General features: G+C 33.9%; 40 protein-coding genes, 1 long non-coding RNA gene and 3 pseudogenes across 66 annotated transcripts in view; 18 read left to right on the plus strand and 26 right to left on the minus strand.

The window, feature by feature from the left end:
* Window positions 1-3,427: 3,427 nt before the first annotated feature.
* Window positions 3,428-4,089, minus strand: LOC103861955 (cyclic nucleotide-gated ion channel 17). Its single transcript, XM_009139665.3, has one exon. It carries the CDS (start codon window positions 3,902-3,904, stop codon window positions 3,602-3,604), a length of 303 nt encoding a protein of 100 aa, XP_009137913.1. The 5' UTR covers window positions 3,905-4,089; the 3' UTR covers window positions 3,428-3,601.
* Window positions 4,090-5,533: 1,444 nt separating this feature from the next.
* Window positions 5,534-7,218, minus strand: LOC103862160 (annotated as a pseudogene).
* LOC103861956 lies at window positions 7,024-8,032 on the minus strand. Its single transcript, XM_009139666.3, has 3 exons — window positions 7,676-8,032; window positions 7,361-7,490; window positions 7,024-7,269 (listed from the first exon to the last, which is right to left on the minus strand). Exons 1-3 carry the CDS (start codon window positions 7,793-7,795, stop codon window positions 7,229-7,231), a joined length of 291 nt encoding a protein of 96 aa, XP_009137914.2. The 5' UTR covers window positions 7,796-8,032; the 3' UTR covers window positions 7,024-7,228.
* Window positions 8,033-11,205: 3,173 nt separating this feature from the next.
* LOC103861957 (RING-H2 finger protein ATL13) lies at window positions 11,206-12,959 on the plus strand. Its single transcript, XM_009139667.3, has one exon. It carries the CDS (start codon window positions 11,444-11,446, stop codon window positions 12,800-12,802), a length of 1,359 nt encoding a protein of 452 aa, XP_009137915.1. The 5' UTR covers window positions 11,206-11,443; the 3' UTR covers window positions 12,803-12,959.
* A 7,171-nt stretch (window positions 12,960-20,130) lies between these two features.
* Window positions 20,131-23,901, plus strand: LOC103861958 (WAT1-related protein At4g30420). The gene is made up of 7 exons (XM_009139668.3): window positions 20,131-21,168; window positions 21,270-21,338; window positions 21,435-21,551; window positions 21,650-21,890; window positions 21,991-22,149; window positions 22,234-22,385; window positions 22,468-23,901. Exons 1-7 carry the CDS (start codon window positions 20,990-20,992, stop codon window positions 22,655-22,657), a joined length of 1,107 nt encoding a protein of 368 aa, XP_009137916.2. The 5' UTR covers window positions 20,131-20,989; the 3' UTR covers window positions 22,658-23,901.
* A 17,351-nt stretch (window positions 23,902-41,252) lies between these two features.
* On the plus strand, window positions 41,253-42,353 carry LOC103862161 (putative FBD-associated F-box protein At1g05080). The gene is made up of 2 exons (XM_033287443.1): window positions 41,253-42,250; window positions 42,314-42,353. Exons 1-2 carry the CDS (start codon window positions 41,253-41,255, stop codon window positions 42,351-42,353), a joined length of 1,038 nt encoding a protein of 345 aa, XP_033143334.1.
* Window positions 42,354-50,720: 8,367 nt separating this feature from the next.
* Window positions 50,721-56,457, plus strand: LOC117132950. Its single transcript, XR_004456719.1, has 2 exons — window positions 50,721-51,540; window positions 52,439-56,457. It is a non-coding gene; the product is annotated as an uncharacterized LOC117132950 (long non-coding RNA).
* A 5,424-nt stretch (window positions 56,458-61,881) lies between these two features.
* LOC103861963 (WAT1-related protein At4g30420) lies at window positions 61,882-64,994 on the plus strand. Its single transcript, XM_009139671.2, has 7 exons — window positions 61,882-62,105; window positions 62,191-62,259; window positions 62,359-62,475; window positions 62,566-62,806; window positions 62,902-63,060; window positions 63,140-63,291; window positions 63,377-64,994. Exons 1-7 carry the CDS (start codon window positions 61,927-61,929, stop codon window positions 63,564-63,566), a joined length of 1,107 nt encoding a protein of 368 aa, XP_009137919.1. The 5' UTR covers window positions 61,882-61,926; the 3' UTR covers window positions 63,567-64,994.
* Window positions 64,995-65,039: 45 nt separating this feature from the next.
* LOC103861961 (WAT1-related protein At4g30420) lies at window positions 65,040-69,000 on the plus strand. The gene is made up of 6 exons (XM_033287444.1): window positions 65,040-65,188; window positions 65,423-65,593; window positions 65,685-65,925; window positions 66,015-66,173; window positions 66,270-66,421; window positions 66,503-69,000. The coding sequence occupies exons 1-6, from the start codon at window positions 65,040-65,042 to the stop codon at window positions 66,684-66,686; spliced, it is 1,056 nt and encodes a 351-aa protein (XP_033143335.1). The 3' UTR covers window positions 66,687-69,000.
* A 1,065-nt stretch (window positions 69,001-70,065) lies between these two features.
* On the minus strand, window positions 70,066-71,674 carry LOC103861964 (UDP-glucuronate 4-epimerase 1). Its single transcript, XM_009139672.3, has one exon. It carries the CDS (start codon window positions 71,526-71,528, stop codon window positions 70,236-70,238), a length of 1,293 nt encoding a protein of 430 aa, XP_009137920.2. The 5' UTR covers window positions 71,529-71,674; the 3' UTR covers window positions 70,066-70,235.
* Window positions 71,675-73,138: 1,464 nt separating this feature from the next.
* LOC103861965 (GPI-anchored CFEM domain protein A-like) lies at window positions 73,139-75,446 on the minus strand. Its single transcript, XM_033287860.1, is given in 2 exon segments — window positions 73,139-74,747; window positions 74,749-75,446. Coding segments are annotated over 2 exon segments (324 nt in total). The 5' UTR covers window positions 74,997-75,446; the 3' UTR covers window positions 73,139-74,671.
* Window positions 75,447-81,342: 5,896 nt separating this feature from the next.
* Window positions 81,343-82,293, minus strand: LOC103861966 (glycine-rich protein 5). Its single transcript, XM_009139675.3, has one exon. The coding sequence runs from the start codon at window positions 82,106-82,108 to the stop codon at window positions 81,629-81,631; it is 480 nt and encodes a 159-aa protein (XP_009137923.1). The 5' UTR covers window positions 82,109-82,293; the 3' UTR covers window positions 81,343-81,628.
* A 4,490-nt stretch (window positions 82,294-86,783) lies between these two features.
* Window positions 86,784-89,842, plus strand: LOC103861967 (cinnamoyl-CoA reductase-like SNL6). Its single transcript, XM_009139676.3, has 6 exons — window positions 86,784-87,055; window positions 87,134-87,291; window positions 87,381-87,569; window positions 88,461-88,614; window positions 89,298-89,490; window positions 89,603-89,842. The coding sequence occupies exons 1-6, from the start codon at window positions 86,932-86,934 to the stop codon at window positions 89,694-89,696; spliced, it is 912 nt and encodes a 303-aa protein (XP_009137924.1). The 5' UTR covers window positions 86,784-86,931; the 3' UTR covers window positions 89,697-89,842.
* Window positions 89,843-91,104: 1,262 nt separating this feature from the next.
* Window positions 91,105-95,187, minus strand: LOC103861968 (AFG1-like ATPase). Of its 2 annotated transcripts, none has more exons than XM_009139677.3 (15): window positions 94,181-95,187; window positions 93,559-93,811; window positions 93,383-93,465; window positions 93,199-93,299; window positions 92,997-93,119; window positions 92,853-92,922; window positions 92,692-92,778; window positions 92,549-92,614; window positions 92,362-92,454; window positions 92,224-92,280; window positions 92,005-92,136; window positions 91,831-91,921; window positions 91,667-91,755; window positions 91,404-91,597; window positions 91,105-91,323 (listed from the first exon to the last, which is right to left on the minus strand). In XM_009139677.3, the coding sequence occupies exons 2-15, from the start codon at window positions 93,809-93,811 to the stop codon at window positions 91,263-91,265; spliced, it is 1,500 nt and encodes a 499-aa protein (XP_009137925.1). In that variant the 5' UTR covers window positions 94,181-95,187; the 3' UTR covers window positions 91,105-91,262. The 2 variants fall into 2 exon arrangements, with proteins under 2 accessions (XP_009137925.1, XP_009137926.1); XM_009139678.3 differs by having other exon boundaries at window positions 93,383-93,462; window positions 94,181-95,179.
* Window positions 95,188-95,769: 582 nt separating this feature from the next.
* LOC103861970 (transmembrane protein 208 homolog) lies at window positions 95,770-97,317 on the plus strand. Its single transcript, XM_009139679.3, has 5 exons — window positions 95,770-96,027; window positions 96,162-96,355; window positions 96,623-96,707; window positions 96,807-96,872; window positions 96,960-97,317. Exons 1-5 carry the CDS (start codon window positions 95,944-95,946, stop codon window positions 97,050-97,052), a joined length of 522 nt encoding a protein of 173 aa, XP_009137927.1. The 5' UTR covers window positions 95,770-95,943; the 3' UTR covers window positions 97,053-97,317.
* A 98-nt stretch (window positions 97,318-97,415) lies between these two features.
* LOC103861971 (autophagy-related protein 18b) lies at window positions 97,416-100,437 on the minus strand. Its single transcript, XM_009139680.2, has 11 exons — window positions 99,662-100,437; window positions 99,480-99,553; window positions 99,214-99,287; window positions 99,019-99,128; window positions 98,846-98,937; window positions 98,646-98,758; window positions 98,434-98,553; window positions 98,213-98,358; window positions 98,023-98,136; window positions 97,856-97,924; window positions 97,416-97,748 (listed from the first exon to the last, which is right to left on the minus strand). The coding sequence occupies exons 1-11, from the start codon at window positions 99,721-99,723 to the stop codon at window positions 97,622-97,624; spliced, it is 1,101 nt and encodes a 366-aa protein (XP_009137928.1). The 5' UTR covers window positions 99,724-100,437; the 3' UTR covers window positions 97,416-97,621.
* A 278-nt stretch (window positions 100,438-100,715) lies between these two features.
* Window positions 100,716-104,072, minus strand: LOC103861972 (probable LRR receptor-like serine/threonine-protein kinase At4g30520). Its single transcript, XM_033288573.1, has 11 exons — window positions 103,641-104,072; window positions 103,423-103,555; window positions 103,265-103,336; window positions 103,005-103,148; window positions 102,844-102,915; window positions 102,684-102,743; window positions 102,492-102,592; window positions 102,284-102,415; window positions 101,860-102,204; window positions 101,395-101,774; window positions 100,716-101,315 (listed from the first exon to the last, which is right to left on the minus strand). Exons 1-11 carry the CDS (start codon window positions 103,732-103,734, stop codon window positions 100,938-100,940), a joined length of 1,911 nt encoding a protein of 636 aa, XP_033144464.1. The 5' UTR covers window positions 103,735-104,072; the 3' UTR covers window positions 100,716-100,937.
* A 7,785-nt stretch (window positions 104,073-111,857) lies between these two features.
* Window positions 111,858-113,572, plus strand: LOC103861974 (gamma-glutamyl peptidase 1). Its single transcript, XM_009139682.3, has 3 exons — window positions 111,858-112,287; window positions 112,889-113,218; window positions 113,316-113,572. Exons 1-3 carry the CDS (start codon window positions 111,976-111,978, stop codon window positions 113,424-113,426), a joined length of 753 nt encoding a protein of 250 aa, XP_009137930.1. The 5' UTR covers window positions 111,858-111,975; the 3' UTR covers window positions 113,427-113,572.
* Window positions 113,573-114,289: 717 nt separating this feature from the next.
* Window positions 114,290-178,891, minus strand: LOC103861975 (putative cyclic nucleotide-gated ion channel 9). 8 transcript variants are annotated; one of them, XM_033288570.1, is made up of 7 exons: window positions 178,205-178,891; window positions 117,213-117,333; window positions 116,460-117,076; window positions 116,014-116,226; window positions 115,614-115,930; window positions 115,192-115,540; window positions 114,290-115,131 (listed from the first exon to the last, which is right to left on the minus strand). In XM_033288570.1, the coding sequence occupies exons 3-7, from the start codon at window positions 117,045-117,047 to the stop codon at window positions 114,460-114,462; spliced, it is 2,139 nt and encodes a 712-aa protein (XP_033144461.1). In that variant the 5' UTR covers window positions 117,048-117,076; window positions 117,213-117,333; window positions 178,205-178,891; the 3' UTR covers window positions 114,290-114,459. The 8 variants fall into 8 exon arrangements, with proteins under 8 accessions (XP_033144461.1, XP_033144462.1, XP_033144458.1 ...); XM_033288571.1 differs by having other exon boundaries at window positions 117,213-117,336; XM_033288567.1 differs by lacking the exon at window positions 178,205-178,891 and adding an exon at window positions 119,379-119,615.
* LOC103861979 (probable mannose-1-phosphate guanylyltransferase 3) lies at window positions 119,855-127,286 on the minus strand. The gene is made up of 3 exons (XM_018657552.2): window positions 123,201-127,286; window positions 121,367-121,432; window positions 119,855-121,292 (listed from the first exon to the last, which is right to left on the minus strand). The coding sequence occupies exons 1-3, from the start codon at window positions 123,309-123,311 to the stop codon at window positions 120,504-120,506; spliced, it is 966 nt and encodes a 321-aa protein (XP_018513068.1). The 5' UTR covers window positions 123,312-127,286; the 3' UTR covers window positions 119,855-120,503.
* On the minus strand, window positions 127,804-129,343 carry LOC117132956. Its single transcript, XM_033288577.1, has 3 exons — window positions 128,697-129,343; window positions 128,394-128,594; window positions 127,804-128,276 (listed from the first exon to the last, which is right to left on the minus strand). The coding sequence occupies exons 1-3, from the start codon at window positions 128,842-128,844 to the stop codon at window positions 128,218-128,220; spliced, it is 408 nt and encodes a 135-aa protein (XP_033144468.1). The 5' UTR covers window positions 128,845-129,343; the 3' UTR covers window positions 127,804-128,217.
* LOC103847621 lies at window positions 131,974-138,457 on the minus strand (annotated as a pseudogene).
* On the minus strand, window positions 145,994-158,559 carry LOC103869631 (UDP-glucuronic acid decarboxylase 3). Its single transcript, XM_033288574.1, is given in 20 exon segments — window positions 145,994-146,418; window positions 146,536-146,734; window positions 146,837-150,543; window positions 150,638-150,678; window positions 150,764-150,967; window positions 151,072-151,090; window positions 151,092-151,127; window positions 151,130-151,244; window positions 151,320-151,338; window positions 151,341-151,374; window positions 151,461-151,552; window positions 151,654-151,741; window positions 151,844-151,882; window positions 151,884-151,925; window positions 156,773-156,981; window positions 157,156-157,222; window positions 157,300-157,490; window positions 157,608-157,663; window positions 157,754-157,956; window positions 158,041-158,559. Coding segments are annotated over 15 exon segments (1,419 nt in total). The 5' UTR covers window positions 157,489-157,490; window positions 157,608-157,663; window positions 157,754-157,956; window positions 158,041-158,559; the 3' UTR covers window positions 145,994-146,418; window positions 146,536-146,734; window positions 146,837-150,318.
* Window positions 159,893-163,713, minus strand: LOC103849381. Its single transcript, XM_009126151.3, has 3 exons — window positions 160,717-163,713; window positions 160,415-160,614; window positions 159,893-160,297 (listed from the first exon to the last, which is right to left on the minus strand). Exons 1-3 carry the CDS (start codon window positions 160,862-160,864, stop codon window positions 160,244-160,246), a joined length of 402 nt encoding a protein of 133 aa, XP_009124399.2. The 5' UTR covers window positions 160,865-163,713; the 3' UTR covers window positions 159,893-160,243.
* LOC103861978 (DNA-directed RNA polymerase II subunit RPB7) lies at window positions 164,037-165,554 on the plus strand. Of its 2 annotated transcripts, XM_009139690.2 has the most exons (6): window positions 164,037-164,389; window positions 164,577-164,742; window positions 164,818-164,868; window positions 164,986-165,051; window positions 165,140-165,208; window positions 165,320-165,554. In XM_009139690.2, exons 1-6 carry the CDS (start codon window positions 164,274-164,276, stop codon window positions 165,374-165,376), a joined length of 525 nt encoding a protein of 174 aa, XP_009137938.1. In that variant the 5' UTR covers window positions 164,037-164,273; the 3' UTR covers window positions 165,377-165,554. The 2 variants fall into 2 exon arrangements, with proteins under 2 accessions (XP_009137938.1, XP_033144467.1); XM_033288576.1 differs by lacking the exon at window positions 164,818-164,868.
* LOC103862162 lies at window positions 165,649-167,248 on the minus strand (annotated as a pseudogene).
* Window positions 178,892-179,150: 259 nt separating the features above from the next.
* Window positions 179,151-181,022, minus strand: LOC103861976 (probable mannose-1-phosphate guanylyltransferase 3). Of its 2 annotated transcripts, none has more exons than XM_009139688.3 (4): window positions 180,735-181,022; window positions 180,414-180,525; window positions 180,266-180,331; window positions 179,151-180,187 (listed from the first exon to the last, which is right to left on the minus strand). In XM_009139688.3, the coding sequence occupies exons 2-4, from the start codon at window positions 180,522-180,524 to the stop codon at window positions 179,300-179,302; spliced, it is 1,065 nt and encodes a 354-aa protein (XP_009137936.1). In that variant the 5' UTR covers window position 180,525; window positions 180,735-181,022; the 3' UTR covers window positions 179,151-179,299. The 2 variants fall into 2 exon arrangements, with proteins under 2 accessions (XP_009137936.1, XP_009137937.1); XM_009139689.3 differs by having other exon boundaries at window positions 180,414-180,528.
* A 250-nt stretch (window positions 181,023-181,272) lies between these two features.
* LOC103861980 (1-acyl-sn-glycerol-3-phosphate acyltransferase BAT2, chloroplastic) lies at window positions 181,273-183,146 on the minus strand. The gene is made up of 7 exons (XM_009139691.3): window positions 182,929-183,146; window positions 182,796-182,839; window positions 182,620-182,680; window positions 182,379-182,540; window positions 181,875-182,281; window positions 181,694-181,795; window positions 181,273-181,615 (listed from the first exon to the last, which is right to left on the minus strand). Exons 1-7 carry the CDS (start codon window positions 183,011-183,013, stop codon window positions 181,400-181,402), a joined length of 1,077 nt encoding a protein of 358 aa, XP_009137939.1. The 5' UTR covers window positions 183,014-183,146; the 3' UTR covers window positions 181,273-181,399.
* Window positions 183,147-185,514: 2,368 nt separating this feature from the next.
* LOC103861981 (early nodulin-like protein 3) lies at window positions 185,515-188,292 on the minus strand. The gene is made up of 2 exons (XM_009139694.3): window positions 186,601-188,292; window positions 185,515-186,330 (listed from the first exon to the last, which is right to left on the minus strand). The coding sequence occupies exons 1-2, from the start codon at window positions 186,785-186,787 to the stop codon at window positions 185,948-185,950; spliced, it is 570 nt and encodes a 189-aa protein (XP_009137942.1). The 5' UTR covers window positions 186,788-188,292; the 3' UTR covers window positions 185,515-185,947.
* Window positions 188,293-188,545: 253 nt separating this feature from the next.
* LOC103861982 (signal recognition particle receptor subunit alpha) lies at window positions 188,546-191,776 on the minus strand. Its single transcript, XM_009139695.3, has 8 exons — window positions 191,653-191,776; window positions 190,399-191,350; window positions 190,237-190,321; window positions 189,848-189,943; window positions 189,498-189,758; window positions 189,183-189,428; window positions 189,020-189,103; window positions 188,546-188,919 (listed from the first exon to the last, which is right to left on the minus strand). The coding sequence occupies exons 2-8, from the start codon at window positions 191,343-191,345 to the stop codon at window positions 188,794-188,796; spliced, it is 1,845 nt and encodes a 614-aa protein (XP_009137943.1). The 5' UTR covers window positions 191,346-191,350; window positions 191,653-191,776; the 3' UTR covers window positions 188,546-188,793.
* Window positions 191,777-198,159: 6,383 nt separating this feature from the next.
* On the plus strand, window positions 198,160-205,559 carry LOC103861985 (serine carboxypeptidase 24). The gene is made up of 9 exons (XM_009139699.3): window positions 198,160-199,287; window positions 202,584-202,691; window positions 202,818-202,913; window positions 203,033-203,125; window positions 203,213-203,298; window positions 203,399-203,802; window positions 203,892-203,987; window positions 204,980-205,085; window positions 205,180-205,559. Exons 1-9 carry the CDS (start codon window positions 199,032-199,034, stop codon window positions 205,324-205,326), a joined length of 1,392 nt encoding a protein of 463 aa, XP_009137947.1. The 5' UTR covers window positions 198,160-199,031; the 3' UTR covers window positions 205,327-205,559.
* A 232-nt stretch (window positions 205,560-205,791) lies between these two features.
* Window positions 205,792-207,805, plus strand: LOC103861986. The gene is made up of 5 exons (XM_009139701.3): window positions 205,792-206,504; window positions 206,597-206,692; window positions 206,851-206,921; window positions 207,023-207,305; window positions 207,405-207,805. Exons 2-5 carry the CDS (start codon window positions 206,609-206,611, stop codon window positions 207,576-207,578), a joined length of 612 nt encoding a protein of 203 aa, XP_009137949.1. The 5' UTR covers window positions 205,792-206,504; window positions 206,597-206,608; the 3' UTR covers window positions 207,579-207,805.
* Window positions 207,806-209,620: 1,815 nt separating this feature from the next.
* On the plus strand, window positions 209,621-212,855 carry LOC103861988 (putative F-box/LRR-repeat protein 19). 2 transcript variants are annotated; one of them, XM_009139702.3, is made up of 3 exons: window positions 209,621-210,893; window positions 211,837-212,168; window positions 212,239-212,855. In XM_009139702.3, the coding sequence occupies exons 2-3, from the start codon at window positions 211,837-211,839 to the stop codon at window positions 212,744-212,746; spliced, it is 840 nt and encodes a 279-aa protein (XP_009137950.1). In that variant the 5' UTR covers window positions 209,621-210,893; the 3' UTR covers window positions 212,747-212,855. The 2 variants fall into 2 exon arrangements, with proteins under 2 accessions (XP_009137950.1, XP_018513069.1); XM_018657553.2 differs by having other exon boundaries at window positions 209,622-210,893; window positions 211,787-212,168.
* A 6,165-nt stretch (window positions 212,856-219,020) lies between these two features.
* LOC117132650 (LEAF RUST 10 DISEASE-RESISTANCE LOCUS RECEPTOR-LIKE PROTEIN KINASE-like 2.5) lies at window positions 219,021-220,206 on the minus strand. The gene is made up of 2 exons (XM_033287445.1): window positions 220,194-220,206; window positions 219,021-219,736 (listed from the first exon to the last, which is right to left on the minus strand). The coding sequence occupies exons 1-2, from the start codon at window positions 220,204-220,206 to the stop codon at window positions 219,021-219,023; spliced, it is 729 nt and encodes a 242-aa protein (XP_033143336.1).
* A 215-nt stretch (window positions 220,207-220,421) lies between these two features.
* On the minus strand, window positions 220,422-221,576 carry LOC103861989 (lectin-domain containing receptor kinase VI.3-like). Its single transcript, XM_033288382.1, has 2 exons — window positions 220,565-221,576; window positions 220,422-220,473 (listed from the first exon to the last, which is right to left on the minus strand). The coding sequence occupies exons 1-2, from the start codon at window positions 221,520-221,522 to the stop codon at window positions 220,436-220,438; spliced, it is 996 nt and encodes a 331-aa protein (XP_033144273.1). The 5' UTR covers window positions 221,523-221,576; the 3' UTR covers window positions 220,422-220,435.
* A 2,298-nt stretch (window positions 221,577-223,874) lies between these two features.
* On the plus strand, window positions 223,875-225,303 carry LOC103861990 (putative F-box/LRR-repeat protein 19). Its single transcript, XM_009139706.2, has 3 exons — window positions 223,875-223,994; window positions 224,119-224,450; window positions 224,516-225,303. The coding sequence occupies exons 1-3, from the start codon at window positions 223,956-223,958 to the stop codon at window positions 225,096-225,098; spliced, it is 954 nt and encodes a 317-aa protein (XP_009137954.1). The 5' UTR covers window positions 223,875-223,955; the 3' UTR covers window positions 225,099-225,303.
* Window positions 225,304-227,653: 2,350 nt separating this feature from the next.
* Window positions 227,654-229,649, plus strand: LOC103861991 (putative F-box/LRR-repeat protein 19). The gene is made up of 2 exons (XM_033288413.1): window positions 227,654-228,786; window positions 229,001-229,649. Exons 1-2 carry the CDS (start codon window positions 228,452-228,454, stop codon window positions 229,500-229,502), a joined length of 837 nt encoding a protein of 278 aa, XP_033144304.1. The 5' UTR covers window positions 227,654-228,451; the 3' UTR covers window positions 229,503-229,649.
* A 618-nt stretch (window positions 229,650-230,267) lies between these two features.
* LOC103861992 (UPF0057 membrane protein At4g30660) lies at window positions 230,268-230,938 on the plus strand. The gene is made up of 2 exons (XM_009139709.3): window positions 230,268-230,543; window positions 230,638-230,938. Exons 1-2 carry the CDS (start codon window positions 230,454-230,456, stop codon window positions 230,773-230,775), a joined length of 228 nt encoding a protein of 75 aa, XP_009137957.1. The 5' UTR covers window positions 230,268-230,453; the 3' UTR covers window positions 230,776-230,938.
* A 2,306-nt stretch (window positions 230,939-233,244) lies between these two features.
* On the plus strand, window positions 233,245-234,901 carry LOC117132915 (zinc finger BED domain-containing protein RICESLEEPER 2-like). The gene is made up of 2 exons (XM_033288412.1): window positions 233,245-234,548; window positions 234,634-234,901. The coding sequence occupies exons 1-2, from the start codon at window positions 233,297-233,299 to the stop codon at window positions 234,660-234,662; spliced, it is 1,281 nt and encodes a 426-aa protein (XP_033144303.1). The 5' UTR covers window positions 233,245-233,296; the 3' UTR covers window positions 234,663-234,901.
* A 928-nt stretch (window positions 234,902-235,829) lies between these two features.
* Window positions 235,830-237,533, minus strand: LOC103861993. The gene has a single exon (XM_033288414.1). The coding sequence runs from the start codon at window positions 236,355-236,357 to the stop codon at window positions 236,043-236,045; it is 315 nt and encodes a 104-aa protein (XP_033144305.1). The 5' UTR covers window positions 236,358-237,533; the 3' UTR covers window positions 235,830-236,042.
* An 8,433-nt stretch (window positions 237,534-245,966) lies between these two features.
* LOC103861994 (eukaryotic translation initiation factor) lies at window positions 245,967-249,507 on the minus strand. The gene is made up of 10 exons (XM_009139711.3): window positions 249,358-249,507; window positions 249,100-249,282; window positions 248,880-248,939; window positions 248,700-248,795; window positions 248,487-248,618; window positions 248,290-248,387; window positions 248,102-248,189; window positions 247,654-248,004; window positions 247,324-247,566; window positions 245,967-247,231 (listed from the first exon to the last, which is right to left on the minus strand). Exons 2-10 carry the CDS (start codon window positions 249,241-249,243, stop codon window positions 246,197-246,199), a joined length of 2,247 nt encoding a protein of 748 aa, XP_009137959.1. The 5' UTR covers window positions 249,244-249,282; window positions 249,358-249,507; the 3' UTR covers window positions 245,967-246,196.
* Window positions 249,508-250,244: 737 nt separating this feature from the next.
* Window positions 250,245-255,232, plus strand: LOC117132523. Its single transcript, XM_033286989.1, has 7 exons — window positions 250,245-250,686; window positions 250,900-251,229; window positions 251,463-251,567; window positions 251,682-251,789; window positions 251,869-251,997; window positions 252,110-253,704; window positions 253,866-255,232. The coding sequence occupies exons 2-7, from the start codon at window positions 250,903-250,905 to the stop codon at window positions 254,122-254,124; spliced, it is 2,523 nt and encodes an 840-aa protein (XP_033142880.1). The 5' UTR covers window positions 250,245-250,686; window positions 250,900-250,902; the 3' UTR covers window positions 254,125-255,232.
* LOC117132521 overlaps window positions 254,455-257,507 on the minus strand; it is a 14,024-nt gene continuing 10,971 nt past the window's right edge. For 2 of the 15 annotated variants that reach the window (XM_033286957.1, XM_033286956.1), the window contains 6 exons: window positions 256,287-256,343; window positions 256,100-256,198; window positions 255,248-256,012; window positions 255,056-255,127; window positions 254,890-254,961; window positions 254,455-254,785 (listed from right to left, as the gene is read on the minus strand). In XM_033286957.1, coding sequence (XP_033142848.1) covers window positions 254,675-254,785; window positions 254,890-254,961; window positions 255,056-255,127; window positions 255,248-256,012; window positions 256,100-256,198; window positions 256,287-256,343 — 1,176 coding nt within the window. In that variant the 3' untranslated portion in view covers window positions 254,455-254,674. The remainder of the gene's footprint in view (window positions 254,786-254,889; window positions 254,962-255,055; window positions 255,128-255,247; window positions 256,013-256,099; window positions 256,199-256,286; window positions 256,344-257,507) is intronic. The other 13 variants (XM_033286978.1, XM_033286972.1, XM_033286971.1 and 10 more) reach the window with 13 other exon arrangements.
* Window positions 255,998-257,501, minus strand: LOC117132525 (glutamic acid-rich protein-like). Its single transcript, XM_033286992.1, has 6 exons — window positions 257,437-257,501; window positions 257,042-257,347; window positions 256,926-256,970; window positions 256,773-256,859; window positions 256,616-256,693; window positions 255,998-256,529 (listed from the first exon to the last, which is right to left on the minus strand). The coding sequence occupies exons 1-6, from the start codon at window positions 257,443-257,445 to the stop codon at window positions 256,422-256,424; spliced, it is 633 nt and encodes a 210-aa protein (XP_033142883.1). The 5' UTR covers window positions 257,446-257,501; the 3' UTR covers window positions 255,998-256,421.

The raw sequence follows: 257,507 nt of genomic DNA on the forward strand, positions 1-257,507 counted from the left end.
TTTGCATGTTTCATAGTGCATAGGGTTTAAATTAAGATTTCTGAGTAACATCTTGACTTTGAGTTTATATTTCATTGGAATTTAACCCGTCTCTGAGTTCCACTTGTGGTCAATACGCGATTTAGAGACTTGTGATTTCAAAACAAAGTTGAACACTACCAAACCAGCTTTGACGAAAACGTGTTCAAAAACTCAAAATGTATATCGGTCGGTCGGACCACGCCTAGTGATCGGTCCTTTTATGCTCTTGGAGTCTTAATTTGATTTTATCATTTATGACCATTTATTCAAAGCTTCAACCTACAAACGGGTCAACAACCGATCATAAATTTAAACCTAACAACATATGATAACAATTAAATGACTAAGATACTTGGTCTAGTGATCTAAACTACATGACTTATTATGTTCAATTTAGACCGCTAGATTGAATTTAAAATTACATCAGGCATATCCACAATCTTATTATATGTAATCAAGAACTTTTAAAAGCCTACCTAATTTTTTATAGCTATCATGAAAGGAGTAGTTACAATCTCTTTCATATAAGTTGATTCTTGTGTACAAAACTTTTTATAACTAAATCTACCACTTAACAACAATGTGCATGCCAAGTGAGTTCACATGGTCAATATGCCTATATTTATATTTTTATTGGATTTCTCCATAAAATTTTCACGCCATTTTCAAATTATTAATTGTAGTAACAGTACATCTAATGAAATGGATCTTCTGCCGACATTGCACATATATCCGTTAATCGTAATGATACTTTAGTGGTTTAAAACTCTTATAGACCACTTACTAAGTTCACAAAAAGATGATATTTTCTGAATTACTCCAAAAAACTTTCTTTTGCTGTAATATTCATGAATTATTTTTGGCTTTTACAAGTCGAATAACTCCGGGTCCCTGGTAGACACTTGAATACAAAGCTTTCAAAAGTTTTTTTTTCTTAGCCTTTTTAGACATTATAATATAGTAGTAATATTTAGGAGTGGAAGATAAGGCTAAAGTATTGTGGTACTTAGTGTATACATGATTAAAAGCATATCCAATACCTTTACAATATTAGAAAAAATATGGATTTGTTTGAAATAAAGCAGGTTGTAACCTAATTATTAACAACAAATAATTAAACGGATATACTTTAGTATTAATTTCAAAGAAAATGAGTTTCAGCCAAAGAGAATCACTAGAACAAGTAGAAGACAAACCAAAACATGCCTTTATATCATCCTATTATTTAGATATAATAAAACAGACCTTATTGTCTCTCTACCTTTTTTTGATCAAATTTGTCTCTCTACCTTTTTGGTGGATTTGCGTCATAGTTAAACATATCATCAGCTAAAAGTAAGAATAAGGCATGCTACACTCTGGTATTGAAAACTCTTAAATATTAAACTAGATTCAGTTTATCTCACACAAAAGATTCATCATGCACCATGCCAATACTTGATATTGAAGTGACAAAAAGAAACTCATAATAACAGCAATGTTATAGTGTAATTGAAAAATCTTCAAGTGGAAAATAAAATAATGAGCAAATGCTGCAACTTTACTCAAAGACCTGTTTCATGTTTGATATATTTATGTTCTTTTTCTTTATTAATTTTAATTATATCCATGAGATGGACGTGAAGATAATGATTTACGAATATAAGTATGTATTATAAGTATTATAACAAAAAGGGATCACAAATCTCCACCTTACATGATTGAAACCTAATGTTGAATTTGAGCTTTTTAGAAAGGGGACATGAACTTAACTTTTGTAGTGAGCAACTACACGTTTAGGTACAACTGCCATGGCATTGGCATCTCTTGACATATGCATGCAATGTATATATATTGTGTATGTCATATTTAACAATTAACAACCATATTGACTTGCAGAATAACTATTCAGTTGCTGACTAATTAAGATTCAGCTAAAATTCATTTTCTCCATTTCGGAAAGGAATGTTTAAGGCCATATCTATAACCATTTTTACGTCTATCGACACTATCATTAAAGCTAATGCATATAAATAATTGCATATGCACAAGATCACTAATTATACTGTATTATTTGGGACTCGAAATTTCTAGAAAGATGCGTTACAAGTAATATATTTAAAAGACTTTTTAAATCGTCTGCTCAGAATCCATCATTACCTTGAGACGGTCTTGTTGCCATTATTAAAAGAAAAGCCAATTTGTATGCAATGTAATCCTGTAATGTAGACTATGATTTGGGTTATATCTATAGATCATGTCAATATCTAGACCTTTCTTTATATTTTTTATAAGAATTTTGCGTCAATAGCAATATGCAAAACATGTAAAGAAAACAACCGTTTTCGTACCATTCATTTTGTTTCTCAATGCTGACAGAACCACGACATAACAATATGCTACTCTTCTAGTCTTCTTGTAGGAAAATAAATAGAATATGCAACTCTTCTATGCGTAGAAATTCTAAGTCAACTTTGAAATGAAACTGTTAGTTCTGAAAACTACATGCAACATAGATATAACAATCATATATTAAAACACATCTCGCAGCTTTGAATACGCAAAACATGCTCAAGAAAATAACTGTTTTCTTTCCAAACGGTTTCTAGACACAACAGTAACTAGTACTGGCTTGAGATTTTAGAGGTATAGATATTTGCTATAAATTTAATAACTGTTCTTTTAACAATTTGAAAGTCTATTTTTTAAAAAGAGTTTCTAGACACAACAGTAACTAGAACAAGTTCCTTAAAATGAATGGAACAAGTTCCTTATATCTATAGATCATGTCAATATCTAGACCTTTCTTTATATTTTTTATAAGAATTTTGCGTCAATAGCAATATGCAAAACATGTAAAGAAAACAACCGTTTTCGTACCATTCATTTTGTTTCTCAATGCTGACAGAACCACGACATAACAATATGCTACTCTTCTAGTCTTCTTGTAGGAAAATAAATAGAATATGCAACTCTTCTATGCGTAGAAATTCTAAGACGTCAACTTTGAAATGAAACTGTTAGTTCTGAAAACTACATGCAACATAGATATAATAATCATATATTAAAACACATCTCGCAGCTTTGAATACGCAAAACATGCTCAAGAAAATAACTGTTTTCTTTCCAAACGGTTTCTAGACACAACAGTAACTAGTACTGGCTTGAGATTTTAGAGGTATAGATATTTGCTATAAATTTAATAACTGTTCTTTTAACAATTTGAAAGTCTATTTTTTAAAAAGAGTTGCTAGACACAACAGTAACTAGAAAAAATAACTGTTTTCTTTCCAAACGGTTTCTAGACACAACAGTAACTAGTACTGGCTTGAGATTTTAGAGGTATAGATATTTGCTATAAATTTAATAACTGTTCTTTTAACAATTTGAAAGTCTATTTTTTAAAAAGAGTTGCTAGACACAACAGTAACTAGAACAAGTTCCTTAAAAATAAAAACTTTCTAAGTGTAGATTACAAAAGATGTTTATGAGGCCTTCTTGTCATAACAATGGTAAGGTACTACTTATCATAAGTTCATAACAATCTCATGTGTAACTAAAAAAAATTAAGTCAGCTTCTTGTCTGGTTATTAAAAATCAGTCAGTCATCAGGCTCAGCAGAGAAATCAGGATCTTCAGGTTTCTTAAACCGAGGTCTCTGAGCTGCAATACCACGTCTTGTATTAGCTGCAAAACGTGAAGCCAAAACCATAACTCCAGTGTTCATCTTTGTTTTTGGACTTGAGTCAACACACTCTTCTCCTTCTTCTCCTCCTACTTCTACTTCTTTCTCTTCATCACTTTGCTTTGATTCAACCGCAGTGAGATGATTCTCCATAGCGCTTCTATTGTTTCTCAGCCAAGCAGCTTGGGCCCTCTTCCTTTGCTCACCCAGGTGATCCATCTAGGTGAAGATGCAAATTGATGTTCGTTTTGTGCATTATAATGCTACATCCAAATGGATCACCCAGCTGAATTTTTAAAAACTCATCTCAAATTCTCACCCAAACGAAAGTGAGTCTTGATGGTGTATCTCGATGCAGATGCATCTGGTTCAGTCCAAAATGATACTCCCTCCGTTCCTAAAAGATGTATGTTCTGGAAAAAAAATTTGTTTTAAAAAGATACATTTTTTACCTTTTCAATGTATGATTTTATGAAAAATTGTAAGTTTCAAAAAAATTAATGGTGTTTATTAAATTTCTATTGGCTAAAAGTTATAAAAAATTGTTATTCACAAAAAACAATGCATATTTAATGAGTTTTCTTAATATATGTGAAAAATCTAGAATATGCATCTTTTAAAAACAGAGGGAGTAAATGACAAAAATGATTTTTTAAAAGCAAAATATTATTTTTAAACCGTAAATTCTATTTTTTTGCATATACATTTTTCCACTATAACCAAAAAATGTATTTTCTCGCAAAAACAGAAAAACACACTTTCCCGCCAAAACCGCAAGATGCGTTTTTCCGCAAAAACACATAAAACACACATTTTCATAAAAATAATTTTTTTTTGCTAAACCAGCAAAACCACACTTTTCGACCAAAACCCAAAAAACACATATCCCCGTCAAAACTCCAAAAAGCACTTTCCGGCCAAAACCGCAAAAAGCATTTTCCGCCAAAACCGGAAACAACGCATTTTCTCGTCAAAACCAAAAAAATGCAATTTTCGCCAAAACCGAAAAACACAATTTTCCCGCCAAAACCAGAAAATGAAATTTTCCCGTCAAAACCAGAAAATGGAATTTTCCCGCCAAAACCGTAAAACGGAATTTTCCCGCCAAAACCAGAAAATGAAATTTTTCCGCCAAAACCGGAAAACGCATTTTTCCGCCAAAACTGAAAAACACAATTTTACCGCCAAAACCAGAAAATGAAAATTTTCCGTCAAAACCGGAAAAACGTATTTTCCCGCTAAAATCAGAAAACGCATTTTCCCGCCAAAACTGAAAAACACATTTTTACCGCCAAAACCGGAAAATGAAATTTTCCCGCCAAAACCGGAAAAACATATTTTCCGCTAAAATAGGAAAACGTATTTTCCCGCTAAAACCGGAAAGACTCATTTTCTCGCCAAAACCAAAAAATGTATTTTTTCCGCTAAAACCGAAAAATGTATTTTCCTAACAAAATCGGAAAAACGCATTTTCCCGCCAAAACAAGAAAATGTATTATTCCGCCAAAACCGGAAAATGTATTATTCTGCCAAAACCGGAAAATATATTTTCCCGCCAAACTGGAAAAAATATATTTTCCCGCCAAAACCGAAAAAACTTATTTCCCGCCAAACCCGGAAAACGCATTTTTCCGCCAAAACCGGAAAAGCGCATTTTTCGCCAAAACCGGAAAAATGTATTTTGCCAAAACCGCAAAAATGTATTTTCCCGCCAAAACCGAAAAAATGTATTTTCCCGCCAAAACCGCAAAAATACTTTTTCCGCCAAATCGCAAAAAATAAAAATAAAATTCCCGCCAAAATCGTGAAAAAAACTTTTCCCGCCAAAACTTCAAAACACACTTTTTCCGTCCAAACCGCAAAAACGTATTTTTCCGCCAAACCCATAAAACATATTTTTCCGCCAAAACCACAGAAATGCACTTTTTTGCAAAAAACACATATTTCCTCAAAAACTGCAAAAATATTTTCGGCCAAAACCGTAGAAATGTTATTTTTCCGCCGAAACGTAAAAAATTATATTTTAGTCATTTTATTATCAAGTCCACCTGGATGCAGATGGAAGTTAAAAAATGAAAAGCAAACGAACATAGTTGCATTCATATGATTCATCTGGATGCATAGACGAAATGAAGAAACGAACAACACCCAGATGGAGAATCTGGATAAGACATCTAGATGAACCATCTAGATGCACCTTCCAGATGTATCTTCCAGATGTACAAACGAAGAGGGCCTTGTATGAAGCAAGCAGCCCAATTCCTCCAATGGTGAGAGTAGAATCTGAAAGTATGTTGAAGCTTCTTGCTGTGTAGCCTCCTAAACTGATTCACAATAAACTTCAAGTCCTCAGCTCTAAGAGCGAATGCTTCCACTTCAACTGAGGCCTTAACTGTTCTTGTAGAAGACGGTAAGTTCAAGGTTGATTTTGGAAGCAAAGCCCAAGTATGAAGCTTATTAGTATAATTGAGTTGAAGAAATCGGTTCAGATAACCAACTGAGGAAGAGGCAAAGTTGCTATGAGGTAATAATGAAGTCAGACTTGAGATACCTCCAAGCAATAGCCTCGGGATCCATCACAAACTCGCCTCTACCAAACACTCCAGTGCTCGAGTTGGGAGCGACGAAACTTGTCCTCAACTTGATAAAAATGTGGAGCAAGTAGAAGAGATCAGCGATGATTCTGAAGAAGGTGACGAGGAGTCTCAAGTTCGTGTCGGTTCTTGGGCAGGGGTAGTCTTTGTTTCCGCCAATGGATGGGACGAAGACGTATAAAGGGTCGATGAAGAGAGCGAGCATACATCAGAGGATGAAGACTCAGTTCAATTTCAAGACAATCTCACTTCCTGGATCGAGATCGAGAATGGTCTTGTACCAAGGGAGTTTAGAAGACTTGGACTTGTTGTTGTTGTTGTTGTCAGTGTATCTACTAATTCTGTTTCCAGACAAGAGATTCTCAGGAGGTTTGAGAGAGAGTTTATATGATTTGGAGATTGGATCATTCACTGGCCATATGGCTTCTTTGCTTTCTTTCCTATCTGAATAAAACCTGCAGAGATAGGGAGCTAAAAAGATTCTCTATACAAATCAGCGAGTAAGAACATTGCTAACACTTCAATTCCCAATCTGCAACTCGACACTATTGAGTTCAACAATTGGCATAAGTTAACATTAAAGTATCTTGAAATTATCTTGAATGTTCCAAAAAAAGAAAGTCAGCTAAAAAAGATAAGATAACCAATTCATCACTCTATATTAGGTCAGGATCAAACACTGAAGGAAGGAACAAGCTTCAATTGTGAGCTCTATAATAAAAAGACTGTATATGATCACTGATGAAGAAGAAAACAGAGAAGCTTATATAATTTTGACCCCTTTCATTAAATATTTACACAGAAAAGCAAAAGAAGAGATCTGTCAATGCATCTTCAGTTATCTACACTGTTGTTTCCCACTAAATAATCCGAAAAATACAATTTGGAACCGACCTTTCAACACATGGGATCAAGCTTCCAAACACCGCTCCTCGCCATCTTCAATCAACTAGCGTCTACTCCAATTCATTCTAAATTTCTCATCACATCCTGCGGCAAGTGAAACAACCCAAACTCTCAACAAACAAGTATGAAGTACTTATTAACCTTCAAGTAAAGATCAAAAGAACTAAAGACTTACGAGTAGGAACAATGGGAGATAGATCGATTTTAATCTTCAGAGCAGCGATGATAGCAAGAACTTCTTCGTTTCCAGTTCCCATAAAGACTCTAAGAACTCTCTCATTCAACTTCCCGGCTTTCAATGTCCTCTTCGCCAATCAATTAGAAACACTAACCAATCATTAATTTATGAACAGATACAAAAACACATCTAAACAAGTATTCTGAGCCTACACGAGCGCAAAAGCTCTTAACTTTACATTGAATTCGAAAAACCCACAACGCACAACTGATCAAAATGGAGAACTGAGATGAAGGTTTTTTTTTTAACTACCTCGAAGAGTTCAAGGACGATGTGTTCAGGAAGATGCGATAGATCGTTGATGCGTGAGATGTTTAACAAGGCGGTGTTGACGGTGAGGGAGAGCAGAGACGGAGGAGAAGGGTTTCTCATTCAATCCAGTCGAGAGAGAGAGAGGAAGGAAGGGTTTGTTCCACACGAAATCTGCAAGTCTCCGTCGTCTTTGATATGTTCTGTCTCTTTTTCGTCTTCTCTTACAGAATCGTTTTACTTCTGTTTTTCGCGTTTTTAGGCAAAGTAGCGTTTTGGGTCGCGGCATTTGTATAAAGTATTTGCGTATCTATGCTAGCGAGCTTTTGTAGCTGATGATTGGCCGAGATTAATAGAAACCCAATAAGTTTCTTAAAGTGCTTATAAGCTGTATTCTCAAGTCCATTATGAGATGATCTGGATACGTTTCTGTAGATGCACAAATTTAAATCAGCATAACTGTAGAATTGGAAGAAAAGTTTTTTTTTGTGTGTATAGATGTTTACAGATAGTCAGTTTTTAGTAAACTTCCATGTAAATATTCAAGCGTTAATTAAAAGCTATATGTAATGTACGCTAGAAAATTGGTTAGTAATAACCCCGGGTAATAACTAATAAGTTAAATGTTGTTTTAACTGTGTATAAAACCGGTCTAAGTATTGTCCAAAAAATCAAGCGAGGTATAGAGGAAACAACTGTTTTGAGGTTTGACCTAGGTGAATGTGTAGATCTAAAGTTAGTTTTCAAGTTCTTCACAGAATATGTAAGTCTTCATTTGAATGGTATGTCAAAGTTTCCGGATGGTTTTGATTAAAAGACGTTATAATATTTTACAATTTTTTTATAGTATAGTTTTTTTTAGATGGGAGTTAAGTAAGGGTCTGGAATTTATTAGCAGCAAAGCAATAAATGTTATCTGTATAGCACATGGGATTTTTTCCCTCTTCATCAGGTTCAATGTCTCATTAAACCATCTCCTATAGTCCTATGTATATGTGTATTGTGGCATTTTAATATTGTTTCGCGAGAAAGGTGTCGAATGCAGAAAATTTCAACAATTGACGAATCTCTTAAATTCAATTTTAGGTGGAATTATTAAAGAATTTAAAACCATGTAATGACAAATTTATTAGTGGTTACAAGAGTGTCGGCGATCTAACTTGAAAAATTCGTTGTGCCATTGATCCCAACTCTAAGATGTTTGTCATTATCTTCATATATACAAGTATTACTTAAAACAAAAACGAATTAGCTGGTCTGTGTTTTTCTGTATGCTCTTGTGTATGAATTATGAAGTCTACCACTTTTATTATGTTTGTGGCTTATATATATATAGGTTTGTTATACAATGTTTCAAAATGTCCAAGCTTTGTTCCTCATGCTAACATCTATGATTTTGATATCTTTAGCCTATACAATACGGTATCAGCTGTGTGGCTTGCCTCAGTTCATATTTGAGCTATGACGAGTTCAAGTTCCACTTAGCCAGTTTTTTCAATAAAATGTTGGAAATCAAAATAAAGTAAAAACAAATAGTTACAATACTCCTTTTGTCAAAAAACAATCCATGTAGTTGTTATGTCAGTAACTATGTTCTATTGATCAAGAGGAGCAGGTGACTCCGAAAGAAAACATGTAAAACCTAAAACCTAGAGGGAGCAAAATGTATATTTCTTCAATAAACAACAGAAACGTTTAACTCTATACTATTATATCTTTCTGGAAGATAGCCTTTTACGTGTTTTCCTCCTTCAAATTATTTTTATTATTATTTGTCTCCTTTAAACTTCTTACTTTATAAAAGATTTTGCAACATTTAAATAATTAGGTAGAAATTTGAAGGTTAAGGTCTTAAGGATTTCAGTTACAAAAAAAAGGTCTTAAGGATATGTAATGATGTACGTCAAAAGCGAGTGGACTTTCTAACTATAAGACTATCGCCAAAACATTGAGCACCAAAACTTTTAGTGTCTAATATCTATATTTATAAAAATGCGAAAACAAATAATACTACTTAGAGTTTTATCTAGTAAATAACTTATTTTAAATTCCATTAGGTATATTTAAGAGATAACCTTAAATTTTATATTCAGAATCTTCGAAAGGCCAAATCAAAAAATAATATTGATCACATTATCTTTACCAAACACAAAAATCACGTTATCTATATCAAATTACATAAACAGGTCATGAGTAGTACAAATGTGTTGCCTTTTACATATATACTCATGATGTGAATATATATACGTTTTTTTTTGGGGAAATATATTCACTACTGGATAACCAATGGCTGGATAATAAAACTAATCAGAAGTACACAGGACAATATTTCATTTCTGAGTCATAACACGGAAAGGTATCGAACCTTCTTATAATGCTGATTTCTTGTTTCGTCCTGGATCTCTCTCCTTTTCAGCAAAGTTGAAAAAGTTAATCCACTGCCCAAAAAAGTAATGCCAATATTGTAGTACAACTACAGTTCTAGACTTCTAGTATCTAGAACAGCCTGTTGAGAGTTTCGTGTGAACATTTTGAAATAGGGTTTTGTGTGAAAAAACATAACAATTGAAAAAAGGAAAGTGTTCTCTTCTGGTTTGACTTAATAAGCGGCCCCCACTAAATCTCGATAAACAGACTTGCTCTGCTTCTGGTTCCGTGTCCTCGTCTCCTAATGTTCCGTTCTCCAATTTCCATTTTCTTAATTTTTACAAAACTATTTCACAATTCACATACACTAAAGTAACAAAAATATTGTGTGTTCACAAGCAAATGTTTTTGTTGCTAAGGACGAAGAAAGATATTGCGTTCAGTGCTCACGAGCAAGTAGAAGTATTGCTAGTTCGTTTGAGCTTAATGACAAAAAAGGAATTATCCTCATTCAACTACAACGGTAACAATAAATTTTTATCCATCCGGTCCGCTCGTATTACTTGAACCATACCCTAGTTAAATAACACCACAATACGAAAGCAGGTTATATTTATATAATATTTTCTGAAATAAAAAAATGCATAAAATTTAAGGAAGTTCCATCTTGAAATAATAATAGTATACTGGGATTTGGTTTGTCTAGCTCAAAATTAGGAGTCATGTTATGTTCATGATATTTTCAAATATATTTGTTTAATTTGTACGTGCAAGACAAGTCATGAACAGTTAAATTAAAAAGTAAAAAAAAAAATCTTCTTTTTAAAACAAATTTTATTGAGCACAATAGAATAATATTTAAAAATATCCAAGAAATAATTTATTTTATTTGTTGTCATCCTATACTAAATCTTGTAGAAAGTGTTGTAGTATTCTTTGTCTTGTTGATTTAAATGAGGGAGCGTGGGATTTGGTGAGATCACAATATGTTATTCATGGAAAACCTATTATTCAATTCACTCATTCCCTGATTTGTTTCTGTCTTAAACTAATCTTTGATTTGACTTTACATGTCTTGAGGTTAAACCAGATCCAATCCTATTAATTATTTTAAATATTACTACTCTAGTTTCTAAAACTTGCAGATTCAAGAGGCACACCCTTTCTTGGTGTAACTGTTAAGTCTTAAATGAAAATTTATCTCCTCTCTCATCATCAATGGTCCAACCTGTAACTCTCTCATTCATCACTCTCTTTTAGAAACCAAACCTCAGAAGAAACAGTGAAACTTCTCTCTCTTTCTCTTACAGCTTCCATGTCTGAAACCAACAACAAAGCTTAACTCTTTTGTAAGTAAATAAGCAACCCTCTTCTTGATTTGTCTTTTTTTTTCTCACAAACCCTATGAACTTTTCTCGGGAAAATATGATCAAGACAACTCAGAATCTCCTCTCTCCTTCATCACTTCCACGATCCAACACAAACTTCGATCTAAACAGCAAGATCAGTCCAAGCATTCTCCTAATAATCATAATCCTCTCCATCATCTTCTTCATCTCCGGCCTCCTTCATCTCTTAGTCAGGTTCCTCCTCACACCATCGAGCAGAGACAGCGAAGATTACTTCGACAACGTGACCGCTCTTCAAGGCCAGCTTCAGCAGCTTTTCCACCTCCACGACTCCGGAGTCGACCAATCCTTCATCGACACGTTACCAGTTTTCCATTACAAGTCCATCATTGGTCTCAAGAATTACCCTTTCGATTGCGCCGTGTGTCTCTGTGAGTTCGAAACAGAGGACAAGCTTAGGCTTTTGCCTAAATGCAGCCACGCCTTTCACGTTGATTGTATCGACACGTGGCTTCTCTCTCACTCGACTTGTCCCTTGTGCAGATCGAGTCTCCTCTCTGATCTCTCTCCTCAGCGAGATCATCGTCCTTCGTTTCTCCTCGTTCTTGAATCCGCTAGTGATCATAGCTCGAGAGAGATTGCTTGTGTAGCTGACAATGATGCGCATACTAATGCTCATTCACGGTCCAATTCTCAACTGGGGTTTGTTGGTAGCAATTATCTTGGACCCACCCGGTTGGGTTCGGGTCGTGGAGACCAAAACCAAGATGGTGAGTTGGGTGGTTCGGTTGAAAAGGTTGTTCCTTTTGCAGTTAAGCTAGGGAAGTTTAGGAACACTGATATTGAAGAAGGAAGTAATAGCAACAATAACATTGTTAGTAGCAGCAGTTTAGATGATAGGAGGTGTTTTTCAATGGGGTCATATGAGTATATTATGGATGAAGAAACTGCACTTAAGGTTCATGTTTCAACCAAGAAAGTACCAAGCAAGAACCGTCCCTTGCCCGGCCACAGGATGGCTATGTCTGAATGCGGGTTTGATCCATCAGGGAGATTGAAATTCAGTGGCAGCGGATCGATGAGGATCGCGGAAGAGGCCACCGAGAAGAATGTAGTCGGAAGAGAGAGTTTTTCGGTATCGAAAGTTTGGTTAAGGGGTAAGAAAGAGAAGCCTAGTAAGGTTGAAGGCAAAGTGGATGGGTCATTGGCTTCATCATCTTCAGGAAGAGCATTCTCTTTCGGGTTATCGAACCAGGATGCGAAAAATGAAAGCAGTTGTGGAGAAGTGAATCAAAAGGGCGAAAACGAGTCATCTTTGGAGGTGAAAACACCATCTTTTGCTAGGAGGACTATGCTTTGGCTTGCAGGGAGACAAAACAAGGTTGTTCATTCTTCTTCTCCATCTAATGTCTAGTTTGTATATACATATTTCTTTTCAAGTTTTAGTTATTTTTCAATTGTTAAATTTTGTGTTATTCCTCATAAGTGCAAAACCAGATGAATCATTGTAGAAACATGGTGTTGAGATTTACTGTTAGACATAGAGGTCGAGAACATTTTGGTGCGTCATACTTGCCAATCCTTTTCGGTTGTTAACTATATGGACCAGACAATTAATAGTCGATCCCATCTAACCAGAAAACAACTCAACTAAATGTAATGAATGACTGAATTAGAGATTGAAAAATAGATTTCCGAAGATTCAAATCTTTGGTATTATTGTTGAAGAAACCGTAAAAATTTCGTTACTTGAATAGTAGTGTTCATCTTTTGGATGATGACTTTCTTTCTAAATGTATAATGGAAAATACAAATTTTCTTTTCAACAATAAAATAAGTATATAGTTTTCATTTGAGATGCAAACCATAATTCTAAGAATCTTGGAGAAAAAAATTATCTTAGTATATTTGTTTGTTTTCTTTCTACTGTAGCATAGATAAGAAGTAGGTGTGAAGGTAAGACAGTTGCATTGAATTGAAGCAATTCTTCTTCATACGACAAAAGAGTGCCATCTTGATTCTTGTGCGATATGTTATACTACTATATAAAATGTATGTGTGTATCCGTATATATGTTTTGATGTTGAATGGCTAAAGTTTTGCATTAATTGGTGAATTAATAACGGGCAAGGAAGCAGTTGGCTTACATGCCCACTAGTCATTTGGTCTTTATTGCGTAGTAACATACATAGTATAGTTTTATAACGTTAAGAACATAGGGTTATGTGCAAATTAATTCAGCTCCGGAAAAAAATATAGGTTAAAAAGTAATCACATGTATGTGAGATGCATATTTTGTGAAAGTAATTATTGGTTCTTAGTTTTAATTTTCAGATGGGTTTATGTGACATATCATATTGTCTTAAAATCGGATATTATAAGTTCGAGTCATAATATATTTTTAGCTAGGACATATGCCAGAATCATCATAATCAAAACCGTTTATCTATATGTAAATGTTGCGCTTGCATGTATGAGAGTTTGGGTCTTAAAATTCTTTAAAGGTTTCCAAATAGTTTGAGTTACCTTTTGTCCTACTGTTTGATTAACCTTAAAATTTCAAATTGTTAATTATCTACTTCATAATTTCCTCGAAGACTAGATTTGGTTTTGAGTACGATAAAACGTCTCTGCGCAGGGGAAAAGCGAGATGCTGCGTTAGTGTCTATCTTTTCGTGTGTGTGGACAATGGACATGTTCAGTTAAGTGGTTTACAAGGGTCCAACACATAGGTCCAATTATGGATAACTCGGCTGCTGGGGCTAACAAGTTATAGACATGTTTCAATTAATTTGTTTCTAATTCTCTCTAGTGAGGATGTTAGCAAGCTAGCTATTATAGAACTCTTACATTTAGATTGCTCTTATAAATATTCATTGTCTATACGGAGACATAACGGAAAAAAAATCCAAATGTTTTTCGTTAGAAGAAACTCACGTATAAAAGTTGTACAAAAAGAATAGTAATAAGAAATTTGAACCAAGCAAAATTGAAAATTTAACTGAGACTCATATGCAATGGATACATGAAAATCTATAGAATAAAGTATTGATTTGGCTGGCTAAAAAAAACATAAGCGAACGTGAAGAATCAGAGAATCATTAAGCGGCTTCGTCCTTGTCAATGTTGGATCAAGTTGAGAAACCCTAGATATTCGTGATACTGAAGTGATACACCGGGCCTGATAGTTTTTTACATCTGAGCTAGTGACGATACCCGAAATAATTGGCCCTTAATTACCGTTTCTCAGGCCCTAAGCTAGCTTGTATCAAGGCCAGGCACATGCACCCATAATATTTTTTTTTTGTGTATTCTTAACAAATTTAAAATATATGTCTATTACAATTTATAAGTTTATTCTCATCATAGCATTGTGTAGCCAGTGAGAAAAAGTTTTGGATTCGCCCCTGACCATACTGCGAATCGATTTGTAATCATGCAGCTCATGTGTACATTTTATCGTAACTTCGTATTGAGGTTAGTATATTTTTTTTTTACAATCGGTAACTATTACAATTTACAATGATCTCACATTGTAAACATATGTACGTATGAATGCTCTTCTTTTCAATTTTTTTTAATGCAATGCATATATGTTCACATCCAGGGACGGATGTAGGTTGTTAATTATGGAGCACGTGCACCCATAATAGTTTTGATATCCAAAATTTAGCATAAGGAATCCAATATACTTTTTAAATCTGGTGAGTAGAGTTACTTTGTGTACCCATATCAATTAACAATCAACTCCAGATTTTCTTCATTTTTATGCTCACATCTTTGATTTAATATATGATTACTATCTGACAAGCAGTTGACAAAAAAGAGTACTATATGACAAGCTTATTAATCAACCAGCGCAGTCACATTGGCATTATGGCATAAAACATCCACGCAAATGCATGCATTCAGAAGAGAGGAAGAAAAAGGCCTATATAAGCAATCAAATGATTTAAATTTCGTTTTTAATGTTTATTTACTTAATAAAAACAGAATACCTAAAAAAGAAATTTACCTCACTTTTGAGATTTAAATGTTAAAGAACGTAAAATATTCTAAGTTTTGGTTCTCCATAATTTCTGTAGATTAAGTCAAGTCCCCCATCCATTTTATATATACTTACGCCAGCTAATCCGTCCATCATAACCAATAGATTATGTATCATATACAGCGGATTTTTAAAACAATCTTACTAGTTAACGAGCTTGAATAGAATTTAAAGCTGACAACTGTAACAGATTCTGAATTTTCAAAAATCATATAAATAAATAATTTATTTTAGTGATTAATGATATCGATCAATATTACATAAATATTTGTTGGGACTAATTATGGATCTAATTAAAAATATAAATTTTCAAAAATCTATGCTGCACATATTTGTTGAACATGTATATCACCCATGGATGACAATGAAATTGATAGATGTACAGTCAGTACAGAATATGAATTTGCCGTTCTATAAAAATATAGTATAATTTATTCTCCAAAAAGTCATGGATCGTCTGGTAACGCGAGAATTCTTATCTAAATAATGGATACCCATAGTTCACGGGAATCTCTCCAGAATCATTCTCCTAACTCTCAGCGTCCACCATCCCATGTCGCCACCATCTATATCTGATTCTCATTCTGATTCATTTGATTAATATTGACGTTACCCAAATATTTATGAAAAAAATTCGTATCCTTAATATTCTGTTGCATAGAAATATCAATATTCAAAATATTGAAGGACGGTTTTAGTTTAACATTCATAAACCGGGTTATTATTAGATGTTGAAGTACATAAACCTGGTTATCTTTTTGTCGTGTTTATACATAAGGCGGGTTATTGGAGGTTATTACCGATTATGCGTTGGTTAAAGTCTGTTTGGGCTAAAAATCATTTTCGTTGTCTTGCCAGAAGTTTCAGAAATTCCTAGAGAACACCCGGTCTGGAGCATTGGCAAAAGAATTGATCACCTAGGGCATCACGATTGTAAGACCAGCACTGCTAGAGAAAAGAAAGTTTGCAACGGCTTGAAAATAGTGAATACACGCGAGTCTTGCTTTTGATAGTGTTGTTCGGGAGGGGCTTGAACTGTTAGCTTCGGTCTAAGGACATATATGTGCAGCTGTGCTTCCTCGCTTAAGATTTTACCGGTTTGATAGCTAAAACACGTAAAATTTGATATAATAAACGAGTAAGGAATACCATTATTTGGCGAGGATCCGAGTATTTTAAATTTGTATATAAATCTACGGTTCAACTTTTATTTTCATTAATTCTGTATGATTTGATGTGCTATTTACGATCTCCATTCTTATCATATTCATATATACATAGGTTGGCCATGTGTTGTATAGTGAGTTCATTCAATAAAGGATTTATGTGTGTGTGTTTGGGATTGAGTTTGAGAACTTTTTTTAAAGAGTTTGAGAGTTATTGCGTGAGAAATTGGTATCAATCTCTATCAGCCATGTGAAATCATTTGAAGTCAAAAGAATCGACGGAATGGTGAGTGGATTAGCTTCAGTTTCGTGAATCATGATTTCTACTAACCGAATCTACGACACCGAGACAGCCCAAAAGTTATATAGAGTGACGTGTAATAAATAAGTATATAATAGTATAATCTAAATCAACAAACATAATCTCATTTCAATCATATGTTTGTCCCCTTAAAATCAAGGGGAGACTAATACTCGGCTTCTACTCTTCCGAGGACAAAAGTAAACATTCTCCTTCCCTAATTACTTAATTAGTTGTTTATCGGAGAATTTAGTAAAAGCTTGATCTAAACTTTACTAAGAAGCGATAAAATTTGAGAAAAGGGTCACTGTAATTTGTATACGGTATGTAATCATCCGTACATATATGATATGAATTGGTGTACTGATACATATCAATGTTTACATGGGTCGTAGCAGAACAAACAAAGCAACATAGAACATGGTTGAAACAAGTTTCCAGAGCAGAAACGTTGTAACACAGTGAAAAAATCAACTATGATTCTTGTTTTCATTATATTTTGAGAACAATGTCACTGTAATACGTATATATATACATATAATATATATGAACTGGTCTTTTGAAATATATGAATATATATCCATAACACTATTTTGGTGTGAAAACTACACCATTTTAGTGTTAAAAAGTTTTTCATCTTTAACCACAACACCAAATTATTATTTTTGAGCTTTATATTGTTTAGTTAGAAATTTTATTATTACTTAATATATATAAAAATAAAATTATTATGTAATGGTATTGCACAAAAATGTATAACACTAAAATATTTGTTTTTAAAATAAATTATTATTATTTTAAAATATAATAATATTAAATGACAAACTAAAATAAACTACTCTAATATCTGTAATTATTTAATTATTATATAATTATTTATCTATTTTATATGTGTTTATTTTGCTACTGATATTTGTTTAACTAATATTTTAATAATAAAAGTAAGTGAATATTATTTGGCGTTGTGAATAGTAACATACCAAATTTGGTGTGGTACTGTAGTTTTACATTAAAATTGTGAGATTTTTGCAGTTAGATTACAGAAATTTTGGTGTAAAAATTACAGTAAAATGATTTTTTTGCGGTTGGTTGGAGATGACCAACCATGAGAAAAACACATAATGTCTCTCATACGAGACCAAAAACAATTTATAAAAAATGATTTTACACTTGTCAGCTGATGAATTTTTTAAGCCATTTGTCATTTGTACAATGACCTACTATCTTTTAGTATTAAAATAATAGCTTGAGAGATCTACTTGAGTTACTACCTTACGTGTGGATGCTCTTCTTACAATGTTCGTAGCCGAACAAAAAGGTGAAACATGTTTAAAACAAGAGCGGGACATTATAATACAATGGGATAACAACATTTTTTTTTAATTCTAGTTTGGTAATCGCTGTTGATCAACATTGAAGAAGTGGGGGTGTGTCTCATATGCAATGCGAAGCTTCTCACGTTAATGGAAGCCAACTTGGGTCGTTTGCCCGCTTCGTAGTTGGTAAATTGTGTTAGAACTTGCGTTAAAAATAGGGACGATTCGACACTTGTAAAATCGTTTTTTCTTTTAATTGTCAAATTTATTTTGGATCATGATTAGTCATAAGTTAAATTGGCTGAAATATTATCAGCTTCCATCCTTTATATCGTAATGTTGATCGGCTATGGTTTTTTTTTTGTTTGCTGCAATATGCATAGTTTTATAATCTGAGAAAAACGATCTAAGCATGTAATCAAATGTATTTAGAAGAGAAGTCAACACTACATTACACATTGGCATGACGCAGACTAAATATAAATAAAGGGTGTCATGGTACATCGATCATGCCATGCAATTAACCTACAAATTATATATGGGCCTAGTTGAGTTATTGCTTCCATGTGCACACTTTTGTTAGTGATCAAGGCTTCCGAGCTTACAACTAATTTTCTTGAATTTACGTATTGTGAATTTTAATACGATTGCATGTGAGTCAAATCTCTAGAAACACAAGAATTATAAAAATAATTTTTTTATTCCTTTTAGAAATTACTCAAAACTAAAGCTCTTAATGTTTCTCTCTTAGATCTTACATGAGACCTTTATTTATATGAAAGACAATTTCATCTAACATGTGGATATGAAAAACACAAACCTAACATAAATAGAAAACTTCATTTTTCTATTTCTAGATTTCTTTATTATGTTTATCTTAACATATAAAACATCTAACAATATGTTAAGTTTTCAAAAGCTTGGAATTATCCAACAATGAGAAGGTTGGATCTTAATTGAGTCTATATATTAGAGAAGTCGTTGCTAATACAAGTAACCACTAGGTTAAGATCATCGTTTTGCACGGGATAAACATTATATATCAACTTAATTTTAAGTATTATGTATTATGTATTTTTACATGTTATCAAATAATAAATAGATATTGAATAACTAAAAGTCAGTAACTATTACATACATATTAAATTGATGCAAACATACATATTAATTTTATTAATCCAAAATATGTTTTTCTATTTGATAGGATATATAAATAAATTTAAATGATATTAACATACATAGTATATTTTTAATATTAATGTCTATTAAATGATGTTTTCTACTCATATGGTTTTTTTTGATCATTTGTATCCTTTATAGCAAAAAATTTAAATTATTGATAACAAAATTTTCATTGTGGGATTAATATTTTTAGTAATTTATAGTTTAAAAAAAATTAAGTTGTCAATGTTTGTTCAAAGCTTTTATCAAAAAATTGTTCAAAGTAAATTTAAAAATTAAAATATTTATGTATTTTATATGGTATATATTTTAATTTTAAACAATATATATATATATATTCTAATTTTAATGATTAATTAAATTTGACTTTTTACTTATATTATTTTGTAATCATTTGTATTTTGTCATAACAAAAATTTTAAACCATGGATCAAAAAATTTGAATATGAGACTTTTAATAGTTTTAGTAATTTATAATCGTTTTAAAACACTCAAAATATAAAATATACAAAAAATCTAATTTTTATTATATGGTTAATGTGGCTGTTTAATTTATTTTAATAGTTTATAATTAAGAAAATATGATATAAGATACACTAATTTTTATCAAATCTCTATTATTCAAAATCAGTAATTGACATATATATTTTAGCCATATTAGGCAATTCTGTAACTTTTATTTAAATAAATAATAAAGAACATTAATAATAAATTTATTGTTAGTTTAATAAAAAAAATTATTAGATGAACCAACATTTATTAAAAAAATATTCTTAATTTATTGTAACTTTTATTAAAAAATAATTAGATAAACCAACATATTTCTCTAATGATTATAAAAACTATTTTAGTGATGACACGTGGGTACAAAAAAAAATTATAATGTTTCTCAATTAATATTTAGGGGATTATTTAGTTTAAATTTTTATTTCATAAAAATAGTCTATGTACGAGTTTATATGATCGGGTTGTAATTCTAAATCCTCTATACCCGATTAACTTAACAACTCTACATATATTTTTGCTTCAATTTCATTAGGAGAAACATAAATGTCTAGTTATATGAGGTCGTAGGTCAAATCGAATTGATGTTAATGTCGTGTTTCAGGAAATTCACCTATGTTGAGAATATTATCTTCTAAACGGCCAGTTGGACGGCATATATTTGCAACGATAAAGATTGTATTTACACGTTATCGTAGTTCACATTCTATATCCGCGGGAAGCAGACATTATTACTAGACATTTTAAATAAGTGTCTCCATTTGACACGAAATCAAACAAAAATATAGTTACTATTTAAAAAGTGACTCATTCGTCTACGTACAATAATGAATATATAAAATAAAGTCCTCGTTTTTAGCGAGAGAATAAAGAATTAAACTAATAAAAGTTTTTTTTTGTTAACATATATGTCCATATAAATATGAGAAATGTTTGCAAATGTTACATAATTGTTAGCTAGCTTGGGTTCTTTGACAAAAATAATATTACTATACACTACTACTACTTATAACGTATAAATATAAAGGGGGAGAGCGAGATAGAGAAATAGAGCGCAAGATAGAAAGAGAGAGAGAGATAGAAGATGGGGAATGTAGAGGAGTACAAGCCGGTGATTGCCATGTTGGGGCTGCAACTGTGTTATGCAGGAGTGATTCTTACCTCTGAAGCTACTTTGGTTAATGGAACAAGCCCTCGGGTTTTTATCTTATATAGGCAAGCCTTTGCAACCATTTTCATCTTCCCATTTATCCTCTTCACAAGGTATTTAGAATCATATCCCTCTCTCTCTAAATATTCATGAATTTGTGACTAGTTCTTGCTAATTCCTTTTTGTGTGTGTGTGTGTGTGTTTTGGATTGTAGGGGAAGATCGAAGTTATCAAATTTGGATCTAAGAAGCTTTTCTTTAATATTCATGGCCTCGCTTGTAGGGTAAGTGTATACGTACACATAAGAGATTTGCTTGTGCTTTATTTCTTTAGGCCTCTAAGTTGATGAATCTTGGACAATTTTTCCTTATTGTTGCAGCATTACCCTGTATCAAAATCTGTATTTTGAAGGTATCTACTTAGCTTCATCGTCGATGGGAAGTGCCATGGGTAACATCATCCCTGCATTCACCTTCCTAATCTCATTTCTCGCCGGGTATATAACTATATATTCATATATTACATTTATAACATCATCTCTCTATATATGGAAAATTTGGAAATTTTATATAACTAATTACTTCTGATCTTTAGATACGAGAAGGTGAATTTCCGGAATACCAGAGGCTTAGCGAAGATATTAGGGACGGTCATATGTGTAGTAGGAGCCGTATCCATGACTCTGATTCGTGGACCAAAGATTCTCAACTCGGAATTTTCTTTACCGATAGCGAAATCGTTACTAGGAGATATTAAGGACCAGAACTTATGGCTGTTTGGTTGTTTGTTGGTGTTCGTTAGCACTCTTTGCTGGTCTTTTTCGCTCATAATTCAGGTAAACTTCACTAAACAAGAACGATCATTACTTTCTTCTTTTTTTGGTAACGTTTCTTGCTTCACAAAAAAATTAAACATTGTTTACAACAATACCCTAGGTTCCAATATCTGCCTATTACCCAGACCACCTCTCTTTATCAGCGTGGATGTGTTTATTCAGCACGATACAATGTGCAATCGTCACTTTCTTCCTCGAGAAAGACCCAAACGCTTGGATTCTCCATTCTTACTCCGAGTTAGCGACGTGTCTCTACGCTGTAAGCACATAAATAACTCAGTTGATTTTTTTTTATATATTCTTTAGCAAACATAAACCCTAAATTTTAAATTTTGATTGTTAGGGAGTTGTAACGTCAGCGCTTTCTACTACGGTCCAAGCTTGGGTTATATCTAAAAGAGGCCCTTTGTTCTCAGCAATGTTTAATCCTCTCTGTACAGTCATTGTCACAATCTTGGCTTCTATGTTCCTTCAAGAAGAGATGTTCACCGGAGGGTAAGATTTAATATTTCCTTAATATAATATTACTGCAATTCTTAAACATTATATTTATATTTGTTTGATTATTTTTTCTTAGTTTAATCGGAGGATTATTTGTGATCATGGGACTTTACATGGTGCTCTGGGGTAAAGCAAAAGATGTTGATGTCATGATAATTCAAGAACAGATAGACAATAATAAGAACTCAGAAGTGAAGATTCAAATCGAAGATTCCTCAGACACTGAAAAGTGTAACAATGATCTGAAGAAACCCCTTCTGTCCTAACACAAATTATCAGAAGAAATCCAAACACAGCAACAGTTAAAGAATTCAAGATCTCTTTCTTCTTGTGTTTCTTATTTTTTGAAATATATTTGTTGTAATAAATGTAAATTGTGTTATGAATAAATAATCTAGCTTCAATAATAACGAACTTTAATGTCATGTACTTAAAAAAAATGTGATCCATCTCGTCCTAACGATAAGCATTGGACTAACTCGTGAGCATTATCCCAAGACCACTTGTAGAAAGAGCTGTCATGTTAAAGAAAATGTGATCTCATCGTCGCAGACCTACTTAACTGACACGACGCAACGTGGATAATAGATCGAGGGCGGAGGATACGTTTTGCTGGCAGAAAACAAAAGATGGAATCTATAGTGTCAGTCAAAACGGGATATTACTCTTTTCTGGAGGATAGGGGCCGTAACAATGCTGTGAGAACACACCCGGAAGAATTCAAATGGAAACAACATGAAAGTTCTGATGGATACCAATAAACAGTTAACAAGAGCAGTACCAAAAAAAAAAATCAAACTTGTATATTAAGAATCACTTAAACAATCTTCCTAGATCTGTTTAATCTGATTTACTCAACATGACACTTGACTAGAGACGGACCAATTCTTAATCTAGCCAAGCCACGTGATCGAGACACTCTCACCACTAGCCTACTCAAGATTGCAGTTAAGAACACTTTCTTAAACTCGATGTATAACCCTTAAAAAGCACACCTTAGTCGAAATTCCTAACCACACATATATACTCTAGCTAACTGACATATATTGTGATAGACTCAAATCTACTCCAATCTTCTTGTTCGCCAACTGGCCAAATCTCCTAGAATCTTGGATAGATATCTTCGACTAACAATTCTCAATTGTTTCCTTCATAATGTATGACACAGCCCACGGCCTGTGTAAGTCATCTGAACTCCGCTTGTGTAACACAGCCCATGGCCTGTGTAGATCATGTTGGGATCAGATAAGCAAATCACGCTAGCTCTGAACCCACACTGTTGGGGAAATAAGAAACGGACACGGCGCAGCGGAACTTAGCGGTCGTGTTTCCCCTGACCTTGTGAGAACCTGAGAGGAGAATACTTCGACAGTTGCAGGATTTGATATAAGCAATAATAAAATGAGACAAGCAATTTTAACGTGGAAAACCTCCTCGATGTGAGAAGGAAAAACCACGGGACCGTAGTCCACTCAACAATCCACTATATAAATGTATGTGAGTACAACCACGTCCTCCCTGTTCAACAGCCTGAACAGAACAGAGACACTAGCTTCAAAGAGCTATCTCCAACACAAGAACAACAACAATAAGAGAGCAACACAAAGCTTCAAAACCGGCAGCAACCAAACGACCTCAGCTCACAAGTATTCCGGCAACCAGAGACTAATCCCACCGTACAAATCCAAGATGAACAAGTCAGTAACACCTCTGCCAAATATCAGCTCAATCAGAGAAGATCTCACCGTCGGATTTACCAAACACTCAAGACAGCACCACTGAAGAACTGTGACGACCAGCTTCACGAAAATCCAGACAACAGAAGATCCAACCGTTAGAATCCAAATCCCTTCGGTGAACCTTTAACCCACTGACTGACGAAACTTCCCACAAAATATCAGTCCGATCAGGATCCGTTTGACCCTCCAAACCTGCCTTGACAAACCCAGACGAAAATCTGTCTCTTCTCTCCTTTTCTCTCTTTTGTGTCAAGAGTCTTCTTGAGTACTCTTCTTTCTTTCTTGTGTTCTGTCTCTTCTCACAAACTGGGTTAAGAGACTTTATATATGTGTCTCACTAACCTTAATAACCTCCAAGGCCCAATACTAATCTCATGGACTAATATCAATAGCCTATCACCAAGTTTGGTTATCACCAACCAAACCCATTTGGGTTTCCTCCATCTAGAAGGAACCCAACAAACTCCCCCTCCGACTAGGTGGAGGAAACAGCCATTCCGGCTATCCCTCGGCATACTTCAAGCTTCCCCCTCGGCAAAGACTTTGTCATCATATCAGCTCCATTATCATCCGTATGAACTTTTGCAAGTTCCACTTCCTTAGAAGCAACCACATCTCGTATCCAATGATATCTTCTCTGGATGTGTTTCGACTTCGAATGAAATGTAGAGTTCTTCCCGAGACAAATAGCGCTTTGACTATCACAAAGCAACTCATACTTTTCTTGCTTGAAACCGATCTCTTCACAGAAGTTCTTCATCCACAACAACTCTTTACAAGCTTCAGTTGCAGCAATGAACTCTGCCTCAGTGGTAGATAATGCAACACACTTTTGCAACCTTGACTGCCATGCCACAGCTCCACCCGCAAATGTTACCAAGTAACCCGAAGTAGACTTGCTAGAATCAACATCTCCAGACATGTCAGAATCAGTGAAACTGACCAGCAAAGGCTTCTTAACCCCGAAAGAAATCTTCAGATCAGAAGTCCCTCTGAGATATCTCAAAATCCACTTCACAGCATTCCAATGTTCTCTCCCCGGATTGGAGATAAACCTGCTGACAACTCCAACGGCGTAGGCTAAATCCGGTCTTGTACAGACCATGGCATACATCAAACTACCCACTGCAGAAGCATATGGAACCTTCACCATATCTTCCTTCTCCTCATATGTCTTTGGACTCTGTTGACTGCTCAGTCTTAAGTGTGGTGTAAGCGGAGTACTCAACACTTTAGACTTGTCCATGTGAAACCTTTTAAGTACCTTTTCAATGTACTTCTCCTGAGACAAGTGAATCAGCTTCTCACCTCTGTCTCTAGCAATTCTCATACCGAGAATCTGTTTCGCTGGACCCAAATCTTTCATGGCAAAGGACTTCCCGAGTTGCTCTTTTAGCTCCTTAATTCTTTCCATGTTCCTGCCCACAATCAACATGTCATCGACATACAGCAACAAGATGATAAAATCATCATCACCAAACACCTTCACAAAAACACAATGGTCTGAATCAGTCTCTGCATAACCATGCTCCCCCATAACAGACTTGAACTTCATGTACCACTGTCTCGGTGCTTGCTTCAATCCATAAAGGCTTTTCTTCAAGCGGCAAACCAAATTTTCTTTGCCCTCTTTAACATAGCCTTCCGGTTGTTCCATGTAGATCTCTTCCTCCAAATCACCATGAAGGAAAGCAGTCTTCACATCCATTTGCTCAACCTCTAGATCAAGGCTCGCTGCCAATCCAAGAACAACCCGAATGGATGACATCTTCACAACAGGAGAAAAGATCTCATCATAATCAATCCCCTTCTTCTGGCTGTAACCTTTCACAACCAATCTAGCCTTGTATCTGGGTGGCTTATTTCCATCTTCATGCTTAATTCTGTACACCCACATATTAAGCAAAGCCTTCTTGCCCTTAGGCAATTCCACCAACTCAAAAGTGTGATTCTCTTCAAAAGAATCCATCTCCTCATCCATGGCTCCAAACCACAGATCCTTGTGTTCATCCTCCAAAGCTTCATAATAGCTTTCAGGCTCTCCCCCATCAGTAAGTAAAACATACTCACTAGGATCATACCTTGTCGACGGTTTAAGACCTCTCTCGGATCTTCTCACAACAGTAGGTTGGTTCTCAGCAGCTGGTGTCTCACCATGATCGTCACCATGATCACCAGTGCCATCTTCGTGTGCGGGAGCATTTGCACCGGGTGTATTATCCTGAACCTCAACCTCAACCTCACCGTAGGCTGATGTAGAAGGAGTAGCCTCTATATCGATCAAACCTTCATAAACCTGAGTTGGAATTTTGGACTTGTCAATGTCCTTAATTGTTTGATCTTCCATGAACACAACATCTCTGCTCCTTACGAGCTTCTTCTCAACGGGATCATAAAATCTGTACCCGAACTCATCCTGACCATAACCGATGAACACACACTGCCGCGACTTCATCTCAAGCTTCGATCTATCAACCTTGGGAATATGAACAAATGCCTTACACCCAAAGACTCTCAAGTGACTGTAAGAAACATCCTTACCAGTCCAAACCCTCTCTGGAACATCACCATCCAATGGAGCACTTGGTGACAAATTCAGCACATGAACCGCCGTGTTCAAAGCTTCTGCCCAGAAAGTCATCGCTAAGCCTGACTGTGAGATCAAACATCTCATCCTCTCGACAATCGTCCTGTTCATCCTTTCAGCCAACCCATTCAACTGTGGAGTATAAGGTGGCGTGAACTGATGCCTTATTCCATGCTCTTTGCAATAAGCATCAAATGGTCCAAGATACTCTCCACCATTATCACTGCGGATACACTTCAGCTTCTTCCCCGTTTGTCTCTCAACCAACGTCACAAAATGCTTGAAATATCCCAGCACCTGATCCTTCGTCCTCATAGGAAATACCCACAACTTCCTTGAATGATCATCAATGAAAGTCACAAAATATGATGCGCCGCCAAGAGATCTTGTCTTCATTGGACCACACACATCTGAATGTACCAAATCCAGTACCTCGGGTTTCCTAGAAGGCGCAGAAGACTTGAAAGATACCCTGTGTTGTTTTCCCGCAAAGCAATGCGAACACTTCTGCAGGTGCAGACCAGAGATTCCTGGAATCACCTCATTCTTAGACAACACAGTCATTCCCTTCTCACTCATGTGACCGAGTCTCTTATGCCATAGCTCCATGGCATTATCATTCTCCACCGCATTAACTGCATCTTTGGAGACCTTAGCCTGCATCCAATAGAAGGATGAAGACTTCTCACCTCGAGCCACAATCAAAGAACCACGAGAGAGCTTCCATTTACCACCACCGTGCAAACTGAAATAACCCTCATCATCAAGTCTTCCCGTTGATATCAGATTCATCCTAATGTCAGGAACATGCTTAACATCCTTAAGCACCAACCTAGTCCCAAGACTAGTCTCCAAGCATATATCACCAATGCCAGCAACCTGAGCCATCGCATCATTTCCCATCTTCACGGAACCATAATTACCCGTAGTATAGGTAGAAAACAAATCCCGCTGTGAAGTTGCATGAGTAGTAGCTCCACTATCAATCACCCAACTGGTGTCTTGGCATGCGACATTAATGGCATCACCCTCAAGAAGAATGAGGAACTGATCTTCGGTGACAGTCACCCGATCCACCTTTTCTTCTTGATTACCTTGCTGTTTGTTTTTCAACTTCCAGCAATCTTTCTTCATGTGCCCTTTCTTGTGACAGAAATAGCACTCCATATTAGCAAATTTATTAGATTTGCTCCTGCTCCTGTTCTTGTCCCTCTTGGGATCTCTACTCGAACTCCTCCCCCTTGACTCAGTAACAAAGACATCTGAACGCGAACTGCTAGCATTCGATTGTCTTCTTGCTTCCTCATTAAGAACACTGTTCTTCACTGAATCCATCGAAATGACACCTTCCGACGCGGAGTTACAAAGAGACATCCTGAAAACCTCCCAAGAATCCGGTAAAGTACCGAGAAGCCATAGACCGTGAATCTCATCATCAAACCTGATGCCCATATCAGACAGCTTGTTGAGCAATCCCTGAAACGCATTCAAGTGATCCGTCATCGGAGTTCCCTCCTGATACCTCAGCTCAATCAACTTCTTGATCATGTACATCTTGTTGTTTCCGGTCTTCCTAGCATACAACTGCTCCAGCTTCTTCCACAAAGAACGAGCATCCGTCTCAGTCTCAATATGATGCAACACATTATCATCTACCCACTGCCTTATCAACCCACACACTTTGCGATGCAGAAGCTTCCACTCTTGATCCGTCTTCTCCTCAGGTTTCTTCTCCTCGAAGACTGGAACATGGAATTCTTTAACAAAGAGCAGATCCTCCATCTTGCCCTTCCATAGATGATAATTAGCACCATTCAAGCTTATCATCCTGCTCGTATTTTCCATCATTCTCACAAGCAACAATAACCCGAAGTTATCAAACCCAAAGCTCTGATACCACTTTGTTGGGATCAGATAAGCAAATCACGCTAGCTCTGAACCCACACTGTTGGGGAAATAAGAAACGGACACGGCGCAGCGGAACTTAGCGGTCGTGTTTCCCCTGACCTTGTGAGAACCTGAGAGGAGAATACTTCGACAGTTGCAGGATTTGATATAAGCAATAATAAAATGAGACAAGCAATTTTAACGTGGAAAACCTCCTCGATGTGAGAAGGAAAAACCACGGGACCGTAGTCCACTCAACAATCCACTATATAAATGTATGTGAGTACAACCACGTCCTCCCTGTTCAACAGCCTGAACAGAACAGAGACACTAGCTTCAAAGAGCTATCTCCAACACAAGAACAACAACAATAAGAGAGCAACACAAAGCTTCAAAACCGGCAGCAACCAAACGACCTCAGCTCACAAGTATTCCGGCAACCAGAGACTAATCCCACCGTACAAATCCAAGATGAACAAGTCAGTAACACCTCTGCCAAATATCAGCTCAATCAGAGAAGATCTCACCGTCGGATTTACCAAACACTCAAGACAGCACCACTGAAGAACTGTGACGACCAGCTTCACGAAAATCCAGACAACAGAAGATCCAACCGTTAGAATCCAAATCCCTTCGGTGAACCTTTAACCCACTGACTGACGAAACTTCCCACAAAATATCAGTCCGATCAGGATCCGTTTGACCCTCCAAACCTGCCTTGACAAACCCAGACGAAAATCTGTCTCTTCTCTCCTTTTCTCTCTTTTGTGTCAAGAGTCTTCTTGAGTACTCTTCTTTCTTTCTTGTGTTCTGTCTCTTCTCACAAACTGGGTTAAGAGACTTTATATATGTGTCTCACTAACCTTAATAACCTCCAAGGCCCAATACTAATCTCATGGACTAATATCAATAGCCTATCACCAAGTTTGGTTATCACCAACCAAACCCATGCAGAAGCTTCCACTCTTGATCCGTCTTCTCCTCAGGTTTCTTCTCCTCGAAGACTGGAACATGGAATTCTTTAACAAAGAGCAGATCCTCCATCTTGCCCTTCCATAGATGATAATTAGCACCATTCAAGCTTATCATCCTGCTCGTATTTTCCATCATTCTCACAAGCAACAATAACCCGAAGTTATCAAACCCAAAGCTCTGATACCACTTTGTTGGGATCAGATAAGCAAATCACGCTAGCTCTGAACCCACACTGTTGGGGAAATAAGAAACGGACACGGCGCAGCGGAACTTAGCGGTCGTGTTTCCCCTGACCTTGTGAGAACCTGAGAGGAGAATACTTCGACAGTTGCAGGATTTGATATAAGCAATAATAAAATGAGACAAGCAATTTTAACGTGGAAAACCTCCTCGATGTGAGAAGGAAAAACCACGGGACCGTAGTCCACTCAACAATCCACTATATAAATGTATGTGAGTACAACCACGTCCTCCCTGTTCAACAGCCTGAACAGAACAGAGACACTAGCTTCAAAGAGCTATCTCCAACACAAGAACAACAACAATAAGAGAGCAACACAAAGCTTCAAAACCGGCAGCAACCAAACGACCTCAGCTCACAAGTATTCCGGCAACCAGAGACTAATCCCACCGTACAAATCCAAGATGAACAAGTCAGTAACACCTCTGCCAAATATCAGCTCAATCAGAGAAGATCTCACCGTCGGATTTACCAAACACTCAAGACAGCACCACTGAAGAACTGTGACGACCAGCTTCACGAAAATCCAGACAACAGAAGATCCAACCGTTAGAATCCAAATCCCTTCGGTGAACCTTTAACCCACTGACTGACGAAACTTCCCACAAAATATCAGTCCGATCAGGATCCGTTTGACCCTCCAAACCTGCCTTGACAAACCCAGACGAAAATCTGTCTCTTCTCTCCTTTTCTCTCTTTTGTGTCAAGAGTCTTCTTGAGTACTCTTCTTTCTTTCTTGTGTTCTGTCTCTTCTCACAAACTGGGTTAAGAGACTTTATATATGTGTCTCACTAACCTTAATAACCTCCAAGGCCCAATACTAATCTCATGGACTAATATCAATAGCCTATCACCAAGTTTGGTTATCACCAACCAAACCCATTTGGGTTTCCTCCATCTAGAAGGAACCCAACAGATCACGTGACATCGCTCAAACCTTGAGCTTACACAACATGTCTGGTCGCTCAACACTTCTGAAAAATTCAAATTGTTTGTATGGAAGCTTTTTAGAGGGGCATTGCCAATAGTAATTTGTGGGTATTTGTGGGTTACTATGAACAAGTAACCTACAAAAGTGGAACCAAAATATCAGTATGGCATGTGTTCTATCTCCATCCACTATAAAGACTAGAAATCACTTGTTCTTGTCCTGTCAGTTCTCGGCTCAGGTATGGAGTTCGCTAATGCGAGGCTTGCTTAGAGATGTACAGCTCATATTGGAATGTCATCACGACACTCATCAAAGATCCCACTTACTACCAGGTCAAACTCTTCATTATCCGTTATGCTTTCCAAGCAACTGTCCACAACATTTGGCATGAAAGGAACTGTCGTCGTCATGGGGCTTTGTGCCATCACCTCCGATTAGAATTGTGAACCACCTTGACAAAACAATTCGCAACAGATTATCTACAATCAGGTTGTGTGGGAACAGAGCTTACGAACAGGGGCTTCTGCCTTCTGGTTTGGTTTGGCTCTAGGACGAACAGTTAGGTTATTCTTATAAGAGTTATGGAAAGTTATATTCTTATTAGAATGATGAAGAGTATATATACACGTACAGAGGAGGTTATCTAGGTTAAGTATTTATACATAAGACCCTATAGTTCTTGTTATTTATATCTTGTCTATACACCCCCTCAAGATGGAGGGGCTGGAGTCACTCCAATCTTGGTGCAGGCAGTGTTGAAGAGACTCCTCGATAACGGTTTGGTTAGTGTATCAGCTAGCTGATCTCTAGAGGAAACATGTGTGACACGAAGTTGGCCTGCTTGGATCATGTTGCGCGTAAAGTGATAGTCAAGTGCGATGTGCTTCATACGAGAGTGGAAAACCGGGTTTGCACAGAGATAGGTTGCGCCAACGTTGTCACAGTAAATCACCGGAGCTTGATGAATATCAATTCGTAATTCAGAGAGCAAGGAGCACAACCATGTAACTTCAGCAGCGGTGTTTGCAACAGCTCTATACTCAGCTTCAGTGGATGATCGCGCAATGCCGTTCTGTTTCTTTGAAGACCATGAGACAGGGTTCTTACCCAAGTAGATGATGTAGCCATTTGTGGAGACATAGTCATCTGTATCACCTGCCCAGTCCGCATCCGAGAAAGCATGAAGAGTAAGAGGTGAATCTTGATGAAGAAAAATACCATGATTTGCAGTGCCGGCAAGATAGCGCAGTACACGTTTAACAGCTTGCCAGTGTTCCATTGTAGGTTGATGCATGAACTGTGAGAGGCGTGCCACAGCATAGGCGATGTCAGGTCTTGTGAATGCAAGATATTGAAGACTTCCTACTACTGAACGATACTGAGATCCATCTTGTAGTGGAGTTCCACCTCGAAGTGTAAGTTTTGGCTGAGAAGGAAGTGGTGTGGAGATCGGCTTTGCATCGGTCATGTTGGTTTTGTGAAGAAGGTCACGTATATATTTATATTGCATCAAGTGAATCCCTTTCTTTGTTCTAGTCACCTCTATGCCGAGAAAGTAATGGAGATCAACTGGATCTTTGATAGAGAATCTTTCTGCAAAGGAAGTTAGAACCTGTTGAACAAAGCGGTTGTTATTGCCTGTGACAATTATGTCATCGACGTAAACTAACACATATGTCAGTGTCTGAGGCGTGCAGTGAATAAACAGAGACGCATCAGCATGTGAGTTGATGAAGCCATTGTTGAGGAGATGTTGTTTGAGTGACATATACCAGGAGCGAGGAGCTTGTTTTAAACCATAGATTGGCTTCCGCAGGCGACACACATGGTGAGGTTTGTCCTTATCAACAAAGCCAGGAGGCTGCATCATGTAGACAAGTTCAGTAAGATCTCCCTGGAGGAAGGCATTGTTGACATCCAGTTGCTTTATCGGCCATGATTTGGTGACTGCAATTTCCAAGACTAAGCGGATGGTCGTAGACTTTATTACCGGACTAAATGTTTCTGAATAATCCACGCCATACTGCTGAGTATATCCCTTAGCAACCAGACGTCCTTTAGGGCGTTCTTCACGACCACAGGGAAGATATTTAGTTGTGAACAACCATCTACACCCAATGACATTTTGGCCTTGCTGTGGTGGTTCTAGATCCCATGTGTGGTTGACAATGTGAGCATCAAACTCAGAGGTAGCAGCGGCTCTCCATTTTTCATCTTTCATTGCTTGTATTATTGTGGTTGGCTCCATATTATTCTTTTGTTTTCCTGCAATAGTAAGAGTTAGTTTCTGGATCGGCTTGGATATTTTATTTTTGGCTCGTGTTTGCATTTTGTGGACATTTTGTAGTGACTGAGTGTTTGGATTTTGTGGTTCAGTGGGTTGTATAGGTACGGTTGGTTGGGTAGTGGTTTGGTTTGGAACTGGTTGTGTCTGAGTCTGGGTCTGAGACTCATTTTGTTGTGGAGCAGTGGGCTCTATGATCGTTGGGTTTGGCTGAGTCATGGGGTTTGACTCATTTTGAGAATGAGCAGTAGGCTCAGAGGTTGAAGGAGAGAGTGAGTCAGGGGAATGAGAAGACGATACCTGAGGTGTTGGCGGTTGGTGAAGGACCGTGCTCGGGGTTCCCATTGCTGGAATAGGTATGACTGTGATCGGAGGGTTCATGGAGGGTGTAGCCGCTGACGATTTCGCAGTACTAGGCGTGGCCATTGTAGCCTCTGTTCTGAAAGGAAACTCTGTTTCAACGAATTGAACATGCCTCGAGGTATAAAGCCGAGTAGTTGCAGCATCGAGACAATAATATGCGCTTTGTGTTGGTGAGTAACCAAGGAACACACAACGTTTTGATCTGTCTTGAAGCTTGTTTGTGTTGTAGGGTCGTAACCAGGGGAAACACAAGCAACCAAAGACTCTGAGCTTCCCATAGTTCGGCTGTTGGCCAAAGAGTTTGAAAAATGGTGACTGCATGTCAACGGTGGGAGACGGCAGTCTGTTGATCAGATAAACGGCAGCCGAGAAAGCATAAGTCCAATAGGTCTTTGGCATAGATGCTGTCGATAACAAGGTGAGGCCAGTCTCTACTATATGTCGATGTTTTCGCTCGGATAGTCCATTGTGTTGAGGCGTGTGAGGAGGGGAGGTCAAGTGAGTGATGCCGTGTTGTGCAAGAAAGCTTCTGAGAGCAATATACTCACCCCTATTGTCTGAAAAGAGTGTTCCAATAGGCATGTTGAACTTCTTCTCAACAAGTGACTTGTAGGCAATGAAAACCTCCTTGACTTGTGATTTTTGGCGTAGAGGGTACATCCAAGTATACCTTGTATAGTGATCAACAAGAACAAGATAGTATTTGAAATTATCAACTGAGGTTATGGGTGAAGACCAGACATCAGTAAAGATGTATTCAAGAGGGCGATGAGAAATGATAGAAGTGTTTGTAAAAGGTAAACGATGGCTTTTATTAATCATGCATTCAGAACAAGATAACTGTTTTTGAGAAGAAGAAATAGGAAGAGAAAACTGAGAAACAATAGAGTTTAAAATGGATAAAGATGGGTGGCCAAGTCTAGAATGCCACGACAGCAGAGAGGTTTTTGGGTTTGATGCAGAAACCATGGCCGTTGCTTGATGAAGAGATACCGGCCATTCATAGAGCTCATTTCTAGTCTTGCCTTGGAGCAATGGGACCCCCGTGCTGAGATCCTTCACCTGAAAGGAAGCAGGAAAGAATTCAACAGAAACTCCATTAGTATTGCATAACCGATATACAGAAATAAGGTTCTTATCAATGTTTGGCACACATAATATATTCTGTAAAGCAAGGTCACGAGTTGGAGTTGAGAGGGTTGAAAGACCAGTGTGTGAGATAGGTAAGCTTGTACCATCAGCAATGATCACATCATCTCCTCCTTGGTAAGGTTGGTGAAGCGACAAGTTGTTGAGATCAGACGTGATATGATGAGTGGCGCCAGAGTCAAGTAACCAGTTTGCAGCCGTGTATGGCGAGTTCATCACCATATTAGCACGAGGTTGCCACGGTCGAAAGGGACTGACGTTGGGGTTGGTGGGGTTGACAGTTTGCTGATGTAGAGTCTGAAACTGAGGGCATCGCCTTGCGCTATGGCCTTGGGTTTGACAGATCTGGCACTTGCCTAAGTAGGGCTTGAAGGGACGCGGGTTAGAGCTCGGCGTGTACTGGTTGCTCGCAGTGTTGTTGTAGGAAGAGGTATTGTACCTCTTATTGTTGTTGTTGTTGTTGTTCCGGTTACTGGTTTGATGACGATGTTGCACCGCATTAGCTGAAGTCGGAACCACCATTGTAGAGGAGTCGCGAGACGCAAGCAACTTTGCCTCATGATTGAGAAGTCTTTCGTGAACTTCTGTAATACTCGGTGGAGTATCTTTGCCTTCGATCTGGTCTACAACTGTCTTGTACTCATCCGGTAGCCCATTGAGAATAATCTCTACTTGATCCTCATGATCATACGGTTTGCCTAGAATCGCAAGCTGATCTAGCTTGGACATCACGCCTTGAAGGTAGTCATCAATTGTCTTATCTCCTTTGATGTTAATCTTCAACTGATCTTTGAGCTGTTTGATATGACCACGGCTCGGTTTAGCATACGTTGCCGCTAGCTTCTCCCAGATCTGAGATGCCATGGTGGTGCGAGAGACGATAGGCTGGATGGAGGGAGAGATCGCACCCAGGAGAGCGCTATAGATCAACTTGTCTTGCCTTGTCCAGCGGACAAAATCTGGATTGGGAGTTACATCATCACCATTGGTGATTGTTGCAGTGGGGATCTCTGGAACAGCATCGAGATGGCTTGCAAGAGCATATCCATCTAAGAGGGCATGGACTTGTAAGCTCCACATAAGGTAGTTGGTGTTTGTGAGCTTGGACACATTTGACATGTTAACGTGAAGAAGCTGATTGTTGTTGAGAGAGATGATCTCAGTTGTGTTTGTGGATGAACTCATGACGGCTTGGGTGTTTGGAGAGAGCGTAAAAAATTAGGTTTCTAGGAGCGTAGCTCTGATACCATATAAGAGTTATGGAAAGTTATATTCTTATTAGAATGATGAAGAGTATATATACACGTACAGAGGAGGTTATCTAGGTTAAGTATTTATACATAAGACCCTATAGTTCTTGTTATTTATATCTTGTCTATAATTCTTTCATTAAGTTCCTTTGTTCTTTTTAAGTTTCAAACACATCTACAATAAAAAAGATGCACCCAAGACTGGTCCAAAAGTTGGGAATTTTTTCAATTACTCTAAGCCAAAATAAATAAAATTATATCTTTACATGGGAAAATTATAAACAAAAAATACATAAGGGAGAAAAATTATATAACTCATGGGCCCCAATTTGTCGCTTATCGCTGGATGCACCTGATGTAACACAGTCTTTTGTTTGAATATAATTTCACATTCATTCAAAAAAAGAAGGTTTCTCGTATCAACAAAACGTTGTTGCTCATAAACTCTCCACCGGGGACAACGTTTCTTTATCCTTGGGTCTTTCTCTTGATGAGTATCTTGGATTTTGCTGTGACCTCTTTGCGCGCTGATCTCGATTTCCTCCTCGTCAAGATCTTCTTGCTTCTTCTCACGATCTCCACCTTAGGCAGCATCTTTAGTTTGATGTTTAAAATTTTGTACTATGAATGTATGATGTTATAATAGACATTATACCATTTTGACATAACCATCTCCATTCGAATGGTATAATAGAATTATAATAGACATTATACCATTTTGATAGAACCATCTCCATTCGGATGGTTCAATTTAGATCAACCAGCTGATTTTCAAAATTAAACCTAAAATTCCAAAAGTCATCCAAATGATCTATCTGAATGAATTATATTTTTATTGCCTAAACGAACAAAATTCTCATCTTTGTTCAGGTGATTTATCCAGATCGAGAAAAGAAGAAGCCCTTGATGGACTATAAACTGATGTATTTGGAAGGCCACTGAATTATGCTTTCTTTCCTGAACCGGAGACCCCTTACAAACCACTCGTGACAAGCACATGCTTGTACACGGAAGCATGGCCTTGCCATCAGATACAAAGAAGGCTGCTGCACGAGAAAGATTAAGAAACATATTTTAAAGTAGTATAATAATATTAAATTTACAAAAAGAAAAATTAGTATAATATTTTTAGCAAAAAAAGAAAAAAAAAAAGAAAGAAAACTAGGTATAAAATAGAGTATAGGCTAGGAAACGTTTTCTAATTTAAAATACAATTTGATTTTTGATTTAATTACTTTTGAAAAAGTTATAAAATATCCAAAATAAAACTTATTAATCTTACAAAATTTGATAGAGCATAGGTTAGGAAACGTTTTCAAATTTTCCCATCAAAATTGTATTTTTCCATCAAAATCATAAAATCGTAATTTCCCGTTAAAATTATGTTTTCCGTTAAACCTAGGACTGGGCAAATAAATCGAACCCAAAAATCCAAGCCGAACCTGATCCAATAAAAATGAATCAGAACCGATCCGAACCCGACATAAATACCGAATGGATCATTTTTTTTTGGTTTTTTGGGTTATTGGTATTATCCGAACCGAATCCGGACCTAAAGGGATATCCGATAGAACCCGAAACATTTAAAATCACAAAAATAACTTCTACCAAATATAATCTTAATTCTTAATATGTATCCAAAATAATTTAAGATATTATTGAACTTCTAGAACAATTATCTATTACATGAAGGTTGATGGTGGAATGTGGCGGTTGAAGCATGAAGTTTTTATATTTTTGTTTTATTTTCATTGAATAATGGTTTTCATTTCATGAGAACTTAGTATTTGTTTTATGATTTCATTTATCTGGTTTTCTTTCTATCACTAACTATGTTTATCTTTCGCTTTTTTACTTATGTTTTGGCTATTAAAATATGTACAAATCATGTATTTTAAATCCGAAGAACCGATTTTATTTATGTTTTAATTACAAAATAGATACAAATCAGATATTTTTAAACCGAAGAACCGATTGGGACCCGAACCCGAAAGTACAATGGGTCTAGTATTGAGAATCGCCAAGCCTGATAGGCACGATATTGCCGCAAGCGCTCGTTGGCTTGTCTCTCAGAACATTTGGGGTGTTCTCAGGTATCTAACTTTGAGCAAACTCTTTATCTCCAGAACATGATTCTTGAGCTTCTTTAAGTATTGGGATTTTACTTGATGGGGTTGTTCTCAAGTGAAACAGAGAACAAAGAGAAAAAAAATGAAAACCTGAGAGTTGAACAAAGTGTGAAACGGGACGTGTGATCATAAAGATGAGCACATGATCTTTTGATTAAAGAGTTCAGACATCGGTAGATTCTTCTTATTGACATCTTGTTAGCTCGTTTGTGATACTAAGAAGAATTCAAATTGGTTATCCAAATCCGAACCGAATCCTCAAGGATCTGAACCGAACATGAAATCCCAAACAGACCCGAAAACGAACCCGAACGCCCACCTCTAATCACTATTATATATCATATATATGTCATCATAGGTTACAAAAATATGTGTTATCATATAATTAATCGTATTTTATACATACCATCAAATAAGTTTTTTATAATTAATAATATTTTATACGTACAATCATATAAATAATCACATATATTATATTTTAAAATTTTAGTGTGAAATATAAAAATCATAATTTAAGTTGGTGTTTGAAATTGGACTTTGTATTGTATTTTTCTTATATATATTGAAAACATTTTTATAGTGGTTATTGGAAAATATGTTAGTAAAAATCAAATTTTGAATATATGTATATTTTCGAATGAATTTTGGATAGAAATCAATTTTAAATTCTTATTTTGATTTGAATATGTATATCAAGTAACATAAATCTATTACTTTTTAATATAATGTAATAGACTTTCAATTTTTTTAATAGTATAAACCCATTAATTTTTTTTCCTAATTTACTACTATTCATGTTTCCAAACATCATTATTTTTTTTTAACTCCTATCTATGTTACTAAACAAAACCTTAACGTACTTCTATTAATTGGATGTATGTACCCGTTATATCATCTAAGTTCACGATAAGGACAAAGTAAATGACTATTGAAAAATAGAAAAGCAAATCAAACAAACCAGAAATTAGTAAAACTTTAAACCTGAGATATGGAGAAAGAGTCGGCTGGAGTTTGAAGCTTGGAATGAGGCTAACGTGGGTGACAAGGATGACATTGATGAGAATGTGGGTGAATCTGCTCTAGCTTGCTGGCAAAAACCATGTCCAAGTTTCATAAAATGCAACGTTGGTTTGTCGTGGACAGATGCAAACCGAAATTGTGGGGTCGCTTGGCTGACACGGAACCATTTGGGAGCTCCGCTAATTCACAGCCGTCGCTCATACTCAATGGTGGCATTGCAGCTAGAGGCTGAGCTGTTAAGTTTCCTGTGGGCCGCAGAGAGCCTATCGACGTTGCGACATAAGAATGTGGTGTTTGAATCTACATCATATTTGGCGGGAGAAGCAGTTTTGAACCCTGATAATTTTCCTCTGTTTCATGTGTTGATTGACGCGATAAGAGAGAAGCTGTCTAGGTTACAACTGTGGTCCATAGCTTATGTACACAGCGGAGCGAACCGGTGCGCGGATGCCATTGCTCGTAGTGTTACAAGGGATCAGCGTTATGCTTCGTATGTGGGGAGAGATGGACCTTCTTGGTTATTGCCTATGATTCAGGCAGATGCTGTTCGAGCGGTCAATGGGTATTAATAAGGAACTGGTGTTTTGCGTACAGCTCATTTGAATCATTTCATTACTCTCTCAACGGTGATCGGTGCACGCAAGGGAGATGATGTTGGTTCTTAGTAGTTTTTTAATTTAATTTCTGGAGCTGGGGGCCCTGTTGGTTCCACCATACTCTGTTTCTTTCAAGAATGTTGTTCTGTTTCTTATAAACTGATTACAAAGCGTTGAAAAAAAAGACTAAACTATATTACATTTTACCGGGTTTCGCCATCGTAAATTGTAGTGCATCCATAATAAAAGATTGAACAACTAATATAAATATTTTTTTGATAAACCCTATCGGCTGATCCAGTCGGTTTCGGGAGAAACGCACTTAGTGCTACAGAGTGGACTGTCTACCACACTGCATGATCCGAGTTTGGAATACCTTCGGAAATTGTTGAAACAATCGTTGATAGACATGTATATGTTTCTTATATACATTGGTGTAGCTTTGATACATGTTTTTTTTTTTGAAACTTAGCTTTGGCACATGTTTGATGTTTCCCAACGGTTTTTAGTGGAATGTGTTATATAACCCGTCCGGCCTTGAAAAATTCGGGTCGAACTTTGAAAAATCCTATCCTAAACAGTGGCTAATCTTTATATCAAAAATATCTAGATTATGAAAAATGGCTGTGAGCTACATTAACTATTAATCTTCATTTTGTAGGTACAAATGTATATGGGATTCACTGAAGAACCATTAGTTGATAATGGTGTTGCCGTGTTGGTGCGTTCACAAAAAGTGGACCGAATTGGTATATTCTAATAAATTGTCGTTTTGTAAGAGTATAAAACAAGTAAACATATGAAATTTTTTTGAATATCACCACAAAAAGAAGGATAATTAGTCGGACGAAGTTATTGTCGTCTTTGTATGAGTAATTCAGTTGGACGAAATTATTTAGGCTAGTGGCATAATTTGTAATTTTTATAGTAATGAAAGCGTATTTAAATAAGTTAGCTAAAAAGAATTGCGAGCGGACAACATTTGCAAAATGGCAGTGTTGTAATTAAATTACAAAATATATATTACTCTTCTAATATATTTTTCTATTAATAAAAATGCATATATTTTATTAAAATTAATTAATTTGCTACCAAAACATATCTTTATTTTAATTTATAAATAAATTAATTTTAAATTTCTAATTGGCTTACTGTGTAGAGTAGTCCTAAAAATCCGAAAAAAGAAATTATGTTTTTTTGCTGACAAAAAAAACAAAACTCTTACATAATTCTTGGTTGATATATTCTTAGTATATTAATTGTTTATTATGGTAAATTTTATTTGCTTACGCTGCAATGAAAGACATTTTTTTACTAAAAAGACAAAATTTAATAAAATATATGTTTAAATAAAACAAACAGAGTTAATCATCACGTCAACTGTGTTTATAATTCTGTCCACCATAATAATAAAGAAACACATAAGCCATTCTCATGGTTTTTGTTAAGAAAGTTATTAGTTTGAAGGTTTATTATGGAAGTTTAAAGCTTGAAGGTTTAAAGTGGAAGGCATGGCCACTTTGGAGGTTTTTAATGGGATTTTCCCATTCATAATTTATTTGAAAAAGTTAATTTAGTATTTATAATTTATTTGAAAAAGTTAATTCAGACGTATTGTATAATGCTTTCTAGTAGTCATATTACGTGATAACGATTTTCTTGTGTTTCTTTTGACGCCGAATCCTTGTACTAGGGTTTTGCCTCGTGTGGATGGCTGCCGCCAAAATTGAAGAGATGGTTTATGAAGACAGGATCAGTGCTTTACCAGAAGATCTGCTTGTGACAATACTGTTGCATGTCCCGATTAAAGATGCAATTGCCACCATGATTTTGTCTAAACGATGGCGCTTTATCTGGACGATCCTGCCTAAACTTGAGTATGATTTCTTTTCTGATGGTGATGAAGATGACGATGATAAAGTTGTTGATAATGATGATGATGATGATGATGATGAGAGCAAGAAAACTAGTTGGTGTTTTTTTGATAAGTCAATGGAACTCCACAAAGCGCCTGTTTTAACAACCTTGCTTATCAAACTTGGTCCTGGATGTTCTAGTGATATTGATGTCAGAAAGTGGATTGCTAAAGCTGTTGATCGCCGAGTGGTTGTGCTAAGATTCAAGCTTTCATGCTCCAACGGCCCAACCAGATTGCCTAAAAGAATTTACACATGTGGAACACTCAAGGAACTAACTCTCGCTCACAAAGTTCTTTTGGATTTCCCATCGTCTTGTTTCCTCCCATCCCTCGTGTTTCTTGAACTTCTCTTTGTGGTCTATAAAGACGATGCTTCTCTTGATAGGTTTTTTTCGCGTTGTCCAGTTCTTAATATTTTGGTGGTGAAACGAAACAGACGAAACAGGGATGACAATATAACAAAGTTTAGTGTGAAAATTCCTTCTTTAGAAGGCTTATTCTATGTTAGTGATGAGATTATTTCGTCACTGCCAGATGAGGATGAGGTAGTAGATACCGGTAAGTGTTTGGCTATAGATACTCCGGCATTATTAGACTTAACCATAATTGATCATTCTGGAGACTCTTTCTCGATTGAGAATATGCCTTGTCTTGAGTTTGCATTAATCAATGTAAAGTCTTTCCCCGATATCGACAAGTCGAAAACATCTCTTTCAGCAGTCCGGTCTCTTGTGTTGTATATGACCGATCAAGTGGTAGCTCTCTATCTCTTTATCTGTGTAACAAACCTGTTAGTTTTGGTTACATTGTCGCATATAATTAACTGTATATGTTGTCGTTTGTTTCGTTGCAGATTTTGCCCTTTAGCACCGTCAAGTTCTCTCGACTTATGAAGTTAAGAATATGTCCACATAGATCAGACTGGTTGGAAGCACTCTTACTTTTACTTAAAAATTCTCCAAAACTTACAGAACTTTTGGTCGATTATGTACGTATATATATCAGCCTCTTCTTTTAGCTTCAACGGGCTAAAATGTTAGTCATTATTTGCTTAATATAGAACCTTCATTGCTTCTCAGGCCTTTACCCCAGATGGGATCCCACTTTCATGGAACCAACCAAATTCTATTCCTGGATGCTTGTCGTCACAACTCAGATTTTTTGAGTTTAGAGAATATGGAGGCAGAGAAGAAGAGAAAGAATTTGTGATGTATATCCTAGCTAACTCTAAGCGTTTAAGGAAGGCGATAATCTCTGTGAAACCCGATCTTGAAAATAAAAATTTGATCATCGAGGAGTTAAGAGATATTCCTAGGGTCTCAACTTTTGTCGAAATGATATGTGTTGGATGATGCATGCATGTCCTAATGTTTTATGTACCTTCGTTGTTTTGAACATATGATGGTTTTCCTTTATACTAAAATTAGAAAGTCACCAGCTATATGTCGCATAGACGATCTTATAGTCTATGTCTCTGTGGGGGATCTATGTATAACATGAGAATACAAACGAAGTCACTATGGTTTGGTACGGTGACATACTTACTCCTGATCAAAACATTAACTAGAACTAATTAAAGAAACTTATATTCTTATACAACAAAACTCCTCTGCACTTGTTTTATTCAGCATTAAGAAACATTTCAGCTCTAACTAATTTCTGCCACTCGCAAGTTACAATAATAAGGCAAACACACGTTTCAACCCAAATCCAGGAACCAATAAGGACTATGAGGTTTCTTCTTTGCTATATTCACAATAATTAGGAGATAATTATGTATGTTCAGCTTGCAAATTGCTTGACAGCTACAAAAACATACCAAGTGCTGAGTTGGTGCTAGCTTGTGAATATGTATATATGCCTATGTGGTGAATGATTTTACTTCTCGTGTTTGTGATTCATACAAATCTTAAAGTTCTTCTTTTATATGCGGAAGGGGCGCAATGATGTGTTCTTCTATAAACTAATGTGTTTGGAAACTCATTGAATTGTGATTTCTTGGCTGAACATGAGACCACACGTCAACACCACGGAGATTCATGATGTAGTCTCAACCTTCACAACCAGATGACTCTTCGTTGAACATGAATCTCAATTGCCTGAAATCAAAGAGAACTAGCAGACTTCTCCTCTAAATTTGCAAACTTAGGTAGTTACTTATGGAAAACATTTCCATTGTCTTCTACTTTTGAATATGTTTTGATGCTCCAATATTTGTTATAAACTTACAACTTAATGTTGATGTTTGCTGACAGATCTTAACTTCAATGTTGGTTTGGTCCATATTTTTTTTTCTCATCTCTTATTTTAGGTGGTTTGGATTTTGGAATTGGCCATTAGCTTTTAAATTGACAAATTTTCTAAAATAGTTTTTTAAAGTTTTTGTCACAAAAATAGCACTCAATGAAGAAAATTACCAAAATAAATTTTATTAAAGGATAAAAATGCATATTTATCCTAGGGTTAACTAATCTAGATTTAGGGTTTAGAGTTAAGGGTGAAGTTTTGGGAATATAGTTTCAAATTTAAGAAAATAAAAAATAAATATTAGAATGAGAAATTTCCTAGGATAGCCATTTTTAAGTTTTTGTCACAAAAAATAGCACTCATTGAAAAAAATGACCAAAATAAGTTTTATGAAAGAGTAAAAATACATATTTTATCCTAGGGTTAACTAATCTAGACTTAGGGTTTAAAGTCAAGTGGTTCAGTTTTGGGATAGGGTTTCAAAAATTTAAAAATAAAAATAAATATTAAAATTTCCAAAATAAAAAGGGGCTATTTTGGTCAATTTTTTTTGAAGACTATTTTTTTTGACAAACACTTAAAAATGATATTTGAGAGAATTACCCTAAATAATATTATGAATAAAAGTATTATTCAAAATTTATGACAAACATGCTTTCAAATATATCTAAGAATAAAAATATAACTTGAAACATCTGATTTATAAAGAATCGTTAGGATATTTACATCCTTTATACATTCAAATTTTGAGTCATATTAAATTATTTTAAACAAAATGAAGACTTTTTTTATTATCAAATCTAATCGATTACAAATTTATCTTACAACATTTTTTTAAAAAGATGACTAAGATTATTATTAACAAATACATACGTTTCCAATTTATAATAATAAAACCTATCTCTCTATTGCTCCACCTGATGGTTGGTTCTACAACGATGTTGAGTGTTATATCGTTTTCTCACTTACCCATCAAATCCTTTGGAAATATTTCATGGTACAATTCATTTTTCTTGATTTTTGAGTTTAGTATCTATATATGATTCTTGATAATCCTACCCTTAACCCGTGAGCATCACTTCGATGACTTTGGCATTAAAGACGGTGATCATGTTTGTAGTCGCCCTCCTATTGTAATGCATCATTGAGGATGTTATTGTTTTATCTTTTGAATTGTCATGTGGTAGAATAGAGCTTGTCTAGCTAATTTCGCTAATCAGGCTTATGTAGATTGTTATAGTCAATATTAGTTTCGATTACGTTCCCCCTTAATTTCTAGTAATGCTTTAATGGGTTTTAAGCTTTTATGTACAAACATCTTCCATCTTAGTTCAAAGATGCAACATATGCTATTATGCACATGAACCATTATGAAACATATATGACCAGGCCTGGCTTGACACAAACCAAATCTCTGCTTCACTCAACACACAAGTCATTCAGCATCCATTAACTTGTACTTTCGATTTTATTTTAGATTTCGTGCAGCTTACAAAACCTACTTTTTGAATTTCACCAAACAGATTTGGTAAATTTTTTGTATCCTACTCTAGATCTTTTGTATAAATATTCAAAACATATCAAAACTATTGATGTTATATTTCGAACAACACATTTTATTATATTATTTCATCTTAAACGCTTTTTCAATAACAACAACATCCTTGGATGTCAGTACATCAGCCAAATTCGTAATTATATTTATTGCAATATCTAACACAACCAAAGAGAATTTCCTCCTTACACGGCCAAAATCCTCCAAAGGACATGTCTTCTATTCCAAATCTTGTTTATCAATAAAATAAATCATTAATACAATATCTAAAGAAATCTTGTTTATCAATATCCACATGACAAAAACATATCTGCAACTAAAAATAAGTTATTACCCGGAAAATCTAAAGTAGTTGAAGGAGTTTCAGCAGTTATTGTACGACAGTTGTTAAAAGATATGAATAGAAAGATAGTTAAAACAAATGAAACCAAAGTTTTTACGGTTCTAACCATTTTGATGATGTTCTTCTTATTCGTTTTGTTGAGTATATTACTTAGAGTCTTAGACTGATTACATATATACTAATACAAACATTCAAAATAGTTGTCATGGTCAAAGATAAAGAAGGAATGTAATGTGCATTACTTTTCTTATAAGATTTAGTCAAAACGTTCAAAAAAAGAAAAAAAATATTTAGTCAAAACAAAAATAAATAGATTAATTTCTTACCTAGTAACATTTGAACATTGGTAGGAATACATATTCTTTCCATATGTAGTTAACTATGCAACTTTTGTTTTTGCTTAATAACATTTGAACATTGGTAGAAATACATCATGCGATATATTAGAAAAAGTCATTAAGTGATTTTTTACCGTGTATGTGAGTTGTCAGATTAAATTTATAATTTAATCGATCGAGGATTTTTATTTTCTATTTATTCAATTTGATTTAAAATAGAAAATAATCATATGCCAAATTATATCAATTGCTGAACAATCTAAATAATGTTATGAATAAAAATAATATTGAAAATTTATCACACATGTGTTGTCAAATATATCCAATAATAAAAATATAATTTGAAACATCTGATTTATAAAGAAGCGAAAGAATAGTTTACGTCCTTTGAACATTCAAAATTTCAGTCATATTAAATTATTATAAACAGAATGAAGACTTTTTTATTATCAAGTTTAATCGAATACAAATTTATCTTACATCATTTTTTAAAAAGATGACTAAGATAATTGTCGATAAATACATTCAAATTTTGTATAACTGGAACTTGTTACATCAGTTGACGTTGCAAAATAAAAAAATAAACTCCTAAACATTTTATTTAAAACAATTTTTTATTGAGAGTGATAACTGAATATTTTATCCCTTTTATTCAATACTACAAGCGCATAACATATCACAATAGTATAGAAGCGATCAAATCCACAAAAAATAAGCTCACACAACAAGTTTGCGAGAATAAAGTCAAGATAAGTCAAAAAGATGGTTTTCAGGTTTCAGTGATAAAATTCTTCAACTATTTTTGATTCGTAATAAAAGACCCAACTAACTTTTTAATGTTTCAAACCTTTAACTTACAAACCGTTAAATTCTGTCATCTTTCGTCTATAATTCTATAATACAAGGTGACAAACATTAAAAGTTTGTAAGTTGAGAGGTTGAAACATTAAAAACTTAATTGAGGAATTTTCTTTCGATTGGAAAATGGTTAAGGATTTTAATCACTAAACATATTTTTAAAGAAATTGATTTACAAAAAAGAATAAAGAAGTTAATTTTCCTCTAATTATCAAATGTTTAAATGACTATAAACTGACAATGAGAAAGTAGTAGCATAAGTACATAAATAACCGGACTGTAAATACAATTTTAAAAGGTTCAGTTATCAGATAATACAGATTCAAAGTAAGGAAGTTTGATTCACAACTGTAGCGAGATTATACGAAAAGAAGATCGAATGTACGGGAACTAGTTAAAGAATTTGTTGTAGAGAATGACTTAGACCATTGAACATGCTCAAGGCATCCTTAAATAGGATTTCTCAAGATTCCTCACCAAGCTAGACACTTAATGACAGTTTTCATATTTGGCTTAGTAAAATATCACCGTCAAATGGTTAACTCATTCCCTAAAATATTTTTCTTAACTGTTTCCAGAAAACCCGATCTTTATTTTGTATAATCCCACTACGATTGCTAATCAAACATTTCTTACTTGGAACCAGCATTATCCCGATAAACGAATTTTCTTTAATTGGCTTTACAATTACGTTCTTTCTGTACTTAGGCTACCATCATCCCACTGACATGTTACAATAATTTTGTCAAAGCCAAAGTTTTCTTAATTAACAAGAAACATTTGATAAAAATAAAAAAATCAAATTTTCATTATTTGTTTAACAATGAAAAACTAGATTTTTCTATCGTTATGTTTTTTTGCTTCTTCTTTTCGTTTTTAGCTGGAGTAGGCCGCTGAATCGACAAAGAAGCTTGATGAGGATGTTGAAGAGACTGAGATTGTGTTGGAAATAGAGGAGATGGTAATCTCTCTCGGTCTCTTTCTTATGGATATTCATGTTTGTTATGGTTTTTAAGGTTTTAGTTCTTCTCTGTTTCTGATATTTGAATTGGTACTTCTAATCAAAACCAACAACTTCATAGGACGTTGAATAAAAGAAAATATTAGTTGAATACATGTTCTTATACACATGCTAATTAGAAATATAATTTATGCGTTTGAATACCTTCTTAGGCAGCTATAGTCGCACTCAAATTATCTACATATGTTTTACGAGTAAATTCAAAAATATTTTAGCTTTAACCGTAAGGGTGATTAGGAAGTAGTGGTTTATTTGTAACTGGAAAGGCCCATGGAGAAAATTAGGTATTGGGCCCTTTACGTAAATAGTGTTTGCATATAACATGGTCTAAATTCTATAATTGGAAGTTTGAGTCGAAATCAAGCCGTTGTTTCTTAAATCAAACAAATCATGAGGACCCTTGTGCAATTATGAAGAAAGTCTAGTCTGTACAATTAAAATGCTTGGGGCCAAATCTACGGGGATCAGTCTGAACCATTTATGAGTTCGGGCTAAATCTCGAACCTCTCCAATGGTAGGTTTCTTCGATATTTTCATAACAGGTCTTCCGAGTTTCAGATTGTTTCACTTCCGCTCCAAACTCTTAAAATGTACAAAATGGTCCATTTCTAAGATACAATCCATCTCGTATATGAACTTTTACTATAAGGTTTTATTCTTAGCTAACTTTATCTATTCATTCGGGCATACGAGGCCATAAACTAGAACAAGAAGAAAACACAATGAAAAAAGCAAGGGGGTATTTCTTCTTGTTGAACAAGAAGGTGTAAAATTTATGGAAAGCTATCACATCATACCTTGAAGAAGTCATTACGGGCCGAGACAAAGTTTCCATGAACTGCGTACACAAAAAGATTCCAATCAGCCATCAAACGAAGACAAAACTTAATCGAGCTGATAAACAGAGTCGCCACTATGGCACTCTTCAACACAATCACATGAAAATAATCAAAGATATCTATATAAGATATAGTTACTCGTATAATCAATGGTATGGTTATGCAGATTCGAATCACAAGCAGCCATGATGGGACGCTGACTCATGATCCATCCTGAAGAGAGATTGGTAAACTGTATTTACCATGCACATGTGAGATTCCCTCTTTTAGAACAATTGTGATGGAATATGTTATTATTAGTGGCGCAGAGATGTATATATGTAGTGAATTAATGTACTTTAGACAAGATCACGCGACTCATGGACAATGTCCTAAATTTCTCGCTCTTTTGAAAAAAAAATTATTTAGGGATTTCTTTCTCAGCTTGTCTCGGACAAAACCTCCTTGTCCGCGACTTCTTTCACCAGCATACTAGGATCCTTAGGAAAGATTCTCTACAGAATCACCTATAACTTATGTGCATGGTTCTATGTCAAGCTATTATTTTTTATTCTATTTCCGTGTCCCATCGTCCAATATTCACACTGCTTTCTCTTATAACTTTTTGAGAGTATGTCATCAAAGCCTTTTCATTGGAGAAGAAAGTAAAGTTATAGGAAGATGTTGCACTGAGTTTCTTAAATATATGAGAAGAGAATTTTGAAACAAAATAATAGTTCATGATTAGAAGTAACGGCTTTGGGAAGAAGCTAAAGTTAAGCTCAGTAGCTATTTGAATAAAGTTTGCGGTGGTCTCCTAAAAGGTGGCGAGTTCCAATTGATTCAGCTTCTGATTTAAGTTTTTCCTTAAATGTGATTATATTGTTTGTTATATTGTCACGTTTGGTGGCTAGTTCACCGATTTTCATTTTCTCAGTTTGCTTCGGTCTTATGCGGAGACTGAGTGTGCAGTGTGTGTTCATGCAACATTCTGATTTTTATGATTTGATTTTTCCTTTTAAAGTCTATGTGTTCTTTTATGTGCCCTTGCAACAAATATATTTATCTGATTTTTGTGATTTGAAATATCAACTAAGATTTTTAACCTCGTGTGAACAAAAATAGGATATGTGGCTTAGTACAACATTCTCAAAGATTTTTTTTTGAAGTGTATCGATTTCTTAGTTTTTTGTAACTTATCTGGAAATCTTATTCATCATGTAACTTGTTGAGAGTATGTCAACGAAGCCTTTTTCTTTGAAGTAGAAAGTAAAGTTAATGGAAGATGTTGCATCTAGATTTTAATTACAGCTTTTGAGAAGAGGATTTGCGAGACATATTAGTAGTTTATCAGTAAAGTTATGAGGATGACTCATTTGTTTTAGGGGCTGTTCATTTCACTATCTCACATATCCATTCATATGATCTATTTGTATGATCTATTCAGATGATCCATTCAAATTTTTAAGATTGTTTGTTTGTTCATCCAAATAGTTCATCTAGATGAATCATCTAAATAGATCTTATGTTTGTTTTTTTTTTCATTCCTATCCAAATGAGTTATGTAAAAAAATTACTAAAAAACTATTGTTTTGATTTAATCATATGTTTGATATTAATTTTAACTATATTACCTTTAATTATTTAGTCTAATATATTTAACATTACAATTATTTTAAAATTAGCATTTTGACATCTATTTATTTAGATTTGTATTAAAATTTTACTACAGTAATAACTTCTAATAAAAAAAAGGTAGATAAACATGTAACTTCGATTTTAGCAAAAAATGAGATGTTTTGGTTTTTGCGGAAAAAACAAAAAAAAAACATTTTAGCGGGAAAATACAGTTTTCAGTTTTGGCAAGAAAACAAGATTTTTTTGGGTTTGGCAGAAAAACACATTTTTGTAGTTTTGGTGGAAAACACGTTTTTGCGGTTTTTACGGGAAAACGCCCTTTTGCAGTTTTGGCGGAAAAAACGTGTTTTTGCGGTTTTGGCAGAAAAACGTGTTTTTGTGGTTTTGGCGGAAAAACGCATTTTTCTGATTTTGGCGAGAAAATGCTTTTTGGGGTTTTAGCGGGAAAACGCGTTTTCGGGTTTAGCGGGAAAATGTGTTTCTCTGGTTTTGGCCGGAAAACATATTTTTGTGGTTTAGACGGGAAAATACGTTTTTGCAGTTTGGCGGGTTGCAGTTTTGGCGGGAAAACGTGCTTTTGCGGTTTTGGCTGGAAAACGTTTTTTGTGGTTTTAGCGGAAAAAGCACATTTTTGTGGTTGTGACAGGAAAATGCGTTTTGCGGTTTTGGCGGGAAAACACGTTTTTGCGGTTTTGACATAAAAACTCATTTTTGCGATTTTGGCGGGAAACCACGTTTTTGTGGTTTTGGTGGAAAAGTATGTTCTTGCGATTTTGGCAGAAAATGTGTTTTTTTTTCTTTTGACAGGAAAATGTATTTTAAGTTTTGAGCAAAAATTACATTTTTTTAGTTTTGTTATTTTTCGTGTGTGACAAAATAATATTATATTTAGATTTGTAATTTATAAATTACATCAGGGGAATAATAGATATTATATCATTTTGACAGAACCATCTCTATGTAGATGGTTCAATTTGGATCAGCCAGCTGATTTTCAAAATTAAGCCTAAAATTCCAAAAGTCATCCGATGATCTATCTGAATGAGTTCTATTTTTATTGCCTAAACGAAAAAATTCTTATCTCCATTTAGATGGTTCATCCAAATCGAGAAACGAACAAGCCCCATGTGCAGTTTTATGTGTTTCTAGTTATTTTTATTTTTATCTTTTTGCAATCGGTGACTATTCCAATGATCTCACACTGTAAGTCTATGTAAGCATGAATGCAACGCATATATGTTTACACCCGGTGAGGAATGTAGGTTGTTGGATATGGGCTCTCTCTCTTCTTTAGAGAGAGAGAATTCTATCTCCCTCTTATCCCATCTAAATCTTTCAGAGGGAGGAGATCTTGATAGCTTTTGTTTTTTGGTTGTTGTAAATATTCCGTTTGCGGATCAAACTTCGTTTAGGCGATATTGTGCTTCGCGATGGCGATCTTTTTGTTGTGTTTTCATTCAAATCTGAGCAGTGCCTAAATTTCTTGATCTTCAGTCTCGGGTTTGATATGAATAATAAAGCTTCGAACTGTAATCGGAGCTGTGTAGAGCTCTTTCACATATGCTTGATTACGGCTGTTTGGTGGTGAACTCTAAGATCAGCGGTTTGTCCAGAGATCTTCCAAGGAGTGTGAAGCTTTATTTCAAATCGATTATTAAATCGAAGTAAAGTCTCTCTGATTGGAGGAAATATGGAGCGTTGAAAGCCTATGTCAATTTGGGGTACGATTAGTAGAGTCGGCGTTCTCATGGCGGTCCGGCAAAAATCCATGTCCGGTTGTATAGAACTTCTCCTGTATAAATGCCTCCGGTGGTCGAAGAATCCAGCCAGTCAGTTTGATTTATGGTGATAAGGGATTCAATCAGTGCAAATCGTTTGCCTGAGAGAAAAGTTAGACGGAGAGGCGATATCGGAATCATCCCGGCGGCACAAGCTCGAGACGGCTGAGATTTCTGCTTCAAAGTTGAAGGACACGTGTACCGATACGTGTTTCGAAGAGCTTCTGCAGATGACGCGTGGATGTTGATGCAGTATCAATCGCTTTCTCTTTATTTGGACGTAATTCTTATTATTTCTCTCTAAGTGGACCTTGTTGTACTGATCGTAATGTATTGCCCATTGAGCTATTGCAATGAAATGCACAAGTTGACAAAAAAAAAGGTTGTTGGATATGGGGACACGTTCACCCAAAATCATTTTGATATTCCAAAATTTAGCATAAAAACTAATTATTTAATATATTAAAATATGATTACATTTTGTACGTAGCCATGAGTTTTACTCGATAATTACCATCTCATGTCATTATCTTAATAATAACTATATATTTTAAATTATCATTAATTATCATATTTGCCTTATTTTCAATATGCATATTCAGATATAATAAATAACTCCCGCAAACCATAATTTTCAATATTCATATTCATATTCAGATATAATACATGTTTCTTACTAAACCAAACGTTTGGTTTCAAACATCTTAATTGACTAAACCAAAAAAGAATATATCTACCAAGCTCATATAAAAAAAACTTTCAAAAATAAACTATAGAGTATTTTAAATTTATGGTATTTTTAAGTGTAATATACTATTTCAAACCATACTTTTAAATATGCTGAAGATCAAACCAGAAAATCAACCATGGTACAACAACATATAAATGACACAGTTGTTTCTTCCTCTCGGGTCAATCCTTTTTTTCATTCTTCACTCTATATGCTGAAGATCAAACAATACCAAAACAAACGATATAAATTGATATGCTTTCCTAACATATAGTTTTCAGATGTACTAATGTGTAGATTATAATTAATTTACATAAATTTAGGATATGTGTCTTTTATTATTATCCGTAATCTTGCCTCAAATATATGTTATGTTCAAGCAAATTCTTTTTTAAATCCCTAAATCTTCTCAACCAAGTATTCATAAAGATCATTGCAAATATTCTCCACGCCCATTTTGTAAATACTATTGCTTTCATCCAAATTAATTATTAACTCTGCAATATCAAAAAGTGTGTATTTCGCAAAAGAGCACTATAGTTCCACTAGAAACTAACTAATCCTAATTTTCATCATTAGTTAACTTAACAAAATCTTCCTTAAAAAATATACAATCAATTTCTTTTATACATGAAAAATATTAATTATTGTTTCAAATGATAATATATCTTAACAAAATCTTTCTTAAAGCTAACAATTAATTAATTTTACCTGTAATTAATTGTATAAATATAAATTAATACAAATGATATGATATAAACTCAATATAAAATAATTTTTACCGTTCCATAAATATTAAAACATATCAATTTTTTTCCTTTCCAAAACTAAGTAGTCTATTTATATTATATATAATAACTATTTACTTATAGTATTATTACTAATAATTATATATGCGCTAAAAATACATTCAATACAAAACAACATACAAGTTAAAATGAATACCCGCATAGGTGTGCAGATAAAAAAAAAATCTAGTACTTTTTCTAATTTGGTGACTAAAACTGTCTTGTGCACCCACCGTATCATTTCACAATCAACTCCAGATTTTCTTCATTTTAAGCTCATACCATTAATGCACCCCGTTTAAATATTATTTTGATTCGCCTCTGCTCACATCTTTGATTTAACATATGATTACTATCTGACAAGCAGTTGACAAAAAAAGGCACTATATATCTGACAAGCTTATTAATCGGCTTAGCCACCACGTTGGCATAAGCATCCACGCAAATAAAGGCTTTAAGAAAAAAAGAAGAAGAAGAAAAAGATGATGAAAAAGGCCTGTATAACAATCTAATGATTAACTTTAAACTTTGATTTTTAAAGTTTCATTAAAAACATAATACCTAAAAAAGTTTACCTCACGTTTGAGTTTTAAATGTTAAAGAACGTGAAATATTTTTAGTTGTGGTTCTGCTTAATTGTTGTAGATTGATCCCTCCATCCATTTTATATATATACTTACGCCGGCTAATCCTTCCATCATAACCATTAATAGATTATATATCAAAGACAGCGTGTAAAGAAAGATCCATACTTAAGCGGATATTTTCTTTATAATTTACTAGTTATCGAGCTTTATAGAATTTATAGCTGCCAACTGTAATAGATTCTGAATTGAAACAATCACATAAAGCAATAATTTATTTTGGCGATTAATGATATTGATCAATACTCTATTATATATTTTTGGGACCAATTATGAATCCAATAACATTTACATACATGGAATAAAATTTTTTCAAAAAGTCTATGCTGCAATATTGCACAACGGCAGCCCTGGTTCTTGCTAACACTGATACATTTTACTACAAATTACTATTCGTATCAGTGGCGAATGTAGAATTTTTTTATGGGGGCAAATCTTACATAAACTCAAAAATGTAGTTAAAAATGTTATTTATTGAGAGGAAAATAATTAAAATGTAAGTATATTTAATTAACAAACTTTGAAAATTTTGTGGGGGCACTTGCCACCTTCTTGAGCAACGTAGATTCACCACTGATTCGTATCAAACCTAAAACGCATGTAGATTCACCACATCAGTTGATGCTGAGAGATTTATTCGTCTACTTATGATTGGCCCATTATTATGGCAGCGAGACCACTCTTAAAATTACGCTTACGGAAGATTAGCGGAACAGACTTTAATATTAGTGTATGAAACGAACCATGGATCCCAGACACAGAGGTACGACCACCTAGAGCTTATGACTGAGTGACTTACATACATCCATACTCCTGAGTCATTCCTTTATTAGACGTGATATCAAGGATTGAGATACTTCTTTCTTACAAGATTTTTCTATCTTGAGGACATTCATTTTCTCCTTGATTTGAGACATAGTCATACATGGTCCATGGGCGACTACCCATGAAATCATACAAAGTCTAAAGTTTACTCGATTAAATTCATATATGATTTGCTTGGCTCAGAGGAAACTATACCCATCTACATCGGACTATTTGTTTTTTTCCGGGTTTCTTTTTGAATACCTTTGTTTGCCAAAACATAGATTTTCTGTTTTGGAAGAAAAAAGATGTGACCTATACATAATCACTAATTGGCACTAGATCTTGTGGTACATTTCAAAGGTAAAAAATGATAAAAAGAAAAATTAAAGGAAAGGATGTCTCACCAGTAGACACCCTCAAACTAGCCTCTCATGAAATGGAAGACTGGAGAAAATCTAACCTCAGGGAAAAAAACGAGGAAGATGACGCATCACCAGCTCATGCCATTGTTTCCCGTGGAACCCCAAATCTGACCTGTTAAAATTGACGCTTCATGGTCAATCATGGTTTGATCAGTGGACTAAGGTGAACCAATATTGATCAGATGGGAATTGAACGTTTTGGAATTTGGACTACAAGGTTGCCGTAAAAGTTTCTAGGTTCTTCATGCTGAGATGGAGGAACTATTATGAGCGATATTCTACTTACGATATTTACATATCACTACGGTCCAAATATAAGAATTGCTCAGATTTAGTGGATATGATTATTAATACAATCTGTTGGACGGTTTAGCGGTGAAATGTGGCGATAGCAAACTTTGGAAAAGCCTGGTTTCTAAAAGAAAAGAGAAACATCAATAATTTAAAGAAGATATGTATATATAAATTATTATCCGGAAATTTAAATCGAGAAAACGAAAAAACTGATATTTGTTGAACATAATAAATATTCACACATGGATGACAATGAAATTGATAGATGTACAGTCAAGTCAGTACAGCATATAGAATTTGCCGTTCTATAAAATATATATAATTTGTTCTCCAACATGGATAGTCTGGTAACACGCGAGAATTCATATCTAAATAGTGGATATCCGTAATTCACGTTCCACAATCATTCTCCTCAACTCTCAACGCCCACCACCCCACGTCCACCATCTATATCTGATTTTGATTCAGTTGATTGATATTGTCAATACCGAAATATTTATGAATTTTTTCGTGCCTTAATATATACACGTTGCATAGAAATATCAATATTCAATATTTTTTTGGTATGAAAATGAATACTAATCAATATTCAATATATTGAAGGGGGGCTTTAGTTTTACATTCATAAATAGAGTTACCGGTTTGATAGCTAAAACGCGTAAAATTTGATGTGATAAACGAGTAAAGGGTACCATCATTTGGCGAGGATCAGAGTATTTTGGAGTTGTATATAATTCTACTATATAAGTCTACCAATCAACTTTACTTTTCATTAATTTTGTATGATTTGATGTGCTATTTACGATCTCCATTTTTCCATATTGTTACGTACATATAGGTTGGCCATGTGCCATTGAACAGAGGATTTGTGTGTTCTTGGATTGAGTTTGAAAGTTAATGCGTGAGAAAAGTATCAAATTATGGGCAACTCCATCTATAATATGAGTATGGGGTTCTCAAAAAGTGATTAGTTCCTAATCAAAGCAAAAATGATTGTTGGGATTCTAATAACCAACCACTAAATTCTTAAAATTTATTGGATAGATATTAGAACCTCATCAATCGCTTTTGTTTTAATTAGCAACTAATCACTTCTTGAGAATTTCATGATCGTACCATTGATAAGGGTGTTCTAATCTATCAGCCATGTGAAATCACTTGAAGTCAAAACGGTAGAATCGACGGAATGATGAGTGGATTAGCTTCAATTTCGTGAGTCATGAGATATGTTACGAATCTACGACCAAGACGGCCCAAAAGCTATATAAAGTAACGTGTAATAAATAAGTATATAATAAGATAATTTATAATCAACAAACATAATCTCCTTATAATGATATGTTTGTCCCATTAAATTAACGGGAAGACTAATACGTGGCTTCTACTCTTCCAAGGATCAAACTAAAAACATTCCCCCTCCCTAATTACTTAAATTAGTCATATCGGAGAAGTTTGTAAAAGCTTAATTTAGACTTTACTATGAAACGATAAACTTTGAGAAAATGTCACTGTAACACTAATTTGTATACGATATGTAATCATTCGTACACATGATTATATGAAATGGTGTACTGAAACATGAATGTTTACCATTGTCGTAGCTGAACAAACAAAGCCACGTGAAACATGTCGAAAACAAGTTTCTAGAACAGAACGTTATAATAAAATGAAAGAAAAATCAAGTATGATTCTTGCTTTCATTATATTTTAAGAAAAGTATCACTGTAATTAATATATATATATATATATAATCGTACATATGATATATATGAATTGGTGTACTGAAATATGTGAATATTTAGGCCATCAGCATTATTTCTCAAATAAATAAAAAATAACTATAACAATATGAGAGAAATATAAAATCGTCTCTAATTTGAGAAATCGAGAATTGATGCACATGTCATTTAATAAGCAGTAGATGAATTTTAAAAATTTTGTCATTTTTACAACGACTACCATTTTTAATTATTAAAATAATGATTTGAGAGATCCATTTAAGTTTTATCTAATGTTGATGTTCTTACAATGGTCGTAGCCGAACAAACAAATAGTGTAAAACATGTTTAAAACAAGGTTTTAGCACAGGAAATTATTAATACAATGGGAAAACGAGTTTCTTCCCCAAGGGTAGAAATGCCAGTTTCAGCAACTGCAGAGAAGGGATTAAACAACCGGCTTTTGTCCTTGGTCCAAAGAGACTATAGACTTAGGTCAAGAACATCAACATTAGATACCTTAGAAAAAGAAGGAAATTTGGAAGAATACCTTAGAAAAAGAATTTATTTTGAAAACTACACTATTTTAAAATTCCTTTGAAAACTACACTTTTTAAAGTCTAATGACTAATCTATCCTTATTAGATATTTATAATTCTATTATGAATTGGATTTGACAATTAATATTTAATTAAAAGCTATTTGACAAATATTCATAATCAATAAGGATAACAAAGTTTTTTTTTTTTTGCCAATTTTACTTTTTTTTTAATCTTTGAACTTTTTTTAAATTTGGATTTTCGATTTTTATTGTATTTAGTTTATCAAAAAACTGTATTGCTTTAATAAATGTATTACTTACTTGTTTTTTACATTGTAACTAACTTTTTTCATTTCTTAAAGACGATGGCTTGTTACAACTTACAATCTATTCCAAATTATGTATGATGAGATTTTGCAATCTTCTGGAATTTACCAAAAAAGCTTGATACGTTGTGCATGTTTTCTCTATGTTGAAATTAACTATGCTATTGGGAATTGTCTCTTATTGTTTTGTTCTAGTTCTATCATCATTCAATATATAGAAATTTGGTTGCAAATTTAGTGAAATAAATTTTGTAATATGTAAAATATTTCGTATTAGAGAAAGTGATAATTTTTATGTAAAATTATGGTTACATAAGATTTATAAAATTTCTGTTCAAAGATAACTTTAAAATATCTACAATGATTTATCCAATTATAAGTTTAAATACAAATATTAATATAACTTTATTAACATATTTTTGAATTACTATACAATGTAATATTTAATTTAGATTTGGTCAAAAATGTCTTATCACATATACTAAAGTGTATTACCAAAAAAAGCAGTGTATTTTTCAAATTTAAATGAATAAATTGCGTATTTTTCAAATCATCACAAACAATAATCCATTTTTATATTCTAATTTCTTAAACATTGTTAAGGGACATTGGAGAAGTGGGATGTCTCATATAGGGGTGGACACTTTACCCGATATCCGAAGTGGCACCCGAACTCGATCCGAAAAATCCGAACCGAAATCCGAATCGAAATAGCAAAATACCTGAACGGGTATTGAATAAGGAGAGATTGGATACCCGAACCCGAATGGATAATACCCGAACCCGAATGGATATCCGAAGATAATCGAACATATGTATAATTAACCTTATATTTTTAGTTTACATCTCTCATTTATATAAAATATTTATATTGATACTATACATACTATAAGTTCATATGATATACATACAATTACGGAAAAAAATGATTTGTTACTCACTTAAAATGCATGTCAAGTTTTTTATTTCAAAAATTAACAAAAAGTTACATCCAAAATTAAAAAAAAAAAAATTAAATTAATGTCCTTTTAGTTTTAAAATGTTATGTCCAAATTTATTAACCATTCAATCTATTAAAAATAAAAAATTAGTTAACTGAAAGTTATATTTTTAAATACAAGAAACTTGAGAAATGAAAATTTTAGTTTTTTTTTTCAAAATCTAAATATCCGAACCCGATCCTAAATAACCGAATCCGAACTAAAAATACCCGAACCCGACCCGAAGTACAGAAATACCCGAACGGGTTCTACACCTCTATACCGAAATACCCGAAAATCCGAAATACCCGATCCGAACCCGAACGGGTATCCGAACGCCCACCCCTAGTCTTATATGAGGTGCGAAGCTTCTCACGTTAATGGAAGCGAACAAAAGGTTGACTTTGGGTCGTTTGCTCGCTTCTTAGTTGGTAAATTGTGTTAGAATATCCTGCGTTGAAAAATAGGGACGATTTCAATTCATGTAAAAAAAATGTTTTTCATATAATTGTCAGTTCATTTTGAGACTCATGATTACTCCCAAGTTAAATTGGGTGAAATGTTATCTGCCTCGATCATATTTGGACTCATGATTTACTCACAATTTGATTTTAGTTTGTTGATCTGGAGCGATCTGCTATAGTTTTGTTTTGCAATATTACATAGTATCATCTGAGAGAAACGACGAAGCATGTACTCAAACGTATGCTTAAAAGTCAACGACATTACACATTTGCATGACGCAGACAAAATATTAATAAAGGCTTTCATGGTACAATCAATCATGCAATGCATATGAGTCATATGACCTATAAATTATATATTGTCTAGTTAAGTTATTGCTTCCATGTGCAAACTTTTGTTAGTGATCAAAGGCTTAAGACCCTATAACTCCTTTTCTACAGTTTTCATATTGTGAATTTTAATATGATTGCATGATAGCAGGGCCGTGCTAGTCCTTCTAGGAGCCTGAGGCAATTTTCAAAACATGATTTTATATATATTTTTAATAATAATAATATAATATCAGTGATAAATTATCAAAGATAAAAAGTAATAGTGAAATAACATTTAAAACTTCTAAGTTTTTGCTCATTTTTTAGTTTTCTTATAAATTATATTAATATTTATTATGAAAGCATTTTTAATTTTCTTGGATTCAAAAGATTATAGTATATATATAATAAGAAAAAAAAATCAAAATCTAGCATGTTAATCATCAAAATTCATGCCACTAAATATGACAAACAAATAATTATAAAATGAAGTAAATAACATTTTGTGAAATAAATTTGAAAAATGAAAATAATTTGGATCTTTATAGTTTAAATAAGATAAGTAAATAAATATTTTATTTTTATAATATCGACAAAAATCTAAACAATAGTTTGGTTTTGAGCTAAGTAGAAAAAACACAAATATAAATATTTTTCAACCATTAGGCAAAGAATTGTTTATGAACATTTGGGACCCCAATTTTTATAAATTATGTGGCTGCCTAAGGCTAATGCCTCTTTATATTAGAGAAGTCGTTGCATGTGGGAAGGTTGGATCTTAATTTAGTCTATATATTAGAGAAGTCGTTGGTAATACATCTAATCAATGTTTAGTTTTAATTTTAATTCCTAAACATAGTCTTATAGCAATCAAACAATGTATTCGAATTTAAGATCAGGTTGAAATTCATCCTCTATACCGGTTAACTTTACAACTTTACAAATATTTGTTACCAAAAAGAAACTTTACATATAGTTTTTTGCTTCAATTTAAATAAGATCGAAATATAAGGTGTGACTGGTGATCAATGGAATAAAAAGGAACACTATGTACCTTAATATTCTTTAAAAAATTATCATTTATGAGAAATAGATTTTCATTTTCATTCATTTGTTCGTAGATAGTAGATAATTATAGAACAAATTAATTCCTAATTAATTTTGATAAAGAACCATTATTCTTCATCATTCCTAAAATTTTATTCCTACTCATTACTTTCTTATATGTTTCTATTGTTTCTATGATGATTACCGGTCACACCTTTACACCTTTATAGTTATATGAGGTCGTAGGTCAAATTGAATTGATATTAATGTCGTGTTTCAGTAATTTCACGAAGGTTGAGCAGAATAATTATTTATTTATCTTCTAAATAATTGAACGGCCAGTTGGAAGCAGGTATTTGCGACTATAAAGATTGTATTTACATACAATACAGTATACACCCCAAAAAAAAAAGAGATTGTATTCACACGTTATCTTAGTTCACATTCTATATCCGTGCGAAGCAGAAATAAGTGGCTGCATTTGACACGAAATTAAACAAAGATATACTTTTAAAAATGACTCATTCGGCTACAGTAATGAATATATAAAAATAAACCCTTGTTTTTAGCAGGAGAATAAAAAAATTAAACTAGCAAAAAGTATTTTTTTTACCAAATATGTCCATATAAATATGAGAAAGGTTTTGTAAATGTTACACAATTGTTAGCTAGCTGGGGTTGCCTTTGGCAAAATTAATATTACTAGCTACTATTAAGAACGTAAACATATAAAGAGGGGAGAGCCACTGAGAGAAAAATAGCAAGAGCAAGAGCGAGAGAGAGAGAAAAGATACGAGATGGGGAATGTAGAGGAGTACAAGCCGGTGATAGCCATGTTGGGGCTGCAACTGTGTTATGCAGGAGTGACTCTTACCTCAGAAGCAACTTTGGTTAATGGTCTAAGCCCACGGGTTTTTATCTTATATAGGCAAGCCTTTGCAACCATTTTCATCTTCCCATTTATCCTCTTCTCAAGGTAATTAAAGTCATATATCCCCTCTCTCTGAATATATGTATATGAATTAATTTGCTAATTCCTATATATCTGTGTGTTATTGTAGGGGAAGATCGAAGATATCTAATTTGGATCGAAGAAGCTTTTCTTTAATATTCATGGCCTCGCTTATAGGGTAAGTGTATACGTACAGATAAGAGATTTGTTTGTGCTTTATTTTTTTAAACCTCTAAGTTGATGAATCTTGGACTATTTTTCCTTGTTGTTGTTGCAGCATTACCCTGTATCAAAATCTGTATTTTGAAGGTATTTACTTAGCTTCATCGTCAATGGGAAGTGCCATGTGTAACATGATCCCTGCATTCACCTTCGTAGTCTCATTTCTCGCCGGGTATATATACATAATATTACATTTATGCATCTCTCTTTATATGCAAAAATTGGCAAAATTTAGGTGTAACTAAATACTGCTGATTTTTAGATATGAAAAGGTGAATTTCCGGAATATCAGAGGCTTAGCGAAGATATTAGGGACGGTCATATGTGTAGTAGGAGCCGTTTCCATGGCTCTGATTCGTGGACCAAAGATTCTCAACTCGGAATTTTCTTTACCGATAGCGAAATCGTTACTAGGAGATATCAAGGACCAGAACTTATGGCTGCTTGGTTGTTTATTGGTGTTCGTTAGCACTCTTTGCTGGTCTTTTTCGCTCATTGTTCAGGTAAACTTCATTAAACATGAACGATAATTACTTTTTTTTTGTAACGTTTTCTTGCTTTACAAGAAAGTTAAACATTGTTTACAACAATACCCTAGGTTCCAATCTCTGCCTATTACCCAGACCACCTCTCTTTATCAGCGTGGCTGTGTTTATTCAGCACGATACAATGTGCAATCATCACTTTCTTTCTCGAGAAAGACCCAAACGCTTGGATTCTCCATTCTTACTCCGAGTTAGCGACGTGTCTCTACGCTGTATGCAATAAATGACAGTTGAATTTTTTGTTTTTTCAAAGCAGACATAAAACCCTAATTTTTAAAATATGATTGTTAGGGAGTTGTGACGTCAGCGCTTTCTACTACGGTCCAAGCTTGGGTAATATCTCAAAGAGGCCCTTTGTTCTCAGCAATGTTTAGCCCTCTCGCTACAGTCATTGTCACAATCTTGGCTTCTATGTTCCTTAAAGAAGAGATGTACACCGGAGGGTAAAATTTAAACTTTCCTTAATATAATATTGCTGCAATTCATAAACATTATATTTATTATATCTGTTTGATTCCTTTTTCTTAGTTTAATCGGAGGATTATTTGTGATCATGGGACTTTACATGGTGCTCTGGGGTAAAGCAAAAGATGTTGATGTCATGATAATTCAAGAACAGATAGACAATACTAAGAACTCAGAAGTGAAGATTCAAATCGAGGATTCTTCAGACACTGAAAAGTGTAACAAAGATCTGAAGAAACCCCTTCTATCCTAACACAAATCAACAGCAGAAATCCAAACACGACAACAGTTAACGAATTCAAGATCTCTTGCTTCTTCTGTTTCTTAAATTTTGAAATATATTTGTTGTAATAAACGTAAATGTAGTTATGAATAAATAATCTAATTCTAGCTTCAATAATAACAAACTTTAGTGTGGTCCATCTCGTCCTAACGATAAGCATTGGACTAACTCGTGAGCACTATCCCAAGACCACTTGTAGAAGAGCTGTCATGTTAAGAAGATCAGATCTCTTGTACTAAGATCTAAGTTTAATTTAGCCTTGGAAAAAATATAATGAGTAAAATGGTGCCAGCTGATAGAAACGTTAGAATATGCCATAATAATAATGGTGCCAACTTAGAACATCCTGCGTTGAAAAATAGGGACGCAGTTTATCAGTCTCGATCCTTTGTGTTATTTAATTTGATCTTGTTTGTTGAGTTGCTATAGTTTTTTGCATATATAATAGACTCTCCATTTAAATTATTTATTGCTATTTAGTTAAAAGTGTTATAAAATAAATTAGTAGGTCTTGTAACTTTTATTCTTTATCTACTTGCCTATAATTATATTAATTAAAATAATAATATTATATAATTTGATAGTTAATAAAAATTAGATTGTGTGACAAAAAAAAATTAGATTAAATATTTTACTGTTTTGGTTTATGGGATTTTTTAAACATCTAATTTGAAACATAGGGAATAGTTTTTATCATTGAGAAACATCTAAACTTGTCATCAAATATATGTTTGAAATTTGATGATATTGCATATTGTTAAGAAGCAGACTAAATATAGAGAAGTCGTTGGTAATACACGTAATCATTATATAAGTTTTGAATTTGTATTTCCTAAACATAATCTTATTGCAATTAAACAATGTATTTGACTTTAAGATCAGGTAGAAATTCAAAATCCTCTACACCAAATTAGATTAGTAACTTTACACATTTTTGTTTCAAGTTAATTAGGAGAAACACAAATTCAGAGCTATATAAGGTAATAGGTAAAACTGAATTCATATTAATGTCGTTCTTCAGTTAATTCACCAAATTTAACAAGTCGAGGTTGGGAAGAATAATACTTCATTTGATCTTCTAAATAATCGAACGGACGGCCATATATCTGCGACGATAACAATTGTATTTAAATGTAATCTTAGTTCATATTTAGATTCGTAGAAGCAGATATTATTCTTAGACAGTACTAAATAAGTGCCTGCATTTTGCACGACTTTAACAGTTGATCAAACAAAAATATAATTCACAAAAAGATAGTGATAACTCATGGACTCCTTCGTCGACGATAATGGATATATAAAATATGTCATCGTTTCTAACAAGAGGATAAAGAATGAAACTGGCAAAAAACATATTAGTTTCTAAAATATACTACTGTTCACAACATAAACATATAACGAAGAGAGAGAGAGATGGGGAATGTAGAGGAGTACAAGCCGGTAATGGCGATGATATTGTTGCAACTGTGTTACGCAGGAGTGACTCTTTCTGCAAGAGTTACTTTGGTTAAGGGAACAAGCCCTCGGGTTTTTATCCTATACAGGCAAGTCTTTGCAACCATTTTCATCTTCCCATTTCTCTACTTCTCAAGGTAATTAAGTCATATCCCTCTCTCTCTCTACATGTATGGATATTAATTTGTATCTAGCTCTTGCTAATTCGTGTGTGTGTGTGTGTGTGTGTGTGTGTGTGTGTGTGTGAGAGAAGATCAAAGATATCTTATTTGGATCTAAAGAGCTTTTCTTTAATATTCATGGCCTCGCTTCTAGGGTAAGAGTGTATATGTATATTAGTATATATAAAAGATTTGTCTGTGCTTTTGTAGTAAGACCTCTAAGTTGATGAATCTAAGACTATTTTTCCTTTTTTTTGTTGTCAGCATTACAATGAATCAAAATCTGTATTGTGAAGGTATTTACTTAGCTTCATCGTCGACGGGAAGTGCCATGTGTAACATCATTCCTGCACTAGCATTCTTAATCTCATATCTCGCCGGGTACATACATAAATAACATTTGTACACCTCTCTTTATATGAAAAACTGGGAAAACAAGATTCATGTGTAACAAATTATTGCTGATCTTTAGATACGAGACAGTCAATATCCGGAATGTTAGAGGCTTAGCAAAGATATCAGGGACGGTTCTATGTGTAGTAGGAGCAATCTCCATGACTTTGCTTCGTGGACCAAAGATTCTTAACTCGGAATCTACTTTACCGTTAGAAAATTCGTTACTAGGAGATCTTACGGACCAGAACATGTGGCTCATTGGTTGTTTGTGTGTGTTCGCTAGCACTGTTTGCTATTCTTTATGGCTAACATTTCAGGTAAACTTTATTGAACAGCAAAGACTGTTAGTCGTTTGGTAACGTTTCTTGCTTTACAAAGAAAGTAATTTTGCTACAACATACCCTAGGTCCCAGTCTCTGCTTATTACCCAGACCACCTCTCTTTATCAGCGTGGATGTGTTTATTCGGCACGATACAATGTGCAGTCGTCACTTTCTTCTTTGATAAAGACCCAAACGCTTGGATTATCCATTCTTACTCAGAGTTAGCGACTTGTCTCTACGCTGTATGCACATATAAGATTTATATTTTCTGTTCTCTTTTTAGCAATTGAATAATCAAAATATGAACATAAAGCCTAATATTGAAATATGATTGTTAGGGAGTTGTATCGTCAGCGCTTGCTTTTACGGTCCAAGCTTGGGTTATATCTAAGAGAGGCCCTTTGTTCTCTGCAATGTTTAACCCTCTCTGTACAGTCATTGTCACAATCTTGGCTTCTCTGATCCTTAAAGAAGAGATGTTCACCGGAAGGTAAAGTAATATTTCCTTAATATAAGATTAATACTTACAATCCATAATTAATTAAACATCATTTTTCTATCTTTTCCTCAGCTTAATCGGAGGAATATGTGTGATCATGGGACTTTACATAGTGCTCTGGGGTAAAGCCGAAGATGTCATGATAAATCAAGAACAGAGAGACATTACGAATAACTCAGAAGTGAAAATTCAGGTCGAAGATTCTCCAAACACAGTAAACTGTAACGGAGATCTGAAGAATCCACTTCTGTCCTAATAGAAACCAACAGAATAAATCCAAATACAGCAACAATTAAACTAATTCAAGATTTATTTCTTCTTCAATTTCTCAAACTCTGATATATGTTTGCTCTAATAAATGTAAACGGATGTATGAATACATAGTCCAAGACTCCAAGTCTAGCTTTAATAATAACAAACTATCACCGTAGTTTATCAAAGAATTTATATCGTTTTGATCAAATACTTATATATTCATCAATTTTTATTTCTAAGAGCATATATCCATTGTCCAAGTATAACACGTTTGATTGAACCCAAAAAAAACACAAAGATTTGTGTTGAAGAAATTTGCGTCTCGTTCCTGAGATATATATAGAGATAATATGTGATTGTATCCCTTTTAGACCACTATATTAAACTCCTACCTCAACCGAAGAAGAGAATTATATATTTCCATTTTGGCCCTACAAACTTACGAGTCTACTTCCCCTGTAACCCTATCAACCCACTCACAGACGGTTGTATCAGTGTGTCAGTTAATGTATCAGTGTATCAGTCTACTAGATTCTAGCTATCTCTCTTCCCTCTTATAGTAAGCTCTAGCTCTTTTTCTCTCTCCCTCTTTAATATTGTATCTCATAGGAACAAAAAAGAGAATATTGTTGTTAATCATATTTCTCTTTACTGACTTTGATTTCTAAATTAGAAGAGAACGTCATCATGGTCTGTTTGATTTTTTTCTTGTTCCTCCGACGGACGAACCCGTCCCAAAATAAGTCGTAAGTAGCGAATACATGTTTTGTTATATGATACATTGTTTGTTAGCTTATATGTATTTTGATAACAATTATGTTAACCAAGTTTTTACTTAGTTATCTGATACCATTCTATGATTAGTTTTATCAATTTTTCATTTTCTACTCTTTGAAAAACATATTTCGTAAGTTATTATTACAATAAAACATTGTTACTTAATAAAATAAATAATTGAGAATATACAAATAAACTTTTCATTAACTGATATATGGTTTGTTAATTAATAAATGATATGATAAATTATTTGTCAGTTTATACATTGTATTTATACATGATTTGTTAACTGATAAAAGAGTGGATACATGATTTGTAAGTTAATATTTTTTTTTTATAAATGAATTACTAACTGATAAATGATTTTTTAATTGATTTATGCAGTGTTAGCTAATGAGTTCCAGATGAGTGAATCATTGTCTCAGATGAGTTCCTGGAACACAACAAAGGCTTTCAAATTCTCCATCCTGGTGGTTATGGTTAGGAAATTGCTGATCGAGATATATTTCTGGTTAGCTGCTACCAAAGTGTTATTAAATGATACAAGTTTGTTAACTGCAACAAAATATTACAAAATGTTATTAAATAAGTGATGTTAACCGATACATTGTTTGTTAACCGATACATAGTTTGTTAACTGATATATGGTTTGGTTTGTTAATTGATACATGATTTGTTAACGAATATATGGTTTGTTAGTTGCTACAAACTTGGCTACAAAGTAGTGGTCACTCATTTGGTATAAAGCAATGTATCATATAACAAACTACGTAATAGCTAACAAATTATGTATCGAATATTTTATTTGTTAACAATCATGTACTGGTTAACAATTCATGTATCAGCTAATGACAACTATTTTGTAATCTTGAAAACCATTTATCAATTAGCCACAACCTCTTTGTAACAACTAACATATTTTTTCTTCCATAGAATTACTATTTTAAATCTACGATCTTCGCTTTACTTTTTATGGTTTTTTACAAAAATAATGAATCTTTTGGAATCTTCGTAAAAAATCATCAATGTTTTTTTGATCTTTATATAAAACATTGTAAAATTAGTCTGACTTTTTTTTCTATAAGCTTGAATGATAAATGAAAGAGATGAGGAAGAAAACTAGATTTCTATTAATATGATAAAAAACCATAAAATTAACTCACAAATAAAAGAAAAAATGTAGAGAAAAAGACTATACAAACCTATCCTAATTACATCTCTATAGCTCTGACACTATTCTGTTTCACCTGTCGCGCGTCAGAAACTTTTGTCAGAAGACAAAGACTGCAAGTCGCAGAGTTTTGTGTCAGATGGGAAAGAAAGTCGCAAGTAGCATCGAGAGCATTTTCGTCTATTTCAAACTAAAAAGATACAACTTGGACCTTTTATGTCACTCAATAGATAGAAACCATTTTAGGGCCTCATTTTAGGATATCTAACTAATTGTCCCATATATATATATATTTTTTTTTGATGGAAAAAATATATATATACTTAAAAGGGCTTATTTGCTAAATAACCAAAAAAATAAGGAAAATTAGATTTTTAGAAAGAGAGTAAAGAGAGATAGGAAGAGAAAGTAGGAGAGAGGAGGTGTTTTTAGTTAGTTAATGAATTTTGTTTTTTATTGTGTATAGTAAATGTAATTTCCCTACTTAAAATGCTAAATTTTAACAGACTTTAGAACAAAAAATCAAAAACTACTTCTTTTTTTTTTTTTTTTTTTTTGTCGTCTACCCATCTAAAACTAGATCAAGTGGAGAACAGACGTGCCGATTCTCCGAAGAGCATCTCCATCTGTCCGGGTCTGATCTATATGGGAAAAAGCATAGCCTCTCGTTCTTGCTTCTTTTGCTAGCGCGTCTGCTCGGCCATTTCTACTCCGAGGAATATGAGACAGACTACTTCTTACCCCCGCATACAAGGCTTTTCTTTGCTACTCCTTTCAGACACAGAGAGTGAAATGATGAATAGTATGGTTTATTGTACTCCTTAGTGTCGGCAGATAAGATAACGTGACATGAGTACTTCACAGCTGGACCATCAGTAAGATTACGACTGAAAAAATTAAATTCCCACATCGAATCCAACGGTTACCGTACAGCTCAGGTCTTCTTTCACCTTTATACACAAGTCTCGTGGACCCAGCACACCACTAAAAGCCCACTTTGGGTCCGATTGGTAATGGCTGTAGCTTTAAATATTTTGCTGTAGAAAAAAATCTGTAGACTTTTTGCTGTGGCTTTAGATTTTATTGCTGTAGAATTTTATTGAAGCACTAAAAAATTGCTTTGGATATTTGGCTCTGCAGAGCACTTGTACAGCTGTAGGATATTTTAAGAGCTGTAGTTTCAAAAAAGAATTTAAAGCTTGATTGCTCTGAATTTGGTGCTGTGGAAATAAATAGAGCTGTGGACAGCACCTACAGCAACTACCAATCACCCCCTTTATCTGCTGTCACAGCCTCCCAGCTGTCCGATACTCCAATTTTGTTTTATTTTATTTATTTTCCCCCACAATATCAACGATTTTATATATACCGTAAATCCCGTAATCAACACTTTTTTGGCAGGAAATGATTTGTTAAGAAGTAAGATCAAATATAATTAAGAAAATAGATTTATTCGCTGTCCTTTTTTTCTTTGCTTGTCTTAAGAGCAAAGAATATTTAGATTTTCCTCTATTATCCTAGTCATAAACATCTCTTCCCCAAAATAAACAGCAATAACAGAGTGTAAAAATAAATAAATTCGTTTAAAACAAAGTTTCACCGTTATTGTACAAGCTTGGCTTTAGTATTGTACCCGTAATAAGAAAGATACCATCTAACGAACTTTTTCAACCCGGTTTCCAAATCGGTTGTCGGTTTATACCCGAACTCTCTCCGGGCGGAACTAATATTAGCGTGCGTGAACGGAACGTCGCCGTTTCCAGGCATCTCCACGAAGTTCCTCTTCGCCTTCACCTTGAGATGCTTCTCCAATATATCCACCAAGATGGGAACCGTAACCGGTGACGTGTTCCCTAAATTGAAGATCCGGTACGGTGCGGCTCCACGTTTCTTCCCACCCGACCCGGTACTTTTACCCGACGAGTCAAGAGATCCTAAACATCCTTTGACAATATCGTCGATGAAAGTAAAATCCCGGGCCAAATCGACCCGGTTTTTGCCCCGGTATATCGTGATCGGTTTACCTTGGAGAATATTCCGCGTGAATGAGAAGTAAGCCATGTCCGGTCTACCCCACGGACCGTAAACCGTGAAGAACCGTAAACCGGTAATGGCAAGACCGTAAATATGATTATAAGTGTGGGTGATTTCCTCACCGGCTTTCTTGGTCGCCGCGTAGAGACTCGCCGGTTGATCTGTCCTGTCCGATTCCGAGAAAGGCACCTTCTCGTTAAGACCGTAAACGGAGCTCGACGAAGCCCATACCACCGCCGGCTGAGGATTCGCCGCCTTGCAAGTCTCGAGGAGGTTGACTAGGCCGGCGATGTTGCTGTGAACATACGACTGAGGATTCTCCAGCGCGTATCGAACCCCGGCCTGAGCCGCGAGGTGCATCACGTGAGTGAAGGCCACCACGTCGAAGAGCTTTGACATGAGCTTACCGTCGTTGAGATCTCCTTCCACGACGAAGATCCCACGGGAGGAGAGGAGAGACATCCTCGCGCGTTTCAACGAAGGGTCGTAGTAGTTGTTGAAGTTGTCGAGGCCCACGACGCCGTCTCCGCGTTTTCTAAGGGCGAGGGACACGTGGCTGCCGACGAAGCCCGTCGCGCCGGTGACGAGGACGGAGATGCCGCCGGAGCGGTGGATCTGAGCGGAGGTTCGGACTTGTTTCTCCCACTGGATGCCGCCCCAGGAGGCGGTGAGGTAGCGGCTGCCGGAGTCGACGAAGCTCTGGAAGCTAAGGTAGGAGGCGGTGAGGGCGATGAGGAAGAGGGCCCAGAGGAACATGGTGCTTGTTGACGCGAAACAGCGGTTTAGCTGTCGGTTTGAACGGTCGATCTTGAACTTACCAGGCGTTGACGGGAACATGAGCTCATCTTCTATGGAAGGCATGATTTAAAACTTCCTAAATATTCTCCAGAAAATTTTATGGAAATGAAAATAAAAATGGTGAATTTAGAAGAGAGAGAGAGAGGACAGATGCAGATTTTTTTTGTTTTTGGTTATTTTTCCAAAAGCATCTGCTAAGGAGAAGAGGAAGACGCGGAGAAGTATATATACAGAAGACGAAGGGGGACAAGGAGACGCGTTAATTCTGAGTTTGACAGATTGGCTTTTGTCTTAACTCCTAATTAATTTGTTTACAGGTAAATAACTAAAAATCCCTAGTAATAGTTTTATTTTTATTAAATTAAATATTTTCTTATCCGGATTAAAATATATAGTTAGTTAATTCAATTTACAACATCTAAATTTTAAATTTACAATTAGTTAACTTAATTTACAGCATCCAAATTTAAGATGTACAATTAGACAATTTAATTTACAGCACCTTCCAACAGTTCATTTTATATAACCATTTGCAAATTTGGCCAATAACTCATCAGTTTCACTCATTCAACAATTAGCACATGTTATCTAATCCCTAATCAACATTGTTAAAGATATTGAAAACAAGAACGTGCGAACAACTTACAACTAATGTTGTCTAAACTTTAAAAAAGATCAAATGCTTAGGTCAACGTGTGTGGTTTGTTTTTGGGTCATCTGATACATCATAGTTCGGTTTGCAAGGCGTGGGATGTGCATAAAAGTATATATTATCTTTAATCCAAATTCGCATATTAGCAACAACAAAAAGCTTTAATCAGTCACTAATAGTTACAATTGAATAAATGTATCAAAATCGTATATGATTAGAAAAAAACTAATACTCATTAAGTTGTAAAATCTTGTGATATGTGAATAGTTGATGCATTGAGAGCAGTGTGCCTTCGAATTCCGGATAGCCAAAGAACAGAATAACAAGTTATTTTGATATATGTAATTACTCAATTAGCAAAGCAATCTAGTACTCTACTAATTAGTGCTCTTTATATGATTTTGTCGACTGGTCATGGCCCGCATTGAGTCAGATTTCAGCAGAAATTTTTTTGCTCTACTAACTTTTAATTACAAAATGTCTAAATAATTTGTGTGAGGAAATAATTGTACTTTTCTCAAACAAGATAAAGTAGAGAGAGGACGTGCGGACCAGACCACAGCATTCACCATTGGCTGTTTTGGGAAAGCAATGAGAGAATGACACAATAAAAAACTGCGTGCCCTTCTCTAACATTACCGCTTCCCCAAGTCACGGTTTCACCATAAAAGAGAATGGTATGGGCCACCTTCTTACCGGAAGAATCGGGAGAGACTACTGTTTCGAGACTGGAACAACCGGTGATATCCGGTGAATTTGGACGGTGCTCTGGTCGTGTTTTTTTTAAATTATTTATTTTGGGTATATTTCTTCTTTACTTCAATGTTCCTTCATTTTTAAAAGCATTAATTTTACTTTCAAAAGATAAGACATTATTTATACAATCTCAAAGACTGATTCATACAGTATATCTTGTAATAGAAAATGTTTATATTCGATATTATATTACGTTGTACGGGTTTTATTAAATTTGGACGGTGTGGGTTATATTTGGTATATTACTTCTTCATTTGATCTTTTGAACATCTTTAAAAATGGATTATTTATTTCAAAGTTCAAACACATAAACCGAATCGAACTATCTCGGAAAATAGGTTCATACTCTTTTTTTTTAAACTAAAAATAGGTTCATACTCTTTTGGTAGGAAAAGAAAAGACACGTTACAAATGCGTGAATTAGTTGATAATTATGGGTTTCGTTATTATGTATTTATGTTTTATTTCTTTACATGAAATGTCGTCTACGGCTAGTTCATTGTTTTAGGTTCATTTGGGAAGATTCTTTGTTTCCAGACTAAGTTTGGATTTGAGCAATACAAGATTTGCGAGATCCCGCTTGAATTAGAAATTATATATTTATTTTATTTAAACAATGGAGTAAGCGTTTTTAATGGACCAAGTTTGTACTTAAATACATAGCACTGGTTAACCATTGTTGGAGTCTTTGTCTTTACGCAGCATTGCTTCATTTATCTTACGTAAATTTGAATCCATGGTAACTAATTATTAAAAAAAAAACTAGGATCCTTTAACACTTATATCATTTGGTTAGGTTTTGCGGAAAAGATGTACCCGGAGACGCCAAAATTACACCATGTTTATTAGAATTTGTGTCGATTATTTTGATACATATAGTGATACAGAAATAAAGTGAATTTTAACTATAGTGTCATATAATATCAAAATGTTGATATATAATTATTCGACTTGATTCATGTAAATTGAACATACTTTATTTATTTGAGGTTGGGCATTATGCAAGAACACGTTAACTTTGTTTAGTAAACGTGTCTAATACAAACACAATTATGCAAATAAAGCTCACATTATATACTATCATTAGGTGCACTTACTCGATTAAATAAAGATTAATTTTGTATTAATAAAAGTTCGAAACTATTACCTAAGTGACGGAACACTAATATTTTTACAAAAACAAGAGTTTAACCATTTGAGTGGAGTTTGGTATGCAGATGACACTAGATTTGGTATGCAGATGAAAAGTAAAGAACTTTAACTGAGCTTTCTAAAAATTATTCGATAAGCATAAGTCTCGTCTAAAAATAGATCTTTGGTGACGACGCCACATGACAGCATGTCGACTAGAAGCAATATAGAAATTTGAAGCTATTCTTTTGTTGCTTTTTGTTTGTTTCAGTTTTGATGTTAGAAAATTAAAGGAAAATAAATTTCAGTGATTTGTTATATTCGGTGTTGATTGTATAAAAACTCTGTTTTATTTAAGGTGTATGTCTATTATATAGTATAACTTTGTGATCATATGGTTTGATTTATTAGAATCTTTCGAAACATTTCTTGGAGAAAGAAGACTGCAATTTACGATTGCACATGCTATGGCCCAAATCTAAGAGACTATAGAACAGTTTAGACTTGTCGGGAAATAGACACACTCAAAGTTTCAAAAAAAGCATAACTTATGACGACAATATATTCATCCAACTTCGTACACACGATATTAATTACGACAAACCAACAACATAAACATACTTTTTGTTTCGCACTTTAAGTAGAAAATAAGTCTTACTTTTTTAATTTAGTTACCAGATCCTGATCCAGCTCTAGATCCAGCAAATGAACCAGCAGATGAACCGGCACCTGAACCACCCGATCGAACCACGAGAACTAGAACTTGATGACGAACTAGAGCTAGAGCTAGATGATGATCCGGAACCTGCACCTGCACCAGAACCAGAGCCTGATCCGCCGCCAAGACCAATCCCCAATCCAACGCCTAGACCGACCCCAATCCCACCTAGGTCAAGCCCCAAGTCTTTTCTTGCCACTCGGCTCTCGGATAACATAAGTAAACTTGAAATCACTAATAAACCAAGAAGAACTAGACCTTGGACCCTGGCCATTTTTGAATTCTTCGTTTGTAAAAAGACCTTTAAAAAAAACTTGCGTGTAAACCTTGCCAATCAGTGTGTTTTGAGTTTGTAGTCACTTAATTAGATAGAAGAGACAATAACATGTTCGGGTATTTATAGAAGCTTTAGGATAGAGTGAGCCATTACGTGTTTATCACCAAATTCAGACTTTTACCACTTTGTCATTTTTAATTCATAGTTTCCTCGGAATTACATTTAAAGAACCATGAATCCCCCTGATTGGTCGATTATTATAGTTTGATTGGTCGATTGTTTTTAATTTTTATTTATTTAAATTAGATTTAAAAATTTAAGGTAAGTCTAAAAACATTTAACATCACTTGCCATATAATCTAAAGAATATTACAAATAACAATTTATGGCAACTAATTCTCGAAATTATAGAAAGATTAATAATGTTATATTTATTATTTATAAAGTATAAAATATAATGTATGAATTTTTATATAAGACAATGATAATAGTTGTATACTCTACTTGATGAATCATTGAATTGTATTCGAATATAATTATATAATAACTATTTTAAATATTCAAAAATCCAAACATGTTTATTAATATGATTTTTAAATTATTTATCGTTGTTTACAAAATAAATTTATCAGAATTTTAAAATTATTTATATAGTGTTATAAATTATTTATAAAATATAAATCCTACTATATATTGATTGAGAAGTCACATAAGTGATTTTTTATTACGTGTTGATCATAAATGAACTCTTCAAATTGTTATAATTTGATTGACCGATGATTTTTAATTTTATTTATTATAATTATATCTAAAAAGAAAAAAAAATAATTCAATTACCATTTTCCAAATAATCTACATAATATTAGAAATAATTATTTATGATAACTAATTGTTGAAACTATGAAAGAGTAATAATGCGATCAATTTTCTATATATTTATAAATTACATAAAATAATAAAAAAAGTGTTTATTTGAATTGATATAATGATTTTATATTCGTATAGAAAGAGTTACATTTGTATATAAAGTATCATAATAACTATTAATGTCTAATAATTCATGCTTTATAAATCATTTATAAAATTATAAATACATTTATAAAAATCAGACGTTTTAAATTATTATAAAAGGTTCTAAGTCATTTATAGAAGCTTATATATTAATTGATAAAATGTATTTTGAAAATTTATCCTCCTATTACAATATTTTGAATTTTTTTCATTTTAATGGTAAAATTCCTCAACTATGTTTACTTAGTGTAGAAACTCCTAAACTAAAGATTTACTGGTAGTAATAGTAATATGACTTGTTAGAGTTTAATTCATTAAATAAAGTAAGTTTAAGGGGATTTTTCGTTAAATACTTAGTTTTAGGATTTTTACCCAAAACAAACTTAGTTGAGGGGTTTTAACGTTAAAATTCCTTATTATTTCTTTATTATCTATTATTTAAATATGTATAGTGGGATTTGTTTTATCAAAAACCAGTTGCAATCAAATGACGAGATATCTTCTTTCCTAATATCATGCATTTAATATTTAAATATATATAGCAAGATTTGAATTACCAAAATTATGTATATATTATAACCAAAATATCTTTAAAAATTTATTAGAAGATATTTTATCTCATAGCTGAATTAAAATTTAGTAGAAATATTCTATCTCATAGCTTCTTTTGAAAGCTAGGTCATTTAAAAACTTAAACTAATTTGCTATATAAATATCACGTCACCCCATTAGTTTCACGCATCTATCTTTTAGGTTTTCATATGTTTTTGATCGTTTTAATTTAAATTCTACTTTTGTGATCTTGCGCAATCAATAAGTAACTCATAGACGGAAACACCATTACTGGTAATTTTGTGGGGGATTCTTCTTTTCCGTTTATTTTTGTTTTCTTCCTCTCCATGTTGTATCTCTATCTATATTTTTGCAACAGTAGTGATTCAACCAACAAAGGAGACGACTCTGTTTATCCAGGAACTGATCATCCCTTTCAAAAAAGATAATTCTTTTTTTTATAAAATTAAATCACTTATCAAGAATATATATGCTAATAAAGTGCAATTTATTTATTGTGCGTGATCCTCTTCGGTACGTCTGAGAGCCAAAGGTAATCTCAAAGCTTTTTAAAAACTTTGAAACTCATTGATGTTGTCCTATCAATTATATAATTTGTTATCTTTTGGGGATTGTTTACATCTTTAAATATTTTTGTTATAATTACCTCTTTTCTGACTCAAGGTTTAGAGAAGGAAACCGTAAATTATCTATGATGTTACAATGAAACCAATAATAATAAATCTCAGGTAATTCAAATCTCTCTTTTATATTTCATGGCTGATTTTTTTTATTGGGATTATACGTGAAATATTTGTTTTTCTCAATTATATTTTTCTGATGTTTTAAGATTAGTGTTAAATGTGATCGTTTTCTAAACGTTCTAATGTATTTTTTGTTCATATGAACATAGTATAAATATCAATATGTAACATCAAATCTTTCATATTTACCATATATATGTAACATAAGTATTATATAGTTGAAAATATATAATTATCAATTTAATATTAATGTTAATGTCTACACATGCGTGCGGGCGATCCACCTAGTACCAATTAAATACATACTAGGTGTTCTGCCCGCGCATGCGGGCATAGTGTTTTTATTGATATTTATTTGTTTATAACTATTAAATCAAAACTAACATAAAAAATTATTAATTATGTTTTTTAAAAGATAAATCAAACATTAAACTTTATATTTTATAATAAAAATATTATTTCAGATGAAACACAACATTATCTTATGTTTTAAAAATATATTTTATTTTTGAAAATTTTATAATATATTTACTTATAGTCAATAATCAAATATAACATATAAATAAAATATTATTAATATATATTCATTAGCTTTTATCAAAGTATAAATATATGCTTATTGTTGTGTTAAATTTTAAAAACATTCACATATATTTTAGAAAATATATTTGTTTGTTTGATTAGCATTTAATTATAATTTTTTTATATCTAACTATAGCTTTTATAATAAAATATTATTTTCAGATAACAACAGAATATATCTAAGAATTATCTTATGTTTTAAAACATGTTTTTATTTTTGAAAATTTTATTATATTTATGTATAGTCAATTATCTAATATAATATATAAATATAATATTATTAATAGAAATTCGTGTTAAATTATTTATATTTTATATAATTCTTATTATTATTAATTTTAATTATTTATTTAATCAGATATATTTTAAATTCATTTTTATTTTTGACTAATTTATATAATTTATTTATTAAGAGTATAAACGTTTTGTTATAAATTTTAATCACTTTTTAATAAGATAGATTTGAAATTCGTTTTTATTTTTTGACTAATTTATATAATTATTCATTAAGGGTATAAACGATATTAACCGGTCTAACTTTTAACGTGAGAGCTCTGTTACAAAAATTTACTTCGCAAATAATAGTATAGATGTAGGCGAAATATAATTTTTGATCGGTAAAATATGTAAAATGATGAAATATGATGACTTATAAATTACATTAAGAAATTGAAGCTTAACCCAATTTAGTTCGCGAGGTATTTTAACCGGTGAGGCAAAAAAAAATAAAAGGAAAAGTTGAGGTTTCACTATAAATCTACGTCAAATATATTTCACGGGTTTCAATCACAAACATGTCCTATATATAATTTATGATCATCCGTAATGCATAACAAGATTGTTAGCTTATCCTAATTTAGTTCTAACAAAAATTTAAAGATAATAGAAATAGTTAGTGCACATTTAAGGTAGGAATGCAGGTGATGTGTGCATTATCTTTTTACTGATGCCAATCCACCAGAGTCGACGGACCACTAAGTAGAGTGGAAGAGCAGTGGTGGACCTGGGGTTTTTTTTTTTTTTGTCATCTGGAAGATTAATGATAGATTTTCAACAGTTCTTACAACATAACCAGCAAAGGTATAATCCCTTTCTGGAGCCACAAGCCGGCGTGTACAAGTTACCACCCGGAACCAAACGCTTACACTAAAACATATTCTACAAACTCAAGAGACAAAAGAAGGAAAAAGAGGCTAAACGCCTGCTGGAGCACAAGCATAACTTCAAACAAGATGAAGTTTGTCGAAACCGGAAACAGGATTGAGAAGGAAAGCGACAGGTCTTAATTATTAGAGTTGAGCTGAAATCTCCACTACCGTTCCTAAGGAACCACAAGCAAACAACACACTTACCACTTCTTCAAGCAAGAGAAGCCACCAGAGAACAAGCCATCAACCCGAGCAACCAACGATGAGACACATACACGATTGGCGATTGACTGCTCCAAGACCGTCGCGATTGAGCATAAGCTCCACAGCCCCTTACCAAGAAGCCCGGAGAACCCGTAGGATGCATACCAAGGAACTGCACAGCTTCCCCGCTTCGACACTTCATCAAATGAAGACCTAAAAATACCACCGAGACTGAACGACGAGACCAAACTAGTGACTACACGAAGCAGCAACTAAAAGCCTCAGAAAGAACAAACATCACAGAGACCACATCAGATCAAATCCAACCAAAGGCCTCAGCAAAAGCTCCTTCTAAACAAGTCGCCAACCCAAACAAACTCAAGCCTGCTTACACCTCTAAACCTCCTTCAACCCCCGAAGCATAAACTGAGATACAAGCTCGAAAACCACCAAAGGACGCCTGAAGGGCGCTTGACCAGGATCAATGGAAAAATTAAAAACCCACATCAGAGCCAGCTATAACCTGCAACTGCACACCTGAAAACAGTTTCGACCCTAGAGAAGCAATCCAAGCAATCCACAAAGTGATTACTAAACTTGATCTCCAATCCAAACACCCCAGACCAACCTAGGACTGAAGACTAAAACACAACACAAGAAAGACACCCTCGGAGTGGCCACAAACAGGAGGATTTCAGACTCAAGCTTGACAGCTAAACTTCACCGGCCCTGGAACCAGATCGACAAACTCACCATCGACGCACAAAAACCATCAAGCCCAACGTCCAGAGAAGCTCCAACCCAAGCTATAGAGCCACAGATCCGATACCAGACCATCGAATCTCCTCCAAACCTAGATCTGAAGCCACGAACCACCGGATGTCAAAACGCAGAGACAAAGACCGAAGACATATAAACAGAGACGACACGGGACCGCTCCCGGTGGCGGTGAGAATCACCGACCACCGGAGCAGCAGATCGATTAACGCAAGAGTTCCTCTCTTTAGGGTTCGGCTGCGAGAAGGAGAACGAAAATGTGACCTGGGGTTTATACACGCAGAAACTAGTCACTCATATATATTATTTGTCACTAATTTATAGTCCCCACCACTATGAAGTATTAGTCAACCTATTACACGTGCTTAAATTGTTCGAGAAAGATCGTTCACATTGGTTATGTTGTTATTACCATGAATGACCAATAATGTCACTTCTCATATAGAATTCAAATTTTTTTACTTCATTTTTTCTTAATCCGGCTATCAAATTACAAAATCATTTTTAGACCAATACTTATTCGATTATTTTGAACCTAAATAATTCTGTTTGTGATTTTGGAATAGTATAAAATAAGAATATTACAGTCACTTAGATTAACATATTTAACCATTTTGAGTATATTATAGTTCTAGTTACGATAACAATCCTTTATATGAAGTCTGATGTTATAATTCTTGGATCTAAGTTGAATTATAAATGTAAAATTATAACCTTTGCAGTTAGGAGATTCAACCATTTGTAAATATATATTGTAATTCTTTTTACGACAACGATCCTTTAAAATGCTATATTTTTTTAACTTTTTTGTATGACGCCGGATGTTTAGATCTTTGGATCTAAGTTATATTCTAAACGTAAATTTTTAATTTGATTACAAAATATAATTTCAATCAATACACATCTTCTTATTATTATTTTAGTGTTTAACATATCTAAATTATGTATGGTGCGGATTGGTTTGTTTATTATAGTTTTTTGAGATACAACTGACTAATTATTTTGTGAATTTTCGATAAGCAAATCTGTCTGTTGTTGGCATATATGTTGTTATCTAATATACTGACTGTAACACGTGAAAAAATTGTTCAAATTCTGGAAAAAAATTATATATATTAGTTATCAATGATATAGAGTCGTTCTAAAAATGAATGCAAACTTTCTATTTCATGGTGTTTGCTACTTTGTTTTGCTCTATCTTATAAATTTGCTGATTGATTTTTGTTGGTTAAAGGTTATTTGATGATTGATACAAGCAAAAACTGAGAAGACAAAATTAAAAAAAAAAAAAGAACAAACGTTACGTGCCGGGGAATAAAAACACGACAATGCATTTATTTTATCAACTATCATAACAGGAAAATTCTCAAATTACAACTTATAGTACAAAAGAAAAGCATCAACAACACGAAGAATCCATTTCGAATATGGAAGAGTATAAATAACCAAACACGTCGGGAGCTTTTTCCAACTCCTTTATTCACCAACTTTAGAAAATTAAATTTCTAACATTTTATTTTGATCATACTAATAATAATTACGTAAAATACATAGCAGCAATTAGATATTGCATGCATGCGATATTCTTCATTCAGTCGCCGCCGCCACCGTAACCTCCTCCATATCCACCGCCTTCACCGTACCCTCCTCCGTTACCGGATCCACCTCCTCCACCGCGACCACCTCCTCCTCCACCCCCTCCACCACCACCTCCTCTTCCACGACCTGACCCGGAACTTCTGCCAGAACCAGACCCTGCACGTGACCCAGCGTATGATCCAGCTTCCGATCCCGCATCACCTCCACCACCACCAGAGCTCGAAGAACTGCTGGAGCTAGCTGAGGAAGAAGAGCTTGACCCTCCTCCTCCTCCGGATCCTGATCCGGCACCAGCTCCTGATCCGGATCCACCTCCACCGAGACCTATGCCGATGCCAGTACCGATCCCTACCCCTATCCCGCCAAGGTCCAAACCCAAGTCTTTTCTTGCAATCCGGCTCTCGGAGACTAGGCACGACGTGGCCAATATTAAGGTGATCAGAACCAGTGATGATGACTTACTCACAGCCATAGTTTTATCTATTGTTTCGTATATGGTAATGTTTTTCTTTTCCTTTTTCTTTTCTATCTCTTTGTAGTGCTATTGATGAATATGATAGAAGATGTTAAAGGTATTTATAGGCAATCCAGAGCTTATCAATATGGTAGTGAAAATCCTACAAGTCAAACTTGTGTACACACCAATTATGATATAGAACTAATGATGACTAAAACATACTTATAATAACCTTGATCAGAACGTTATCTCCAAGACAACCACTACTTCATTATAACTATAACAGAAAAAAAAAATTGTTAAAATTGGAGGCATGACCGACCTATGCGAAGTCCACTAGAGGAGAGTTTGATAGTGGAGCAGGCACTAAAGGGTGTTGTTGCAACGTTGTACATTTTAACATCCACGTATTTATTTTCGTGCAAAACAATCATTACCCATTTATCTCTTTTTTTTCTCGGCTTCCATCTGGATCTTTTATGTATTACAATTGTGGAATTTGCGTCAAACGCAAACCATATATTAATCTGATTTAGTGATGATAGGTTGGATACCCATACAGACTCAGAGATTTTCCCCAACCTCGCTTAAACCCTATTATCTAAAATTTCATCACTACACCAGCCTAGTCAAATATCATCGCTAAGGCTTCAAGAAGTAAGCAACAATCCATCAAATATTATGGCGCTATGGAACGGACTAGTGCATGGACTTGACCCAGTGAAATTTGGGCTGGACAATGCTAAAAAAAATGAGGGCCGTCAGATTGGTCGGTGATACTTTCTCCTTAATAAACTTGTATTAATGATCACCAATACACGTAGTTGGGTTATCGTTTACCACTGATAGACATGGTTGGTTTATCATCAACCATGGGCTTAACCAATTTGGTACACAAGAATCTACTGAGAGTGCATATTCCTCAAAACAATGGGCCCTTTTTGCTTAAAGCAATGTGTTACCATATTGTGGAAAATGATAAATCAACTATCTACTATCGGTGGGATTGTTTTTGCACCGAACTAGAGAATGTTGCGTGTTTCATCTTATAGTCCACATCTTAGCCCACCACAAACTCCAAACTATTTTTTTCAAGATATTACTGGTGTTACAATTCACCAAGCAAAAGAAAGGACCATTAAGAGTAAGATGGCCTCTCAGAAATCTTAATTCTCTTACTTTTACCAGAGTTTTTTTTTTTTTACCAGAGTTCTTATCACTAAATTTTTGGCGTCGTGAATTATTTTGGATGAACTTATAAGTCTTCCAGATTTCCATAACAGCTAAGAATAGACAAGTCATTTATCAGTAATCTCAGGTTTACACTTCTTGGCCAATGTTTGAAATAAACAATGTTTGATAAGATCACTTTTCCTAATGATATACTATAGTTAAACTACCACAGTTTAATTATCCTATTTGTATTCTTATATAATATAAGAGGAATCGAATTAGGTGAACGGGAAATGCGACACAAGTCAACTTTCTGAACTCAAAAGAGAAGGGATAAACAATTTCGTGTGGTCTTTATGAAGACATGATCCTGATCTATGAACACGTGGCTTAGTTATTTCAATACATTAATTTGTCTAGTTACCAAATTTGAGTTTTCACGAAGAAACCTCTTTTCTTTTCTTTTTTTGGGCAACACGAAGAAACCTCTTTGTGTTCAACTATATGGCAAAAGTACAAAATTTTGAGACTTTGCCACGTGTAGTGCTTTGACGACCTTCACCAAAACCCTTTTCACTTTCTCACCACGTTGGCACGCATATCGGGCCCCACGGTTTCATTCGTCAATCTTTAGCCACAAATTTTATGAATTTTGCCACGTGTAATGCCTTGCCGACTTTCGCCACAACCCTCGTCTATTTCAATATTTTTGTAAACAATATTACTGAAGAAAAACAGAGGTTAACCCAGAAAAAAAAAAACACTTTAGCGGGGGATACGTATTGAATTGTGTTTTCTCATTAGTCGTCATCACCATCATCAATAAAACAAACATCGTGTCCCTTTCAAATGACTGAATCATTGAATAGATATTCACAGCACAGTGGCAAGTTGTAACCGAAGGGCTGAGGCAATAGATACCTATATGGCTATATGTATCTCTTTGGTATTTTGAAGGTCTTTATAGACCTGCTTACCAAAAAAAAAAAGAAATAAACCAGTAGTAGTGTTTCAAAAAAAAAATGTTAAAAAATAAATAAATAAGAGAATTTGTACTCCCTATACACCACTTTTCCCCTATTTGCACTCCATACCCTATATCCCTCCAATTTTCTTCCCCCCAACATTACCATTTTCCCCCCATTCAATGATATCCCACCTTTGTTAGTATATTTAGCTAATTTACTCAATAAATAAAGCAGTATTCATAAGGGTAAATAGATCATCTTGACCTTTTCTTTAAAATAATTTATCTTCAACATAAGTTTAGACGGAAAAAAAAAATCTTCAACATAAGTTTTAACAACATTTGATCCTTCAACAAGTTGACTTCATTCATTACTTCAACTATACTAATCATGCAACCACATTTTTATGGAATTTAATGCACATGAGCATCATAATCACCGCTATTGAATTGACGCTAGACAATTGTATGGGAAATAAGAGTTAGGAACTTAATTAGGATACATACTAGCTACGATTAACATTTAACCTAAATTTATAACTGATGCAATCACGTTGAAACATGTATACATCAACATACCTCCACAATATTTAAGACCTAGCTCTTTCTGCTTCAGTCACAACAATTCGATTGTGTAGATAGTACATGACATCTTTCGTTAATTACATAAAGTTATAGTATAAACTATAACTACATCAACTCTCTTTTTGCCAGGGTATCTCCTGTAACGTTTTGCAACTCTGGTAGACTTATTTCATTTTATATGATAATTAACATCCTTAGCAAAAAAAACTACATCAACTCGTAAATATCAAACTTTTAATGGATTATACAAATACTTACGAGATGTTGGTAGGTTGTATGTAGCTTGCGATGAAACTTCCCCACGTAATTTCTCTTCTCGCCACAATCTCTACCTACTAACTGCTAACTACTTTACGCCCAGCGCCCTTTCGCTGTTTTATATTTATTAATTAATGCTCTTATATTTCCTCCTCATTTTTATCATATTTTAATTTTCTACAATCTTTAAATTCGGCTATGTTATAGTTTGTTAATACAAGCCACCTTTGTGTGAGTTTTGCGTATGTAATTACCGACCTACAAGTTTGTTCAATTCTGGCATTCTGAAACCTAACTCTTTCTAATTCCGTATTCCAACATTCATCTATATTGAAATCGTTTTTATATATACTGATTTATGCAGTAAATAGTAATATAAGCAGCAGTTTTACTACAATTGTCAGTCTAGTTTAAATGAACTAAATTATAAATATGACTAATTGTCAGCACCATTGTTTTTTAAAAAAATATTGAATTTCTTACATATTCACATTAATTGAGATATAGAAATGTGACGCATCACATTTTGATTTTTGATTTATAATTTTCAATACATAATTTTTTTGGTATCTAGTATCAAGTCCAATTTAAAGAAATGTTTTAAACTATCTCAGATTTACACGACATATCTATGAGTTTTAGTGTACAGTTTGGCAAATACGAATTGTGCGTAATATAGGTAGTTTTTAAAAAAAGGTAGATTGTCTCCTTACAAAAATATATAGCAATTTAAAAAAATATATTTGGTTTTACTTAATATTTTTATATACATCTTATAAGTATAATTTTATTCAGGTAACAATTATTTTTTAGTTATTTCATTTCCATTAAATCTAAATCAATTCTTATAAAAAGTTAGCGTGTATATGTACCCTCTGTTAACTGAGGTCCGAGTTATAGACATCTGAAATTATTAATAATCATGGTCATTAAAATAAAAAAAATTCTCATAATTTTTTTGAACAAATTAATTCTTATATAGTTTTTTTGTCAGACGTGACGGATGTCAGAAATGCATTTTAAGAAATCTTGTATCTGGATTTTTTTATGGGTAATTATACATTTTTAAGTTTTTGTCACAAAAATAGAACTAAAAAACTAAAATGACATCTGAATTCATTTTCCCAAAATTCCAGCCATCAACTTTAAACCCTAAACTTTAAACCCCAAATTCCACTTCTTAAATTTAAACCCTAATGTCTAGAGTAATTAATCCTAGAAATATAAGTGTATATTTACTTCTTATAAATCATTTAATTCTATTTCGATCATTTTTATTTTTAAGGTGAACAAAAAAAAATTATGTATATTCTAGGGAATTTCTCTTCTTTGATTGCATTTGTATATATTTGTAATATTCAATTAGAAAAGATTATGGGATTTGATATTAGCTGGAACTAATTTATGTATATTCTAGGGAATTTCTCTTCTTTGATTGCATTTGTATATATTTGGAATATTCAATTAGAAAAGATTATGGGATTTGATATTAGCTGGAACTAATTTTGAAGTGAGTTCTGAAAGAAGACACGTTGCCAAACAAGATCAACGCGTACACAGAACCCATTAGGGGCTTGACTTGTAGATATTGGATAACCAAAATATTAATTAAGATGGTTACAGGGTTTTAAACATTAATTAAGAAATACTTTAGCACTATTATAAGAGGAGACAATAAATAAAAGATGAGTAGCTGGGAACGTGCAACAGAAAATAGTTCACCCAACTTTCTCCTATTAATATGCTTCCATCTTCTTTTCTCTTCCTACTTCTAACCTTCTCTTCTTCCACACACATAAATACGGACACGCTTTTGATAATATAGAACAAGAACAAGAACAAGAACAAGAAAATAATGGATCAAGAAAAGTCTCATTCCTGCTGCTGCGTTCTTGATGCTTCCACTTATGTGGGTTTCTGGATTCTCAAGAAGTTGCTTAGCAGAGGATACTCTGTTCACGCAGCTATTCGTAAAAACGGTATCTATCTCTTCTTGGCGCAACTAAAAATAATATTTTTCTGGTTGTTTCATTCAATTGTTTTCGTCTGATAATTAGGAGATAGTGAAATTGAGGAGACAATCCGAGAGATGGAAGCAACAGAGGAGAGATTAGTTGTGTACGATGTTGATGTGTTGGATTATCAAAGCATACTTGTCTCTCTCAAGACATGTAACGCTGTCTTCTGCTGCTTAGATAGCCCTGAAGGATACGATGTGAGTGACTTCATCAATCATCTTCTAAATATGTATTTGTGTAGATTAAGAGTTTTGTTTGAGATTTTGTGTAAAAATCATTATTATAGGAGAAGGAAGTGGATTTGGAGGTGAGAGGAGCTATCAATGTGGTGGAAGCATGTGGAAGAACAGAGAGCATAGAGAAGATTGTATTCTCTTCTTCTTTAACAGCTTCAATTTGGAGAGACAACATTGGAACTCAGAAGGATGTTGATGAGAAGTGTTGGAGTGATCAAGACTTCTGTCGCAACAAAAAGGTTTCTAATCTTTCTTCACTCTCTTTTGTTATGATTTTTAGGTATTAATCGTAATTTGATTTATGTGCAAATTTTGGTGAATAAATTGGACCCACAACTAAAAGTTTATAGGCCGGATTGGAATAGCTAAAATAATTTTCCTGACATTTCATTTAATGTAGGTAGCTCAAATTATTTCAGTATTTTATTTGTCAGTTCTATATGTTTGAATTTTGAAAAACTATACACATAATTAATTTATTGGCAGAAAACTTGGATATGTTAAAAGTATTAATTTAATTTATAAATTTGGATAGGTATCTTTTTAATAGTCAAAGTTGGGGTTTCATCAAATGTATTGTCACATTATCTCGAATAATTTAATTGTGCGACATAGAAAATTCGTAAGGTTGCAGATTAATTGAATATATTCAATTCTATGACTCATAAATACATACAGCTCTTGATTCCTGTATAGTTGCCTTTGGAAAAATTAAAGGGCATAATTTGTGTTTATTGATTAATTTTTTTGTTCAAATGTTTATTGATTAATTAGATACAGTTGATCTAGTAGTCTTTTATGACTATCATCACTATATTAAACGGTGACATGTTTTATATGTAAATGTGCATGCCTATACTATATACATGTTATCATTGTGATCGTCATAAATGAACTTATCTAACTTGTGCGTAAATTATTCGGGGACAATATTAACGTGTTATAGCTGTATGACATCGAATCGGACAGTCAATAAAAAAGCTGAAATTAATGGCAATACCTTTTTTTTTTTTGCTTTCTTGTTGTTACTTTTGGGGGTTTAATCTTTTTTGGTTACTATTAGTAGTAACTACTTTTTTCATACGCACAAGCTCAAATTCACGTGCGTACATTTTGTATGTTGGATGCAGTTGTGGCACGCATTGGCAAAGATGTTGTCCGAGAAAGCAGCTTGGGCACTAGCCATGGACCGTAGGCTCAACATGGTCTCTATCAATCCTGGTCTTATCGTTGGACCATCGGTTGCACAATATAACCCTAGGCCCACCATGTCCTACCTCAAAGGTACATACTACATAATCATATATATACACTCAATATACTTGTAGATGTTCATTAATGTACATTTATAACTCGGTCAAACTATTTAGAAGTAAACAACCGAAATATATAGAGTTTATGTTCCAATCTGTAAGAAAAGAAGTGCTCCACAAGGACCACAACTAGTATACATACATTTAAAGAATATAGGACAATATCGTTTTATATGTTTTCCTTACTAAAATTCAAAAAATACCACAAGTTGATTTAGAAAGCATGTAGGAAGGTACTATATTGTAGAGAAGCAAAACAAAGTTTTGAGAAAGAGGTCCTAAATGAGCCAAAGTTAAAAAAAAAAGTGAGGTCCTAAACCAAGCGCTCGTAGCTTGGTGGTAAAGGAGGTACAGCTGTACTACCCGCCATCCGGGTTCGAGTCTTGGCCACAACGGATTTAACATCCCTTCCGTTGGGGCGCTGGACCCCTTTCGGGGGATAGTTGGGAATGTGGCTGCCCAGATACTAGAGTTATCAAAAAAAAAAAAAAAAAAAAAAGTGAGGTCCTATATGAGATATATATATTGTTTTGGGTTGAAATTCTGAAAAAAAAATTAGGAAATTTCTCCCTGTATTTTTGTTTCAAGTTTTTAGGAAATATTTCCCTATATTTTTGTTTTGGTTTGAATTTGACGAAAAGGTGTTGGTAACAGGAGCTGCACAAATGTATGAGAATGGAGTGTTGGCGTACGTAGACGTTAAATTTTTAGCGGATGTTCATATTAGAGCATACGAGGATGTTTCAGCTTGTGGTCGATATTTCTGCTTCAACCAAATCGTTAACACAGAAGAAGAAGCTCTCAAGCTTGTCGAGAGTTTGTCTCCTTTGATACCTATGCCACCGAGGTACATTTTATTCTATAATTGACTATAAACTTTGCTGTTTTCATGCGAGGATGGTAGTCCAATTGATGCAACTTAGTCTAATTAATACTTTATGTGTATAAATGTCATGTAGGTATGAGAGTGTAATGCAAGGAAGCGAAGTTTACGAAGAAAGACTGAGGAACAATAAATTGAGCAAGCTGGTGGAAGCTGGCTCTGCTTGTTAAACAAATATTTAAATTATTTAAATTGAAGATGAGGAGCTTATACAAGAAAGGGTTATAGTTTGTATATTAAGCTTCTCAATTCATATTTCATAGTAGCATGTGTTCTCGTGAACTATTTATTTATAAAAATCATATTTCATACGAGTGATGGACAGTACCGTGCGAAAAGTTTTATGGGTCTAAGACAAATTTTAAAAATAAACTTATTTACAACTATAATGAAAATAATTTTGCAATATGAAATATCACTTTCATCAAATACACAAGTTTAACACTGTAAAAGAATAAGTTTATGTTATATTATGTCATATAAAAAAAAACACATTAATTAAGAAGGTTAGTTAGTCTACTATATGGAAATATTTTTTTTATAAAACAAGTTTAAACTACTAGATTAGAAACTATTTTAAATTTTGGGGCCCTAAAAAATTTATATTAATTGGGGGCTTAAGGCGAATGCCTTTTTCAATATTCTACAACCGCAGGCACGCCTCTGGTGATGAGTAGAGGTTTTTATATTTTCCCGGGAGCACAATGTCAATGCTTCTCCAATTTTATACTTTACAGCAATGTTCCCTGATATATAAGAATGCTTTATAAAGTTTTGGTTGTTTTGTGCCAAAAAGAATATTTGTTTCAAAACATTGATAATAACACATCTAAAATGCAAATGACAAAGATAATTCCACTAATTATCAATAAATTTATTAACTATTTCCTTTTCTAATTTACAACCATATCATAGAACCCTGATTTTACTATCTACTACATAAACAACCACGCTTCTGTGACATAATCATTTATTTGTTATAAAAGAACAGTTTCCTTTTTGAGAAAAAAAAAAAAGAACAGTTTCCTTTCTTTTTCTGGACAAACAAATATACAGTTTCCTTGATAACTGAATACTTAAAATCTTAATTGGGCCAAGATTGTGTCTTAGACCCAATAAAACACTTATAACCAACCAAGTTCAGCGAAACGACGCCGTTGCGGCATCCCTTACCCCTTGCGTGTTCCGTTCTGCTCTCGACTTGAAACCCAAACCTTACTTCCTCTCGAAGAACCCTACATTGAGAGTTGAGGGATCACACACAATCAATAGTACTCAGGTTTTTTCTGAAATGTTGCTCAGGGTAAGTACGAAGAGACGATCAAGGAATGCACGAAAGCGTTAGAGCTGAATCCTACTTACTTTAAGGCCTTGGTTCGCAGGGCAGAAGCGCACGAGAAGCTTGAACACTTTGAAGAAGCTGTCGCTGGTGAGAACACAGAGGAGTTATGTCTTAGTTGTTGTTGTATAGGTTAAATGGAAGAGTTCACTTCTGAGTCTTTCTCTTTTATCTCATATGCAGATTTGAAGAAGATTTTAGAACTTGATCCTTCGAATGATCATTTGATGCATTGGTACTAACTAAAACGATGTGCAATCTCTTCTTTAAATTCAAAATTCAATGTTACAACTTACAACAATGGATAATGTTCTCACATGATACAAAAAATACAAGTAGTCACTATTGAATCCCTTCAAAGCACCCCACAGAGGAACTTGAATGTGTTTTGTGTGTGTTACAGATTGTGTGTTATGGCATGCTGCTCCAAGTACTCTTTGCTGTTCATTTCTGTTAATCTGCACGCAATAAACAAACTCACTTGATGAGCAAGAAACGCTTTTAGATTATACTGATGGTTCTCTTTCATTGACATTACCTACTGATTGTTCTATCTTTGGCAAAACCTAACTCATTGTCCACGCAGAGCTCGGAGACATCGTTCTTTCTTGACCTCGACGACGTTCTCGGAGACATTGACTTCGCATCAGAGATTGTTACAATCTTTTCCAAGAGTTCTTGAGGAGTTGCTTCAGCTGTACACAACAGCCTCGCTCTGTTCTCATACATCACCTGCAACCTCAGTTTGTTAATACCATCTTAGAAGACTACAAAAATGTAAAGAGACAGGAGACTGCATACATCGACTAGCGTGACGAATCTATAAGCAGCAGTCCGGTTATGAAGCCCAAAGACAGGCACTCCTTCCAATGCAAGTGTATGAAACTTCTCTGCAACATCAGGACAAGAAAAAATAATTTGAGACAAGAGTTGGTTGATGTGGCAGATGAGAGAGACTAACTTACTGAAGAGTCCGAAGTAATCAGCAGCTCCAAGAGGTCGGTCGCATAACTCTTCAAAAGGGAAGTACGCACATCCCTTAGCACCTAATGGAACCTGTTCAGTGAAGCAGAGAACTGGTCTAATGATGAACTCATACAGACACAATATAAGTTGATGTTGGAATATACTAAGTCTACCTGTAATTTTCTTCCCATAACCACTTCTACTACTTGTGGACGCGCAACAACATTGCCTCCAATAAGTTCTTGGAACTTCTGTTTCAGAAGGGTGGAGAGATCTGTACCGATGAAATAGAATCCTTGCTCAGCCTGCACAAGTCAACAAGTATGATGGTTACTAAACTCTACTTTGGTTTTAAGTTTGAAAGCCAATCTAGGGAGTTTCTTGAGTTATACCGAAGTTAGTTTCCGGTAATCAACGGCTGAGCCAATCTCATGAACCACATTCCTTTCCTGCAAAGAGATGGAACTTCTATGAGAGTCTGAAAGGAGGAAAAAAGACTAGAAACTGATTGATGGAAGTAATGGAGATACCTTTAGTGAGGCAATGAAAGGTAGGAAGAGATCTCTTTGGAGTCCTCCTTCATAGAGTTTATCAGGATTCCTATTCGATGTGGCAACAAGAATCTACAGTTTTTCACAAACATAGACAAAAGTCAGTTTCAACTTAAATGAGAAGAGATGATTGTAGCATCTTAATGTAAACAAGGATCACACTCACTATGCCATTACTGAAGAGATGTCCAAAGAGTCGGTTAAGTATCAGAGCATCGGCAACATCAGTTACCTGTAGTAACAGAAACACAAGCCTTAATGAAAAATGGGTTGAACCAAAGATGAAATTTTCAAGAAGATGATATATACCATGAACTCATCTAGACATAGTAAGATTGCATCATGAGCTATCTCTTGTGCAACAACTTCAAGTGGATCTGATAAGCCCTTGTGCTTCTGCATTAACATTATGATGCCAAATCAATACAAAAGGCTAAAGCACTCTAATAAAATCAAGAGATGACCCGTACTTGTAATCGACTATGAACGGTTAACATGAAATCATGGAAATGAATCCTCTGCTTCTTCCAAGTGCAAGGCCTAATGAGACACAAAGGAGAGATCATGAGAGATCAAGAAACATTAAAAGGATGTGATTCATACAAAAAACTTACAATTGATCGAAGAATAAGTCCATCAACATGGTTTTTCCAGTGCCTACACCTCCATAGAGGTACAGTCCTTTGACAGGTGAGACGGAAGACTGTGGCATGATCCTAGACCAGAACCAACGGCTTCTGCTTCACAGACAAAATACGGTTTAAGTTTCTCAATCTTAACAAAAGAATAAAAGACTCAAAAGAAGAGAAGAATCACCTTGATGATTTATCAGAAGTGTTGTAACGATCTAGACGACATGTATCAACTGATTCCACAAGCTGATCATGTAGTCTCTGAAGCTCTTTTAGTGCACCAAGCTGCAACATTTCAAACAAAAGCTTCAGCCGCAAGTAACATGAGCCAAGCTTAATCTTATTGATCAATTTCTTTTTTAACGTACTTGGCAGATATCACCAGTCATGAGCTCGCCATCACTGATTCGTCTCTCATACTCAACAAGCGGTCCTGTTCTATTCACATCTGCTGTTTTACATATTACAATATCAACCATCATACTAAACTCTAACAAAACAAAAACCTCAGAGATTGGTCGAGTTTGGTTAGAAAGAAGCAAACCTGAGGATGAGACAGAGAGCCTAAGAGCAGCATCAGCTGCTTCTACGGCCTCTGCTGATAAGCCTCTCGAGAAACTTAACCTCGAATGCAAAGTTGAGTTACAAGTGTTTGTGTTCACCAGAGCTTCGTTATGATTGGCACCTATCAAAAGTTTGCGGCTTCTGGATGAGAAAGTTGATGAGTAGCGTTCTTGATTCCTCAGAGCCCATCTAATTCTACTTAGAGACGAAGATGATCTAAAGACTGGTCTCATCTGCGGATCAATGCAAAACTGAATTATGCTTGCAGAAACCAGAAGAAGAACAATGAAACTACTTCTTTTAAAAACAGGGATGCATACAGTTTTGAGAATTGTCTAGTAAATGTATCACTATCACCAGGAAAAATAAAACTATTTTCTTTTGGTTTGCTTATCCAATGAAAGAAGAATCAAGTAGAACGCCCACAAAACTCAAAAAAGAGAGGATAGAAATATTCAAAGCTATTGACATACTATTATTTGCATTATTGCAGTTATTCTTTTCTTGATATTAATATAAAAGTCTCACTACATGTGATGTAACGCTCAATAACAACAATAGATGTTACACAAACAGAGAAATAATTGATGAAGGAGACTCACCTTGAACTATGCACAGCTAGAAATTTTTATTTTACAGAACGTTTTCTTTTATTTTTGAGAAAATCTTGATTCCCAGTGAAAAAAGGGAAAACTTTGTGGATTCAGTTACAGAGGCAAAACAAAACCCAGGAAGAAAAATGAAACTTTTGAATTAAATTATGAAGAATCTGAACCGGATGATAGAATTGGGCACAAGGGTGTGAAGAATTTATTACGCAATGGGATGATATATCTGGATAAGATACAGATAGAGAGAGGGCCAAGAAAGGAGGAGATGTTATCAAAGAAGCAAAACAGCGAAGAAGAAGAAGAAGAAGATTAACAGTTAAGACTTGAGAGATAGAGACGTGATCAAAATAGGATATACCTTCTTTTATCGTCTGAGACACGTGTGTATCTCTTTTTATTTTTGTTTAATTATTAAATAAGTAGTGGTATCCGCTAATTATTAAATTGTTAATGTTAAACTTATATGCACAGTTGTTTTCCAGATCATGAGAAAATCAATTAATGTTATTGTTAGAAGAGTTGACTTTGAAATTGTGAAGTAATGTTCTTGATATATCCTTTTTCCATTTTTAATGACTTACTAAACTTACCCTACTTTAATGTATAAACAAATACAAGTCAAATGACTTTTTTTTCCTAATAATAAAACTATATTAATTAAAAAAAGAAATACTATATACTTATTCAAAATGAAGCTTCTCGATGTTGCGTTTGCGTCTCCCATAACGGTGGGCCTAAGCTAGTTGCAAATGCCCATTCAAGGGCTAAGCATCTTCCACGTGGAATATACCGACGTGAATCCTTCTTGGTCCCTCTCTTAACAAAAGAAAATTTCAACGCCCATCCTAAAAGAGTTTGGTCCCGTCAATAAATTCTCTTAAATTGTTGTATTTATATAGTAGTTGAATAATAATAATATAGTGTTTTGAACAGTCTAAATCCTAGAAAAACAAAAGATTTTTCCTTTTTGAAATCTTGATTAGTAGTAGATGAATCATAGTCATGGCCCATGGACCTTAACGGTGACTGCTTGCATTACGCATGCTCCCACGTGCCCACGTCAGTTCTTACATTGGTAATCATGTCTCTTTCTGACCAAACCCCGTAGTAGTTGTTTACTTTTCTTCAGTGCCGTGCCTAGAATATTAGGGGCCTAAGGCAAAATAGTCCAATTTTTTATTATAGATAATAATACAAATTCTAATACTAGTCTAACAATAATTTTTAATACAAAATCTAAATAAAAGTTGGTATTTTGTTATTTTAGATTTTGAAGTTATTTTATAAAAGGAAAATTATAGAAAGTACCAGTGGAAATATAATATTTTTGATGGGAAAAAAAATATATATCTAACTTTTAAACCGACAAAAAAAAATCAACGTACAAAAAAAAAAGCTTGTGTCCTTGACAATAAGTGAAACCAGAATAAAAAGTTTGAATTATTTAGAAGAAAAGGTTTTCTTTTCCAGTAAGACACTAATTACATTATCATTTTGCTAATGACTACAAATATGGGGCCCCTAAATTTCCTAAAACAAGTGGGGCCTGAGGCTAATGCCTCAAAACTTATACCATTGGCACGCCTCTGCTTTTCTTACGCCAGCAGCAGACTGAGCCAACACATGGGCTTCAATAGAATATTGGGCCTTTTGCCCATAAAACTTGATATAATTTACTCATCGGGAGCTTAACAACTATCATCTTCTCCGATCTCACATTTGAGTATTTGACTCGTCTCTTAAGCTGATTGTTAATGGCGAATCAAGGAGCAAAGAAGCGGAAGGATGAGAACGCTCGACACATGGCCAAGCTCCGTCGTATCATCATCGCTTGCAACGTACTTCCTTCCCCCTCTTTTGATCCTCTCATTTTCTCACCTTTCTCGAGCTTAAATCTGCAAACTTTCGATGTAATTAGATTCGTTACTTCGTTGATTTGATCGGATTGGTTTATGTGGTTTGGGTATCACAGGTTGTGTACGTGATAGTGAGGATGGTGATTTTTCATTCGAGCTTTACGTGGAAGCATTGGATTGGTCTTGTGGTGACGTCGATAGGTTACGGTGTTCCTTATAAGTTTCTCGATGGGATGGCGAAGCCTAGTGTTGGTGATGATGGTGAGCTTATTGATGGTGGGTTCGACATGAGCACTGGTGGTATCTGTGGGTACGTTTTTGTTCTCTTATTGTGTAAGCTTTGTCTCGTTAGTTTGATCAACTAAGAAATAGAAAATGGCTGCCTTTTCGTGTCATTAGATTCTTTCTCCAAAGCCATAAATTGTATGAGTCGTGAGAAGAGGATTGAGAGAAATGTGATGTTTTAGCCACCATTCTTTGATCATCTTTATGGTGGATTTAATTGATGGTAGATATGATTGGTAATAGAGACTTGTATATCATCACAAGGCTAACTAATGATCTCTGGTCCGTGCAGATATTTGCATGATGTGGTCTACATCACTTGCTTCGTGCAGCTGGCATCTATCATCTCTGGAAAGTTCTGGTACACCTATCTAGTGGTACGCTCATCTGAATACTACTTAGACAAGCTATAGAGTATAGATTGCAGCTTCTGTTGGAAAATGATGATGAGAACTTCTTTTTTTTGTTGCTTTTAGATTCCTGCATTTGGAGCTTACAAAGCTTCTGGGTTGATTAGAGGATTCATGTCACAAGGTTCAGAGGTAATCACTTAGTTTTGAATACCTCTCAAAACAAGGGAGCGTTATTAATAAAATTGACTGTAATGGGTCTCTGTGACTGAACTGTAGGGAGGTGTAGAGGATGAGAAAACTCGCAAAAAGAGGGAGAAGTTGGAGAGAAAAGCTTCTAGAGGGCAAGCCGTCAGGACAAGATCACGATGAATGTCTTAACAGCATCTTTAGCCAACACAGCTTGGGAAAATCTTTCCTCAAAACATGCAAAATGCAAAATCAACGGGCAACAACACTCTGTCTTGGCTTTGCAAAGTCCTTTGTTGTACGGTTGTAGCTGTCTTTACACTGTTTGAATTGAATGGATGTTGTTAATGTTAAGATTGAGGTTTTTAGTTATCCAGAGTAGACTCCCTGAAGATATTATTGTTTTGTTGAGCTATTATAGCAGACAGATATAGCTGTCTTTACACTATTTGAGTTCATGGATGTTATTTAGGTGAAACAACTTCTTCATAGCTAGAGCCTTGACTGTAAGTAGCTATGGAGTCATCTAAGAAACAATGAAAAAGGGCTTGGAACACAAGAGACACCTTTTTGTGTTTCGTTTTTTTTTAACACAAATTGACTGTTTGAGAACACGAGTATTTGATAATAGACAAAGAACATGAACAACAAAACAATCTTTTGATGAAACCTAAGTACATATTGTTATATACAAAAAGAAGAAGCTGCCATGTACTTTGATATCTTTGGTATTTGGGTTAGAACTAATAGTATCAACTGCTGATTACGGGGTAGAGGTTGAACTCACGCTCCAGTGTCCATAACGATTCATTCTTGCTATTGATACTCATCGTATACTCCTGAAAATACCCACTATATGTAATCACCGATACCGTCGCCCTGAAAGAGAGAAACATCAAAGATCAGACGAGCCTTTTTGTGGTAAAAGTAAAACAACCGCAAGAGTGAGATGGAGATCATGTTCCCTCAAAATGGTGATATCTTACCTAATAGATGTAAACTGAGATGGAGATGATGTTCCTTCAAGTTTGTCTACCTTCCTAACCACTGCATAACTGTTAAACACAAGGCAAGCAACAGCCAATAAACCTCTTTGAGTTATACATAGCCTAATAGGTCATTCAGCAGCTTCCAAAACGAATAGACTTCCCACCTTCTAACTCCGGAAGAAACTGCATTCTGAAGCACGTGATGATGTGCTGGGTCTAGTGCATCACTCACGCTGTCAGGAAGAACTGATCCAAGAAAGCTAGTAGACCTTTTGCTTCTGCGAACAAAGAAAACATGAAGAAGACTCTTAACACAAGTGTACGGGAACTAAGAGTGTGATTCTGAATCCTCACCTTTGGTTTATGGCCAACATTAAAGAGAAGGCATGAACGGAGCCTGAAGAGCTCGTTGCAATCAATATATCCGGTAGCTGTGTGGACGGTCCAAAAGAGAGTGAGTATATCGTTGATGGGTATGTTCCTCTCCTGAAACTATATGACTGCAAACACAAGAAAAGAAACATTTAAGAATCTGCAGAAAAACAAAATGTACTGAAGAGAACTTATTCATTCACCTTAGTTGATTCAGAAACCAGGTGGACTCGGATCAGAGTTCCTTGCTCAGATGCTGTAGCAATATACATTCCATTTGAAGAGAGTGCAATCGCAGCCAACGGAGAACGATGTGCATCAATCTATAAACAGGTTTGTTAGTAATTGGATTTAGTATGCAACTCGAGAACCCAAATAGTTGATCCAAGAATCAGGTGTGAAGCAACTAGTAAACCTCACTGTGAGACTGCAAATCCATGACGTTATACACCAAAACAGCTCCTTTCGTTGTACTAGCCGGAACAGCTAAGAAGCAGCCTTCAAGACTCGGAGAGAACGCACAGAGACCTGCTCTCAAAGATAAGAAAAGATACTCTTGATTTACAAACAAAACACTACTACAAAAAAGTTGATGAAGGAAGCTTTCTGAGCTACCTTTTGGATTTGGCACGGTGTCAATAGTATCAAGCATAACAAGCGTATTCAAGTCGTAAACGAATGTCTTCTCCACCAGCACAACAACAAGCCTGATAAGAATCAATCACAGCACCATGGATTCACACTCAAAAGACAAATCAAAACAACCTTTGCTGAGTTTGGTAACTAACCGTTTCTTGTTCATACGGACAGCGAGTATAGAAGTCAAAAAGTTGAGTTCTTTAAGAGGAGAACCCTTTGTGGTATTGAACAAGCAGAGTCTCCGTGGAGATAGAGAAGCCTATATATACAAAACTATCCCAAATCATATACAAAGATCAAATCCAATCACCGTAACAAAAAAAAATGTTGATAAAAGCACAAACCTGTTCACCAGCTCCAACAAGTGCAAGAAGATCAGAGCTATACAACATCTCAACAATAACAAAAGCTCCAGCAGCTATATACCAAAACATCAAAAAGCAAACAACTTTCAATACATATATATCATCATCATGATCCCTATGCCAATTACACTAGCTTTTGCTCTGGCTTAACGTCTGCATTACAAGGATTACACTTTCGATCCTAATCGCTCTGAGATGCAATACAAAGAACATAAAGTTTGATCCTTTTAATGATAAGAACTCACCTCGTTTATAGCAGAGTCTGCCTGTAGTTGAATCGAATATCTTGAAGGAATCTTTCGAACTTATCGCAAACCCACTACAAAAAGAAAAAGGGTTAACTTTTGAGTTACGTTTTCACCGAACCAGGCAGCAAATTTTCCTGGAAAATCCACGAAAGGAATCGAATTTTCGTTGTCAAACTCACCTGTTATCTTGATTGAAAGAAGCACAGTAGATAGAAGAAGATGGAGACGACTGATTCGCCATGTCCCCAAATTGTAAAAAAACACTCTCTCTCTTTCGTTTACTTTATATATGCTCTGTTTTCGTCTTCCTCCTCTTGTTATTTACCTCAAAAACGCTGCGTTTCGTCTTCTTTTAACTGTTTGTGGCTGGATGAGGAGGAATGTGACTCAGTAAATTGCTCACTCTTTACTTTATAGATATGCTCTGTTTCCGTCTTCCTCCTCTTGTTCTTATCTCAAAAAGGCTGTCGTTTTCTTCTTCTTTTAACTGTTTTGTTGTCGAGTGAGGTGAAAATGTGACTCAGTTAATTGTTGGTTTGTGGTAAGAAACTGAAAGTGACACATGAGAGTCAAAGTTAGACAAAAGTCACAAGGCATATAAGCATTACTATAGGACCACAAACATCAAACAGGTTATGATAACAACTAAAGAAAAGTATTGATGCAAATGAGAGACAGAGAGATCAACAAAACAAGAGTCAAACGACATCACTCTCATATAGTTTCTGGCTTTGCCACCATAACCACAAGGAAAAATACATACCAAAAAGTGTATATACACATCAACATAACCAACACAGAATCTCAAACTATAGAGAAAATTTTAGCATCATTCACCAACATATACATGTCTATATTATAAAAACTGTAGAGCTTCTTCTTCTTCTTCCTTAGGTTTGTTTACTTTCTTTCTGTGTGGTTTATCTTGGACCGGATAGCTCCATAGCTAACAAATCTAAAAGCTGCTGATCATCGTCATCATCGAAACCCGAAGAGCCAAACATTTGATAAGTAGGATCATTGCAATGTGAAGTAGACAGAGATGAGTTTGGGTCATTACAAGCCAACAATTGTCTTGAAGTGAAAATGTGAGTACATTGTGATAAGAACTGAAAATGACACATGAGAGTCAAAGTTAGACAAAAGTCTCAAGGCATAAGCATTACTAGAAGATGACCACAAGCTAAAGTATGATAACAACATAAGCTAAAATATTGATGGAAATGAGAGACATAGAGATCAAACAACATCACTCTCATATAGTTTATGGCTTTGCCACCATAACAACAACAAAATACATACCAAAAAAGTGTATATACACATCAACATAACCAACACAGAATCTCAAACTATAGAGAAAATTTTAGCATCATTCACCAACATATACATGTCTATATTATAAAAAACTGTAGAGCTTCTTCTTCCTTAGGGTTTGTTTACTTTCTTTCTGTGTGGTTATCTTGGACCAGATAGCTCCATGGCTAACAAATCTAGAGGCTGTTGATCATCATCATCATCGAAAGCCGAAGAGCCAAACATTTGATAAGTTGGATCATTGCAATGTGAAGTAGTAGACAGAGATGAATTTGTCTTGAAAGAGATGTTGGCATGGTAGAAATGTGAATGGTTATGCGACGCAGCCCATCTCTCGGCTAAACCGTCTCCTTCCAGCATCAGAACCACTTCAGACATTTTGGGACGATGTGCTGGAAGATACTGTGTGCATAGCAAAGCCACTTGTAACATCTCTCCAACCTCAATCTTATCATAGTTTGTCCCAAGCTCTCTGTCCACTAACTCCTCTACTTTCATCTCCTCATGCAACTTCCTCGCCTAAACACAAAGTTACAGTTTGATCATATATAAAGTAATCAAAGAAAAATGTGATTCTCTGAGTGTCTCATTTGCTTACCCATTCAAGCATAGCTCCTTTCTGGCTAGCGGTTTTACCAAACTCAAGAGCTCTCAATCCGGTTATGAGCTCAAGCAAGAGTATACCAAACCCAAACACATCGGTTTTCTCAGACGACTGGCCAGTGGAGAGATACTCAGGCGCAATGTGGCCAACCGTGCCACGGACCGCGGTGGTGACATGAGAATCCTCGTGGTTGAGAAGCTTGGCAAGCCCAAAGTCACCAACAACTGCTTCAAAGCACTCGTCCAAGAGTACATTAGCCGCTTTGACATCTCTGTGAATGATCTTTGGATCACACTGCTCATGTAGATACAACAAACCTCTCGCTGCTCCAATCGCAATCCTCTTCCTCATGTTCCAATCCAAAGCCGGTTTAGCTACAACAGTTAAAACAAAACTGGTTAAGACTCGAGAGTCAATGAAAATGAGACTTAGAGCTGATGATTCAAGAGTTGTACTAACATTTAAGCTTCAAGGCGACGCTGCCATTGGGCATGTAAGGGTAAACAAGAAGCCTTTCACTAGATGTTTTGCAATAACCGATTAACCGAAGCAGGTTCCTATGAACAGCTAAGCTGATCATCTCTAGCTCGGTTCGAAACTGTGAATCTCCTGTAGTTCCATTAACATCTTTTAACCGTTTCACTGCAACCATAGTCCCGTCTCCTAGCTTTCCTCTGTAGACATTACCGAACCCTCCAGCGCCGAGAATGTTCTTGGAACTGAAACCATCTGTAGCTACATGAAGTTCTCTGAACGTGAAGCTTCTTAGATTCCCAAGTCCCTGTATCCCTTCCTCTTGCTTGTCTGTTATAAAAAGGCAAAACTTTAAACCATCTTCATGAATCAAAGGTGTATATAGCACATAAGCCAAAAGCTAACGAACCGTTTAAGTTAAGGATCAGTAGCCTTCTTTGTTTCTTTCGGTACCAACAGAAGAAGCTGAGAGCAAGGGTAAATAAAACAACAAAGCCAAGGCTTACACCGAGAGCTATAGCCAATCTATTAGACCTGCCTCCTACACACATACTCAAAGAATAAGAATTGATTAATGAAAGGATGAATAACAAATGATGCAAGAAGAAGGATTTTACCTGATGAGGAGCTCAAAGAAACAGAAAGAGGACTTGGAGTGATTGAACCAGAACAAATCTCAGGTGGGCTGCTTCTACATATCAAAGGGTTCCCAGCAACACTACACTCAACAAACAAAGCAGAAGCAACACTTAGTCCTGATTATATTTAATTTTAAAAAAAAAAAATACAAAACAAGTGTTTTTTCTTACTTGAATGTCCTGGCTGGGAACTTAGGAACAGGGCCACTGAGGTTGTTGTAAGACAAGTCCCTAAATTCCAAAAAAAAATAAAAAAAAAATCAGATAATAACAAAGAAGACAACCTTCATAAGAGAAAGAAAAGACAAAACTTTATATACATAATACTTACAAGAAGGTGAGATGAGGGATTTGAGACAAAGAGGCAGGGAAGGGCCCAGACAATGAGTTGTTGTTCAATCTCCTATTTGAATAAGTACGAGGTAAGATGATTAATAAACCGATGATCACATCATTAGATGGTGAACAAAGATTAAAGGGTCAGAAGCTCACAGATATTGAAGGGTGCTTAGCTGCTGGACGGAAAGGGGTATTTCGCCGGAGAATCTGTTGTTGGAGAGATCCAAAGTTTGTAACTTCGGAAGTAAACCGAGCTCCGGTGGGATTTTCCCGGAGATGTTGTTGTTCTGCAATGACCTTCAAAAGGAACCACAAATAGGAAACTGAGGTTTAGAGATACAAACAAAAAAAAAAAATTTTTTTTTGGAAGAAGACAAGAGAGGATGGAGGATCCGAGGTTGTCGTAATCGTACACTTGTCCGAGATTAGTGAGGTTTCCGATTGACTCAGATAGAGTTCCCGAGAGAGATTGGCTTGGAGCTCCTCTAAAACAGTTGGAGAGAAAGAGTGAGACTTTTCGCCATTAATGAACTCCATAGAGAACAGAACAAAAAAAAAAGAAGAAACTCACAGGCCAATGACGAGGTTGTCGGAGGAGCAAGTGATCATAGCCCAGCTACAAGGATCAACTGAAAACTCGTCCCAGTTGTTCAAAGCTCCACGAGGATCATGCAAACCGTTCTTTATATTTATTAACGCCTCCACTGTTCCATCATATATTAAAAAGATTGAACTTTTAAACCAATAGGAACAAAAAGAAACGGTCTTTAGTATTGCAATGTTTTTTACCTTCGGGGTTTCTAGGCTCGGAAGAGAGCGTAGGAGTTGAGAAACAGAGGAAGCAGAACAAGTAGAGGAGATGGAGTTGATTCAAGTTCAACATGGTGGTCTTCTTAGTTACCACCACCGTGGAAGGTTTAGCTAAGGAGAAGGGAGAGAGCGTTATTATTATTATTTTTAGTTGGGGTTGTGACCACAAACACGCATAGGAAAAGAAGAGAAAGCAAAAAGCAAACAAAGAAGAAAGAGGTCTCGGGTCTATCAAAGAAGTCTTTCTTTCAACCTTCTTCTCAAACAGTCTCTCTCACACAGGAGAGGAGAAGAAGGTAAAGAAGAAGATGAGAGGTTTAAATGGAGAGAGAGAGGGAGAGAATCAGGGGGAAGCTGATACGGACTGTCGGACCCGGGATGGTGGAGGATGCTAGTCTACTCTACACTCTCTATCTCTCTCTCTCTCTCTCTCTTTTCTGTCTCCTTTTCTTATTGCTAATTTCCTATTTTTTAATTAAATTTAATTTCTGATTATTAATATTTTTTTTTTACCTTTTATATTAAATTTAGTATTTATTCAATATTTTGTTTGTGTTTTCAAAGCTTTAAAGTTAAATCTCTAGTTATCTTATGTAAAATAACAAAAAAAGTATATATATACTAGAAAGCTACTGGAGTCTACTCATATGTATATCTAAGAGATTTCCCTATTATAAACTCTGTGAAATGCATTTTTTTGTTGTTCAAATTTACAAATCTGTTTTATTCTGCATTTTACTGTATAATGAGAAGAAAAAAAAGACAGAATTGATGTAATGTACCACCAGTGACAGGCTATAGGACTTAGGTGATTTTGTAACTCTAAAATTCGTTTCCTCTATTTTTTTTAATGTTTTTGTCTTTTTCATCTCTTTCTTCCATCTCAATGGAAACAAAGCCTTTACCACAAGATGAAATTTGATAAATTGCTGTCTCCCCACCTAATTTTGAAACTTAATGTAGTGATATATCCAATAATTCACATTTGTAGAAATTGTTATATATAAATGCTAGTCAAAATGCAATAACATGAGATCAGAGAGTGGTAACAAGAGAAACTAGCAACAAGTCAAGTAAAGCCTTGAAATAGGGATAATCCACACTTGCCTAATGAGGTGCTATTTATTTGTGATATTACACTATTTATGATAAGTCCCTATACTTTTGATTTATTTCTTTTCTCTGTCATTATTTTTGCCCACTTTTTGTATTACTTTAATACTGCACCCTCCTCTAATAATTACTACGTCTTTGTCTTTCTTTTCCTTATTTTATTACTTTTTCTATCTTTTTCCCCTTTCAATCACGTCTTTCTTTACTGCCAGAACATTCATGACCCCCACGTTTCGAATGTATGTTTAATAAAGTTTTCGTATAAAAATGCTAGAAAATAATTAAGTTTTTGTTAACATTTACATGTACTAACTAATAAATAATCAATCATGCATTGCCCACTTTACATTTTCGCAAATAACAATGAACTCTCGAACTCGAAGCTAAAAAGAAACAAGTTTTTAGAAATTTGCATGTTCTTAATTAGATCTATTCATCACATTTTGAAGTAGTCTATGTACCGAGTACCAAAAATAAGAGCTGGTCAAAATGCCAAATTAGGATGAGCAATATGAGGTAAGCAATGAGATGCTTTGTAACCAATCACCTTATTTTCTCATCACATATTATCAATGATCCTTCCTTATTACATCATGCATGCATCTTTCTACTTGTTTCATATATATATATATTCCCTAATTAACTTCATAATCTGTTCTTTACTCATATAATAATAATTCATGGTGGCCTTTTTGTGATGGGTTCATTCACCCCCGAGATATACTGTTGAATGTTTCACAAGTGATTAAGAATCGGAATCAGATTCATTTGGCTGTAACAAATCAACCTAATTTGTGACTTAAAGTTCTGGTCGTTCAAGAAAGTGGAGAAAGACTGAATGATGGGACAAATCGAGCTACATATCAACATTCTTATGCGTTTTGGCTTCTGTTTCAATCTTCTTCTTCATTTTTTGATAAACCCAAAGACCCATACATTTTTTCTAGGTTGGAATGAGGCACTTCAAGATTCCTCCCAAGCCGACTTGAACCCAATACCTGACTTCTCACTCCTTTGGAAGGGTCATGTAAAACTACTTGGCTTTTGTTTCAATCTTCTTATATATTTTACAAATTTCAAGTATAATGTCAAAAGGGGGAAATAATTAACACTCATGAAGGGATTTAAAAAGTAGATTCATCTCCCAATAAATTGCACCACATAAAAAATGTTGGTTATTTTTCGTTTCTATTTTCTTCAGTAATGTTTGTTTCATCTTTTTATCCACTGGACCATATTCTGATATGCACCAATTATAAAATGCTTTATTTCATTAAAGTTCTTTAAAAATATTATTTGTTACTTTTTTACCTTTTATGGTGGCCAATTGTATTTGCTTTGTGACTACTAACTTCACAATGTATAAGCATATCTTCGTCGTTGTAGCAGAACAGTGTTGATTGTGCAGCCTAGCAATGGAACATGAGTCATCAATCATTAATTAATGGATCTTGATGTTATGTTAGTGTTCAAAAAAGTGAAGAAGTGGAAAACGCTCAATTTACCAACTATCAGATTAATAACAATATAAAAATGCTGATTATTACCTGATTAAATCTCTATTTTAAAATATTTGTAAGACCATTAAAGTTTATATTAGTCCGGTGAATCTAATGACCTATAAAAATTCTAGTGACTTGCATTAGGTTAGTGAAACAATTTTACAAGCAAACATGTGTTAATTGTATTTTAGTTTGTATAAATTAAGTTTAAAAGCCTACATAAAGCAAACAAAGAAACAAATCAAAAGTAAAAAACATAGAATATTTCACGTAGGCTTGGACATTTTACCAGGACCCAAAGACCCGAGCCATAACTGACCCGAAAATACAGGTTCGAGTCCGGATCAGGATCCATACTAAAGTACCTATTGGATTTTTTTTGGATCTGTGGGTCTCGATTCGGGTCCGGGTCCTATCCGAAGTACCCGCAAATAATTGTATATATTAGGTATATTTAGATGATTGGATATATTTTTGGTATTTTAGAATTCTTTTTAAAGTTATGGGTTCGGGTTTTCGGGTATAATTATAGGTTTCGGGTAAAATTCTAGATTTTTAGAAAATATAATTCGAGTATTCAGGTAAAATTCAGGTATGTTTTGGGTTTTCGGATCTGATTTTGGATAAATTTTTGGATACTTTTACGGTTTTCGGCTATTTTTAGAGTTTTCGGGTTCTTTTCGGATCCTAAATATCCGAACCGATCCAGATCCAAAATATACTAAAATTTATGGGTATTTTACGAGTATTGAAATTATAGACCCGAACCGACTCAGACCCAACAAAACTCGACCTGGAACCGACCCAAAAAATTTTAGGTACCTATATGGATCTAAATTTCTAGGATCCGGATCCGACAAGATCCGATCCGAGAATCCGGATACCCAGGCCTAATTTCAAGAGAGAGAGAGAGAGAGGGATCGGAGCCAGGGAGAGAGTAAAAAAATTGAAGTTAATAAAAAGGAGAGAATTGGGGCAGCAAATTAATCTTCGTTGGAGTGCGATTATTCTTCTGTGATTTCCCACTGCTTATGTGGTCAACCTGATCCTTCCACGTTCTCTATTTTTTTATACTTCTTTGCTATTTCTTGGTTATAGTTTATACATATGAGCAAGTGAGCATTGTTATAGTTCTAAACAAACTAAGAAAATACATGTAGTCAAATAATAAATTGAATATAGATCGTTATTAGTTAGCAAGCATGTACTTTATATTTTGTCTTCTACCAAATCCTAATTAGTACTCCCTACGTTTTTTCATATATGACGCTTTAAGATTGTACACATAGATTAAGAAACATTTAATTTTTAAACAAAAACATCATTATTTGTTCACCTAACCACAATTTAACCAATAATAAAATAGAAACTATAATATCATTGGTCATCTAGCATTAATTAGTAATAAATTTTACATAGAAAATTGAAAACGTCAAATAATTTAGAATAAAAAAATTTCTCTAAAACGTTATATATAAAAAAAAACGGAGAGAGTAGCTTTTTTCAGTTTGAAACTAGAACAAATTAGAAAACAATGGCCAAAACCCAAAAGTGCTCGGATGAACAAAGCGGTGATTTAGAATTTGGATGACGAAAAATACTCCTGAAACAATAGCCCATAATGATTTATACCGAAAATTTAAAGCCCATATTCAATATGCCTTTTTGCTGCACCCCCTTTGTTGTCCAACCTTTATAAAATCAATGTTACTCGTGTTTTTACATACTATAAAACATCTGCTCCGAATTGTTCTGTTATATTGTAAATTATAATACTTTGAAGTTAAGAGGTGGAGATAATACTAACGATGCATGTGATCTACAGGATCACTTGAACGTTAATTACCACTATTGGCAATATCTAAGTTTCTTTTTTGAAAAAAAACTGTCAATATCTAAGTTTAGCACAAAGTATCAAAATGTGTAGGGTTTACTTTATAGAACTGCTTCTTGCATTGAAACACTCTTTTTCTCTTACTTTTAATTTTCTTTTATCTTTGCTCAGATGATAATTTCATTTTTCTAATCATTCCATAATTGAACATATACTGATTAATTAGTTGTACAGTTGTATTTAACTAGTGTACGTAATATATAGTTGAGTAAAAGCCCTAAATAAGTAACATAATGAGTAATAAAGTTATCTGGTTTTACGGCGTTATGGAAGGCACAATCCCGTAGAAATGTAGAACCATGAAACAACCATCTCCCTCTCTTCCTTTAGAGTCTAGAGTCTTTAGACATAAATCCAATTTCATCATCAGCGATGTACATAACTACATATATACACACATAATGCAATATCATCGCCAATATAAATACACACATTTAATCCATGGAAAAGCCGAAAACAAATCCTTGGAAAATGACATATATATAATGGCTTAAAATTAAAACGATACCCTGCTCAAAGCTCTTGGCCTCTTACAGTCGAGTTCTTGCATAATTGATGAAAGTAAATAGTACACAGATTTTTTTTTTGGCAAGAAGCAATAACAAGTTATTTGTTTAATAAATGAAGTATGAAAACCACACAGCAAAATACATTTCAGAGCGAGGAAAGTAGTGTGTATAAAGTGACAATGCGACAAGGATCTTGAGCCATTCTGCCAATACCACTTCTTCCCAAAGTGTTACACTTAACTTTCTCAATTAAAGGAAATAATTAAAGACATAATAAGTAATGAATCCGATCAACGACATTGACGAGTTTTGAAACTCATTTTTCTTATTCTCTAACGAAAATACTCTCTTGCACCCCCAAACAACCAATATTTTTGTAATACTCAGTATCCTCCATTTGTTTTCTTCTGCAAAAGAAAATTTCAAGAAGAACAAAAATCAGATAAAACATAAAACAACATGAACAAGAAAGAGAGAGAGGAACTGATTTTGGTAAATAAGAAGAAGAATGGTGTGTAAATGATCGGTAAAAACACATATTTGCTTCTTCTTGTTTATTTCACCTTTTGTGGATTTTTCTCAGCTTTGTTATTTTGCTCTGAAAGAAGCCTCCTTGTAAACTTGACCAAAAAAAGAAACCTCCTTGTAAACGTTACCTTCTCTTTCTCTCGTAGTAAGACATTATTTGGAAAACTAATTTTCCCCTGATTATTACAAGGAAAATAACCTAGTTTCTATTAAAAGAAGCTAGCTATTTATGTGATTTCTACCTTTTATATGGATTGGCTTGCTGGAAACCTACGTTTTGAATTCCTGATCGGCTTTGTTCATTTATTTATGAAGAATATAAACCAAATGTCATTTGTAAATTAATAATCTTCAATTTTTGTCAATTTGTATTAGATGTTTTATTATTCTATAACAGGTACGGATTATTTTGTCAACATGTTATTACAGAATTAAAGGTGGGTTACTTTTAGTTCACTATATTTTAATTGTCATAGTAAATTGATTAGCAAACCAATATGGCTATTTATATGATTAAATTAGAACAAGCTTTAAGATGGTCTGACCAGTAACATGTGCACCCTAGTTGAAACTAGATTTTATGGAGACTATCACCACCAATCACTATACAAATTTACATATTTTCGTTTTGACATGGTACACACGCAAATATATCTATATATAATTGGGGCCCGTGTAATAGTTGAACCGAACCGGAACTGAAAATTTGTGGTAGGTGTTGGTTGTGTTGCATTATTGCATAGGAGAAAAATCTTACGGGATAAAGAACTACACGTGTACGAAAATTATAAGAGTAAGATGAAAGAACCAGAGAGAGATGTAATGACTTGTGACTTGTGAGGTGAAATGACAGAGGAAATGCAGAAAAATATGAAAAAGAGTTATGAATGAGACAGAATGTGCTTCCTCTGTCCATCGTAACACTGTTTTACCTCTCAGGACCATATTTTTGTTTGTAGACTTGTTTCACTGATCCAAAATTAATTGGATCCGGCATGGAATGGTGAGATTATGAGTAAACCATTTACAGTTCATCGGCTCTTCCGAGTTCCGACTGGTAATCATGGTAGTGTTTTGGTTTAAACGGTGATAAAATTCAAACCCTTGAAATGATCTGCTTTTCATAAGTGAATAGCATTCCAAAACATTATATTAAACTTTTTTTCCAAATTTATGATTGAAAAACATCCCGAAACGAATTGTTTGGACCATTAAGTTTCACTTTATAATATTCGATTAATGTAACTGAAATAAAATTTCTAAAAATCATTCAATTTGTTTTTGAAATTTACTAAATCATTGTTTCTACCAAACTTTATACAATTTTTGAATTACCAAAACATTCGGAAAAGAAACCCACTAATCAAACAAAACCAAAATGATACTGGACACAAGAAAAAGAAAAAGGAATAGATGTAGACATCATACTAATTAATTTTTCCAGTGTACGTATCTGGACGCGGTTAGGGACGATATTCAAGTTTCATCTTTGTAATTTTCCTAAAGATATTTTCAGACGTATTTAATTATAGAATACTGGAATTGAGAATCGAAAAATGACTAGTGAGAACACTTTTTGGACGGCGCGGAAATAGTAATATGTCTAATTGTCTATATTTGTTTGTAACGAACCTTAAATATTATGTTCAATTCTACTGAATAAGGAGAACCTATTATCACTGTAAAGAAGAAAACAAGATTTTGAGGCCCTGTATTATTATATGCGATGGTGAATTGTGAAAGCTAACAAATCGTTTGCAAGAGACGGAGCGCGAAACACATCCCTCTCTTTTGAGATTTAAGAGTACCGATTTTCATAACAATAAGTAACTCAAACAAATCATGTGCATGGGAAGAAGACATTAGACCAGAGCCGATGATCGCGCAGATCTTGATTGGTTTTAAATGTAAGAATATACAGTGTTCAGAATAAAAATGATTAAAAAAAATCTATGAGATCTATTTTCAACATGTTGGAGAAAACATTAAAAACCGGCGTTAGTAACGCCGCGTTGCTTACAACTTGCGAATTTATAATGGTCATGGTCTAGAAGACACGATACTGAGAAAAATGGGTTTAAATTTAATACATTTTTCACCAAGTTTAACACATAATTATTGGTTAAAAAAAAACGTGAAAATTATATAAGAGTTAACTACTTCCAAATTTCAGTTCCAATTACATAAGAATTACAAGCCCCTCAATATAGTGAAGAAAAAGTCATCAAAATATTTTTTATTCTATCCAGAGTCGTTTAGTAATTCAGTAATGATGACAGTATAATTTCTCAGGTATTTTATTTTGGCCATCACAGAAGTAACTTCTCTAAGTTTCTCTTAAAAGAAAACTACATGAGAATGAGATACGATAAGATTATATAAACATATAACTGATAGTGGCAGAGGAATCATTCTAATTCAAACAATTCTATTAATATTAGTAAGAATGATATCATTTAGACTTCAATAATGCGTGAATCATGTCTGGACAAATGGTCGGTCCACAACGGTTAGCAAGCTGTCCAAGTGTGCCCCATAACAATATTATTACATAAAACGTGCAACATTAAAAACCAAGTTGATGGGTCGACCAAGTCCAATCTCATTTAAATACACACATACTTACGTGTTTCTTCTCCATTGCTCCTTGTCTCTCTCTCTCTCTCTCTCTCTCTCTCTCTCTCTCTCTCTCTCTCTCTCTCTCTCCTTATCTCTCTTCTCACGTAATCAACTTCTCTCTTTGTGTTTTCTTAGCCGGTTAAAAAAAAATGGTTGACCAGAAGAAATTCGCTCTGTTTCTAGCAACTCCTGATTCGGAGTTCGTTAAGAAAGCGTACGGAGGGTACCACAACGTGTTCGTGGAGACGTTCGGAGACGAGGGAGAGCATTGGGACTCGTTTAGAGTCGTGGACGGCGAGTTCCCCGACGAGAAAGATCTTGAGAAGTACGACGGTTTTGTTATAAGTGGAAGCTCTCATGATTCCTTCCAGAATGATCCTTGGATCCTTAAGCTATGTGAGATTGTCAAGAAACTTGATGAGATGAAGAAGAAGGTTCTTGGCATCTGCTTTGGTCACCAGGTTATCTTCTTCTTCCTCTTATTAGTTTCTTATCACTTGTTTATTATTATTATTTTTGTTCACCAATTTAATTCATAGCTAAAGGTTTTAAATTGAACCTATTACTTATAGAGGATATATTAACTGCTTTTTTTTTTGCTAAAGTATATTGAGTTAAACTTTATCATATTAGTTTATGAATGAAGTAGTACGGTATTCAACAAGTCATGACATGACAGTTAAGATCTATTAATATTAGCAAGGACCACTCATCACTTGGTATAATGTCTTTGAGTTAACAAGTTAATCATACTCTTTATATAATTTTTTTGATTAGTGGGTGAAATATATACGAATGATAGAATTGATCTAACGGCTAATATTATTGGATCACCTAATAGAAGTTTAAATAAAAATTAAATTGGATCACCGTAAGAAAGGGTGATCTTCAAATAAAAATTAAATTAACATGGTTTAAAACACGCCATTCTAGCCAAAAAATCCTAATTATTTAAAAAAATATTTGCAAGTGAACTAATAAAGTATTCACTTGCCACTTAATATAATGTTTTCTATTGAGATGATAAGACTCCTCTAAACAGAAAATTTTGAACTCCTTTAGATCATAGCTAGAGTTAGAGGAGGAACAGTTGGGAGAGCAAGGAAGGGACCAGAGCTTAAACTTGGAAAGATAACCATCGTGAAGGATGCAATCACACCAGGAAGTTACTTCGGAGACGAGATTCCAGACAGCATAGACATCATAAAACTACACCAGGACGAAGTGTTGGTGTTGCCGGAAGGTGCCAAAGTACTAGCTTATTCAGACAAGTACGAGGTGGAGATGTTCTCCATTGAAGATCATTTATTCTGTATTCAAGGACATCCAGAATATAACAAAGAGATTCTGTTTGAGATTGTAGATCGTGTTCTTCGTCTTGGCTACATCAAGGTTTGTTTTACTTAAATGATCATCATATAACATAACAATGGGAATATAATGTGGTATCACTGGTATGTATCTGACGAGTTATGAATTACATTTGCAGCAAGAAATGGCTGATGCGGCAAAGGCCTCGATGGAGGGTAAGGGAGCTGACAGGAAACTTTTGGAGACGATTTGCAAGAACTTCCTCAAAGGCAGAGTTCCAGCTAACTAGTTGTTTCACTACCAAGTTATCTATTTGGCTCTTATTATATTGGAACATTTATGGATTTTATGATCTTGCATTATTCATATTCTATGTATAACCTATTAATCTCAACCGTGGCATATTTATCTATGTTTTCACATTTCCGATTTGGATATGATCGAGAGGTCTATATTAGAGGGAAAGTCTCTCCATATAGGTAGTTGGAAGGTCAATCGTGACATATTTATTTATGTTTTCACATTTCCGATTTGGATATGATCGAGAGGTCTATATTAGAGGGAAAGTCTCCAACATAGATAGTTGGAAGGGATAAGTAATATGTAAGATAGATGTGGTCAATCAGTTTAAAACCAATTGTTGATACTTATATATTACTTATGATCTCTTCCAACTATCAATATAGAAGTCTCCGTCTCTGATAGTCCGGACATATGACTCAGAAACATAACCATAGCTAAGGACACAATGAGATACTTGGCAGTTACTTTGGAGACCGGGTCTTCTCCCCTTTTGCCATTATAAAATGCCATCAGGACGAAGTGCTGAAACTCTGAGTCTGCCATGGTTCTTGCTTCTTCCGAGGTATGCCAAGTCGAGATGTTCTCAATAGGAGACCACTTCCCTGTATCCAAGGTCATCATCTCGAGTATAACAAAGAGATTCTGTTTGAGATTGTGGACCGTGTCCTCAAAATGAAGCTTATGGAGATTTGTTCATGCATATGCTCTATGCTCACTTTCAAAAAGAGTGTTCATGTCCTTGATGTCTTCAACTCCCAAACATAACGTATATTGCAACGTGAAGTAAAAACTTTCTGAAAGGCAAATCTGAGTTTGCTATGAACCTGCCATTTCCTTCACATCTCTGTCTTCAACAAACAAAGATGATCATTTATACTACCACATTTTTCTTATCGTAATGTTGGAATACAAATCAAACGAAAAGTATAAATAAATAAACTTCAATCTGAGTCAAAAGGATTCATAGAGAGATGTATATATATATGTAGTTATGTAAAATATAGTCAGCATCTTTGTTTTTAAGGATCATCAGCAGAGAAATCAGGTTCAGAAGGCTTCTGAAAAATCACAAGCTCTTTAGTAGACTTTGCTGCAATACGGTTCTGGTGAACTTTACGAAGCGCATTCGCTGCAAACTTAGAAGCCAAGAACGTAGCTCTAATGCTAGCAACATGCCCTTCTCCTTCTTCCTCCTCTTCCTTCTTAAGCTGCTCAAGTTTCTTCTTCTTCACGTACCGTCTCCACGCGGCTTGTATAAAAATAGCAGCCCAAGTCCTCCATTGCTGCGAGTAGAATCTGAAAGTATGCTGAACTTGCCTGCTGTGCAGTCTCCTGAACTGGCTAGCAACGAACTTGAGCTCATCAGCTATCAAAGCGAAGGCTTCCACTTCTGTTAGAGCCTTTGCGGTTCTTGTGGAGGAAGGTAGGTTGGAGCCGGACTTGGGATCAAGCGCCCACGTCAAAAGCTCTTCTCCACAGAAGTCTCCTTCTTTGAGCAAACTACGGTTGAAGAAACCACTTCTCCCACCGTCTGTCGTCACACTCTCGAGCCGGCCACGGATAATGAAGAGCATCTCGTTGACAGGGTCACCTTCACGGACCAGGTAAGATTTCTCCGTGTATAGACACGGCTTCAACCTCTCGCATATTGCATCAAGCAGCCTCTCTTCCATATTCTCAAACAATGGAACCTGTAACAAGATGGTTTGGTTACGTAAAGACTTATTAAAATAAGATTCTAACTCACTTACCCTTCGGACCAAAGCAAGACAGAGATGGCGTTTGATGTCTCTTCTCAGATCCTTTGGGAGGTTCTGAACCAGATTCTCTTCATCGACTCCTTTCGTCTCCAACCACTTGTACTGATCATAACGTCTGACCCGTTCTCTCAGGTCTGGTGGAAGCATCCGGTGATGCATCCACTGCTCTGAGTCACGTCTCTTCACTCTCATCTCCTCAAGGCGGATTGTGAGTGACTGGAGATAAGTCTGCATGTTCCCAATGAGAAGAGCAAAGAGTAGAAGCCCAGCAACAGCTAGTGCTATGGAGAATATGATCTCTCCAGGGTATGTACTCGTCTCAAGCCCTTGACCAAGTGTGCTGCATTTAGACATCAAACGAGGTTAGTCAATGTTCAAGACATGTGGTTATGACGTTATAAATACAGATGTACCTGAGATTCTGAAGTCCCCACCACAAACAGAAGAAGTATTTAGCTACAAAGCTCTCAGACGAGACAATGCCAGAAGACAAGGCTCTTAAGTAGATTCCAAAATCAAAAGGAGGATTGTCACCATCAGTCACATTGACAGGACAACTTTTCTGAAGAACAGACTCTTTGATAGTGTTCCAAGCAGCGTAACCATCCATGTTTTCATTACCGCAAAACAGGAAGTTTCTGGTACAGTTCTGGCCATCAACAAGACAAGCCTTCTTCCAGCAACCGTTGACTCGTTCTAAAGCCAGTAAGTACCATAACGCCCCAACAATCTGAAAAGGTAAAGAGTTATATGAACATATTGTTTTTAAAAGATATAAAAGGAAGAGAGTGCAAAAAGTAGTAAGTAACTGACATGACTAGCAAGCATGTAGAGTAGCAAGTAATAAGCTGCACCAGCCCAAGCTGTCTCAGCAAACACCCCAGCTGTTCTCTTGAGCTCTTTGCTTAAGGGATATATCCGAATAAACCGCGGAATATACTGAACTAAAATGATGGAACGTAACGCTTGCTTTGTTTCCAACACACTCCCACCTGTAGATGTGTAGAGAAATCTCCAAACTACAATCTGAAACAACAACAACAACAAAAATGACATTAACTAGTCATCATTTTAGTTCAATATGAAGCAGTGTTCTAAAAAATAGCTTTAAGTCGGCATAACAATTTTTGTATAACACATTGTGTTAAAAAAATCAGTATAGACGCCCGCCTAATCAATATAATAGACTATAAAGCACCTAGTTACCGCCTAGCGATTTTTTGAAGCAATGAATCAACAAAAGTGTTTTCTGCTATTACCTGTGGAAGTGGAAGCACAGAAAGAAAGTCAACGATGAAGTACTGCTGCAGATACCGCTTAGCTATCTGTGCAGGATCAATCACAAGCTCGCCTCTCCCAAAAACCCTAGAAGAAGGAGCCACAAAAGCTGTCCTAAACTGCAGAGCCATCCGGAAAAGATAAAACACATCGATGAAAGTCCTCAGCGTTGTTGCAATGGTAGCCAATCTCCGGTCAATGCCGATACACTTGCCGCTATCATTAATAAACGGAAGATACAAGAAGAGAGGATCCACTGACACAGCGAGGATGCAAGAAGTGACAAAGAGCTTGTTGCATAGCAAAAGAAACTTGTCCTGCGGATCAAATATCTTCCTTTCAGATACTTTGAGATCTTCTGGAAACACAGCTCGCGAAACGCCGAGACCGATCGATCTTCCTAGAGACCAGAGCCCTTTGGAGCCTCTTCTAAAACCTTTCTTAAAGGAACCAGATGATGCATTGTTGTTGTTGCCTTGGCCAGCACCATTAGCACGTGATGGTCCTTGGAGATTGAGTGTGCATTTGTTGAGACCTGCTTCAGCGCCCTGCGAGTATCTAGAATCCATACTATCCAACCTGTGAAGAACAAAAGAAACTAAAGAAAGACTTTAACTTTCTTTTTTTTTTTTCAAACTCAGACTTCAACTTTCAAAACCAAAAAAAATAAAAGGACAACACAAGATGTCTGAAACATGCTAAAGTCTTTGTCTGAACAATTAAAACTAAGTTACCTTACGAACTTCTCGCGTTGGCCACTGATAACTTGTGATTTTACTGATTTTTTGACACAGTCGAACATGCTTTTGTCTCCCTCCCTCTGTGACTTAACTCATGAATCACAAAGTGCAAAACCTGCTTTTACGCAAATAAAAAATAAATAAAGAGACAGTTATCATTAAAAAAAAAAACTGAATATATAAAAGAACCAAACATGTGATGTTTGGTTCCAGAATTTCTGTCAGAATCATTGGTATCATGGTTTGGTTTTAAAAGCCGGTAATACAGTAAGAACATTCATCCATTGTCGTTGACCTAATATTCCAAATTGACTGAAAATTTAAAACCTTTAAATCGAAACATCTGTAAAGGAAGGACGGCTCATACGAAAAATCATCACTTTAAATATAAAATGAGTTTTTTTTTATTTTTTCGCAGCATCAAAACGGTGCAAGAAGTAGACAATCAAAGATCATTAGACAAGAGTAATTAATAGGGAGTGTAATGAATACCGAAGAAGAAGAAGAAGTAAGAGGGTATATGAAGAAGTTGCAGGCGGAGATGAAGAGGAAGAAGAAAGAGAAGAATGGGTGGAAGAAGGAGACGAAGTCGTTTCAGACAAAGAGAGATTTATAAAAGAAAGGATTTTTGAGACGAAAATTGAGAAACTGTCTCTCCGTGCCGCCCGGGTCGGGTCCACCCACCCCTCTTTACTTACTGCCGTCCCATCTCTCTAATTCTTTTTGCGTTCGTTAGTTATTAATAAAATCAATTAAGTTAACCCTACTTAATATTTTTTATTGCTTTACATTATTTACACGTACTTATTTTTATTAAAAAAACCTTAGAAATTATTTATTTAATTTGAGATTATGATATCTAACTTTTCCATTTTGAAAACACACATACGTTGTAGCTTTTGTCTTTTGGCAACTTACCAAATTAGGATTCAAGTACGACAGATTTTATATCAAAAATAGAATTTTAATTATTCTTTCATCGGCCAACTTGTTATATGATAAGGATTTGAGGGAATGGTAGACTCTCTCCCTTCTCTCTTACGGTCTTGTGAGAGAAAAAAAAAGAGAGTCGTGGTGGTTCCCTTTTCTTCCTCTTCTTGGCTTGTAACATCGTCTCTGGTACATCGTTGTCTCCTTGACGAGGTGTAGCTGGTTTTGACCCTGGTGGTTCGTGATCTTCAAGACGGAATCATCCAGCTTCGGCGTACTTCTTGGCGGTTTGATGGATCTCCGCAAGATTGGCGTTTTGTCTATCCCTTCATCGATTGATCTCCTCGCCGGACAGACAGTCGAAGTTCGATTGGAGATTTGATCTTGAGTGAAGGATGGTTGATTCGAAACAGAGAGTATGAGTTTGGATGAGATCTCGATTCTTATCGATTGATGCTCTCCAAAGCTCAAGGTATGTGTTGTAGCCGATGAAGCCTATACCTTTCAATACAGTCGTTGGAGGTGGCTCTTTCGGTGGTTATGGTTGAATTCCCGGTGGTTCTGATGGTGAATTTGCATGGTGTTTGTTTCGGTGATGAAGCTTGAAGTCGAAAAAACCAGTGGAGACTCGTGTTTTCGAGTTGACTCCGGTGGGTTACGGTGGTTCCGGTGAATCATCGGATGTTTCTCCGGTGTTGATTCCCGAAGCGGTGATAGGGATGGAGCATGACGACGCGTGTTTACTTGATGGCTGAGGTTCAAACACGTGTTTTGTCTTCTGTTTGGTTTTTTGGTTTGGGCTCTTCTTTGGCTTGGGCCTTTGTATGGAGTTTCTGTGGTTAATATACTTCTGTTTGGGCTTTGTCTTTTTTGGACATTGACCTATAATAAAATTCAGATGAGAAAAAAAAAGAAAAAAAGTTATATGATAAGGATTTTTTTTGTATTTTTGCCGGTTGTACAATGATGACTTCTATAAAATGATTGGGAGTAGCACAAATGTCAGTAAGAACATTCATCCATTGTCGTTGACCTAATATTCCAAATTGACTGAAAATTTAAAACCTTTAAATCAAAACATCCACAAAGGAAGGACGGCTCATACGAAAAATCATCACTTTAAATATAAAATTGAGTTTTTTTTATTTTTTCTCAGCATCAAAACGGTGCAAGAAGTAGACAATCAAAGATCATTACACGAGAGTAATTAATAGGGAGTGTAATGAATACCGAAGAAGAAGAAGTAAGAGGGTATATGAAGAAGTTGCAGGCGGAGATGAAGAGGAAGAAGAAAGAGAAGAATGGGTGGAAGAAGGAGACGAAGTCGTTTCAGACAAAGAGAGATTTATAAAAGAAAGGATTTTTGAGACGAAAATTGAGAAACTGTCTCTCCGTGCCGCCCGGGTCGGGTCCACCCACCCCTCTTTACTTACTGCCGTCCCATCTCTCTAATTCTTTTTGCGTTCGTTAGTTATTAATAAAATCAATTAAGTTAACCCTACTTAATATTTTTTATTGCTTTTTACATTGAATATTTTAAAATATTTACACACAAAATAATAACGATTTGCTGTACAATAAAAACAAAAGGTTGCAAATTAAATTATTCTCTTATTTTTCACATGTATTTTTAAAATAAAAAAACCTTTAGACAATAGTAAAAAAACCTTTAGACAATAGTAAAAAACCTTTAGACAATAGTATTTTTTTAATTTTTTTTTTTTGAAAAAGGGCTTGTATTTTTTTTTAATTTGAGATAATGATATCTAACTATTCCATTTTGAAAACATACATGCGTTGTAGCTTTTTTGTAGTTTGGCAACTTACCAAATTCGGATTCAAGTATGACAGATTTTATACCAAAACAGAATGTTGATTTATTATTCTTTCATCGCCCAATCGTTATATTGTTAGGAAGAATTTTTGTATTTTTTTGTCAGTTTTATAGAATTCTATAAAATGATTCGGATTAACAAAAATATTGAAAGAAAGAAAAATATGTGTAAGAGAAAAAAAAAAAGACCTGTGAGGCCATGAGGGGAGACTAAGCATTGAATTTCACAATACTTGTTACTCATACTCAATTGGATATAGAGAAGAGAGTGGATAATAACAAATAAGTTGCACTCAAATTCATTTTTGTCATTCGATGTTCGACCAAGGGAATGCATTCAAAAGAATGTTAACCGAATGAGAAAGTTGATCAACCTAAAATAAAATCATACTACAAGAGCTAAGAAAATAAAAAGTGAATCACACTTTCTGTATGATCTCTGGTTTCGCAGACATTTGTATAACCTCTGCATCCCCGACCTGAACATCTTTGCCGAGAACCGTCACGTCAGCAACACGAGCTCAACTTCCAACGGTCGAGTCCCACCCCACGATACTATCAGACACACAAGCATGCTCCTTGATCCTCACACCTCTCATCACAGTGCAACCAAACAATCTCACACCAGGTTCAATCACGCATCCTGCACCAATCACCACGTCAGGTCCTATCAAGCATCGTTCTCCTATAACAGCGGTCTCATCCGCCATAACATTCCCGATCACGTCATCTCCCGACGACACTAAAAGCTCCCCAGGCGCATTCTTTCTCAGATAGTTGAGGTACATTCTCTGCCCTGTCAAATAATCTTTCGGCTGACCAATGTCCATCCAGAAACCTGGTAGCACCATGGCGTAAAGCTTCTTCTCCGAAGCGATCTTGGGGAATATCTCTTTCTCTATCGGCGTCCGTCTGAGCTCGATCCTGTCGAGCACAGACGGGTTCAAGAGGTATATCCCAGCGTTGATCTTGTCCCCGACAAAATGTTTTGGTTTCTGGACGAACCTTTCGACTCTCGCTTCGGAAGCTTCCTCCATAACCACCACACCGTACTTTGAAGGATCATCTACTTTGGTCACCATGATGGAAGCTTCAGCGCCGTGGTTCTTGTGGAATTGGATCATCTCGAGGAGTGGATATTCGCAGATGACATCGCTGTTGAGCACGAAAAAGGGTTTGCCTGATTCGTCGATGAGCTTGTCCCGAGCCAAAGCGAGAGGCCCTGCTGTCCCGAGGGGTTCGGTTTCTTGAGAAAAGGTGATCTTCATATCAAGCTTCTTCTCATATTCTTTCACAAAATTCAACATGACCTTAAAATAAATAACAAAGAAAATGAGAATCATCACTACGCAAAGGGTAAATAAATAATGAAGGTAGTAGTTACCTCTGGTTGTTGGTGGTTGATAGCTAATACAACTTCAGTAACACCAGCAGCTTTTACTGCTTCAATCTGTTTAATAATCATTTAAAAAAAAGTATGATTCATGAGAATGAATGTATCATCCCGAATCAATCACGAACCGACATACTTTTCCTTTGATTGTGCAAGTAGAGCTGAATAATGACGTTCTTTGCCACGCTTCACTTGTTTTTGGAGCAAAGCAATTTCTTCGTATCATGAGGAAAGTTTCCGTATCTCCGGTGACTTGGTCCTCCTCCACATCATTGAACTGGTCGTCTTCTTCATCATAAATAGGATCGCCGTCAAGTTCTTTATCTGTAGCCAGTAACCCTCTGCGGCCACGATTTGGGCAGGCTGTTTGAATATGACCCCTTTCCCCACACGTAAAACACCTTAGAGCATTAGGGCGAGAAGGCCGTGCGTCTGCTTGCTCGTCAGCGTGTGTAGTGGTTTTGGAACCCGAAGTCGTTGTTGCTGTTTGAGTCGTCGCAGATTTGGTGTCATCAGATGTTGTTGTGTTACGAGGGCGTGTGTTGCCTGTCCATTGGTTGGTGCTGGCACGAGTTTGCTGCTCGACAAGTAATGCTCGTTGGCGTGCTTCAGAGACAGAACACGGATCAAACTGATGAAGCATATTCTGTAGTTGTGGTCGTAGGCCTGCAATAAAGCGAGCTACCAACTGATCTTCAGAATCTTGAATGTCGACTCTTGTCAACATCTGGTAGAACTCGTTAGCATAATCTTCCACGGAGCGTGAACCTTGCCGTATATTGTGGAATTTCTGAAAAAGAAGACGCTCAAAATTGTACGGAATGAATGTCTTGCGCATATGTTTCTTTAACTTGTCCCACGATGTGATTTTATCTTTCCCTCGTCGTGTACGCGAGAGTTTAAGTTGGTTCCACCATGAGGCGGCATGTCCACGAAAACGCGTTGTGATGAGCGGAACTCTCTTCTGTTCTGGTACGTCTTTGAACTCGAGGAATTCATCGACGGTTACAAACCAATCGAGTAGCTCTTCCGGTTGTGATCCTCCTTTAAACTCAGGGATTTCAATCTTAATACCCGAAGTCCAACAAGGATCGTCGTCGTTCTGTCGTTGCCTCTGATGGTGGTGATGACGCTGCTGATCTCCAAAAGGATTCTCTATGTCGTCATCTTCCTGTTCCTCAAAGATAGGGTTGTTGTTGCGTCGCTGTCGTTGAGGAGGTGGCGCGTTTGCTACGTTAGCTGCTAGTGCAGCCTGAACTCCGGCTTGAACTCCTGCCTGACTTGATTCAGCCAAGGTTCTGCGGATTTCATCATGAAAGTTTTCTTGAAAATCTTCCAAGAATTGTTGTAAGTGTGTCCAGTCGTTAGCTGGTTCTTTGCCTGCTCGAGGAGCCATCACAAGATCGAAACAATCGAACAAAGTCGAAGTTCCAAGTCTCTGATACCAATTAACGGAGCGGAAGTACCGTTTAGTAACCGATAACACGATGATCCTATTTAGTCTGCGAATGCCTAAGATCAAAGTCTTCGTGTGATCGTTGAGAACACCTATGTTCTAGCCGATTGCAAGGATAAGAGATGTTTGTAAAACAAAGCTCTAAGTTTTATAAAATATTAATCAAGTTGTGTCTCTTACAAATCAAGAGATCACTATATATAATAATATGAAAAGTCCTAAGTCCTTAGGAATTAGAATCTAATCTTCTATCCTTAAGTCTTAATCCTAATCAAATAAGGAAAAACTAATGTTTATCTAAAACAAAATAGAAATCAAATGATAGAAGAATAAGGATGTACGCTACATCAAGAAGCTACCACCACCTACCTGATGCAAAATCATGGGCTTGTTACCAAAATCAACAAGGGGTTTTGGCATGCTGAACGTAAGCTGTCTCAATCGAGTTCCAAATCCTCCAACTAGAATAAGATCCTTCATTCTGCTAGAAATATAATGTAAATCAACAAGAATTGTGCAACAGGGTACTACCTAGATTTTCTGAAAAAAGGAAAATCTTCAATCTCTTTTAAACTATACTAGGTAAGGAACCCGTGCGATACCGCACGGGAATTCATTTTTTTAAAACAAATTCCAAATTATATAATTGCTTTTGGAGAAATATTAAAAACTATATTTTGTTTATAGGTTGACTGTATTAAAATTACAAATATGTTAATACTATATAAGATATATGTCTTATTATCTGTTTATCTAAATGATTTAGGAATCTCGAAAAAACTAACACTAATTAATAGTAAGCACATTCCAATCTAATTGTTTTACTAAATTAAAAAAGGTAGCTTATAACGACTAATCGAAGAATTTTTTTCTAATATAAGAAAATTAAAACTAAGAATTTCATTATTTCATTTTTATATTATATTTTGCTATCCAAATCCGAATGACCCTTCTTAACATCCAACGGTTACAATATTTCATTTGAAAATATTCTAAGAATTTGCAGTTAGGTACCTGCATACAACTTTTTCTATTCAATATTTTAATAAATTTTTGAAAGATTTACAATAAAAAATATGTACATGACCTATTTATATATTTTCAAAGAACTATACGAATAGTCATAATTTTTAAATTAGATATAGTTATTATCTTAAATAGTAAACTTACAATATATTTGAATAGACACATTATTACAAAAGTCACCTTGTTGCGTAATGAAAAGACACAGCTCTTTAATTTTTAGAATGAGTTTTAAGGATATTTTAACTACTTTTTAAAGTTAATTAAAAAACACAACTCTTAGAACTAATAAATTTTAGAGATGATGCTTGAAAAGCACATATAATTTGACAACTTATTAATGCAACTTTTAGGATGAAATAACATAACCTAATGAAAAGACACAATTCCTTAGTTTTTAGAAAGACAATTTTGGAATATTTTAACTACTATTTTTTAAACTAACTAAAAAGACACCATTCTTAAAACTAATGCATTTTAGAGATGATATTGAGAAATATATATATATATATATATATATATATATATATATAATTTTAGTTTTTTTAATTATGATTTCCAATTCTCATAACCTCTTATGCAGAGAGTTAAAAATTACAATGGTTAACAAACAAGCATTACAATGATTAACTAAGAGTTATAATTGTTGACACTAAAATTTACTATAGTTCATCACCAAAATATATAAATACAACAGATGCAATGATTTATCAAAGATAAAATAGTTCATCACCAAAATATTGTAATAGTTTATAAATATATGAAATTATAAAAGAATTAAAAATTACAATGAATTACTTTTAGAAATGTACTATTATATTCTCTCGAAAATCTATATGAATAGCCATTACTTTCATATTTGAAATAATAATTTTTAGATAGTACATTTAACATCGAAAACATATATTTTGGATACAAAGACACATTCTCACGATAAAATGCACATCTACACATATTTTCATATTTTTTTCAATAATTGCATATCGAAAAGACACATAATATAGATACATGCATCATTTGAAAGCTTTTTTAAATCTATCTTATTTTATAAAGAAAAGGTACATCTTAAACATTTTTAAGTTTTTGTTATATATATATATATTTTGAAATATTTTTATTATTTCTATATATAATAGCAGACCCTTTTTATTTAAGAAAATATAATTTATAACCAAAACAAAAAAAAATTATCAAATTTTTATAACAACAAATTGGCGAAAGTATTATGTATATTTATATAATATTAAATTGCTTACTTTTAATCAACCGGGGTTGGTTGATCACACATGCATTGAGTCTCCACATGCAATCTCTCATCTTCTTCTTTTTTTTTTTTGCTTTCTTTTCTTCCCTCCTCATTTTATTTTATATGTATTTTTGACCAAATATAGGTTAACCAAATAATTATATTGATTCATATTTTTCTACATATGCCAGAGATTGAATTTTGGCTTGGCAACTTTAATTATTGTAACAACTTTTTTAAACTTATCGAAAATTAAAAAAAAAACAGAAAGTATTAATAAAAAGATTCATCTTTTCTATTATTATACTTTTAAAATATGTAAACTAAGCATTATCTAACAGATTTTCTTGCAATTTCATTAAAAATGAGTTTTCAAATGGTTACTGTGTTTTTTTTTGTTATCTGATCTGAAGAAACAGGGAAAAAGAAGAACAAAGGGACTTTTTGCGTATCTTATTCATAACCAAAACTTTGTTCCATACACCCAGAGCCGGCCGTTGCCATAAGCCCAAACTTGTCGTGCTGGATGACATTCAAAGAACACATGGTTAATTGATTCCTCATTGTCCCCACACCGTACAAAACATGTGTCTCCTTGTATTCCTCTTGCTTTTAAATTTTTCATGACCGCTATACAACCTGAAAGTAACTGCCATAAGAAATGTTCTATCTTTGGAGGACATCTTACTTTCCAACAGTAGGCTTTAACTATATCCACTGTTGGTCCATAAAATTCTGGTGGTTTTTCCTTTTCTGGATAGACTCGTTCCACTTGATACCCAGATTGTACAGTATATTTTCCGTTGTTAGTGAAATGCCATCCATTCCTATCTTCCATCTGATTCCTACTTAAAGGAATACTTTCAATAATTTTGACATCCTCAGGGTCCACCAAAGTCCTAATTACCGATAAATTCCATGTTCGGCATTCCGAATTAATGAGAGAATCCACTGTGAGATCCGGGTAACTGTGATGAAGGTTTTTGTTTGCTGGTCTCGGGCGAGTGGATGGGATCCAAGGGTCATTCCATACAGAAATAGATGACCATGTTCCCACCCTTTTAATTAGTCCTTTACAAACCAGAGATGTAGCAGAGGTAATACTCCTCCAGCCATATGATGAGGAGTATGATCGGATCGGTTCCAGGGGTGAAGCATTCCTGTAGTACCGTCCTTTGAAAACTAGAGAAAAAAGAGTATTCGGCTTCTCGATCAGCCGCCACAATTACTTGCCAAGCATCGCCGTATTAAAGTCTGTAAGATCTTTAAACCCTAATCCGCCATTATCTTTAGGAACACATAATTTATCCCATGATTTCCAATGCATGTCTTTTGTACTTCCTCCTGGACTCCACCAAAACCGAGCTACTGCACTCGTTAGCTTCTTCACTGTAGCTTTTGGCAATCGATAAACATACATCACATGGTTTGGTAAAGCCGTAACTACCGATTTAATAATGACATCTTTTCCTCCTTTAGTAAAGAATCTAAAAGTCCATCCATTAACTCTGTTGTTTAATCTATCTTGTACGAAACCAAACACTTGTACCTTAGATCCTCCAAAACTTTCCGGCAATCCCAAATAAGATCCCATTCCTCCAAGGTTCTGAATTCCGAGAATATCTCTTAATTCCTGACGACTGGATTCTTCAATTTTATGCCCAAATTGAATTCCGAGAATGATGCAATCTTGGTGACATTTTTCACAACTTTTTATAGTGAAAAGATAAAATTGTTAGGATTTTTATTATTATTTCACAACCTTTTATAATTATTGCATGTGAAAATTCAAATAATTGTAGGAAGATATATCATTCCAAAATTTGAGAAATTTTGAGGATTAATAACATTTTTATTATTGGAAAGACATAACCTTTCACATTAATGAAGATGTTTATAAAATATTTATAGGATGAAAAGACATAACTATTAGACAATTTTTAGAAAAGATATAATCTTTCAACATTCAATTTTTAGAAAATATACAACCTTTTTGACAACTTTAAGAAAAGACACAACTATTTAGACAACTTTTAAAAAATACACAACCTTTCAACATTCAATTTTTAGAAAAAACATAACTTTTTGACAACAATTAGAAAAGACCCAACTTTTAAGATAAGTGAGATTCACAACCTTTGGAATTAATCATGATTGTTATTATTAGTAGATATATATATATATATATATATATATATATATATATATATATATATAAGACTTTTAGAACAATGCAAGAATTTTGTTTTTATTCAAGTATAAAACTGTACTTCAAAGATATTTAGTTGAGATTAAGAAAATATTTTGTTCAATCTTTTACAAGTCCAAGAAATAAAATTTGAAGAAGTAAATTCGTTTAGAAGATCTTCTTATTGTAACTAATAAATTCGTACACAGATCACACAAATATTGATAGGGCCAGTATCATCGTCTTCCATGATGGAAAAGTTCATCCACCATGTCTAATACATAACAGAAACTGATGAGGGTCTGTGTCCCCGGTTTCTGAACTGTCAAGTTCTTTATTTTGATTCTTCTAACATACTCCTGTTTCCGAATTATGTGCAACAATGAATATCAGTGTTTTAAATAGAAATAGCTGAGTATGTACAAAAGAAGAAATGTTATGATTTGTCGACAAGTGACAACATTACGTGAACCAATCTACTAGTTAAGCTTTTTTTGTTTGGTTTAACTAACTTATTTATATAACTTACATGTGTTATGTTTGCCACTTTTTTTTTTCGTGCGTAATTACAATTGTTTATAGGGTTACTAATTTTACTCTGCATTTTCTTCTTCTTATAACTTATATTTATGTTTGACACTTTTGTTTGCTTATTTACAATTTGTTGGTAAACAGTTTTCGAAAGAAAAATTCAAGACACAAGTTATGCTTAGCATTATGTTTTTCAAACGCATATATTCACCATCCACACATTTTGCCGAAAAAGAAAAGAGAAAGATAATAAATTCCACATATATATTAGTTCAATAAAGAGGAATAAAACATAAAATATGCATCAAACCCATATTAGTTCACTTACAAGCCAAGTACTACGTACGCATCATATAATGCTCAATGTTAATAAATTTATTCCATATGTTTTTTTTGAATCAAACTATATTCTTGCTTGACTTAGTCTTACGTCCTCTTTCTCGCTGGCTTCGAAGGACTGAAAAGATCATGGAAAAGAAAGAAATTTGCATAAGCTTGACGATGTTTAAACTAAGAAATGAATTAAGCCAAAGTTCAAAAAGAAAAAAAAAACTAAGAAGCGGTTTAAACCCACCTTTTTTTTTTTCAAATTCCGCAGGATCTATCTGCTTAACCAATCCCCATGCAAAGTCGAAATCCTCCATAGTGACCGTTAAAACCTCCCCGGATGGGACTTCATGACCTCTCTTCTTATCTTCTGCCCTTATAACGAATGCGCATGCAGTACCAACCAATGTCTTTAGGTGACCACGTGTAGCGTTCATAGTCTTGGCAGCTTTCAATTTCATGAAAAGATAAACAAGTTTTTGTTGTATCTAGAAAGATAGAGAAAATATCAATATTGCATGTAGTAGTAGATCATGGAGGAGCCACATACCAAGCACGTTTAGGTCGACGGTACCGTCAAAGAGATACGTATGGTCCTTCAGTTCCTTCAAAGACTCGACCTCGGCTTTAAGGATGAACAAACGCTCCTCCTCACTCAGAAAGTCATCCTTCGAAATTGCATCTAAATTGTTAGCCATAATGTGTTTTAGTTGGTTTTGAGTATGAAAAAAAGGAAGAGTCTGAACTTGATTTGTGATAATGATCTCGATCAATGTGTGCGTATATATAGACAGGTGAAGATGAGAAGTTACCACGAAGTTACTTCAACCTGTACGTAGACTGTAGTAGACTAGTAGGTGTGGGCACATGCATATCGCTCTATCTCTCTCTGGATGCGACGATCCATTTCAGCTTCTTTTTTTATGCCAGCTAGAAAGATTCATCAGTGTCTTATGCGTAGTTTTCCATATTTGGATTTTTGAAACAAAACTAACAGTTAATGATAGTAAACAAAATCATATAAAGTAGATTGTGACAATGAAACAGATCCCTTTTGTTGTTGTGTGTGTGTGTGTGTGTGTTCATACACACATATTGTCCTTAAGGCATTAACAAACAAAGTGTAACGACCCTATTTCCATTTTATTGGATTTTGGAAACAAAAGCGTTAACGATGCCAATGAAAATTATACAAAGTAGAAAGAAATATCTCTGTGTGTGTGTTCATACACATTTGTTATCCTAAACGTAAAGGATTACTATATTAACAAAGAAAGTGTAACGACCCTATTTCTTTAATCTGTGGTTTGGTTTCATTCAATTATTTTTGTTGAGCCAAACCGGTTATCTTAATTAATTATTTCTCTTTTTTGTTTTTTTATGCAAGACTTATTTTAGGTTAAAGAAATAGTTTCGAAATTAATTCATTAGTTATCGTATGACACATATGTCCAGTTATAATTTGCATGGTTAGACCATTTTCTTTTTGGTCGATGACTCATTACAATATACTTAACAATATATTGTAATTTGTGGGGACGATAAATATAATTTATTTTAACTATGAAATTCTATTTTATTAATAGAAAAATAGGGTAAAAATAAAGTATTTTCTCAAAAAAAAATAGATTAAAATAAATTATATTTAGTATAAACATAGCGATTAAAAAATATAAAACATGCATTATATATTAAATAAGGATTTTTTGGGTTTGTGTATGGTTCTAGTATGTGGGTCTCTATTCATTTGTTCCTTTTACAGATTTTGATTTACCGTTCTCGACTTAACTTCATTGTTTGGGTTTCTCTGTGTGATGGTATTTGGATGTGGATGCATCTACAAAACTTTTGTGCAGGGCTTCGAGATGAAGCAGTGAGTTCAATTGTTAAATCTTATGTTGTATGGAGGTGATCAATTTTTCCGACCAAAACAACAAAATTGATTTTTTCCACCGAAATAAAAGAAAACTAATTTTTCTACAAAATTGAAAAATCGAGTTTTTCCGCTAAAACTGAAAATCAAATTTTCTTGTCAAAACTTCAAAATTGCGTTTTTCCACTGAAAGCAAAAAAATCAATCTCTTCCGCCAAAACCGCAAATTTATGTGTTTTCCACCGAAACAAAAAAAAATCAAGTTTTCCCATCGAATCCAGAAATTTGTGTTTCCGTCAAAAAAAAAAATCACTTTTCCGCCAAAATCGTAAAATCGTGTTTTTCCCTAAAACCAAAAAATCAAAATTTCCTAACAAAACCAAAAATTTAATTTTTCTGCCAAAATCGCAAATATATGTTTTTCCGCCAAAACTGGAAAGTCGAACTTTTCCACTTAAACCGTAAAATTGAGTTTTTCCACATAAATGAAAATTGCGCTTTCCTGCCAAAAAAAAAAATCATATTTTTCGTTAAAACCGAAAAATTTAGTATTCTTGCCTAAACTTAAAAAATTTGATTTTTCTCACTGAAATTGGAAAACTAAGTTGTTCCGCTGAAACCGCAAAATCATATTTTACCAGAACCGCAAAATTTTAATTGTCTGCCAAAAATAAAAATTAATTTTAATATATTTATCTTAATATTATAATTAGTTTATTATTATTAATATAAATAATGAAAGTTTTAATTTTTAACTATTAGTATTCAAATGGTATTACAAATTTTTTTTTAAAAAAAAAAACAGAAAAATTAACATAGTATTTAGATGTTGCATTTGGATGCAAATACTAACAAACATGCAAAATGCCTACAGTCCGCCGCAAAAGAGCGTTGGTTGTCTTAACCGAAGTCTAAAATAGCCGTGGTCTTCCTTGAAAGAGCGGTGTTAGCATTCCTGTCCTATTTCTATGAGCACTGCGACAAGCTACGTTGCACGGAAGCTTCATCGGACGTCCGCTTCCCGCTTCGGAACCGGAATCGGAATCGGAACCTCGTGGAAGCTTGCGGAATCTCGCTTCCAAAACGTTTTTAAAATATTCTCTTTAAAAACCTGTTGGAAGCTTATGATTCCGTTTTGGAATCACGCTTCCGTTTAAAAAAAAAATACAATGTATATCAATAAAATATAAAACCATAGTTTTAATCTATATAAAATAAAAAAAATTAATAGTAATGAATATTGAGTTATAAATATACAAATATCAAAAATAATACTATAAATTATCTTTATGCATTGAGATTTTTTATTAAAGATATAGCACATATTGAAACATAGTGTCAATTATTTATGAAGTATTAAAAATAATTAATATAATATTTTTTGTAAACATAATTTATGTGTATTTTTACAGTTTTAATATAAAATCATTTCAAAATTATTATAAATGAATAAATGTTTTATTTCAAATTTAAATCATATAATTTTTAGTCCTAATTTTTTAAAAATTTTGCATATATATATATTTATTTATATATGGATATACGCTTCCAATACGTACCCGCTTCCTAATATTTTAAAAAATCTCGCTTCTGCGCTTCCTTACGCTTCCGCTTCCACGTACCCGCTTCCGTTTCCATGTAACATAGGCGACAAGTATGTTTCTTTTCCTCTCTTTTTTTCTTTTGTGAAAGCTTTACCTTCTCTCTTTTTGGCAGATTACAATTTCTGCTATGGTTATTTTGATTTACTCGAACAAAAGACCACGATTTAATTCCTCGAATGATCTAACTTGTCTTGTTTTGTTTTTTTTTTTGTGTTGTTGTAGCAGTGGGAGCTTTATTATATCGGAATGTGTATGGAGAGTATGATTTAGCATAAATAAATAAACTATGGTTTGGTTGCTTACGACCCTATTTCCTTAATCTATGGTTTGGTTTCATTCAATTATTATCGTTGAGCCAAACCGGTTATCTTAATTAATATTATATATGTCACAGTTATAATTTGCATGGTTGCGCCATTTTCTTTTTGGTGGATGACTCATTACAATATAATTTAGATTTTAGTCTGAAATTTTCTTCCATGAGAGGAAGTCCTTCTCTGAGCTTCACCATTGGCTCCCAACTCAACACTTCTTTAGCCTTGCTTATATCTGGTTTCCTCTGTCTAGGATCGTCCGGTGTGTTCTCCACCATCTTTATCTCTATGCTGGGGGTAATCAGCTGCATGCGTATAAATATATCATTAATGTTGAGAAAGTTAGCGGATAATATTTTCTTCGAGAGGTTAAGATGGAATGTAGACGGTTTTTGTTTGAGATAACCTTCGTATTTTAGGAAAGGGATTTTTCTACTAAAGCTTGTGTTTGGAGATTTCTTGGAGATTTTTAGAACTCTTGCTGAAATGTTTTCTCTCTATTATTTTTCTTGATTCTGGATGATTACAAGAGAACTAAACACCCCTATTTATACTAGTGAGGGGTATGTACAAGCTACTTCTAGAACTTTCTTTTGATCTTATCCTAAACACATTCTACACACTTCTTCTTCCACACTCTTCTTCTTCCTCTAGATACTTCTTCTTCTTGGGCTAAGGCTTGATTATGATTTGATTAGTTTTGGGCTTAAGGAGGGAAACCCAACAAATCTCCCCCTTCCCGACTTAGTCCGAAATCGTTGTCATGCCGGTGCCTATGCAGCAATCTTCAAACTTCTTGATCGGTAATATCTTGGTCATAAAGTCTGACTAGTTTTCGTCAGTGTGTACCTTGTTGAGATGTATGAGCTTCTCTTCAAGAACTTCTCGGATCCAATGATGCCGAATGTCGATGTGCTTCGAGCGGGAGTGAAACGTTGGATTCTTTGCTAGGTGAATAGCACTTTGGTTGTCACATAACAAGTTGTACTTGTCTTGCTCCACTCCCAATTCATGTAAGAAGTTCTTCATCCATAGCATCTCCTTGCACGCTTCCGTTGCTGCGATATACTCTGCTTCCGTGGTGGATAAGGCAACACACTTTTGTAGCTTTGACTGCCATGAAACAGCTCCCCTTGCAAAGGTAGTTACAAATCCTGATGTTGATTTTCTTGAATCTTTATCACCAGCCCAATCTGCATCGGTGTAACCGTTCAACTCCAATTTTCCATTGCCAAAACATAGACACTTCTTCGTTGTGCCTCGTAGATAGCGTAGGATCCACTTAACTGCTTTCCAATGCTCCTTTCCTGGATTCGCTAGAAAGCGACTCACAACTCCTACAGCATAGGCAATGTCGGGTCTGGTGCACACCATAGCATACATGAGACTGCCCACGGCTGATGCATATGGGGTAGTCTTCATTTCCTCTTTCTCCTTCTCACTTGTTGGACTTTGCTTTGAACTTAGCTTGAAATGTCCACCAAGTGGAGTGCTCACCGGCTTTGCTTTGTGCATGTTGAATCTCTCCAACACTCTTTCCACATATCGTTCTTGGGACAGCCATAAAAGCTTCTTTGGTCTATCCCGAGTGATCTTCATTCCAAGAATCTGTCTCGCTTGCCCCAGATCTTTCATCGCAAAACACCTTCCCAAATCTTTCTTCAATGCGGCTATCTTGTTGCGATCTTGGCCAACAATTAACATATCGTCAACATAAAGCAATAATATGAGAAAGTCGCCGCTTTCATACTTCTTTATGAAAACGCAATGATCATTCTTGGTTTTCTTGAAGTTGTGGTCCACCATGAAGGAGTCAAACTTCTTGTACCATTGTCTTGGGGCTTGCTTGAGGCCGTAAAGACTCTTCTTTAATCGGCACACCAAGTCTTCTTTTCCTGGAACCTTGAATCCTTCAGGTTGCTCCATATAGATCTCCTCCTCGAGTTCACCGTGTAGAAAGGCCGTCTTGACATCGAGTTGTTCAATCTCCAAGTCTAGAACTGCTGCTAGACCAAGAACCACTCGGATAGAGGACATCTTCACTACTGGAGAGAATATTTCTTCAAAATCTATGCCTTTCTTCTGGTTGAATCCTTTCACAACCAATCGGGCTTTGTATCTTGGATTTGAGCTTCTCTCCTCATACTTCAACCTGTACACCCACTTGTTCTTCAAGGCTCTCTTTCCTTTTGGTAGCTTCACCAGCTCGTAAGTGTGATTATCATGCAAGGATTGCATTTCATCTTGCATGGCTTCAACCCACTCATCTTTATGAGTGTCTCCTATGGCCTCTTCATAGCTTTGAGGCTCCCCCTCATCTGTAAGATTGACGTACTCATCTCGATAGTATCTTACAGATGGTCTTGTCTCTCTTCCAGACCTTCTTGGCTCATGTTCTTCCTCTGGCTCCACTTGATCTTCTTCTTCACCTTCATCACCATTCGGATCCATGATGGGATCCCCTTCGCCGTCATCTCCAATCACTTGTTCATGATCTTGGGGCTTATAAGAATCTTCATTCCTTACAACCCTTAGCTTTGGTTTCTTTAATTTGTTGATGTCTTCGATTGTTTGATCTTCGAAGAAAACAACATCTCTGCTCCGGATAACTTTTCTGTTAACCGGATCCCAAAGCCGATAGCCGAAATCATCTCTAGGTGACCCAAGATAGATGCACTCTTTAGTCTTGGAGTCTAGCTTGGCTCGTTCATCCTTAGGTATATGGACGAACGCTCTGCAACCGAACACCTTTAAATGGTTGTAAGAAACCTTCTTACCCGACCAAACTTCCTCCGGGACATCGCCTTCCAAAGGAACTGATGGTGTGAGATTTATGACGTCCACTGCAGTCTTTATGGCTTCTCCCCAAAATGGCTTGGGTAGTTTAGCGTGAGAGAGCATGCACCGAACTCTTTCTGTGATCGTTCGATTCATTCTTTCAGCTAGCCCATTCAGTTGCGGCGTCTTTGGTGGTGTCTTCTCCATTCTGATTCCATGAGCTTTGCAAAACGCTTCAAAGGGACCTCGATACTCTCCACCATTGTCAGATCGAACACACTTGAGTTTTTGACCCGTACTTCGTTCTGCTTGGGCTACAAACTCCTTGAAAGCATCGAGAACTTGATCTTTTGTTTTCAAAAGATGTATCCACACCTTTCTTGAATGGTCATCAATAAAGGTGACGAAATATGATGCACCTCCATTGGATTTCTCGGACATGGAACATACGTCAGTATGCACAAGATCAAGAATATGCTTTCTTCTCATAGGCGTAGACGATCTTCGGAAAGCGACTCTATGTTGTTTTCCGGCTAAGCAATCATGACATGGTGAGAGAGAGAGACCTTTCATATCGGGAAGAAGTTTCTTGCGAGAAAGTATGTTTAAACCTTTCTCACTTATATGCCCGAGTCTTCGGTGCCATATATCCATGTCATCACTTGCGACATTTACTTCTTCCTTGCAAAGCTTGGCTTGAGTCACATATAATGAGCCTTCTTTACTTCCTCGAGCCATGATCAAACTTCCTTTGGTTAGCTTCCATTTGCCACTGCCAAAGTGGCTATCGAAACCGGCATCATCAAGCTTCCCGGTTGATATGAGATTGAGTCGAATGTCGGGAACATGCCTTACATCCTTGAGAACTATCTTACATCCTGTGTTTGATGTAAGAATAACATCCCCCTTTCCAACGATCTTGCTTCTTCCTTGATTTCCCATTTGAACATTACCAAAGTCACCACTTTGGTAGGTTGTGAAGAAGCTTCCATGAGGGGTGACGTGAAAAGAAGCACCAGAATCAACGATCCATGAACTATCATCAGAGCTAAGATTACATTCTCCAATGAGATATAATTCTTCGCTCTGGTCTTCCACAATGGTGGTAGTCTTGTCTTCATGCTTCTTTGTAGGATTGAACCGGTCTGGTTTGATATTACCGGTTTGTTTGTCTTTCTTGAAAAACCGACATTCCGACTTCATGTGACCCGGCTTGCCGCAATAATAGCAGGTAACTCTTGGACGTGACTTGGATCTTCCTCGAGATTGGTCTCGTCCTCTGCTTCTGTTGTGACCACGAGTCTCTTCTCTACCCCGTCTATCAACAATGTTAGCTTCTGAATAAGAGCTCGAACCTCGCTCCTTCCTGCGAACTTCTTCATTTAGAAGGCTATCAGTGACGGTGTCCATGGTAAGCTTTCCCTCCGGTGCTGAATTGCTTAGAGTGACAACTAGTGTGTCCCAACTCTCCGGTAGTGAACTAAGGAGTAAAAGGGCTTGCATTTCGTCTTCAACCTTCATATCAACTTTGTTAAGTTGATTTACGATCCCCTTGAAATTGTTCAAGTGCTCCATCATGCTCTGGCCATCCTTGTACTCTAACTTTACCAACCGTCGAACAAGAAGAGCTTTGTTTCGAGGTGTTTTCTTTTGAATCATGGATTCAAGTTTTGTCCATAATTCAAAAGCATTTGTGTAGGTAGAGACATGTTCAAAGAGAGATCGGTCGACATACTTGCGTATTACGGCAACCGCTTTTCTATTAAGAATCTCCCATGCTTTATCATCCTTTCCTTCCGGCTTATCCTTCATGATGATGGGCTCATGCAAATCTTTGCAATAAAGATGATCTTCCATCATCGGTTTCCAATAAGAGAAGTTGTCCGTCGTGAGCTTGAACATATCACCTTCAAAGGTAACGGTGGCCTCCATCTTCACTTCTTCAAAGATAACCGGTAACTCGGCTCTGATACCAGTTGTTGAGAAAGTTAGCGGATAATATTTTCTTCGAGAGGTTAAGATGGAATGTAGACGGTTTTTGTTTGAGATAACCTTCGTATTTTAGGAAAGGGATTTTTCTACTAAAGCTTGTGTTTGGAGATTTCTTGGAGATTTTTAGAACTCTTGCTGAAATGTTTTCTCTCTATTATTTTTCTTGATTCTGGATGATTACAAGAGAACTAAACACCCCTATTTATACTAGTGAGGGGTATGTACAAGCTACTTCTAGAACTTTCTTTTGATCTTATCCTAAACACATTCTACACACTTCTTCTTCCACACTCTTCTTCTTCCTCTAGATACTTCTTCTTCTTGGGCTAAGGCTTGATTATGATTTGATTAGTTTTGGGCTTAAGGAGGGAAACCCAACAATTAAGACCAAACAACAGGAAACTAAAACTCAATTAAGATTCATCATATGGTTCAGACAAAACTGATTATAACCTCCTTAACCGTCTCAGCCAGTTCCACCATTGCGAACCCACCTAAGAAACAAACAGAGAGATTAAAGACACAAGCCTAAACAATGAGAAAGATACGATCCTCCATAGTGTTTTTTATAAGGAGTACCTGGGTTACCAATGTTGATAGGGCCAGTATCATCTCCTTCCACCATGTCTGATAGATAACAGAAACTGCGAGTCTGTGTCCCTGGTTTCTGAATTGTCAATGCGTCTCCTCGAAGTGCTTGAGGAATGAAGTTGCTCCCCACACGCCCAACATCTATGTTCATCCGAGGACCATACGTGTTGAAGATTCTAGCAATGCGGATTTCTACAAAATAGCAAATGGACACAATGACTCAATGAGAATCTTAATGTTAAGTGATGCGGTGAGTTTTTTTTTTGGGGGGGGGGGGGGGGGGTAAACATACACAAAACTGACCAATGCCATGTTGCCTGTGGGTAGTCAAACATCAATGTCTCAGCAACACGCTTGCCTTGCCTTCGTCGTAGCAACTCCGAACACCAATAGGGTTGACGTTTCCCCAGTAGCTCTCAGCTTGAGGGTGGATGAGAGGATCTACATAGACCTCCGAGGTCGAGGTGAGGAGGATTCTGTTTTAAGAGAAGAACACAATGTTTAGAGATGAAAAAAGAAGATTTGATTAACAAATAGGGAGCAGCAGGAACCTTGCTCCAACACGCCTGACATGCTCAGTGTACCAATCACATTGGTTTGGATGGTCTGCAGAAAACAGATTAGATATTTAGAGAAAAACTATTGCTTCTGATGGATGTTAATTAAGAACATATATATGTTTCCTCACAAACCTTAACGGGGTTGTACTTGTAGAAGATAGGAGAGGCAGGACAAACAAGATGGTAAATCCGATCAACTTCAATCAACAGAGGCTCCCTAACATCTAACATTTCAATCCCAACAAAAAAAAAAAAAAAGGAAAACAAATATTCAGACATGAAGACAATATTTCACACATGAAAATAAGAGTGTGGGTCTCATACCGTGACGAATAAGCTCAAATCTAGGGTGACCGATCCACTTCTCGAGGTTTTCCTTTGATCCAGTGACATAGTTATCAGCAAAAATGACCTGGAGCAGAATAATACAGCCAATATATTACAATAACTGATCAAAACAATGCACAAACATAGGAGACATGTCAATTTCTGTAGAGAGTAGAAATATACAAACCTCATTCTTCTCATTTTCCATCAGCTTATCAACCAAGTGAGAGCCAATGCATGAAACCAGCTCCTCCCGAGATCAAGATACTCATGTTGACACAAACAGCAAAAATAGTAAATACCTTTACACTCACATCAGCAACCTTCAGTCAAGCCAATCAGATCAAACTAACAGACCACAAGATCTTATCAATGAGACTAAAGTTCTCTCACAGATCTAAGTGGCATAACCATGATTCGGTTACAAGGATCTTCATTACAATGCCAAAGAGGAAAAATGATCAGTAGAACGCTGCGTTTTGACTGAGGCGAAATTTTAGGCGATTCTGACTGCGATACGCGTCGAAAGTTTCCGATGATTTCGGCTTTGCCGCCGGGCTCATCTGGTCCGTCGGAGAGTAATAAAGAGGTTCGCGAAGATGGGATACGTGAGGAAAAACATCTGACAGGAGATCTGAAGGAAGGGGGTTTGAAATGGGTGGAGGCGGCGCAGGATAAACGAAGCTTGAAGAAATACGATGTTGTGGTTAAATCGATTGAGGGGAAGCATCGGGTGGTAATTCCTGAGGAGGTGCTATCTGATGCTACTCCATTGTGGGAGGATTTCGTTGTAGGGAAGTTTCTGGATATAGCTCCCCACATAGCAAAGGTTCACATGGTGGTTAACAAGATCTGGAAATATGGTGATCCGTCATCTAAAGTGGAGGTATATGATGTCAATGCTACTACTATGCGATTTAAGATCAAAGATAAGAAGGCTCGTGAGAAAATAATCAAGAGAGGGATGTGGAATATAGCAGGAGTTCCTATGATTGTGAAGAAATGGACTTCAAAGACAGAGGAAGAGAAGCAAGAGGAGGAGGTCATTCCGATGTGGGTTCATTTGAGTAAGGTGCCTCTGCATCTGTTTTCTTGGGAAGTTCTGAGTTTTATGACGAGTACGGTGGGGTTTCCTGTGTATCTGCATCCAGAAACATTAGCTTGCTCAAATTTTGAGGAGGCGAAGGTGTTTGTGAATGTGGATGTGTCAAAGCCATTACCAAAGGAGATTGATTTCGTGATAGAAGGAAAGGAGTTTACAGCCCAATTTTACTATCCTTGGTTACCTTCTAGATGTAACAATTGTGAGAAATGGGGTCATAGTGAGAAGGTATGTGTGATGAAGAAAAGAGACAAGAAGCAGGGAGGGGTTAGTGAAAAAGTGGGCTCGCCAGCAAGCCGTATTCCCACTGTTGACGTTGGCATTATGGAAGTAAAGCAGGCTGAGAGGGGTGATAAGGAGGGCAGTGAAGATATAGCTCTAAAGGAGCTTATAGAAGGATCTGGTAGTGGGTCAGTACAGGAGAAGGAATGGTTGAATGTTTCACCTGATAAAGTGGGAAGAGCTTCGTTGAAAACGCCTAGAACTGAGACAGTTGCGGTCATCTCGGCTTCAAAGTTTTCAGTTTTGAGTGTGGATGAAATTGAGGAAGGTGAAATGCAGAAGGAAGACTTGACAGAACTGGAGGATGGTAATAATGAGGAGGATGAAGAGTTAGAAGTTAGAGAGGAAGATATGATAGAGGATGAGTTACTGGACCAAAAATCGAGAGAGAAAGAGAAAGCAGGAATGCAAAAAGGGGGAAAGCGTGTGCAGAAGCCTAAAGCTCCGGATGTAAATCTTAAGAGTAAAAGGGTTTCTCGCCGTAGATTCTAAAATATGGCGTGTTTTTCATGGAATGTGCGTGGGTTTATTAAAGAGTTGAAGCATTCCGTGGTCAGAGAGTGGATAAATAATAGGGAGTTCAAGTTTGGTTGTATCTTGGAAACTATGGTAAAGGAGAGAAAAGCAGAAAAGATTCTGAGTACTATGTTCAGTGATTGGTCCTCTATTACCAATTATGAAGATAGTCAAGGAGGTAGAATATGGTTTTTGTGGAGGGATTCGGTCCGAATAACTCCTGTATATAAGACGGATCAGTTAGTAACGGTAAGGGTTGAGATGGAAAATGAAGAGGGGTTTTTCTGTACTAGCATTTATGCTAGTAATCAAGTAGAAGAGAGGAAGGTTCTGTGGATGGATCTAGTTCATCATCATGATTCGCCTATTTTTCAGAAGAAAGCTTGGATGGTGTTGGGTGATTTTAATGAGATATTGGAAGGGGAAGAAAGCTCGACGTTTGAGAATGGTGGAAGAATTTCTTGTGGTATGAGGGATTTTCAATCTTTAGTTCTCAGATGTCGCCTCACTGATATGGCCTACCAGGGTCCTCGGTACACTTGGTGTAATAAGAGAGGTGAAGGCATTATTTGCAAGAAATTGGATAGAGTCTTGCTAAATGAAGAAGCTCTTCACAGGTTTGGTAATGCGTATTCAGTGTTTGAATCTGGTGGATACTCTGATCATATGAGGTGCCAGGTCCAGTTATTTCCTCCCAAAGAGAAAATAAAGAGACCATTCAAGTATGTCAATGCTATGGGTAGTCTTCCTTCCTTTCTTCCTATGGTTAGTGAGTTTTGGGAGGGAACAGAGCGTCTTTTTCTTTCTACCTCGGCAATGTTTCGCTTTTCAAAGAAACTAAAGAGTTTGAAGCCGTTGATTAGAGAAATGGGTAGAGATAAGCTGGGGGATTTATCTAAAAGAGCTAAGGAGGCATTTGATTCGCTTTGCGCAAAGCAGAACTACACGTTAGCAAATCCTAGTGAAGAAGCTAGTAAGGAAGAAGCTGATGCTTATGGAAGATGGTTACATGTTGCGACATTGGAGGAGGATTTCCTAAAGCAACGGGCAAAGCTTCACTGGTTGGATGTGGGGGACCAAAACAATAAGACGTTTCATAGAGCTATCAAATCTAGGCAGGCTCAGAACATGATTCGTGAAATCAGATGTAAGAATGGTAATGTGGTGAATACTCATGCGGACAGGAGGCAGTCAGTTATTTCTCAGAGTTTCTTAATCGCATACCAGAGAATTTTCAGGGAGCAAGTCTAGAAGAGTTGCAGAATCTGCTTGATTTTCAGTGCTCGGAGGAAGATTGTAGAATGCTTGAGGAAGAAGTTACAGCTGAGGAAATCCGCAAAGTTTTATTTGCTATGCCTAATAATAAATCACCTGGTCCCGATGGTTATCCTGCAGAGTTCTTTAAGACTACTTGGTCAGTGATTGCGCATGATTTCACCATTGCGGTGCAGTCTGTGTTTAAGTTTGGTTTCCTCCCTAAGGGAATTAATTCCACAGTCCTGGCCTTAATCCCGAAGAAGCTGGATTCACTAGAGATGAGGGATTACAGGCCAATAGCATGCTGTAACGTGCTATATAAAGTTGTCTCTAAGATTGTGGCGAATAGGATTAAGAAGCTTCTACCTCAGATCATCACGGAGAATCAATTGGCGTTCATTAAAGGTCGCCTGTTGATGGAAAATGTTCTGCTAGCCTCGGAACTCGTAAAAGATTATCATAAAGATGAAGTGTCTCCAAGGTGTCTTATGAAAATTGACATCTCCAAAGCATTCGATTCAGTGCAATGGATGTTTGTCTTGCGGAGTCTAAGTGCACTGGGGTTTCCTAATAAGTTCATCCATTGGATTGAACTATGCATCACGAGTCCTTCGTTCTCGGTGCAAGTCAATGGGGATCTTGCAGGATATTTTCAAAGCTCTAAAGGACTTCGTCAGGGTTGCTCATTATCACCTTATCTATTTGTGTTGTGCATGAATGTTCTGTCAAAGAAAATTGATAGTGGGATATTGGAGAGAAGGTTTAAATATCATCCAGGGTGTCAAGAGCTTTTGATCACTCATCTGTGCTTTGCAGATGATCTGATGGTGTTTGTGGAGGGTTCAAAGCAGTCTATCCAAGGTGTATTATCTGTGTTTGATGAGTTTGAGGTGTGGTCGGGATTGAGTATTAGTGTGGAGAAATCTACTATCTATATGGCGGGAATTTCAGAGATTGAGAAGCAGAGTATTTTGAGAAACTTCAAATTTTATGATGGTGAACTTCCTGTGAGATATCTTGGGCTTCCCCTCTTGACGCAAAGGATGAAGAAGCAAGACTATAGTCCTCTTTTGGAGAAGATAAGAGGTAAAATAAGCTCCTGGACTTGTAGGTTTTTGTCGTATGCCGGAAGACTCCAATTGATAACTTCTGTTCTCACCAGTATAGTTAACTTTTGGGCAACAGTATTTCGACTGCCTTGTAGTTGTATTAAGGAAGTTGAACAAATATGCTCAGCTTTTCTTTGGACCGGGCCAATTCTTAAATCTACAAATGCCAAGGTTGCTTGGACAGACGTATGTTGTCCCAAGAGAGAAGGAGGTTTGGGGATCAGAAGTTTGAGAGTAGTAAATAAAGTTTATGGTCTAAAGCTGATATGGAAAATGCTAACAGGATCATCTCTTTGGGGGAAGTGGATTAGAGCAAAATTGCTAAAAGGAAGAAGTTTTTGGGAAGTTAACGTGAAGATGCAGATGGGCTCTTGGATGTGGCACAAGATGCTTAAACTGAGAAGTGTTGCAAAGCTGTTTTATAAGGTTGAAGTAGGTAATGGGAGGCATATTTCTTTCTGGTATGATAATTGGTCTAGACAAGGAGTTCTTATGGACTTATTGGGTGCTAGAGGAATTATTGATATGGGGGTGGGGAAGAATGCGACGGTAGAGGATGCTGTGCTATATGGTCGAAGAAGAAGAAGAAGGCATAGATTAAGCATTCTAAATGATATAGAAGATGAGTTGGCTATCATTAGAAGTAATTCAAGTCTAGAAGAGGTTGATAGGAGTCTATGGAGAAGAGATTCGGGTTATAAGTTGGAGTTCTCTACTCAGGAAACTTGGCAGATCTTGAGAGATAAGAAACCTTTATGTAGCTGGGCGCAGGGTATCTGGTTTACACAGGCGACTCCGAAGTTTGCGTTTATGGCGTGGCTCTCTGTTCGTGATAGAATGTCGACCATGGACAGAGTCGTGAAGTGGAGTAGGGGGAGTAACGATATGTGTGTTCTCTGTCATAATGCTCCGGAATCGAGGAACCATCTGTTCTTTGAGTGTGATATATCAGCTGAGGTATGGGAGTTCCTAGCTAAAGGATTGTTGCGCCAAGATTTCACTGTTGATTGGTCTGAGATAATATCCATTATTTCTGACAAGACTAGAGAGAAGAAGAGTTTACTCTGTACCAGATATGCCTTCCAAGCTGTGTTATATGCCTTATGGAGAAAAAGAAATAAGCTGAAGCATGGAGAGAAGATGATGCCTCTACCGGTTTTAAAAAAGATGATTGAGAAGGGGATCAGAAACAGAATCACATTGGTGCAGAAGAAAGGAGGGAGAGGAATGGAGGTGCTAATGCAATTTTGGTTTCAAACAAGAATGTAATTAGCTTATAGTCTTATCTTTTTGAGGATTAGTATGCAAATAACTTTGCAACAAAGTATGCACTAGTTGTAATAAGGCTTTTTTTGGTGAATAAATTTAACATTCATTCAAAAAAAAAAAAAAAAATACAATGCCAAAGAGATCATGTTAAGATCCTGGCAACGTAGCTGACTCGATTCTGACCAAACAAATAATGCAACGGACAACAAAGGACACGCACCATCAACGAATTACTGATCAGAAAACGGATTCAAGTGTGTAACTACACTGGACGGTGACGAATCTCAAAAGGGTATCACCAAAATCGAAACTTGAAATCTTAAAAGTTAAAACAAAGCGCAGAGGAGAAGGCGTAGGAGGAGGCTTTGAGCTGTTGTTCTGTTTCTCACTTGTAGCAGCCATTTGCTGAGATCTCTCAATCCTTCCAGGGATTTTAGAAGGAACAAAAAAAATAAATGAAATTTTAGAAAAGAGGAGATTGGGAATTACGATCAAGGAGATGGAAGATAATTATATTACCAGAAGCTTCGAGATTGTAAACGAGAAACCTAAACTACCAAATCTGATGAGAAAGAAGAGACACAGACAGATCATGTACTTATAGTCCTCACGTGTTTGAAACAACTCAAGGATTCTTTTTTCCAGTTAAATTAACTTAAATTTTAATTTTAATTCTAGACAGAAAGAGAGACTTCAAAAGCACGAAATGCAGCTATCTCTTCTATAATCATGAGCATGATGAATAACTTTTAGAGGTTTTATTTTTCAATAAATATTACGTTTTTAATTTTTAATTTTTTTTATCATAATTGTCACGTTATAAAGTCTTCTTTACAAACATGCAAAATTTAGATTTACGAATTCATTGGTTACTTTATAACTTTCAACACTAATAATGGTGATATGTATATTCTTACCATTAAAATAGGCTATATTATTAATTCTGAATGTGTTACGTTTAAAATTAATGTTATAGTTGAATTAATTATATAATATAATTCTTTTTAAATTTTCACTGAGAATCAAGTTAGGTCCAACTTTGCCTTTTGGTTTTAATAGCATTGATCTTTAATATAGGAACTTTTAACAAAATATTTATTTTGTTGACAAAAAAAAGCAACTTTTCAAATTTAATAAATTTTTATAATGAAAAGACAAAGGTATTTAAAACTAATATATTTAAAAAAAATAAATAAAAGGACACATCCTTAAGATGATAAAACTATTTCTTAAATATTTTCACAATATTTTAAAATTCATTACTTTTTGTAAATATGTAACAAGTTTTTATGATAAAACACATCTATACATATTATCACAGTATTTTCTAATAGTTGCATGCTGAAAAGACACACATAATTATATAAATGCACATCATTTCATAATTTATCAACTTTTAAAAAAAATAATCTTCTTATTATAATGAAAAGACTTAACCTTTGACAATCACTTGAAATATCTATTATTAATAGACTGTTTTAGTTAATGTAAGTTAAACAGAGAAAAAGTTAACCCTTTTATAATTGATTGGCAAAAACTTTAAACATCAAATAAATTGACCAGCGGATATATATATATATATATATATATAATATTAGTTGACGAAAGATAACAAACCAAAATTAAACAAATTGAGGAAAAAAAATATAACTTTTGCACAATCGCCAATATATATTTGTGTGTGTGTTATTGTAAGTGTTTAATTTTGTGGAATGGAGTTGGTGTGTACTACAACGTACATTCTTACAAGAACAATGCAAGAATTTTGTTTTTATTCAACGTAAAACTGTACTTCAAAGATATTTAGTTGAGATTAAGAAAATATTTTGTTCAATCTTTTACAAGTCCAAGAAATAAAATTTGAAGAAGTAAATTAGTTTAGAAGATCTTCTTATTGTAACTAATAAATTCGTACACAGATCACACAAATATTGATAGGGCCAGTATCATCGTCTTCCATGATGGAAAAGTTCATCCACCATGTCTAATACATAACAGAAACTGATGAGGGTCTGTGTCCCCGGTTTCTGAACTGTCAAGTTCTTTATTTTGATTCTTCTAACATACTCCTGTTTCCGAATTATGTGCAACAATGAATATCAGTGTTTTAAATAGAAATAGCTGAGTATGTACAAAAGAAGAAATGTTATGATTTGTCGACAAGTGACAACATTACGTGAACCAATCTACTAGTTAAGCTTTTTTTGTTTGGTTTAACTAACTTATTTATATAACTTACATGTGTTATGTTTGCCACTTTTTTTTTTCGTGCGTAATTACAATTGTTTATAGGGTTACTAATTTTACTCTGCATTTTCTTCTTCTTATAACTTATATTTATGTTTGACACTTTTGTTTGCTTATTTACAATTTGTTGGTAAACAGTTTTCGAAAGAAAAATTCAAGACACAAGTTATGCTTAGCATTATGTTTTTCAAACGCATATATTCACCATCCACACATTTTGCCGAAAAAGAAAAGAGAAAGATAATAAATTCCACATATATATTAGTTCAATAAAGAGGAATAAAATATAAAATATGCATCAAACCCATATTAGTTCACTTACAAGCCAAGTACTACGTACGCATCATATAATGCTCAATGTTAATAAATTTATTCCATATGGTTTTTTTGAATCAAACTATATTCTTGCTTGACTTAGTCTTACGTCCTCTTTCTCGCTGGCTTCGAAGGACTGAAAAGATCATGGAAAAGAAAGAAATTTGCATAAGCTTGACGATGTTTAAACTAAGAAATGAATTAAGCCAAAGTTCAAAAAGAAAAAAAAAACTAAGAAGCGGTTTAAACCCACCTTTTTTTTTCAAATTCCGCAGGATCTATCTGCTTAACCAATCCCCATGCAAAGTCGAAATCCTCCATAGTGACCGTTAAAACCTCCCCGGATGGGACTTCATGACCTCTCTTCTTATCTTCTGCCCTTATAACGAATGCGCATGCAGTACCAACCAATGTCTTTAGGTGACCACGTGTAGCGTTCATAGTCTTGGCAGCTTTCAATTTCATGAAAAGATAAACAAGTTTTTGTTGTATCTAGAAAGATAGAGAAAATATCAATATTGCATGTAGTAGTAGATCATGGAGGAGCCACATACCAAGCACGTTTAGGTCGACGGTACCGTCAAAGAGATACGTATGTTCCTTCGGTTCCTTCAAAGACTCGACCTCGGTTTTAAGGATGAGCAAACGCTCCTCCTCACTCAGAAAGTCATCCTTCGAAATTGCCTCTAAATTGTTAGCCATAATGTGTTTTTAGTTGGTTTTGAGTATGAAAAAAAGGAAGAGTCTGAACTTGATATGTGATAATGATCTCGATCAATGTGTGCGTATATATAGACAGGTGAAGATGAGAAGTTACCACGAAGTTACTTCAACCTGTAGACTGTAGTAGACTAGTAGGTGTGGGCACATGCATCTCGCTCTATCTCTCTCTGGATGCGACGATCCATTTCAGCTTCTTTTTTTATGCCAGCTAGAAAGATTCATCAGTGTATTATGCGTAGTTTTCCATATTTGGATTTTTGAAACAAAACTAACAGTTAATGATAGTAAACAAAATCATATAAAGTAGATTGTGACAATGAAACAGATCCCTTTTGGTGTGTGTGTGTGTATGTGTGTTCATACACACATATTGTCCTTAAGGCATTAACAAACAAAGTGTAACGACCCTGTTTCCATTTTATTGGATTTTGGAAACAAAAGCGTTAACGATGCCAATGAAAATTATACAAAGTAGAAATAAATCTCTCTTTGTATGTGTGTTCATACGCATTTGTTATCCTAAACGTAAAGGATTACTATATTAACAAAGAAAGTGTAACGACCCTATTTCTTTAATGGACAGAACCTAGGTTAAATTCACCCTACCCTTTACGACCAATCAAAATGATACATAGATTATTAACTTAAAAACATTAAATTAAATAAAACATAACTATAAAAAATAAAAAAACTAATTTTAACAACGCTAACGCTTACAGCTAAACCCTAAACCCTAAATTTTAAATTCTAAACCCTATACCCTAAATTCTAAACCCAAATCCTATACCCTAAACCCTAATCCTAGACCCTAAACCCAAATTATATACCCTAAACCCAAAAACTAGACTATAAACTATACATAAATCCAAGTCCTAGACCCTAAACCCAAACCGTAAACTTTAAACCCAAATTATATACCCTAAACCCAAAACCTTAACCATAAGTCCAAATGGTAAATCCTAAACCCAAACCGTAAATCCTAAACCCAAAACTTATACCCTAAGCCCAAATCCTAGACCTAAAACCTAAACGGTAAACCCTAAACCCAAACCCCAAACTTAGATGCTATAGAGGTTTGGGTTAAGGTTTACGGTTTGGGTTTAAGGTCTAAGATTTGGATTTAGGGTATATGGTTTAGGTTTATAGTCTATTTTTGGTTTTAAGGTATATAATTTGGGTTTAGGATCTAGGATTAGGGTTAAGGGTATAGGGTTTAGAATTTCAGATTTAGGGTTTCGCTGGAAGCGTTAGCGTCGTTAAAATTAGCGTTATTATTTTTTGTCGTTATTTTTTATTTAATTTAATATTTTTTAATTAATAATCTATGTGTTATTTTTATTGGTCATAAAAGGTGAGGTGAATTTAAAGGGTGAACCTAAGTTTTGTTCTTCTTTAATCTGTGGTTTGGTTTCATCCAATTATTTTTGTTGAGCCAAACCGATTATCTTAATTAATTCTTTCTCTTTTTTGTTTTTTTTTTATGCAAGACTTATTTTAGGTTAAAGAAATAGTTTCGAAATTAATTCATTAGTTATCGTATGACACATATGTCCAGTTATAATTTGCATGGTTAGACCATTTTCTTTTTGGTCGATGACTCATTACAATATACTTAACAATATATGGTAATTTGTGGGGACGATAAATATAATTTATTTTAACTATGAAATTCTATTTTATTAATAGAAAAATAGGGTAAAAATAAAGTATTTTCACAAAAAAAAATATTGGATTAAAGTAAATTATATTTAGTATAAACATAGCAATTAAAAAAATATAAAACATGCATTATATATTAAATAAGGATTTTTTGGGTTTGTGTCTGGTTCTAGTATGTGGGTCTCTATTCATTTGTTTCTTTTTCAGATTTTGGTTTTCCGTTCTCGTTCTCGACTTAACTTTATTGTTTGGGTTTTTCTGTGTGATGGTATTTGGCTGTGGAGGCATCTACAAAACTTTTGTCCAGGGCTTCGAGATGAAGCAGTGAGTTCAATTGTTAAATCTTCTGTTGTATGGAGGTGATCAATTTTTCCGACCAAAACAACAAAATTGATTTTTTTCACCGAAATAAAAGAAAACTAATTTTTCTACAAAATTGAAAAATCGAGTTTTTCCGCTAAAACTGAAAATCAAATTTTCTTGTCAAAACTTCAAAATTGCGTTTTTCCACTGAAAGCAAAAAAATCAATCTCTTCCGCCAAAACCGCAAATTTATGTGTTTTCCACCGAAACAAAAAAAAAAATCAAGTTTTCCCATCGAATCCAGAAATTTGTGTTTCCGTCAAAAAAAAAAACATCACTTTTCCGCCAAAATCGTAAAATCGTGTTTTTCCCTAAAACCAAAAAATCAAAATTTCCTAACAAAACCAAAAATTTAATTTTTCTGCCAAAATCGCAAATATATGTTTTTCCGCCAAAACTGGAAAGTCGAACTTTTCCACTTAAACCGTAAAATTGAGTTTTTCCACATAAATGAAAATTGCGCTTTCCTGCCCAAAAAAAAATCATATTTTTCGTTAAAACCGAAAAATTTAGTATTCTTGGCTAAACTTAAAAAATTTGTTTTTTCTCACTGAAATTGGAAAACTAAGTTGTTCCGCTGAAACCGCAAAATCATATTTTACCAGAACCGCAAAATTTTAATTGTCTGCCAAAAATAAAAATTAATTTTAATATATTTATCTTAATATTATAATTAGTTTATTATTATTAATATAAATAATGAAAGTTTTAATTTTTAACTATTAGTATTCAAATGGTATTACAAATTTTTTTAAAAAAAAAAAAAACAGAAAAATTAACATAGTATTTAGATGTTGCATTTGGATGCAAATACTAACAAACATGCAAAATGCCTACAGTCCGCCGCAAAAGAGCGTTGGTTGTCTTAACCGAAGTCTAAAATAGCCGTGGTCTTCCTTGAAAGAGCGGTGTTAGCATTCCTGTCCTATTTCTATGAGCACTGCGACAAGTATGTTTCTTTTCCTCTCTTTTTTTCTTTTGTGAAAGCTTTACCTTCTCTCTTTTTGGCAGATTACAATTTCTGCTATGGTTATTTTGATTTACTCGAACAAAAGACCACGATTTAATTCCTCGAATGATCTAACTTGTCTTGTTTTTTTTTTTTTTGTGTTGTTGTAGCAGTGGGAGCTTTATTATATCGGAATGTGTATGGAGAGTATGATTTAGCATAAATAAATAAACTATGGTTTGGTTGCTTACGACCCTATTTCCTTAATCTATGGTTTGGTTTCATTCAATTATTATCGTTGAGCCAAACCGGTTATCTTAATTAATATTATATATGTCACAGTTATAATTTGCATGGTTGCGCCATTTTCTTTTTGGTGGATGACTCATTACAATATAATTTAGATTTTAGTCTGAAATTTTCTTCCATGAGAGGAAGTCCTTCTCTGAGCTTCACCATTGGCTCCCAACTCAACACTTCTTTAGCCTTGCTTATATCTGGTTTCCTCTGTCTAGGATCGTCCGGTGTGTTCTCCACCATCTTTATCTCTATGCTGGGGGTAATCAGCTGCATGCGTATAAATATATCATTAAGACCAAACAACAGGAAACTAAAACTCAATTAAGATTCATCATATGGTTCAGACAAAACTGATTATAACCTCCTTAACCGTCTCAGCCAGTTCCACCATTGCGAACCCACCTAAGAAACAAACAGAGAGATTAAAGACACAAGCCTAAACAATGAGAAAGATACGATCCTCCATAGTGTTTTTTATAAGGAGTACCTGGGTTACCAATGTTGATAGGGCCAGTATCATCTCCTTCCACCATGTCTGATAGATAACAGAAACTGCGAGTCTGTGTCCCTGGTTTCTGAATTGTCAATGCGTCTCCTCGAAGTGCTTGAGGAATGAAGTTGCTCCCCACACGCCCAACATCTATGTTCATCCGAGGACCATACGTGTTGAAGATTCTAGCAATGCGGATTTCTACAAAATAGCAAATGGACACAATGACTCAATGAGAATCTTAATGTTAAGTGATGCGGTGAGTTTTTTTTGGGGGGGGGGGGGTAAACATACACAAAACTGACCAATGCCATGTTGCCTGTGGGTAGTCAAACATCAATGTCTCAGCAACACGCTTGCCTTGCCTTCGTCGTAGCAACTCCGAACACCAATAGGGTTGACGTTTCCCCAGTAGCTCTCAGGTTGAGGGTGGATGAGAGGATCTACATAGACCTCCGAGGTCGAGGTGAGGAGGATTCTGTTTTAAGAGAAGAACACAATGTTTAGAGATGAAAAAAGAAGATTTGATTAACAAATAGGGAGCAGCAGGAACCTTGCTCCAACACGCCTGACATGCTCAGTGTACCAATCACATTGGTTTGGATGGTCTGCAGAAAACAGATTAGATATTTAGAGAAAAACTATTGCTTCTGATGGATGTTAATTAAGAACATATATATGTTTCCTCACAAACCTTAACGGGGTTGTACTTGTAGAAGATAGGAGAGGCAGGACAAACAAGATGGTAAATCCGATCAACTTCAATCAACAGAGGCTCCCTAACATCTAACATTTCAATCCCAACAAAAAAAAAAAAAAAAGGAAAACAAATATTCAGACATGAAGACAATATTTCACACATGAAAATAAGAGTGTGGGTCTCATACCGTGACGAATAAGCTCAAATCTAGGGTGACCGATCCACTTCTCGAGGTTTTCTTTTGATCCAGTGACATAGTTATCAGCAAAAATGACCTGGAGCAGAATAATACAGCCAATATATTACAATAACTGATCAAAACAATGCACAAACATAGGAGACATGTCAATTTCTGTAGAGAGTAGAAATATACAAACCTCATTTTCCATCAGCTTATCAACCAAGTGAGAGCCAATGCATGAAACCAGATCCTCCCGAGATCAAGATACTCATGTTGGGCTACACAAACAGCAAAAATAGTAAATACCTTTACACTCACATCAGCAACCTTCAGTCAAGCCAATCAGATCAAACTAACAGACCACAAGATCTTATCAATGAGACTAAAGTTCTCTCACAGATCTAAGTGGCATAACCATGATTCGGTTACAAGGATCTTCATTACAATGCCAAAGAGATCATGTTAAGATCCTGGCAACGTAGCTGACTCGATTCTGACCAAACAAATAATGCAACGGACAACAAAGGACACGCACCATCAAAGTGTGTAACTACACTGGACGGTGACGAATCTCAAAAGGGTATCACCAAAATCGAAACTTGAAATCTTAAAACAAAGCGCAGAGGAGAAGGCGTAGGAGGAGGCTTTGAGCTGTTGTTCTGTTTCTCACTTGTAGCAGCCATTTGCTGAGATCTCTCATTCTCTCAATCCTTCCAGGGATTTTAGAAGGAACAAAATAAATAAATGAAATTTTAGAAAAGAGGAGATTGGGAATTACGATCAAGGAGATGGAAGATAATTATATTACCAGAAGCTTCGAGATTGTAAACGAGAAACCTAAACTACCAAATCTGATGAGAAAGAAGAGACACAGACAGATCATGTACTTATAGTCCTCACGTGTTTGAAACAACTCAGGATTCTTTTTTCCAGTTAAATTAACTTAAATTTTAATTTTAATTCTAGACAGAAAGAGAGACTTCAAAAGCACGAAATGCAGCAATCTCTTCTATAATCATGTGCATGATGTATAACTTTTAGAGGTTTTATTTTTCAATAAATATTACGTTTTTAATTTTTTTTTTATCATAATTGTCACGTTATAAAGTCTTCTTTACAAACATGCAAAATTTAGATTTACGAATTCATTGGTTACTTTATAAATTTCAACACTAATAATGGTGATATGTATATTCTTACCATTTAAATAGGCTATATTATTAATTCTGAATGTGTTACGTTTAAAATTAATGTTATAGTTGAATTAATTATACTAGAGATTTTACCGCGCTACGCGCGGATTATGTGCTCTAATTTTTTTTTTAATTTGAATATTAGTATATGACTTACTTTTATGTTTTACTAGGTTCTGGTCCGCGCTACGCGCGGATAATGTTTCAATATTTGTTTTGGAAATATAGCGCGGATAATGTTTCAATATTTGTTTTGGAAATATAGATTATATTTTAAAATTTTGGTGTTTCAATTGATTAGAGGTCGAAACTATTATAATTTAATATTAAAATTATTTTTAAGTTGATAAATGAAAAGAAAAAGTTACGAAAGAGTGATGTTTTAATTAAGAATTTTTTAGTTTTCTACTTTTCTTTGTTATTAGTTTCTATTTACAACAATCTTTAAAAATTGTTACGTTGTTTTCATATATTATGTTTTCTAAAAACATCATATTAGTAATAGTATATTTTAAAAGTATAACAGATGTACTGTTACATTATTTGATTCAAAGTTGTTCATTTATATATATTGAAATAATATAAAGTTTAAGTGTATATTTGTATGTCATATTTGCCATTTAGTGTAGCCATAGTGATTTTTATCGTTTTATTGTTTTAGTTTATTTTTATTATGCGCTTTAACTTTTTTAAAAATATTAATATTTTCTAATTGAGAGTTGTTAATGATAGACCATATTGATTTGAAATATTTCTATAAATACTGATTATATATATAATGTTTAATATTTTAGTAATGTGTAGATAAAAGAAGTTATCATATGAATTTTAACTAACTTAATTTTTTTGAACAGAATGATTAGTATTCTTAACTATTATATTTCTTTTGGTAGCATATTTGTATTTCTATTAGTGATTTTTTTAAATTGGTTTCCATAACATGTAATCTTTGGTAGAATTCATTGAGTTAGTAGAACTTAGTTTTTTGGTTGGTATTTGTAGATTTTTATAAAAATAATCAGTTATCTTACTGTTTTTTTCGTTTAATAGTTTTTAGCTGTATACTACGGTATATTTTTATATGTAGTAACTATTTTTAAAATAATGAGGATACATAACGATTAAAAGGTTATATCAGCTAATCACATATTCAAAAGAATGATTAAAATTTAAAAACTTGACATTGCTTTATGAAGGTAATGGATATATGTGATTCTGATTTGTTTCTATAATAGTTGTTTTTACTTGGTTGATGTTAACTTTCTAATGAGTTACTATTTGATATCGATTTAATTTTAACAAAGCTTATTTTGAACTAAAATATGTAGCTATATTTTCTTATTCGGTGTATTAGAAGCGTAAGATTTTATAAATAAAAATGAGTATGCTTAATATAATGATTACTCGAGTCATTTACAATGTACATTTTAAATTGTAGTTTTAAAATTACCCTTTTACTTTAAAATTGACATATAATATAAATTTAGAACATATGAATTTTCTTTTAAGATACAAAAAAATTCTAAAATGAATTGTTTCACTTTATTAAATTAAAAGGTAATTTGTATTCTGTGTGTTATTCTTATTTGCCTATTTAAAAAACTATTATAATTTGATGGAAAACAATACAATTTAGAAATACATAAATAGTTATATAAACCGATTATAGATACAAATATAAGAGAATTATAGATATTAACTTTATTTATTTGAGAAGTTAACAACTGAAACATTAGATTTTTTTTTTTGCATATTTTTTAAAGTATATCTCATATATTTACCACATTCAGAGTGTTGCAAATAAAAGGTCTTGTCAACCTTCCTAGAAATGAAGTAATTCTATGGGTGCCACATAAGACAAAATATTATCAAATCTTTATTATTTAAAATCATTAATTATCATATATATTATAATTCCGTATGTTCTATTTAAGAAAACAATAAAGACTATTTTATATTAATAATTAATTATATGATTAGGGTTAATGAACAGTATAATATATGTTTAGATGAACCAAATTATTTTTCTAAGCTTAATTTTCGTGATGACATGTGTCATGGTTCAAAGGTTGTAATGTTTCTCTTTTAATATATAGAGGATGTCTACGTGAAAAAATGATGTTCCCAAAAATGTAAAATAACGCATTTCAAATTCTTTGTTCATTGATAATTATATTATCCCATTTAAGATGTGTTTAGCACAAAAGGAAGGGTTTCAATATATTTTACTTGATATAAAATAATATACTCAATAATATTTTATCAGCTATTCAAAAAAATATCTATGCAATTTCTATTGAATAATTTCTTCTCATTTTACTTTCTCTTAACCGCCAAAACACTACACAAGTTCATCTTTCAAGCAGTTATCTATTTCGTATGGAAGGAGCGTAATGGACGTCTTCATTCAAATGGACATAAGCAACCTATTTTGGTGATCAGGGGGAGGCTGAGTGTTTTCTAGATATTTAGATAATTGGAAACCTTTTTTTTAGTTCAGGGTTGGACCAGTCCGTTGGTATTTTAGTTTTTAAAAATATTCTCCACATGTATAAGGTTGGGCTGGAATGGAGCAAGGTTGGGCCGGAACTTCAAATTGGTTTGAAACCCAGCCCGTAGTGACATGACATATTGATTGGTGGGGAATATTTCTACCCATGTGGCACCCTTTAGAAACTCCAAAAATAGTACCTTTTATATAGTAGGATACTGTACTGAATATAATGTGTTTTAATATTTTTCTTGTGATAAGATTATATAAAATTTTGTCATCTATATACATCTAGTATATACATTATGTACAGAACTGGCTATTGTTATGTTTTATAATACACCTCTTTGTTTGAATTTTACTATATTCATTTGCTTACTAAATTCTTATTTTGGTTTAAGAGGCTGTGATACAAAAAAAAGACTTGGTTTTTGTTTAAAATATATTTTTAGCTTTGAGTAAAGAAAAATAAAAGAAATATTGTTTATGCTTAATGCATCATTTATATCACACCTCTTCTCTTTTTTGATGATTTTGACAAACATTTATTTATCATCATCAGGGATTGACGTGTGAGTTTGTTTCCAGTAATTTCAATATTAATTATAGGAAAAAAGAATTTCAATAAATATTTTTATATTTTTGTTTTATTTTACTAATCACGTAATCTGATAATTATAAATATACCGTTTAAAAGAATTTGATTTTTTTAAAAAAAAAATTTACAGCATGAATCAAACATAACTGCTCAAAGAATTAATTTAATATTTTTTTCTAATAAAGTCTACATGTATATATAATCAAGAGAATTTGTACTCTCTATACACAACTTCCCCCTTATTTGCACTCCATACCCTATTTCCCTTCAATTTTTTTCCCCCATTATTACCATTTTCCCCCAATTCAATGGTATCCCACTCTTTTCAGTATATTGAGCTAATTTGCTCTATAATCAAATTCATTGAAGACTACCTCAATTTTTGAATTTACCATAATTTTAGGGTATCTAATTTATACACTTCATTAAATCTAATTTTTGTCCTATAATTATAATTACATTATTAAAATAAAATTGTATATAATTTATTCACTTATAATTATAATATTTAAGTTTCTGAAAATAGAGAAAGACAATGATCTTATGTAATTCATGAATTTGCAACAGTAATAATATGTAAAATAATTTTCACATGTTGGTTTATTTCTTGTTTCCTCTTCTCATGCAGGAAAATTAAAGATTTTAAATCCAAATTGGAATATTAAACATTGTGGTTTTTGAATGGAATTGGTTTGATTGTTGCCGAATTTTGGTAAAGTCTCAATATGTGAAACTGTAAGCTTTTTTTTTTATCAATTAGTGAAATTGAAAATAATTCTTATGTTTTTCATTTTGGTAATAGTACTTATTATATCAAAATCTTTATGAGTCTTTTTAAAAAACCTGGTTTGCTCCAGTGCCTCCATCCCTTATTTTGTTAACAATGTTGTTGTTAACATGAAACGTGAATTTCAAACAGTACTTGCTCCCTTCTTTCAAAGTAAACCACATTCCCTTTGGATTCCCATTCTCGGGTACCATAAGAACAATATCTGGTCTTCCAGGTGATAAGATGGCCAGGCTAATGATCTTCACTTCAGGGTCAAGAGTCTCTGCACATATAAAAGAGCCAAGTTCTATAAACTCCATAAAAGAAACAAATGTAGAATCTATAACCAAATTATTCACAATAAGACACAGATACAGCAAACAAACACAATGACCTATGGATCATTTCCAAGATTATTATAATTACTATTATAAAGTTTGTATTTTTTTTAACAAACCTCCAATGTTGGTGACATCAACACTTCCAAGAAGCTGTTCCTTCCACTTCCTTAAGCTCTCATCATCCTATATATTCAGATTCATCAGGAAGAATTATTCAAAAAAAAAATTGAAATAAAGGGAAAAAGGAAAAAGGAAGCAACTTTATCCTTCTCGAGATGCTCCTTGATAGTGTACTGAGGACCCAATTGCAGCTTGGAATCATCGTCTTCCTCTTCTTCCTCTGTAGCGCAGATAGAAGACTCGCTCATCTGCCTCCCCAAGGACTCATCTAGATTCATAAAGATGATTTGGATCGATGGATACATGATCGTTTGCTCCAGTGTCTCCATCCCTAGAAATTGCCGAATTTCAAGTTCGCATTTACACAGCAACGACTAAGTGAATCTCAAAATAAAAAGCTGTGAACTTTACACAGGGTGATGCGAAGAAAAATGAAATAGAATCTTACCATGACTACATGACCCTCTTGCTTTTCACTCCTCGGGTTATCATCCTCATCATACTCTATACTCCACACAAAACAAATGATTAGGGAGGAAAAAAAAACCAAAGGCAGAGAGAAGTTAAAACAATAGTAAGAAAGAATATCCATACCAAAAAACCCACAAGCTACGCCATTGATGTATCTCCGAGCTTCGATGGAATCAAGACCAAGAACAATGATATTAAAATCGTTATAAAAGTCAAGCTCTTTGTCTTCTATACGTGAAAAATGCGGCACAATCTCCACTCCACTCACTCTCTCCATGACACACCTTGCAGCTACCTCTGCCTTAGGCTTTCCTACATCCTCAAGTCTAATTACAAAGACACACAAACCAAATCAATCAATCGTATACGAAACTATTAATCCTTACATGAGAGGAAGAAGGAGAAATCACCTTAAGAAGAACTGGCGATTGAGATTGGTAACTTCGATTCGATCCATGTCAATCACATCCAGATTACGAAACCCGGAAAGAGCCAAGTCCTTGAGAAGCTTACAGCCCAATCCACTGGCACCAACCACCAAGACTCTCATATATTCTCGTATATCGTCTCTCAGCTGTATAATAGAAATTCAACTCAGCAGAACCAGAAGGAGGTGGAACGCAAGTACAAAGAAAGGAGTAAATAACATAATTAATTGATCAAGAGTGGATCGGGATAATTACAGAAAACTGAAACGGTGAAACGGTGACAACGAAATGGAAGAGTCGTAGGTGATCAAAAATCAACCTTCCAGCGAAAATAGGTTTAGGCGACATGGGCTTTATATGGGCCAATTCGAGATGTATTGATAGCCCACATAATAATCTGTATGTAAGCTGTGTTGAGTTGTTTTAATGTGACGTGGCAGGAAACTGATTTCTAATAGGTTGATTTTAATTGAGGACGTGGACAGTCTCCCTACTCCTCATATATTCCTTTTCGTATAGGATAGATAATATAATTCTTTTTAAATTTTCACCTAGAATCAAGTTAGGTCCAACTTTGCCTTTTGGTTTTAATAGCATTGATCTTTAATATAGGAACTTTTAACAAAATATTTATTTTGTTGACAAAAAAAAGCAACTTTTCAAATTTAATAAATTTTTATAATGAAAAGACAAAGGTATTTAAAACTAATATATTTAAAAAATAAATAAATAAAAGGACACATCCTTAAGATGATAAAACTATTTCTTAAATATTTTCACAATATTTTAAAATTCATTACTTTTTGTAAATATGTAACAAATTTTTATGATAAAACACATCTATACATATTATCACAGTATTTTCTAATAGTTGCATGCTGAAAAGACACACATAATTATATAAATGCACATCATTTCATAATTTATCAACTTTTTTAAAAAAATAATCTTCTTATTATAATGAAAAGACTTAACCTTTGACAATCACTTGAAATATCTATTATTAATAGACTGTTTTAGTTAATGTAAGTTAAACAGAGAAAAAGTTAACCCTTTTATAATTGATTGGCAAAAACTTTAAACATCAAATAAATTGACCAGCGGATATATATATATATATATATATATAATATTAGTTGACGAAAGATAACAAACCAAAATTAAACAAATTGAGGAAAAAAAATATAACTTTTGCACAATCGCCAATATATATTTGTGTGTGTGTTATTGTAAGTGTTTAATTTTGTGGAATGGAGTTGGTGTGTACTACAACGTACATTCTTACAAGAACAATGCAAGAATTTTGTTTTTATTCAAGTATAAAACTGTACTTCAAAGATATTTAGTTGAGATTAAGAAAATATTTTGTTCAATCTTTTACAAGTCCAAGAAATAAAATTTGAAGAAGTAAATTCGTTTAGAAGATCTTCTTATTGTAACTAATAAATTCGTACACAGATCACACAAATATTGATAGGGCCAGTATCATCGTCTTCCATGATGGAAAAGTTCATCCACCATGTCTAATACATAACAGAAACTGATGAGGGTCTGTGTCCCCGGTTTCTGAACTGTCAAGTTCTTTATTTTGATTCTTCTAACATACCTCCTGTTTCCGAATTATGTGCAACAATGAATATCAGTGTTTTAAACAGAAATAGCTGAGTATGTACAAAAGAAGAAATGTTATGATTTGTCGACAAGTGACAACATTACGTGAACCAATCTACTAGTTAAGCTTTTTTTGTTTGGTTTAACTAACTTACTTATATAACTTGCATGTGTTATGTTTGCCACTTTTTTTTTTTCGTGCGAAATTACAATTGTTTATAGGGTTACTAATTTTACTCTGCATTTTCTTCTTCTTATAACTTATATTTATGTTTGACACTTTTGTTTGCTTATTTACAATTTGTTGGTAAACAGTTTTCGAAAGAAAAATTCAAGACACAAGTTATGCTTAGCATTATGTTTTTCAAACGCATATATTCACCATCCACACATTTTGCCGAAAAAGAAAAGAGAAAGATAATAAATTCCACATATATATTAGTTCAATAAAGAGGAATAAAATATAAAATATGCATCAAACCCATATTAGTTCACTTACAAGCCAAGTACTACGTACGCATCATATAATGCTCAATGTTAATAAATTTATTCCATATGGTTTTTTTGAATCAAACTATTTTCTTGCTTGACTTAGTTTTACGTCCTCTTTCTCGCTGGCTTCGAAGGACTGAAAAGATCATGGAAAAGAAAGAAATTTGCATAAGCTTGACGATGTTTAAACTAAGAAAGGAATTAAGCCAAAGTTCAAAAAGAAAAAAAAAACTAAGAAGCGGTTTAAACCCACCTTTTTTTTTTCAAATTCCGCAGGATCTATCTGCTTAACCAATCCCCATGCAAAGTCGAAATCCTCCATAGTGACCGTTAAAACCTCCCCGGATGGGACTTCATGACCTCTCTTCTTATCTTCTGCCCTTATAACGAATGCGCATGCAGTACCAACCAATGTCTTTAGGTGACCACGTGTAGCGTTCATAGTCTTGGCAGCTTTCAATTTCATGAAAAGATAAACAAGTTTTTGTTGTATCTAGAAAGATAGAGAAAATATCAATATTGCATGTAGTAGTAGATCATGGAGGAGCCACATACCAAGCACGTTTAGGTCGACGGTACCGTCAAAGAGATACGTATGTTCCTTCAGTTCCTTCAAAGACTCGACCTCGGTTTTAAGGATGAACAAACGCTCCTCCTCACTCAGAAAGTCATCCTTCGAAATTGCATCTAAATTGTTAGCCATAATGTGTTTTTAGTTGGTTTTGAGTATGAAAAAAAGGAAGAGTCTGAACTTGATTTGTGATAATGATCTCGATCAATGTGTGCGTATATATAGACAGGTGAAGATGAGAAGTTACCACGAAGTTACTTCAACCTGTAGACTGTAGTAGACTAGTAGGTGTGGGCACATGCATATCGCTCTATCTCTCTCTGGATGCGACGATCCATTTCAGCTTCTTTTTTTATGCCAGCTAGAAAGATTCATCAGTGTCTTATGCGTAGTTTTCCTTATTTGGATTTTTGAAACAAAACTAACAGTTAATGATAGTAAACGAAATCATATAAAGTAGATTGTGACAATGAAACAGATCCCTTTTGGTGTGTGTGTGTGTGTGTGTGTGTGTGTGTGTGTTCATACACACATATTATCCTTAAGGCATTAACAAACAAAGTGTAACGACCCTATTTCCATTTTATTGGATTTTGGAAACAAAAGCGTTAACGATGCCAATGAAAATTATACAAAGTGAAAATAAATCTCTCTTTGTGTGTGTGTTCATACACATTTGTTATCCTTTTTTTTTTTTGTCACAAACACATTTGTTATCCTAAACGTAAAGGATTACTATATTAACAAAGAAAGTGTAACGACCCTATTTCTTTAATCTGTGGTTTGGTTTCATTCAATTATTTTTGTTGAGCCAAACCGATTATCTTAATTAATTCTTTCTCTTTTTTGTTTTTTTTATACAAGACTTATTTTAGGTTAAAGAAATAGTTTCGAAATTTATTCATTAGTTATCGTATGACACATATGTCCAGTTATAATTTGCATGGTTAGACCATTTTCTTTTTGGTCGATGACTTATTACAATATACTTAACAATATATTGCAATTTGTGGGGATGATAAATATAATTTATTTTAACTATGAAATTCTATTCTATTAATAGAAAAATAGGGTAAAAATAAAGTCTTTTCTCAAAAAATAATATCGGATTAAAATAAATTATATTTACTATAAACATAGCGATTAAAAAAATATAAAACATGCATTATATATTAAATAAAGATTTTTTTGGGTTTGTGTCTGGTTCCAGTATGTGGGTCTCTATTCTTTTGTTCCTTTTTCAGATTTTGATTTTCCGTTCTCGACTTAAATTCATTGTTTGGGTTTCTCTGTGTGATGGTATTTGGCTGTGGAGGCATCTACAATACTTTTGTTCAGGGCTTCGAGATGAAGCAGTGAGTTCAATTGTTAAATCTTCTGTTGTACGGAGGTGATCAATTTTTCCGACCAAAACAACAAAATTGATTTTTCCCACCGAAATAAAAGAAAATTATTTTTTTTCAACAAAATTTAAAAATCGAGTTTTTCCGCTAAAACTGAAAATCAAATTTTCTTGTTAAAACTTCAAAATTGCGTTTTCCACTGAAACCAAAAAAAATCAATCTCTTCCGCCAAAACCGCAAATTTATGTGTTTTCCACCGAAACAAAAAAAAATCAAGTTTTCCCATCGAATCCAGAAATTTGTGTTTCCGTCAAAACAAAAAAAAATCGTTTTTTCCGCCAAAATCGTAAAATCGTGTTTTTCCCTAAAACCAAAAAATCAAAATTTCCTAACAAAACTAAAAATTTAATTTTACTGCCAAAATCGTAAATATATGTTTTTCCGCCAAAACTGGAAAGTCGAACTTTTTCGCTTAAACCGTAAATATTAAAATTTAACATATGTTAACAATTTTATTTTTTGTAAAAAATATTACATAATTTATGAATATTAATTATTTTAAAAGGTTTTTGGGTCAAAAAAACAAATGTGAATTGTTTTTTGTTGGGCTTATAATGTCTATCGATAACCAACTCTCTAGTTTGGGCTCCAGTTGGGTATATTCCCCTAAATCACCCATCTTAATCCTATAATTTAATATCTATTTCGACAACGGGTTCGTACGTAAGAATAATACCATCATTATATCCAATACTGCCGGGGGATATGAAGATTTCTGTTAAACAAGTCAAATTTATATATCTACGAAGTTTATCATAATTTGAAAATACTTTAAACTAGTTTCATTTTATAATGAAAACGATTTTTGAGAGTACGAGCAAAAAATTCACTGCATGAGGATGAGTTGGTAGCATTTTTCAGAATTGAACCCGTCATTGTTAATAACTATCGGATTTATTCGAACATGAAGTGAACATGATGTCTTGAATCCTCTGAACTTTGGTGTAAACCGAGACAATAGCTATAACATAGCTTTATTCTCTTCCAAAACTATTTTCTCTATTGTGTTCATTTTGGCCTTGAACATTCATAGTTAATCATGAGTGAACTTGGAAAATATAGTCTTTCATTCATTCTCCTAGAAACGGCTTCATTTCACACTCACAAGGTGATTTGCCAATAAATATGTTTAGAGGAGTATTATGTACTACTCCATTTATATCTCAAAACAATGGATGCAAATCATTAAAAGCAAATGATTTTCCTTTATTTCTTATATGCAGCACTGTTTAATCATCCAGGAAACTGAGTATAGACAGAAGTTTGACAGTGCTTTAGATAGATTTAGTTTGAGTTAGTTGTCACCTTGAACCTATTTATTGGGATCTCCAGTCATTTAAATAGTGTTGCCGCTAAATCTCATCTTAATTCATAGGCTTTAAACTCATTCTTCTTGATGATTTGATAACCTGATCTCGTGACGAACTTTTAGTAAATGGATTCGCAAAATTTTCATTTGTTCTGATGTAATCAATCATAATTACACCAGTTGAGATCAAGTGTTTAATAGTTTTATGACAAGATTTACCATTATTTATTCAAAATTAAAAATATTATGGGAGCGGGTCATTACAAGTTCCCTTGTCAAACTACGCTGATGAATTGATCTTGTCAAACTATGCTGATGAATTGATCTAAAAGCTTCTCTATCACTTTTCTTCCTCGATTCACGGTTTAAAAACCAGCTATGAACTTATATACAATGTGAATTTCACTGCACTGTGTAGTAGACCATGCAATTTAAAAGCGATTCACGGTTTAAAAACCAGCAATGAACTTATATACAATGTGAATTTCACTGCACTGTGTAGTAGACCATGCAATTTAAAAGCCCAATGTTTATATTTTTGATATTCATTACAGCAAAATAGAATTTCATTAGTTTGAATTCGTAAGGGAGGGAGTGCAAGTGCATCAACCTGCTGGTTCCCCTTTTCTATTTAAGTTTATTATGCAAAATATGGAAATGGAGAAGAAAAAAAGAATCTTTTGTTTTCAATCTTGACCGTTCATTCCATTAAGAATCCGACGGTAGAGGGAAATAAACCTTCTGGTAGGTCAGTGCGTTGGGTCTATAAATACATGAACGTAGACTCAGAGAGACCGAACTGAGAGGAGAGCGAAAAAAGCGACTAGGGATGTTCTTCCACATGGTTTTGGAGCGGAACATGCAATTACATCCACGATTCTTTGGTCGAAGCCTCCGTGAAAACCTCGTCTCTAAGCTCATGAAAGACGTCGAGGGCACTATCAGGTTTCCTTCAAATTTTTTTTTGTTTTCTCGAAACCCTAGCCTCCCTCTTGTTCAATTCGAATAAAGATCGTTCCTCTAGTTCAGAATGGAGTCTTGTCTACTTCTTGTTTGTTAAAGTTTGTTCCCTTTGAATATTTAAGATATGCATATTCATTCAATTACAATGTCCTCCTCTTATTGATGACAGCGGCCGACATGGGTTTGTACTAGCGGTAACTGGAATAGAAAGCATAGGAAAAGGATTGATCCGAGACGGGACTCCTTTCGTCACCTTCCCTGTTAAGTACCGATGCGTTGTTTTCAGACCTTTCGAAGGCGAGGTTCTGGAAGCTGTTGTCACTACGGTCATGCAGGTAATATACAGTTCTCTATAATATTGTCTTTAGTGGCAATCACTAGTTACGGAAGTTTCCTATCAAATGTTACAGCACGGATTCTTCGCCGAAGCTGGCCCTCTTCAGCTTTTTGTGTCCAATCATGTAAGAAGCTGCTTTACATCATGGTTTAGAGCTACTGTCTCTTTTCGTTTTGGTTTCTATGTGCTTTCTCTTATATATATATATATATATATTTAGTCCTCTTTTCAATCAACACAGGAGATGCAAGATGGTATGGAGTATCAGGCTGGTGACATTCCTAATTACACATCATCAGATGCATCAGTGTGTTTTCTTTTCTCTGTTACTTGCTTTCACCAGTATATATTCCCATCAGAAAAACTTATATATATATTCCAATGTCTTCCTGCAGGTTAGGATCCAGAAAGACTGTGAAGTGTTACTAAAGATCACTACCGTCAGTGTCGTCGCCACTGAGATCGTGCGCACCATACCCATAACTCTATTCATAATGCAACTTAAATAATTAGTTATTTTTCTTGTGGCTTTAAATCTAATTCAAATTTTCGCGCATTTGTATTTGGTTTTGCAGTTCTGTTTGGGTAGCATCAAAGGAAAATATTTGGGGCTCCTTAACGATCGTGCATAAGAAGAGTCTCAGTTACAGTTCGATGTTACTTTTATACAGAGGATGATGATAAATGTTGTATTGTAGTCCCCTATAAAGCGTTAATTATCAGTACGGAGGATCTATTTGTTGGTTGATTCAGAGTAATGGACAAGGCCAAACAATAATATTTAAATGATTGAAAACGTTTTTATCGTAAGTGAATGGTAATTTGTTGCATTTGAGCTTAGCTCGATGCTAAAATTTGTGAGTTTTAATTTTGAAGAGAATTCAAAATTCAAATGTGATTTGAATCAACAAAAGAAGGATCTTTCTCATTTATGTCAACATAATCTAGTGGTTTCTTCTGCAAGCATAATCTAACGAGCGAAAAAAAAAAATAGATTCAACACTGCTTCTATTATATAACCAGTCTTTGAAAGCGAAAGATGTTTGTGTCTGGAACCAAAAGAGCCACAGAGGTTTTTACCAAGCGGGAGTAGAGCCACACGCTTTCGCTTGCGTGAGCGTGTGCTTGCGTGCGGGAGAAAGAGAGTGAGATGGAATTTGTTTCACTTCAGAACCTTGAAATGAAAAAGCCAGGAAACAATGAAAGCAAATATCATAACGGCAAGTAAGAAGTTCATAACACGGCGACCATGCCAGGTTCACCTTGTCTCTGTCTGAGTTTGTCCTGCAGTTGTTTGTAAATGGGCAGAGGCATTGCTCTCTTGGTTTGACTGTTCGCCAGCAACGTTTATAGCCATTGCGCCGCATCTCTCACATGTTCTGTTCAGATTCATAAAAACAATATCAGTATAGTCTTCAGAGACTCACTTCAACTTCCAAACACACAAGAAGAAGAAGATCTAAGATAATCAAACTAAGCAAAAGGGACTGCAAAATTCTCAATGCAAAGCAAATCACAGAAACAGGATTTAACTAAGACAACAAACAATCAGTCCAATGTGCAGGAAAATAAGATGAGACACAAGTAGACAACACAGCGAATAAAAACTGAATAATTCGTGTCACTTAAACTGTAGATTCGAGCTTCAGTAGATAACAATCATATAGATCTCTAGAAATCAGACAAGAAAATAAATCAAAGTACATAAAACATATAATTTTGTTTCCTCATTAAGTTTCACACTTCACTATTTTTTTCCCACAGATTCATGATAATATGTAGAATTTTCTGGAAATAAAAGATTGAAACAAAATAAATGAAGTCTTTGAGAATAATTGAGGATACTTACATGTTTCCTTTAATCTTGAACCAAGTTTCAGCACACTTACTTACTGTGAGCTACACCCAAATCACCTTTACAAGAACAACCCAATTGCAAAGACAAACCATAATACTCTTCTCCTTCTTCACCTTCTCTTGCTTCTTCTTCTTCTTGCTTATCAGAACTATCTTCTTCTTCATCTTCTTTGTTAGTCTCTAAAGAGTAAAGGCAGATGACAGATCCTGCAATCTCTATCTTCTTTCCTCTTCTTACCACCACCAGAATGTAGCTTCTTCACGGGAGGCGTCACACCACCGCTCTCTAAATCGACTTCAGACAAGGAATCCAAGTCGGAGGAGTCGCCGTCGATGCTAATATCGACCGAGTACGGCTAACTTCGACGGAGTACAATTAAATGGAAAGTGACCGAACTAGAGGGTTGAAAGTAGTTGACTTTTTGTTATTAGTGTTTTTTTGTTTTGTTAATCTTTCGTTGATAAAACTATTTCTTAAACATTTTCACAATCTCTTAAAATTCATTACATATTTTGGCATGAAAAGTCACCTTTTGTAAATATTTTAACAAATTTTTGTGATGACAAAAACACATTTATACATATTATCACAATATTTTCTAATAGTTGCATACTAAAAAGACACATACAATTATAGAAACACGCATCATTTCATAATTTGTTCACTTTTAAAAAAAATAAAACACGTAATCTATGACAATTACTTGAAATTTCTATTATAAAAGATTATTTTAGTTAATGCAAGTTAAACAAAGAAAAGTTGACATTTTTTAATTGATGTGCAAAAAAATTAATTTACAAAAAACTTTCCTTTTTAGATTTTTGAATTTTTTTTACTAAGAAAATAGTTGATTCACTGTATATACTTCAATTAAATTTTAGAAATTTGACTTTCATATTATTTTGTTATATTATTTTGTGTATATTTTTATGTTTAATAGAATTTAGATGTGATTTAAATATAATTTTACTAAATATTATCAAAATATATTGATACTTATCTAATTTTAAGTAATTTCTTACACATATCATCCTATATATACTAGGTAAGGAACCCGTGCGATACCGCACGAGAATTTATTTTTTTAAATTAAATTCCAAATTATATAATTTCTTTTGAGAAATATTAAAAACTATATTTTGTTTATAGGTTGACTGTATTAAAATTACAAATATGTTAATACTATACAAGATATATGTCTTATTATCTGTTTATCTAAATTATTTAGGAATCTCTGAAAAAACTAACACAAATTAATAGTAATCACATTCCAATCTAATTGTTTTACTAAATTAAAAAAGGTAGCTTATAACGACTAATCGAAGAATTTTTTTTCTAATATAAGAAAATTAAAACTAAGAATTTTATTATTTCATTTTTATATTATATTTTGCTATCCAAATCCGAATGACCCTTCTTAACATCCATTGGTTACAATATTTCATTTGAAAATATTCTAAGAATTTGCAGTTAGGTACCTGCATACAACTTTTTCTATTCACTATTTTAATAAATTTCTGAAAGATTTACAATAAAAAAATATGTACATGACCTATTTATAAATTTTCAAAGAACTATACGAATAGTCATAATTTTTAAATTAGATATAGTTATTATCTTAAATAGTAAACTTACAATATATTTGAATAGACACATTATTACAAAAGTCACCTTGTTGCATAATGAAAAGACACAGCTCTTTAATTTTTAGAATGAGTTTTAAGGATATTTTAACTACTTTTTAAAGTTAATTGAAAAACACAACTCTTAAAACTAGGGCTGTTCAATATGGTAAAACTGAACCGTACCAAACCGAACCGAACCGAAATAGACAATATGGTTTGGTTTTGGTATATACCATATAAACCGAATGGATATAATTTTATAAAAACCGTAGGATTTGGATATGGTTTGGTATATAACCGATTAAACCGAATAAACCGAACAAAACCGATTAAAAGTAGAAACATGTAAATATGTATCTATTTTATAACAATACATGAAAATCTATTTGTTACATAAGTTAAATTTGTGTTAATAACTATTACCATAATTTTATAGTAATAAAAAACCTTAATTTGTAAAACACTTGAACTATAACTAAATAACAATACATCGCAATTCAGACATCTTATTTTCTAAGTTTTTTTTGATCTTTTTGATTTATTTTAGTTTTCACTAAATTAATATGAAGATTATAAATTTGATGGACAATAATTAATAGAAAATTTTCAATTGAAAAAGCATGACTTTAATGAACATTAAATATGGAAGAGTGGAAAAACTTTTCTTTCATGTTTCTGTTTTGTTTCATATTTTTATTTTCAAAATTTCAAGTTTTGATTTTAGTCATAGATTTGATTATTTTATTTGATGGTAGAAGCATTTTTATTTTTTTGTTCATTTATTTGAACATGTAATATATTTTTAATAAATGACTGTGTTGACAATATGACTCTAAAATTCATATAATATGATCTCAAACAAAATTATTATGTTTTTTGGTATAAAACCGAATAAACCGAAAACCGACGGTATATAAACCGAACCGAACCGAAGTAAATATGGATTTAGAATGGTAGTTATATTTTACCAACCGAAATACCGAAAACCGAAAAAAACTGAACCGAAACCGAACCGATATCCGGATTGAACACCCCTACTTAAAACTAATAAATTTTAGAGATGATGCTTGAAAAGCACATATATAATTTGACAACTTATTAATGCAACTTTTAGGATGAAATAACATAACCTAATGAACAGACACAATTCCTTAGTTTTTAGAAAGACAATTTTGGAATATTTTAACTATTTTTTAGACTAACTAAAAAGACACCATTCTTAAAACTAATGCATTTTAGAGATGATATTGATATATATATATATATATATATATAATTTTAATTTTTTTAATTATGATTTCCAATTCCCACAACCTCTTATGCAGAGAGTTAAAAATTACAATGGTTAACAAACAAGCATTACAATGATTAACTAAGAGTTATAATTGTTGACACTAAAATTTACTATAGTTCATCACGAAAATATATAAATACAACAGTTGCAATGATGTATCAAAGATATAATAGTTCACCACCAAAATATTGTAATAGTTTATAAATATATGAAATTATAAAAGAATTAAAAATTACAATGAATTACTTTTAAAAATGTACTATTATATTCTCTCGAAAATCTATATGAATAGCCATTACTTTCATATTTGAAATAATAATTTTTAGATAGTACATTTAACATCAAAAACATATATTTTGGATACAAAGACACATTCTTACGATGAAATGCACATCTACACATATTTTCATATTTTTTCAATAATTGCATATCGAAAAGACACATAATATAGATACATGCATCATTTGAAAGCTTTTTTAAATCTATCTTATTTTATAAAGAAAAGGTACATCTTAAACATTTTTAAGTTTTTGTTATATATTTTTTTTTTGAAATATTTTTATTATTTCTATATATAATAGCAGACCCTTTTTATTTAAGAAAATATAATTTATAACCAAAACAAAAAAAATATCAAATTTTTATAACAACAAATTGGCGAAAGTATTATGTATAGTTATATAATATTAAATTGCTTACTTTTAATCAACCGGGGTTGGTTGATCACACATGCATTGAGTCTCCACATGAAATCTCTCATCTTCTTCTTTTTTTTTTTTTGCTTTTTTTTCTTCCCTCCTCATTTTATTTTATATGTATTTTTGACCAAATATAGGTTAACCAAATAATTATATTGATTCATATTTTTCTACATATGCCAGAGATTGAATTTTGGCTTAGCAACTTTAATTATTCTAACAACATTTTTAAACTTATCGAAAATTAAAAAAAAAACAGAAAGTATTAATAAAAAGATTCATCTTTTCTATTATTATACTTTTAAAATATGTAAACTAAGCATTATCTAACAGATTTTCTTGCAAATTCATTAAAAATGAGTTTTCAAATGGTTACTGTGTTTTTTTTTGTTATCTGATCTGAAGAAACAGGGAAAAGGAAGAACAAAGGGAGTTTTTGCGTATCTTATTCATAACCAAAACTTTGTTCCATACACATGCATGCATATTATACAAAGAGATTTTTTACATACCTACGTCCACTTTTCGTAGTAACCATGACCTTGGACAAAGATAAAAGTGGAGGGACAGGGACAGGGACAGCAAATAGCAAAGAGAGAATGGTTTGGAGATAGGGCTTTCTTTTGGATGATATGGCACTGTGTGTTAGCTTTAATTGATTTTATGACCGGCGAGATTCATAACACTGGAGGAGATAACTCCCTGATCACGTCATGTGTGATACACCCAACATTTGATTTTTTTTTTGTGTCTAAAATTCCACCCAAGATTGTTTAAATAGAATTGAAAAGGTATGAAGGGCAAAGTACACAATCTTTTGAAAGTTTATATAACGGTTTAAAACGAACAGGTATATATAACAATTAATAGAAATAAAGTTGCAATGGTAAAACATTTACGTACAACTGATGAAATTGAAAATGTATAAGTATTGAGTAGTAAAATGTGCAACTTCTCAAAAGTTAAGTGGTTAGGTAAAATTGTAGAAATAGAATGATGCAATCTTGGTGACATTTTTCACAACTTTTTATAGTGAAAAGATAAAATTGTTAGGATTTTTATTATTATTTCACAACCTTTTATAATTATTGCATGTGAAAATTCAAATAATTGTAGGAAGATATATTTTTCCAAAATTTGAGAAATTTTGAGGATTGATAACATTTTTATTATTGAAAAGACATAATCTTTCACATTAATGAAGATGTTTATAAAATATTTTTAGGATGAAAAGACATAACTATAAGACAAATTTTAGAAAAGATACAATCTTTCAACATTCAACTTTTAGAAAATATACAACTTTTTTGACAACTTTAAAAAAAGACATAACTATTTAGACAACTTTTAAAAAAATACATAACCTTTCAACATTCAATTTTTAGAAAAAACATAACATTTTAACAATTTTTAAAAAAGACAAACTTTTAAGATAAGTAAGATTCACAACCTTTGGAATTAATCAGGATTGTTATTATTAGTAGATTAAAAAAAACACACAAATCTCTGGTTCAACTATCTATATACATTCAACAAGCAGGAAACTCCTTATCACGATCCAGATCACAACCAAATAAATAAGTGAGGATCTATGTATTGATCCCAGGGGAAGAGAAGACAATGCGTTTCTTGCAACAGATTTATGGAAACTTATTTAAGAAAAAAATATTCCTACGAAAATTAATTAACTCATTTTCTAAATTCATGTATTTTTTTTCTATATGACATAATATAACATATTTACGTTATAAACTTATTCTTTTACAGTATTAGACTTGTGTATTTGGTGAAAATAATATATCATATTAAAAAAAAATTTTATTACGGTTGTAAATAAGTTTATTTTTAAAACTTGCCTTAGACCCCTAAAACTCTTCGCACGGTACTGAAGGAAATGGAAGTCGTTTCAGACAAGGCAGAGAGATTGGATTCTTTCTGAGAAGAAAACTGAAACTTCTGTCTCCGTGCAGTCCGGGTGGGTCCACACTCTTTACTGTCTCGTCTCTCTAATCCTTCAGGATTAGTCAGCTATTTGATGTATATATATATTACGGTCAGCCGGTCCTGAGATTTTCGAGGTCCTATACAAAACTAAAAAAAAATATTTTAAATATTATATCATTAAAATTATAAAAAAATTATTTACTATGATACTTACATATTTTTTTGAAAATAACCTTATTATAATACCTTTTTGCATAAACTTATATGTTAACTTAATTGATTTATTTGTTTTTCTTACATAAAACCTTTAAATATAATGTATAAAATATGCAAAATAATAATTTTTTTTTTTTTTTTTTAATTGTGGGCCCCACAAATTTGGGGACCCCATAACAATGTTTCGTCCGTATGCCCTTAGACCCGGGCATGTATTTACGGATAGAGCTGGGAAAAATATTCGTAAATTTTTATTCTATTCATTATCCGTTTTGATTCAAACCGAAAAATCTGGATATCCGTAACTCTACGAAGTAAATTAAATACTAAAATATAATATCCAAAAAAAAATCACAAAGATCAATATTTTTAGGAACGTATATCCAATTCTATCTGTAATATGCATATATATATATACATATATTAAAAATATTATATATATAAGTTATATATATTATAGTTTATATAAGTTTTACAATAATTTATGTATTAAATTTATTATACTAGGTATTAGAATTTAAAAAGTTAAATAATGCTTTTTGTAATAAAATATTATTATTTTATATTATTTTCATTTATTTTTAAAAAACTATTTAATTTACGAATCAAATCGGATATCCTTTAAAATTCTAAAATTTTCAGATATTTGAAACACCGAATATTAGTGTGGTTACAGATCGAATCGACACGAATGCATCCAAATACCCAGATATTCGATCCGTACCCACCTCTATTTACGTATTCAATTTGATTTTTTTTATTTGAAAAAAATTCATTAATGTCTAGGCCTATTTTTTTAATTAATTGTATTTTAATACTTTTATATTTCATGTGTTATTTTGAAAAAAAAATATCATTTAATATTAATTAATAGTATCTTTATATATTTATCAAACATCTTGATCAAACATTTTTATATACTTTTACATACACATACACATACACATTGACACGAACACCTTATAACTAAGTGTTCACCACTGAAGTATTTAATTCTTTTTGGATACTTCTTTCACTATCAACCAAATGGTAGTGAAATGATTTGTCTTAATAATCTTTTTTTCTTTTTTAACTATTATTTGTTTAGAAACTATAATATGAAACTATTGGTTCGACATTACGACTATCTAAAATTTATAACATGAAAAAAAAAAAAAATTCCCGGTTTTCACCGGAAAAACCAAAAATATCAAACATTTTAACCTAACAAACCAAAATAAATATTCCTTTAGAATGAGAGTTATATTTTAGGAGATTAAAAACCAAAACAAACAACCTAAAACTGAACTGATATCCAGATTAAACAGATTCAGTGTCTCCTTATTAAAAAAAATAACGAAACTAATAGCCACATCTCGCGCAATGTGCGGATTATCTATTCTATTAATTCTGCAGCATGACCAGTTGATTTTTGTTTGGTCTAACTATTATTTCAACTAAATATACTTTATTTATAGAAATCTCTTTTTTTTATATAATAATAATAACTGCAACGATATCTATTTTATGAATGTAACCACTTAAATTGCGTAATAATCGGCGGCCACTTTTCGTAACTGCATTTATATATCAGTATATCAATATTATTAATACATAATTCAATACGATTATTATTTTTGATTTTGATTTTTGATGAACACTCAAACCCTCAGAATTTAATCTGCAAATAGAAGTGTGTAAACAGTTTATGAGATTCATGGTGACTTACAACCGCTATCTTTCTCATAATCGGCCACTATATCGAAATCATCAAAAAAATTTACTTTTTTGAGTTTCTATAGGTTAAAATCCGATATTATATGTCAAATCTGTAAGGTTCAAACGTAAAAATCAACGACTACGCATAACAATCGATGGATTAAATATGAAAAACAATGGCGGCTGTAAAACTCTTTTCTGCCTAACCTAATTCGACTCGGGAAGAAGATAAGAAAAATTACGTTTATGCCATTAATGAAAAAAATAAAGAAAAAGATAGAAAAAATGAAAATTCGATGTGGGTATATCGAACCCAAGCTATGCAAACATATGCGTGCTGTGTTCCACTAGGCCACCGAAAGATTTTGTAAATCATTGATTATTATTTATTAAGTCTGTCAATTAATCATGCTATGAATAATTTATTAATTTGTAAATCATCTATATTACTTATTCAAATTATAGACTACATGTAGAGTTAAGAGCTCGGGTTCGATTCCAACTATTCAGATATTGGTCTTTAGATGAGAGATTAAAACCTATTTGGATATTTATAAGTTTTAGTTCGGATTCGGTTTGGATCATTACGGATTCAGTTCAAATACGGGTAGTCATTTCAATTATGTAAAAGTATTAAAATCCAAATATATCATATCTATTCTATTAAAACAGCAGTGTGACCCATTGATAAAAGTAGAGTCTAATTATTATTTTCCCAAAAAACTGATTATTTTATAACTGCTTATATTAAATGACTAATCACGTTTTTTTGTCTATAACAATCAGTTACGTTTCTTCAATCACAACAATGTCGGATTCATTGATTTAGATTTTAGACCTGATCAAAACGCGTCCATGGTGATTGATTCTCTGGCGATTATACGTTCCATGGTGGTTCACTGTGTTGATTTGTCATAATCGGACAAGAAATCAGAAAATTTAAAGTAACTGACTTTCTGCATTTTAAAAGGTTGAAATCAAATATTTTGTAATGGATTACAAGTTTAAGGCATAAACAACAAGAAAAACTCAAAAGTTGATCGATTATGAAAGTATGGTGGCCATTGAAATGTTGCAGAGAATTCTAAAATATTCTTAGGGAAGGTGGAAATATTTACAAAAATGCCACTCAAAAAAAAAACAATACACACTACATAATTATATCTATCGAATACAAGAGTGTAAAATGGCCCAAGCTTCCAACAGAACAAGATTATACTGTATATATTAAAAACCTCTTTCTTAACTTAATATATAACTACTTTTATCTGAAACTTAAGAAATATATTATAAGAAATATTAAATATTTTTGAATATATATAATATTAAAACAGAAATATATATATATATATATATAAACCAGTGGAAATATATTTCTTAAGTTTGTTTACTATAAAATGAAACTTTAAAAGTTAACTCATAAAGTTAACTAATATTTTTTCAAACAAAAAAAGTTAACTATATTAATATTAATTAGTGGTGGAACGGGTTATTAATGACATTTAATTTTTATAAGTAAACTTTTAATAGAAATAAATATTCATATAAATTCATTTAGTTTAACGGGGTTTTAATAAATTATTCAATTGAGAAATCTACTCTATTAAAACAGCAGTGTGACCCATTGATAAAAGTAGTGTCCAACAATTATTTTCATATATCAATTTTATTAAAACACAATTAACACTAACTATTTTGTACGCTAAATAACTTCCACTATAAACTCCTAAATAATTGGGACCCACTTTTTATATAGCTAAAATTGCTGAGTTACTTTAATTCTATAGCTGTCGTTCTTATGTAATAGTTTTCTATAACCCACGCTATTTTTAATACAATTAATGCCATATCATTTCATCAAAAAAAAACTACCCAGTAAAAACTATTTCAAACGATGAAGATACCCAATACGATGTCATCTAAAGAAGAGTAAAATATTTATTTTTATTTTAGCATTTTATTAGAAAGAAAATTAACTTGCAATAAAAATTATACTAATAAACAATATCCTTAGAATTTTATTAAGTTTACATTAAACATACAAAAATTTGTGATTAGAACTTCTTGCAGGTTATTTTAAAAAGCACTAGATTCTAGCGGGTATATTTTTGTTTTAATTTTTTTTAATTTAATTTTTTAATTTGTGTTTTTTTTGTAATCATATTATGTTTAACATTAATTTAACTACCAAAAATATATTAAATTAAATATAATATGATTAGAAAAAATACAACTATAAAAATTAAAATTTTCAAAAAATTAAAACAAAAATATTTTTACATAATTTAAAGGACGGGTATATTTGTATTTCTATATTTTGACATAATTTAAATGAGTACCCGTATTTGAACTGAACCTGTAATGATCCAAACTGAATCCGAACTAAAATTTATAAATATCTAAATAGGTTTTAATCTCTCATCTAAAGACCAATATCTGAATAGTCGGAATTGAACCCGAACTCTTACCCTTACATGTAGTCTATAATATGATCACAGATAAAAATATAAATATGATTACAAAAAAAATACATATATTATACAAGGAAAGACACAAGTACATATGAAACTTGATTTATTTAATATACTTACAAAATTAATATATTCTATTAAATTCATATCATACAAAAATATAATTATACAAACACACAAACATATAAATTATATCAGACAAAAAAATTAAAAACAAAACATATACCCGCCCTCTCGAGGGGGCGGGTCAATATCTAGTTATCTAGTTAAACTATTATTTACTTATTTTTCACACGTACTTATTTTTATTAAAAAAACCTTAGAAATTATTTTTTAGAACCGGCTTCTCTCTTCTTAGAGAGAGAGAGTTTTCTCTCGATTCCTCTCCTTCTTCTCTCTCATGAATCTTTCAGAAGGAGAGTATCGCCGGTTTAGTTTGGTTCTCTTCACCGGATTTTTCCGGTTGTGTCTCCCGATGGTCGGGCTTTTGTCTCCGGGGAGAGGTGGTTCCCTCAACACTATCTTCGCCGGGCTCTTGTCTCCGGGAAGGGATGATTCTGCTACATCACTTCGCCGGCTCCTTACCGGGGGTTTCCCCGGTTCCGTTTAATCATCGATTCTTGGGGTCCTCTGCTCAATCGATTCTCCTCTTCAGCTTCCGATCCATAGTTCCTTGCCTTTGTTAAGGATGATTCATCTTCAAGCTTATCTCTTTCTTTAAAGATGTTTGGTTTGCATGTAAGGAATTTCGGAGGCTTCAGTTGGATTGATGTCGATTTTTTCAGAAGCGGTGATTTTCTAGATTTGGCTCTACGGTTGATCTAGGTTGAGAACGGTTCAGTCTTGAATGGGTTCTCCTTGGTCTCGTCTTCGCCGTCGGCGGAGCTCCGCCGTGTAAGCTTTCTGGCACCGGAGGAAGGTGATGTCTTGTGTTTTGACGCGTGTGCCATTGATTGCTGGGCAATCGGACACGTGGTGGATTCTGGACATTTCCTTCCCTAACGGTTTTCGTCTATGGGCTGAAGGCCCGAAGTTCGTTTGGTTTGTTCTGGCCCGTTGGTTTGTGGCCTTTTAATGTTTGGCCGTTTGTTTGGCCTTAGTTTGTAAAGTTTGTTGGGCTTTGCCTTTTGGGCTTTGTCCCTTTTAATAAAATTCCAGATGACAAAAAAAAAAAAAAACCTTAGAAATTATTTATTTAATTTGAGATTATGATATCTAACTTTTCCATTTTGAAAACACACATACGTTGTAGCTTTTGTCTTTTGGCAACTTACCAAATTAGGATTCAAGTACGACAGATTTTATATCAAAAATAGAATTTTAATTATTCTTTCATCGGCCAACTTGTTATATGATAAGGATTTTTTTGTATTTTTGCCGGTTGTACAATGATGACTTCTATAAAATGATTGGGAGTAGCACAAATGTCAGTAAGAACATTCATCCATTGTCGTTGACCTAATATTCCAAATTGACTGAAAATTTAAAACCTTTAAATCAAAACATCCACAAAGGAAGGAGGGCTCATACGAAAAATCATCACTTTAAATATAAAATTGAGTTTTTTTTTATTTTTTCGCAGCATCAAAACGGTGCAAGAAGTAGACAATCAAAGATCATTACACGAGAGTAATTAATAGGGAGTGTAATGAATACCGAAGAAGAAGAAGTAAGAGGGTATATGAAGAAGTTGCAGGCGGAGATGAGGACGATGAAGACGAAGAAGAAAGAGAAGAATGGGTGGAAGAAGGAGACGAAGTCGTTTCAGACAAAGAGAGATTTATAAAAGAAAGGATTTTTGAGACGAAAATTGAGAAACTGTCTCTCCGTGCCGCCCGGGTCGGGTCCACCCACCCCTCTTTACTTACTGCCGTCCCATCTCTCTAATTCTTTTTGCGTTCGTTAGTTAATATTAAAATCAATTAGTTTACCCTAATTATTATATTTATTGCTTTACATTATTTACACACAAAATAATAACTTTGCCGTATACTGTCTGAAAAAATCATAAACATGTTGTGAAAATTAAATTATTCTCTTATTTTTCACATGTATTTAAAAAATAAAAACCTTAGACATTATTTATTAATTTAATTTGAGATTATGATATCTAACTATTCCATTTTGAAAACATACATGCGTTGTAGCTTTTATGTCGTTTGGCAACTCACCTAATTCGGATTCAAGTATGTGTATGACAGATTTTATATCAAAACAGAATGTTTTCTTAATTATTCTTTCATCGGCCAACTCTTTATATTATAAGGAATTTTGTATGTTAGTCAGTTTAGTGATGAGTTCTATAAAATGATTCGGATTAACACAAATATTGAAAGAAAGAAAGAAAGAAAAGAAGAAAAACATGTGCAACTGTGTAAGAGTAAAAAAAGACCCGTGAGACCATGAGGGAGAGACATTATGTACCGTCTAGATACTGAGCCACGTTCTTTATCACAAAAAGGCTAGATACTGAGTCACGTTCTTTATCACAATTTTCATCATTAAGATGAGATGTTTTGAGTGTGTGCTCTGTTCCGTGGTGTCTGGTTAAGCAGCTAAACACTAAGCATGTACCTCTGAATTTAAGAATACTTGTTACTCATACTCAATTGGATATAGAGTAGATAACAAATATGTTGCACTCAAATTCATTTTGTCATTCGAAGTTCGACCAAGGGAATGCATTCAAAAGAAAGTTAACCGAATGAGGAAGTTGATCAACCTAATATTTAAGTAAATAACATATGAGGATCATACTTTCTGTATGATCTCTGGTTTCGCAGACATTTGTAAAACCTCTGCATCCGCAACCTGAACATCTTTCCCGAGAACCGTCACGTCAGCAACACGAGCCCAACTTCCAACGGTCGAGTCCCACCCCACGATACTATCAGACACACAAGCATGCTCCTTGATCCTCACACCTCTCATCACAGTGCAACCAAACAACCTCACACCAGGTTCAATCACGCATCCTGCACCAATCACCACGTCAGGTCCTATCAAGCATCGCTCCCCTATCACCGCGGTCTCATCCGCCATAACGTTCCCGATCACTCCATCTCCCGACGTCACTAAAAGCTCCCCAGGCGCATTCTTTCTCAGATAGTTGAGGTACATTCTCTGCCCTGTCAAATAATCTTTCGGCTGACCAATGTCCATCCAGAAACCTGGTAGCACCATGGCGTAAAGCTTCTTCTCCGAAGCGATCTTGGGGAATATCTCTTTCTCTATCGACGTCCGTCTGAGCTCGATCCTGTCGAGCACAGACGGGTTCAAGAGGTATATCCCAGCGTTGATCTTGTCCCCGACAAAATGTTTTGGTTTCTCGACGAAACTTTCGACTCTTGCTTCTTCTTTCTCCATAACCACCACACCGTACTTTGAAGGATCTTCTACTTTGGTCACCATGATGGAAGCTTCAGCGCCGTGGTTCTTGTGGAATTGGATCATCTCGAGGAGTGGATATTCGCAGATAACATCGCTGTTGAGCACGAAAAAGGGTTTGCCTGATTCGTCGATAAGCTTGTCCCGAGCCAAGGCGAGTGGCCCTGCTGTCCCGAGGGGTTCGGTTTCTTGAGAGAAGGTGATCTTCATATCAAGCTTCTTCTCATATTCTTTCACAAAATTCAACATGACCTTAAAATAAAAAACACACAATGAGAATCATCTCACGCCACGGGTAAATAAATAATGAAACAATAAGGTAGTGAGTACCTCTGGTTGTTGGTGGTTGATAGCTAATACAACTTCAGTAACACCAGCAGCTTTTAGTGCTTCAATCTGTTTAAAAATCATCATCATCAAAAAGGTATTGATTCAGAGAATGAATGGATCATCATAATGAGAAGAAGCTATTACTTACCTGATGCAAAATCATGGGCTTGTTACCAAAATCAACAAGGGGTTTCGGCATGCTGAATGTAAGCGGTCTCAATCGAGTTCCAAATCCTCCAACTAGAATAAGAGCCTTCATTCTGCTAGAAATATAATGTAAATCAACAAGAATTGTGCAACAGGGTACTACCTAGATTTAAAACACACAAAAAAAAAAATCTCTGAATCAACTATATCTATATACATTGAAACTTCTTATCACGATCCAGAAAGGAACAAGTAAATAAGTAAGGATCTATTGGGGAAGAGAAGACAATGCGTTTCTTGCAACAGATTTAAGGAAACTTACCTGAAATTTTCGAAGATGTTCTTCACAGATCTGGAACACTGGTTAAGTGAAGAAGAAGAAGAAGAAGAAAGAGAAGAATGGTGGAAGGAGACGGAAGTCGTTTCAGACAAGACAGAGAGATTGGATTCTTTCTGAGAAGAAAACTGAATATTCTGTCTCCGTGCAGTCCGGGTGGGTCCACACGCTTTTCTATCTCATCTCTATAATCCTTCTGCATTAGTCAGCAATTTGATATATTTCCCAATTAACCTATTATTTACTTATTTTTTACACGTACTTTTTTTTTATTAAAAAAACTTTAGAAATTATTTATTTAATTTGAGATTATGATATCTAACTTTTCCATTTTGAAAACATGCATACCTTGTATGACAGATTTTATATCAAAAATAGAATTTTAATTATTCTTTCATCGGCCAACTTGTTATATGATAAGGATTTTTTTGTATTTTTGCCGGTTGTACAATGATGACTTCTATAAAATGATTGGGAGTAGCACAAATACTGAAAGAAAGAAAAGAAGAAAAGGATGTGCAAGAATAAAAACCTGTGACGCTATAACAAAATTGAAAAGCCTAAATTTTATTTTAAACAATAAAACTGACATGTAAAAATGGTTTAGCCTTCTCATTGTTCATAGAGACACTGCTTAAAAAACAAACGTTTCAACTCAAGAGATTCATAGATTCAGCTATCTTGTTTCTAGCCTCATCGCAAAGAACATCAGCTTTGCTTCCATATATCGGCTTGTGGATGATCACTCTCACATCCCCATGATTCAGTATACCTTCACTACCCGTCGGCATGATCTTCCCTGTTCCCATCAGCGTTATTGGCACCACTGGAACTCCTGTCTTAGCTGCTATCGTAAATGCACCTTTCTGTAATATTATGTCACTCCCTGTTAAGCACAACAACTCCAGAACATAATCAAGAACCTTGAGGTTGTGTGTGTTTACCTTGAAAGGACCTAACCGACCATCCTTACTCCTCGTTCCCTCTGGGAAGAAAAAGACGGAAGCTCCCTTCTTCACTAGTTCCATGCAGCGTTTTAAGCAATCCTATACAATGCCATAAAGAGAGTTTAAAAACAAACACTTGAAGAGTGTAGGGGTGAAGAAACATAGAGTTGTTACTTACCACTTGGCTTCTTGGGTCCATCCTCTTCAATGGAACAACCCCCATCATGGACATAGCCCAACCGATAACCGGAATAACGAATATCCCTGTCTTGCTGATGAACTTATAGCTTTGGCCAAGGCTGAGAAGTGTGTATATATCCAGAAAGCTTTGGTGGTTCGAAACGTATACACAAGGAGTGTCTGATGATGGCAGATTCTCCAAACCTTGGATGTCTGTTTTGTAAAACGGGTAGATGCTTATGGAAGCCCAAAGCTTAGCAATGAAGTGATGGAACTTCCTCCTGTAACGATCAAATAGAAGGACGAAGGGATGGCCAATGATCATCAGGACGATGAGAACAATGGCGGAAAGGCCAGCAACGAGACAGAAGCATATCCCTCTGAGTCTTGAGCTCAACTTAATCTCTGCACTTCAAAGTTCAAAGACAAGAGAGGATTAGTGTATAGAGACAAAAAAGAAGAACAAGAGATTCTAATCCCAGTCAAAGCAGAGAGAAAGTACCTGGTTCTGGATAAGTAGATTCAGCGGTTGCAGCTCCTGAAAGATCCGATCTCACAGTCACAGTTCTTGAGTTCTTATCATTAACTTTGAAAGGGTCAAATCTAATAGAACGGTTACACCATTGTACACCACTAGTACGCCTTGTCACCCCTCTCGGAGCAGCTAAAGGAAGAAGCAAACAAAAAGTTGAGTCTTTTACAATCAAGAACGCATCAAGAAATCAAAAAGGAATGTTCTTTACCATGAAGGGAAGTAATCAAGTTCGAAGAACGAGCAAAGCAACATCCTTTATTGATCGGAATCTGCATTTCTCCGGCAAGTTCATAAGAGTAAGAGCTTAAAGATTGAAACTTTCATTGATTGTTCAACTAAAAAGCCCATCACTTTATCAAGAACCCAAGAGCAAAAAAAGCTTACCCGAATCAACGATGACTGTGATGAACAAATGGGTTTGCTATAATCTGAGAACATGATTGAGAACAGAGTTATCCCGATTGAATTACAAGTTGTATTGACGAGAATTAGATAGAGGAAGGTGTTTTGGTCATACATGGAGGATGTGAAGAGACCCCCCGAGCAGAAGCGACATCCATGGCGGAATCTCGCGAGCTAAAACATCCGTGAGATTTGCTCATGCTTATCTCTCCATCTTCATTGCCTTTTATCTCTCGACTCTTTTCTCTGCTGTTTTTACTTTCGAAGTTTCAACTGTGTGTCGTTTTGAGGCGATAAAGCGGCGGGTTGTATTTTTCTGTTGGTGAGCCAGACTGTATGCCGTTTGTTATTGACTACAAGGCCTTGTATGTAAAGTCATTGAATAAATAGCCCATTAGACTAATAGAGGTAATTTGTCAAATGAAAACTTTGAGAGAATGAAGCAAATTTGTCAAATGAAAACTTTGACAATTTTGTGAGCAATTCGTAGACTATTTATCTTTTTAAATAAAATTAGATATATAATGAAATTGTATTAGATAATAAAATTGCTTTTCTTTGAGAATTCCTCTAAAGTTTTATGAAATAGAGTTTCTCTTAGCCCATTGCATAACTGTTCATTTATAAACACTAGAGATTTTTTCCGTGCTTCACGCGGATTGTGTCTTATAAATTTATTTTATTTATAATATTATTTGTCGGTTTTTTTCTTTTACATTAACTTCTTGTTTTTCCAATGTTAGTTTTTCTTAATTTATATGTTTATAATTTTTCATTTTTTTTGTTGTAGATGGAGAATTACATATTTTTATATATGGTTTTTTGTATGTGACATAAACTTTTTGAAATTTTAAAATAATATTATATATAGTACAATTAACACATTAAAGAAGAGAAACATATTCATGCACATTTTACACAGGTTTTATATGCATAATTTTAAACATTATATATGTATATATTATAAGTTTGAAACATGTAAATGCTTTCTAAAGCTAAATACTTGTTCTGAGTTTACATAACTTATCGAAAGTTTTATCTCTTTTTAAATTCAAATCACAGAAAAAAATATCAAAAGGTTAGTATAGATGGATTTTTTGGGCTTTTAAATCAACACTGAAAAATTAAATGAATCAGATAACAACAGTTTTATAAACAACTGGATAAAATTTGACCGAGCCAAAGATTTTTACACAATATGTTCTTTCTTCTTCAAATTGCGAAGAGCCTATAGGCACAAGAAAAAAAAATCATAATTTTTGTTTCCACTTATATAACATTTCTTCTCTTTTACACACAAAGTTTATTACACTGCTATAAGCAATGAAGAACTCTATTCATATAAGATTCACATATATGCATTTTGACAAAGAAGAATTTTAGCCATCTTTAGTTTCGGAATGGACCAACTTCAGTCATATACACTATATTTTTTCTATGATTCAAATCTTACAATTTTAATACATGTGCAGATTTTCATGTGAAAAAGCACGCACGCCATTTATCATTCAACCTATTACTTTTTCCAAAGTAAACACTATAATCCTCGTTTGGTTAGCTCCACAAACTAATCTCTTTTGATCAGTTTACTAAAAAATATGGATACTAATGTCAGAAAAGAATATAAACACTATCAACAACAAATATTGGCACAAAACTATTTGGTTCAAGGAACATATTCTACGTAATGCGTTTATATGATGGTTGGCTTTGAGGAGAAAACTACCAACCAAGGATCGCTTGAGGCGTTGGAGGTTAAATGTCTCAGGAACGTGTGTCCTTTGTAATCTGGAAATAGATACTCACTATCATCTCTTTTTTGAGTGCTCTTTCTCTCGCTTGATATGGGAGCCTTTTGCTGCTGAAGTTTGGATTTCTTCTCCGGCTGATCTACACTCTGTTGCAGCCTGGATCAATCAACCTCGCGTCAACACAGATGCACATGCTACTCCAGTCATCAAGCTCTACTTTCAGTCAGCCATCTACCTGCTGTGGAAAGAGCGTAATGCTCGTGTGTTCACAGCTGTCTCCTCACCTTCATTAGTCATCCTTACCTCTCTCGACCGTATGATGCGTGACCGTCTCCTCTCTTACACGGCAAGTTCTTCTTTCTCCTCTTCTCTACTTTTTTTTTTATCTTTCTTGTATAAGACCTCCTTAAGGCTTTTTTTACCTTGAGTTGTTGTTGGTTGTTTTTGTTTCCTTGCTGTAATAAGTTGTTTAAAAACAACAGTGTAACCTTTTAGAAAATGATTATCTTAACATCTTACCAAAAAAACAACAAATATTGACTTATTTATGTGAATATATATCTTACTTTAAATCATTTTAGTGGACGAAGAAAGCACCATAATTTGTACAACAAATTTTCTTAGATTTACCTCATCATACTCACCATTTTACCATTTTTATTATATAATTTTACATGAGCTTCTTCACCCTCTCTGATTATTTTCTCTTTATTTATAATTGCAATATAAAGTTATAAACTATATATATTATAAATTAATAATTTATTTACCCTTGAAGTCTAACGATTAAAAATAGAACATAATTCAATATAGATATATGATTTTATTAATAAATTAGCAATTACAAATTTGAAATTTCTAAAAATATCAAAAGTCGTATGTTAGTTAATTATCTTCTAAATGACATCTATTTCTAATTCTCTTTGGATGAGAATATTTTGGCTGAGGTGGATAGTCTCAATAGCCTTGAATTTAGTTCCTTTTTTATTAATAAATTAGCAGTTACAAATTTGAAATTTCTAAAAATATCAAAAATTGTATGTTATTAATTATTTTCTAAATGACATCTATTTCTAATTTTTTTTGGATGAGAATATTTTGGTTGAGGTGGATAGTCCCAAAAGCCTTGAATTTAGTTCCTTTTATATAGTAGGATTTTCAGTTTCGTTCCCATGTTGAGATTAATAAAAACGTTCAGATATAAAATTAAGCTCAAATCACAAGAATAGACTTTTGAGAGTGATAAACATCCTTTTTAATTGAAAAACGCACATAAATCTTGCTAAAAAAGATTTGAAACTTTAACAACATGAAAAAAGACAAATAATAAATCTTGCTAAAAAGATTGAAAACGATAACGCTGCATTCTCTCGATCAATGCCTCTAAGCCATAGCCAAAACAATCGCAAACGCGGTCAAGAACAAACCGCTTCCAACCTTCAATCCAACCGCAGCGTTTGGAGCTGGAGCTGGAGCGTGAGTTGAAGGCGCCGGAGAACTAGTAACGGGAGAGACCATAGGACTGCCACCGTCACCGCTACCGCCACCAGGATTATTGCGTTCAGACAGAACAACAAGATGAATCTTCTCGCCTTTAGTGCAGCTTCCAGGAGCACCACTGATGAAGAAGTAAGCTCCTGAGTTGTCAAGCTCGAACTTTGTGTCTCCATCATTGAACTGCTTCAAGGGCTTTGCTATGTTACAACTATCGTAATCTTCTTTTGTCACTTGTAACACCGAATCAACTTTCGCGTCATAATTCCACACTGATCCACATGCATGAATACATCAATTATAAAACCAAAATAATGTATATCAAAGATATGATATATCATTGCATTCAAACATGCCTTCGGTTGATATTATTGTCTAACACATCAAACAAATATTTTAATATTATTTGAAATAAATGATTCCTTTTTCATTTTTTTCCCACATATAGTTTTTCTTTGTGATGTATAAGCATTAGGAGAAACATAATCAAAACTATCATGCATCGTAAGAAAGATGAAGAGGTGTTTAATAATGAAGAGTACCAAGAACGTCGCCGACTTTGAAACGATTTGCCTCAGCCCAGTGATTGAGAGTGTTGCTGGGAGAATCTGGAACCTTCCACGCCCCAACATATCCACCAACCAGAATCATCCTCGGTTTGGAGGCAGCATGGCTCATTGTGGTGAGCAAGAGGAAAACAAGGGTCAATACTGGAACTATGATTCCCATTTTCTTGACTTCTAGTTTAGAGCAAACAACTCTCTGGTTATTTTTGAGTTTGGTGTTTGGAGTTTGTCTCTCTTTTGTTTTTGTTTAGCACAAATGTGAAGATACTTGGGTGTGGTGGATGCTGTTTATATAGCCATTGTGGGTTGGAGCTTAACCGAGTTTTTGCTTAGGTTCGGGAGATCCGACCGAGCTTGAAATAAATATGGTCTTGATTAATATTAAAGTGTAATCTTCCTCTGATCTGGTAAGTCAATGACAGTTTTTACAGAATATATTAGTGAATTTAGAAACTGACACGAAATTTTTGGTTTGAAATGTTTAATAGATTGCCATGAGTTGTTTGTACTCAATATATTGTTTGACTGTTTTCAAAAACATTTAATTTGTTTGCAAAATTACCAAAACAGCTAATTAACTTGTTTTAAAGAATTTATCAAAAAAAAATAGATCCACTTTTTGAAATATATACTAAGTTTCCATATATATTTAATAATTTTATTAATGAGAGATATTAAAAACTAGGAATATCATTTACAAATACATTAAAATATTGTTAAAATATACTACTCCATTTCATAAAAAATGTCACTTTGACATTTTCACATATTTATATTTTTATGAATTACATATATTTGAGCAATATTAATTGAGATAAATAGATTTTTTATAAGATCCATGCAGTTTGCAATTAATTATATCAAACAGAAAATAAGTATAATTTGCATTAGAATTCTAAAATGACATTATTTTAACAAGAAAAAAATGTTAAAATGATATTCTTTAAAACACATGAAGTACATAAAATCTTGAAAACGAGAAGAAAAATATAAAATAAAACAATATTTGAAAATTATGGAAATGAATTACGATACTTGCTCTCGTTTTCTTGTTCATTATTTTCATAGTTGTCTATTTTATCAAATTTACGTATATCTGGAATACCCAGCCTGCCATGATGAATCTTCTTAAACCATTAGGCCACCAATCATGTATGCATGAATGAGTAGTTAATTTTGTGTTTATTCTATTTACTTAAATCAACTTTAAGTGATAATATAATTTTGGCAAAAGGAATCTTTATAGATTTGAACATGTCTCAATCTATGACACACAAAGATTAGTCCTAGGTAAAAGCAAAAGTATATTTAGTACACGTACTTTTACAATGTAATAACGTAAGAGGTACCAGTTGTGTAGTGTAGTCTTTGACCTTGTTCAATTTTATTAACAGCTAATAAAGCAGTACATTTCTCTCTGTCGTATAACTGCTACTAGTAATTGATTATAATCAAAACTGTATACAAACGGTAACAGTAGTTTATACGTTTTATTTTTTGTAACACCAGTAGTTTATACGTTAGACTTGAAAGTTCTCGAGTACTAATACTAGTTACGAGTTACGACTTAAGGAGCCGTTGTGGTCGAGAACGAAACTAAACATCTTTAATGGCTGTTAATTGGTAGAGCGACTGATTCAAACGTTTTTCTTTTTTTAAAGTGCTAGACTTTAGCTTTGATTGGTACTCTGGTAGCATTGTAGCATGCATCACCATTATTAACCTGACTTGAGTACTGTTCTTGTCTTTTAACGCGTATACAGTGGTCAAGAGGAACACCAGTTTTGTCAGATTATAGAATTATAATCTCAAAGTCTTGTTCTTAACCTATATGGCCTAGGTTTCTACACATTTGAAAGCACAACCAGTCACACGGCCTTTGTTAGCTTAACCGGTGATAAATAAGATTGAGAAAGGTATAGATGGTTAACTTAAACCAGGATGCCAAGATTTGACATGAAACATAGAAGCATTTAGTACAAAGACAAACGTTACATTATATAAAAAACCATGGTATGGAGATTGTCGCGACTCCAACGAAATGGTCTATTCTGAGTTAAAAACAAATATCACAGCCAAAGAGAAAAATCGTCTTCAAATCAAAATCAAGAACTAAGATAAAGTATGATGGATAAGACATTGATGATATTGATGATGATTATGAGAAGATCATTTGAGAAGTGTCTTGACTATGGCTTTGACATTGAGCTTCTTCAGATCAGTGTAAGACTGGCCACAACCCACGAACATAACCGGTGCTCCCGATATGTAAACCATCGACAAAGCTGCTCCAACCTACAAAGCCCCGTCCCAAACACTCATTAACAAAACTCATACACAAAACACTAATAACACTAATAATAATAAATCCTTCTATCAATGTTTTATTGTGTACCTTGTCATCAATGGTATCGAACTTCGTCAGTAAGATTCCATCAATCAATCTTGTGTTCCCGGAAGTAGAGAGATCCGAAAGTTTCTGAATTTCAGAAAAAAAGACAAACAGTTCAATAAGGTTCCATTAAACATATGACAAGAATCTAAAAAAGAAACTGAACCTGATTAAACTTAGAGAGCTGGTCTACTGCATCGTTTCCAACAAGAGCTTCACCAACAAACAAGACCAAGTCCGGTTTGTTAAGGTTGATGAGCTTCGAGAGAGCCCTCATCAAAGGCTCATTATCCTGCATCCGACCAGCTGTGTCAACAAGAACAACATCTGATCCATTACGAGTAGCTTCCTGTATGGCTTCTTTAGCAACTACTGCTGGATCCTTCTCATACCCCTTTTCGAATATCGGTATCTGTTGCCACCAATAATCGTTAAATCAGTATCTACATAATCAACTAAGAAACACAGATGATGTGATTACCTGTAACCTACGAGCATGAGTCCTTAACTGCTCAACAGCTCCAGAACGGAACGTGTCACAAGCAGCCATCATCACGCTGACCTTATGCTGCTGAAGCCAATACGCCACTTTGGCAAGATTGGTGGATTTACCAACTCCGTTGACTCCAACAAACACGACCACATAAGGCCTCCTCTGTTCTTTGGCAGCATGAACGTCTCTCATTATATCAATGGAGCGTCTTGGAGTCAATATACGGATCAGAGCCTCCTCCATTGCTCCCTGAAGCCATATGTTTCACCGCAATCAAGAGACTGCATATCAAAATGTTTTCTAGATTCAATTAGAGCTACAAGGACAAAACACAACACCTGAACGGTTGAAGAGATTCTTGTGAACGAAGCTAACTTCTTTCCTTCAAGACTTGCTTCCACTGACTCACAAAGCTTCTCAGCTATCTCTTCAGCCTGTGAAATGGAAAATCCCAAAAGTAAGAACATGGTTCCAGTTTCTTTTGTTTTGTAAATCTAATTTTGACAATTCATCAAAATAATTTTATAATTAAATCCAAAAACTAAAACATCTTATATAAATGTAACATATATATAAAATAAATCAATAATTTGTTAATGTCTAGCACCCGAATAATCCGTCTACTAGCTAATTCTCTACAGAACGTCTAGTTACCGCCTAACGATTTTTTTTACCATTGAGTAAGAAACATAACACATAAGAAACGGTGCGCTGTACAGACACGTACCACATTCTTGGTCATGAGCCGTTCCTTCAAAGCTTTCAACGCCGGTTCAAGGTCTGTCCTTTCAAGATTCGCCTTTCCAGTAATACTGAACACAGATTGCATTATCCTTTTAATAATTATTAGATAATATAATAGATTTAAGTAAATTAGCAACAAACTAACCTCTGGAAAACAGAAGAAAACCATCCCTTCTTCTTAGCCTCAGGCTTCTCATCACTTCTTGGTTCATCATCTTCACTCTCACTATCACTACTAAAAACCTCTTCCTTATCCATCATACTTTCTCCTTGGTCAGCAGCAGCCACAACATCCACATGACCATTGTCCCCATTTTCATCCGTGAAGTCCAGCTTCTCCTCCTCCTGCTTAGGAGCAGCCGCCGCATCATCCCAAACCCTATTCTTCTTAGTCGCCTTCTTAGGTGGCTCCACAACCTTGGAAGAGCCTTTATTACTACCTAAACTGTCAGCTTTCCTTAAACCTCCTCTACCTCTCACACCTTTACTCCTCAGCTTCGCAAGCTTACTTACATCAACTCCAACACTATTATTATTATTATCAGCACTGTTCTCTTTCCCGTTAGCAACATCATCTTCCATCTTATGATTCCCGTTACTCAAGACACTGACTTTATCTCCATCATCCTTCTTCTCACCATTGCTCTTCTTCGTTTCCTCCTTCGACACCTGCCCTTGCTTCTTAACACCATTCAAAGGCTTCGCCACCTGCTTCGTCCTCTTCATCTCCTCGGCCCTAGCCTCAGCTTCAACCCTAAGCTGCCTAAACGTCTCGTCGAAATCATCGTACCTCATACGCTTAGGATCGTACATCTCGGAGAAGCTTTGCTTCACAATGGAGAGCAAGTCGTCAACGTAGAGAAGCTGGAGAATCTTCTGGTAGACAGCGACGAAGACGAGTCCGAGATCGTTGTGGAACGTCCATTTGAGAGTGTAGGCGCCGTAGTTGAAGGAGACTTCACCGGAACGTTCCTCGAGGAGGCAGGAGCGGATCAGAGTGTCGATTGGTGAGCCTTTGAGAGCGTTTCCGATCTCTTTGCATGTCCAGAGGATAAGGCCTCCTCTGGTGAATATCAAAAGCTGTTCTAACATCTTCCCTGAAAAAAATCAAATCAAATCACAGAGATAACCATTAGATTAAAAATTGAATCTTTTTGATCAATTAACAACACGGGATCATCCAATTTACGAGCTTTGTCACGATCGAGAGAAAAAAACAATTATTCGAGAAACAAATGAATCCGTTCCGACAGGTTTAGTACGGATTAGGACATTCGAATTGAGGAACCTAGGATCTTCTATGGATTGTCGTTTTTTGAATCCGAAACAGAACACAGGTCTTGTGTTCCGATCAAATTGAAACAATAAAAGCAAAAGAGGAATAAGATCGGATACAAACCTTGATGCTTGTCGTTTTCTTGGCGAGAGAGACGATGACGAACAAAATAAAATAAAATAAAAAGTTAAATAATGAAATGCTCTAGTGATTCCCTGTTATATGTATACTAGGTGATTTTCCCGTGCTCATGCACGGACATAAATATTTATAAAATAAATATAATATAATAATTAATTGATATTTATTTTTAATTTCAAATTAATTTATAATTTGTATGTATAGTTTATATTAATTATATCATATTACTTTAATTAAATATTTATCTAATTGGTTTTGTTGTTTTTACAGTCAATTTAGTTGTCATTTGGACATATTGGATTCTGTTTATTTATTTGAATTCAACTATTATAGAGATTTTTTGTAAATATATTAATTTTTGATTAATTTTCTTATTTACATTTTAGGTTGGTTGTTGTCTTAAATACATAGGTATATTTTATTAAGATTATATATAATTTAAGATATATTGTGATTAGAATAAAATAAAAAATAAACTAAAATGTCTTATTCCAAATTACATAAATTAATATAATGATAATATTCTAAAGTCTCATGCATATATATAAATTTTACAAAAGATCTAAATTGTAACAGTGAGTTAGTATTTTATTTATCATTTGTTAATAGGTTTTATGTCATCATATAATTTAAATTTATAAAATAAATAAATTATAATTATATAAACAAAATAAATAAATTATTATTATATAAACAAAATAAATAAATTATACATTCTTATTGTAGTTACATCTATAATTTTATATATAAGTTGGGTTAGTTGCTAATAAATTATACATTCTTATTTTAGTTACATCTATTATTTTGGATATAAGTTGGATTAGTTGCTAATATGTTCATTTGTTAATATGTTTATTGCTAAAATGTATTTTCAGTTTTTTCAATATCTCTTAAAATATGCAGTAAATATGTGATTGTATTTTATAAATTATATTATATAAGTAAAATAAAATTTATTTATTTTCCCATAATTGTAAGATATTATAGTAAACTAAATATATGAAAAAACATAAATAAACATTTTAATAATAATAATAAAAATTTATTTTTTGTTAATTAAACCTATATACGTTTATGTTACTTAATTATTTTGTGTAATCATCTAAGAAAATATATAGATATAAAAAAAAATTCAATTACTTTGAAAATATATTTTTGTATTGTGTAAAATTATGTTTTAAAAGAAAAATATTTCTTTTTCTAATACCAAGATCATTTGTGTGAACTTTGTTTTTTTTGAAATCGCATTATATACAAATATATATTTCATCTAAGAAGATGTAGATAAAAAAAAGTATTTTATTACTTCAAAAGTATATTTTTGTTACTTAAAGATATTTTTAAATGGAATATTACTATTTTGTGAACTTTCCTTTTTTTATGAAATCATATTATATATACATATATTTTTTCGTTTTTAAATTATTTTTAAGACTTTAAAAATTTTTCCTTTTTATTTATATTGTTTTTGGAAAATTTTAAAAAGTAAAGAATTAAATGTACTTTTTTATTTCATTAGGGGTATCGTAGTAATCAACCACCGTAAGAGTTAACGTGAACGCGACACCTAGGAAAGTGACTTCTCAAATAATATTATAGTGATTCTTTTTTTTTCCTGAGTCAGGAATTTTTTTTTTGTTTGGTTGGTGGTTAGTAGAAATTAATTATTTCGGATTTGTTTCCTTTTTTAGTTTTAGACTTTAGTTGTCGTTTGATTATTATATTTTTAAAATATGTAAATCTGAATTTGGAGTATCATAGAGTAAGAGAATTTAGTACATGGATATATTCAGACACGAAATTTTTTTTTGTCACGAATTCAGACACGAACTAAAATGTTAATTTGGTTTAGGTAAATGAAAAAAGAAAAGAAAGTCAAACCGCACTTTGCTTCGTGGAAGCCGGGTGGCTCATGTCTATGGACGGTGAATAATGAATGTCTGATGTCCCTTTGACTGACGACACACGACGATATTCCAACACGGCAACTGCGTTAAAACTCTGTGTTTTATGCAACACAACATGGACCGATGAAGTCTCGTATATCTTGAGGACGTTTAATTTTATTTATCAAAGCCCATGGGCTCTACGAAGGCCTGACTTACTCTTATGCTCTCATGAATCTGAACAAGAGTACAAAATAAGCTTTAGCTTTTCATCTCAATGATCTCGTTCTTCCTTTTAGACCGAATCACTCGAATATTACTCTTGATAGTTCCGTAATTTCTAGCATTATATTTTTTTTTTGAATTGAATGTTAAATTTAATTCAAAAGAAAAAAACCTTGTTACAAATGTGTCCATTCCTAAGATTTTCTATACAAGTTTGACTAATACCAAATTGAAGTTACTCCTTTTACTCATCAGTCTCCTCTTCCATTATCAACTTTCTCAAAACCACCTAGCTTTCACTCCTACTAGGCAGCCAGCTCTCACTCCTACTGTATGTCCAAACCTTTCCAAGTCTACCTAGCTCTCACTCCTACTAAGCAGCCAGCTCTCACTTCTACTGGATGTCCAGCCCTCACTCCTACTAGACCCCCTTCTTGGATTACAAGCAACTGAGTTTCCCTACCTTGTGTAAAACCAAAACTGCATCCCCTGTCTAAACTTGTCATCCCCCTTCTTCTGTATTAGTGTGAGCTTATTCCTCATGTTTTTATCTAGCAGTTTTATCAATAACTCTGCTGGAGCATTCGCCTCTCCATGTCGTCTTCTATTACGCTCTCTCCATATCATGTAGACAGTTGCTTGTAACAAGTACTTGATAATGAATAACTGCATCTTGCATCTTGTCGGGTCTCTCAGAAGTCTCAGTATAACTACCCATCTCACTGTATACTGATCCTTTAAGATTTCCTTCATGAGCACCTCCCATATCTTCGCAGAGTAACTACATTCGAAGAACAAATGCTCAAGGGTTTTCAGCGGCTCATTGCATAAAACACACGCTTCATTTATATTACTCTTCCAGAGTCTCATCTTATCTCCAGTTGCAAGTCTACCCTTCATTGCCATCCATAAGATAAATGAGTATCTTGGTGTTGAATACTTAAACCACACTGCATAAGCCCATTCACAGCAAATTTTTTTCTCTCTAATAAACTCCCAAGTTCCCTGTGTGGAAAACATCTTTTTCCTCTGACCTTTCCCATTCAACCATAGCGAAATGTCCTCTTCATTAACTCTACTTCTTCTACTTTTCTCAATCTCTTCTTCCACTCTGTTCAGAATCACTACTCGATGAGACCTTTTTCTATGCTTCCAACTCTCCTCTACTGTCGCGTTAATTAATATTCCCAAATCAATACAACTTCCATCTCTTAGCAAGTCCTTCAAGCACCCCAATGGAGACCAATTTTTTTTTTTTTTTTTTTTTTTTTTTGGTAAAATAATGGAGACCAATTTTCGAACTAGAAAGAAGTCTTTTTCCCATTCCTTACTTCAACTCTGTACATTCGTTTTGTAATCTCCCTGCACTTTAATATTTTTTTCCACATCCAGGAGCCTGCTTGATTGAAGATTCTTGGGTTAATATAAGGTTTCTATATATACTCCAGTAACTCCACTACAATTTAATAGTCGTGATGCATTCTTATGAGGACGCAGGTTATTAGCATGGAAGCTTGGGTCCTATAATCCATAATATATCCCAACTTGTTCCGACTTTACATAATTAAGCGAATAATCGACATCCATACCAACCAGCCCCTATTACATTGGTTCGTTAATTTAATCCACCATTAATTTAAACAATTATATATACAACTAATGTTGTGTAAACGTCAATTTGCATCAACACCCCCCCAAACACATAGATCGTGATTGACTCTGCGAGTTGCATAAAATCCATATCATTAATGATCGCTATTCCTTCGGATCTGCACATCATTACGCCAGCTCTCTTTAAATTGTTTTGACTTTGCTGGTTCAAAGTCTAACGTGTTAGTAATAATACTATTACGGTCGCAATCCCCATTTCTTTTCTCCACAATTTATTAGGAATATACTGTTTTTGAAAAGCAAAACATAACAAGTGTTGGTTTCGAAAACTTTTCTACTCCCTCAAATAAACTTTTATGTTTCAAATTATACGACGTTTTCGACTTTTATGTAAAATTTATTAACATTTAATGTTATATGACCAATGATAATATACTTTATATTTTATTATTGGTTGATTTGTGGTTAACTAAATAATTAATGATATTTTTGTTTAGAAAATATAAAAAATTAATGATTTTCTTAATCTATGTGCACAATTCTAAAACGAATTATATTAAAAAAATGGAGGGAGTAATATTTTTCTTTTGTTTTTACCTAAGTTATATTTTAAAATGTTACCACTAACAGGTAATATACGTATCTTTAAAAGATAATCAATTTAATACTTTATTTTGTGTAAGAAACTAAAAAAAAATTCTCATAACAAAATATTTCTTACGAAAAGATTGATATTAATTGGAGTTGGAGCATTTAACTAAATCGTCGAAAGTTGTATAAACGAAATGTTTGACTGGAAGTATTAGACCACATAAAACCGGACATACAGCTTTCAAATCAGAGCATCGTATTGCCAAAAAAATAGTAGTATTACGAAGACCATTTATATACTATTTTCTCCGTTCCTAAAAGATCTATATTATAAAGAAAACTTTTATTTTAAAAAATACATATTTTATATTTTCAATGTAATTTTTGTCAATTAATAATGAGAAATTGTGAACTTCAAAAACATTAATTGCATTTCTTAAAATTTTATTAGTTTAAAAATATAAGAAATACTTCCTCCGTATTTTTATATAAGTCGTTTTAGAGGAATTTTTATGTTCCAAATTATATGACGTTTTTGGTTTTCTATGTAAAATTTATTAACACTTAATGTTATGTGATCAATGATAATATTCCTTATATTTTATTATTGGTTAATTTGTGGTTAGGTAAATAATTAATGATGTTTTTGTTTAGAAAATAGCAGAAATTAATGATTTCTTAATCTATGTGCATAATTCTAAAACGACTTATATTCAAAAACAGAAAGAGTATAAAATTATAAAAAAACTATGCATTTATAGCTAAGTTTTAATATGCTTTTAATAACGAAGGGGAGTGACAAAATTTCACTTTTTTTAATCATCCGTAAAACCAATACAATGACAATCTAAAGTCAAATCAACAATTGAGTGCAAATTTTCAAGCATGAAAAAAAAACCTAGCCAGTGTTGATATTTAGACATACGTAGTCTATTTTTGGGGCACCGGTCTGGACCTATCATTTCTTACGCAACAACGCAACTGAAGCTTTTGCGCAGTTGGTAAATAGTCTGGTGGAGAAGTGATCTTTGACAGCTTGTGTTCAGCACAGCTTCTCCGATTAATAAGTGATAATGAAAACCGAGCCGAACAGCTTCTCCGGTTAAAATATTATGGAACCGAACATGTAACTCTCAAAATATGACAAAACAAAAGCCTACTTGATCAAAACATAATACTATTTTATACTATAAATATTGAATTAAAGATGTAATCAACATCTTTAATATGTTTACTAAAACCATATCCGATGGTTCATTCTATTTATAATGAAAAATAGAATGATAGATAAAAAATAAATAAATTACTGTATTTATGCACTGAACCAAATTTTAGTTTTTCATAGAGTGAAAAATAAAGTGATGTTGGAGTAATTTTACTCTAAATTCTATTTTAAAATAAAAAATAGAGAAAGATTGTAGATAATATAAAAAATAATACCACTATATTGTCTATGTTTTAGAATATAAAATATTTTAGGTGAAACACATGTACTAAGAAAGTTACTTTATTTTAAAATATCATTAAAATAGAACAAACAATTTACTCAATTATATAATATACTTAAAAAATAATTGGTATATAATTTTTAATTAAATAAGAGATCATTTAGAAAATTGAAAACATCTAATATTTTGATATATCAAAAAATCTTTTAAACATCTTACATCTTGAAATTTCTAAATGTGAATAACTGTACGTATTATTTTTTAACGAAAAACACCGTTAAACACACACATGTATCCAATTTTTATTGGCAAGGAATGATGTTGTGTTATTTACTTTTGCTACAGAATTGCACTTTTAGATTTTATAGGCAGGGTAGTTTTTTTGCACGGTGAACAGTTGCTTCTCTGCAATATGATACAAAAGCCATCATTATTATTTGACATTTTCTATTTTTGTTTCTCTGCTTCTTTGGTTAGTTATGGTAATTACACCTTTTTCATTCTTACTTGCCCAAAGTAAATAAATGCAGTTTACTTATTTTTTTCTTCTTCTTTTGTTTGCTTGTTCTTCTCGAACAAACGTGCTACAGCGTTTTTGAATGATCTATCATCTATTGTCTTTTTTATTATTATAATCAAACAGTTAAATAATCCCCAAAAAATCGCCTAAAAGTTAGTATTGAGAGAAACGTGATAGAAATGATAGTGTCAATTACGCCTAATTACCATGTAGATAGCTAGAAACATAACATGCATGAGAGGGTGAGATAATAGAATAAAATAATCACTAATCATGCAATATTTTATTTATGGCTTTAATCTGCTTCTGAATCTAAATGATCTCTTCTTCTGATTCAAGATCCAGATTTGCCTTCGTATATGAGCAAGAGCAATGTACCATCTCTTATGTGCATAAACACTTAATTAAAAAACGTAATTGCTGACATGTGAATACTGAATACTATGCGGCTGATCTACAGAATGAACTAATTTTATTTAATTAATAACTGATTCACACCCATTAACCAATTTTTTTTTTATGTGTATTCGGAGCCGAAATAATGGACCTTATCACCTTCACACCGCATTTGCCGCGACACAATTCTATGTGGGAGAAGCAATACCACAAGTCCACAACTAATATAAGCCAAATATTACATATACATGTATAGTATTTCACCACATTACATATACATGATATAGTATTTCACCAAATTGGTATATATGAGGCTGTATTATACAAACTCGTGAATAGTTTCTACATTGGCTATACCTATATCTACAAGCTCGTGAGTAGTTCCTATATATACTCACATATATGCCAATAAATACACTAGCATTGAGAGAGAGTGTGGTGAGTAAGGAAGGTCCACTCACAGCTGGCCAACCTACACATTGTGTAGTAAATCAGCAAAACACACATTAAATAAGAACCTCCAAAACCCCATCCATCAATATCCATACATCTCTCTTCATTCACACACATATAAATACATAAGTATACATACGTATACATACATATAATTCTATATACTATATGATCTTACACCCAAAAACTTATTGAAGAAGAAAAGTGGAGAGGGTGAGAGAGGACAAGAAAATGGCAAGAACCCATCTCATTTTTCTTCTTTTTCTAGCTCTTTTATCAAAATCATCGGCATCATCACCATCATCATTGCCTTCAAGAGAGCAAGAAAAGGACAGAATCAAAGCACTTCCAGGGCAACCAAAAGTGACATTCTCACAATACTCAGGCTATGTCAATGTGAATGAATCTCATGGTCGTTCTTTCTTTTATTGGCTCACTGAGTCAACTTCTCCTCACACCAAACCCCTTCTTCTTTGGCTGAATGGAGGTCAGTTTTCTCCATTTAAATCATTCGTATGCATATCTAAATTATCTCTGTGTTTATAGCTTTGTGTAGTCGTATATGTTTAACTGTAGATGTATTTTAGGGGTTTCATAGCTTCTTGCTGATTATTCTTCTCACAATCATGCATTTTATACCCGGATATAGTTCTAAATCTACCAGATCAAATCAAACTAAAATAAATACTGCTTAGAGTAAACATTTTGTAAAATGAAAAATAAAAAGCAAAGCCAAACAAAGAACAATATATTCCATGAATTAAGATAAGAGATATAGTTATGCATCAAAGATCATTTCATAAGTACAGTCTATCTATTCTTTTGGACAAGGAGACAAAAGGGTATAAAGAGAAACAAAACAAACATTTAGTCCCATCATAAGACATAACAAAAAGTTAGTCCTAAAACAATTTCATAAGACCACAATTATGAGACAAAACAAAACATATCTATCAGCCATTACATTACTAATTAGTGTATTTATTAAATTACTTTAACAAAAAGTTAAAATAGTTATTTTGGATAAAAACAAACCAATGTGTGACCAAAATAGCAATAGCAATAGCAGCAGCATCTCAACCACCCCATCCGCCTTTCATTAACTGAACTTGCACTTCCTTTCTTTATCTATATATACATCACATCTTTATTTAATAAAAGAAAAGTATCCAAGACCATTAATATTGCTACATAAGTCCTCCACGAGCTGTGTGCAATCTACCACTCCTACCCATTTCTACTACTCACGCGCATTGGAGTAAAGGCCCTTATCTCCCACTAAATTACACATCTAAATTTGGAGTATAACATATATATCCTCATCGTGCAGGCGTTGCTTGAAGCGCCTGATTCATGACACTAGAACTTTTACCAGCTTTTGACATATACATTCATGACGACTTTAAAGAGCCACAACAAATAAAACATAATAGTGTTTAGTAGCCGACATGGGACCTCGCTGGGAAACCTATTGTCAGTTTGATTTCGTTAAGCTAATAAATGTAGACTGAATGTAATTTATGTAGTTGTCCTATACTCTTATACAACCTTATTTTAAAATAATTCGCAATGCAATTATAAGTACAGAACACATGAGTAAGCTGATCATATATAGTTTTCTTCCATGAAATGATTAAATATTGAGACTTCTCTTGTCACTTTCAAGCATCAACTTGTTCTTTTATTAGATGCCTTTGTTCCTCTGTCTCTTCATTAGCTTTGTGTAAGAAAGCATGACAAAAAGGTGATAAAAACTTATAATCTATCTTATTAAAACTCAAGTACAAAATTGGAGTGTTTGGAGACTTGAATAGGATTATTAAAAAATTTAGAGTGTTTGGAAACATTGATTGTAGTCTTTTAAAAAAAAAAATTTGTTTGAAAACAAGGATAGTAGTATTAAGAAAAAAAAAGTAATGGGCTTATGTTTTTTAAAAAAATTGAAAGTTCATCATATTATAAGAAACTATCTATCTAGGCCAGTTTTAAAATATACCAAAATGGGTCAATCTAATTGCCTAAATTTTTTTTTTTCTAAACTAACCATTAACAAAATTTAAACTTTATATACATATCTCAAATCAAAATAATAATTCAAAGTTGATTTATATCAAAAATTGATTCAAAAATATACATATATTCAAAAATGGATTTTAACTAAACTATTTTGCAATAACCATTATAAAAAAATATTGTCAATATATATAAGAAAAATACAATACAAACCCCAATTTGAATACCAACTCAAATTATGGTTTTTATATTTCATATTAAGTTTTAAAAATATAATATATGTAATTATTTATATGATGGTATGTATAAAATACTATTAATTATATGATTACTTATATGATGGTACATATAAAATATGATTAATTATATGATGACAAAATACGATATATAATAATGACTAGGGATGGGCTTTTGGGTACCCATACGGGTTTGGTTCTGATCGGTTTGGATTTCGGGTTTTCGGGGTCAAAGATTTCACCCTTATTAGAATGTTTCTAAATTTTGGTTTGAGTTCGATTCAAATCTTTGCGGGTTTGGTTCGAGTTTGGATAACTAATTTAAATTATTTTTAAAGTTTTAAATCATTATATATTTTAAATTTCTCAAAATGTATAAATAAAATAATATATTACGTATAAATTTGAATAACATATGTCAGAATACCTAAGCTTAACATATCAATTGGCTTGATTTAAAATTTTGGATATGGAATCAATAATTATTTTAAGTATTTTTGGTGATTTGAGTATACTTTAACTATTTCAGATATTTACTTTTGACTATCTATATATATTTTCAAGTATTTAAACCAATTTAAAAGTATCATTCTTGATGTTTTATATACGTTAAATCTAAAAATAATTAATATATATAAGTATATAAATCTATTTAATATAAATTAGGGTACCCGAATACTTCGGTTCGGATCAGATTCGGTTCTCTAAATAATTTTTTTTTGAATAATTAGAATATTTAATCAATTTATGTTCGGGTTTGGTACTATATTTTTGGATCGGTATCGGTTATGTTCCTCAGATTCATTTTTTCAAATCCTAATAATTACATGAAAAACAAATATCAACATATTTTTCAAAATATACACCCGCGCAGGCGCGCGGGTCAAAGTCTAGTATACAGTTATACTGATAAACATTACCAAAAAGCTTACCGACTTTCCCTGTGCATTTAGTTTTTTTTTTAACTAGTTTTGTTGCTTTTCAATTTGTAATAGAAAAGTTGACCTAGGTTTTTATAAGAAAAACGGCTCTTAATATTATTTATTATTTTCATAGTCCCTTTCGAATAGAAGCATGCGTGTTCATGGAGGTTGAGAAAAATGATGATGATATTCTATAGTTGTGTGAGCACACAACCACACTCACTCACTCCCGCGCATGTTTTCTTGCAACTTTTTTTGTAACACAACTTTTGTTTTTTTACACAGAATTAAAACTATTTTAAATAAAAATAGATAGTTTTATTTCGGGACCATGATCCAGAAATATATGCGTCATCAAATATTCTTTTGATTTCTGGCCAATGGTTATTTTTTATTTAAATTAATCACTAGTAGGAAGAAAGTCGGAGCATGCACGAACAGAATGGACCATAATATGGGTCACATTTCATCATGGACCAACGTCTAGAAAGCTTATCAAGAAATTTTCTTTTAAAATCATACTTAAAAATTTATGAAAAGAGTAGTTGAAATATATGTTGAAGACGATGGAAATTATAAAATATAACATTTTATAAAAACAAAATCTACAGGACCAGGCTGCTCGTCGATTGCTTATGGAGCTTCAGAGGAAATTGGACCATTCCGTATCAACAAAACCGGTTCCACTCTCTTTCTCAACAAGTTCTCATGGAACAAAGGTAACTAAATGTTCATTTACAAACAATTTGTTCTATTTTTGTATGTAAGAAATTATTTTGGAGTTTCGTAATATATATTATGAGAAGTTAATTGATCTAAACCTTGTTTTCTGTCTACGATAACAGATGCAAACCTTCTGTTTTTGGAATCACCAGCCGGTGTTGGATTTTCTTACACGAACACAAGTTACGATCTAAAAAGTTATGGAGACGAACAAACAGGTTCAATATGTTTTTTAAAAATTATCTCAATTAGTTATAAGCCGGTGGCATGATTAGCCCTTATTCTCAGTTTTACCTGAGAAATTTGATTTATTTTGTGATCACATTACATATCACAGCTCAAGACAATTTGATATTCCTTATCAAATGGTTATCAAGATTTCCACAATACAAATATAGAGACTTCTACATTGCTGGTGAAAGTTATGCTGGTATGTTATTACCTAACTATATAGTTTGTTTATTTGTTGAAAGGCACAACAATGATTTAATGATGATTCTTGATATAACTTTGACAGGTCACTATGTACCTCAGCTTGCTAAAAAGATACATGACTACAACAAAGCTTTCTCAAAACCCATCATCAATCTGAAAGGATTCATGGTAAGTAGTAATAACTAATAAATAGGGTCTATATAGCTCAAGTCTAAAATACTGGTCACATTTGTAATTAACCAAAGGTTGCAATACATTATTCATCAAGGTGGGGAACGCAGTGACGGACAATGAGTACGACAGCATAGGAACCGTAGCTTACTGGTGGACCCACGCAATTATTTCCGACAAAACCTACAAGTCAATTCTCAAAAACTGCAACTTCACGGCCGATAAAGTTTCTGACGACTGCGACACGGCTGTTAACTACGCCATGAACCACGAGTTCGGTGACATTGACCAATACAGCATTTACACTCCAACGTGTGTGGCTTCAAAGCAGAAGAAGACTGGTTTCTTACGGATGAAAAACACACTCTTGCGTAGACGGTTTGTGTCTGGATACGATCCTTGCACGGAGAGCTACGCAGAGAAGTATTATAACCGTAAAGATGTTCAGAGAGCTATGCATGCTAACGTCACTGGGATTCGCTATAAATGGACAGCTTGCAGGTAAACTCTTCGCTTCACCACTTGAAGATGATTTGCGAAAACATGTTGCTTAAAGAAACGCTTTCTTGTTCTTGTATGGGGTGGTGCAGTGATGTTCTGATCAAGAACTGGAAAGACTCGGACAAGACGATGTTACCGGTCTACAAGGAACTTGCAGCAGCTGGTTTGAGGATATGGGTTTTCAGGTAAGCTATTGTTTGATGTAGCTGGAGATATTATCGCATCCTATACCACATCCATATATGCTTGTTGCCGAAACATTAACAAGGCTGGTTCTAGGCACATTCCAAGACCTTCAATTTTTTTTTAAAAAGTAATATATAAATATATATAGAGAGATATATAAACTCCAAATTATTAAAAAATATTAATATTAAAATGTTTACCAAATTAGGCTATGGCACGGATCGGATATCCGGGTTTTGAAGGTATTTGTGATTTGCTTCGTATATCACGGAAATCCAAATTTTCGATTTGCTTTGCTCCGAAAAAATACGGATATTCAGAAAAACGGATATCCAGAAAATAAATAAATATTTGCAGATATTTACGAATACTTGCGGATATCTCATATGTTTCGATTAATACAAATAGTCTTAAAAATTTGATACAAATCTGGTTTTTAAAATATTTTTTTGCATGATATATATGATAAAAATTAAAAGAAGTAGTGAATCTACATATTTTGTAAATTTTTCGAACTTAGTTAACAATTAAAATAACACAAAACTTAAGAAAAAAAATTATAATTGTCATAAATCTGTTCTCTTCCTTTTATGTAATATTTTTATATAAGTAACAATGTAAATAGAATTTATCAAATCATATGTTAGAACAATATTTATATAATTTTATACATTACAAACTTTAAATATAATCAGGATATACATGTATTTATATATTGCCGGATCGGATCGGATATCCGCTTCCTAAAATTTTAATATTTATGATTTGCTTCGATTTTAACGGATATTAATTTTTAGTATTTGCTTTGCTTTGAAAGTTTACGGATATCCGGAATTTTCGGATCGAATCGAAATGAATAATGAATCGAATCAAATTAAACGGATAAAATGTCCAGCCCTATACCAAACGTCTATAGAATCTTTGAACTGGTCGTCTTGCATATTAAACCCGTTTAACATGCATAACAATTGAGTATACTGTCATTATGCAGTGGTGATACAGATTCTGTGGTTCCAGTGACGGCTACACGGTTTTCTCTCAGCCATCTCAATCTCCCGGTGAAAACTTGTTGGTACCCTTGGTACTCCGGTAACCAGGTATAGTATATATACATATATAGAATGTTACATGCATGGATACATATCGCATATACAAGGCACTATAGGCAGTGATGTTAATGGGTGGTTATAGGTGGGAGGATGGACGGAGGTATACAAGGGACTGACTTTTGCAACAGTAAGAGGGGCGGGGCATGAGGTGCCTTTATTCGAACCAAAGCGTGCTCTCATTCTTTTCAAATCATTCTTGGCTGGAAAAGAGCTTCCAAAATCTTATTAGTAACCTAAACATAGAAGTAAGAGAAAATGTCTCCAACAAGCATAATCCAGCTACCAGATTAGGATTCAGTTCCGAGTAAACTCGGAATTCTTGTTTTTTTTTTTAATTATAATTTCTGTTTTAAAGCTTGATTCATTTCCACAATTTGGAAATCATGAAACGATTTGAGAGTATTCAAGGAATTGTTGATATTTTAAAGAAGTACAAGGGTTCAATTATTTCCTCTTAGTTTATATCCAAAACAAAATTGTTTCTCTCTGATTCATTAAGTAGAGCACAGAGGTCTAGTTTTTTTTTTTTTTTGGTCTAAATGTTAAGAAGAGAGGTCTAGTTTCTTTTGCGTTGATTGATATACAGAAACAAACTGCAGTTCTCATACCTGAAAGTTGAGTGGGTTGCCTAAGCACTTTAACACAACATCCGTCAAAACATTCCCAGTTCTATGAATATTTTGGGAAGGCAAACTGACATATTGTGGCAAAGCAAAAGTTGATTCAAAGGGTATAATGGTCAGTTTTTCAGAATGGGTCCAAATGAGACAAGTACGTGGCATCCAGTCAACATATATTATATACATATACACATACACTCATTGTACACATTACACCAAACCACCATAGTTTTCTTCTCATACTGTTTAAACTCTTTCTTTCATCAACCCAGCTTTTATTTTTGCTGCCTCTCTCTCTCTAGACCCATCTCTTTCTATTAATTATCTCTCAACAAAATTTTCTCTACATGTACCCATTCAAGACCTCTATGTGCTTTTTAAATTCAAATCTCTACCAATCATCAAACCCACCTCACAAAGACCATAATAAACCTTAATCAATAAATAAAGGAAGAACATTTTCTTTTCTTGTATACTAGTCAGCATTTGAATGCCCTTCTGCAACTTCCAAAAGGGGCACCACACACACCATAGACAAAAAGTGAAAAAGAAAGAAAAATAAATGTTATGAATTCTTTTTCTTCCTATTTTCTTTCTTTCTCCATTTTCTTGATCACTAGTCGTCCTAGTTTTCTGCTGTTCTGTCTCAATAGACCTTCTCACCCAAAAAGAAAAAAAAGAAAAGAAAAAAATCAAAACTTTTAATTTCTCAATTGGTAATGGGCACCCAGACAATAATGTGGTGTGGTGGCTTCTTCTTTGTGGTTTCTTTTAAGTCTTTGGTCAAGTACAGAGAGTTTCATACAAGCTTCTCCCTTTTGCCCTTCTCTCTTCTTCCACATCTCTTATCTCTCTTCCTCGCTTGTGTTTGCAATTTAGTGATCAGATCCGATGAAGGAGATTACTGACTTTGTCGATCCCAGGATCATGTTCAAGCATCAATCCCTTTTGCAGGATTATCACGAGTTGAGAAAGGTAATAATTGAAATTGTTTGAGTTCCGCCTTTGTTTGTCTCGGTTTCCTCTGGATCTGCACGACATAATTAGGGTTGTGTTCTTATGTTCTGTAATGAATCTGGGTTTGGAAATCTAGCAAATGAATAAAGAAAGTTTTGATTTTTATTGCTGTTCAGGAAACAGAGTATAAGATGAGGAAACTGGAGATGATGAAGCAAAAACGATCGGCCCTTGATGCACAAGTTAGGTAATAATCTCTCATCTCTTCATGTGAATTTTAATTACATGATTCCAAGGTTTAATTTGTCTTATTAGCTTACTGAGTGTGTGTTTTGATTCAAACGATAGGTTCTTGAGACGCAGATACAAACACTTGAAGCAAGACCAAACTCTTGAAACATCTCCCAACATGCTGAGGTTGTCCGAATCTGGAGGAGATGTGAAGGTAACAACAAGTGGCAAAAGAAAGAAGCACTCTGGTCCATGTTTTGATTTGAAGCGCAAGGATACAGTTTGCAATGACAGTGCAAGGAGCAGAGGAAACGAGGTTTTAACTCCACTTCCTGATCTTAACGACAACACTCTGGTGGTCAGCAGCAAAGTCTCAGGCTTTGACCTAAACCTGGTCTCGGTAAAGCTAAAACAACTTTTGATGATGTTTTATAAGGCTCTTCCTTTAGTTGGAGTCTTGAGAAATTGATCAGAGCTTGGTTTTGCTTTTTGTTTGTAGAGAGAAGAAGAAGAGGAGCCGGAAGGGAATGGTGAAGCGACAAAGAAGGCAATGATTGGTAATGGAATCGATTGCGAGTTGAAGTTACCTATTTGCAGAGACGTGGAGAAAGAGATTAGTAGAGCAGTGAAGAGGAAGGTGTCATGGCAAGATCCAGTGGCTCTAAGGGTTTGAGATTTTTCAAGTATATGAAGTAGGATTGAGATTTTATGATTTAGCCCAATATTGACATTATGCTTTATATATGTATACAAGTATAGATGATTAGTTATCAAGTCATAACTATTCACATGTTCCAACTCTTGTCTTAGTGACAATCAGAACTGGTGACAATTGGTGATTACATAATCTCGTGTGTTGTGTTGTATGTTCTGTCTTTACTCATTCTCTTCATAACTTCATTCTCTGTTCTGTTAAATGTGTTCTTTATTATCTCAGTTGTCCTAATCTTGAGGTGCTTCGGGTTTAGTACTGCCTTAACGTCACTCAGAATCAACATTGATAATGAAGATAGCCTCAAATTTTCCAAAGCTTAGGGAGCTGGATATAAGCTACTCTTACGGTATATCTCTGATAATGTTTCTCATGATGTGCAACAATCTGATGGATCTTTCCGAGTTCGCAAGGTTCGAGCATAAGAGCAGCTTAGATCAGTCATGTGTGAACTTTGGAGCATCTCCAAAAGACACTCTATAACTTTAAATATAAAGTTTTTTGCTCTCTAAGAGCATTTCCAAAAAGAAATTCTATTTTGAAGTTTCCAAAACTCTATGTTTGAAGTTCAAAAGTGTTTTTCTCCAAAAGTAAAACTTCAAACTTAACTTCAAAACTATTTGTATTTTATAATATGGTCCTTATATTTGTCATAACTAATTTGAATTCACAAAAATTTTGTAAACAACTAGCACATATATAAACATATTACAACAATATGAATTAATAAAATATTATATTAAAATATAAAATTTTAAACAAAATAACTTAATTAATATTAAACTTCAAGCAAAATACCATATTATTCCATAAAGTAATTTTCATAATGCATATATGATATACTAGTACATTTCGAAGTAAAAATGGCTCTCCTCATTTTAATTTGTAGATTAAAGATACAAATTATTGAAATCGGGTGAAATTAATATTTGTAAATACATTAGATTAGAATAAGAAAGTAAAAGAGAAACATAAAATATTGCTAAAAGACTAACTTTTATCGATGATATTAATACTCGTGAATATATTCAATATAAACAAAAAAATTGTACGAAAAGACATCATCATCAACAACCATCTCCAGTTACACAAAAAAAAATTAGACAATATTTAGAAATTTTGACGGTTATAAATCAAACTTGCCTGACTATTAGTGTTGTTGTAATATTTAAATTTGTGTAATAGTTATTTATTCATGTAATTTTTAAAAGCTTTTTTGTTAAGTTTCTTTTGTATACTTTTGTTATCTAAAACTAGTTTTAAACATTTTAAATCTTATTTTAAAGTTTTATTTAATTTTATGTGTTACCTTAAATTTTATAAACAAAATTTAAAATATTTATGATATGTAATTTTTTAAAGGATTAAACAATAAACAAGAAAATATTTATAAATCATAAATGTGATGTGTAATTGTAAGGACCAAAATGCAAATAAAAATATGAAACTTCAAATTTGAAGTTTTGAGTAGTGAAACTTCAAATATAGAGTTTCAATACTCAAAACTTCAAATTTGAAGTTTGAAGTTTCTTTTTGGAAAACAAAAAACTTCATATTTGAAGTTATAAAGTGTCTTTTGGAGATGCTCTAAAAAGGAACTTCAAAACTTCAAATTTGAAGTTTTGAGGAGCAAAATTTTATATTTGAAGTTTCACTACTCAAAACTTCAAATTTGAAGTTTCATATTTTTATTTGCATTTTGGTCCATATACACATCACATTTATGATTCATAAATATTTTCTTGTTTATTGTTTTAATCCTTATAAAAATTATATCTCATAAATATTTTAAGTTTTTTTTACACATAAAATTAAATAAAACTTAAAATAAGATTTAAAATATTTAAAACTAGATGTAGATAACAAAAATATACAAAAGAAATTTTAAATTTTTTTAAAAAAAATTACTTGAAGACATAACTATTATACATATTTAAATATTGCAACAACACTAATAGTCAGGTAAGTTTGATCCGGAACCTTCAAAATTTCCAAATATTGTTTAATTTTTTTTTGTGTAACTGAAGATAGTTGTTGTTGTTGATGATGATGTCTTTTCGTACAATTCTTTCTTATTCATATTGAATATATTCACGAGTATTAATATCATCGATAAAATTTAGTCTTTTAGCAATATTTTATGTTTTTCTTTTACTTTCTTATTCTCATCTAATTTATTTACAAGTATTATTATCACCCGATTTCAACAATTTTTTTATCTCTAATCTACAAATTAAAAATGAGGAGAGCCATTTTTACTTCGAGATGCACTAGTAGATCATATATACATTACGAAAATCACTTTAAGGAATAATATGGTATTTTGCTTGAAGTTTAATATTAATTAAGTTATTTTATTTAAAATTTTGTATTTTAATATAATATTTTATTAATTATTATTGTTGTAATATGTTTATACATGTGCTAGTTATTTATATTTTTTTTATGAATTCAAATTAGTTATGACAAATATAAGGACCATATTATAAAATACAAATAATTTTGAAGCTGAGTTTGAAGTTTTGCTTTTGGAGAATAACACCTTTAAACTTCAAATATAAAGTTTTGAAAACTTCAAAATAGAGTTCCTTTTTGGAGATGCTCTCTCTATTCTATATCAAGTTGTAAGTGTTGTGTACAATTTTTTAGCTGATAAATTGATTAGAGTAAATCACACAAAATATGTTTAGGAAGAATATCATTAGACTCTTGAGAATTATGTTACAAAGATGCATATTGCTTATATAGTAATGGAAAAAACTAATTCTAATTTGGTATTTTTTTATCAATGTTTTTAGATTTGTTTCTATTTTCTAGATCTTTTTTTGGATCTCATACTGTACTCATTGGGCATACTAAAGATATCTTGTAATTTTTTTTCCAATATTATGCATAATTTGTTTTTTCGAAGATTGAAACCAAGAGCAGTTGTAGAAGCATTAATGAACTTTTGGTCAAACTACCAGACCAAAGGGTTTTTTTTTTCACATTTCTAGATCTTTTCTTATCTTTTTCTATTTTTCATAATCTCCAAATATTAACAAACAATTCTCAGCACACAAAAGGGGAAAAACTGAAAAGTCAACAAAAGATTTCATAGAAGAAAGATTCTACTTTGTGTTTTTTGGTCTCAAAAAGACTACTCGTACTCCAAACTTCTTTTGAGTCAACGGCTGAGTAAAGATAAATGCGTCTTGGATTTTATGTTTCAAGAACAAGAAGCTGAGAAACCACAAAGGTAAATATCAAGAAACAAGAACTCTGATCAAGACAAAGGTATAATATCGATCAAAATATGATATACTCTGTTCTAGTCTTCTTAGAGCATCTCCAACCCACCTCTATATTTGCTTCTATATACTATAATAGAGGAAAATCTACTCCATCCCATCTCTATTTCTTCCCCTAAAATAGAGATTGCTATTTTCTCCTCTATATTTAGGGGAAAAAATAGCATTCCTCTATAATAGAAACATACTTTTTTATTTACACAACAGTCTTTTAATTTTTTGTGGTTATAATTAAAATACATGTTTATGTAGAAATACATTATTTTTACATATAAAACCCAATTATCTTTTGTTTACATAATATTTTTAATTTTTACAGTTATAAGTAAATAAAATAAATAGATAATATTATTATTTTATGTGAAAGTCTAATTTTTAATAAATAATACTTAATTTTATATTTAAAACTAAAATTACTAATTATATTTTAATAACTAAAAAATCTACATAAACTTTACATATTGATAACATATTTATTTAAATATTAATTAATACAACATATTAAAACATCTTAATATTATGGTAAATTACTTTCGGATCTCCATAATGATTGGTTAGATAATGTATACTTTGTTTTATTATTTTTGTTTAATGTTTTTTGTAACAAACTGTTTAAATTAAATAATATTGCACTTTTATGAAAAAAAATCCAAAAGATATAATGAATGGATCAATTTTCAATATTTATAAGTTAAAAGGCGTTAATTGTAAAATTTTAAAAGAATCTCTTAATAATATTCCTTTTTAGAAGAGAAAATAGAGAAATACATTGGAGATAAACTCACATTTATTATAGAGTTTCTCTATTATAAAGAAAAAAATAGAGAAATACATTGGAGATAGTCTTAGACATATCGATCATAACTTTTGCTCTGTAAGGTTTTGTCTCCACTGAGGGTCACAATCTTTTCTTCTTCGTTCTTGATCAGATGGGATCTACACTCCACCCTGACTGGACAGAATTGATTCGAGAATGTCTCATCGACATCTTCTCACGGTTAAGCACGGGGAAACGATGGAACGGACCGATGCTTGTCTGCAAGAAGTGGATGAACGTTTGCCAAGACACGTCCCTCAACACTGTCTTGGATCTCGAATCTGAGTTTCTGACCTCCACCAATACGACCTACTGGTGGAGTCCTGAGTTCGAGGAAAAAGTTGACACAACCATCCGGTCTGTTGTGGATCAGAGCCAGGGCGAACTCAGGGAGCTTCGAGTCAGGCATTGTACGAATCAGTCTCTCTCCTACGTCGCCGAGAGGTACGTACAGTCTTTATTTACTTGTGGTGTTTCCATGGAAGTTTTAGTCTGATTAAATCTTGATTTGCAGGTGTCCTAATCTTGAGGTACTTTGGGTTAAGTACAGCCCAAAGGTTACTATTGAGTCCATGAAGAAGATTGCATTAAACTGCCCCAAGCTTAAAGAGCTTGATATAAGCTGCTCTTATGAAATATCTTGTGAGTGCATGGAACTAGTTGGTACAAACTGCAAGAATCTTCAGGTCCTGAAACGGAACTTGATGCAGCCTTCAGAGGTGGCAAGGTTAAGGCGTTATGCCTACGTGAAGAAGCAGTATCTATCTGTTGAAACTTTAGGAAACGTTGATGCGTATACGATTGGGAGACACATGCATCAGCTGAAGCACCTGGAACTTCGAAACTCCACATTGACTGATAAAGCTTTTGCTCATCTTTGTAAAAGATGTTCGGATCTTGAGTACTTGGACTTGGTCGGGAGTAGTTATCTGACTAGCGTTGGTGTTGCTAATGGTACCTCGAGCTTGAAGAATCTGAAGGAGATCAAGAAACCAGATTTTGCAGCCACTGTGTTCTACTAGTTGAACACATAGTTTTGTTATTTTGTTGGCTGAGTTTAAGCATTTTGGTTTTCTATTCCTTTTTTCATGTCATATACTCTCTTTGCTTAAATATAATCATATCCTCTTAGTCCACCAGTAAAAAAAAATCGAGATTAATGAGATTCTTTAGGAACAATGCCACCAACATGTATACTTTGTGTCAGCCCAACTGCTTATTTGTGTAAACAAACTAATTTATTTCTATGATACTTAAATTAATAGATGGTTCCAAGTTTTTAAGATTTTTCTCATGTCCTTTCTTATCATGAAAAAAGTTTCATGGTTTTATAAAGAAGCAATTTTTTTTGTAAAAGAATTTCTTACAAGACGGCAGAATTACCAAAACTAATAGAGTAATAGTTCATCTTTGTTTCCTAACGATATGCGTTAGGACAAGAACATTAAGCTATGCATGAAGTTTCTGAATACAAATCACGAAGTTTTCAACATATAGAGCTTTACAAACCTGCAGGGTGTTTGGATGGAACCTGAAATTCTCGATATCATCTTTGGGTGTAACGCCGTGAATGCAGACAGTGTATCACATTACTTGAATAATTTATAGTTGCTTTGGTTCCGAGGTAGTTGCTTTGGTTCCGAAAGGAGGCTTATTGGATCATTTATCTCTGACATTAATTAGTAGAACATTAGCATAAGCATTATATTCTATATTATGCAATCAACATTTGTTAGAAAATCAAAAGCAATTTTTAGAAAATTATGTTTGTATCAAAAAATGTTATTATAAAAACAATTTTACAATTAATATATATATTTTTTTTTAAAACAATATTTAACATTTAAATTAAAATTAAATTACACAAATAAATTACATTTTTAATGTTAAATATTATTTATAAAAATATTAATTTAATTGTAAAGTTTATTTTTAAAATAACATTTTTGATATAAACAAATTTGTTAATACTATTAAATAGTATAAATTTATTATATATCTTTCTTAATTTTATATATTAATATATATTAGAAATATATTCCAAGGAAATAAATATATTATATATTATGTACTAATATAATAATTTTAAATAACATGTTCATATTGTTCTACTAAACATTCTTTTAAATATAGTTTAATAAAAACATACAATTTTCGCAGCATACTGTTTATATAGCATACTGCTATTGCTTTATCATTCCTTCTACCGACTAAAGCTGTAAACCGAAATATCTCTCGAAAGTGTGGAAGATTCTTGAAGAGGCGTAATGGGAACTTGAAAAACAGGCCTAGGAGGGACTTCAAGAGCATCCAAACTTCCTTCCATCATCTCCACAACTCTTTTCATGCATGGTCTATTTGATGGATAAGACTGGATACACCACAGAGCCACAAAGATCATCTTCTTCGTGATTTCTTCTTCTTCTTTGGTTAGGTCATCATCCCCATAAAGCCTACTCTGTTGTTCATTTTCAAGATCATTATAAATCCAATCTGGGAAATAAATCGAGCTAGTGTTTGAGGTAGGGTTTTCGACAGTGTCTTTGTTTGTTGCACCAATCATCTCAAGTACCAGCATTCCATAGCTATAGACATCTGTTAAGGTTCTAGAAGGATCTAGAACCGATATATATGTTAGATAAGGATATTCTGTTGTACAAGTTAGAGATTACGATAAGTACTAAGGATATTTGAGTATATCTCGGAGTTGTCGAGATGTATATAACAATGTACGTATGTTAACGTGAATAACAAGTTATCTTCTCATAGTTCTCTTGTCTTTCATGGTATCAGAGCCACCCAAATAAATTCTTTGTGTAGTTGACGAGAGAAGAAGAAGAAAATGAGTGATGGAAAATCCATTGTGAGTACATCAAGTGTAGCAGGCGAAGGAACCTATTCTCCTTATTACTTGGCTCCAGCAGATAATCCGGGGACAGCTATTACTCCGGTGGTCTTGACTGGAGAGAACTATGCTGAGTGGGCATCAGAACTCGAGAATGCGCTACGTGCTAAGCGAAAGATCGGGTTTGTTAATGGGAGTTTGAAGATTCCTGATGAGACCGAGAAACCTTTGGAGGCGGAGATGTGGAGAACGGCGAACTCCATGATAGTAGGGTGGATCAGAGCGTCGATCTCTCCAGTTCTGCGATCAACGGTTCCTTTCTCACCTGACGCCAACAAGATGTGGTCTGATCTCAAGAGACGCTTCTCAGTGGGAAGTGCCGTGAGAGTACATCAGCTCAAGGCGGAGCTGGCTTCGTGCAAGCAGGAAGGATCTAGTGTTATGGAGTATTTTGGGAGATTGTCTCAGAAGTGGGAAGAGTTGTTGAATTGTAAGCCTATCCCGACGTGTACGTGTAAGGCTGCAGAGATTTATGCTAAAGAATACGAAGAAGAAAAGGTTCATCAATTCCTTATGGGATTGGATGAAGCGAGATTTGGTAATGTATGCACCAACATCATAGGAATGGAGACATTGCCAGACCTTAACTCTGTGTATCAGAAAGTGGTGCGAGAAGAGAAGAGACTGGGAGCCTCGAGGAGTGAGTCCAAAGAAACACCGGTGGAGTTTGCAGCTAAAGTAATGTCGGGAGAAGGAGAAGATACTGCGACAGGGGGAGCAGTGGTGGTAAAGAGATCCTCTATGGTTTGCAGTAACTGTGGAAGATCCGGACACGAGAAGAAGGAGTGTTGGCAGATCATTGGGTTTCCTGAGTGGTACACTGAAAGAAACCAGTCCAGTGGAAGAGGTGGCAGAGGAGGAAGAGGTCGTGGTAGAACTAACTCCTCACGAGCAAATGCAGTACAAACACAGGGCCCTTCCGGGAACCAGAGCTCAGCCATACCTCAGTTCACTGCCGATCAATGGGCATCACTAACCGCGCTTCTTGAACGTCAAAAGCCTTCTCCAATACCAGATAGGTTGAATGGTACGGTACAAACAGGAGAGGTTATTATAGACACCGGAGCATCGCATCACATGACAGGGGATGTAACACTCCTGATCGACGTCCATAGTGTCATTCCCTGTCCAGTGAGCTTTGCAGACGGTAGCAATGTCATGGCTATCAAGTGTGGTAACTTGAGACTGTCGTCGAGCCTGACATTGAAGAATGTTCTCTATGTTCCAAATTTAAATTGTACTCTGTTGTCAGTAGCAAAGTTGCTCAGACAGACTGGTTGCTTAGCTGTATTTACAGACACATTGTGTATTTTGCAGGACCGTTTTACGAGGACTCTGATTGGAGCCGGTGAAGTCAAAGATGGTGTTTATGTTTATCGGGATGTCACGGTTAAGAGGGGTCACAGAGTTAAAGCTTCTGAAGATCAAGCTGTGTGGCATCGTCGTCTAGGACATCCTGCTTATGGTGTTTTGAGTTTCTTACCTTTTATTTCTGGTGTTAAAGACGTCCCAAACAAGTTTGGTGGATGCGATATTTGTTTTCAATCAAAACAGACTAGAGAGGTGTTTCCTGAAAGTCTTAATAAAAGTTTGGCGATTTTTGATTTGATACACGTTGATCTTTGGGGTCCTTATCGCATACCATCTTCATGTGGAGCTGTGTATTTTTTAACTATTGTAGATGATTTCTCCAGAGCTGTGTGGATTCATCTCTTGCTTGAGAAGAGCGAGGTTAAACGAGTTTTACCAAACTTCATATCTCTTACACATCGACAGTTTGGTCACAAGGTCAAGACAGTCAGAAGTGACAATGGGACTGAATTCATGTGCTTGACCAAGTACTTCGAGGAGAAGGGAATAATAGATCAGACATCTTGCGTCAGTACTCCTCAACAGAATGGCAGGGTGGAGAGGAAGCATCGCCATATCCTAAATGTTGCGCGATCACTTCTGTTCCAAGCCAACTTACCGGTTCGTTTTTGGGGAGAGAGTGTTTTGGCAGCAGCACATCTTATAAACAGAACTCCCACAAAGGTGCTTGGTGGGAAGACTCCTTATGAAGTTCTGTATAAGAAAGTGCCTTCATACGATGACATAAAGACGTTTGGGTGTTTGTGTTTTGTACATCACGCGAGAAGAGATAAAGACAAGTTTGGAGTGAGAAGCAAAAGGTGTGTCTTTGTGGGATATCCCTTTGGAAAGAAGGGGTGGAAATTGTATGATATGGAGACAGAGGAGTTCCTGGTATCGAGGGATGTGGTGTTTGATGAGAGCATTTTCCCATATGAAGAAAAGAAAGCAGTCGAGAGTAGAGCCCTGCCTCAACTAGACCTTGGAGTTTATGATGAATCACAACCAGAGATAGTGATAGACAAAGGGACAGGAGGCGTCGCTACTGGTATTGACATAGAACAAATCGTAGAAACAGAGGAGGAAGGGGTTCTAGAAGTAACACAGCCAGTGGTGGCAGAGGAGCTAGGCCGTGGTCATCGTAGACCAACTCCATCAGTTAAACTGTGAGATTATGTCACATACAATGCAAGCGCATGTCCTGATAAACAGAACAGCATCCCCGGTCTACAATCAGAGCTACCCTCGACGGTTCCAGGTAAAACAAAGTGTTTGTATCCCATCACAGACTATGTTACTGACGATAATTTTTCAGAACATCATAAGGCCTTTCTAGCAGCTGTGAGTGCAGGAGTAATCCCGAAAAACTACAAAGAAGCATTTGCAGATGAGAGGTGGAAGAAGGCTGTAAAAGGAGAAGTTGGTGCGCTTGAGATCAACAGAACATGGGATGTGGTGGACTTGCCGGCTGGTAAGAAAGCGATTGGTAGTAAATGGGTATTTACCATCAAATACAATGCAGATGGGACGATCGAGAGATACAAGGCGCGACTTGTGTGTTGTGGTAACCATCAGATTGAAGGGGAGGATTATGAAGAGACTTTTGCACCAGTGGCAAAGATGGATACAGTGAGAATACTATTGGAGGTTGCAGTAGCTAAGAACTGGGAGGTTCACCAAATGGATGTGAGCAACGCTTTTCTTCATGGAGAACTTGAAGAGGAGGTGTATATGAGACTCCCACCAGGATTTCAGTCTGATAATCCGAACAAGGTGTGCCGTTTGCGAAAGTCCTTGTATGGACTAAAACAGGCGCCGAGATGTTGGTTTGAGAAGCTGACAAAAGCGCTGAAGAGTTTTGGTTTTGTGCAATCATATGAGGATGCATCATTGTTCATCTTTGTGAAGGAGGGAAAGAGCATCCGCGTGCTTATATATGTAGATGATCTGATCATAGCTGGCAACGATCTTGAGATGATAAAGAAGTTTAAAGAATACATGAGCAAGTGTTTTCTTATGAAGGATCTCGGGAGAGCTAAATATTTTCTTGGTATAGAGATAGCAAGAGGGCCACTGGGGATGTTTCTCTCGCAGAGAAAATACGCTTTAGACATTGTAAACGAGGTGGGGATGCTGGGGTGTAAACCAGTCTCAACCCCGATGGAGGTTAACCATAAATTGTTGGCTGATAAGGGTCCGCTGTTTGACGATCCAGTGAGGTTCAGAAGGATAGTTGGACGACTGGTGTACCTCACTATAACTCGTCCTGACTTGAATTATTCAGTTCATGTACTATGCCAAGTCATGCACAAGCCGACGAATGCACATTGGGAAGCTGCGATGAGGGTTCTCCGCTACTTGAAAGGGTGTCCAGGACAGGGTATAATGTTGAGGTCTGATAGTGATCTGCACGTCAGAGCTTATTGTGACTCAGATTGGAATGCTTGTCCAAGAACGCGACGATCACTCTCTGCGTATATGGTGCTGTTGGGAAACTCACCAGTTGCCTGGAGAACGAAGAAGCAAGACACTGTGTCTCATTCGTCAGCGGAGGCAGAGTATAGAGCTATGTCTGATGCATTAAAGGAGCTTAAGTGGTTGAAGAGGTTACTGGCAGATTTTGGAGTGGAGCATGAGAAGCCTATGGACTTGTTCTGTGATAGCAAGTCAGCTATTTATATTGCCGCAAATCCTGTCTTTCATGAGCGTACCAAACATATAGAGTCTGACTGTCATGCTGTGAGAGATGGAGTTAAAGCTAAGCTTATTGCAACAAGACATGTTAGGACGAACGAACAGCTTGCAGACATATTGACGAAGGCGTTGGGGAGTCCTGCGTTCTACTACTTGTTGTCCAAGTTCGGAGTGTACAACTTGCACGCTCCAACTTGAAGGGGAGTGTTAAGGTTCTAGAAGGATCTAGAACCGATATATATGTTAGATAAGGATATTCTGTTGTACAAGTTAGAGATTACGATAAGTACTAAGGATATCTGAGTATATCTCGGAGTTGTCGAGATGTATATAACAATGTACGTATGTTAACGTGAATAACAAGTTATCTTCTCATAGTTCTCTTGTCTTTCAACATCTGACTTGTGAGACACACCACCATAAACTCTGGAGATCATCTCTGGCGCAATGTACCCTATTGTGCCTCTTGTGTCCAACAGTGACATGATGCTCTCTTTCTTCTCGCAGAGCTTAGCGAGGCCAAAGTCAGAAACTTTGGGGCAAAGATTGCAATCCAACAACACGTTCTGCGGTTTAATGTCGAAATGTACAATCCTTGTTTTGCAGCCGTAGTGCAAGTACTCAAGACCACGAGCAACTCCTAGTAAAATCTCGTAAAGCGTTCTTCTCCATTCCGCAATTGATGAGGCCGCGTTTGTGGATATAAATTGATCCAAAGACCCATTCTCTAGAAATTCATAAACAATCATTCTTTTTGATCCTTCATAGCAGAATCCAATCAAAGAAACAATGTTGACATGAGATGTTTGGCTCATACTGGCGACTTCGTTGATGAAATCTTCACCGTTTCTCTTTGAGTCCTTCAAAACCTTCACCGCGACCTTACGGCCATCAGGAAGGTTTCCTTTGTAAACAGTTCCAAATCCTCCTTTCCCAACTACACAAGCAAATGAGTTTGTAAACCTCTTCACTTCATTGTAATGATAATGCTTCAGTGGGGTAAGAGCCTTGAGGTTTTTTCTTCTCTGAGCATTTGATGTTTTCCTCTTTCTGATAAAAAATGCTACGACCCCCAACACCACGAGAGTACTTACTATCAAACTCGCCGCTAAGGAAAAAAAAAGATTCTATTAGGGCATTTTATTTCTAAAGTATTTAAAATTTTGAAGTTTAATTTCTCGAGTATTTTCAATTAGCAAATTAAATATTCAAGTATTATATGCACATATTTATTTTCCAACTAAAATTATGATTAGAATATACAAGTTAAAAAGTTGATGCAAACTAGTGTTTTTACAACTGAACCGGAAGCTGACCCGAATAATTTTTGGATCACTGTTCAATATAGTTCGACTATGTCAAATATGGTTCAATAATCTGTTTTAATATATCCGTGTGTATAAATTTAAAAGTAATGTTAGTGAATTAGTCTAATGACTCTGAGATTCAATCCGGCTACGTGACCGGTTCATGGTTGAACCAATTAGTAGATCCAGCCCGGCTATGCAATCAGGTCAAACCGGGTTCAACCATCGGGCCGGTCCGGTTTTAAAAGCACTGATGGAAACTGTTATTTTTCCGTTCATCAGTTAACCGTTCTTAATTTCGCGCAGTTACTATTGGTTGGAAAATAATTATGTGAGAGCAATACTTAAGTATTTAAACCTGCAGATTTCAAATACTTTGGGAATGAAATGCCTATTTTTCCATTCTATTTGTTAAATTTTTATCAAAGAAATCTAAAGATTTTGTGGTTAGGTATCTAACCTATGAGAATCTTTGTGACTGTGGATTGATTATCTGAAAAACGTTTAAGAAAGTATACCTTGTGAGTACGGAATCAAACTAAAATCTGAGATAAGTTGAGGGAATCTCAAATGATTTTTGTAACCTTTATTCTTGAGCTGTTGCCAAAGAGGAAGTTCCTGTAAAACTAGACTGTCTGCAGTTAAACCATCTCGACAGCTTCTGAAACTCCAACCCATCAAATAATGAGCACTCGACCTATCTTTTCCTGTGGCTGCTGTGAATCCAACATACATTTCTTCTTGCACGATCTCCGACAGTTTTGGAACAACATGGGAGATGAATGGGGTTGATGGGGCGATTGGAAGTTTGGCAAAGGAAACGATCAAACTCAGCACTTGGTTTTGTCCGTTGTAATCCAAACGGATTATGATTGGTTCGAGCTGGAAACCCTCTTCTTTTACTTCATCTTCAGTTGTATAAGCTACCGGGACCTGGACATCCGAGGTGACACTGTTAAAATTCAAACCGATGTGATTGCCTGTTGTTGCATGAGTACCGTCCTTAAACCCTTGTATAGTGTCGAACTCGACTGCGAAAACGTGGTTCGTTGGGTTCCCGTCGTTGGTCTCGTTGAGAAGTCCAAAGTATTGGCCAGAGCCGGCGCCTGGACGGTTTGGGGTGGGAGATAGTGTGAAGGTGAAGCCGAAACCACCTCCGTTGGTAGAGCTGGAAGGGACTAAAGTGAAGACGAAAGAAGTGCTAAACGAACAAACTTTTGAGTGATTGAGGTTGCTGCTATGGTCAAGCAGCCTCACCGGTTTGCGGTAGAACGCTGTTCCAGTGACGCTTAAGTTTCCATCGGTGAGTCTCAGTAGTCCATCGGGTTTGATGGCAGCTGCTCCTTCTGTTTGAATCTCCGAGTTGTTGTTTTCCCTAAAACCTTTGAAAATGAACTCTGTTGTTGGTGGTGGTGTCTCCGATTCGCCACTCTGAGCTTGAACAGAGAAGCTTAAAAAGTGGAAGAGTACGAACAAAAGTGAGGCCACGAGTGTAGACATAGGAAAACAAGAACAGAGAGAACGGGTTGGAAGTAAGAACATAATATAAGTGGTGGATCTAGAATCATTTATAGTTGGGGGCACAGTACTTACAACAAGACAAAACCACTATGAACCAGGGTCACTTTTTTTGTTTATTCACTAAACTAAGAACAATTGAATCAAATTAGCTTAAGCTGTTTAGAAAAAAAATAAAAAAGAGTAGGGGGCACATGCCCCCGTAACCGTAAGGCTACGTCCGCGCCCCCTCGTGATTCGATGATCATGCAAGTCGTAAGAGCAAGAAGGGATTTTCAAAGTTTTGAACAAAAAAGTCTTGTCTTCCTTTTCAACGGTTTCTTCACGATCACACACTGACGCACACATATCTGTGATTGTCTAGGACTTTGACTCTCATGGCTTTTAAACTAAACATTTTACAAAACAATTGGCTGTGGCTTTAGAAAAAAAAAAATTAAAAGTCACAAATGCTAACTTTTAGAAAAAGTAAAAAAAAAAATCAAGAAAAAATAGATGTTGACGCTTTGAGAGTTTTTAAGGACTTTGAGAAATTTTAAGAAAGTCAAAGTGTGATTGGTAAAATTATTGACTAGAAATTTTAGATAATTGTAAAGTTCAAAAGAATATCATTCATTATCAACGACTTCTATGTTCTCAGCCTGACGCTTTCAATACACGTGAACCACCTTTGACCGAGCTCTGCTTCCTGGTTCAACTTACTATCACTAAACCGGTATAGTGTTACTTAAGGGTTGATTGGAAAATGTTGTAACATTTTTACAAAACAATTATGCTTTAGATTTAAAAACGAACTAGAACTTAACCCGCACGTCCATGCGGGTATTATATTCATTTAATATACAACAGTATTGTTTTACCTGAGTAATGGTAAATAAAATAACAATAATCATACTAAATATAAAAATTGCAAATTCAGTCATTTATAAATACAATAATTGTAAAATTTGAATTTGTAAATAGAATTTATTTGTTTCAAATTTTCATTTTAGTTCTCGTTTCTTGTATACTAATAAAGCAAAATCTAAAAACAAAATATGCTATGTTTTTTCATTTTGATGTGAGTAAAGTTTTTTCATTTGTAAATAACTAAATCTACCATTTATAAGCAAATGAACAACAATTTGGATCAATATTTTTATATGATTGTAGTATATAGTGTTAGCACATTAACTATTTGAAATAATCAAATAAATAAATATTTTTAAAACATAAGTTGGATAGTTTTCATTTAATTATATATATTTACAGCATTAATTTTATAAGAAATAGATTATTAAAATTTAAAATTTGGATGTAACTATGAAATTTAAAATTTTTAAATGATAAATAATTTATACTATATGATTTTGGTATGGATTTTTTGTATTTTTATTATTAAACCTAACTTAAATTTACATATGATTTTAGTATGGATTTTTGTATTTAGATTATTAAACATAAGTTACATTTACATATGATTTTGACTTTATTATATGATTTTAGTATGGTTTTTTGTATTTCATAAGTGCACACGCTAAAATATTTATGATAAAAAGAAATTAACTAATAAAGAATAAATTATGTTTGCAATTACCAATTTCACGTACAAAAAGCCATAGCAATCATAACTTTGCTCAAATACTTTAATGAAATGGTATAATGAAAGTATTACGTATGTACCTACTATCTAGCATATTTTGTCTCTAATAGAATATTTAGGATTTCTGTGTTTATATTTTAGATTTTTTTAGGAAATGAAAGATTGCAATCTTTTAAGTTGCTGTAATAGCTAAATATTAGGGAATCTCACTTACGATTTTATGGAAACTTATATATTAGTTTTTGTAAATTTATTTGTTAATTAAAAATAGAGTGGCATTCACTTGTAATTATTGAGGAAAACTTAGGGTTAAATACTAATTGTACTTCAGTTTTAATAGTTTAGATATACAGCAAAAAAAACACATGTTAGCTTCGGAAATCAATTTATCTATAGCTTTTATCTAGGGCTTTCAGTTGTTTTTTAAAATAAATCAACAGTAAAAAAAAAATTAAAATCATACTCAATAAACTTATACCATAATTTCTAAAGGAAAAAAACACCACGCTAATTATGCTGCATAAAACCACTAACCAAACTTACTGCTGGTTAAAGTCTTAATTTTGTGTTGTGATTTAGTGAAATCTAATCAAATATAATATATAATTTATTTATGTTTTTATAGATACAAATATATGCGATAGGTAAAAACGATTTTAATTCAAACACCTTTTAGAGGAAAAATATAGCAATACGTTAGAGAACTTTGTTCTAAAATTTATATTTTTGAGGGAAAATATAGATATATAAATATTGGAGATAGTACAAACAGAAGACTATTCGTAAAGTTTATTCCAAAACAAGATCGACCAAGCCCTCTCTCTTGAGGAGTCAACGACAGAGGAAAGATGAAGATATCTTGGATTTTATAACTGATGAAGAAGTCAGAATCGCTTTCTGCATATAAACGCAAAGTAAATCAAGAAACATAGCATTTTATTTGATCAAATATGATATACTCTATTCTAGACATATTCAATCACTAGGATCCTAGCTATAATCTTCTTTCTCAATATATTCTTCTTTGTTCTTGATCAGATGGGATCAAGACTGCGCCATGACTGGTCAGAGTTGGCTCCGGAATGTCTCCTAGACATTTTCTCACGGCTGAGCATGGGGCAACGATGGAACGGACCGATGCTGGTCTGCAAGACATGGATGAACTTATGTCAAGACCCGTCCTTCAACACTGTCTTGGATCTCGAAGCTGAGTTTCTGTCTTCCCCTGAGTCGTTTTACTGGTGGAGCCCCGAATTCGAGGAAAAAGTGGACTCAACCATCCGGTCTGCTGTCGACCAGAGCCAAGGCAGTCTGACGGAGATTCGAGTCAGACATTGTACGGATAAATCTCTCTCATACGTCGCCGAGAGGTACGTACCTCTCAGTTTGTTTGGTGATTAACTACAGACGTTTGATATAATCTTTTGATATGCAGGTGCCCAAATCTTGAGGTACTTTGGGTTAAATATTGCCCAAAGGTTACAGATGTGTCGATGAGAAAGATAGCATTAAACTGCCCTAAGCTTAAAGAACTTGATGTAAGCTGCTCTTTTAAAATATGTTGTGCGTGTATGAAAATGGTGGGTACGAATTGCAAAAATCTTCAGATTCTGAAACGGAACTCGATGCAGCCTTCCGAGGTCAAGAGGTTAAGGCATTGCACCTATGTGCAGTATCTATCTTTCGAGTATCATGGGGACATTGAAGCGGATACGATTGTTAGACACATGAGTCAGTTGAAGCACCTGGAACTTCGACTATTCTCCACATTGAATGATAGTGCAATTGTCGATCTTTGTGAAGGATGTTCGAATCTAGAGTACTTGGATTTGTTCGGGTGTGGGCGCTTGACTAGCAAAGGTGTTACTAAAGCTACCTCAAAGTTGAAGAATTTGAAGGTGATCAAGAAACCAGATTTTGATGTTTCGGGTGAAGCTCTGGGAATGGATGTTGAAATTGATCTTGAATGGTTAAAGAAGTTGTTTGAAGAATACGATGGTGTTGAACATAATGGATGACGATCTTACAACGGCCCTATTATATTAACTGAACGCATATCCCTTATATATTAAAGGAGAAGCATCGTAATAAATGCATTCACACTATAATAGACACGTGGCAGCCTCACAATGATTTGATAATAAATATGTTAACGCGTTCACACTATATTCATAAATGTGTTCACACTATATTCATAAATATGTTCACACTATATACTTTGTATTTTTTTTTGAATATAAAACTCATATGCATGGTTCCAATAAAACTTTGGATTTTTCGGTTCGAATCAAAACAAACAACGAATCAAAAGCTAAACTATATATATATTATTTTTATTGTTTACCGATAAAGTTGGGCAAAATATTTATAAGTTTTGATTCAATTCGTTATCCTTTTTGAATTGAACCAAAAAATATGGATATCCGTAACTTTACGAAGCAAATCAACTACTACAATTAAAGAAAAGCAAATCACAAATACCAATATTTTTAGGAGCGATTATCAAATTCGATCTATTATATGCATATATATACATATATGTACAGAATTTTTTATATATATATATATATATATATGTTATATATATTATAGTTTATATAAGTTTTACAATATTTTTATAAATTAAATTTATTATATTAGGTATTAAAATTTAAAAAGTAAATAATATTTTATTTTTGTAATAAAACGTTATTATTAAATTTTCAATTATTTTTTAAATTTTATTTACGGATCAAATCGGATATTCTTTAAAATTCTAAATCATTTCGAATATCATAGTCACCGACTATCCAAGTGGCTAAAGATTGAATCGACATGAATGCCTCCAAATACTCGGATATTCGATCTGTGCCCACAACTATTTATGGATACAGTTGAGTTTTTTATATAAAAAAATTCACTAATGTCAAGGCCTTTTAATTTTTAATTAATTTTAATTTTATCTTTCATGTATTATTTAGAACAAAAATGTCATTAATATTAATTAACAATATCTTTATATATTTGTCATTTATTTTTATATACTTTTACATACACATACATGTGCACCTTGAGGTGAGCACTTTATAAGTGTTTACCACTACTGAAGTATCTATTTTTTTTCTGGAAGTTGAAATATATTTTTTCTTAATGCTTCTTTCACTACCGACCAAATTGTAGTGAAATGATTAGTCTTAATAATTTTATTTTCTTTTTCTTGAACTATTATCCGTTTACAAACTATAATATGAAACTATTGATTCGACATGACGACTATCTAAAATTTATAACATAAAAATAAACAAATAATAATAGTTTTTGGTTTTTACCAAAAAAAACTAAAAAATCAAACATTCTAACAGAATAAACCAAAAAATAAGTTAAAACTGAACCAATATCCAGATTAAACAGATTTAATGTGTTTTTATTAAAAATAACGAAACTAATAATCACATCCCGCGCAAGACGCAGGTTATTACCTAGTTGTTTTGTATTTGATGATTGTATTTCGTTATTTCTTTGGTTGAGTTCTAAAAAGTCAGCTTTCTTTAACTTTGTTTTTCTGGATTTTTATGCGATTGGTTTTTAATTGGTGACAACAACCATAAAACATAAATTCAACCAAAGTTTTGCAAGGTTTTATGTTTTACGCTTGTTTCTAAATTTAATTTGTAAGAAATAATTACCGTATAATGTATAATTTATTTGTTTCGACAAACATCGGTATGGTTATTATGTTATTACATACTATGAAAAACATTATATATACGATACTATAGCCGGTAATTTTACATGCTTTAAGAAGATTCATGTCAGACTAAATCACCCTGAGCCGCCATGTGAGATCCATTCCTAACAGTACTCTTTACGCCATGCTAAAGATTTCTTGTAAGCATTTTCTCCAATTTTCTGCATAATTCATTTTTTCGGGAATTGAAACTCAGCCCTCTTAATTTTGACATACTTTTACACTAAGGCTTAATTTTGTTTGTATGTGGTAAAATAACATTTCCAACAATTGATACTAAAAACTTATAGTTTAGGCTGGTATCAAGTCATTGTTCTACCATTACCGGAAGTTAGATCCGCATAGTACATGTTGATAAAAAGAATATTCTAGTGCTAGTCTTCTCTATTAAAATAGAAGTACTATTTTTATCTATTATTTAGAAGTCTACTATGACCATTTCATTAATCACATAATATGACATAATAATTAATAGGAATATTAATAATAAATTAATTTTAACTATAGATTTGAATTTTATCTTCAGTTATAACAAAATCTGTTGAGAAAAATCTAACAAAATCCTACTAAATTTTTAAATAATTTTTATTAAATATTACATTAATCAATTTCATAATTAAGTAATATAATGCTTTCATTTAAATAAATTAGCATCTACCACTAAAACGGGTTCAAATTTATTAATCATGTCAGATTTTTTTTATACAAATGAAGTTATTAACATAAGTTAAAAATTTATTTCTACAGCTATATATTTTCAAAAATCATATGTTGAAGAATATTTTTTATTTGATTATTTCAAATTATGAAAACTCGAAAACGTAATAAAAAAAGGTAAAATGTATAAAACAAACCTCTATATTAATAAAGTAATAAGAAACCTAAACAATAAAATTAAAGAGTTATAAAATACATAACACTAAAATATAAATTGTATATTTAAATTTATATAATAATATCAAAATTAAATATTTATAAAATGAAAATATACCCGCACGGTGTGCGGGATAAACTATAGTTATATGTTAGTTTGACTTTGATATAATACTTTCGTTTGGCAAAATGAATTTACACGTTACGACCATTTGGATGATACAACTACTTGCTCTACATTTAGATTAATAAATATGCGACAACGTGTAACGGACTACTATTGTGTCTTGTATAATTCATGCTGCGAAACTAATCAGTTAAATGAGATTTGTTTTTAGGAACAGATGCGGAAGTACCACCAACATCTATTATATCTAATACTTTGTGTAGTTTTCAAAATGCAACTGCTTACATGCACGTAGTGTAAACAAACTAATTTAGTATTATTTGGAATTTAAAATGATTTGACTTATGAATATTTAATAATTTTATAAAGAAACTGTTATGATTCCTTGTTGAAATTTTCAAAATAGTACTTGGAACCACGTATTTAAGATGTTATTTGTGAATGTCAAATCAACATTCAGCTGAAAAATCCTAACAATTGACATTTCAGCTCGAGGCAAATCCAAACATTTGGACATTTCATCTCGAGGCGAAGACTGTTCAAAAGGTAACTTGGGACACAAGAATTCTAACAGCTAGCTAAGTTAACAAGATTTTATTTATCTTCTTCTTCCTCTTCTAAGTTGTTGTACGTACAAAGTGGTTATGGGATGGGAACTTGGTCCTGACTGGACGGAGTTGACTCAAGAATGTCTCCTCGACATCTTCTCACGGCTGAGCCTAGAAGAAAGATGGACCGGACCGATGTTCGTCTGCAAGACTTGGATGAACGGGTGCCAAGACCCGTCGCTCAACTTGGTCTTCGATCTCGAAACCAAATTCCAGTCTCTCCCTGGTTCTCTCAGCTGTTGGTGGAGTCCCGAGTTCGAGGACAAAATAGATTCTGTCCTCCGGTCTGTTGTTAATCGGAGCGAAGGCGGTCTAAAGGAGGTTCGAATCAGACATTGTACGGATAGCTCTATCTCGTACGTCGCCGAGAGGTAGTCTCAGTTTCAAGTTTTCAGGATTCCCTATTTATTTTCTCTTGATTCCATTGAAGGTTTTAACTCCGGTAAAAGCTATAAAATTAATAAAGTTTTTGGTCTCAAGTATGAATTTATTGACATTTTATTATAGTTAGGTGTAACATTTGAATTTTGTTTGAGAATCAGAATCTCTAACCAAACTGCATGTTCCATGCATTTTTATCTGTAGGTGTCCTAATCTCGAGGTACTTTCGGTTAAGTATTGCCCTAAGGTTACAGATGACTCGATGTTGAAGATAGCTTTAATGTGCCCTAATCTCAAAGAACTTGATATTAGCTTCTCCTACAAAATATCTTGTGTGTGTGTGGATATGGTTGGCAAGAACTGCAAGAACATTCAGACTTTTAAACGGAATTTGATGGATCCAGCCGAGGTCATGAAATCTGTGCCTAGTAACTATATGGAAGACCCATCTATCTTCTTGATCTATGGGAATATTGATGCTTATGTAATTGGGAAACACATGCATCAGCTGAAGCACCTGGAACTTCGATTCTCCACTTTGTCTGATAATGGTCTTGCCCAACTTTGTGAAGGATGTTTGAATCTAGAGTATCTGGACTTGTTTGGGTGTAGTAAGTTGACTAACGATGGTGTTACTAACAGTATCTCAAACTTAAAGCATTTGAAGGTGATCAAGATACCAAGTTTCCCAGCCTTTACTATTTGATCAAGTTTGTTGCTACGTTTTTGTTTTCTTGTATTTTATTTTGTAATTTTCGTGTGGCAACAACTGACAAACTCAACAAAAGAATTGTTAGGCTCTATGCTCATATTTTAAATCCATATGAAAATAATTATCTTATATTATTTTCTCCTTAAACGTTATAAATCTTAAGAACTTAGCTAGTCATCTGAATTCTTGCGTCTCAAGTTACCTTCTTGATGTTTAGACAGCTTTTCCTCATTTTGAATCGGTAAGTATAAGTTATGAATAAGTCTTCGCCTCAAGCTGAAACGTCAAATGTATAGACTTTTCAGCAGATAAAAAATACATGGTTCCAAGTACTCTTTTGAAGATTTCAATGAGATAAAAACAGGTTTCTAATTTTTTTAGCTAGTCTAAAATTTTTCAAAACGCATATCATTTTAAATCAAGTATAATACAAACTTGATCATTCTTTGGAAAGTCCAGAATAAATGTATTTAAATCAAAACGGGCCTTTCTAAGCCCAATTTGTCACATAGTCCTTGAACTTGAGGGGGGTGTCAGGAAAGGTAACACGAGATGTCGGTATGTACTAGAACCCGTAAGATTAAATAAATTTGATAAATGAACGGTTTAGATCTCGTGTTGACTTTTCAGAAGCGTTGATTACCCTTCACCGGGATCACTGTGGGGGACCACTTTTTAATAGTCTATCTCCTCCATTATTTATTTTTTTTTAAAAAATTTAGAAACGATCGTGTGTGTTAAGTCGCACCATATCCTGTGTGTGTTCATTACAGGTTGAGATGAAAATAAAGGAGTGGGGGTAAACGTGGATTGTTCTCACTCTCTATTGGTTCTCTGTGCCGGCAACAACTAATCAGTGTTCTGTCTTAAAGATCTTCTTCTCCGTGAATCCCATTATAAGATCAAAAGTCATCTTCATCGTTTCTTCTACATCTTTAGAGAAAAATGCCGAGCAAGTGCGAAATCTTGTGCGAGATCTTGATCGCTATCCTTCTTCCTCCTCTGGGAGTTTGCCTCAGGCGTGGATGTTGCACTGTAAGCTCTCTTCTAACTCTCTCTCGGTATCCTCAACTCTGACTAATGAAGTGGTTGATGGAGTTTAATAATATTCAACTCTGGTTTGTTTCAGGTTGAGTTCTTGATTTGCCTGGTCCTGACTCTCTTAGGCTACGTCCCTGGCATAATATACGCTCTTTACGTGATTGTGTTCCAGAACAGAGATGAGTATTTTGATGAAGCTAGACGCCCGCTCTACTACTCAGCTTGATATTTGTTTGTTTCTTTGATACTGTTAAACTCTTTGTACCTAATAAGTTGCTTTGTAATGTGTTTACGTGTGTATTGAAAAAAACATTGTGTGTTTTGATACATCGGTTTTTATCCTTTTGATTTATATATGCAAGATTTGAAGATGAGATTGATTTTACTTATTAGCTTACTGTATTCAGGCTACTAGTCCTGCTAAAATGTTAATGCGTCAGTTTATTTACTAGGTTAGGTGATGTTCATATAAGTATATTGATGCATTTGTTATCTCTAAAGATCATTGAAGCAAAGGAATACCTCTTGGCTTCACTCATCCTACTCCGTGTGACATTTGCATGGATACAACCATATTGTAGGTTATGTTATACACATAATTAGATTCCTTTGAGAATTGAGAGACACGTAAAACCCCTTCATATCCTTATGAAACATACAAACTTTGTCAATTGTCAAATGAGGATCTGATGGGGAAAACTCGAAGAGAGTAAGGTTGATCTGATGGACTGAAGTCGCGTGTTGTGCAAGTCTTCTTCTCCAAGAGATCTAGGTCTGGGCAATATATCCGAGAACCGAACAACTGATCGGTATCCGGTCCGATAAAAGCGGTTCGATTCGGTTTCGGATTTTATAAATAAACCATACAGTTCATGTTTCTGAGTTATAATGGGTGTCGGGTCGGATCGGGTAAAAACCCGACAACCAATTGTTAATCACCAATACCCGATACAAACTCAAACCTAACCCCTCTTTCTTTCAATTGCGAATCGAGAGAATATATACACCCAGATTCTCTTCGCAAATCTCAACCAAACTTTTCCAAAATCTCAACTTGCCTATATTCAATCCGAAATCCTTTCCATTACCCGAAAATCAAATATCCTCAATGATTCTATCGTCGATTCGAACTTGGAACCTTTATTCCAGCTCCTATATATGTCTCTGCGAATCCTTAGACTTGACAAGCCATTCCACCTCTTTACACAGAAAGTAATCAATCCGAGGTCCTTAGTTACATTCTAAATATTCGATTCATCATTCATGTATCTTTATTTTTCAATTTTAGATTTTAGGTAGATAATATTATTGGTGATTCGGGTTTAAGTCTTGTGATTTTTGTTCTTAATCTGAAAAGAATTTGTCATGAAACTTGAATTGTCTTTTAGTTCTTAAACTTGTTTGTGTAATGAGTTCATTCGTGTGATGTTAGTTCTTCAGTTGTTCTTATGTTTTCTTCTTCTTACAGTGTGTAATAGGTCTCGTGCTCTCTCATTTACGTCTGTTTTGGCTTTTGAAAACCATACTAAACTAAGTTTGTTTACAGTGTGTAATAACTCACTTGCGATCACAATTACCAGTTTAGTAAACTTAGTTCTTCTTGATTATATATGTTTTGAAAACAGAGTGATGTTAGTTCTTCTATTATTTTCATATATTGCGATGCTAGTTTTGATTGATTTCATTCTTTTTTTCTTGCAGATGGCATCCTCATCATTCAATAACCAGCAACCTGATGTCGAAATTCAAGGTGAGGACCAAGAGTTCCAAGAGACAAACGTAACGTCTCAGGCGAACAAGGCGAAGAAGATGGTTGTGCCAAGGTCTACCGTGTGGGAGCATTTCACCAGAACCAAGGAGAATCGAAACAAGTGTATTTGTCATCATTGCGAGAAGACCTTTTCATGTGCATCCAAGTCCGGAACTTCTAACCTGAAGCAGCATCTGCAAATTTGCAGAGAACACAAAGCTTGGTTAACTAGTCAGAAGAAGAATCAACAACAGATTGGTAATGGAGGAAACCTGAAGGGATTCAAAGTGAGTGAAGCACTTTTCAAAGAAGTGCTTAACGAGCTGGTGGTCTTAGCAGAATTGCCACTTTCATTCATTGAAAGTACTGCTTTTAAACACTTCTGCGATAAGGTACATTGCCGCCTTTTTAATATTTTAATGTCTTATTTTGCTCTTGAATTGACAAGGTTCAAACTTACTTACTCTTTTGATGTCTTATTTTGCAAGGTTAACCTCCGAAAACCCCACTCAAGAAGGACTTTGACAAGGAACATTGTCGAGATGTTTGTGAAAAAGAAAGCAGCCCTGAAGAACTTGCTTATCTCAAGCAAACAAAGAGTTTCACTTACCACTGATATTTGGCTATCTCAAGTGACAGGTACATTGTTTTTTTTTAATTAAAAATTGTCGATACAAGCTTGAATCTTTTATTCAACTAATGACCTACACGGTTTGCATGTCTCGCAGGTGCAAGTTATATGGTTATCACTGCACATTTCATTGACGATCAGTGGCAGCTGAAGAAGTTAATCATCGGCTTCAAATATGTCATGGATCACAAAGGTCAGACAATCTCGAACGTTCTTTTAGAGTGTTTAGCTGACTAGGGAATTGAGAGGCTATTTTGCATAACGGTAGATAATGCAACCGCCAATACTTCTGCCCTTAAGAGATTCCATGAGGTCTTTAGATCCATTGCCCCTGATGCTTTAGTCTTAGATGGAAATTTCTTACACATGAGGTGTGCGGCTCATATCATTAACTTGATTGCTAAGGAAGGTTTAAGTGATTTAAGTGAGAATGTGTTAGCTATCAGGAATGCTGTTCAGTATGTTAGGTCCTCAACCACTAGGTTAAACGCCTTTGATCAGAGAGTCACAACCGGTAAGATGACTCGTGGTAGCTTGCCCCTAGATGTAAAGACTAGGTGGAATTCAAATTTTCTTATGCTATCTAGAGCATTACAGTTTAAGGCAGCATTTGATAGAATGGAAGCAGAAGATAGGCTGTACAATGACTACTTTATAGAGGTAGATAATGGGGCTAAGCGGTGTGGACCACCTGCTTCTTGGGACTGGAAAGCTGTTGAAAAGCTTATTAGGTTCTTGGTCATATTTTACAATAGCACCTTGGTTGTGTCGGCCTCATCTAAGGTCAATGCATTCAAATGCTATGGTGAGATCGTGACAATTGAGAGAAACCTTACTGGTTTAGTTAGCAGCTTAGACCCTGAGTTGAAGTTGAAAGCATCAAAATTGTTGAAGAAGTTTTTAAAGTATTGGGGTGGTGTCAAGGGTGTCAACAAAATGTTGATCTTAGCAACCATCTTTGACCCTACACTGAAGATGCATTTCGCAAAGCTCTGTTTTGAGAAGTTGTATGGGAAAGATAGCTTGGAGGCTAAGGAGATGACAAAAACGGTGACTGATCTTCTCACATCCATGTTTAAGGAGTACAACCTGCGTTTCAAAGGAGCTTCTAGACAAGCATCGCAACCAATTGAAGCTTCAGCCGTCTCTGGTCCAGACTCTCAAGAACAAGCAGTGGAAAGAATGGAACTGGTGGTTGAGGATTTCGGCTATGAAAGGATGGATGCTGTGTACAAGGAACTTGTTGTTGAAAGAGGTGAAGATACTAGGGATCAGCTTGAAGTTTACTTGAAGGAAGCAGTTGAGATTCCAAAGCTCTTACTGGGAACCGAGTTTGACATACTGTCGTGGTGGAGAGTTCACAAAACGAAGTATCCGGTCCTTGCAGAAATGGCGAGAGATCTCATGGCTATGCAGATTTCATCAGTGGCATCAGAAAGTGCTTTCAGCACAAGTGGAAGGATATTAGAACCTCATAGAAGCTGCTTAACTCACTACATGATCGAGGTTATTATGTGTACTGAGCAATGGCTTCATGCTGACATCAAGCTGAAGGAAACCATCATCACAAATGAGCAAATCTTAGCTGATGTGGAAGAGCTTGATAAGCTTGAGAAAGGTATGAATTCGTTTTCCTTTCTTATGTGTTCGTTTGACTTTGTATGCTGGTCATTTAATTGATTTTTTTTTTGCCTTTTTATCAGAGTTTGAAGCTCACAATCTTGATGATTGAAGTCTGGTTTCTGAAGGTTGAAGGATGGAGTTTGAAGTTTGAAAGAGTTTATTTTTATTTCACTGAATCTTGTTGCTTTTTGTTTGGTTTTCAGTTGGATAATGGTGATCTTTGTTTTGTTTTTCATTTCAATAATGGTGATCTTTGTATCACTTCTACTCTAATAAAGTTTTAAAGTTGCGTTCACTTTTGTGTCACATGTGTTATGACTTATGAGTTTGATTGTGTTTCTTTATGTGTCTGACGTTTGCATGCAAGTTTTGTTTAAAATTCGAGGCTGAGTATGTGTCTGACTCAAGATGAAAACGAATGGGATGATTGTAATTGTTGACCATGCAGAGAAAGAGTACCAACTACTAAGTGTTTATCACTACGAAACAATTAAAATATAGTGTTTTCATAACCGAAACCCGATCAAGAACCAATATCCGAATGCATTACGGGTTTGTTGCAACTTTGTGGTGTTATAATACCCGAACCGAACCCGACTATAAACCGAACCGAGATCGACCCGAATTCTTTAAATATCCGAATGGTGCTGTTTTTTCTAAAACCGAAAACCCGTAACCCGATTGAACCCGAACCGACACCCGCTTGGTCCCCCGATTGCCCAGGCCTAAAGAGATCAATGTTTGGCCTTCTGTTTCTTGATTTTCAGAAGGTTAAGGGTGAGGGAGACCTCTCTATAAATGTGTATATAATGACACTAACACAATGAGTGAATGACTGATATATAGTCTCTATGTTCCTAAATATAAGATGTTTAGGAAAAAAATACATATATTAAGAAAATTGTTTTTTTGTCTATAAAGTATCATTAGAAGTATAAAATAATTGTATTCAACCAATTACAAAATAGATTGTTAGATATGATTGATTACACAGTTTTTAATAAAGTAAAAGTTACCTAAAAAGTTGAAAACATCTTATATATTGAAACATCAATTTTTTTTGGAACACCATACATTTAGGAACAAAGGGAGTATATTTTACTCATTACTATCTTGACAATTACATGTAGTTGTGTACTGCTAAGGTCTGATTTTGATTTTCTAAATCTTAGGGGATTTTCAGCCTTTATATACAAGTAATATTATGCAACGCAACATATTATTCGTTGGGTGGATTACTGGGATTGGATCTTTCATATTCTTTTGTAGCCTCGAGTGAGAATAACATCTAACGTTAACAAGAACCACATTAATAGACAATCAGGGAAAACAACTTTCAAGTGTTAGAGAGTTTACAAACTTTTGCCCCAAGAATAAAACAAACAATCACAAATACAAACTCAATCAAGCATGTAAATTCAAACCATTTGACGAGAAAAACAAAAGCAATTAGAACCACAAGCCGCAACCTAATATCTTGGTAAATGGATTAGAATGCGGCGAGCAGTAGAACAAAGGAAGTCACAACAGTAGATAGATAAGTAAGTGGGCTAGAGAGAAGATTTCTAGTAGCCGATGACTTCTTCTTCTTCTTGGACTTCTTGCTTTTCTTCACGAAAGCTCGAAGATGGTCATGGTGATGATGACCGTGAGACGAACCTTCCGGGTACTCTTCATGTTCAACTAGGTTACGATCCAATGGTCTGATCCTGGATCCCTGATGTTCGCTTGAGATTATGTGGGATTGAGAAAGTAGCAAGATGGAGACGATCAAGCACAAAGAAAGAAGAGAAGATGTTCTCATCTTGTTTTTTCTGTCTTCTTTGATTAGGTTTTAATTGAGAAAATATTTATCTTGTTTTGAACTTATGAGTGTATATATTTATAGACTTGTGAGAAAAGTAGTAGTGTGTCACTTCTATTTCGTGCACACAACAAAAACTTTTAGAGATCTCATCACAATAAAGCATTGATGAGGTCAAGACAGCTCATGCGTGTGTGTTTTTGTTGTTGAAAAGATCTCTTACAGCTAGGGGTGTCCGATAAAACCGAACCGAACCAAACAAGAGAAAACGGTTTGAATTTAATAGTACCGAAAAAACCAAATGGATGTTATTTTTAAGAAACCGCAGTCTACGGATATAGTTTCGTATATAAACTAATCTAACCGAATAAACCAAATCGATTAATTAAAATATATTATATTTAAAAGTTAGAGTAAAGAATATATATTTATGTCTTAATAAATCTGATTTCTAATCATGTAAACTAATTTATTATCAAAGATAAATATAGTTATATGGTTTTTTGGTATAAAACCGAATAAACCGAAAATTGACTATATATAAATCGTACCAAATCAAACAAAATTAAATATCGATGCAATATGATAGTTACTTTTTATAAACTTCCAAAAATTCAAAAAAGCTGAATCGAAACCGGACCAAAATCCGGATTGAATAGGCCTAGTTACAGCCCAAGGACGTTTTGTCACGTTCCATATCTTATTCGTTACTTTAGTCAATGAATCACACGCTCACATTTTCTATTGTTTTACATCGTATGTAAAAATACTATAAAATGTTAAAGAAACAAAATATTTTAGAAATAATGTGCCAACAACCCAATTGGCAATTGTTTGGAGGCATATCCTTCGGACGACATGTATTTCGATTAAGGTGATTTTTCACTAGATTTGATGATCCCATTTACGTCTTGTTTAATGATAAACTAGGTGACCGGTCCGCATCCTGTGCGGGCATAAAAACATGATCGGTCCGCATCCTGTGTTCTCTCTCGGTCCGTACCTCACGAGAGGGAACACAGTAACGTCAATATGAAGAGGCAGATATTGTGTGTATGTATAATTGTAACGTCACAAAATATTTTGTATGTTTACAAAGATATTTTCATTCAAAAAATAGAATAAATAGTGTATAGTTTTAGAAGTAACAGATTTTATATTATCATTAATTAGAATTGTATTGTATATGTTTCGTAATTCTTTATTTTAGGTGAATAATATTATTTTTCCATAAATAATAAACAAATATTTATGTAGACATATTAAAAGAAAATATAATAAAAATCAAAATATTATCCATAAATAATATAAATTATGAAGTATATTTCTCGATAAAGAAAGCAAATTCAATTAGAAACTTGCAAAAAATTAAATAAATTTTGTAAGCAATTTGACGGGTTAACATTATTTGATAGATTTATAAATTTTTAAATTTTATTGAACATAAAATAATATTAAATTGACATACCATCATCGGTCTCCTAACTCATCACAACCCATCTAGCAAATACAAAAAATAAATAATTGCAACATTTTATTCATTTTAAAATTTGTATTTGAAAAAAAAAGTAGATTAAAACTACGTACCGTAACTACGAAATATTCTGAAAAACTTGTTTGTAGACAATATTCAATATTTTTGTCTGCGGCTTCCCTTCTTTACCAGTTATTAGGATTTTTAATCCAGATCTCGACTTAACTCTTGAAAGTACAACTTTGCCTTGCATTCTGTAAGTATTTTATAAATTATTTTAAAATTATGATAAATTTATTCTTTAAACAACGATAAATAATTTAAAAATAATATTAATAAATTTTTTGGATTTTGTAATATTTAAAATAGTTATTATATAATTATATTCGAACACAATTCATCAAGTAGAGTATAAAACTATTATAATTATCTTATATAAAATTTCGTTCATTGTATTTTATAGTTTATAAATATTAAAAGTAATAAATAAAACATTATTAATCTTTCTATAATACTTCCAAGGTAAAGTGGGTGGCAGAGTCGATGAAAGTGGGTGGCAGAGTCGATTCATCAAGTAGCATATAATACTTCCAAGGCAAAGTGGGTGGCAGAGTCGATGAAAGATGAGGAGCCTTTGCATCTAAACACATTTTTCTTAGCACACAAATAGCATCGTCGTAATACCTTAATAGTATGGAAGGAGAGATTTGTGAATAATACTTTAAAGAATTAAAAGAGAATGTTTGTATTTTAAGATCTTGGGTGTCTCATATATATATACAGTCGATTTATTTCTCATATTAATGACGCACAATATTTTGCACAATAAATAATGAAATCGTTTAAAGAAAGATATTAAATGTGTATTGTCAAAAAATGATTTGCATATGATATGATTTTAACTTGCACAAGTAATCCATATTAGAAATGTAAGTTATTAAAAACAAACAACCTAATTAGAAACATTAAAATATTTTGTAAGCAATGTAATAAATATGATATCAACATGCGCAAGTTTACCGTTTGAATAATAAGGAAAGTTTTTAATATTTGTCTTAATTCTAAATCTTGCCCAAGGGTAAACTAAATCAATAATATTTAATGATTTCAACTTGCGCAAGTAATCCATATTGTGAATAACAGAATAAGTGATTTGCATATTTAATGATTTCAACTTGTGCAAGTAATCCATATTAGAAAGGTAAGTTATTAAAAACAAACAACCTAATTAGTAGGGGTGGACACTTTACCCGATATCCGAAGTGGCATCCGAACCCGATCCGAAAATGCATGTCAAGTTTTTTATTTAAAAAATTAACAAAAAATTACATCTAATTTTTTTTAAAAAATAACTAAATTAATGCCTTTTTAGTTTTAAATTTTTATGTCTAAATCTTTTAACCATTCAATCTATTAAAAATAAAAAAAATTAGTTAACAGAAAGTTATATATTTAAATATAAGAAACTTGAGAAATGAAAATTTTAATTTTTTTTCAAAATCTAAATATCCGAACCTGATCTGAAATTACCGAATCCGAACTAAAAATACCTGAACCCAACCCGAAGTACAGAAATACCCGAACGGGTTTTACACCTCTATACCGAAATACTCGAAAATCAAAAATACCCGACCTGAACCCGAACGGGTACCCGAACGCCCACCCCTACTAATTAGAAACATTATAATATTTTCTAAGCAAATGCAATTAATATGATATCAACATGCGCAAGTTTACTGTTTGAATAATAAGGAAAGTTTTTAATATTTGTCTTAGTTCTAAATCTTGCTCAATGCTAAACTAAATCGATAATTATTATCTCCTAGCTATATATGGGCTAAACTAAATATTTTGTAATATTTAAAATAGTTATTATATAATTATATTCGAACACAGTTCATCAAGTATAGGATAAAACTATTATAATTATCTTATATAAAATTTCGTTCATTTTATTTTATAGGTTATGAATATTAAAAGTAATAAATAAAACATTATTAGTCTTTCAATAATTTTGACAATAGTTTCCATGAATTGTTATTTGTAATATTCGTTAGATTATATGGCAAGTGATGTTAAACGTCAATAAGTTAAACAATTCTTCCAGATTTGGAAAACATATATATATATATATATATATATATATATATAACAATGATAAATTAAATGGTAGAGTATGTAAACACCTGTTTTCAACCAGCGTGAGTTAGAACACCGCCGTATTTAAGAATCATAAGGGCCTCTACAGGTCTTTATTCTTCGCCTTCACCATCCCACTTCAGCGGCTTCAGTTGAACCTTCTTGTATATCCCTGAGAAATTTCCTCCCTGCGCCATTCCAAAAGGTTCTTTGCTGTGAGAAAATGACCTCATGAATTAAATAAAAAATGCATAATGCTAGCTTACTTATAAGATAGTATATTCAACAAAAAAATGATATAAGATAGTATTACTAAATGATACTATGTAATACTTTCCCGGACAATATTCAACAAAGAGAGAGAAAATACTAAAGAACCTCTTCAAGAACTGCTTTAATATGGCGAAGCTTCTCAGCATGTTCAATCAAGGTTTTCTCGATCACTATCACTCTCACGACCTGGTCTACATATAAAAAAAGGAAGACCATATTGTCGTTACCAGTATTCAACACATGGAAAAGATAGACCATACATGTTTTTTTGGAGACAAGACACAAAGAGTTGAGTTCAGGGTTCTAAAGATGAGGAGCCTTTGCGTCTAAACACATTTTTCTTAGCACACAAGCATCATTGTCGTAATACCTTAATAGTATGAGAGGAGAAATTTGTGAATATACTTTAAAGAATGAAAAGAAAATGTTTGTATTTTAAGACCTTGGGTGTCTCCTATATATATACAGTCGATTTATTCTCATATTAATGATTTTAATATTTTGCACAATAAATAATAAAATCGTTTAAAGAAAGATATTAAATGTGTATTGTCAAAAAATGATTTGCGTATGATATGATTTTAACTTGCGCAAGTAATCCATATTAGAAAGGTAAGTTATTAAAAACAAACAACCTAATTAGAAACATTAAAATATTTTGTAAGCAATATAATAAATATGATATCAACATGCGCAAGTTTATCGTTTAAATAATAAAGAAAGTTTTTAATATTTGTCTTAATTCTAAATCTTGCCTAAGGGTAAACTAAATCGATAAAATTTAATGATTTCAACTTGCGCAAGTAATCCATATTGTGAATAAGTGATTTGCATATTTAATGATTTCAACTTGCGCAAGTAATCTATATTAGAAAGGTAAGTTATTAAAAACAAATTTTGTCAATAAGTTATTTGCATATTTAATGATTTCAACTTGCGCAAGTAATCCATATTAGAAAGGTAAGTTATTAAAAACAAACAACCTAATTAGTAGGGGTGAGCACTTTACCCGATATCCGAAGTGGCACCCGAACCCGATCCGAAAAACCCGAAATGAAATCTGAACCGAAGTAGCAAAATACCCGAACGGGTATTGAATAAGGAGAGATTGGATACCCGAATCCGAACGAATAATACCCGGACGGCCGAACCCGAATGGATATCCGAAGATAACCGAACATATGTATAATTAACCTTATATTTCTAGTTTACATCTCTCATTTTATATAAAATATTTATATTGATACTACACATACTTTAAGTTCATATGATATACATACAATTACTAAAAAAATGATTTGCTACTCACTTAAAATGCATGTCAAGTTTTTTATTTAAAAAATTAACAAAAAGTTACATCCGAAATTTAAAAAAAATAACTAAATTAATGTCTTTTTAGTTTTAAAATGTTATGCCCAAATCTATTAACTATTCAATCTATTAAAAATAAAAAAATTAGTTAACTGAAAGTTATATTTTTAAATATAAGAAATTTGAGTAATGAAAATTTTAATTTTTTTTTTCAAAATCTAAATATCCGAACCAGATCCGAAATAACCGAATCCGAACTAAAAATACCTGAACCCGAACCGAAGTACAGAAATACCCGAACGGATTCTACACCTCTATACCGAAATACCCGAAAATCGGAAATACCCGATCCGAACCCGAACGGGTACCCAATGCTAAACTAAATCGATAGTTATTATCCACTAACTATATATGGGCTTAACGAAATCGACAACAGTTTTGGGCTTGTGTACATAAGCGATTGATTAAAATAAATGAAAAAGAAAAATTCAAAAAAACCAGCCAATAGAATTATAACGTTTTTCCTGAGAAGCTCTATATGAGTGCCACCTCAGCAGAAATCAATAAAGTGACTTCTATTTTAATGTATAGGAGGATATATTGTAAATTAATACATTTGGCTTTCAATTTAAAAATATAGATTATGCCAACAGAAGAAGAGAACAATTCTCTTTGGTTTTCTAGAATACGGTACCCAGAAATTAAGCAAATCATATATTTGAGCTATACTTTGTCTTTCTCATTAAAATACAACAAACTTTTCACTATAACAAAAAAAAAAACTGTATTGTTTCATGCTTGCTTATTAATTATTGTTTTCTCATTCCGAATTGTCAACATTACCATTCGTCATATTAGGTACTGATCTTGCGCAGCTTTCTTATTAGTAAAAACTAGGTAAGGAACCTCCGCGATATCGCGTGGGAACTCATTTTATAAAAATAAATATATTACAGTTTATAATTTTTATTTTATATAAAAGTTGTCTATTTTTGTTTGTAAGAAAGTGCACTTCTCAAAACTTAAATTGCATGTGTCAATATTCCTGTTTACTTTTACTAAGAATGTGTTTTTTTTGTAACACAAAATGTGTATTTGTTTTATAATTTGAATAATAACTAATATATAAATATATCAATACCAATAAAAATATATCTATTATACGCAACTTATTCTAAAATTCTGAACAAGACTTGATATTTTGAAACTAATTAAAACAAACAAACACATTTAAATCTAATCATTTACTTAATAAGATAATTTATAACGACATGTAGAACATTAATTATTTTTTGAAGCTATGTAAGAATACATGTATTCTCGAAAATATGATTGCATTGTAACTTTAAGGGATCTTTGTGCAATAAAATGTCACACATTCTTTTTTCTCAATATATGTGTCTTATATAAAAGACTAATAGTTGCAATTTTGAAAACCAAACATTGCAATGATTGGTTAATGATTGCAGTGGTTAACACTTAGCACCAAAATTGCAATGACTCATTACCATAAGTTACAGTCACCAAATGCTATAATCACTAAAATGTACAATTACAATGGTTCATTAAAAGAATGCAATGGTCAACCACCAAAAAATTGAATTACTCATAGTTACAATATTTCATTTAATTGGTAGTAATTGTTCATCTAAACAATTGTTATAGTTCATTTAAACGGTTGTAAAAGATTCATTTTAATCTCTAACAATAATTTCTCTTTTAAGTGTAATTAGAAATTCAACAAATAAACATGTATATCAAATTTAAGCATAAATGAAAATGTGCATATATAAAAATACTTTTTTTTTGTTTTACATTTTGGTAATATCTATCTATCAATAAATAATATTGTCTAAATAGGCTCAGGTATTTTATCTGAAACACAATAAATTAACCAAACCAAATATTAGAAGAAAAAAACCCCACCAGAACATGATATCATACACGATAAAATATTTTGTGTTTCAAAAATAAAAAAATAAGCCATAGAATATAACTGGAAAATAATATATATTACTTCTTAGCATATAATTTATAAAATGTAAATTTTCCAACAAACCGAATTATCTGAGTATTTTAAAAATAATTTAAGATTATTTAAAATGTATCCAAAACAGATATGAAAATGAAAGCAAACAAAATTCATAAAAAATGTATGCAACCTTTAGAATGAATAGCCATATCTTTAGACATTTTTAATAACCTCTTAAGAATTTGGAATAAAAAGATATACCTTTAGACGAACTGATAATTACTTATAAATCTTTAAAATTTGATTACAAGACACTATCATTATGAAAGACACGTCCTTAAATATTTTGACAACTTTTTAAAAGTCAGTGCAGCCTCTAAGATGAAAATACACAACTTTTTAATATGTTAATAACCTCTTAAGAATCAATGCAACCTCTAAAATAAAAAGACACAACTTTTTAATATTTAATAACTTCTTAAGAATCAATACAACCTCTAAAATGAAAAGACACAACTTTAATATTTTGATAACCTCTTAAGAATCAATGCAACCTTAAAAATAAAAAAAATACAAAATATGAAAAACGTTATCATTATGAAAATACATATCCTTAAATATTTTAATAATCTCTTAAAAATTAATGAAACCTCTCTAAGATGAAAAGACACAACGTTTTAATATTTTAATAATCACTTAACAATCAATAAAACCTCTAAAATGAAAGACATAACTTTTCAATATTTTGATAATCTATTAAAAATCAAAGCAATTTCAAATATGAAAATGGACAAAATATGAAACAATGCAACCTCTAAAATAGAAATAGACCTTTCAATATTTTGATAACCTTTTACAAATCAGTACAACCTCTAAAATAAAAAGACACAATCTTTCAATATTTTTATAATCTTTTAAGCTTTTTAAGAATCAATTGAGCCTCTATATATAATAACAAAGCTATTTATCTAAACTGTAATGTCAGCATTTTTATAGGAAAATAAAAGCTAAATCTAACGGTGGAGTTTATTCTTTACCTTTAATCTAATGGTTTGAATATTATTTAAGATCTTGAGTATGACATCATAGTTTCACTTAGCAAAAGATAATCTTTGAAGAGTTATATCTTTTCAAAAACTTAACCATTGAAATTTTTCATTAAATCTTTTCATAACGGAAAATTGTATATTTTCATAAGTTTAACCATTAATTTTTTTATAGTAAAAAGTTTTTAAAAACTCATTCACTTAAGCCAAAAAAACATGTTCATTTATTGAGAATTTGTATTTTTCAGAAATTAATTACTGAATCTTTTCACTGACCCTTTCATGATAAAACGTAATATACTTTCAGAAAATTAACTATTGAACTTTTTCATAATAAGTTAACAAATTTATCTAACATCCACTTAAAAACTCTTTTTGTACTTGACACCTCTTGGCATCCTAAATTGTGACCTTTCACAAACAATTTACTTAATAACTGTTTCTACAAGAAAAGCCTGTTTCTATAATTCTATAATTTAGTATGCAACCTTTCATGCATACACAAATAATATTATTGAACATATTGACCAAAAGGTGCAACTATTCATAATTTTTTATTCTTCGTGACTCTACAGCATCTTTAACGATTTTTTCTAATTATTGTTTTATTGGTTTTACCACAATAAAAGAAATTCATCCGTATCATCACTACCGTTGAAAAATCTATTTAGGTGAATCAATATACAAACTCTCATAATGCAGAAAGTCTATATTATTGTTTTTATGCACTTGAGTTGGTATTTTTTTCAACTTTAACCAAACAAATGCTAACTCTTAGTGCCCTTTTCAAGCTTGTTAATGAATTTCCTACAAACCGACTAACAAAACATGTATGTACTTTAGTTTAAAAAAAACATGTACGTACCTCTTGAATATTTTGTGTCTACCATTTTATTATTAGTTTGATTAGTGAAAATTTTATTTTGAGAAATACATGGCAGAAACTATTTATAGATTTTAAAAATCTATTTGAATAGTCACAACTTTTCAATTTGAATAGTCACAACTTTTCAATTTGAATAGTCACAACTCTTCAATTTGAATAGTCACATTCTTCCAATTTAAAGGTGGTTATTTTGAAAAGATACTTATAAGAATAGTTACAACTTTTCACTTTTGAAAAGGTACTTATATGAATAGTCACAACTTATCAACTTAACCCATTACACTAACATATACATATTTCATAAAACAAAGAATTATACAAAGACATTTTTGAGTATTTACATCATAAGAAAAAAACAAAACTATTTAGACAATTTTTAGAAAAGATACAACCTTCCAACATTAAACTTTTAAAAAAGATATAACCCCTTAAACATCTTTTAGAAAAGACACAACCTTTCAACATAAGTGAGATTCACAACCTTTGGAATTAATTGGGATTGCTATTATTAGTAGATTTCGTGTCAAAAATGATATTTCTAACAACTGAATGAAAAGTGTGACCTCACTGACTCACAAATGGTCCACAAAACCGAGGATACATAACCAGATTTATTCAAACATAGATAGTAAAAGCTTTGAAGGTTGAACAAGAAACGAAAATGCTTATCAAAACAGAGGAAATGGAGGATGTATTTAAGTAACCTGTAACAGAGATGAAACCACACAAAAAGCTTGCTTACACCAAACTACGGCAAGCCTCGATTTTGGCTGCTTGCGCGGCCAACAGAGATTCGCTTACACTCTTGATAACAGCATCCAAGACTGCTTTCTTGAACCGATCATCCTCCATTTTCTTTAGAATCTCTTCCACCGTCTCGAAATCCGATGCATTGGCCATAACCAAACTCCCAAGGATCTCCCCAAAGTTGTTTGGTGCCTTTGGCAGATCGATCCCAATGTCATCGAGCATAGACCCGTAAAGCAGACAACCACTCCCTATGTCTTTAGTAGTTAGAACCTTCTTGGAGACCAAATATTCCAACAGTCTCGCCACTGGTTCAACGCACGGCGGATTTTTCTCCAAGCCCAGGGAGATAGCCTCCTTGACGAGCTCCGGATGGTAAGCTGGGGATTTCAGCTCCTCTACGCATTGCAATGCCTCATCCATTATACGTACATTGAAGTATTCTTCCAAAAGCGACTTGGTTTTTCTGCTGAGCACTTCTGAGTCCAAGGTAGTGGCCATAGGAGAAGCTGCCTCCTGTGGCTGTGGTTGTGCCTGTGACTGGGGCTTCTCCATAGCTGGTTTGCTCGGGGAAGGAAGGGGTTTCGTCTGTTCGGCACCACTACCTTGCAAAAGGGCACTTGGTCTTCCAGCCAAGAGACCTCCACTGCCCTGAGGTAGGAGCCTTGAATTAACGGACGGTGACTTGCCGATAACGGGAGACTGAACACGCCCTGCGGGCTGCTGATTCTGCCTATTCCCTCTGGGCATGGAGCGGGACCGTGCCATCTCCCAGCCGTCATCATCTGTCACAGGCATCCCTGGCATCTGCCTAGCCCCTGGCATTCCCGGCATCTTCCTAGCTCCTGGCATTCCAGGCATCATTCCTCCAGTACCAGAACGTCCATAAAAGTTTCCAGAGTCAGCTGCACCAGCATCTGCACCACCACGGTTGTTATTATTTCTCATATTTGCCATTGCACCAGGGCGCAACCCGAGATTCCTCTCTGCCTCAGAATGAATCTCAGTAATTTTCTTGGCTTTCATCTGTCATTTTGAACAAGCAAGAAGAAAACATAAGCACAGATAGAAAACTCCGTAAGTAATTACAGATGAGAAGGGAATATATAGATTCCTACCTCCTCCCGCCTTGGTACCCAGTTGTCAGCTCGCAGATCAATAACATTACGGACCATAAACCTCAGGCGTGGCGCAAGCATCGGGTGCATTGCCAGCTCCTTCAAGCGAAGGAAGTATGTGTCGTTTGTACCTCGTGATCTTGGGCTCTCATCGAGCTGTTTTCCAATGGTGATGAAAAATTGACAGAGAGCCTCTACATCTTCCTCTGCTGGGCAAGCTTTGACGTCACTTCCTAAAAGCTCCTGTGACCAAGACACAAAGTTACCATCAGCTTTACATAAACTAAACTTTTAACAGTGCAAAAAAAAACAGAGCGTGAGTCATCATACTTGGACGATGTGATGGACTATCTTCTCGGGCACCATCTTCTGCTTCAGAAGTTCACCAATTAAACGGATGTTTCCTAATGTTCGAAGCTTCAACATTCTTTCTTTGTCCCTGCGATCCATTTCTTGCTCTGGATCAGTCATCAGTCTGATTTCTTGCTTCAATTTGTCAGCTCCCTCAAATTGTTCTTGGCAATTATTCAAAAGTACTCTTTTGAATGTTATTTCTTTTCCCCCTGCTTCCTCCGATGGGAAGGAAGGCAGCTTTCCATTGATATCAAAACACAAAAGAGCATACATCTGACAAAACGTGGGCTCCAGTACAGCCTTCTCAAAAATCAGCTGTATCACTCCCTGGATGAAAAAAAGAAGAAAAAGAACAAATGATGCCATGAAGAGAGAACTACATGATATATATACAAGCCAGATACACAGTGAATTGGGAATATACCTTTAGGATATCGGCAGAAGTGATCCCAGAGTCAATTAACTGACCTTTAAGGAGATCATACTTCTCAGGAGTCATCTTGTTCAGAATACTGCGGAGAACCAGAATTATACGATTCAATCAATAAAATAAAGCAAATAACCACAAAAACAGAGACAAACACTCATTATAGTCAAGGAAGAATACAATACCCTTTCACGGTCTTGAGGACTTGGTCCTTTTCCGAAAGAGTTCCTCTTTTAGCTGACCACGGAACCTCAGCTTTCACCAGAACAGGAGGAGGACCAGACTGTTTCAGCAAAGTTATCATGTCAGTAACAAGCAATAACCACCCAAAAGCTAAACTAAGGTAATGTCAGAATAAACTGCCAGAGTAGTCAACACTCACCCCAGCACGGGCATCTCTAGGTTCGCGTTGGTCTTCCCTTGACCTTTCTCTACTTGGGGAAGGAGCTGGTGCACGAGTATGCCAATCACGGTTATCAGTCTCGGAGAAACGATTCTGAGCTTGAGCTGCAGGCTGAAAAGACCCAAAGAAAAAAACAACATAAACTAAAGAATCTCACTACCTAGGTTCTTGAACAAAGCTAGAAACACTCACCTTGGTTTCTGAACGGCCCCAGCTCTGCTCTTCGCCGAAAAGATCAGCTGAAATCTCCCGACTGAGCTTCAAAATTTCCTCAGAGACTTGGATCGCCTAAGCACAAGAAACATTGCGAATAACTCATACTTCAAACGTAGGCCAACATCAAGAACATTCATCTCAGGTAGTTATTAATACCTCTTTAAGCTGAAGCAGCTGTTCTCTGGTGAAACGCAAAATCTCATGACCCTCTCCTCTCTAACAAAACATAAAAAAAATTCAAACTTTAGGTCGGATTCAATGTGCATGAGCTCAAAATCAACAATCCATAATTCAATTTCAAAATCCAAATGAACCAATCCAAACCCTAGAATCTACAGCTGATCTAGGAATGTCGTGAAATCGAAAGTAATAATACCCTGACGGCAAAAGAAGGAGCGTCTGCGCCATTGGTGAAATCAGAAGAAGAGGAGGAAGGGCGATGGGCAAAGAGTCTGCTTCCTCCACGACCACCACCTCCAGGCCTCAAGCTCAACACGGGGCGGTCGCCTTGTTGCTCCATTGTTTTCGATCTAATCGCGGGTAAAGGAATGGTGTGAGTCTGCACGACAAAGACGAGCGAAATTAGGGTTTCCGATCAACACTATGATTGATTGATTGATCGAAGAGTGCTTACCGGAGAGATTGTTGTTGTGAGAAAAAAGAAAAAGAAAGAGGAACGTTGTGCGGCGCTGAGCCTTTTTAATATCTCTCTGTCCTCAAAACGTTTTAGGGTTTGGGCCTCAAGCTAACCATCTGATTTATATCAATAAGAGTTGCAATTATATAAAGTTATAGAGTATGAGTCTATTGTTGATGACAAAAAAAAAAATATATATATATATATAAAGTTATAGAGTACTATTTATAAAAATTTAAAATTATATGTAAATTACTACTAATCAAAAAAAAAATTAACATTAATTAGTATTTACAATAACTAATAGCAACATTTTATTTTAACATTCAAATTAGAAAATACAGATTAAAAATATTCTTATTATAATATATATTTAAAAGTTTTTTTATCAACAATAAATACTTTAATAGAAGATTAAGAAAATTTACCAATTTAAAATAGTTTCAATTATATAATTATTTATAACTTAAAATAATATATTTGAGTATTTGTTGGTTAAGATAATGGTTTGCAACAAATCTTATAATAATAAAAAGTTGATACTACTACTATAATTTTAGGGAAAATAACCTGACTCTGGAAAAAAAACTGCAGTATTGTTAAAGATAATTTAATATGGTTCCAAAAAATATAACTAAGACGATAAATACTAAGTTTATATTCTCTCTGTTTTAAAATAATATATATATTTTGAAATTTTCATATTTATTAATAAAACATATTAAATCTTAGTTATTAATACATATTTTTTTGTAATTTTCTATTTCTTATATTTCTAAACCAACAAAACTTTTAAAAATGTAATTAATGTTTTTGAAATTCATAATTTTTCATTATTAGTTGACCAAAAATGGATTGAAAATATATAAAAAAATAGCATAGGATAGCACTAAAAAGTTTATGGGGGAATTGCCACTAATACCACTTTCCTAATACCACTTTTCAACTTTACACTTTTCAAATTTACCTTTAAAATTTTAGTAGGTAAAGTACCATTATACCCTTATTTAATCAAACATAAACATAAGTCTTCTCCCACAAGAAATTGAAAATTCAAAAACCCCTAATCGAGAGATTGATTCCGGCGATCGAGAGATTCCAACGAGAGATCGATTCCGACGAGAGAGATCGATTCCTTCGAGAGAGATCGATTCCGGCGAGAGAGATCGATTCCGGCGAGAGAGATTCGATCCGTCGAGAGAGTTTCGACGACTTCAGCCATTTTCACCGGCGAGATTTGATTATTCAGGCGACATTGACGTCCGACGAGATTTGGCGTAGACTACAAGCTCAATCGAATCAATCTCTCTTCACGAACGTAACAAAGTGATTTTCGTCTCTTTTCTGTAATTTTTGCTTGGTTTCTCAAAATCGATCGGTTTCTGGGAAGGAGACGAATTTTTCTCATGAAGTTTTCGAATCTCAGATTTATAAAACCTTATAAATTTTTAGCTATGAGGAATATAGTTTTATGTATTTTTCTTATTGATATATCTTGTTGATCATTCCTTCTCTAATACCCATGTTCTTTATAATCAGGTTATGGTGTTCGAAATTTGTTCTATATGTGGAGAATGGAAACTAATAAATGGAATTCACTGGGATTTCATAGTGGATGATCAACGAGGATCCTCTCTTAGTATGATTCATGAAGATATCAGCTACAATGATTTGATTGTGGCTGTTTTAGAAGATTTTGGAATTGATGGCAACAGAAACAGTGTAAATCTTAGCTATGCCTCACCTTCAAAATTAAACTTTGGTACAAAAGAGCTTCCTCCAGCATTTATTAGGAATGATCGTCAAGTAACATCTTATCTGAGCAAACTTAAGGAGAATGGAGACCTTCATCTATGTGTAACCATTAAGGTAACTGCATGAAACTCTTTTGCTAACTTGTTTGTTTATTAGAGTTATCATTTATTTTATAAGGTAGTATGTAGTAGTAGTGATTTGCTCATTGCTTGAAGAAGTTTGCCATAGCAGTATCTATTACAACTTTTACATTTATAAGACCTTATAATAATAGTTGTGCATTTTGCAGGATCATTACCAAATATATTTTAACTATTAGCTTTTATGTTTTTTTTTTAATGTTTCAGAGAAGAACTCAATTATCACCAATGATTATGTCAAATATGATCCAGCCACGGGGTGGAAATAGTAATCATGATTTGCCTATTGCTGGAACTAGTAATCCGCGTGAGGTATTTATTACAACTCTCATTTTTATAAGGCCTTGTAAATGATTATATATTTAGCTTTATCTTTTTATGTTTCATTACAAGATTCATTACTAGCTTTATGTTTTTATGTTTCAGACAGGAACACAAAAATCACCATTGATTATGTCAAACATGATTCAGACACAAGATGAAATTTCTAGTACTCATGATTCGCCTATTGCTGGAAGTAGTAATGTATTTGAGGTACTTTTCAAAACTCTTACCTTAACATTCATAATTATAATGTCTTATAAAGGTAATAAATACATGTTTAATTTTCTAGAGAGGAACAAAAACACACGCGGAGACTGAATGGAACAGCATTCAGAGAGTTGACGAAGTCTCTGGTATACAACATACTTGTATTAGCGACAGTCTTATTTCTCCTTCAAGTGGTCTTGTTAGCAATAAGGTACATATAACTTTTTCCTCTGTCAAATATAAATATATGAGAGTTTAATCAATGTCTTATAATGGGTTATAAATTCTATTTTTAATGTATATGTTTCATGTTTTTATCTTAGAGAGGATTGGACTCGATTGGACTTGCTGTATATGGGTCTGGAAAGTCAAAATTGCCATCTTTCTCCAGTAGACGTGGTAGAGAAAGCATGGGAGAAGATATCTTGTCTCCCAGTTGTGGTGATGATGATGATTTGTTCTGCGGGAAGTTTTTCAAGGATAAAAAGGAAATGAGCACAAAGTTGAGGTTGCATGCAGTTAGTAAAAGCTTTGAGTTCCACACAGAATATTCAGACAAAACACGTTATGTTCTTAGTTGTGTGGATGAAAGATGCAGTTGGAGTTTTCGTGCAAAATCAGTTAAAGGATCTCAGAGTTTTTTTGTTCGTCATTATGTATCTAAACATACTTGTGACACTTCTCTGAGAACTGTTAGTCATCGGCAAGCTACTGCAAAATTGTTGGGAACTATGGTCAGCAATCATTATGAAGGAGGAAAGATTGGGCTGAAACCTAAACAGATCATGGAAAAAGCTAGAAATGATCATGGTGTTGTGATTACATATTCAAAGGCTTGGAGGTCTCAAGAGCACGGCCAAGATATAGCTAGGGGTACTCCTGATGACAGTTATGAAGCTTTGCCCAGTTGGTTTCACATGATAAAAGAAAAGAATCCAGGTTCTGTGACTTTTATCGAAGTTGATGCTGTTGGGAAATTCAAATACGCATTTTTGTCGCTTGGTCCATCTATCAGAGGGTTTAAGTTGATGAGGAAGGTACTTTCTGTTGATGGTGCCCATCTGAAATCAAAGTATAAAGGGACTCTACTTGCTGCCACAGCACAAGATGGTAATTTTCACTTGTATCCTATAGCTTTTGCTATAGTTGATTCTGAGAATGAAGCCTCATGGAGTTGGTTTATGAAATGTCTGAAAACCATCATTCCTGATGAAGAGGATTTGGTTTTTGTCTCTGATCGTGCGGCCTCTATTGAAAAAGCTCTTTTACAACATTATCCTGTTGCTCACCATGGAATCTGCATCTTTCACTTTCAAAAGAATGTCCAGGACAATTTCAAAAGTTCAACACTTGTCCCTTTGGTTGTTGAAGCTGGTTATGCCTACACCAAAGCTGATTTCGATTGCTATTTTCAAGAGATTGAGGAGTCCGACATTGTATTAGCAGATTATCTTCGTAAAGCAGACTTCAGGAAGTGGACCCGAGCTTATTCTCCTGCTAATCGCTTCAACATCATGACGTCAAACTTGGCCGAATCTATAAATTCTTTGCTGAAAGTGAGTCGTGAGTATCCAATTGTCTGTCTTTTTGACACTATTAGGATGATAATGACTAAGTGGTTCACTGAACGACGTGAGGAAGGAGTTCGTCACATGCACCCTGTCACTGTCGAAGTGGGGAACAAGATGAAGGAGCTATATGATTTTACGTCTCGCTTCCTTGAAGTTTCCAAAATCAATGATTCAGAGTTTGAGGTTAAGGGAGATACAAGAGATCAAGTGGTGAATTTTCAAACAAGGCATTGTTCATGTTTTGTGTTTGATATTGAGAAGTTTCCTTGTGCTCATGCAATTGCCGCTGCAAAATCTGGGAATAAGCACGAAAATGATTATGTCGATGAGTTTTTCTCCAATGAAAGGTCCGTTCTCTCAGCCATTGTGGTAATACATCAGCACGTTTATATATGTTTACAAAATTGATCAAATTTATAAGGTTTTATAAATATTGTTCTACAACACTTCTTTTTCATTTTTCTGTCTTTATTGTACCTTTATTTAATTCTCTTAATTTTCTTATTAGGTTTACACTAGCATATTCAGAGAGTGTATATCCTGTTGGTGATAAAACATATTGGGATATTCCTCCCCATGTAGCTTCGTTTGTTTGTCGCCCTCCATCTACACGCTTTCCTAGTGGGAGGAGGAAAAAAAAGAGGATACCAAGTTCGTGGGAGTATGGAAAATATCGGCCCATATCTAAACCATCACCCAAGGCTTACAAATGCAGCAGATGTGGACAGAAAGGACACAACAAAGGTAGTTGTGTAAGGCCTATTTGATAACAGAGTAGTATAAAAACTTGTGTGCAATTGATTATTTTATATGATGTTATAAGAGAGAATTGGAATCGAATAGATTTTGGGGAACCTTTTACTATTACATTTTATCGTTTTATAATGATTTATAAAGTTTACAGGTGTCTAATAGAAGTTATGTTCCTTTTATTTTTACATCTATCATTTTATAATGCTTTATAAATTTTGCAGGTGTCTAATAGAAGTTATGTTATTTATTATACGAAATGTGTGGTTACATAAACTACCCTTTATAAATCATTAGGATTCAGATTAATTGTAGAAATTATATGTTCGTTTGATATCTTAGCTTACTTGCATGAACATAAATAAAATATGTTTCCTTAGCAAAGGTTTAAGGTACAAACCAAAATATATTTTCCTCATCATGAAGGATTAAGGGACAAGCCAAAAGATGTTCCTCATTGAAGACATCATCAAAAGATAACACACTAAAACTGAAAAAGTTCCATAGATATTTGTTAAAAGTACTAAAAAACTGAAAGAGCTTCATTTCTTCAAATTCGCGATGCTTCTAATCGGCATTTTTAAGATCTTCCAAAACACTTCCTATCACATCATCAGCTGAATCTTTCTCAAATTGTTTCTTTTGTTTTTTCGATTTGGGGGTGCCAACATTGTGTTCCTTTATAAGCATAACAATTAAGAAAATCAGAAATGATAATTGGATGTAGTCAATGAAATTTGAAAGAATATTTTATAAACCATTATACATAGAGAGATATTTACCTTATTTCCTCTTCCATTCTTCTTTGTAAACTTCACGTGCTTTTTAGATGCATCCTCATTCCCTTCTCCATCCTTCAATTTTAATGACACAATAAGTAAAGTTACATAGAGCATATTAAACATTTAAAAAGTCAATCAGTTTATAAAGACTTATAAATCAGCTTACTTCATTGGTTTCTGCATGATCTTCTACTTGTTGTTGTACTTCACGTGGGGGTGTTACACCTTTCTTCTTTCCCTTATATTACAAGACAAATAAATAACTTAGCAATTTCGATTTTAATAACAGCCTTTGTAAATCAGAAATGATAATCAGAAAGAACATTTTATAAACTATTATACACAGAGAGATATTTACCTTAGTTACTCTTTCACTTTTCCTTGTAACCTTCACGGGCTTTTCATATGCATACTCATTTTCTTCTCCATCCTTCAATTTTGATGACACAATAAAAAAAGTTACATAGAGTATACTAAACAACATTTTATAAAGCATTATACACAGAGAGATATTCACCTTAGTTCCTCTTTTACTTTTCCTTGTACCCTTCATGGGCTTTTCAGATGCATCCTCATTTACTTCTCCACCCTTCAATTTTGATGACACAATAAAAAAAGTTACATTGATTATACTAAACAGCATTTTATAAACCCTTATACACTGAGAGATATTCACCTTAGTTCCTCTTTTACTTTTCCTTGTACCCTTCATGGGCTTTTCAGATGCATCCTCATTTACTTCTCCACCCTTCAATTTTGATGACACAATAAAAAAAGTTACATTGATTATACTAAACAGCATTTTATAAAGCATTATACACAGAGAGATATTTACCTTAGTTACTCTTTCACTTTTCCTTGTAACCTTCACGGGCTTTTCATATGCATCCTCATTTTCTTCTCCATCCTTCAATTTTGATGACACAATAAAAAAAGTTACATAGATTATACTAAACAACATTTTATAAACCCTTATACACTGAGAGATATTTACCTTTCTTCCACGTTTCTTTGAACCTTTCACGGGGTTTTCAGATCCATTTTCCTTAGCACCGACGTCAACATCTGTATTGACTTCTGTGTCATCCTCTTGTTGTTGCTCCTCTTCCTCTTGTTTCTGTTCCTATTTCAATTAAAGGATTACATATTTATAATGATTTATAAATTTAAAACGATTGTTCAGTTTATAAAGATTTATAAATCAGCTTACTTCATTGGTTTCCGGATTTTCACTCTCTTTATCACCGTCGTCCACATCGTCTTCTGTATCCTCTTCTTCTTGTTGTTCCTCTTCTTCTTGTGGCTGTTCCTATTTAAAAAAAAAAAGATTACATATTCTTAATGATTTATAATTCTATAACGGTTTTCAATTTATAAAGGGTTATAAATAAGCTTACTTCATTGACTTCTGCGTCATCCTCTTGGTGTTGTTCCTCTTCCTCTTGTGTCTGTCCCTATTTCAATAAAAGGATTACATATTTATAATGATTTATAAATTTAAAACGATTGTTCAGTTTTTAAAGATTTATAAATCAGCTTACTTCATTGGTTTCCGGATTTTCACTCTCTTTATCACCATCGTCCACATCGTCTTCTGTATCATCTTCTTGTTGTTGTTCCTCTTCTTCTTGTGGTTGTTCCTATTTTAAAAAAAAAATTACATATTTTTAATGATTTATAATTCTATAACGGTTTTCAATTTATAAAGTGTTATAAATAAGCTTACTTCATTGACTTCGACTTCTACATCATCTTCATCTTGATGTCCTACTTCACGTGGAGGTCTTACACCATTCTTCTTTCTCTAATATTACAAGAAAAAAAACTAGCTTAGCAATTTCGAATTTAATAACAACATTATAAAATATCAAAAATAAAATAACCTTAGCGATTTCCTTTCTTTTGGCATCTATATAAACTCCTAAAACTTCATTTTCGTCAAGTTCATAATCGGCATTCTGTCCATTTACCTGAAATATTATATGTGAGCTCACACACATTGTATTAAGAATATGAAGACGTTATAGATAGCAAACCTTGGTTTTTGTGGCGGCTTCAGTTTCTTTTGACTTCTCAGTTTCCTGTTACAAGTTAGAAGCATATGAATCTTTTTGTCATTTACAACACGAAACAAATATAGAAAGTAGTTTACCTTCACAGTTTCTCCACGAATGTTCAAAAGACCTTCAAGGTACTTCACTCTTTCTTCAAGAGACACTACCTTATTATTGAGGAATTCAATCTTTTCTTGATCAGTTGCATCAATCCCAGGAACAGAATTATTTTCGTCCACTTCAGCTTCAGCAACGGCAATGTCGACACTTCTATTGAGCCAATCTTGTCTCTTCAAACGATATCCTCTTTTGACAAGATCAACAACTCTTCCAAATTCACAGTCAACATCTTCAACCAAGTCGCTATGCAATCCGGGATCTCCAAGGATACATTTGACATCAACCTGACAAGTGTTTGCATATGATCAAACAATCGGTAAAAAAGAAGAATGCAAAGACTAAAACAGTTTTATAAAACATTATAAACGGTTACCTTCTCCATTTGGTCGAATCTGTTAACCTCCTCAATAGTAAGCGCTTTGGTTTCTTTCCAATGCAAGCACA

This window comes from Brassica rapa, chromosome A03 (genome assembly GCF_000309985.2).
Source record: "Brassica rapa cultivar Chiifu-401-42 chromosome A03, CAAS_Brap_v3.01, whole genome shotgun sequence".
NCBI lineage: Eukaryota > Viridiplantae > Streptophyta > Magnoliopsida > Brassicales > Brassicaceae > Brassica > Brassica rapa.

Bases quoted from the DNA above. Each gene is read 5' to 3' on its own strand.
- LOC103861955 (XM_009139665.3), bottom strand. From the start codon at position 3,904: ATGGATCACCTGGGTGAGCAAAGGAAGAGGGCCCAAGCTGCTTGGCTG.
- LOC103861956 (XM_009139666.3), bottom strand. From the start codon at position 7,795: ATGAGAAACCCTTCTCCTCCGTCTCTGCTCTCCCTCACCGTCAACACC. The intron at 7,491-7,675 runs GTAGTTAAAAAA...TGATTGGCGAAG, and splicing joins TCGTCCTTGAACTCTTCGAG to AGGACATTGAAAGCCGGGAA. The intron at 7,270-7,360 runs GTAAGTCTTTAG...CACTTGCCGCAG, and splicing joins ATCTCCCATTGTTCCTACTC to GATGTGATGAGAAATTTAGA.
- LOC103861957 (XM_009139667.3), top strand. From the start codon at position 11,444: ATGAACTTTTCTCGGGAAAATATGATCAAGACAACTCAGAATCTCCTC.
- LOC103861958 (XM_009139668.3), top strand. From the start codon at position 20,990: ATGGGGAATGTAGAGGAGTACAAGCCGGTGATTGCCATGTTGGGGCTG. The intron at 21,169-21,269 runs GTATTTAGAATC...TTTGGATTGTAG, and splicing joins CCATTTATCCTCTTCACAAG to GGGAAGATCGAAGTTATCAA. The intron at 22,150-22,233 runs GTAAGCACATAA...TTTGATTGTTAG, and splicing joins TAGCGACGTGTCTCTACGCT to GGAGTTGTAACGTCAGCGCT.
- LOC103862161 (XM_033287443.1), top strand. From the start codon at position 41,253: ATGGCTGCCGCCAAAATTGAAGAGATGGTTTATGAAGACAGGATCAGT. The intron at 42,251-42,313 runs GTTAGTTTTGGT...GTTTCGTTGCAG, and splicing joins TTTATCTGTGTAACAAACCT to ATTTTGCCCTTTAGCACCGT.
- LOC103861963 (XM_009139671.2), top strand. From the start codon at position 61,927: ATGGGGAATGTAGAGGAGTACAAGCCGGTGATAGCCATGTTGGGGCTG. The intron at 62,106-62,190 runs GTAATTAAAGTC...GTGTTATTGTAG, and splicing joins CCATTTATCCTCTTCTCAAG to GGGAAGATCGAAGATATCTA. The intron at 62,260-62,358 runs GTAAGTGTATAC...TTGTTGTTGCAG, and splicing joins TTCATGGCCTCGCTTATAGG to CATTACCCTGTATCAAAATC.
- LOC103861961 (XM_033287444.1), top strand. From the start codon at position 65,040: ATGGCGATGATATTGTTGCAACTGTGTTACGCAGGAGTGACTCTTTCT. The intron at 65,594-65,684 runs GTACATACATAA...GCTGATCTTTAG, and splicing joins TTAATCTCATATCTCGCCGG to ATACGAGACAGTCAATATCC. The intron at 66,174-66,269 runs GTATGCACATAT...TATGATTGTTAG, and splicing joins TAGCGACTTGTCTCTACGCT to GGAGTTGTATCGTCAGCGCT.
- LOC103861964 (XM_009139672.3), bottom strand. From the start codon at position 71,528: ATGCCTTCCATAGAAGATGAGCTCATGTTCCCGTCAACGCCTGGTAAG.
- LOC103861966 (XM_009139675.3), bottom strand. From the start codon at position 82,108: ATGGCTGTGAGTAAGTCATCATCACTGGTTCTGATCACCTTAATATTG.
- LOC103861967 (XM_009139676.3), top strand. From the start codon at position 86,932: ATGGATCAAGAAAAGTCTCATTCCTGCTGCTGCGTTCTTGATGCTTCC. The intron at 87,292-87,380 runs GTGAGTGACTTC...TCATTATTATAG, and splicing joins ATAGCCCTGAAGGATACGAT to GAGAAGGAAGTGGATTTGGA. The intron at 89,491-89,602 runs GTACATTTTATT...AATGTCATGTAG, and splicing joins TTGATACCTATGCCACCGAG to GTATGAGAGTGTAATGCAAG.
- LOC103861968 (XM_009139677.3), bottom strand. From the start codon at position 93,811: ATGAGACCAGTCTTTAGATCATCTTCGTCTCTAAGTAGAATTAGATGG. The intron at 93,466-93,558 runs GTTTGCTTCTTT...TATGTAAAACAG, and splicing joins GCTCTCTGTCTCATCCTCAG to CAGATGTGAATAGAACAGGA. The intron at 93,120-93,198 runs GTGATTCTTCTC...TCTGTGAAGCAG, and splicing joins ACTTCTGATAAATCATCAAG to AAGCCGTTGGTTCTGGTCTA.
- LOC103861970 (XM_009139679.3), top strand. From the start codon at position 95,944: ATGGCGAATCAAGGAGCAAAGAAGCGGAAGGATGAGAACGCTCGACAC. The intron at 96,356-96,622 runs GTACGTTTTTGT...TGGTCCGTGCAG, and splicing joins AGCACTGGTGGTATCTGTGG to ATATTTGCATGATGTGGTCT. The intron at 96,708-96,806 runs GTACGCTCATCT...TGTTGCTTTTAG, and splicing joins TCTGGTACACCTATCTAGTG to ATTCCTGCATTTGGAGCTTA.
- LOC103861971 (XM_009139680.2), bottom strand. From the start codon at position 99,723: ATGGCGAATCAGTCGTCTCCATCTTCTTCTATCTACTGTGCTTCTTTC. The intron at 98,759-98,845 runs GTAGCTCAGAAA...CTTTGAGAGCAG, and splicing joins CACCGTGCCAAATCCAAAAG to GTCTCTGTGCGTTCTCTCCG. The intron at 98,137-98,212 runs GTGAGGATTCAG...CTTTGTTCGCAG, and splicing joins ATGTTGGCCATAAACCAAAG to AAGCAAAAGGTCTACTAGCT.
- LOC103861972 (XM_033288573.1), bottom strand. From the start codon at position 103,734: ATGTTGAACTTGAATCAACTCCATCTCCTCTACTTGTTCTGCTTCCTC. The intron at 103,149-103,264 runs GTACGATTACGA...TTCCTTTTGAAG, and splicing joins CTCACTAATCTCGGACAAGT to GTCATTGCAGAACAACAACA. The intron at 102,744-102,843 runs GTAAGTATTATG...TTTGGAATTTAG, and splicing joins ATCCCTCATCTCACCTTCTT to GGACTTGTCTTACAACAACC.
- LOC103861974 (XM_009139682.3), top strand. From the start codon at position 111,976: ATGGTTGACCAGAAGAAATTCGCTCTGTTTCTAGCAACTCCTGATTCG. The intron at 112,288-112,888 runs GTTATCTTCTTC...GAACTCCTTTAG, and splicing joins GCATCTGCTTTGGTCACCAG to ATCATAGCTAGAGTTAGAGG. The intron at 113,219-113,315 runs GTTTGTTTTACT...TTACATTTGCAG, and splicing joins TTCGTCTTGGCTACATCAAG to CAAGAAATGGCTGATGCGGC.
- LOC103861975 (XM_033288566.1), bottom strand. From the start codon at position 117,280: ATGTTCGACTGTGTCAAAAAATCAGTAAAATCACAAGTTATCAGTGGC. The intron at 116,227-116,459 runs GTAATAGCAGAA...TTGTTGTTTCAG, and splicing joins CTGTGCTTCCACTTCCACAG to ATTGTAGTTTGGAGATTTCT. The intron at 115,931-116,013 runs GTCAGTTACTTA...TTACCTTTTCAG, and splicing joins TCTACATGCTTGCTAGTCAT to ATTGTTGGGGCGTTATGGTA.
- LOC103861979 (XM_018657552.2), bottom strand. From the start codon at position 123,311: ATGAAGGATCTTATTCTAGTTGGAGGATTTGGAACTCGATTGAGACAG. The intron at 121,433-123,200 runs GTAGGTGGTGGT...ATTATTAAACAG, and splicing joins AGCCCATGATTTTGCATCAG to ATTGAAGCAGTAAAAGCTGC. The intron at 121,293-121,366 runs GTAACTACTACC...ATTTATTTTAAG, and splicing joins TCAACCACCAACAACCAGAG to GTCATGTTGAATTTTGTGAA.
- LOC117132956 (XM_033288577.1), bottom strand. From the start codon at position 128,844: ATGGCTAACAATTTAGATGCAATTTCGAAGGATGACTTTCTGAGTGAG. The intron at 128,595-128,696 runs GTATGTGGCTCC...TGAAATTGAAAG, and splicing joins CGTCGACCTAAACGTGCTTG to CTGCCAAGACTATGAACGCT. The intron at 128,277-128,393 runs GTGGGTTTAAAC...TGATCTTTTCAG, and splicing joins GGAATTTGAAAAAAAAAAAG to TCCTTCGAAGCCAGCGAGAA.
- LOC103849381 (XM_009126151.3), bottom strand. From the start codon at position 160,864: ATGGCTAACAATTTAGATGCAATTTCGAAGGATGACTTTCTGAGTGAG. The intron at 160,615-160,716 runs GTATGTGGCTCC...TGAAATTGAAAG, and splicing joins CGTCGACCTAAACGTGCTTG to CTGCCAAGACTATGAACGCT. The intron at 160,298-160,414 runs GTGGGTTTAAAC...TGATCTTTTCAG, and splicing joins CGGAATTTGAAAAAAAAAAG to TCCTTCGAAGCCAGCGAGAA.
- LOC103861978 (XM_009139690.2), top strand. From the start codon at position 164,274: ATGTTCTTCCACATGGTTTTGGAGCGGAACATGCAATTACATCCACGA. The intron at 164,390-164,576 runs GTTTCCTTCAAA...TATTGATGACAG, and splicing joins GACGTCGAGGGCACTATCAG to CGGCCGACATGGGTTTGTAC. The intron at 164,869-164,985 runs GTAAGAAGCTGC...CAATCAACACAG, and splicing joins AGCTTTTTGTGTCCAATCAT to GAGATGCAAGATGGTATGGA.
- LOC103861976 (XM_009139688.3), bottom strand. From the start codon at position 180,524: ATGAAGGCTCTTATTCTAGTTGGAGGATTTGGAACTCGATTGAGACCG. The intron at 180,332-180,413 runs GTAAGTAATAGC...ATTTTTAAACAG, and splicing joins AGCCCATGATTTTGCATCAG to ATTGAAGCACTAAAAGCTGC. The intron at 180,188-180,265 runs GTACTCACTACC...TTTTATTTTAAG, and splicing joins TCAACCACCAACAACCAGAG to GTCATGTTGAATTTTGTGAA.
- LOC103861980 (XM_009139691.3), bottom strand. From the start codon at position 183,013: ATGAGCAAATCTCACGGATGTTTTAGCTCGCGAGATTCCGCCATGGAT. The intron at 181,796-181,874 runs GTAAGTAACAAC...GGCATTGTATAG, and splicing joins TGGACCCAAGAAGCCAAGTG to GATTGCTTAAAACGCTGCAT. The intron at 181,616-181,693 runs GTAAACACACAC...ATAATATTACAG, and splicing joins GTCGGTTAGGTCCTTTCAAG to AAAGGTGCATTTACGATAGC.
- LOC103861981 (XM_009139694.3), bottom strand. From the start codon at position 186,787: ATGGGAATCATAGTTCCAGTATTGACCCTTGTTTTCCTCTTGCTCACC. The intron at 186,331-186,600 runs GTACTCTTCATT...CATGTGGATCAG, and splicing joins CAAAGTCGGCGACGTTCTTG to TGTGGAATTATGACGCGAAA.
- LOC103861982 (XM_009139695.3), bottom strand. From the start codon at position 191,345: ATGTTAGAACAGCTTTTGATATTCACCAGAGGAGGCCTTATCCTCTGG. The intron at 189,104-189,182 runs GTTCAGTTTCTT...TCTGAAATTCAG, and splicing joins AGCTCTCTAAGTTTAATCAG to AAACTTTCGGATCTCTCTAC. The intron at 188,920-189,019 runs GTACACAATAAA...GGGGCTTTGTAG, and splicing joins TCGATACCATTGATGACAAG to GTTGGAGCAGCTTTGTCGAT.
- LOC103861985 (XM_009139699.3), top strand. From the start codon at position 199,032: ATGGCAAGAACCCATCTCATTTTTCTTCTTTTTCTAGCTCTTTTATCA. The intron at 203,299-203,398 runs GTAAGTAGTAAT...TTATTCATCAAG, and splicing joins TCAATCTGAAAGGATTCATG to GTGGGGAACGCAGTGACGGA. The intron at 203,988-204,979 runs GTAAGCTATTGT...GTCATTATGCAG, and splicing joins TTGAGGATATGGGTTTTCAG to TGGTGATACAGATTCTGTGG.
- LOC103861986 (XM_009139701.3), top strand. From the start codon at position 206,609: ATGAAGGAGATTACTGACTTTGTCGATCCCAGGATCATGTTCAAGCAT. The intron at 206,693-206,850 runs GTAATAATTGAA...ATTGCTGTTCAG, and splicing joins ATTATCACGAGTTGAGAAAG to GAAACAGAGTATAAGATGAG. The intron at 206,922-207,022 runs GTAATAATCTCT...TTCAAACGATAG, and splicing joins GCCCTTGATGCACAAGTTAG to GTTCTTGAGACGCAGATACA.
- LOC103861988 (XM_009139702.3), top strand. From the start codon at position 211,837: ATGGGATCTACACTCCACCCTGACTGGACAGAATTGATTCGAGAATGT. The intron at 212,169-212,238 runs GTACGTACAGTC...CTTGATTTGCAG, and splicing joins CTCTCCTACGTCGCCGAGAG to GTGTCCTAATCTTGAGGTAC.
- LOC103861989 (XM_033288382.1), bottom strand. From the start codon at position 221,522: ATGTTCTTACTTCCAACCCGTTCTCTCTGTTCTTGTTTTCCTATGTCT. The intron at 220,474-220,564 runs GTTACAAAAATC...AACGTTTTTCAG, and splicing joins GCAACAGCTCAAGAATAAAG to ATAATCAATCCACAGTCACA.
- LOC103861990 (XM_009139706.2), top strand. From the start codon at position 223,956: ATGAAGAAGTCAGAATCGCTTTCTGCATATAAACGCAAA. The intron at 223,995-224,118 runs GTAAATCAAGAA...GTTCTTGATCAG, and splicing joins TTTCTGCATATAAACGCAAA to ATGGGATCAAGACTGCGCCA. The intron at 224,451-224,515 runs GTACGTACCTCT...TTTGATATGCAG, and splicing joins CTCTCATACGTCGCCGAGAG to GTGCCCAAATCTTGAGGTAC.
- LOC103861991 (XM_033288413.1), top strand. From the start codon at position 228,452: ATGGGATGGGAACTTGGTCCTGACTGGACGGAGTTGACTCAAGAATGT. The intron at 228,787-229,000 runs GTAGTCTCAGTT...TTTTATCTGTAG, and splicing joins ATCTCGTACGTCGCCGAGAG to GTGTCCTAATCTCGAGGTAC.
- LOC103861992 (XM_009139709.3), top strand. From the start codon at position 230,454: ATGCCGAGCAAGTGCGAAATCTTGTGCGAGATCTTGATCGCTATCCTT. The intron at 230,544-230,637 runs GTAAGCTCTCTT...GGTTTGTTTCAG, and splicing joins TCAGGCGTGGATGTTGCACT to GTTGAGTTCTTGATTTGCCT.
- LOC117132915 (XM_033288412.1), top strand. From the start codon at position 233,297: ATGAGGTGTGCGGCTCATATCATTAACTTGATTGCTAAGGAAGGTTTA. The intron at 234,549-234,633 runs GTATGAATTCGT...CCTTTTTATCAG, and splicing joins GCTTGATAAGCTTGAGAAAG to AGTTTGAAGCTCACAATCTT.
- LOC103861993 (XM_033288414.1), bottom strand. From the start codon at position 236,357: ATGAGAACATCTTCTCTTCTTTCTTTGTGCTTGATCGTCTCCATCTTG.
- LOC103861994 (XM_009139711.3), bottom strand. From the start codon at position 249,243: ATGGAGCAACAAGGCGACCGCCCCGTGTTGAGCTTGAGGCCTGGAGGT. The intron at 248,388-248,486 runs GTGAGTGTTGAC...TTGCTGAAACAG, and splicing joins CTAGAGATGCCCGTGCTGGG to TCTGGTCCTCCTCCTGTTCT. The intron at 248,005-248,101 runs GTATATTCCCAA...TTTTTCATCCAG, and splicing joins CTTCTGCCGATATCCTAAAG to GGAGTGATACAGCTGATTTT.
- LOC117132523 (XM_033286989.1), top strand. From the start codon at position 250,903: ATGGTGTTCGAAATTTGTTCTATATGTGGAGAATGGAAACTAATAAAT. The intron at 251,568-251,681 runs GTATTTATTACA...TTTATGTTTCAG, and splicing joins GAACTAGTAATCCGCGTGAG to ACAGGAACACAAAAATCACC. The intron at 251,790-251,868 runs GTACTTTTCAAA...TTAATTTTCTAG, and splicing joins GAAGTAGTAATGTATTTGAG to AGAGGAACAAAAACACACGC.
- LOC117132525 (XM_033286992.1), bottom strand. The intron at 256,971-257,041 runs GTAAACTACTTT...AACTTGTAACAG, and splicing joins TTCGTGGAGAAACTGTGAAG to GAAACTGAGAAGTCAAAAGA. The intron at 256,860-256,925 runs GTTTGCTATCTA...ATAATATTTCAG, and splicing joins AAGCCGCCACAAAAACCAAG to GTAAATGGACAGAATGCCGA.